Here is a 273533-nt window from a genome sequence, read left to right as displayed (position 1 = left end):
AGCCTAATCAATATTAAACAATCAATTATTTCTCCGTATAGCTTTAGCATGCATGTTAAGTAGTAAGAAGTCAACACTCAAGTAAAACTAGATTGCCAAATCTTAGTCAAACTATAGTCACATGAGTATTCGAGCCCCACAGCTTAACTGATTCAACGTGTATGGCCCTAACATGCATGTTAAATAACAACAACAACAACAACAACAACTGTACGAAGACACTAGTTGGGCAAACTCAAGAGATTGTCAAGTTTTTGGCAGGCCGTTTCCGGAAAATGGGTTAATCGGCTTCAATACATGGATGGCAAAGTTCTTCATCGATGCGAGCGACGAGCAGAAGCAAATCTCAAATGGAATGCTGTCAAAACCAAAGAGAAACAGAGAGAGAGAGAGTGTGTAAGGGGGCGAACGAACGTGCACAAGTTTTTGCTGCTGGGCGTGGCACGGACTACAACGGAGATGCCTGCCGTTCAAATCGAATTGTATTCAAGATGCTCGCACTAATACTAACACAAACTGCTATTGTTTTTACCGCACACAAAGGCAAATTGTGTTACGGTACTCGTTGTTGTTCTAGTGTTATCTCTTCATGGAATATATACACTTAACAGAGACACATGCATAAATGTATGAGTGTGTGTGTGTGTGTGTGTGATTGTTTCTGTTTGTATGTGTGAGTACTTAATGGCAAGTATGTTTTGTCTGTGCGATTAATTCCATTGGCACCGATTGAAACTTTCCGCTTCAAGGCAGCAATAAATTAACGACTCGATATATATATACATATTTATATATTTACATAGTCTCGTGCAAGTATCGTAAATGAGCACACACACACACAGATATACTTGACTGCGTATGTGTGTGTGTGTGCGTGTGTGTGTATTATGTTTGGCATTAAGTGCATGCTTTAATTTACATATTCATTAAATTACAAAAGGATCTCACAGTTTCGCATAAAATCCACTCGCAAAATGCGAAAAACACGACCCGGCCGTACTCTAAGGGCATCATCGTGTACCCATCCATGTCCATGTCGATGTTCATGTCCATGTTTATGTCCATGTTTCGCATCCGCATCCACATCCGCATCCACACATTCGCTTTCGCATTCACTTCCTGTCGCGCAGCTGTTCGAACTGAACGCCCAGGCGTATGATGAATATAAACTTGTGCCTGGCCCTCCCCAAGAACCGTTGGCATTTGCATTAGGCCCATTTAATTATACTAAGCACATAGTAAATAGTACAACAGACGGGCCTAGTTGCGTGCTTACACAGCTCGAAGGTGTGGGATAATTCGGTGCGGTGCGATTCGGTGGGGTGCAGATCGGGGTATATTCGAACCATTATTATCCACTACACAGCAAGGCAGCGTAACTATGCCACTTACTCATATCTGAGTACATGTTATAGTCCTTGAGTATTTGCCTGCGGATATCCTTATGGACAAACACACACACACACACACACACAGACACACGCTCGTTGTGTTTGCCCTGGCGCAGTCATAAATAATTTATGCCTGCGTGAATTGGTCAACTGGAGCCCGAAACTTTGTGCCAGCCCCACTAAAAACAAACGAGCATCTCTGATGTCTTCATCTTCATTTCCATGTTAATCCCGCCCCTGAGTCACCTACACACACAAATACACAGATACAGAGCATCTCATGTAGTGTGCAAATCAGCTGCTAGCCCATGTTTCAATTGCTACGCCCCTTCCCCTTGGCCCCTCCGCTCCACTCCCCTCAAGCGTTGCCAACTCGAGCTCATTTGCATCAAAGCTGGGACTCAGCCATTAGGCGCAACAGTCCCTCGGCTCTAATTAGAGCTCAGACCTTGCCCACACATGCAATTAATGCACACACAAACACACACACACACTCACATATATCAAACTTTAATTTGGCCATAGAGAATTGCCAAGTCGTTGTTTTGGATATATTTTCACATTATCAAATGACAGCAACATGCAGTCTATAAATTTTACATTTCTGCCGTTCCACCCGATTAAATATTTGAGGTGTTTAAGTAAACGTTACATAATTACGGTCAAACTAACAATTCCATTGAATGGCATTATTTTATCCCATGCAAATGATTTATAGTTCAGTGAAATGTGCAACTGTTCGAATGCTCAAAATGCTTTTAAGCCCTTTCAAATAATTTCTATCTTGGCATTTTCGCATTTTGCATGCATTACTGCACTCAATATTCAATGTGCTTATCATAAAAACTGTCAACTATTTTCTATATATATATGTATAAATTTTTTTTGTTTGTTTATTTTACGTTTTATGATAATTACAATTGCATTTTATTACTATCTCTAGCTAAGCCAATTCAGCCGTAAAAACTAGCATTCAATAGAGAAAACAAAAAACAAAAATTATTTCTGCAGACTGCGTAAAGTTGCGCCATCAATTTATAATTAATTCTGATGGAATAAATTGTATTTTTCATCATTAAAATAATCATTTCACCATCAAGTTTAGTTGTGAATAATGCATGCATAGTAAGTAGCTTCTAGGTAAATCTGTTTAGGTTTTACATTTATGCAAAATTTTATACGAATTCCAGAGGAGTTATTTAGTAGCGCTCTACTATGCAATTCTCATGAATATGAATTTTAAATAAAATTAAAATAAATGTACTATACATAACATTCAAATGCAAATTTTTCTGAATCATACAGAATATGAATTGAATAAATATTAAATAAAACAAAAAAAATATATGCAAATCATATATATTTCTATTTATGTTATTCATGAAAATGCCAACTATGATATTATTAATACATTTCCTTTATTCTCTTTCTCTTCTAGGAATGTGTCTAAGTAAAACTTGGAAGGCAGAGTTCTACTGTTAGCTGGCATTATAGTAAACGCGTGTGTTTATGTGAATATTTGGGTAAGTTTAAATAATATTTAAGGAAAAACGGAAATATATTTGTATTAAACTAAACCAGGTTTTATGCTGTAGCATTTAAAAATAATATTAAATTTAAAAAAAAAGCAAAAAAACACAAAAGTAAAGCTCAACAATTTTATTGTTTATTTTCCAAAATTTATTGCATACTTTTCAGCCATTGCGGAGAATTCTGTGAAATATGCAGATTTATAAATGAATTATTTTATAAAGTCTATACTGTGAATGTTGGCCTATAAAAAGTGTTCTTTGTTTTCGTTTCTATGCGAAAAACGAAGCAACAAAGGCAAGAAATTGATATGCAAGCTATTATTAACACAAAGCTAAACTGAATTAATGAAGTTATGAAAGTTCTTTAACATTGTTTATGTTTCGGCTGCAAGAGCTACGCAAATATATGTATGTATATATATACTCATGCACATAAATATATGTATATAAAGTTGGCTCTCAAGAACACGGGCCGCCTTCACAGCGAGCGGTCCACATGGGTCTGGTATTTCAATTTCCTAGAAAAAGAAATTACGCTTTCATTTTGTTTTTTTAATTATAATTCACATTTGACCTTTTTCTGTGAGTGTGTGCGAAAATGATTTGCGAGAGTGTGCCTGAGTGTGCGAGTGTGTGTGTGTGTGTGTGTGTGATGGTCTAGGATGTGCTCCTGTGCCGTCTCGTCTGCTCAGGCTGCTGTCAGAGCCGGTTGCAAATGGCAAAGGCGAAACAAGCGTCAACCAGTCACCAGGCACCAAAGTTCAACTACAAAACATTTTCAAATGCCATTTAGTGCACCTAAAGCGCACACAGAGACACACTCACACACACACACACACTCGAGTCGTGGCCGGAACCATGGGCGGTGAAATTGCAGAACTTTCCCCTTTCATTATGCTGGGCAAAAAATAAACGAGGTTACATGCCTACTTGAATCCACAACCGAATGAGACACCGCCTGCCAAGCGCTTGGATACTCTGCTCCCATTTTTGTGTGTGTGTGTGTGTGTGTGTGTGTTTTTTTTCCAAACTTTCTATATAAATATATATATAGTCGTAGTACTGGTATGACTGGAATCGCCAACTTGGCGAATTACATTCGGAAATGCAATTTTTGCTGCTCTCTTTTCGAGCAAATTTTTGTCAATAAAGCATTTTAAATCAACTTGGAAAAGGGAAACACACACACACACAGCAGATCCTGGCACACATTGTAACTGTAAAACTGCTCAATAAGTGTGTGTGTGTGTGTGTATTTTTTGGCTCTGGAGGGATATTATTAAGGTCGTTTGTTTGTAATTAGAAAAATAGAAATGATTTTTTTTTTTTTTTTTTGGTTCGTAAGCAGACAATATGAGAAAGTTGCGGCGCAGTTGACAATTGGATTTATGGTCCAATCCATGTCCAATGTCAGGGCACACAATTTCTCTTTCTCTTTGCTGTTCGAGTGGCAGCGCTGCGGTTGGGCAACCCTAACATGAAATTATTTTCCTGTGTGTCCGGGGCATCGAGCAACGAGCATTGAGCATCTCATGCCTCAATTCTTTGCGGACGGAAATCGAAAACAAGTTGGCCAACATACATATTGAAGCTGGAACATGTCGAGGTTTCTTCTTCTACCTTTTTTTTTTTAACTTTTATGATGACCAAATACTGAGCTGGGAAATTGCTTTTTAATAGGCTCTTTGTGGATAACTCATGCGATTTGTCAGCTCCCAAGCGATTATTTATTCAGATTTGTTTGAATTAAATGAATTATTACTATAAAGGGAATTGAATTAATGAACAGGTGTTTTGTCAAAGATAAAAGGAAAAGGATATTGATATTGATATGCTTTTAACTAAACTTATATATTGAACGCTTACATTGAAAACAAAGTATGCATATTCAAGTGAGACGGAAAATCACAAGTATGTAGATGGAAAATTCTTCGCTGTGTGAAAATTCCATTCATCCCAAAATAACCTTCAAGAAAAATCTCAAGTGTGTTGAGAATTTTCTTATTCTGATTTATTTACCCAAACAATTTGAAGCCAGATTGAATTTCCCTGCAATTTCTTGAGCTGCAATTTTTTTTTTTTAAATCAAACATTTCACTCGGAAGTTTCTTTAATTTCCGCCTTGCTCTGTTAATTTCCATTGTTTATCGAAGAGTTGAGAAAACAAGCCCTGTGAAAATATTCTCAAAAAAAAATAATAAAAAAATGGCTAGAGCACAGAGAAGTGCAGCCAGCATGGGTGAAGGGATGCATAAGATGAAGCTTTTGCGTTCGCTTTGCTCTTTTCTTCGTTTTTGTATTTCTTTTAGTCAAACGGTAAAATTTAAAATGTCAATGAAGCACACAAAGTACGCCGGAAGAGAGTGTGCCGGAAGTAGAGACGAGTCAAAGCAGCAAGTAAAGTTTGCGATAAAATATTAAAAACAAGAAAAAAATGAGAATTAAATCAAGCGACGGCAAAGTGAACAAAGTTGAGTTTTTAATTAGAATTAAACGAGAGAACGTTGAGAGCGTTGCCTGCAAGGCATCAGGCACGTTAATTATTTTAATGACGAAGGTCAGAAAGGCGACAGAGAGTGAAGGCAGCGAAAGCTGTGAACAGAATAAGCCAAAGATAAACTTTGCTAACGGTTGTCGAGCAATCAACTTATGTACATAATGTATTAACAAATTTGAAATGTTAAACAGAAATTAAAGAAAAATTACAAAACAGAATTGAGTTATTTGAGAAAATTATGATTCAGCTAAATGAACTAAATATATAAATATATAAAGAAAACTGTTGGAATTTACTTTATATTTATTTATACATGCTTCTGTCTTTTTTTTGAATTCGTATAAAAAATCAAACTAAATTTTCATCACAAGCTAAAACTAAAATTTCTTAGATCTAACAGAAAATAAAAAAGATTTTCTTTTTTATTAGAATATATCATTCATTACAAATACAGAAAAGCAATTCCACTTCACAACAATCCGTCAATAGCTATAAAAAAAAAAAACACTCCCTTTCATTCCGATTAGATAAGCTATCGGAAATTTCAGCTTCTTCGAGCGACTTTAAAAACTGGCACAGCTAAATAACATTTATGTCACAGTTATGTCTAGTTAGCAAGTTTTCCACAGCGGAAACTTTTCTTTTTGAAATATATGTTTACGAGCAGCATGAATATGGCACATGTGTACTTAGGACCTTTTGCGAAACTTTCAAGCGTACTGCTCCACTCCGAGATGGTTTTTTGAGGGCGACTTTTTCAAGAAGTTGTCGTCCAACTTGTGCCACAGCTCGCACTTTCGATGCTCCTTTTAGCCATAAGTTTGTTCATTGATTGCGCAACAAAGCGAATTTTTAAGATTTATTTTCGTCCTTTCTTTTCATTTTGTTCCTCAACTACTGCGCGAAGTATGCTTAAAAAGAAATTTCCCTTCTTTTCAAAAAGAATCAATGAAGTTCTTTAAACTGCAATTTACTACTAATTCATAAAGTACACATAATTGAAGAGTTGAATTCTCTTTATGCAATTACTTACATTCAATATTGAACGAAAATGTCGAGGTTTTCAATGGGAAAATTCCGGTGGTAAATTATAATTCCTTTCATTAAATACTGCAAGAGAACTGAGAGGTTTTCAATGGGAAAATTCGTGTGAATACAAAATAATTATTTGTAGAAAATAATATATTTGATATACATAGCTGGTTGGGCTAGAAAATTTGGGACTAACCCTTTTAAGCTTTACTAAAACTCTAAATAGATATATTTCATTTGTATGCCTCTCTTTTCTGGGCATTGAAAAACATTTTTAAATGTTCACCTCGACAAATTTATATTGCCAAGCGAATACAAATGCCCAAAAACGGCAAAACATATAAATCATTGTATATTTTTTTTTTCTTTTTTCGAGCTGTCGGCCATGTTGCGTGTTTATAATTCATATGTCTATCTGCAGCGCGGGTCAACTGTGATTCATCTGCAGAGCTTAGAGATTTGAGGCCCAAAAACTGCGAACGCTGGCTTTCATTTGTTTGCTCCACAATTGACGTCGATATACTATTTATTTGGCTATCAAACAATGGAGGAGGTTAACAGCGACTCGAATTTCCATAGTCGAAGTTTAGAGCGCTAGCTGTCAAATGATAATATTTTTGATTAATAATAATATTTTCAAAGCATTCAAGCTTATACGTCATAAAGGTATATTATTATAAAAAATGTTTAAAAAGTATGTAAAATATATATATATATATATTTTTTTTTTTTCTATTTTTTGGCCTTAACTATTTTAGTGTTTAAATGAATCTATTTTATTATTAAAATGGGTTTTTTTTTTTTAAATTTTATTTGCACTCAGATGAAGCAATATATATATTTATATTTGATCAGTCTATTTATAAACAACAGTCGATAGTCTCTCTAGATCTAACTATATAAATATTTAGAATTTTTGCAACTTTATCATTTGCTCAGTTTGCGTATATTTAAAAGAAGTGTAGTTTAGTAAAATGTTAATATATTCGATATTAATATTTTGAACAAATGGTGAATAAATTCATCTTTACATAAGATCAACATACAGTTAAAATTTTTTTTTTACAACTATGAAAACAATAATTTGTTTAAAAATTACAAAAATCATATCCCAGTTTACCATACCCTAAATCATAAGAGCTCAAGCTATTAGTTTGCAATTATATAGCTTCAAATATATGTCTATATCAGTTTCCCAAATAAATCCAAGTTAAACGTATATGCAGTTCATATACAGGGTATCTGGCTGTCCATCAGTCGTCACTCACTCTGCAGCTGGCCAATAACGCACAATTGATGATTCGGCTCTGGGAATTTGATGTGCATCACTTTAAATGGCTTCGAACAATGACTACGCATGCGAGCAACGAGCAAGGAGCAATGCGGCATGCGAAGTGCGAAATGCGACATGCGGCACGCAGCAGTCGGCACGCGGCACTGATCGGCGGAATTCATAGCCAGCTTATAGAAGATAAATAAAAAAGTAGATGGCTGAAAAGAGTAGACGGACGGAAAGAAAAGTGCTGACAAGCAGGCGACACACGGGACACATTTCCCGTATGACAACTGTGAATGCAATTGGAGAATGCAACAATTTTTAATGCGCTTGCAACTTTTATTTTCGAGTTTTAATGCAAAAAGTTGCAAACGCTCAATGTGTGAGAATGTGTGTGTGTATGTAGTGTGTGTGTGTGGCAATTTTCTTTGTCGATTTTTTTCTCCCGCTTTTTGTGGCTCGACTGCTTGCATGTCTGCCATTGCAACATTTCCTGTTTGCACTGCCATGATTTGCAGACATTGCCCGCCCCCTCCCTCTCTCTTTCTCTCCCACTCTCTATCTCTGCTGCTCGCTCCAGTATGCGCATCTGAATGGACGTGTGAGTCGCCTGGAGAAATGTCTACTTGATGCTGCTTCAGCTGCTTTATCTTCCTCTTCTTCTTCAACTGCTTTTTTTCCCACCCATCATCGTCTTCTGGCTGTATGCGACTGTTGGCTCGCATTCTACCTCATCTGACTGCCTTTCATGCAAAAATATGCAATTTTATCGGTCTTTACAGATTTGCCATAAAAAGAAAACCAGAAAGGACGAGCACACACATAAGTGTGTCAGCTGACAGTTGACACGACTAAGAGATATCCTATGAGATTACTTGGATTAGTCAGAGGAAATGACTGAGATATTTGTTTGAGATCTTTTGGGTATTTGAGTTCTATATAATCGTAATATATGGATTTTTAACTTTTCTTTTTCATATGTCATATGAACTATGAAACGTTATCTATGTGAGAAGCAAAGTGCTATCGATTTTTATCGATTGCCTTCTGTAGAAGTACTTTTTACTATATTTTAGGTAACATGAAATCATATTTTATTGTTTAACAGATATTAAAGTACCCATGACACTAGGAGCAATAGTCTAATTCCATAGCTAGTCTAGTCATTTAGTCTAATATTATGATATCCCTCTCTAAGTTTTCCTAATTTCCGGCCAATATCTCTCAAACTCATATTTCGTTTCTGTCTGCCTGTTTATATATCAACACTACCCAAACTGTTCCACAGTTTTGTTCGCGAAGCAGGGTATACAGATTACATAGCTGAGTTTGAAACTGTGCGGACTTGGGGCTTCGTGAATCGCATGGCATGAAAGACGTTTGCCAAGCAAAAATGTAAATATTTATCATACCGGAAACATGCGTTGCTTCTGCTACGTCTACTTCAATTTGTACTTGGTAAGCCCCTGTCTTCCTCTCTCACTCTTGCCTTCTCTGTCTTCCCATTCTCGCCTCCCTCCTTTATTTCCTTCTCGCCAAACATGCTCTTAAAATCGCAAAAGAATGTTGCTACGCTTCACTCGCTCTGCTTAGCTCCCACTCTCGCATCGCTGCCCCTCTATCCACCCCTCCCCTTGGAATGGGGACAGCGAATGTTGCAGCCAAATGCCGTTTTAAGCTTTTAGTTAATTTAAAAGTTGAAATTTATTTGAAAATCCAAACATTTTGTTACTTTCTGTCCCGACGACTGGTCGCGCCCGCCCCAACTGCCAACGCGTTGTCATGACTCACACCAGCCCAGAATTACAACTAAGTGAAGTAAAAATGCGAAAAATGTACAAGAATTAGTCGTTAGTGAGCGACTAGCAGATACCCAGTAATGTGAAAAGTTAGCCAATTGCCAAAAGTTTAGCTAAGAATGAATTTGTCATAACAAAGATGAGATAATAGATAGGAAAGTTTTTATAGAAAGTCTGATATTATTGTAGGCATTTTAAAGAAACTCTTGTCTGACATTCTAGAATTATTCAAATCTACGGCTATTTATATATAGAGTAACAAACATATAGCGCTGAGTGGCTCTATGAAACTCAATGGAATTACTCGATTTCGGTTGAGGAGTTACTTCATATCACAATATATGAGCAATTGGAATGGAATGTAAATATTATTGGCAACTTTATCTAAGGATCTAGTGGAATTCGGTCGTTTTCTTTTTGTATTGGATTATTCATATAGAAATAGTTATTGATAAAAAGAAAAAACTAAAATATTACTTTGATGATTTGATATAAAAATTTTAAAATTAAATCGTTGTTTAGCTTTCAAATTATTTTGTTTCCAATTATATTTACATAAATTCTACATATTTCTGTATACTCTTTCTAAACAATTTCTAGCGCTACAGGGTGTACAAATATTTTGTTAAAAACGTGCCGACATTCTGGTTGTCAACACACACAATCGCAGAGGAAAAGAGATTGAAATGAAAGAGCTGTAGCTGTTACTGGTCAGGGGAATACTTAGTACATTGGCGATGCTCTGTGTGGTGTTTGGGGTTTCGGGTCTCATAGTTAAACTTTAGTTTTATAGATGCAATTTACAGAAATTGTACGCTTGTCGTTCCGGCTGTGACTCTGGCTAAAAGTCGGTATGTATGTCTGTGTGTGTGTGTGTCTGTGTGTATGTCGACAGACCGACGCAATCGTTACATTTCAGTCAATTGTTTAGCCTCAGAAATATATGCGTTTTAAACGAGTCTGTTTAGACCGAAAGATAAATTACACTACTCGTCATGTGTCTGGGCATTGTGAGGAGGTACAAGTGAGTGAGTGTGTGTGTGTGTATGTGTGAGCATTGTTAATGAGACCCAAGAAGCTTAACCGCTCACATCATTTGCCATGTTTTTGTTTGCTTTATTTTTTTAAGGGGTCCTCTCGTTTTTTTCTCTCTCTTTAGTGACGGACTCAGCTTTTCATGACTATATACATACATATATGTATGTTTGTGCATATTTAAGGGATTTACATGCTTTGCCACAACAAAGAAATTTCGTATAAACATTTGCAGGTACTTTATGCTTATTGCATTAACCTGGCTATAACCTTTTGTGGCCGCCATGTCGACTTTCTAATGAGCGTGGCGTGTCTATTTATGGGGATTTTAAATTTCAATTAAGGCTCAGTTATCAGCTCTAGGGGCTTAGATTAAAATAAATGCCTTGCTTGAATACACAAATTTATGGTTTATCGCTTTGGGCTTGGACTAAGCTCCCATTCGCCTTGACCAAGAATCGTTGGCTTAAAACTAAAGTTGCGGATTAAGTTATGAGCTTCTTTATTATAGATCAGCCAGTATATATTTATAGTGAATTAAGGCTGCGGGTTTTTGGATAATGATTTCATAGTAGAAGTGGCTTCGACTTTTGGCTTGAAGAGGTAAATAATATTAGAATAAATTAATACAAATATTACAATATAAAGGGAAATACAAAATTATATCATTTTTTATATGAGAAATCCTTCAATTTGCAGCTTGGCTAATCTTCAGCTGTGTCAAAGAATCAACTATAATGGATTTTCGATTGGGTCCAAATTAGATTTTGTTCACCAATTCCTTGCCACAAACTTTTTGGCTAATGCCCATCAAATTCCCACCTAAAACTTATGCTAAACGATAGAAAAGTTAGTAAATCGAACCACAAAATTCTAGCTAATTAACTCAGGCACCCGGAATTGTTTATGCACGCAAAGTTTTTGCGGCTCAAAATAAATATTTGTCAAGCAAATGTAAATGCAAATGTTGACTTTTCGTTAAGCCAAAGAACAAAATGTCAGCAAAATAATAATAAAACAAAACAGAACAACAAAAATGAGGGACGAAAATAGCATTGAAACGATCCTTTGATTGCCACAAATAAACATATTCACGTTTCACTTATGAAGCTAGTTCCAAGAAACGAGGACACAAAACTTTCGAGTTCAGTGCGCGCGCCGGGATACATTACTGTATTCCCTTGTATATTCGTACGCAGCGATTCGCTACAGTGAGCACACAGTGAAACGAAATTCCGCATTCTGTATATTCGTATATATAAATGTATATATATATATTTATATATGGGTATTTCCAGGGCTGAGCACAACAGAAAATCAAAGCGAATTTCTATTTCATTTTGGTTTTAGTGGCCTGATTTTAGAAAAAACTTCTTTTATGGCACAAAACAACTGTGAGCTGCATCGAAAAAGAGAAAATATATTTTTTTAAATTTAATTTAAAAATTCAGAAAATTGGGGTTAACTGAATAAAAATATATTTGTTTTGTATCTTTTTGTTTGTTTTTTTTTTTTAACTTATATTTATATTTTATTTTTTAAACACAAAAGCAATTTTTATTTTATTTTAACGTACAATAAAATTTAAAATTTTCTTTGTTTATTTTATATACATAAGTATTTTTGTTTTTTTTTTTTTTTTTTTGCTTTTTATACTTATTGTATGCTCTCTCTTTGACGTTTAATAATAAATTGCTTTGACTATATATAAACCCATTCATTTTTGTATATTTTACAAAATTAACAATGGAAATATATGCAGTAAAAGTTAAAAAAAAATAATAATAATTTAATTTTTATATTTGTTCAACTCGTTAAGCTGCCAACTAGAAAGCCTGTTTAAATCAAAAAATAAATATATAACAAAAAAAAATTATATTCTGTATTTTTTTTAATTATTTTATTTTTATATTAATATAGTAACTATTTTTATTATATTTATTTTTATTGTACTCTCTACTATTCTGTTTATTTTTTATATTTTTTTATTTTATTTAATTCGTTTTTCTACCATTGTTTATTCAGACTCTGATCGGAGTAGCGAGCTGCATTTGCATTTCCATTTGCTGCCAACTGTAAAACTTTCCCGCTGTTGAGCTTCCGCCCAGCTTTAAGCCAGGTGCTCTCCTGCATTAGCCATCAGCCTGTAGCCCTACCATGGGCATTGTCCTCAGTGTTCCAGCGTCCAGCTGCTACTTTTTCCGGCGTAAACTTTTTCAGCAAAGTCAATGACTCTGCTCTACGCACCATTGTCTTTGCAAATTAGGTTTCCTAGCCTCGACCAGGTAATTATTATTATTATTTCTACATGATTATTTTTGTATTCTTTGCTACTTTTTTCGTATACAAAAATATCAAACTGAGCAACAAAAACTCTACCAAATGTTTATAAGAACTAGTTCTAGTATATATTACGCATATAAAGAGGTGAACTAAAAATCTTTGCGTTGTTTTCTTTCTTTTCAAAAAAGAGAGACGTGAAAGTGTTTTTATATTTCATGACTGTTATCTTTGGTCCATTGAATTCAGTTCATTTGCAGGTGTACAAAGCGCTGCAGCAGTTGCAGCGTGTGTGTGTGTGTGTGTGTGTGTGTGTGTGTGAGTGTGTGGCATATTGGTTTGCTCATGACGTATGCGCCACGTGTGCCACGCTTGATAAAACGTTTGCGGCAAGTGGCACATGCAGCAGGAGGCGCGGGGCGAGAGGCAAACTGCAAGCAGGCGGCATGCGCATTTAAAATGGCGCATAAAAGCCAGGTCAAAAGAAGCAATTGCTCGTATTGAGGCTGGGGCAGGCAGGTGGGCACAGGTGGGCCGCCAGCCATGGGTGGCTGGCTCTATGAATTGAGTCCAGTTTTCAAAGGCAGCTCGGGCCAGTTGTGGCCAAGGCTATTTAAGGATGCCACGCTCTGATGCGTTGCACAGTTAGGACTCGAGCTTGCCAGCGAGAAGGTGCGACCGGGCGCTGGCCATTAAACACATTCGCATTCAAGCCAGAGCCACAGTTAATGGATACTTAACATTTGCCATTGTTTTTACTCACACTCTTTCTCTCTCTCTTTCTTTCTCTTTCTCGAATTGCAGCACAGAGCGCGAAGGCGAGGCGGCGTAGGGGCAACAGCAGGAGGCGATTGACGACATTGTTGCTGTGCGGCGGATAGCGCGTTTAGTGTATAATATTTGAAATCAAAGCGAAAGGGTATGAGCATGTCGGTGCGGCTCTCTATCAAGCACAAGCTTCACATGCGCACCACGGCTGTCAAAATGAAAACGCCGTCAATCAGTCGAGCCAGCAGCAGCAGCAGCAGCAGCAGCCAGCAGGAGACGAAAGCGGAGAAGGCGGCGGTGGTGGGGAAGGTGGAGAACAAGGGCCAAGAGCAGGAAACGGCAGCGGGCCACGCCAATTGATGACAAACTCAAGAAGCACACAGACTAAGCTAATCCAATCGCGTTTTCTACATATTTACTTTTGCGTTTTCATCGGTTCCTTGATGGGCTACATTAGAGCCATTCGTGCAGCGAGCGTGCCGCGATGGCAGGCAATGCAAATTCGCCGCAGCCGTGCCATTTGCATTATAAGACTGATAACATTAAAGAGATTTCTACACATTTTGGCCATGCCGGCGCACAATCAAAGGCAGCGCATGCAGCCGCCGGGCCAGCAACAGCAACAGCAGCAGCAGCAGGAGCAGCAGCAACTACAACAACAACTACAACAACAATCGGCGCAGAGGAAACGCCATTTATGGCACACACAGGACCCGGCACAGATGGCATCCTGCAGCACGTGGCTGCTGCTCCTGCTGCTGTTGTCCTCGCTCTGGCCGGACTGCGAGTGCCTCCATGGCGCCAAGCTGAGCGCCAGCACGGTGAAGACCAGGTACGGCCTGCTGCGCGGCATTGTGGTGCGCTCCTCGCCCCTGGTGGAGGCATTCCTTGGCATTCCGTATGCATCGCCGCCAGTCGGCAGTCTCAGGTGAGTTCCAAGCTCAGATAATGCGGGCTAACCGCCCGCGGATAACTGTATAAGTGTGAGAGAGTGTGTGTGTGTGTGTGTGCGTGTGATCTCTGCCTGCAGCTGTTGTCTGCGTGCAACATTTTTAATACCCAGTGTGAGTGCGTCTTATAAAGAGGTATATTAGTTTTGTTTAGAAATATGCTAAAACCCTATATATGTAAGCTCAGCTCTACTTTAGCTCTATACTTTTCTCTGTCCTACGCAGTTTAGCATCAAAAGAATTCACAATATTTTGGAAACTTAAAACTGAATATATATTATATTAAATTAAAAGATCCTTTTGGAAAATATGAAACAAATTAACCTATTGTAGAGAGAAACAGAATGCACAAATCTAAGAGTTCAGTTAAGAAGAACAAACTATAAAATACAAAGTATTTCTACCCTATTATTTCTGAAATAAAGTTTAAACATAATAAGGAAACCGTATACTTTAGTCCGGCATATCCAACTAAAGTTTTTACACTTGAGTTTTCTTTGTTTTCATATACATTTTTTATTGTCTTTCATTTGGATTATTTTCACCCGCAACTTTGTTATAATGCAACGCAACTTTATCAGACTCCTGAGCCAGGCAAAAGGCAATTTTAATAATTATTTTGATAATATGCACGTGAGCATGGGCACACAAAGGACGTCCGGAACTTTGCACGCCCTTGCACTGCCAAAGCGAAAGCCAAAGCCAAAGTCGAGCCAACGCCAACGCCAACGCCAGAGTCAGAGCCAACGCTGAATTCAGCGTCAGAGTCAGAGTTCCGTGTCCATAATAAGCCTTACATTGTTTGCCGGATTTAAGTTCCAAGGTTCTGGCCCCGGTCCTGGCCAATAGCCAAAGGGCTCTTAATGAAGCCAACTGCAACTCGTGTTTATTTTACAATTAGCAGCCGGCTGTACTTTAATACTAATTCTCTAAGAAAATGGGGGCCCCAAAGGGCGAGAGCATGGCATCTCCTAATAAGCTTAGCGCATTAAACGAGCTCATTTGTTTCAATGTAAGAAGTTGCCCAGCTTGGCAAGCCCTAAGCAAGACAACCAAATAATCCAATAGTTCCGCAAATGTTAAATGTTAAGCTGACTTTAACATTCTGCTATTAACAGCTCGCTTCTTATATATTGGGCAATCAAAGTTTCGTGCAAAATAAAAACTACAACTTTTATGCTCTGCCAAAGTTATAAAACTGGCTCAACTTGTTTTTCTGCATGTCATGTGCATAAAAAAAACTTTCAACTGCCGTAACATGACTTAAGACCAACAGCAAATAATGATGACTTCATGTGCGAGCACCGAACTTAAATTAAATTGCAAGTTTTTTAATACTTTTCAGAAAAGAATATAAATATTTATCGACGAGTCAATTTTACTGCATGTTATGATAACTTTTATGTTCCATGACAAGTTGGTAATGATTTGAAAAACCAATATTAGTATATTGTGCAGTACATCCCCGTATCCTTCCGTCACTCTAGTTCTATATGTATAAATAATGAGGTTTTTAATATACAAAGCAGTTTTTTCCATCATACGAGTGTTTTAACTAAAGAGAAATACTAACTAAAGGTATAGAAATTCTAACTCTTAAAAGGATTTACGATATGATTTGAAATGTTTCCCTATATTCGTTTACTCCTCGAATCCGTCTCATGCTTCTTTACTTCGATATCTCCTAACTGAACGCCTCTTTGACTTCTTGATTCCCCGACTATCCGACTTCCCGACTGCTCTTATCTACTCCTCATCTGCTCCTCTACTCCTCAGCTTCTCTACTCCGCTTCTCCTCTACTCGCCAACCCTCCTACTACCCCAGTTCTCTATCTATCTCTACTCTTCTACTCCTACACTCCTCGAATCCTCCAATCCTTGACTCCTCTACTCTACTACTGTACTTTAATTCTTTACTTCTCTTCTTCTATAGCCCTTTACTCTTTTACTTCTCCATCTCATTTACTCTTCTCCACCTCCACTCGCATTTGTAAATTTCTCTAGATTTGAATAAAAATAAAAACCAGTTTTGATTTGATTTCAAATTTGGTTGATTAGTATCTTTGGAGGCAGTCACTGATTTTTTTAGACGCAGTGATTAATTAGCTTTCGCTTGCTATACGGCAAAATCGTCAATTTGTCAAATATCACGTACCGACGTACCACGCCCAACGCCCAACTCCTGCCAATTGTCATTGGAGCATAAATAATTCGCACGTAGCTCGCACCTCTGTCTCTCCCTCTCTCTCTCTCTCTCTCTCTCTCTTTCGGTCGTTCTGTGTGTGCTTATGCCAAGCAAAGACGAAAGATTCACTGGCATTTGATTAAGTCCTGTTGCTCATTTGCAGCATCTGTTGATGCTGCATAACAATGAGCCAGGATTCATAAGCGAACTCCATTGACTTTGGCACTTTGTGCCGGAAGTAATTAAAGTACAATTTGCCAGCAGAGTTTAGCAGACCCGAAAAAGGAGCACTCAAATATCAACATACATACCTACATACGGCATCTAATCAGCTCTCACACGCTGTCTATATACATATATTAGCGACACTCGAGGTGTAAGTACTGCTCAGCCCCAGACAGGACAGCCGAGATACAGGACACGCTCCACGAGGTGACAAAGTGTTGGCAGAAAACTTTTGCAATATGCCGCAAACTTGCTACAAATTCTTGCGCGGCAGCTCCAACTACTCAGAACTTGAGAGACGCTTGATGCTCGGGCCGAAACTAAATTTGGTTCAGATCTTTCATCGAATAACTTTCTCTATCTCCCTTTTTTTCTTTGGCTGCGCAAGTAAGGGAGGAGGGCAGAGGGGGCGCATGAAGTTTAGCTGAAGGAAAACCATGTTGAGAATTACATCGACAAATATTTTGCCATAAAATTTGTGCTCAAGTTATGTGAATCAGGTAGATATTCTTATATATGCATACATATATATATGCATGTGTATTTGCAAATAATTTCCAAAATTTCACGACAAGCTAAGTTTATCCATCAACACACAAATAGCGAGAGTAGCGCTGTAAAATTTGTTTATATTTTTTAAATAATTTTTTACCTTCTGAATATCTGCGCTAGCTCATTCCACAATAAACTCGTCAAATAATTTACACCACAACCAATGGTTTTCCCAGAGCCTTAAGTACTTCTACTTAGTTAAGCATTATTAGTTAGTTTTCTCTTCTGGCCAACAATTTGATACAGATTGTTGTCTAATTTTTGGCATAGACAAACATCGAAGTCGACCCATAACAGGGCTGTCAAAAGCTAATTGAGCATGTGAAATGACCGAACTTTTCGTCACAAGTGAAAGACTTGAGTAATAATAAAGCGCCATCGAAAGCTGATTATATGTACCTCGGAAGTTTAACATTGGCATTACTAATATACCTCGTGTAATACTCCCAAGTCCATTGAGTAGACCACCTGATCTGTTGAATAATTATAGGCAGAGATATTTTATAAATTGATAAGTCGAACCGACGCGAGTTATCTCTTCATATTCTGTCATCAAATATAATATATATAGATAAATAAATAGATACGCAACTGAAAATTTGTATATATATTTTTTGACAACGCTTAAAAAATTTCGTTTAATGCAATTTCAATAATTTATGAACTAAAAATAAAATCTTTAAATCTCTATAAATATTATTTCCTACTTTTGGTGTATTTATGGAATATAAAAAATACATTTGCCTTGGGCGTATAAAATATAATGAACTCCAAGAATATTTTTAAGAAAAAGATATTATACCTCTTCTATATATTTAAGAAATGACCTCAAAAGAAAAAGAAATCGTTGGTATTTCGTCTCGGTTCAACATATTCTCTCAGAGATATATGCTTGTGTTTACCCATTCTGATTAAAGGAACAGGGTATTGTCTGAATACTTACTCATTTATCGCCTGTTAAGACGTTGTTATAGCAAAAAGCGAAACCCACAAAGTGCGTCGTTTAATTTGAAAGCATAATTTAGCTTTCATCCATTCGAGCATCCCAGAGACCGCAAAATGTGGAAACTGATTAAGGCCATGGCAAAGAGGAAACCAGAAAACGACCAAAAATGGAAATTGTAGAGTGGAGCGTGGAGCGTAGCGAAACGAAAAATTATGAGCATTATTGTCTCATCGAGCAACAAAATAAAGAAGGGAAAAAAAATGATGGTGCGATGCTGCGATGCTTCGTTGCTGTGCGATGAGCTCTTATCAAGGCGAAAACAATCAAAAAAGGTTTCGCGTCAATTGTTGTGTCATAAAATCAACACTGAAGCCTGCCAGGGCGATGGCATAAACAGTATAAACGGCATAAGCGGCATAAACGTGGCCAAGAGCCACTATACTCAGTTGGCCGTTGATCGATGGCATTCGATGCGCAACAATAAAATGCACAATTAATCAAAAGCATTTGCCAATTTTGATTGATGGCCGTTTGGTACTTAGTGCCACGAATCCTTTATCCGTCCACAGAGTCCGTTTCATTCTCAAATCCAGAGTCGGATTCAGATTCCGGTTCAGATGCAGATAGTGAACCGGACGTAGTCGGCATAGTAGCTGGCTGCCATTGCTATTAGCACGTTGGGCGCATACACATACACATACACATACACATATCTATCTAAATATTGAACACATATTGGGGTCCGTTGCCATTGAAATTGCAGATTTATGCCACCCATAACGCCATCGACGTGGAAAACGGTCCGGAACGCGGATCGATTCTCGCCCGTTTGCCCACAGAATGTGCCCATACCGCCCAATGGACCGGAGGCGTTGCTGGAGCTGCCACGCGCTCGACTCGCCCAGCTGAGACGGCTGCTGCCGCTGCTCAAGAACCAATCGGAAGACTGCTTATACCTTAATATCTATGTGCCCTACGAAACGCAGCGAGCCAGACGTAAGTTATTCAGCAAAAAATCTAAAAGTCATCAAATCATAAGCTCATTAGATATGCTAAATCATTCCAGTTAATCGGTTTTACGCAAAACTTTTAGCTTATCAGTATATTTGCCTTAAAGATTTACAATTTGATTTCAATTATGTTAAATCGGGCAATCAATTCGAATATAAAAAACAAAAAATACAATGGGGCATAAATAATATATATAGATATTTGTAATGTCTGCTCAAGACTCTAATTGACCATTGAAAAAGTTGAGAACTTTGCAGATAAAATGTGGAAAATTACAAAAGTGATTCAATTGACAGCTTAATTGGCAACCAAAAGGGACTCGTCCCTGGCCAAAGGGGAAGAATTAAATGAAATTAATTTATTTTTGTACAAACTTTCGCATTGAACAAACAGTTAAGCGAATACGAGTGCGAGTTGATTATCGTAGCGGCTGCGTAGCTTTCAATTCCGTAGTGCATTGCAGTTGATTTAAGGAATTACTGCAAGCGCTGCAGAATTGGCAGCTCCGTTGACCACAGACAGCATATGGAAGCATTCCGAAAACTGAAGCTAATTGGGCTTAATGAATGGCCGTGCGGCGTACACAGCGCATCACTCATTACGGCAATCATTAGCTGTATCGTTAGCTTCAATATTTTCATTTATTATCAAGATGTAGTATTTACATACTTTTTATATTGATTTAATTTATTATTACAATCATTGTTATTATTAATATTGACATCATTGTCATGCAGATCTTATTTTCATTGTCATTGTGGCTATCATTGTCATTATTATTGTGAGTGCTATTATTATCATTATTATTATAATTTTCAGATTGACTTTGACCTTGACCTTGACATTCCCATTGACATTGACATTGACCTTGACCTTGATCTTGACATTGATATTGACATTGACATTGAAATTGACTTTACATTTGCATTATCATTAGTAAAATTATCACTTTTCACTTTCATTTCCATTATTATTGCTATTATCATTGTAATTAGCAATATATTTTCCGTTGTAGTTTGTAGTTTTGTTAACAGAGTCATTAAATTATCATTATCATTGTCATTATCGTCTTAGATAATACCTACAACTTCAGCTCTCTCAGCTCATCCCATATTAGTATTTAACTAATACTACAAATTTTCGTAATATTCTCATTTTCCTAGCAGATAATGAGGCTGCAAATGATGCGGCGAGTAGCAGCTCTAGTTCCAGCTCCAGATCCAGCACAAGTTCTAGTTCCAGTTCATTGCTCTCCACGGTGCTGTTCATACACGGCGAATCGTACGACTGGAACTCCGGCAATCCCTACGATGGCTCCGAGCTGGCCGCCCATGGCAACGTCATCGTCGTGACAATCAATTTTAGGCTGGGCATCTTTGGGTTTCTCAAGACCGGCGGCAAGGAGAGCGCCCAGGGCAACTTCGGACTAATGGATCTAGTTGCCGGGCTGCACTGGCTCAAAGAGAATCTGCCCGCATTCGGCGGCAATCCCCAGAGCATCACCCTGCTCGGCTACGGCACCGGAGCCGTGCTGGCCAACATCTTGGCCGTGTCGCCCGTGGCCAGTGGTGCGTTAGCTGCCAATTGTTTAAGTCAAGGAATATTTATATAGATTCAGTCGATTCTTTTAGATCTGATACAGCGCGCAGTGCTCATTAGCGGTACCGCCCTCTCGCCCTGGGCCATACAGAAGAACCCGCTCTTTGTCAAGCGGCGCGTGGCCGAGCAAACTGGCTGCCATGGCGACATGCTCTACGATGATCTGGCTCCCTGCCTGCGCACCAAAAGCGTCGCGGAACTACTCTCGGTTAAGATCGATCATCCGCGGTGAGTACATCAGAATTCACATTCATATTCAGATAATATAATAATAAATAAATAAATAATATTACTAATAGTAATTTTAAACAATTAACAAAGCTCCAGTGGAGATTTTTTGAATATGAGATCTCCCTTCGAGGGAATGATATTGAAAGCTTAGCCTTTTTCAGGCTAGATCTGGCTTATTTGTCAATAGTAGTAGCGTATTGATAATAACTCCATTGAACATGAGTACGAAATGGAATAGCCAGAAAATGAGGCAGACTATGCAGAAGCCCTAATCTTTAAGAGAATAATAGAACAGAAGGAACGGCTGTCTATGTCATCTAATAATTAGAAATATTAATGTGCATAAGTTATTTATTATATTAATATTGAGCCTTATCACATATATATAAACCAATTTTATTCCTGAGCAGCGGAATGAGCTGAACCCATTGAACAAAGCGTGTTTATTTGCCTATATAAGTGTTCGTATGCCTCTCTGTCTCTCCGCCCAACTACAGAGGATCATTTGAGGTGTCTATATGTATGCAACCTCAGTCACTTCGTATTTATACTTGAGTGATACGAAGCTCAAATGCTAGCATCAGCAGAGGGCTGTCATTGGTCACTCAAAGGTCGACTGCAATTCGACTCTCTACCTAGTGCCGAGCGCAACATTGGAGAGCAACTAATGCTTTGAGTGAACGTCGGCCTATATAAAGGGCTGCTGCTGCAGCATTTCTTCAGTCGCCCAGGCCTAGGGGGGGTCAGTCGTGCGGTGCAGTAAAGTGAAGTGAGGTGTGAAGTGGAGGAAATACTTAGAGGAAATACTGACAGGAAATATTTAGAGGAAATATTTAGAGGAAATACTTAGTGGAAATACTGAGAGGAAAGACTTAGAAAAAATTTTTAGAGGACATACTTCAAAGAAATACTTAGAGCAAATACTGACAGGAAATATTTAGAGGAAAATCTTAGTGAAAAAACTTAGAAAGGAAATATTTAGAGGAAATACTTAGTGAAAATACTTAGAGCAAATACTTAGAGAAAATACTTGGAGAAATTACTTAGAGAAAAGAAGCACTTGGAAAGAATACTTTGAAGAAATAAATGATTTCCCATTTCCAATAAGAGTAAAAAATAATAATAATAATAAAAAATAATACAAAATTATTAATGTTTAACAAAATAATATAAAATTGCTGCACAATATTGCTGCACTTAGTTTATAGTATATTAATTTTGCTTGAAACCTTTAAGAATTCCTAGCAACTTTTCTCTGTCATATGAAACTACAACAAACCCTACATACTTTCAGTTTCCTTGTTGGCTTCGCGCCATTTGTGGACGGCACTGTCATCACGCCCAAAACGGAGGCCATGTCCAGCACAGCCCTGCCCCTGGGCTCAGCAATAGTTAGGTAGGTCAAACTCCAGTACAAGAAAACTTTAACTTACGTCCTCTCTCTCTCTCTCTCTCTGGCTCGCTCGTTCAACGAACAGTACTTCAGGAATTGAATATGCCAACTTTCCCAAACGTGATCTAATGTTCTGTCTGACATCTGTGGAGTCGTACTTGGATTTGAGCGCACAGGATCTGGAGTTTGGCTTCAATGAGACGCGCAGGGATCGCATTTTGCGAACATTTGTGCGCAACAATTTCCATTACCATCTGAATGAGATATTTGCGGTGCTCAAGGTAAGCCTGAAGCCCTAATGCGCCAGAGCTCAGGTGTTCAATTACAGTTTGCCACCCCACTAACATTTGCAGAACGAGTACACGGACTGGGAGAAGGCCATCAGGAATCCGTTGAGTGCGCGGGACGCCACGCTGCAGTTTCTGAGCGACGGGCATACGGCGTCGCCCCTCATCAAGCTGGGCTACATGCACAGTTTGCGTGGGGGCCGGACCTACTTTGTGCACTTCAAGCACCGCACGGTCGAGGATGAATATCCACAGGTGGGTACACTTGGTGCGCATAGCTGACCCCTTAACCTTGACCTTCACCTGACCTGACCTGACCTGATGGCCTTTGCAATTCGACAGCGAACTGGCTCGGTGCACGGCGAAGATGTGCCCTTCTGGCTGGGCTTGCCGGTCTCGCCCCTCTTTCCCCACAACTACACCGCGCAGGAGCATCAAATTGGGCGACTGATGCTGCGCTACCTGGCCAACTTCGCCAAGACGGGGTAAGTGCAGTTGATAGAGAAATGAACTAACTCCCCATTAATGCTCACCCTCTTCTCCTCAACTTAGCAATCCGAATCATTCCACAGTGGGTCAAGCCCTGCCCACTGCCAGCCAGAGTCGAGCCGCTCTCCATCCACAGCGGAAACGTGCGGCGCCCAGGTACCAGGACGCCCTGACCACAGGTGAGGCGCTCAACCTGGCCGTCCTCTACAACCAGCGACGCAGCAATGCCATGCACGAGAAGCGCAACGTCGTGCGGCGACGTCTGCGCAGCAACGATGTCAACGCGCCGCAGCAGAGCCTGAGCACTGAGCTGGAGCTGGGCAACTATGATGGCGATGAGCTGCCCTTCTGGGACGCCTACGATGTGGTCAATCAGCTGTACATTGAGCTGGGTAAGTCTAGACTGAATGCCTGGATAATTCCTTTACTGAATCTCCTCAATCTTCCTCACAGGCAACAAGGCCAACATTCAGAGCCATTATCGTGGCCACAAGCTCTCCATGTGGCTGAATCTCATACCTCAGCTGCATCGGCACTTCAACATCAACGATCAGTCGATGCGGCATCATCAGTTTCAGGACGATCTCAACAGTCGAGATCTCTACGAAGGTAAGCCACTGATAAAGCCAGCAAGCTGAGGCCAAAGCTAAAGCCCTCGTCTCATCTTTCACCTGCCCAGGTGTGGTGCGTCCCCAGCTGCAAACGAAGCCAGCGGATGATGATAACATTATAATTGTGCAAACGGCTCGCACCACAGCTGCTCCGCCGCCGACGACCTCAAAGCAGGAGGTGTTGAATGCAACAAGCGCTTTGGGCGCCGCAGGTGCAACTGCCACAACAGGTAACCTAATCATATCATTCCAGTAGAAATCGCTCCTTTAACGACACTTTCAGAATGCGGCATCGATGGCGCCATGTCCGTGTCGGAGCTGACCACCACCACCCAGGCACCGAAGGACAATCGCACCCACGCACAGGTGGAGACGCACAAGGATTTGGCCACCGCCTCGACGGGCATCATTGGCAATCTGGAGCTGCTGCGCCGGCTCAGTGGCAAACAGTTCCAGAGCTATACCACAGCCCTGATAGCCACTGTGGCCGTCGGCTGCTTTCTGCTCATACTGAATGTGCTGATCTTTGCGGGCATCTATCATCAGCGGGAGAAGCGGGCACGCGATGCCAAGACGAAGGAGGAGCTGCAGGACAGCGACACGAGCAAGAACTCGAGCATACTGAAGCTGAATGCGGTGGCGGGTGCGGGCGATGGCACCGATGCCTATACGTTGAGCGGCGGCGTTGTGGACACCAAGGGCGGCATGGGCATGGTCTTTGGCGAGTACAGCTGCTACGATGAGAAAACCAAGCAGATGAAGGAGGAGAAGCTGCTCGTCGAGCTGCCGCCGCAGCCGCACACGGCGCAGACGACGCTGCTGATGGACAACTGGGAGGCATGCTCCACCAGCACGCTGGATCTGCTGAAGACACGGCCAGCGGTGCACGCGGTCCATGGAGCTGCACCGAGCAGCTCCCACATCGAGATGGTCAGCTACAATGCGCTGCCGACGCTGGCAACGGTCATAGAGACGAATCCGAATCCGGTGAGCTCGGCGCCGGGCAGCAAGCGCGGCTCCTTCCTGGACACCAGCGGACAGCTGCAGTTCGACTATGCCGTGCAGTCGTCCGACCAAATGTCCTTCAAGGCCATCGAGGACGCAGTCAAGGCAGCTGCCGGCGCCGGCGGCGATTCGGATATCATGCGAGACGATGATATACCAGAGCCGCCGCCTCCACCACGCTCCTTTCTAGCAGCCCAACAGCAGCAACAACAACAACAACAACAGCAGCAAATGGGAATCCTGCGTCAGGCGGGCGCTGCAGGTGGAGCCAGCAGCTCGAGCAGCGGCAAGAAACGTGTGCATATTCAGGAAATCTCTGTCTAAACATGATAATGCCTCTGTCTCTGTCTCTCCCCCTCTCTCCCTCTCTCTCTGAACTTAGCTTATGGAATTTTAATTCTAAAGAAAAGTGCTCAAAGTACTTGAACTTATTTTTACCCCTCTATAGAACCGGCCCAATTTGACCCTATACTTTCTATATATCCTTTGCCGTAGTCGTATCTGATAAATCTGTTAAGTATATGTGTACGTACTTATTGTCTGTTTGTACATTATGTAAATGTTCCTAAACTAAATCGGAATATGTAGTGCCAAGTAAACTATTTATATATATATATATGATATATATTATATATTATTGTATTATCGTATCGAGTTTGTTTTCCATCATAAATATAATATATGTGTGTGTATAGTTTATGTTTATTTCGACTAACTGATTAAGAACTAATATTTTTATTATCACGTATTTGCTTGTTATGTATTTGATAATTAGCCAAATCAAAAAAGTCAAATAATAATAATAATAACTATTATTATTATAATAATAACGGTAAAAATAAAACAAAATTATGTACAAGTAAACAAGCTTTTAAAATATTTAAACAATATACTATATATATCTATATATATATATGTATATAGGTATACATATATATGATACACATAATGTATTTGCGAGTAAATGTATTGTAAAATATTGAATCTATTTGTATGAAATACACATGTATTAAAATTATACTTATATATGCTCCGCATTTTTATGATATTTAAAACCAAATCAAATCCGATTTGTTATTCTGCACATGATTTCAGTCATAGGGCCTTGGGAGTTAGACAAGAAATAGCATTTTTGGAATTATTTAATTTAATTTACCGTGGAACAACTGAATCGACCTGTGATTGTGAATTCGCTGGGATTTGCAGGAGATTAAATCAATGTTCAGCAATGATTTTAAGAACGATACGAATACGGCATCCACATTATCCAAAGGCTTTTTTGAAATTTCGTCGCTTTTTTAATAGCAATCGTAATCCCAGACTCTTGCAGCACTCTGGTGCTGCGATTACGGCTATACATTTTGGGACAGCAGACAGACAGTTTGCCATCAAACTGTTAATTTTGAGACAAGCTATTCACGTACAGTTTTTTGGGGCGATTAAAATCATATCATGCCTAACTGATATTTAAAATATATAATTTGTACCAATAACAGATGAATTTTAAGACATTTGTATTCTATACTTCTATAGGCTCCGATTTTATTTTTTTGATTTTTTTCACTTTTTCTACAGTTACGTCAGGATTTACTGTCTGCTTACGCTTTGATGCCTTTTTCTTTTTCGTCGGCTTCTCATTCTCTATATCTGTCTCCACTTTAATTAGCTCTACGAGAGCATCAAGCTCTACATTTGCTTCCGGAGCTGTATTCACCTCCTCGTTCTCCTCAAATTTAATGACATTGTTCTGTGAAAGGAATCTATAGTCAGGATAAGGTCGACAAGAATATATTGTATTTGGACTTACCTGTGTCTCGGACTCTTCGAGCAACAATTCGCCCTCGATATATGGCATGGTGGTGCCTATATTAAAATCCTTGATTCGAAACTTAATTTCCTGATCCATAACAATATCATTTCTGGTTTCTTTCTTATTCGTAAATCGTATAGTTGTGTTGAACACTCGGTAGATGATAACGCTGATTTGATGCTTCGATATATGCCGTACAACGCCATGGAGCACCGCACCAGCAACTGGCCTGAACACATAGAAATCGGCATTAATTAGCAAATGCAGAGTAGGATCATCGGCGCGTATAGCTGCCGTTTGACCCAAAACCTTAATGTTCTTGATCCCAAGCACTATTCCATTCACATTGCTGTCGTATATGCCCACTTTAGTGCGAATGAGCAGCTCGTGCAACGCATGCTTAAAGTTACCCATGCCATATGGACCCATGGACAGGTGCAAATCTGTTTTGATGCAGCGTACGCATGATTCCGGGTTGGCGGCATACTGTTGCAGCTCTTTCGTCGTAAATTTGATATATTTCTGGAGTATTTTGGCCATTCTGTTTCATCAATTGCTTGGAGCACTTGCGACCACATGAGTTTCTACTATTGCTCAATTGGCACTATGTCAACCCTAGTACTCCAACTATCGTGCACAGCGTATTCAACTGTAGCTCATCTCTATACAATAATTTTATCGATAGCTCTCCATATCGAAGCATCGTCTTTTTTAGGGGTTGTTATGTTCAAAAACAGGAAATGATCGGGAACGTGGTAGAACAATGCAAATGCTATGTGTATGTTTCTAGATGGAATAAACGAGATTGTCACAGCTGGAACATTCTAATAGGTTGTAGAACAATTACAACAAAAGAAATATATGTATGCGATTTTAATGGATAGCATTCGTTTTATTCGCGAATGGAATTTATTTCTTTAATATTTTCGCTTTCAATATAACATAATAAATAGTTTAATACGAAAACAATACATACTAATTTACAGGTATAGCTCGATATATACATAAATATTTTGTTTTCTTTTTTTTTTACAAAAGAAAAAATTTAAACTTAAGGCAATACCTTATGGCGCGCCTTTTTATTCAAGAAAATTCACTGATTTGAGAAATATAGATTTATATATGTATACCATTCATCCGGTGTTTTCTTTTGCTGATAGATTAGGAACAGACCTCGACCGATCACGAGGCATCAGATTTGCAAATTGATATTAGCAACAACTTACAGCTACGATTACATGCTTAAAATTAACAAGAATGTGAGCTTAGTTCACGTTGAAGTGCGGAAGAGTTTAGTGCCGGCGTTTTGTATTAGATTGATTTCAATAGTCAAACATTTGTGATAACATTCTTATTTCGGTCGGCCAGATTATGAAATTTACCATGCGATCCAAACGGCGTACGCATGCGTCTCGTAAAGGAGCGCAAGCAACGTTGGCCATCCAATGGTTCCGGTGTATTAGAAGTAGCCAGAACAGAGACTACAAAAAATTGTATTATAAATAAAGAAAATATAATATATATAATATAATATATTACCTTTCTGCTCGAGAAGCTTAATTTGTTTCTTTGCCTCCCTCAATTTGTTCATCAGTATCTCGTTCTTACGCTTCTCCACAGTCAGCTCCAGACCAAGCTGCAATTTACTCTTTGAATCCACAGCACTTAGAATTCTATTGTCGAAAAGAAATAAAATTTAGAACATTCTTCTAGTCAAACCTATATTTGGCTAAACTTACGGATGACTGTAAATGGACATGGAACTGGGCCTCTCATTCGGCTCGGGATGCATCATTTGTGCGATGAGTTCATTAAAGTCCTTGCTCAACGCTGGTATGGCCGGCACCTCGCCGTTGCGCAACTTGTGCCACTCGGGTCCGTTCTTTGGCAATGGTCCGCCGCCAGCCACCTCGAAGAGCGTTATGCCCAGCGAGAAGATGTCCGCCTTGAACAGATTGCTGTAGTCCTCCTGCAGTATCTCCTTGGACAGGTAACGGCAATCACCCTCTTCGACGTACGGTTCGTTCACGGACGTCACATGTCCCAAGTCCCCAATTTTGTATGTTACAAGATTTTCAGAGCTTCGAAGTTCCTCGTACACGCTATCCATGCCGTCATCATCCTTGCTGACCTGCTGCTGTGTCTTGTGCGCGGTGGGATTCATGGTGGAGAAGATGTTCTCTGGCTTGATGTCCATGTGCACCAAGTCATTGGAATGTATATAACGCAGGCCCTCGATCACATGCATAAGCAAGATCTTAAGTTCGGATTCGCCTAGACAATGCTCCTGGATTCGCGCATGCAGGCTGCCGCCATCACAAAACTCATTCTGTATCAACATATGATCGTCCTCCGCCCAGGCCGAATAGTAGCGCACCACATTGTCGTGCTTGCCCAGCACCGCATGTGCCCAGACCTCGTTCAAGGCACGCTTTCTGCAAACGTGAAAAGTAGGATATAAATAAATTGACTTCAAAGAGAGATTTTGAGTAACTTACTCGAATGAGCTGCCCGCAACGGGCTTCTTGCTCTTTTTAATGGCATAGATACAACCATCAAGTCGATTCACACACTGAAAGACGACCCCAAACTCGCCCACGCCAATTACGCTGACCTGCATGAACTCGCGCTTGAAACGACTGATGTTTGTGTCGTGCAGAGCCAATCGCTTGGGTGCCTGTTGATGTATCTCGCGCATGCTGTCGAGGCCATTGGCATCCTGTACGCCGTCGTCCTCACCGGGATCACTGAGCAAAAACTTTTGCATGGCGCTCAAATTGAGATTCTCGCGTCCGAACTGAGTGCGACAGCGCTTCTTGTTGTGCGCCAAGAGACCTGTAATAAAGTAATAAACACGATATTTCATCTGATCTACAAATTTTTTATATTCGTTTGTCACTCACTGTCTGGTGTGAAGGGATTCACATTGGCTGTGTCTTGGGGCTGCATCGTTCTGTGGTTGTGCAACGGCAGCGAGCGCGGACGTTCTGTGACTTTGTAGACATCCTCACGTTTGACCGCAGCTGCTGCGGCTGATAGATGATTGCAGTTGGTTGTTGACTTCTGCAATATGGTCTTTGGCGTTGCTGGTGTGTTGAAAAGACGAAGTGCGCGCACTTTTTGGCATGGTGGCGACATGTCGTTGTCGCGCATTACAGCATTTGGTTTCTTTTTGTGTTGCGGACTCTCCTGTCGATCCTTGTCAAAATCGTCGTCGGCGAAGCGCAATTTGCGTGGATTAAATATCAGTGGCGACGGAGAACGCGAACGCATCTCGACGCTAGAGTCGAGTTGCTCAAGCGATGTGTCTTCCGCACTGATGATGCTTGTTTCGTGCTTCGACAAGCGAAAGGCCATGGCCATTGCAATTGCAATTAATTGAATACGTTAATCACACACTTCACCAAATTGCCGAACTAAATTTATTGTTGATTGCGTTTGTAGTTTAATCAAAGTAAGAAAATAAACAAAACAAAAACACAAAACAGTATTAAGTGTAGGAATGCGAAGCGCAATTGATCTTATATCGATATGTGCGTCCATCGATGGCGATTGTGGTCGGTGTCAATTCTTTTGCCTACGCTACAAAATATCGATATTTTATATCGATATAAACAAGCACAGAGTTTCTTTGAGCAATGCCTTTCTGCATTCAAACTATTCTATTATTGATCGCTTTGCAAAATCTTATTAACTGTTTAAAGTTGAGTGATCCAAATAGAATTATTAGCTTAAAAATTATTTGTTCATGAAAATTTTGAAAATAATACAACAAAAATCTTAATTTCAAAAACTTATACATTAATGATTGCTCGTGCGAAAGAGTACAAACAAAGCAGTCTGAGACATTTCGATTGGAAAACAACAGTTGAATGCTTAAAGTTTACAGCAAGAGGTAAACCGCTTCTCTTTTCCAAGGCATTTCAATCACCGGAGGCGGCCAAATTATTATTCACCACACTTCAAGTTGCTGGACTTATTGCCCAGATCTAACTCACTGCAAATATTAACAGCTTCCTGTGTCAACTCAGCTGTATTCGAGGAGAAATCACAAATCATTAAATTGTTGGAAAAACGTTGAGAAAAAAAAACGCAAGTATGCTAAAAGCTTTGTACAACATATATCATTTCCGTTAAAGAGATGCAATCTGGCAGGCAATTCAGTCTTTAATCTTCCTTCCGAAGAATGTCTCCGATATGGAATATAATTTTCAAGGTCTTTGAGTCCATTTCAAAGCGCCTGTAAATCTTTCCCAAATTCGTTTTTTTTTTGGCTTTTGGATTTCCCGCCCGTACGATTTAAAATAAAACGAAGCCAAAATTTTTTTGGCATTTGATTTATTGATTGAATATTAATGTATTGTAGGTTCTATACGCACCTGTTACATACAAGATGCGCATTTCAAAAAATCATACATTATTATTATAATACTTAACTATGACGTAATGTATGAGAAATCTGAATTGTTTTGCAATAATTTTGCTTAATTTGATGAATAATTAAAAACACCTTACAAACTTGAAGTGAGAATATCATTCGAGCATTCTGTCTGCCTGGCATTTAAGGTTAAAAGGGTTTGTTTCGATCAATCTGATAAGTTTATATCATAAAATTGACATGAGGATAGAATTTCAATTGTCGAAATTGTCGATTAATTTTCATATATTCCTACAAATTCAAGTTGCCACTTTAATATAATTACGTGATTTCTCTTTTTAGAATACAAAAACATTCTTAGCCTGATATATGTTTCTATATATGTTTGCATGTATGTATGTATGCATGTTTGTATGTATCTATGAAAAGCAAGATATTTTCATTAATAATGAGGTGAATGACTAGATCGATGATACTAAAACTTTTTCGATCTGTAAATTTGATTTGTTTGTTCAATGAGCATTTCAACGAGCATGAAAATATTTGTTCTACCGGCATTCTCAGTTGAGATACAAAAAATAGAGAGAGTGGGAGTGTAAAAGAGAGAGTATATGCTTAATGCTGGTGTATATTAATCTATAGATTATATTCTAAGCTAAGAATGTGGGCAACTAAAATGATTGACTTCCTGACGAACAGATAGGTAATTTTTAAGTTTTAGGGTGTTTTGTTTTTTTTTTTTTAATTTAGTTTTTTTTTTGTGATTTTTTCTTTTAATATTTTTGTGTTTGGTTGAAGGAATGAAAGGAGCAGCAGGTTGAGCCCTATTGTAAATGGCCAAAATCAGGTTGCTGGCAACGCTAGTCCCTGGACATGGAACGCGATACTGACGAATCGCCGCGGCGGCGTGACGGTGAGCCGCGACGCGGCGGTGATGGCGATCGCGAGCCCCGATCTCTGTCGTCGTCATCATCATCGTAACGCCGCTTCACTGGCGGCGGCGAGTCCACCACTCCGCCACCATTCCGATCCTGGTCACTATAACGTGATACCGAACCGTTCTCATCCCGACCATTCTCACGGGAGCGGCCAGAGCGACGGCCACCGGAGCCAGCTGAACGGCTGCGCGAACGAGTTCCCGACTTGGAGCGAGTGCGACGGCGTCTCGATGTGCTGCGAGATCTACTCATAGAGTTGCTTCTGTAATGAAAATTTAAGCCAAAGAATAATTGGAATTACTTTACAACATACTTTTAAATATTTGAGTATAATATAAATATGATTTTCGAGCTAGTGAATATTTATTTCAAAATGCCACTAATAGCCAGATGAAAACATGGAGACCAGATAAAGTATATATAGTCCTGATCAGATCCTCAGATATCATTCATAGCTAAAACAAAACCTTATCAAATTCAATTCCTATCCCAAACAGCTCCACATTTACAAGATTCATATATGAATTTCATAAAATTTATTTCATCTCTTAAGAAACACTAACTAGATACATTTCAGATCGCATGTGAGCCATTGTTTAGCCATGTTTTTTGCCGCCCTTCTTGTGATGCTTGTGACCGTGTTTCTTTTCGCCCTTCTTGCCGTGCTCCTCCTTCTCGTCGTAGCTGTCGCCGTATTTGTGCTCCTTTTTATATTTCTTGTGATCCTCGTCGTGGTGTCCCTTCTTGTAGTGACCCTCCTTCTTTTTGTGGCCTTTCTTCTTGCCGCTTTCGTGCTTCTCGCCCTTCTTCTGCTCGCCATGATCCTCCTCGTGATGCTTGTGCTCCTTGCCGTATTTCTTGTGATGGCCGCCCTTGTGCTCATCGTCGTAGAACTTCTTCTCCTTGTAGTATTCGTCCTTGTTGAATTTCTTATGGTATTCCATCTCTTTGTGACCCTTCTTGTGCTTCTTCTTTTCGTGATGCTTGCCGCCCTTCTTGTGTGCTCCATGCTCATGCTTTTCACCATACTCGTCCTTCTCATCGTAGTGCTTCTTCTTCTTTTCACCCTTGTCACCATGGTGATGCTCATGGTCCTCCTCCTCGTGATGTTTCTTCTCCTCCTCGTCCCACTCCTTGTGCTCCTTGTGGCCATGTTCGCCTTTGTGCTCCTCATCGCCATATTTTTTTTTCTCATGCTTCTCGCCGCCCTCTTCCTCCTCGGAGGAGGCGGCCTCTTTCTTTTTGGCCGCTGCGAATGTCAGCAACAAGCCCAAGACTAACAACACCTTCAACTGGCCCCTCATTCTGTTCAACTGAGCGCTATCTTTCAGCATCTCTGGTGCTTATATATGGAATATCCCAATTGGGCCTCAGACGGTCGGCGCCACCGCAAAATCCACAGACTCGAGTGATGCAAGACATCGTTAGCAGCACCAACGACTGATGTAAATTTTCTGCTTGAACGCGCATTCAAACACTTTTTATGACTAATCGGCTTCTGTTGCTCGTAATCAAACTGATCCGTCACTTACAATGGGCCTTAGAGCTGACAGTCCTTATAAAAATTCAACTAGAGTGGGAGACGAATAATGAATGGATAGATGAATAACCAGACCAATAGACTTATAGATGGGAAGACGAAGATGAGCTATATCAATACAGCTAATTGAGTCCATCGGATCAGTGAAATATACCCTATTAAACTTTATTCTATATATAAACGAAAATATTTTCGATGAAGTCGAAGTCATGTATTATAATTAATTATGGAAACTGTATATCCATTTGAGCTTTAAAAAGACTATATTACAGCAATTTGATTAAGATATCTATATAGATTATGATTGCTGATTATATATTATACTGATATTGCTGATACATATATGTATGAAATTACTTTTATTTTCGTATATTCGATATTTATGTAACTAAATCGATATTTATATGACTAAATCAATTTTAGTTAAATTTGTATTTCACTATAAAGACGTCATTGGAGTAAAAGAAAGACAGTTTGTTGTTCATTTATCATGCGTATTACATTTTTATTGCTAATGTAGGTACACAACAAATAAAAGTGTATTCTTGGCTGTAAAACTATAAGAGTAACTGCTAAAAACTATATATGTACTTAAGCACTATTTCAAAGCACCAGATTTGTTGCTTTCTATTCCTGATGTTTGGATTTCTTCTTCTTCTTTGCAGGCGTTGCTTCTTCAGCTTCTGCTGGAGACGCCTCTGCTGTTGTTTCGGGTGCTTCTTCGCCCTTTGCCTTCTTCTTCTTCTTCTTTTTCTTTTCAGATTTACTTTCTGTCTCATCAGCAGCAGCAGCAGCAGCAACAGGAGTTGCTGGCTCCTCCTCCTCCGCCTGCGGCTCCTGCTTGACGGGTGTTTCAATTTCTGAATGTTTGCGCTTCTTCACATGCAACGTGTTATCCGCCTCCGGCTGATAGGTAAATACCTCGCTATAATGGCAAATGAGTAAAGTGAGCAAAAAACACGAACAAATGCTTTGAGAGTTATTCAGCTCAACAATCTTGGAACAAGTTAAAAACTCAGTCAGACAGCCAAGGTTTTTCTACATTGTGAATTTCAGCAAATTGCGAAACCTTTTGTAATCATCATATAGAGCTTTAATAACGTGGCCAAAACTGATGGCAACAGCTGGGGAATATACTAACCTCTTGGCCTGATATTTCTCGAACTTAGCCTGTGCCTTGCCGGTGCCGGACAGCTTCCGCAGATTGCCTTCCTCTAACAGACGCAATCGCGTCTCCAGCTTGACTTTGTGTGTGGCGCCCAGCTCAAAGGACGCCTCCTCGCCGAATGCATCGACTCGTGTAGCCAGTGACGCCTTCGCCGCCAGAGAACGCGACATCTTGCCTTTATTCTTCTGACTCGCTTGACCCACCAGTTGTGCATGATAGATGAGACCATACTTCGGCGTATCTTTCTTTGTTTTCAGGGCACGGAAGAGCGCCTTCTCAGCGCCCAATATCTGGACCGTGGACGAGGGATGCTTGGCTAGATTGATGAGCGAACCAGCATGCGCAATAAGACGGGCACCAACTGTGTCGCCAACAAGTACCGTCAGATTGGGTGCCATTGCCATCATACGAGCCTTTAGGTAGTCATAGAGATGAATGCGATAGTCATTGATGGAAATGATCTCGTCACACAGACACTGGATGTTAAGCACATCCTCGTCGCTGATCTCAGTGCCCATTGAAATTTCGGCTGCCTCTTTAACCTGCTGCTCCACATCTTCGGGCAGTATGTCAGACAAATCAGCTGTCGCCATATTGTCCCTTGTGCCTACCAGTTTGATTGTCTTGACAAAGGCAATATTGTCGGTTATCAGCTTGCCCAGCTCTGGGAAGTGCCAGCCATACCATTCACGGGCGCGCATCATATAATTGTTAAGCTCTTTGTCCAGGTCATCCAGCAAGCATTGCGCCTGCACAATCATCGTATCAATCTTGTCCGGCGAGAACTTCAGCTTGTAGCGGGAGAGCGAATGGGCCAAACCCAGAGCCATAGCTGTCATCTCTCGCTTAGGCAGGCCACCCAGGAGACTATCCGCCTGCTGGCGTATGCAACGCATCAACTCTTGCACGCCCGTATTGTAGACACATTGAACCGACAGCTTATCTTTGATGGCTGTGCCCAGTTTGGCATCCGCCACCAATAGGGATGCCTGCACATCATCGACAAGCAGCTTTTTCAGTGTCTTCTTTAGTGGCTTGGATACTTTGCCCTCTACGGCTGCAGTGGCCGCAGCAAGCGCTTCTGTGGTGTCATTGAATTTTTCAAAATGCTTCAATTTCAGCAACTTGTTCGCCTTTTCAGGTGTCTCAAATTCCAAGTACAAATTATCGACCTGCTCGAGTTTCTTTTCGTCGAGCAGTTTAAAAATAGCGTAGCCTGCCGGGGTTTCATATAACACAAACATTTTCCACTTTCAATGCATTAATTTATGTTCAAAATTATTTTAGTCGCGCAGCAAACACGAACTTAACCCTCTTTAGTCTAACGCCGCGTGTAAAAGAAAAATCCAAAATGAGGTATGCAAACACGTGCGTCTGCACGCGCCAGTGTTGCTCTTGCCACACATATGTACGATAGCCAGACTACACATACTATCGATAAGTTTCTATTTTCATATAAATAATGCGTGTTGACTAGATTTATGAATTAATTTAACAATGTTCATCTATAAAATGTGTTTATAGTAACCACTTTGCTTTACATAACATATAACTAATTTAGAATTAACATACTTAAGTTATAGTGGCATTGAAAAACATGTTACCACAATTCGGTAAAGCGCGCCTTTTTCCAAATCGAAGTGTGTACGCACTATTTTTTAAATCACCACCATGAAATTCACCATGCTCAAACAATTTTAAATTTGATATGCAGAGTCCATGCATATACATTTGTATGTACGTGTATATACGTATACAATACAAAATTATGAATGAAATTGTCCACTAACCTGCGTCGTTGTCTAGCCTTCCGCTCGCGGCAATGGCGCGCAAAATGACCACGCATGCCGCACTCATAGCACTTATCGTCACTACGACCACCGCCGCCTCGGTCACGTCCTCCTCCAAAGCCACCACCGCCTCCACCACCACCGCTACCACCGCCACCACCACCTGCCCCTGAACGAGCGTATTTTCCTGTGGACAACTCTACACGGGCTCTGCGGCCACACAATGTACGTCCATCCAGGCCACGCACCGCGTCAGCTGCATCTCTGGCACTTTCGAACTCAACAAATGCGAAACCTGGCGGATTTCGTGCAATCCAAACACTGCGCAAACTGCCATAAGCACCAAACACATACTCTAAATCGTTCTTTCGTGCGTTATTGCCCAAATCGCCAACATACACTTTCCGGTCGCTAGGATGCCGCGACATTTTCTAGCTTGGGTTTGTTGGTGGGCGCTGTGAAAATCGCAAGCAGCACAGTGCAGCGCAGAAAAAATCGATTCGAGTGCAAAACTTTCGCGTTTCTTGCCCTTGTCAAAAGCACATTCGGTTAATCAAAATCTTGATTGCTTAACATCACTTTATGTAAATATCTGTGACTTTTTGTTATTTAGGCACTATATTTATTTCGGCACAAAACTTTTTGCCGACTCGCAAAATGGTTGGGTGAGTGAACCAAACACTGTTGTTCACGAAGCGAAGCACTAGTTCAAAAGTTCATTTTTGTGAGGAGCAAAAAAAAAATGTAAACAATAATTGAACTAGAACAGCATTAGTGTGACCATACCTATTATATATAATAGTTTCTAGTGAGGTGAATTTCTTCACTATCGATATTTTAAGGCCGGTCAATGGTTTTGTTTCTTCTTTTAAGATATTTTTAAAGGTATTATCCACTTTAATTTACAATTTATAGCATACAATCTACTTTCCCATTAACAACAATAGATCATTAAAGTTTAAAATGATGTGGTACGTCATAAATGAACGTTTACCACAACAACACAAGTCAGGGCTATAGTATCAGCTTGCAGGCAGTAACTAGTTTCAATGGCCATTTAAAAATCTTAGGACGTTTATCTACTTAAAATTGACGAGAGCGAAAGTTCTTTTTAAATAATGTTTGAGATCTGAAAAACAAAATTCAGCTGCACCCCTGACGCTCAGATTGATAAGTATGTATATAATGCAACCGTGAGTAGCCGATTGCAAGAGATTGCGGTGAATTGTGAATGGTTACCACCATTAAACGTGGCGGTGGCGAGTTTTCTATCATAAGTTAGGTTATATATCGTATGCATCAAATCATACAATTATTTATAAGCTAGTTTTTTAAGGAAAAAACACTTAAATTTAGTGAATTTGCAGTGCGAAATCTTTAAAAAACCACAGACGAACACTTGGCACAAACGGTAAGCATGAATAACACAAATTTAAATTTTACATAACGAATTTAGTGCTTTATAAAAAAGCGAAGCCTATGCCTTCCTTTCCAAAATTAAATGTGCGACAGCAGCAGCTGCCTGGTGTTTAATATAGATTTGGTGTTTGTAATTATGACGCCGCTATGATCATTGAAGCGATTTGTCTTCATCATGAAAATGTTTTTTTGTTTGTGTGTTGCAATAAAGTTTTAACTCTCATTTTCCTAATATAGTGGAAAATTTCATATTTTTATACATACGAAAAATGCTATGTATAACAGCACACTAACACATGCATACGCACACAAGACACATCGGCCATTCGCATACACACACATTAGTACAATACTCACACATCGACACGTGTGTACGCTTGTAAGCGTAATTGCGTATGTATGTATAAAAGATTGCGGTGCAAAATACAAAAATCATGCGAAATTTGAAAATTGCGTAGTAAGAAAATGCACTTATTTATCCAAACTGTGGAAATATTGAATATTGTGTAAATTTTGGGCGATATGCGCCGGTAGAATCAATGCTTCTAATTTGCAAAAGTATTAAATGTAAGAAAAAAAAAAAAATAGTTCATGTGGCATAGTTTCATTTTACTCGCATTTGTGTCTCTTCAAATCAGTTCTTCAGATTTCTTTGTTGAAGCATTTTTGTCGTCACCGACAAGTCTTCCATTTTGTTTTTTTTTTTTTTACTGCCGCCGCGCCGCTACCGCTACTACAACTGCTCGTGGTGAATTTCTCGCAGTTCATGCAAATTATTGCGTTTGTTTCGAGTTCTTGTAATTAAACATCATTGACGCGTAACAGCGTAAATCTTAAATAGTTTTATTTCGTGTCTATATTGTATGTACATACATATACTATGTATTTGTTCATATGTACATTTTGAGGGCATTGCTTTTTGTATCTTTCCTTTCATTTTACATTCGCTTTCACATCGCACATGGCGTTGCCACATGGTTTTCAAAATATTTCTTTTTTATAGCAAACGTACGCATGTAGCTACAGTCTCGCAAACACGGTTTAAATACATAGTTTCTGCACACTTTTTGACTTATAAAATAATATCGTGAGTGATTTCTTCTTTATATTGACATTATTTTATTAATGTCTGTATGTATGTTTATTGAAGTAGTGGTACATAGTATGGCCTTTTTTTTTTTTTTTTCAAAACAAACCGTGTGGCAATATAGAACAAATGGCGCGCAAATGTGGTGAACCGGCACTGCTTTATGCTTCTCTTTCTGTCAGTCATTCCGTTTTCACCATTTTTACCTTGAGAAAAAAGTTCGTTGTTCTCACAACTATTCGATAGGCTCTTGTGGTGTGTGTGTGTGTGGATGGACGTAGGTGTCTGTGAATGTAAAATGAATGACGCTGTGGCTGTAGCTGGGACATTGCAACGATAACTCTACGTTAGCGTATGTTGTTACACAGCGAAAAGAAAATTTTAAAAGTAAGAGAAAATGCTCGCAGCATTGTGTAAAAAGACAAAACGGCAATGACCAGCGCGCTTTAAAACCACATGATAGCAAGCGGAGCGTTTCAAACGCCGAACAACTTGTGAACGTGTACAAAAAACAAATGGACGGCAAGAGAATACACTATACAAATATGTATATTCATACTTACATGTATGTATATTTAAGTATGTATGAGTACCGGCCGGTTGCCTTCCGCAGCGGTGCTACTCTACCTGCCTTTCATAATTATTTGTGCCTATTTTAGCTGCTTTCTGTACATGCATTTGGTACTATTGTATGTGTTAATGCTTCTATGGCTGTGTGTGTCTATTTTATTGCTGTCATCCGTTCTCTCGTCCAATGTGGCCAGAGTTAGTTAAGATTTACGTTAAACTGTTGGTATTTGTTTTACTGATCTGATTTGCATTTTTTTCTTTACACATAAAAACCACTTCTGCAAATACCGACACATGGACATCGCATCGTTGACATTAATTAGAGAGTTACGTGTAAACGTCGTGGCTTTTGTTTAATTATTTTGAATAATAAAAATATAAAAAAATATATATATATAAACTTTGGCAACTAAAACCAATCCCAAAACACACAAACAACAACAAGAACAACATCAACTAGTGAAAAATTCAAAGTGTAAACAAGAAGCAACAAGCGACAAAACACAAACGGACACCCGACAACATTTTCAAGTCCACAAGTGCAACATAAACAGCAGCAAAATTACGTCAATTATTGAAAATCTACCCGGCGCAATAGCTCACAACCATCAAAACAACATCATGGAAGAAGACGAGAGGGGCAAACTATTTGTTGGCGGCCTGTCCTGGGAGACAACGCAGGAGAATCTGTCTCGGTACTTCTGTCGCTTTGGCGACATTATCGATTGTGTCGTTATGAAGAACAATGAGAGTGGCAGATCACGTGGATTCGGCTTTGTTACCTTCGCCGATCCCGGAAATGTTAACCATGTTCTTCAAAGTGGACCGCATACACTCGATGGACGCACGATTGATCCGAAGCCGTGTAATCCTCGTACACTGCAGAAGCCGAAGAAGGGCGGCGGCTACAAGGTGTTCCTTGGCGGTTTGCCATCGAACGTGACGGAGACCGATCTACGCACGTTCTTTGGCCGGTATGGCAAGGTCACCGAGGTGGTCATCATGTACGATCAGGAGAAGAAGAAATCACGTGGATTTGGTTTCTTATCCTTCGAAGAGGAGGCCTCCGTAGAGCATGTTACCAACGAGCGTTACATCAATCTGAATGGCAAGCAGGTGCGTATTTTTAATTTGTATATACATATATAAATAAAAGTTCAGATTTTACTATGTCGAAAGAAAGATTATAGAAAATAGTAGCGGAGATATTCATGTTGGTTTCAGTTTAACTTATGATTTATTTTAGAACGTTTGTCTAAAATGTAGCTAAAAAGATATGTATATTAAATATAGGAATGTAAGAAAAAAAAAAAAGAATTTTTATATATGATTTTGAAAGGCTTAAGTCTAAATTATCAGAAAACTGATATCATGATCACATTACATGTTTTGTCATATGAGAACATTGAAGTTGAATGCATATTGTACGATAACTGAAAAAACAGACTGACAACTGTTTTATAGATTCATTCTAATAAGGAAATATATATCAAATAGCATGACAATGGCGACAATTTGTATAAAGAACAAAGTTATAAATGATGCAGAGCGCAATATACTTAGGTTTTATCTGACGTATTGTCAAAAAATTTGGTCTAAATATGATTTTGTGTTTTGCAGGTGGAAATTAAGAAAGCTGAGCCACGCGATGGTTCCGGTGGGCAGAACTCGAACAACAGCGCTGTGGGTGGTGCCTATGGCAAGATGGGTAACGAGTGCAGCCACTGGGGACCACATCATGCGCCCATTAACATGATGCAAGGCCAGAACGGTCAGATGGGTGGCCCACCATTGAACATGCCGATTGGTGCACCCAACATGATGCCCGGTTATCAAGGCTGGGGTACTTCGCCGCAGCAGCAGGGCTATGGCTATGGCAATAGCGGCCCGGGTTCTTATCAGGGTTGGGGAGCACCACCCGGTCCCCAGGGACCACCACCACAATGGTCGAACTATGCTGGACCCCAGCAGACCCAAGGATACGGCGGCTATGACATGTATAACTCGACTTCGACCGGAGCACCGTCGGGACCAATTAGAGACGGTAGCTGGAGCAGCTGGAATTTGCCACCCAACTCGGCTGGGCCAACAGGCGCACCAGGTGCTGGCGCCAGCGCCGGCACGGACATGTACTCGCGTGCCCAGACATGGGGAGCGGGCGGACCATCGACCACTGGGCCCGTGGGCGGCATGCCACGCACTGGACCCGGCAACTCGGCCTCCAAGTCTGGATCCGAGTACGATTATGGCGGCTATGGCTCTGGCTCCGGCTACGATTACGATTATAGCAATTATGTTAAGCAGGAGGGCGCATCCAACTACGGCGCCGGTCCGCGATCAGCGTACGGCAACGACAGCTCTACACAGCCGCCGTACGCCGCATCGCAGGCCGTCTAAAGAGCCAGCGCCCGCGTGTTGTCTCGTGTCATCCTGCGGCCCCCAAGAGGTGAATGATGAAGATGACAAAAAGATGGTGGTAATTGTAAGCTAAAGCGTCGTCTGTTCGTTTCATATTTTTAAAAGATAATTTTTATTTGAGATCAGTTGTTGAAATTAATTAATGTAACTCTTGTGTACACAACAAATAATTTAAAAACAATTTAACACACACACACACAAACAACAACACAAAATCAGCTTGAAAGCAAAATCCCTAGCAAAAACCAGGCAGGTACATAGATTTATATATAATATATATATAAATATATATGTATGTGTATGTAAATGTATGTTTATTATATACATGTACATATACATACGTATAAATATAAATATATATGTATATATTTTATAGCGATGAGTATGTAAAAAATCATAGGCAACAACAAACAAACAAAACGCAATCAACTCAACTCGGAGCAACAAAAAAAAAAAAAAAAAACATTTTTCATGCGTTCCCCCGCCCCTTCTTGACAGTTGTATATACATATATGCACTGTCTCCTGTCCCTCCCTATTAACAATCCAAGTAAAATCACAAATACATGCATATTGAAAAAAAAAACACGAAATTAATAATAATAATAATGATAGAATTGTGAAGATATAAAAGTATAATGATTAGCCAATTAGAAACACAAGAGAAAAGTGTACGGAATACCAACAAAAGAAAATTAATATTAAAAGAAGAAAGAAAAGGAATTATAAGAAATTATACATAAAAACAAAACACATCCTCTTAACTACTAAAATTAGTAAATACAAATTCGAAATTGTACATTTAAATTGACTAATTGGCAACAAAAGCAAAAAGCGAAGTAAATGAAAAAGCAAGGATAAGAGAAATCGCATAGCGCCCACATGCCGCGCTCCCTAGCTTGAAGCAAACGTGCAAGCAATTTGGCGACAAGGCGTAGCAGTAGAATAACAGTAGTAAAAAACAATTGTAAGGCTTATACAGGAAAAACATAAACAATTTATCTATATACAAACAGTAAGAGTATGGACAGCACAGCTGCTTGCCTTAGCCAATGCGTCTGTTGTGGCTTATTGCAAGCGAGGCGTGGCATATGTGTGTCGGACGATTTTGGGCGCTGAATAGTAACAGCAACAAGAGAGAGAGATAAAGAGAGCAACAGCAAGAAAAATGAGAAAAACACGTTACAAAATTTATAAATCTACCATTTAAAAGTAAAGTAAACACAACTAGCTAAAAGTTAAACTACATATATAAAGAAAACCTAATTAATAAGCGTATGTCGTATGTCGTTGCATGTAAGCGAAAGTTGAACTTGAAACTAGAATTATATAGTGTTGGAATTATTATTTAGTTAAAGAAAAACGGATTGAGAGAACCGCTAATAACAGCAGCAAGAACATGATTCATTAATACTGAAACCTATAAAAGAAAAACAATACAAAACGGTCTAAACATAAAACATAAAAAAAAGAAGAAAAAAAAAACGGAAAAAGAATAAAAGAAAAAAACTTTATACATAATGATATACATCTATATATATGTATATAAGTTTATAAACATAAATTTAAACTACAGTTAAAGAAGCAGAATAGTAAACAAAAGTCATAAGCGAAAATAGATAAAATGAGATAAAGAGAAAAACGATGCTTAGAGTTGCGTTGCACATTTTTTTAAATTTTCATCGTTTGCCAAGCAGACAACAACAACAATTAGCATGTGTATATATGTGTGATTGTGTGTGTGCACTCTGCAAACTGCAACACACACACACGTACGCATATTCAGACTCACGTATATATATATACACAAACACACACACACGCGCGAAGGAGAACATGAGAATTGCATATTTTATTGATTATATACATACATTTATATATAAATATATATATATTTCTTTAATTACTTTATATATATTATTTACTCTTAACATACAAACATGATCATTTGAATATGTTATGTAAACAAAAACAACAAAAAGTAAACTAATTTTTAAATAATTGCGATTTTACAATATATTATTACTTATTACATAAACCTTACGTACATATATTTATATATATGTATATGCTTATTTACGCTAATAGATACATTTATACTTACATATATACAAATATGAAGTAATATTTCTTTGCTATTACAAACTACAAAACGTAATTTTTAATTTGTTGATTACGCGAACATTTTACAATTACAATATACAATACAATGCATAAATATTACCGCATACATACATACTACATACCACATACATACATATATACCTTACTTTATTTTTCGGTGATTTATTGAATAGTGTGTTTTTTTTCGTCTAATTTTTACAAATCTACTTAGCAAGCCAATCCTACAATCATAAATTCCTAATTTAATTTCGTTTAAATTACAAATATACATATAAACATATGCTTAAAATTTTTATATAATTATACACTTAAAACAATCTTTAACAAAGTAAACTAACGTAAACAATGCAAAAACTACACAGTAAAATTTAAAACTAAATCTAAATAAGAAAAAAGAAAAGAGAACAACAAAGTAAAATGGAACGTATGAAAAACGTTTGAAAATTTTGAAAAAAAAAAAAAAACAAAAAATTTGCTTTTGTTTTCCTTTAATGTTTAAATTAAACTGCAGCAAATGCGCTGCGCTGCCGTTCGTACGTGTGTGAGTCTCGGCGGGAATGTTTGTCTATGTATGTGTGTGTGTTTTTATGTGTATATATGTCTAATTGTATGTTGTATATAAAAGAAAGAAAAATCAGACAAATTATAGAATCGAAAAAGCACGGCGCTTGGTCAGCGGGACGCACACGTGGCGTTGTTGAAGATTTGTTCAGATTTGAGGGACAGAAGTTCGTTCCATTTCCTTTCCGGTTGTAATTCTTTGTAATTTCTGTGTTTTTTTTCCAGCAGGCAGCGACAACAGCAGATACATCAAGAGCAAGAACAAGAGAATCAGTAGCACTCACTAACACAATGAATAACGGCAGCGAAAGCTGCTGTATAACAGCAACAACAACAACGTATCAGGCTTAACCTAAACATTTAGAACCGTTATACGGCATGCAGGCATGTACGCTTGCGTGCATGTGTGTGTATATTTATGAATATGCACACAACAGAGTAAAAAAAAAAAACGAAACGAACACAAACAACTACAACTAATATAAACAATTGCGAATGAAGTAAACGAAATGTGTTGGTCAAATGCAGTTAAGAGAAAACACCTGATGTAATTTTATAAGCAAAACATTTTTATTATAATTCTGAGTAATGATCATTTCATACTTACATTTACATATATATCTACAAATATCTTTTGTTTATTTTTCAAGCCACACTTTTTTCATACAAAAACAGTTGAAAATTGACAGAAAAGAAAAAATAATCTTAAATTAAAGTGATGTTTAACAATTTGAAATAAGTAATGGTAAAGTTAATGACTAATTCAAGGAAATACATATACATAAATAGTTAAAGCAAGGTTTAAAGTTATGGAAAATGTAAAAATTATTAAAAAATACAAAAAAAAAACACTGACTGTTAATTGTAAAACAATTTCTTTTTAATCCGTACGAATTATGATTTAAAGTTAAAAACAAAAATTTTTAAATAAAAACTTAATAAATGAACTACATATATATGCATCTAAACGTAATTACAACTACTATACAATTATATATATACATATATATTACTATATACATAAATATATGCGTACATATATCAATTTAACAGTAAAAAATATATCTAAATATTGTACTAAAAAAAAAACAAACAAAAATGAAAAAAAAAAAAAAAAAAAACAAACTATGAAGACAAACCGTAAAAAAGATGCTAAATATGCACTTCAGTTAATAAGAAATAAAAAAAAATCAAGTTTAAATTGAATAAGGATATTCTTATATGTCCGTACATAAGAATCAAGGACTATATATATGTCTAAGCGCATATAATATCTGAAACTGTTTGTTTTTTTTTTTTTTTTAGTTTTTGTGTTTTCATTTCGTGTATTTGCTTTTGGTTTTTTATTTCTTTTCTATATTTGTGAACGGAAATATATACAGATATATATATCATATATATGTGTATCTATATTATTTTTGTTTTCTTTGCTTTTACAGATTGTTGAATATAGGCACATTACAGAGAATAATTGATCTAAATATTTGATTTTTGTTTGACTATTGGATTCTGTTTTGGGTTTTCGAGTTGTCTTTTGAATTGGCTATATGAATAACATAACTCTGCTTCAAATTCGTCGATTTATTAAATTGATGATGAAAAAATGTCTAAAAATTAAGCGAAATGTAAACAACTTACGAACAATGCGCCAAAATGCAAAAGCTGCAAGATATATAAAAAGAAAGAAGAAACTGCGAAATCTTACAAATAGAAAACAAAAATATATATGTAAATTTAGAAGATCCTATGTAAAGTCCGATGAATAGGTACGATTATAGTTTGGGTTTACAATTCTCGACTGGTATCTCATAATAATAGTTAAGCTAAATGAAAATAAGATTAAATATTCGTATTGATTTCTCTTTACCCGAAAATAATTTCTTTATAAACTAGAATGATTTGAAATAAGAGAGCGAATAAAGATATAACAGTTATCTAAGCTAAATTCCTAAGACAAAAACGATTCCACCTAAGACACCTTTTGTAATGACTAAATTTATAGAGAAAAACACACAATAATAATAATAATAGTAATGATATTGACAGGCAAAGATTGATGTTAGACTTAAAGATGAACATGAAGAAGCAGTAGCACAACCACTTAAAACTTGGTAGCAGATTCAGATCTTAAGCATTGACTACGTGGGTGTGTGTGCATATACTTTGTTTTCGAAATGATTTCGAGGCGTGTTATATGATATGATATACTGTATATGATGCATATAGGTCGTTTTGAAGATTGTTATGCTATGAAGATTATTAATTACATAGATTCGCAATTTATTTCGTTTTGATTTTTCACTGGATTTAAAATTTTTTCATGAGGTATGTATGTGTAAAACTATATGGTATACAAATTAATTTAAAGAAATAAACCGAAAACAAAAATGGGACAGTTAGTAAACAACCGTAATTTGTATGTAGCTTAAAATAATAATAGACACGAGAAAAATAAAACCGAAAAAAAGAGAAAAAATATGCTAATAAAACCAAAAATTGAGACTGTTAACAAATGCAACAAATGAAGCAGAGAATAAGATGAAAGTAAAGCTTAAACTAAAATAACTCTTAAATCGTAATGCAAGAAAACAAGAGCAAACGAAGAAATATAAGAAATCTCAGAATAGGCTACCTATATAAGTTCGTCTAAGAATAATAGAGAAGAGACAACAGCAACAGAAGAATTTTCCAATTTTATTTTCTATAATTTATATTTTACGATATATATTTATATATGCACTTCACTTTTGTCAAACTTTTCGGGTTCTTTTTTTTTAAAGAACTTTTCGTTCACTTTGCATGGTTAGAAATACACACAATCACATACATACATAATATACTTATACCTACATCCCCATGCACACACACACACACACACCTACACTAATAATTTTTGTTAACTGTGTATGTATAATGTATGGCTAAAGGCGCGACTAAAAGTTTTTTAGGTACTAAAAATACATATATAACTGTTTTTATTTATGATAACTAAGCGTTAATTACGACAAGTGTAAGGCAGGCTAAGCGAATACTTTTAGCTGTAACTGTAGCTGTAAACTAAACAGTTACTTACTTACATACATACATATAGTTATAGCATGTAAAGCAGTTGTAACGGTATTTTTAGACATTTAAGTGTTGCCAGATGTGTGAAAAGTGTTTGATCATTCCGGTTTAGCTGCTGGGCTTTAATACAAACAATGCATATGTATTTAGTTTAACTTACAAGATATTACGTATCACACACACACACACACATACACTCATACATTTATAGAGAAAACGCTATACATACATATTATATGAGATGTATTTTTTATTTATCTTGTTTTACTTTTTCTAGACTTTTCTACTTGTACTTTTTAGAGATAACAAATTAGGAACCGAACCTGTAATGAGACAGAAAAGTTACATACATACATAGAAATACAAAAAAAAAAAAAAAAAAACAAAAAACAAACAAACAAGGAAAAATATTAAAAATACGAAAAAAAGCGAAACGAAAAAGTAATAAATGCTAAAGAAACATAAACTACAATGGAAATTACATACATACATATAGTGCGAAAACGACAGAGACAGAGATAGATTTGCAAGGTTTTAGTTTACGGTAAACTTAATGAAATTTTTTACAATGTATTTATACATACCTAAATTTAAATTTTTAATTAATTTTTTAATGTAATACGAACACAGTGCCTAAGTAATATCAAAAAATAAAAGAGTAAATGAACAAGAAATCTGTCAAAAAAGAAAACATTGTTAATAAACACAACAAACAAACAAACAAATAATAATTATTTATAAAAGCTAAATTTTAAATGAATATAGAACATAATTAGAGAAAAGCGAAAAAACTCAAGCAAAATACATCTAAAATATACAACCAAAAATACAAAATTACATAATTGTATAAATGGAACACAACTAACATACGAAGCGAACAAAATTCAAAGCAAGCGCAAGCAGAATACGGTTAAAAATACACAAATTCGAATAAATGTATAAATGTAACTGACTTACTTAAACATTATTCAGAAGCTAAACAAATAAAATACAAAAATACCGTACTAATAAATATAACAACGTACCCCCTACATACGTCTCTCTTTCATATAAATATATATAAATATAATTATCGAAATAATGCATAGAAAAAAAGTACCACCCACAATAAGTTGCTTATAGATCTTCAACATTTGATTTCGTGCAAAAAAGATCCCAATTAATATTTGTTATCAAAAAATACTATATAAAATACTATACCTATAGTATATAGCATACAAAAATCTAGGCAAGCCACATATTTAAATTAACATCAAATGCAAAGTTGAATATTATTTACAAAGTTTGTTTATACAAAAAATTAATTAATTAAATATAAATAAATATGGTAATGCAAAAAAGCGCTATATAGAGTATAAAGTATAATTTAGTCTTCATTGTATTTTTATTTATTTCTTGGTCTGGCTATTCAAGTTTTTTAATTTGAATTCTTTAATATATTTAAATGAAAAAAAAAAACCAATTACTACAATACACGAAATGAATTAAAAAAATTTTCATTATGTTTAAATTTAAATGTAGTTTGTAAAAAAAATTTTAAGCAAAAACAAAAACAAAAACTTTGAATATATACATAAATTGCAAGTAAATAGAATAAATGTCACTCACTCTTTTTATTTCAACTGCATTTCAACATTATTTATTGGCTTTATATATACACAGAGTATTAATCATAAATTCTGTTCTCAAGTTCTTTAATATTCTTTAGACAATAGTATTTGATTGCTCTATGTATGCCTATACTGGATGGACTGTTTTACTACTTGTATAGTTTGTGAGTCTGTATAAACTATATGTCTATATAAGTCTTGCAAAAACTCTTTAACTGTAAAACCTATAGTTTTTTAAAATTGATTTTCCAACCCAACTTATATAAAAAGCTTTAGAAGAGGCACTTACGCTTTCAAATGCTTTATATGAAAGTTGTTTTATAATATAGACATAAAAATAGAAAACAAATTTTTTGTTCTTTACCCGAGATGATTTCTTGAGCTATTCCTTACAATATATCTTGAGATTTAAAAATTACTAAAAATATAGCTGTTTTTAGTATTTCAAATGAGTTTCAAGTTCAGGTCTAAATTATATCAAAGTGTTGCTACTCTAGCTAGCAAGAAATTATATTTTAGGACTTCACGGAAATATGTTTATTTGATTTTAAACTAATCTTAAAAGGTTTTTCTACTGGTTAATGAATCGAGAGATCAAAGCATACACGGCAACAAAAAATATATATAGATTCCAAATGATTGAGTTGACAATAAAGAGTTTTCCAGATATTCACAAGCAGCCTTCCACAAAATTTCAGGACACACTCAACTTAGTCGTTTACCTCAAAATTCCGAAAATTTACAAATGTTTCTTTAAAAAATAAAAAATAAAAAAAAAAAACCGAAAGTCTCAGGCGGAAAATGTTGGAACTTCCGTCATTTGTGATCGGTAGCGCTACAATTTTTTTCCTCGCACGCGTCGAGAAGGCACCGCCGGGTGAAACCTTAACTTTGGGAAGACATTTAACAATCTTTATATCAAGCTTTGCCTGCTTGTTTTATCATATGAGATCTTAAATACTTCAAAAATTTTAACGATGATATGGTAAAAGAAAAAAGTTCAAGAGGTTTTTTTTTTTTGGAGATGTACGTGTTTTTGATTTTAAATTCAAAACAATGAAAATAAAAAATTTGAAGAACATTTGCAAGATAAATAAATAAATCATGAAAGTTATGAAGCTCCAGTTCCAGTGTGACGCTCGTTGGGAGCCATGGACTATGCGGATAAACTAACTAGCTGATGAGTCTTAAATCCTGAATTGGCTACTTGGCTTGGCGCCGTCTTGCGATCGGTGTGGTGGGCGTACCCGTCGGCGGCTTTATCTATATTGAGAAATTATAGAAATTAGTAACTCCAAAAATCAAGTTGGAGCTGCTGTTAAACTTGCCGAACGGATGGGCTTGGGCGTTAGCGAATTGGCTGGCGGTGGATCACGTGGATGTGGCCCATCCGGATGGCCGACGACAGTTACGGCAACTGGTCTCTGCTCCGAGCCGGCGCGTTCGATGCTCTCGCTGCGTGAGTTTGAACCTGAACGCTTGAACATGCCCGACAGACGACCCCGTAAATCCTTCTTGCTGGACCTCATATCGCTTGCTACGCTTATGTCTGAATCAGATCCTTGAATCTAAAATCAAATAAAAGGTATTTCGATTAAGTTTCGAGAACAACTGGTTTCTTTCGCACACCCACCGATACTTCACTCTCGGAGTTGCGGCTGCTTTTGGTCAGACTGCGTAGCTTGCCCATGATGCCCTTCTTCTTCTTGCGCGGGCCGCGTGGTATGTCGCTTTGGGTGGAGCCGCCGGACAGGCGAGAGTCGAGGCGTGAGTCCAGGCTGGAGTCACGCACCAAGCCGCCCAGCTCCGAGTCAATGGATTGCATGGATGATACGCTGCCATCGTCCTGGCGCCAAATATTCTGAGAGCAAACGGAGTTATCTGTAGTAATGCTCCCCCCAACCTCTTTTTGTGCTTACCTGATCGCGCTGTATGGAGTGATCCAGTGATAGGCTCTTGCGTATCAGGCTGCCATTGTTGCTGGAGTTGCGGGACAGACGTCCGCCGCCGCGCTGAGAGCCCGCCGCACTGGCCACCGAGCTGGTGCTGCCGTGCGGATCGTTCTCCTGCGAGGCAGCGCGACGCAGATTACCACGGCGCATGCGGCTGCGCTCCTGCTCGTCCTCACTGATGCGCTGGAACTTGCGCAGCTCCTCGGAGGCCTCAGCCAAACGGGCCAGCACATTGGCGATCTGGGCGCTGCTCAATGTTGGCGACGGACTGCGGCTGCGTCGCACATCCGCCTGCTCCGGGCGCAGCTTGTTGTCCGTTGTATAGGACGTACTGCGTCCGGCTGAGCCCCCGACTATCTTGAGATCTGGTGCGATCTTCACCAGCTCGTCCACAGTTTGCAGCAGGGCACCAACTTTGCGCTCGCCGCCATCCTGTTCCATGCGACGCTTGATCAGCTCCTTTTCATAGCGCTCGCGCTAGAGAAGAAAAGGGAGCGAGGAAGACAAAGACAGAGAGAGGAGGCAAAGCTTTTATAATTTGGTATATTTATGATTTTGGATTATTCTCACCTCTCTACGCAATTTCTCATTGGAGGTGCGCAGCTTGGCGTGCACATCGCGCAGCTCCAAGAGATCGCATTGCAGCTCGGCAATCTTCTTGCGGCCCTCCTCCATTTCCTCCTCGGTTGCGCGCTTAGTCTGCTCCAACTTGCGCTTGGCCTCGAGTCGTTCCTTGTCGCGTTCGCGCTCCACCTCGAAGAGCGTTTGGCGCAGGTCGCGCGCCAACGTCGACGTCTCCTGGAGTAGACGTTGCTGATCCTCGCGCTCCTTCTGCCAGGACAGTTCCAGTTTTGTCTTCATGCCGGGCAACTTGGTGCTGCCCGAGCCAATGACACGCTCCTCCTCGAATTCGTTTAGCTTCGATTGCATCTCAGATATCTTGATCTCATTGGCGCTGCGCTCCGACACGAGCTCCGTCTTCACCTTGCTGGCCTCCAGACGCGCCTCGACCAGCTGATCCTCCAGATGACCAATCTGCAGGAGAACGTTTTAGTAAGTTTCGCTTGTTTGGCATAGCTCGAATCGGATCTCACCTGTTGCTCCAGGTAGGCAATCTTGCTCTTGTCGTCATCGTCGCTGCTGTGCATCGAGCTGCGGCTCTGCCGTCCCGTATTGTTGGCCTTCAGATCGCCGATCTTCTTCTGCGCCAGCTCGAGCATCTGTTTGAATGCGTCTCTGTCTTTCTTGAAGCGCTCACATTGACGCTGCCAGGCAATCAGAGCATCAGTATATCAGATTAGGAGATGCTTTAGGATCCCACTGCTTACCTGCATAGCTGTGAGCTCTCCGCTGAGATTCTTCACCTGCTGCTCGTAGCGCAGACGCGTCGAGGCCACTTCGGACTTCAGCTGCAGCTCGGAGGCTTGCAGTCTACAATAAGTAAGTAAAAGTGGGAGAGGGGAGTGAAGTGAGTGCGATCCTCTGTAGAGAGATCAATCCTATTTCAGTACTTACTTTTCCTTCAGCTCCTTAATCTCCGCCTCGCGTCTGGCACCGTGTCCGTTGAGTGAGGACTGCGCCTGCTCGATGCGATTGAAATCGTTCAGCTTGCTGGTCAGATCGTCGTTATCCTTGCGCAGCTGGAACACCAGATCGATGTTCATTTCGTTCTCGCGCCGCAGCCGCTCGTACTCGTGCTCCTTCTCGGCCAGCTTGTTCTTCAGCATCGAGCGCTCGTGGTCGCCGCTGTTGCTTGTCTTGAGGGTCTTCACCTCCAGCTCCTGGATCTTTTTCTGCGCCTCGTTCAGCTTGCGCGCCATGTCCGTGCGCTCAATGCGAATGGTGTCCATGTCAGCCAGCTTATATCTGGCGGCAGTCAGCTCGGATTGCAGACTCTGTTTCTCCGTCGTTAGCTGGGCGCGCATGAGTATCGTTTCCTCGGAGAGCTTCTCCCAGTGGGTATTCAGCTCCTCGTAGCGCTTCTGTTCGCTGCTCAGCTGCGCTTGGACCTCCTCCAGCTGCTTCTTGAGCTCCTGCACCTGTTTGCTGTCCGATTTGCTGGACTTTGTCTTCAGATCCTTGATGTCCTTCTCGAGCGAGGCTTTCGTTTTCTCCGCTGCCTTTTTGGCACTGAGCAGCTCCCCGTCCAATTGACTGATCTTGGCCTCCAGCTTTTCACGGTCTTTGAGCTGCTTCTCCAGATCCTTCTCCAGATTCGATAATTTCTCCTTTTCGCGCTTGTTTTGTGCCTCGAGCGTGGATTTGCTCGCTTCGGTCTGCTTCAGTTGACTCTCCTGCTTCTTCAACTTATCCTCCAACTCCTTGAGCTTGGTGTTGAGCTTCTTGGACTCCTCCTCGCTGGCCTTGAGCTTCTGTTCAAGCTCTTTGGTCTTGCTGCTGGTGCCATTGAGCTGCTTCAGGCGCTGCAAGTCCCCTTCAGCCAGAGCCAGCTTCTGCTTGCACTTCTGCAGCTCCTCCTCCAGCGACTCCTTGCTCAGCTGCAACGTCTTCAGTTGGCTGGCGCCACTGCTGCCCAGCTGGACGCGCATTTCGCTGATCTCATCCTCTAGCTCCTCCACCCATTTCTTCAGATGACTCTTCGGTGTCAGATCATTGACACGCTTGGGCGTCCGCGGCGGCAGCTTGCCCTCGGCCTCCACTTGCATTCGCTTCACCCTGGCGGTCAGTTCGTCGCGCTCCTTTTGCACCTGGGCCAGTGTCTCCTTCAACTTGGGCAGCTCCGCGTCGGCATTCTTCTCCACGGAACTAGCCCTGCGCAGCGACTGCAGCTGCAGGCGCTTGTTCTCCTTGCTCAACTTCTCGTTCTCGGTCTCCAGCGTAGTCAGCTTGGCCAGCTGAGCTCGCATGGTCTCCACGCTCTGCTCCTTCTCCTGCAGAGTCTTGCGCAGCTGGACGAGCTCGTCATTCAGTGCCTTGAGCTTCTTCTCAGCGGCGCTGGACGAGCTGCCGAAACTGAGCAGCGAAGACTTGCTACCATTGGTATTTTCCTGGCGCAGCTTCGCCTGCAGCTCGCGCACATATTTCTTCGACTCGGCATTCTCCTTCTCCAGATCCTCCACCTTGAGGCGCAGTATGGATGCCTCCTGCTCGTTCACCTCGAGCAATATGCGCAGCTCGATGGGATCATCCTCATCCGAAATGCCCTCGTCCCGGTCGGCGTGCACCTCGGGCGCCAAGCGATGCAGATGTGGCGCAGGACTCAATTTACGAGCTGCTTTACATTGGGTATACCGAAAAGATTATCAGAAATTGTAGCAAATATCCAGGGTATCAACTAGTCGCATGCCAGGCTGGGGTTACATAGAATAGTCACACTACATGAGCAGCCGCAAAAAATGGCAAATTATTTGTTGAATTCATTCATTAGAAAGCGCATGAGAAATATCGTTAGTTCGATAGAATATATATGTTAGAGAGATATATAGTATATCGTTCTGAGAAACGATTTAAAAGACTTTAATTAGTCAAACAATCACCAGATCATTTAAATCGTTTCGTTTCTTGGATTTTGATTAGTAAATTGTCAGAAATAGCTATGTGAGTATTATATATATAGATAGATATATAAATTTGAGAGCAAATTTGAATCGTACTTCTTGAGCGCGTTGCCATTTTTTTCAACTGCATCATCAAAGACTCATTTTCATCCTCGAAACGAGTCACCTTTTTCCTCAAATGTTCAGCCTGAAATGTATAAAATACAACATTTGATTTATGTATGAGAAACTCTTGATCAATTCAATTAAAATCATTTCGTATTCGAGGATAAAAACTCTGCCCTGATATCGAGTTACACCAATGATAAACGATTCTATCTACTGGGTTAGCATTACGTGGAACTATGAAAACAGAAAAACAGAGAGATTTCTTCGGTTGGTCGAAGCTGGAATACCCTTGCAGACTATATATGGGAATAATTTTAATAAGTATTTATTTATTTTATTTGAATTGAATCAAAAGTACAAAATTATTTACTATCTAGCCATCATAAGCCAGGTTTGTTCTATTCATAGTCGTTGACTTCTGATAAGTATAAACCACTTCCTTTTATTGAAATACATACATAATTGTATTTTGGTCTGAAGGATATTTATTTAAACTATCAATACATTTGGGTTTTCGAATGGTATCATAAGGAAACAGACAGACAACGGAATATGATATTTAATATATTTAGATTAAACAAAAACAATTATTTTGAACTTTCGCAACAATATCCAAATAATCTGTGCAAGTGTATTAAAACATATTTATACGAAATTAAAACAGAATAAAACGGGAAATTCAACTGCACTACATAAACGCGTGGACAGATCCTAACCAGCAAAGACCAAAGGTAAAAGTGATGTATTTTTATATACTATTGTCTAAATGGTCTTCTTTTAATAATAAACAAATTTAAAATAATAAATAAATAAAAATAATAATCAACAAAAATGAATGATGATAATGAAGTAAAGAAAAATATAAACGATTTTAATGGTATTTCTATAGTCAAAAATAAAAGCGGTATTCTATTTTCCCCCTTTCCCCTATATGGCATTTTAGAACCATGCACTGCTGTGGTCATTGCTGGTGAGTTCTGAGTGGGCAGGATCTGTACTAGGTACCTGCGCTGGCGCCAGCCAAGAGCACACGAGACATGGCGCTGGGAAAGAGCAAAGAGGTGGAATTGACAACCCTGGTCGAAGTGCTGGGCGCAAAGAGCGACGCAAACGGTGAGGGTTCGCGGTCAACGAAAGTGGTCTGTGTGGTCATGTCGGAAGACGCGACTTGGTCGGTTTGTGTGTGCATGGTTTGAGTTTCGGGCATGGGCGACGTGTTGCAGCCAGCTTCAGTTTGAGCTACGGGCGCTGTCTGGGTGGAGCGCGGAAAAGCTAAAGGAATGGCCAGCATATCACCCGTTTGGGTGCCATGATTCACTTGAGCCCGTTGCCTGGAGGCCCTAGCTTTGAGTTGACGTCGCTTCACGTTGAGATTGGCAAGTGATTAATCTGAGTTCGGTTCGATTTGGTATGCGGACTCACCTCTTCCTCGGCAAATTTCAGCTGATCCTTGAGATCCGTCTCGCGCTCAATCGAATCCTGCAGCTCACGCTGCAAGTGCTGCGGGTCCTCCTGTGAGCCGCCCCGAGTCAGAGACTCGCGCGTAATCTTTGCATCCGCTGACGTCGACTTGCCCAGCACGCCCAGCATGGGTGCCTTCTTCTTGCCCGGATTGCGCAGCTCCTCGGCCTCTGCCTGGAAGCGAGTGGTAGCAGGAGTGTGTGAGTTGACTGGAGAAGAGAAGAGTGAGTTCATCTGGCATACACACCTGTAGCTTGCGAGTTAGCTCGTTGGAGAAACGCAGCTCCTCTTCCAGCTTCTTCACCTTGGCGCTCAGCTCGGCATTGTAGGAGCTCTGCCTCTCCAGCTCAAGCGTCTCGATTTTGCGCTCACTCTTCTTCAGCTTAAAGCTGAGGATGCGACAGTTTTTGACTGCCTTCTCGAGATCCTTTTGCAGATTGGCTTTCGCCTTGACCTCGTCGTCGCGGAACGTGTCCTGCACCTCGTCCATTTCGGCCTGCAAGTTGAGGATTTCTCTCTTGGCCGATTGATTCTCCTCCATGAGCTCCTCGCAGATCTGCTCAGCCGCCTGCAGCTTGCGCCTCAGCTCCGACTGGTTATCCTTGCTCTCCAGCTCCTTCATGCGCAGGTTCAGCTTGCGCTTGTCCTCCATCACGCGGTCCAGCTGCTCCTTCATTTCGTTCAGTTTCTGTTGCAGATTCAGCGCCTCCGAGGCAGCCGTGCGATTCGAGGCGGTGTCCATGGAGGCCAGTCGCCTCAGCAGTATGTCGCTCTTCTCTCGCTCCGCGCGCTCCGCTCGCGCCTTCATCGCCTCCAGATCGGCACGCAGCGCCGCCATCTGCTCCTTCAGCGTGCTGGCCGTTGAGGGCGTGGCAGCAGCCGGCACAGTTTGTCTTTTGCTAGTCTCCTTGCCATTGCTGAGCTCCGTTTCCTTGCGCCGTGTGCTGCTCAGGCTGCTGCTGGAGCTAGAGCTGGATGCTGAGACCTTCGTCTCTGTGTGACTTGATGACGTGGTTGATGTGGTGGTTTTTAGGGCTGGGGTAGCTGATGCAGTAGTGGCAGCTGCTGTGGCCGTGCTGACGACTGGAACCTTCTTTGGCGGCAGTGCGGCTCGCTTAAGTTCCGTCTGCTGGTTGAGCGTTGTGCCGGATTTGCTCCGTTCCGGGCGATCCGGTGGTGGCGCTGTAGACTCGCTTTCCCTGTGATGCAGTTGGGTTAATTGGAATATGGATACTGAACGGATGTTTTGACTTACTCATCTCGACGCGGCACAGAGCGTTCCCGGCTGGACTCTCTTGAATTGAGACTGCGCTGCTTCTTGAGCAAGTTCATTTTGCGCACACGCTCGGCAAGACTGTCGGTCGATAGGATGACTAGCTCATCTGGAATACTTGAAGTTTTACTGGGGGAGGCTGTGGCACGGCCTTGCGTGAGACTCTGCTCCACCTGTGCGAGTTGAAGGGACGGTATTTAGAGTATAGTAATTCTAGAAGATTGAATAGCTGATTGATGATTGATATTCGAAAATATAACAAACTGATTGATTGATGAGCTATATTAATTGGCTGATTGATATTTTAGCTTTAGTCGAAAAACTTCATTGATTAATGCCTTATAAATCTATTAAATGATCTATAATGCATAATTGACAGACTGACAAATTTACTTGGAGTCCTGCTTGATTAACAGACTGATAAAACTATTCGAATTTTGATTTGATGCAATGCAAATATTAGTGAAAGTTTAGTCTTGCATCGCAGCGCTTACCTCAGCCATGTCCAAGGCAGTTGTGTGACGGCGCGGAGGAACTGGTAGCTTCAGGGTGACGGCTACATTGTGATCGGTGGCGGAACGGGCTGTCGACGCCGAGGTCGAGGTCGAGGTCGAGCTCTGCCGTTGGCCCTCATCCGGCGACTCATCGATGTCCGGCGTGGAGGCCCAGGACTGCGGACGTTTCTTTAGCTCTACATTGAAGTGTACAACTGGGTTGAGTAAAAGCGTCAAGTGCAGCGAATGCAAAGGCAAGCAGCGGATTGGACATCGACATGAACATCATTATGTTGGGTCACAATCGCGCAATCACAGTCACGTTCACAGTCACAGTTTATTGTATTTGATGAGCGTTGGCCAACCAAATTGTGCCGTTATTTGTTACGTAACACAGGTGCGATAAAAGTGTTTTACATCAGCTCAACAGCACAGCACAGTATACGATGTGAGTACAAAGTAGTGTTAACAAACGTTATGCAGATTAGTGTTGAGAAAGAGAGAGAGAGAGTGATACGAGCACACAATAAAGTACAGTTGGTGCAAGAGTTCAGTTAAAAAGTTGTGAAAGAAACAGAGATACATAGAGAGAAACAGGAAACGAGTAACTGTTAACTTCGGAGCACCGAAATCTATATACCCTTGCAGAAAAATCGAAAAATAGTATTATGTGCCTGGATAACTCAGTGTCTAAAAGGATAGTAGTATGAAATCGGATGAAATTTTACTCTTTTTTTAAGAAACCTGCCTTAAAATTCATAGAAGACATTTCAGAACACAGAAATCAGATCGCGTGGGATTGTTCTATAATGTACGTTATTGTTTGCGTCTTTAACAAACCATAACTATATCAATCGACTACTATAATTGTTTCAATATATTCTGCTGGGTATTTTTAAACATAGTTCTACAAAGTTTGTAGTGTACATTTAAAAAAAAAATCTTTCTAAACTACTTTTGAATTCATATGAAATGTAATGTGCTCTAAACTAAATGTTGAGACTATGTTAAAAATTAATAAATGTTTCATAATAACAATTTACGTCATAATCATAAACTTTTGCTGGAGCTTCACAAGAATCTTAAAAACTTTCTTTGAATAGCATAAAAATAAAAACAATTTAGCACAAAATACTTTCTTCAAAATTACATGAAATAGCAGTTATTAAACATTTAACACTTTAAAATTTGAATAGTATAATTTTGTTATGCTTCGTATGATTAATTGATAGAAACAGTGCACTTTAGTCATCGTTAAGAGCTACAGTTAATATATATTGATTAGAGTTATTTCCGCTAAAAACTCTGTGAATATGTAAGTCATTTCAAGAGAAACTTAGCGTTTCTATCTGTTCCAACTTTAATATATCCCACCATTTATACCTATATCATTGCTGTTATTTGAATTCGCGCTGGTTAAGTTCTGTGTCGACGTCCAAGTGCGCGAGGAGGGCCTGTGGAAGAATAAAATAGATGATCATAGCTGATCGATCAGAAATCGACATCTTTTGTCTACCGTGAACTCTGCGCGTCTGACAAATTCGGCGAGGATGCGGCCACCTCGTCGCCTCCTCGTCGGGCTCCATGTTCCTTATAGTCGCGAAAGCAGCGCTTACATCTGGTTGGATAACGTGTCTGGGGATGAAACCCGAGCGGGCAGAGCTGATCGCCTTTCAGCGATGGGTACAGATGATGCATCTGTGTCTATATAAATTGCCAGCTTTGCCTTTTCTGTGAAATGGAAGGAACGTAATCGATAAGCATATTTATCTTGTGATAATGGCATGTTTTCTAAGTCTAACAGTTGTATTCTGATATTTCAGATTAGGTTTATTTAAAGTAGTTCTTAAGTAAATGGTTATGCCACTGTTATACTGTAAAACTCTTTTCCTATCCATGATCTATAGGGGATAAAATTACCGGAAAGAATTTTCTATTTCTATATACGGCAAGCAGCATTTTAAGTTTCTGTTATATGTAGTTTATTGATGCAGAAGGTTTATATCACTATAATTTATGTATATCCGCAATTGATTTGATTTGAAAACTTGAAACAAAGCGCAGAAATACTATTGTCTATAATATTCTTTGTACGTCATCTAAATACGTCATATTTTCTTTCTCAGCCGCTTGTTGGAGCGGCTGGTAGTTAATGCACCTAATATATGCAGTGGACACTATCATATGCAGGGCATCAACTAAATTTAAATGCTTTCATTGGAATTTTGGCATTGATCCAAGCAAGCTGAAGAATGTTGTACAAAATGTTCTAAATCTGATGGCAAAGAGAGATGTTCGTTCGCACGTTCGATGGTCTGTCTATTACTTGTTTCGTAGTTCTATAACGCAATCAACCAATCTATACGCAATTTCTGTTGTCTTTTCCTCTACAAAAGATCTTAAACTTTGTCTTATTTATAATGTTGACATAGATCAATAAACCTTGAATCAGTCTGCCTGGTAATCCGAAATAATTGAATATTTTATTTTAAACGTTTGAAGATCTATAGAAAAATGTTGAACTAATAACTAATAACTAATAACTAATAACTAATAACTAATAACTAATAACTAATAACTAATAACTAATAACTAATAACTAATAACTAATAACTAATAACTAATAACTAATAACTAATAATAATAATAATAATAATAATAATAATAATAATACAAAAATTAAAAAAAATAAAAATAATAATAATAATTATAATAATTATGAATTATAATAATAATAATATGAATGACAATAATAATAATAATAAAAAATAATAATAATAATAATTAATATTGAACAATGTATATATATTTAGTTTTTATGACAATATTAGTTTATGTAAATCTGCTAAGGTATATATAAGTATCAGATACCCCACATATGTTCCCAAAAGCGTTTATACAAACGAATCTGCATATATCAAGTAAATAGAAATCAATTTAAATCAATAACAATGATTCCAATTTGTATATCGATGAAAGTTTTATAGTTCAACAAAATATCATTATCATTTAGGTAGGAAATTTACGAGCTACTTAATTTAAACTATCAGAAACAAGAAAATATTGTATAATCTAAATGGAAATAATTAAGACTCTTACAATCGGGAGTAGCCGGCGGCTCTGTGTCCGTTTATACTGCAAAAATTAATATTCAACTGCCACGCTCTTTAAAGTCATAAATAAAAATATTTTGGATTGCCCATTACAATAGTAACTTTTTTGCCCAGACCAAAGGCTCTGAAAGGATGACTGCAGAAATGCTAGCTCCAATCACATTATCTTTGTATACAATTTTGTCACTGAAAAAGCCGAGTATATATATTATAAAACCTAATTTCAAATCCAATTCTCCGATTTTCTATATTGTGCATAACGAATATTCTCTCTTTGCTTCATGAGCGAGCATAATAAGAAAAAACTTGCTTCATTGTTTATATAGACAAACGTCAGTTTATTTGTAAATATAAACAAAAACAAATGCTTACACTGTCCACTACATACATATATGTAGAGAGAGTAAGTAAGAGAGAGCAAGAGAGAGACAGAGAGCGACAGAGAGCCAATGAGAGTGATAGCAATGAAGAGAATTTATGATCGATTTACAGGTGGGCAGCGCGCAGACAGAAATTGTAAGTTTGCGCATGTTTTTTGGGTAATTAAAATAAAAGAGCTAAACGCTGAGACTATGTATAAACTGAGTGATAAATTTAGCTCACTCAAGATACTGAGAGACGAGACAGAGAGAGAGAGTAGGAGAGTTTTTGGAAAGCTGTGTGAGCTGGTCTCTTACCCTGACAACGTACTCTTGCCAAGGGAGGGCTACAACATTGCAAATCCCTAGCACGTTAAAAATAATTATCAACATTTTTCAACCAAGTATATATATATATAAATACTATATCTATGTATTCGATTGCAAATTTAGAACTCACACAAAAAGATTCCGCATTTAGATGATTTTGAAGCTGGGCAAGTTGGGAATGGGGCCACAGCTACAGCTGCTGCTGCATTTGCTTCTGATCGTACGTGAATCGTGCGAAACTTTTCATTTACCAAATGTTTAATTGCGTAACCGCAAGAAATTTTGTTTTTTTTTTTTTTATGGAAGGCGGCGAAACTTTTTAACTGCTTTCAAAATGCATTTTAAAATGAATCGAACTTTAAATTGAATTCACTTGCAGATTTTCAAATTTTTTAAAGCCTTTTTATTTTCTTTTAAAAAAATTTAATATTTTTTTGACGCTTTGTTTGTTTTAAGTTTATTTTTTGAAATATTCACTTTATCGAAAATTTACGGCCGAAAAATTAGCTGTGTTTTATAAATAGCACAGAAATTTTCGTAAATGGCAGCGCACTCTTCACATATATCCCATTCAGAAAGATTTCAAATGCGAAACCGTTTTTGAAAACATGTATATGAATATTATAGATATGATTTGTTTACTTTTCAATTTACAAAATTTTCAAATTTCGATTTTCTCCTATCGAATTTTCACGGCAAACGAAACTTATTCAACATGGAATTTTCACTTGACTCGCACACATATACATCTATACATATGTGCAGCTATATATACATATGCTGTGGGATCTTTTATTTTCTTTTTTCTTTTTTGATATAACATCGATCGCTGAGCACTCGAAATATACTTATAGAGCTCGTTGCATCTCTTTCCCACCAATTGCACAGGCTAAACCAATTTCCGAGCAGACGCGTTCGTCCGTAGATTTTACGTTGCGAACGTTTTGAAAATCGACGAGAAACTAAATTGAAAGCAATTCAAAAAGCTCAAACTAGCCGCAGAGAATGCAACAGATGCTACCTATATCCGTCCATTCCTACTCTCTGGGCTCCTCTCTCTCCCTCTCTTATTTATGTGTTGCGCGCACAAAGAGTTTAAGTGAAGCAGGATAGCCGGTTCCTAATTATAATATCCTGACCTATTTTCGATGGGAAATCAGGCATAACGGTGTTTTGAAAAGATGTAACCGGCAGAGGGAGTTGTCCCAGACCCCATAAAGTATATATATATTGATCTGTCCGTCTGCCCGTCCGTCCGACCGTCCATCCGTTTGAACGACTTGATCTCCGACGTTATAAGAGAGCGGAAGTTTGGCATGAACACTCGTGTATACCATACGCAGTACAAGTTTATCATATATTTTTGATAAATCATCTGATAAGTTTTTTATCGAGAATAATCGAAAAGTAATTTGTTTCTGCCTAATTTGAAAACATTTAGACCTGGAGACTTCAGACTGTGTATATACATATTATTATATGTATATTATAGATTTTGGATATGAGATCTGATATCTGATGCTTGAAATGTTTTATTTGAAAGAGATTGTATTTATAGGGATATGAAAACTGCTAAAATTATTCGATAGCTTCTTTTTTTTATGAAATTTAAGAGTACATTATTTATTCAAAAGTAATCAGATAAGTTAATTAATTTTAATATTTAGGCCTTAATACATTTTTTGTATTTTGTTTCTAATTCGTTTATAATATTTGGGATTTCAAAAATATTTACTCAGAATGTTATATGTAAACATTCTTTTCCGTTTTTGCGTTCATGCGTTCGTCAATGCGCATGCCCGATTTCAAGAAATAATGTAAACTGGCTCCAGGACCTACATACATTTCATCTTGAGTGTCAAAACTAAAAAATCAAATGTTTAAATAAATATATTTAAAAGTAAATAAATAAATCATAAAATGATTAAGCTGCGAAGTCTTCGAAATCTACTCTATATTGTATATATATGTAAGTGGAAACGTGAGAAAATTGCGGATAAATGGTGCACTGAATGAAAAGTTTGTTAATCATATTACATATTTGCTACATAGATTAGATAATAAAGCAAACAATTATTATAACAATCTCTCTAACAATATAACATAATTATTTGAAATTTGTTTCCCTAATAGTGTTTTCTAGATTAATATTATGCCAAAGCAAACATTTTGTTCCAAAAATGAATGTGACGGATATGCTGATGCTAGGCGACGAAGAGCATGGTTTCAATTTTAACGAGGAACAATTAGTTAAATATATTGATAGAGGACCCTACTTCGATACGACTGCCACCAAAAACGTAACCTCTCTCGTTGGTAAAACTGGACATTTGAATTGCCGAATCAAAAATCTGGGCAACAAAACGGTTTGTAAATTAGCAAAATCAAATAACAACAAAGTGATTTAAGTAGTTTTTTTTTTTATTATTTCAGGTATCTTGGATAAGACACAGAGATTTGCACCTATTAACAGTTGCGGAAAGTACATATACATCGGACCAAAGATTTTCGGCAATATACAATAAGCAAACTGGCGACTGGTCATTACAGGTACGAAGCTGAATTTGAGAACCAATTATTATTTTTAAGTGCAATCCTGGTATATACATTTTTGATCAGAACTGATTAAATATATATTTTCCTTTTTAGATCAAATATCCACAAATAAGAGATTCTGGAGTTTACGAGTGCCAAATATCAACAACACCTCCAGTGGGATATACGATGATTTTCTCTGTTGTGGGTATGTTCTTCGATTGACTTATAAAAAATATAAAACGGAATTGACTTTGTCTTGACGATGCTTCGATATGCCGTGGAATTCAAACATTTTTAGCCATTTTCAATGACGTCATGTTCCTTGCACAAGGGCACCATAGGCAGAGTCCTACAACGAAACGTTGCAGCGATACCTGCACACCTGCAAGAACTGAAAAGATTACGTGATCACGCATCGTTATGAAGTAAAGAGAACTGTACAAAATGTATACATTTTGAAGATGTTGCGAGTTTTTAGCTATTGCTTCCACGGTTGTAGTCATTATTACCCTACTTAGAGTATAATCCTTTACAAATGTTTTGAGGGATGTAGAAAAGCTTCGAAGCATTGGGCCCCGCATCAACAATGTGAATTGTATTAACTTTAGCGCTACGCTTTTTAAAATACTTAAAATTTCACTCTGAAGATAATAATTGTGTTATATACTTTCATTTGTATACTCTATACCCGTTCCACAGTTAGTCATATGATTTTTTAAGTAAATATTCTATGCTTTATATAGTTGAATTTTATATACCCGAGAGCCACCTGGTTGTTGTATCTAATATATATACGTTTATTATATTTTTTCAGAGCCAATTACAACTATACCAGGAGGACCAGAATTATACATAGATTTGGGATCAACTGTAAACTTAACTTGTATCGTCAAACATCTTCCTGATCCACCCCTAATGGTACACTGGACTCACAATAATCAAGTTAGTGTGAAGAATATTTTATTATCTATTATTATATTATTATCAAATTTACTAACTGCTATCAAACAGCTAAAGTGCCCGCGAATTTAACTCATTTTAATATTGTGTAGTAAATCCCTAAATTATCTATTAGGTAAAATCTATACTTTATAGTTTGTAGTAATTTGACTTGTGCCAACACAATAATATATTAATAATTAATTAATATCTCTACATTTTTTGCTTTTAGGAAATTAATTATGATTCGCCACGTGGGGGAGTATCAGTTATAACAGAAAAAGGTGACATAACAACATCTTATTTGCTCATACAACGGGCCCAGATTTCGGATTCTGGAAAGTATACTTGTCTGCCATCTAATGCCAACTCGAAGTCCGTTTATGTTCACATATTAAATGGTAAATGAAATATATCAATAAATCAATATCAATACGAATAAAAACTCTATTTTATATATTTATAGGGGATCATCCAGCGGCAGTCCAACGAGCAAACATATTTGTAGGATTAAGTTTCAGTACTTTGATATTGTTAATGATAATTGCACATATTTAGGGACGTAATTGAAAAACAACAAAATTATTGATATTTGTAAATATATCTATATGTATTCAGAGAACTTATCAAAAATATTAATTAATAAATTGAAATGAAAAATTTAAATTTTTGTATTGATTTACTAAACAAGTGTCTACATTGTTGCCGTGGTAATCATGGCTAATAAATAATAAATTAAGTGATTAGTTAAGTTTTCTTTATAAACCATGGGTTGGAAGAAGATTATATGTATATGAACTAACAGAATATTTTAAGTGAATTCCATTTATTGTATACAAATCATACGAATATTATGATATTCCCCGGCACTGAAAAAGGCTAAATTTTTATAGAAAGACTTAATAATATGTAAATTTGTGATTGTGCTGACAAGTGATATTTAAAATTTCAGCAGTGGAATAGTTATGCACACCAATAGATATGGGAAGGTTTATATCAAAACATTTTGATGGGTAGCAACTTATAAATATTTTAAAAGAATAACTATTGCTTCTTTATATTTCGAAATATTAGGGAATATTTTTCAATTCAATATATTATATGTTGCTAAGTTCTTCGATTTATCTTATTCCTTATTTACATACATAAAATTCGAAATTTTATATATGTATATAATTTTAAAGATTATTATTAAATCTAAGTTACTCTCCTGTTGAATTATGTTTAAACGACTTTCTTCCTTCGATATAAATAAGAATACAATTTACAAAAGCTTAATGGTTGCCGCCAATGCAAAAAAAAATTTAGGAATAGAAAAACAGAAGCTATCGATGGAACGTATTATATTTATCATCGATATTATTTTATTATTACAAATACCAAACAGGTATTTAAATACATTATTACTATCAATTGAAGTATTATTTATTATGTCTTTATGTCTATTAATATATGTTTTATAAATGGAATATTAATCTAAACAATATTTACGCATTATAAATTAGTATGAATATATATTATTGCCTATGTATAGTAAATTTAGTTGTGGATGTGTTTTTGTGCATTTGAATTCTAAGATTCTCGCTCGCTAATTATTTTCTGCACCTATTAAAAACGGAAAACAATTTAAAACAAAAAACTTCGTTGTGTTAATTTTCAACGTATGTAAGATTTGTTTAAAAAAAAATACAATGCTCGATAGTTTGACCTTTTCAGTATTTTACAGTACAGTACAGTATTTTTGAGAAACTATAAAAAGGTCTTACTTTAGTATAGTATGAAACAAATTAAAATAATTTTTCATGATATACATATTGTCTATCTGAGATTTTATAAAAATACAATAATAAATAAATTAACAAGTTAAGTTAAGCACGCGGCTTGTCAATTTAGTAATATCGAAATAAATTAATTGCCATATATATTTAAGGTAAATATAATTATGCATGTGTATGCCAAACAAAATTTATCATTTGTATAAATTACATTGTTTTCCTGATTGATAATATTGATTTACATCGAATTCATCAATGGATTGAGTACAACAAAACATTTGTGTGTGTACATCAAATTTGCGTGAATAAAGTAGATATTATAGTGTTTGTTACATTTATATCTTTTTTTCACTGTTATAAAACTGCGAAAAAGTGAAAAGCAGACTATTAAATTGTTTACATGTAAATGTTTAGAAACGTGCAAGCAATGAAAAAAAAAACGACGCTTACTATTCATTATAATCTGTATGTAACTCTTTTTTGCGTGGAGTTTTTTTTTGTGTATGTACATATGTATATAAATATCGATTTTATCATTGTGAACATAAATATCTATGTATGTACATAAGTATCGATTTTACCATTGTGAACATAAATATCAGTGCATATTTTTACGATTCAACTAAAAGTAAGTTAAATAAAACGGTGTTAAAATGCATAAACGAATGAGAGAGCTGAGAGAGAAACAATTGATATACTTCTCCGATAAGATTCTAAGACCTGCCCGAAAGAGAAAATATATCACGAAATTTATGACTAAGAAATATGGATTTTTGCAGAAGCGCCGACTAGGCCTGGCTGTAAAATTTGTGCTTCGTTATCGGTAGAAAAATATACGTAAGCTTTGTATAGAATTATTAAATAAATAAACATGATGAAAACTTTTTTTTTTGTCATTTTGTTTGTGGGTTCCATTTTGTATATATTTCATTGATTATATTATCGACGAGAAACAGGAAGATAAAATGTATGTCATATTTGTAAACAAATTAAAATGTATGTCATATTTGTAAACAATTGATTCCTGCCGACATGATAAAAAACTATTATAGTCCAAATAGGTATCTAATATTCCGAATCGATATTTACAATTTATTGGGTGCGAAATAAAGCAGAAAGTATATCTAATTTCCAGCCCACATAATATTCCCAAAATAAAAACTATTAGCTATATAGGCGGTAAAGTTGCAAGTTTTTAATTGTAGCACCTAAAGTAATTTTTATAGTAAATTTACATATTAAGTTTATCAAGTCTGCGTAACTTGAGATAGTTTTGTAACCAATATACTCTTTTTTTTGCGTAATCTCCTTACAATATACAAGTTGAATAAACTGCCGCTCCGAAATTGAAATGGAAATGAAATTTCTGTTATATTTTAGGTGCATAGCAAGAGGTACTATTTGCAGGGATGTTGTACTAAGGTCTTAGAGAAATAAATTATTTAATTCTTAGTCTATAATGTCTATAATTCATTCTATCCAAATATGATACCATTAAGGACGGTAATAAGATAGTAAAAATATTTATTTAATATGAATTTTTTTATCAATGTATTTTTATTTTATTAAATATGTATATTTTTACCATTTTTATATTTCAGGTCGAAATGGTCAGTAGTTGTATTTAACACTAATATTAATATAACGTATTGACTATGGCCGCTCATCATTATACCGTGGAAGTGGGCGATACCAATTTTACAATTCTTAGTCGGTATATTAAATTAAGGCCTATTGGATCTGGTGCTCAAGGCATTGTGTGGTAAGTAAAAAGGGAAAATTTAATAATAACTGGGGTACCGAATGTTGAAAGTAACATTTTAAATCTGGTTAATATACCAGAATACTATTTATGAAAATTGAAATTAAAACAAATGTAGCATATACATAATATTTGTTTATCATTTGAATCGCTTCACAAAGACCAATTTTAATACATTTACAGTGCTGCCTATGACACGGTTACCGAGCAAAATGTCGCAATAAAGAAACTGTCTCGCCCATTCCAAAATGTGACACACGCTAAGCGAGCTTACAGAGAGTTTAAGCTAATGAAGTTAGTGAACCATAAAAATGTAAGTGTTGTTTTACAATTGAAAATGAAATGCTTTAATATATTTATGCATTTGTGTAGATCATTGGTTTGCTCAATGCGTTCACCCCTCAACGCAATTTGGAGGAGTTTCAGGATGTTTATCTTGTGATGGAGCTAATGGATGCTAATTTATGTCAGGTTATTCAAATGGATTTAGACCACGACAGAATGTCCTACTTGCTATACCAAATGCTCTGTGGAATTAAGCATTTGCATTCCGCTGGAATTATACATAGAGTTAAGTATTGTTTATTGTGATCGTTCTTATGTTTCAAATAATAGATATATGAGTATGATTTTGTTGATTATCGAAATTCTTAAACCAAACATTTTCTCTTTTTACAGGATTTAAAACCTTCCAATATAGTTGTTAAGGCCGACTGTACTCTAAAGATATTGGACTTTGGACTTGCACGCACAGCTGGAACTACATTTATGATGACTCCATATGTCGTAACTAGATATTATAGAGCCCCAGAAGTCATTTTAGGTATGGGATATACCGAAAATGTAGATATTTGGTCAGTGGGATGCATTATGGGTGAGATGATTAGAGGTGGAGTACTTTTCCCTGGAACTGATCACATTGATCAGTGGAATAAAATAATTGGTAAACAAGAAGAGACAACTAATTTAGAACTTGTTCAATATATAATTATTTCGATTTGTAAATTACAGAGCAATTGGGCACACCGTCCCCATCATTTATGCAGCGTCTGCAGCCAACAGTTCGCAATTACGTTGAGAATCGTCCAAGATATACTGGATATGCGTTTGATAGGCTTTTTCCTGATGGTCTGTTTCCTAACGATAATAGTCAAAATAGCCGAAGAAAGGCTTCTGAGGCAAGGGATTTACTTAGCAAGATGCTAGTAATTGACCCTGAACAGAGAATATCAGTGGATAGAGCTTTACAGCATGAATACATTAATGTATGGTATGACGCCGAAGAAGTTGATGCTGTAAGTATTTGATATACTAAATTTAAAAAAAAGCCTAAACTATTATATATTTAATATTTGTATATACTATAAAGAATTCATTAAGGAAATTATATTTTTATTTATATAAAAACTGTCATTTTCAATAATATATACTATATCCTCAGAAATATGACAAATTCAAAGTTTAGTGGTTAGTACTCCTCTGAGATAGAAAGAGCTAATGTGCATTAACATCCCTATAATATATCATATACATATATATATATTTAAGATAGAACTTTTAAGTATAAACACAACCAGTTAGCAGTGAATATAGAATTAGAATATCTTATATATTGAACTCTTGCCATTATAGAGTCATCTGTTTTGGCATTGTCTCTCTTTAATCCGGTTTTAGTATTAAACAATTTATAGTATAATAATAGCATGTATTTAATACATTTTATATTGTATTTGTTTCTTTTTAATTAGCCTGCTCCAGAGCCATATGATCATAGCGTCGATGAACGAGAGCATACTGTTGAGCAGTGGAAGGAGCTCATCTATGAAGAAGTCATGGATTATGAGGCGCACAATGTTAACCGATAGAGCATAAATAATTTGTTAATAAGACAGTTATTTAGCCTTACGCCTATCAACAATACAAACACTTTATTAATATTTATAATAATCACAACAACAAGAAATAAAAATCATACTGTTTAATGTGCAAATTGCTTTTGTCGTTTTATTTACAAAACTCTAAATATTTTAAATTATACATACGATATAGTCTAAAAGTAAAACTATCTCAATTGACCTTTAACCTTATCTAAGGTATAAATAAAGTTTCTCTGCCTCTCTCACAATCTTATTTGGTTTCTGATAAGAGCATTTATACGAGCAACAAAGTTCGTTAACAAATATAACAACTTCACTTGATGAATCACTTTGACAATTAATAAATTAATCATGTTTGGCGTATGTTCGTAATATTATTAGTCCATCAATGCATTAAAAAAGTATTTATAAGACATTTTTCGTTTTACTTGCTAAACAGATTCATCTTCAGTTATAAGGCCAAGGAAAGAAGCGGCTGTTTCTTCACTAATCCAAATAAGTCCAATAAACAGTGCTTCACATATTCCAATCAATGCCCCAGCACTAACGTCCAGAATAAAATGTCTTTTTAATATTAGTCTTGAGATTACAACGCTAACGGCCCACGCAGTCATCGGCATCCAAAATATGACTGGCAACGTATGCAATTTGGTAAAGAAGGTTAGAACATAGAAAGCTCTGGATGCGTGTCCCGACGGAAAGCTGAACTTATCCGGACCAATGACTAGTGAATCCTTAACAGCTGCTGGTCGTCGTCTACGTACGAGTGCTTTTAAAACAGCCACAACAACTATATCTAATAGTAATCCAAGCAGCATATTAACTTGCATTTGGTATAGGCTCTTCGAATTTATTAGCCATATGAAAGCAACCCATGTGCAAAGCCAGGCTATTCCATCACAAGATATTTCAAGAAATTTGCAGTGTATCCTAAGAGACTTAAAGGATGCAAATTGCAGTAAATATGTCACAAAACGGTCTGTCAACTTAACATCCAGTTCCGTAATCGCCTTAATGGTGGGTGAATTTTTAAGCTGAAATGTAAACAAAGGAAAAGAATATTGGTCATATTAATTATGTATTCTGATAAAACGAAATAAATTCGTATGCATATTCAAATAAAATTATTATTATACATTGTTAATTAAATTATTATTAATTTTAAATTATTATATTAAATTTACACATATATTAAATATTTTAAATATACCGTTTCCATTTTCTCTGCTTCGGAATTGCAATCTATAAATAAAATAAGATACAATTGCTTCTTAGGGATGAACTCGATTTACCCATCTTAATTGTTACAAGTACTTTGAAGGATTATTAAACAAAAAACGGTTCTATTTCTTTTCACTAGTGTGAAAAGCAAACTTGCTTATCGTTTTACTTTTTTAATAAATTATAGAAACCAATCGAAAAATAATTTTCTCTATTATAGGTTTAAATTTTAACTAGGGAATTTTTTAAGTTTCCTGAAATGAATAAATGAAATATTCGCGATACATCGAAATCGCTAGCAGCAGAAATATATCGCAACAATCACATTCTAGAGACATCGCACGTTCCATTCCACCTATCGTAAATTCTATGCTACATAGTGCAAATCATGTGTTCAACAAAATAAGTACATTGAACAGTAAATTTATAAGGTTTTGTTTATAGTTTATGTAGAGCTCTCGTTTACATAAGAATTCTAGAAGGATGAACACGTTGAAGTTGATCAGAAATAATTGGAAGAAAAGTCTTTTTCTGTCATGTGTAGTTGGATATGGAGCATCCACTATAAAAAGCAAATTAGAGTAAGTGAATAATTGGATGGATGTTTATATAAATTACACATGTACATATATGTCTTTTCAGTATTAAACTTTATATGAACAAATTATCAAATGAAGTATTGCATAGTAATCAAGCAACAAATGTCCTTCCAAAAAATGTGCTTGTGATTATGAATCCAATTGCCAAGAAGAAAAAGGCCGAAAATTTGGTAAGGTTTCATACATAAAAAATTAATGGAATGAATTTATTTGATTTAGCAAATTTGTTTTCAGTTCAAAAAATACTGTGAACCTCTATTGCATTTAGCTGGCTTTTCTGTTGAAATACTGCGAACGAGCCACATCGGACACGCCAAAACATATGTCGAGGAAATGAATACCCTACCAGATGTTATTGTTGTCGCCGGTGGAGATGGTACAAAGTCTGAGGTGGTTACCGGACTGTTGCGTCGTCAGGGCGAGATATGCCCCATTTCCCTCCTTCCGCTAGGACGGGAAAAAACATCTGGCTTCAATTTCTTTAACTTTGGGAGCGAACTGGAGTTTGTGAAGTCGTTGTGTAAGGCTCTGTTGCCTCTACTGAATAACCAATATAAATATGCTGATGTCATTCAATATGATGTACTCGATGAAGAGAACAACAATGAGGGCAACAGCCCCAGCAACAATTTAAAGCCGATTTTTGGCATAAATGGTTTTTCGTGGGGCCTTTTGAAAGATATCGACACCCTAAAGGACAAATATTGGTATGTAGGTCCGCTAAGACATCATCTGGCTGCATTTTTCCGATCATTTTCTGGAACTGCCAATTGGGACTCGAAGACCGATTATGTTTACACTCCGCCGTGCCCTGGCTGCAGCAATTGTTGTGCCGAAGTTGAAGATCAGCCCACGAAAGGATTCTTTTTGAGCAAACTCGTTAAAACACAAAATGTGAGCCGGGCCTCTACGCAAAAACTAATTAAGAACGATAGCTGCGCTACGAAACTTAGTGGTTGCATTAACTCCAATCAAATTAATATTAATCTTAGTCACAACGAGGAGAATTTTTCGGAATTGGAAAGTAAATTTATTGATTCCCTGCAGCCCGGATGGGATTTCATTAAAAATATACCAAAAATTACGAATAAAACTGTTGAACCTAATTTGGTACTCAAGAGTAGAACTATCAAACTGTATCCCACAGTGAGTGATGAGCCAATCTTTTACTCTATAGACGGAGAGGAATACGAGCCTCGACCCATTCAAGTGTCAATTGTGCCTAATGCTATAAAAGTTTTTTGTTAAATTAAATACAATGTTGTTTATTTTAATGACCATAAATAATATTTTAATTTATCTTAATATAACATCACGCATTCACAGCAAAAATTAACAGCGATTTCTTCCCAAATCCAGAGTTGCGTATAATCGTTGATGTATTCATCCGAAGTTATGAGAATTAATTTATCGCTTATATGAATACATGAGCCCGGCTTACGACGCAGCACTTTTATGGTGAATGATTTGGGTTTGCATTTGAAGTGTCCATACCAACATTTTTTTGCAATGCATTCAATGGATCGAATGTAGCGCGGAAAGTAATTTAAGCCCAGATCGATCCAGTTTATTATTGAAGAGCATTCCCATGGCCGGGTTTTGAAAACTTCAGGTTTTCCATGACCGCTCTTGTCCATGAAGACATTTCTTATGCTTATGGTTTTCCTCTTTAATGAGTCTTCCTCGTTTTTAGCAAAATACGAGAAATGGTTTGTTTCCCACGCGGGGAAACTGCCTAATGAAACGACATTATCATCAGCATAGAATGGTACATCCAAAACGGATCTCTTTGATCCTGAATTTTGGTTATTTTCGTTGCTTCCGCTCTTCGGTGGATCAATGCTCATATATCGAGGATTGAAAGCTTGACCCAAAATCATGCTCAATGACTTTTTCGATAGCTCCGTACAATAATCCTGCTGCACTGTGCACAACAAGCCTACGGTGCAGCATAGTTCGCAAATCCAAAACAAACTAAAATTCTTATTGGATATAAACACTCCATTCATTCTGAATCTCACTAATAACGTACATCTACAATAAATATAATCTTTTGTTATATGATTTGTAATTTGTTAAAATTCTTACTTGTTAATCGAAAATATATCAAATTAAACAATTTTTTTGATCATGTATAAATAAAAATCATCTTCACTCCTTTCTAAACACTTGAAAACGACAGACATTTTTAAGCTTAGTACGCCGCTTACATATTTTATTATTTTAGGTATTTCAACATAAAAGGACAATTTTTAAAATCAAATTAATCGATAGCCTGCAATTCATCGTGATCGTTAAAAGTCCAATTATTTCCTGTAAATGCAGGATAGGTTTTAAATTGTTATTCTTTGTTTTAAAGCTTTTAAACAAATACTAGCATAGCTCATTAAAAACATTTGTTTTAAACTAGTGCCAGTTTTTGGTACGTAGGCTTAAAATCATATTCATTGAAGGTCCTGAAATATTAAAAGTAAATCGAAGTGAAATTGAAGTGTGTTTTGGTCGTTCTGCTCCGCATGTAGAGTTTTTGTGCAGGGAATGGGAACTGTACCTTTTATCCTACCTACCGCCCACAAGCACAACAAAAATTATTTGGATGTTTTTAACATCGATTCACATCGGACAGGAAATGGAAATGGAACACTCGCGGGGCTGTAACGTGTGATCGTTATAGGCGAACAAACGAGACAAATACTTTTAAAAATCGAAGCAGAACATTTTGAATTTCTGCTTTTTGTAAGATCGGAAAAATAAATATTCAATCCCGAATCTTATAGTATATATTCATAACAGGATATCCGACCTGGACCATGAAAAGTATCAAATATCAGCATATTGATGCCGAGAGTCCTAATTATATACTTAGACGCGGATCGAATATGTACATACATACAAGATCAGAAGTACTTTAATACAAAAAATGGATAGGACATTTTGCTACAGATCTGAATAACATTCAATTTATTCTGGTATATTTTGTTAGAAAGATTTGCACTTAATATGTCCGGACCCGCAGACCTACATATATCGGTAAACAGGTTGGATAGTCAAAAGAGGTTGGATGTAAATTAAAAATATTTTAATAAATAAAAAAAATGTGCAGCTCTAACAGTGACACAACGTGGTTTATTATACGTTCCTCGATAGATTCGATATATTATAGTGCCACCACTATATCTCGGGAATCATTACATTATTAATTTATACATAAATATATGCCTATTGTATTCGGAGTATGTATTTTGCACTTATTTATAACGAAAATATATAAACGTTAAATGCGTGTACATATCGGATAATTATGTAGTGTAAACAGTGATTCGCTAAAGTTAATATCATATACATCTCAATGTATAATATATATTTATTTGTACCATATGCATACAGACATCTATATATAAATATTTATACGCGCAATTGTATTTAAAGTCTTGAAACTCGTCTCTAAAAAATATTGGCTTTACCCATACGCTATTTGTGAAAACCACAACAAGTTACATACATAGTTAAATCTAAACGTGTCCATAACATGAGCATTAGTGTTATTAAGATACATATGTACATATGTATGTCACTCGTCTCTAACATTATAAGAAAAATGGAATGCAAACATTTATAGCAATTATGCCAATAACATAAATTGATTAGATAATTGATAGATAATTCGTCCTATCTAAATAGCTTACGTACGTTCGTGCATACATACAAACATGTGTATGTATCTTTACAGCTGAGCATTTAAAAACATTCACCTACTTTCGTACGTATGTCTATAAACGTACATATGTATATATTCATTTAATGTATATGTACATATGTATACATGTCTGTTGACTAATACAATGTTGTTAATGCTAAATATGATACAAACACATTCACATATGCGTAGTTACATTAATGCAAATCTAAAAAGTATGTAAAATTAGTTTAAACTTTTGTTAGCTGCGGCTTGTAATACACCCAAGTCAAAGAATTTCAAAGTTTATTTACAAATCGCATTATTATTGCTTTCGTATTGATTACGAAACATTGTTTAGATCTGGAGCTGGACTTTTAAATATATTTTTATAAGTGTCTCGGAAATGGGAATAAACACAGTGCGCACAAAGTGTTCCCATACAGAAACTACTTATGTCATTGATAACGAAATACTTAACACGCAATAGGTAAACAAGAAACGTATGTATATGGCTCAAAACTTCTTTGGTTCGTCCCCAAGTGCATTAGATAAGTTAAGAAATAGTGCAAAAGGTTAAATTAAAAAAAAAAAGGAAGTATGAAACCTGTAACGTAAATGTCCAACTAGCAGATACCCTTTGCAAAACTGACCTATCATTGGAGCGCACAGAGAAACGCATTCTAGGCGCCTGCTGCGCACTTTATGCGTTTGCTTTTGCGTTTACCTCTTTCCACGGCGTAAATTGTTTTCCTTTTTTATTAAAGTGGCATTTCATTCATTTTAGGGTCTAAATATGCGCGTTTTACATATGTAAGCCAAACTAATTATTATCTAGTCAAGTTAAAAAATCGACATCTCGATTTTATCAATGTCAAATAAGTGAAATGTACATATAAACGGTATGATTAGCTTGTACTAACTTGAGCACATAGGAAATATAGAATGTATATGTTTTAAAACGTTGCTGTGATAGCCCAAGCATATACAAGATTAGACTCGAATGTTGATCCAGATCAAGATCAAATACATATATGCATACATACATATTTGTTTTCTTCCGCCGTTTTCTCCACTGAAAGGTCATTTATATTTTAATTTAATAATACAATCCGAGCTAATTATTATTATATGTCTTTATTGTCATATGTTGTGACAGTTTAACAAGGTCTCTGCAAATTTGTTTATCAAGAATTCTTCTGATATATTATTTTCTTTTTAAGAATGATCATAGTTGAAATAATAACATGGTTTTGTATGTATATTAACAATTACATTTGTATATTAACAATTGTATATTAACAATTTCTTTCATATTCCATATTTGCAGGTTTGGAAGGCGGGTAGATTTATGATGGCTTCCATGTCAGACAACGGAATAGTACTAAAGGAATATCAAAAGAAATTGAAAACAATGAAAAAGAAATATTTTGTTTTGTATAAGGAAACAAGAACTAAGAAAGCAAGATTGGTGTATTACGATAGTGAAAAGAAATTTATTCAAAATGCACCACCAAAACGCGAAATATATGTGGCAGATTGCTTTAGTATAAATCGACGACTTGACACCAAACATAAGTATGTCTTAGCCCTATCATCAAAAGCTGGCGGCTTTGGAATCGTCATGAATTCCGAAGAAGACTTAAAGAAATGGTTAACTAACTTGCTATCTATTCAACGAAATACAAACGGAACTCAGATAGAGTACGGTATGTTTTTAGCTTAAATACGTCAATACCTACATATTTCTGAATTCGTAATCCAGAAAAACAGCTCAAAATATAGTATCAGCTAGCTTTAATGTTTAAATTTAACATATTCTTGACGATATTTGTATTTTAGACCACGTTTGGCAAGTTGTTGTCCAACAAAAAGGCATTTCTGTAAGTGTTGGGATGACGGGCAACTATCATTGCTGCCTAACATCGAAGTCACTAACATTTGAATGCTTTGGAAATGAAGTTGATCGAATTTATAAAGTAGAAATACTTTTAAACACGATAAGAAGGTGCGTCACAATATTAGTTTAGTTGAAGAAAATGTATGATTTATTAAAACAGGCTGTCAATACTATTTCAGATGTGGTCACGCCTCTCCACAAAACATTTTTTTCATGGAACTGGGGCGACAGAGTGTTTTGGGCGCCGGTGAACTTTGGATGGAAACAGAGGATGCAGCAGTTGCTAAACATATGCACGATAAGATATTAAGGTTAGATATGTAAACTAACTATGGCTTACGCAGTTTGTTTTCACCATTTAATTCACTTATTAATATATACATTTTTTTTTTAGCGCAATGTCTGCTAAAACGGAGTCGAATATGAATCTTTTAAATGTAGAAAAGGGAGTTTCGGACCTGAGCAGTGAACCGATGAGAAAGCGATCTTCATCAGCCAATGAGGCGTCCAAACCTATTAACGTTTTACAAAAACGTCAAAATCCTATTGAAACACGAAGTAGTTTTTCGCCACAATACAACAGTGAGTAACATAAATATTTATTTTCGAAAAATTGATAAAGCTTCATATTTTACTAGGCTATGGACGAGAACGCTGCGATAGCTTACCAACTAGAAGTCGAACGTTGAGCGAATGCAGTAATCATACCTACGTAGCATTGAAGAATGCGCAACGCTGTAACACGATATCGGGAACGCGGTCATATTTAATTCAAAGAAACATTGACAGCCCAATATCATATTCAATGAAGTGCTCTGAAAGCGAAGGATCATCAATAAGTATTGACGATGCCTATGATAAATCTGTGCATGACGCTTATCGAATAAAGTAAGTATCAAATTTTGTTTTATAAGAAATGCCATCGACATAGTTAATACCTTTGATTAAACAAGTACAAATGTCTTTTGCATACCAATTGTATAAGTACATTGAAATCACTCTAAAGAACATATAAATTTCCTTCTTTCAGCTCAATAACTTCCAAGGCAATGATACCTGAAGAAAATATTGATGATGATTTTTTAGATAGTAACAAAGTCTCGCGAATCACTGGTAAACATAGCACAAAAATATAGTTATTTCATACATAAATTATATACATCATGGTTTTATAGGTTTAAACAATTTACTCAATGTTGTCGACAGAGACTCAAAAATGGATTTTACCGACCACATGTCTCAAATATTAATTCATGACGGTGATATTGATAACCAGTAAGTTTTAATTACAGAATTGTTTTTAGTATAACAATCAGAAGTCTAAAAATTTAAATGCTTAAATTATCTTTCAAAGTCATCTATAAACTTTCCAATGGCTATGTGCTTTATTATATATAATATATTTTGATATATTAAATTTATTATTAATAAAAAATTGTAATTTTAGGTGTGATCGTCCAAGCCGAGCTTATTCAATTGGAAGTAAAGTCGAGCACATAAAACGGAATAAACTTCTTGGGAATATAAATGAAGTCGATACATCGCCGAGGGTTCGAGCATATTCGGTTGGATCAAAGTCAAATATACCACGTTGTGAAATTCAGCGAGGCGTTGTCTCCAAGTTAAAAAAGGGACACATTCATAAAGGAAGCATATGCAACGTGGATGGTCAGACATGCACTGAAAGGTTCGGGTATAATTCTCCAAAGGAAATGAAGTCGACGAGTGCACCTCTGTTAAATGCTAGAAATTTCATTAGTCCAGTACGCATGAGTGATTTAATGGAAATCGATTTCTCCAATGGCACTCCAACATCCACTAGTTCACAACAATTATCGTTAAGAAATTGTCAAGTACCTAAAAATGTGCAAGCTGAATTCCCTATTCATAAAAGTGCTCCTATCACGAATCCAGGTTTAAATGGAACTAGCAAGCTGCTCAGGCAATTTGACTTGATCAGTAAATTAAGAACACCCAAATCTGAAGAAAACTCAGAGAGTGGATATTTAGAGATGAAACCAGTTAATATGGTAAACACTTCCTTTAAGCAAATAAGCATTGATGAAGACCAGAGTGACAAGTCGAGGGCTCAAAGTCAATTCCTCTTACAGCTGCAAGCACGGGATGAAGCTAACAATGGTAATAAAATTTCCTCAGAAGGGTCAGAAAAGAATGCAGATTTGTCAGAGTCTCAATATAAAACGAACATCAATTCAGAGAAATCAGAAAGTATTGAGAAACCCCAGCCCGAAAGTGATGTGCATACCAAAATGAAAAACACACTATTAAATTTTGCCTTAGATATAAGTAATGCAACCACAACTGGAAGAAAGTTAATACATTCGATTAGTAACGAAGACTACACGAAAAATATAAGTAAATCAAATGCAGCTGATTCAAAAGATAACGGCTACCAAATTCAGCAAATCAAAAGTGATAGTTCTCTAATGACAAAGAATAAAAATCAAAGGCCATCCTATAAGCCACAATGTGGTCGACAAAATCTTCTAGACGGTGTAAATAAAGTGGATAGAAAAGAGCAAGTTTTAAATACAAACACTAAATGTAATTTGTTAAAGGAAAAAGAAACAACTATTTTAAATGAGGAGACAATATCAGATAAAGGTCAAAATAAGAATGAGAAAAAGTTACCTTCAGGCGTGTGCGAATATGAACTTTATTATGCAAGTTTAGACCTTCCACAAAGTAGCGGACAATTGGCAACAAATTGCCTTAAAAAAGTCTCATGTGAATCTCCGCCAATTCCAAGTTGCTTTGAGAACACCAGCTCATATGCAAAAATTGATTTTGATCAATCTGATTCATCGTCTGCTTCATCAAAAATTTGTAATATCTAAAATTTAATATAAGTATAAATAAAAACGCTTTTCATAAAAAAAGTCAACTTATTTAATAAGTAAATCTGACTGTTATGGTGCTCAGTCGTGCGAAAGAAAATGGTAAACAATTTGCTATATGCGCTATGCGATAAACGAGGACTGGTAATGCTTGAAGAAAAAATCGCCAATTGGTTTTCTTTTTATATCCTGTACCCATTGAAAATGGGAAATCAGGTTATAATGGTTTTGTTAAAAGTATGTAACAGACAGAAGGAGGCGTGGAAGACCCCACAAGTATATATATTCTTGATCAGGGCGAGGCTGTCCACCTTTCCGTATATTTAAACGCGTTGATAGAGAAGATTGAGCTAGAGACTTGAAATCTTTTTCCTGAGTCCATGTATACCACGCGCATATCGAGTTTATCTTCAAAAATCCACAACTTGTCCCGTTATTTTGTTATCGATCAAAAACATTATCGAAAATCAGTAATAAATTTATCTTTGGTACATCCTTGGGGCTAGAGTCGCCAAATTTTATATGTAACAATTAATAATAGATTAAAAACCTTTAAAAATTCACAAATAATACGAGTGTTATTTGAGGTAAGCCAATCGGTTTATTTTTGTTTTTTTTTTTTCTATTTATAATTTTGTAAATTATTAATTTATACAACCAGCAATATATGTACATATATACCAAAAAACGAGCAAAGAATTTATATACATATTACTGTTGTGGAAAAAGCTTCCAATTTTCATAACACAGTCATCGACGTTAGCTTGACGCAAAATTTGTCAAAAGTAGTCATAAAATGTAACTAAAATACAAAAGCCGGCATTTGGGATACTGTTCAGTGAGCAAGAATTAGGTATTTTAAAATACACTAAATAATCCTGTACATGTTTTAGCATTACGTGTCAGAAATATTGTGGGATAAAAATGGAGACGAATTGGATTTTGTTTTATGTTACATTAATATGTTTAATCATAAATCCGATAACGGCAGAAATTGTAAATAAAAATGTGGAAAGAAATTTGGATATAGCTTCTCAGCTCGTAAAAACATCATATAAAATACAAGTTGAGGAGACAGCCGGCAAACCATTGAAGGAGTACGAGTTCATTGTAAAAGATCCAAATTTGTCTTTTATATCAGTAAAAGATGGATTCAATAAGAAACCCACAATTGAGGAAAGAAAAGAGAAGGAGAACGGTCTAAAAAGATATAAAATAAAATTTGCATCAAATGCACCGCAACAAACTTTACTCATTGAAACAGTTTCAACCAAAAATATACTGCCCTATCCATCAGAAATCAAGCAGAACGATAAACAGTTGGTTAAATATGTTGGTGGTCTTTATTACTATTCCTACTACCAAACACAAACACAAAGACTTAACGTTCAGCTTAGCTCGTCGAATATAATTGCGCATACACAGGTTAGACCATTTGCAGTAATGTCAAATAAAATAACTTATGGCCCGTACGAAAATGTCGCAAGTAAGTAATATCCTTATATTCAATTATTTTGCTAGGATTAACGTGATATTGTAATTAAACAGAGTTGACTGATGACGAGCTGTTCGTGCACTATGAGAATCAATCTCCCTTCTTAACTGTGAACACGTTAGAGCGCACGATAGAAGTTTCACACTGGGGCAACATTGCTGTTAAGGAGGAAATTCAAATGACGCACACTGGTGCAAAATTGAAAGGATCCTTTTCGCGTTATGACTTCCAAAAAGATGGTCGTTCTGGCCAATCGGCTGTCAAGTCCTATCGAACCTACTTACCGGCCTCGGCAACTGGCGTCTACTACCGCGATACCAATGGCAATATATCTACCTCAAATATGAATCAAATGCGTGATTCTGTTGAACTCGAGCTGCGTCCCCGCTTTCCATTATTTGGTGGATGGAAGACACAATACGTGCTCGGATACAATGTGCCCTCCTATGAATATTTGTATAACTCCGACGACGATTATGTTCTAAAGATGTATGTCATTGATCATATACACGATAACATGGTGATCGATGAAGCTGTGATAACTATTATATTGCCGGAGGGCTCGTCGAATATCAAACTGGAACCACCGTACAGTATTGAGCGGCGACCAAACTCATTGGTTCACACCTATCTGGATACTGTGGGACGTCCAGTTATTTCATTTACGCAACGTAATTTGGTAGAAAATCATATTGCAGAGTTCACTCTCAAGTATAAGTTCTCGAAGGTATCGCTGCTTCAAGAGCCACTCCTAGTTATTGGATTTATTTATATTATTTTTCTACTTACCATTGTTTTTCTACGGCTAGACTTCTCAATTACATCCCATTCCCATAAAGATTAATATCTATATATAAAAATATACAATTTTGATTAATGACTATCAAATAAAAATCGAAATTTCAAATATTTCAATATTTGCATTTCTTTATACTGTATGAATGTATTAAGTACTATTGTAATTTTCCAAGTAAATAGCATTGAACTGAATAAATATGTCTATACTAGAAGCAAATCATGAGTAATAACGAAATAAATAGTTTATATATCTCACATAAGAAATTGATTGTTTGTTAAGAGTTCCAAATGGGAAATCATTTTATAGTTTTGAAGTAACATTTTACAAGATAAAAACGTATGTATATATATAATTTTGAAATCTTCATACTTGGAAGTATTTCCGATTGCCTATCCCTCACATAAATTGGATATTGATATTATTGATACTTTGAGACCTGCCCAAAAGTAGGCACTATGCAATTATAGATCTTATCTTATCTTAGTATAGTTTAATATATGCATTCAAAGTAAAGAATAGTTCAATAGTTTGTCTATTTTTATTTAAAATTTTATTTATTCACAACATTTATTAATATTCATTTCTAGGAGTCCTAATTTCATTTATTATTATTTGAGTATATTAATATTTTAATATATGAGTATTTATTTCAAAAATTCCCCTTGTGTTCATTGTTTTAAAACTCTTTGTGTAGAGAGAATGTTATAGTTAAATGATTTCTAAACCTAATTTTAATTTGTTTTATGAATCTCTTTCCACTTAGTTTGAATTGTATATCCCAAACTCTAATATAAGCCAATTCGAGTACATAGCATTATATTATATTAGATATCATTCATTTTCTATGTCGGAAATGTATTTCAGAAGCTTAGCTAATCGGGAAATACTATAACCTTTACTCATAAACGCGATTATTTTCGGCTAAATTGAAGGTTGATTACTTTGTATTTAAGCTATATATACTCTTCCCATCCCAGATAAAAATATATGTATATTGCACATAGCTTCGCCTATTTAGGCAGTTAAAAGCCATTTCTTCCACCGTCTTAATAGGAAGAGTCCCACAATTAGTCAAGAATATTATATAGATTGACGAAAAAGACAGTGGAAAAGTTAGATTACTGTTAATATCATTTAGTGATAGACCTATATGTGTATGGCTCAATTTGAGGCGTGGCAAATCCGCAAATATGTACATATTTAAATATCTTTGTTAATTGAGCTGTGTTCGCAACGTAAATGAGTATTATGAAGTCTACTTATGCTTGACTTTTTACATGTTATTTTTTTTTTTAATTGACATCAACTCATTGGTAAAACAAAAACAAGCTAAAATTGGTTTATATTTTGAGTTTCGCCTTTCAACATAACAACTCCTGAAGGATTTACCTTAACCTTGATTTTAGTTTTCGGAAACAATATACCATAGTTTATGTTCTCATAAAGGTCCTGGAATGAAAGGAATGTATAAAATATTTATATAAATGATCAATTATGTGAATAATTTATGCGACCTACCTCAACCCGATATCCATAATTATTGATAAGACCCAATTCCCTTAGTGTAACCGAAATATCAGAGGGTGTACCATCGGTTCGCCTATTTATGAAGGCGAGTGCGTAAGAGTAGAAATTTTGATATACTGGACTTATCGGCTTCGACCAAATTTCAATTCCCTTATGCTTATAGATTCTTCGGCCTTGTATTCCCAACGGATCTTGATCCACTGAAATGATCTTGCGGTTGAGTAAAATTTCTTTGAACTCTGGCCGAATGGTCCTCAGGTCTACCGACATTAAAAGAGGAGCCGCTAAAATTGACCAAATTGCGAATTGGGTTTTTGCCTGTTCGTAGCTTAGACCAAAGTTTCCGATTATTAGCTAGAAATAATTAAAGTGTTATGATTTCCCGAATTCTTGTTTTCCAAAGGTAATTACCATATCTGGATCATTCCAGTGCCCGGGTCCGGCGTTGGGCGCTATTAAATCCTGATTATTTCCATAATAGTCTATAATATTTTCAACCGATGCCCACGAATCTTGAATATCGTCGAAGTTCCTCCAGAGATTGCAATGCGTTTGAATAGCTGAGAAATTGGGCTGGATGCCCGCATAGATTTGATAAACCGGCCAGCTGCACGAGTACACCATTGCCTTTCCAGTTCTATTCAGAAATCTGCCGAACTGCGTATACCCTCGATCCATTTCATAGGGCAATGCATAGCAGCCATCCAATTTCACATAATCCACATCCCATTCGGCGAACTGAAGCGCATCGCTTTCCTCGTAGCCAATAATGCCGGGATAACCAGCGCATGTGAAGTTTCCATAGTCCTCATAAATGCCGAATTTTAAGCCTCTTGAATGAATCTGAAAATGTCGATCATTTAATCATAATTGTTGAGTTAAGTAAAATTATGAAGAGAGATTAGTGTTGCAGGGTGAGATAATGGATGCTAAAGTACTTAGTAAAATAAGCTAAACGATGTTAAGTAAAGGTTATACATACGTAATCTGATAAGGCTTTTATGCCACTAGGAAATCGCTTGTGATCGGCTAACAGCTTGCCATCTATGTCGCGGCGCCTTTCCAGCCAGCAGTCATCAATATTCACATACTCATAGCCCACTGAGGCATAGCCCTCTGTGACGAGCAGGTCAGCCATTACTTGAAATAGTCGCTCACTTAAACAATTTGTGTAGAAATTAAACAAAGTAGAAACAAATTACTAACAACAATTAGCAATGGTAAACCATTGAACCAAAGATTATATATCATAATAATCTAAGTTTTTATCCACAAATCACAGAGTGAATGTTAATATCGTCTTCTTGTTTGTTTATGAAGTCATATTAAAACAGTCAGTCAATAAATTTCATATCTGAATTGACTAAACCTCATAGTACATTTAAAGAGAATACTTTGGACATACCTTATGCAATTGTCGGGATCATTTGCACAATCTGTGTTGCATCGAAACCGCTCCCAGGACAGCCACCCCATTGGAGGAGTCCGTGCCAATCCATTTTCCAAGCAGTGGCAAATCGCAGTCAATGCACCTATAAGGAAAATATACCTATACATAATGTCTGAAATATAAAAAGATATATATAACATTCTGGTTTTTCAATAAGCTTTTTTTTTTTCTTATTATTCATTTGGTTATAGAGGACAGAGCTACTGCCAAAATAAAGGTCAGCAAAAATGTTTCCTCCATAAATGTAAATATAATATTTAATTAATAGTTTCAATTCATGAGCATCTGTAAATCAGGTTAGCAGTGATCCACCCCAAATGTAATCATGATCAGATGTAAACTATGGGTTTAGGTAATATTAACTAATATAATAATAATAATAGTTCGTAATTTGACTTAAAGTCTAAGTACCTTAGTACAAACAATTAATTAAATTATCTAATTAATTTGCCGTATTACAAAAATATGGGGAAAACTATTAGAGCTCAGTGATAAAGAGAGGGATAAATGGATACAGACACGGAAAGAAAGCCACCGGGAGGGGGTTATGACTATTAAGCTATTTCCAAAAAAGACCAAAATATTTTAAGTTTAACTATCAATAGATAAATCTTCAAGAATTTATAATTAAATATTACCATTATATTATATTCTATTGTTAAGGTTATATTATTATAATTTGCTATATTATATATATCCTATATTTTTATCAATTTATTATGAGTTTTTCTTCATGCTGAGAAAAATAAGTAATAAATTGGATATAATCTGCTTTTTTGGAGCATATATAAACTAAATTAAAAGATTTCGCATTTGTCTCGTTTGTATGCCTCCCCCTCTTTTTGTCTGCAATATTAAAAAAAAAAAGCACAAAACATCTGTCTGTTGCATTTGCAGATCAATTTATGTTCTTCTCCACATTCAAAATTCAACTTCTTTCTAAGTGTCGTGTGAGCGGGGACGAATGGGATTTGGAAAACCGAAACGCAGCTGTTGCATAAAGTGCAAAATAAACGGCGCATGCGCGAATGTGTATGCGTGTGTGTGAGTGAATGTGTGTGTGTGCATTTGTGTATGTTTTTCTGTTGTATATCAAGAAGCCTGGAATAATGGAAACAGGTATTGACAGTATATCCAAGTGTGGCAATTCCTGCTAAAGCACTCTTACAGATTCCTAAGCTTGCAACGCATTACATAATTGCAAAATCATATACATAACTATATGTATATATCTCTATACATACATACATATATATATTGATACATTCATATATATATACATACATATGTATAGCCAATAAATACTTGATTGAGAACAATCTGTGGTGGTCACACTTAAGCATTTAGAAAGTCTTAAAGCTGCACGATCATGATCATACCTTTGATTCGCTTTGCATATAACGTTTAAAGCTAAATTTGATTCGATTTCAGACACAATCCGAAAACTGTTGTGGGTAGCGTGTAATATACAGTACAGCGAAGTGATTTACAAAGTCAAACAGTGCAGCTCTATTTGTTTAATCAAACTCCATTTGCCGAAGCTAATTCGAGCAAATAAAATACTTAGGGTGCTATAAAAATTAATGGATCATTACGAAATCAGAATGCGCAAGTCGGGCGTGCTCGACTGAACTATCTATATAAAAATTTGTAATGAAATTAAATTGAATTCATGCAATTATTTATTGTGTGAGGTGTGGCCAACGTTTGAATATTTACATATGTATGTACTTATTTATATTTATGCTTGTTCGAATATATGTATATGTAGGTATATTCCTGATCACTCAATGTTTGCTTGCTAATCTATCTGCTAATCTATCTCTATCTGCATGAAACCTTCAATAATTACATATTTTGGTATATTCTTATATATATTGCCAATTTTATTTTCTGATGTCTTTTCGTATCAAATAATATAAGCTTGGTATAACAGTTAAATATAAATTAGTCCATAGGTATCAGTTTCAAGAACTGTCAATAAACCGCTCTAGCTTCTCACATGTAATAAACTAAATCGTTGACAAGTATAATATTTGTTGATATCTGAACCATATAATTTTTCATCGGCAATTTATTTATAGAAGATCATGGAGAATTTCCTAGTAGTCATGATTAATATTAGATCGTAAAGTTTTTTGGAAAACATTGAGCAAGGGTTGTTTGTCTCATTAAGAGCCATTAAGAGCTCAGGTATAAAACTTTTTATAGAGATTAGTAATAAGATCAACTCAATAGATTAGAAGAACCATAATTATGAAGGATTAATACAAAAAAAGGTAAAAGGATTTGAGCAAAAAGTATAAAAAATGAAATTATTTGCATTGGCTTTTTTTTTTTGCTCATTATAATAATAAAATACTTAATCAAACATTATTATTTGGCACACAGTATGTAACACAGATTTGGAGCCATTTGTTAATGATTTGATACAAATTTCTTTTATGTATTTCCTCAAAGTATTTCTACAAAGTGTTTCCTCTAAAACTTCCGGCGTAGAATTTCTTCGAAGTGCTTCCTCTAATTGTTTCCTTCAAATATTTCCACTAAGTATTTCCTCTAAGTCCTTAATCCTTAGCTGAACGATCGCACACATCATTTTACTTCACTCCACTTCACTTCATTGCACTGAACGATTGACCTCCACCAGACCTGGGCGACTGAAGAAATACTGCAGCTGCTGCCCTTTATATAGGGCGACATTCACTCTATCACCAGGTCGAGCTCAAATGTTGGGCGCTGCGCCAGGTAGGGGTCGCTCAAATTGAGCTTTATTTGACCAATGGGAACATCCTCTGCTGCTGCAAGCACTCTAGCTTTATTTTACTCTAATATAAATGACAAACGAAAACTGCTGCATACACAAAGACAACTTCTGTAGATCTTCGTAGTTTTACTCTCTTTTATACACAGAGAGAGATACAGACTGTGAAATAGACAGACAGACAGACATAATAACTGATATAAACACAGATATATATTGATATGCTCATGAACATAAATGATTGATAAGGCTAAATGTTGATATGGTAAATAGTGTGTATTTAAATTTATAATTATTGAATGTCAGAGCAGTTTCGTCTCTCTTGGGAACTAGAATTTTTGAATAGTCTGCTTCAATTTATGGTTTTATGTATTCATTATCAATAGCTCTAGCTTGAAACATGCTAAGGTGGCAGCACTGCTGAATGGATGCAATAATTTAGCTTAGACATCCACCATTTGATGTTTTATGTTGCTATAGGATCTCAGTTGTTAGCATAGACAAGAACCCAAAATAATCTATTCGGAATACATGAATGCATCGAAACTTTACTTGAAATTCAAAGTGTAATAGAATTAAGTTGCTGTTTCAAGAATATGTTTATCTAACTAATTTTATATAAATAAACTAATTAAGTTTACGCGCTGAATATCATTGAAAGTGAATACAGCAGCTAGCTTTTGTCTGGCAACAGCAACAACTTGCGGGGCATATTGGTTCAAAAGAGTTGGCATCTCCACACAGGCGCAGCCATCTTTAAGTTAGTTTAAAATGTCAGTTGACTGTTTTTACTTTAAGTTGCCGGTAAATAAATATTGTGATAAATAGGTAAGTAAGCTTAATGTCCATTTATGAAGGGTTGATTCCTGATAGTTCTAATGTACATATATTCATATAAGATGGTAATGTGAATGTATAATTTTTTTGGATTTTTTACCGGTGTTGATGAACATATTCATAAAAATAATGTATTAAATTTAGAGTGCTTTAATAGAGATGTTTCATATATTTACTTTAAAAAATGTATACATGCAAAACTGGCGTGAATTTTCAGGCGATTGATGCTATAAAACATAATATCTATATTTGAAGTGGAGCAAAAGGTTTTTTGCAAAAATCAAAATCAATCTCTGTGGGTGCTCTCTATAGTGTTTTTATTAAAGTTGTCTCAATATCACGACTTAATCTATGCAAAATACTTCGTTCATTTGATGTTCTTGTAAATCCATGGCAGCAGCGAGGTGACACGAGTGTAGACACCTGGATATTGCCCCTTGCCGCAGCCAATGCCCCACGAGACGATGCCCACCTGTGTGTATCGGTTGCCCTCATTGACGATCATCGGACCACCAGAGTCGCCCTGTCCGAAAGTAAAACGAAGATTAGTTTGATTATCTGTGGCTAAATTAGGAAATTCTTTGACTAACGCTGCACGAATCCTTGGACGCTTGACCAGCACAGATCATGGATTCGATGATGCCGCCAGGCGCAGCACGTCCGTATTTTTGAGCGCACTCCGAATTCGTCCAGATTGGTATGTCCACCTTTTGCAGAATCGATGGCTGAGGTCCATTCTCTCGCAGGCTGCCCCAGCCGGCGACGGTAGCGACCTGGCCGCTGTAGGAGCGGGCCTTTTGGGTTGCCGAGGTGGGCAAGCAAATCGGTTGGATCTCGGTGGAGAACGGCACCGGCTCGCTCAACGTCAAAATGGCGATATCATTGTGCTAAGCACGTAGAAGAAATATATAAAAGAGTATATATAATATGATATATAATTGATATACCTACCAAGGTGCTAAATTCGAAACCCTTGTGTCGCACGAGTCGCTTGATGCGACGCGAAACGTGTTGCACCTCAAAGTCCGTGCGGATATTATAGTCACCCAGATGGGCAGTCAATGCGGCCACATCCCATGAGGTCATTCTGGAACTCAGATCAGTTATACTCATCGGGCATTCAGTTAACTAATTTCAATTACCTTGCCACACAATGCGCCGCCGTGAGGATGTGATTGTTGGTTATTAGACTGCCGCCGCAGAACTGCTTGCCGGACTTGAAGAGGACGGCCATCCAGGGGAACTCATGCGGGCTCGCGTTGTTGCCGCCCACAATGCGCTCCTGGTCGGGCGACACGGGATTCTTGTTGCCGCACTGCAGCGGCAATCCTTCAGGACTGTAGCCAGTTGTGGGACGGCGTGTGGTCGTTGTTGTTGTTGCCGTCGTCGGATAGCTGGGCCGACGCGTGGTCGTTGGCGGTCTGCCCTGTGGGCGTGGCGTTGTACGTCGAGTAGTTAGCCCCGAGCTTGCTGTTGTGCCGATGGGTCGCGAGGTCGGATGCGTTGGATACTGATGGTTTGGAGGATGTGTCGGTATCGGTGGTGGCCAGCCGCCAACGCTGGGCGGATGGGTGGGCAATGGTGGCGGCCACTGTGGAAAGCCACCGGCAAAGTTGCCGAAGGGCCACTGGTAGGGATTCACGGCGGTGGTGGGGAGCGTGGTCGATGGTGTTGGCTCGGGTGCATTGGCTTCAATGTGGTTGATATCCTGAAAGTCGGGCATGTCCTCAACGCTATTTTGAGCAGTATCAATTGGGTCTTTGTCATTTTCATCAGGATTCACATTGTCCTGCGGCTGATCTGACTCCTCCACTTCATCAACCTCTTCAATCTCATCGACACCCATGAGGGGCTTCTCCGTTGTTGTCGTTGTCGTTGTTGTTGTTGTTGTCGTCGGCATTGGATAGACGCCTAATGGTTTGGTATCCATGTTTGGACAACATATGCCATTATTAACGCGCCCAAGCTGATCGTAAAAGTTGCATATATCAGAGCCAAATCCGAGTGAACCAATGGGCGCTGGCCATTGACGAACTGCCAGGATCGATAATTGCCGCACCACGCGATAATACGATTTGCAGTTGTCGATGCGAACACAACTGCCGGGTTGGGCTCTGGAGGTTAAACACCTGGAGCCCTCCCAGATTCCAGCATTGGCCAGACTGGCCTGCAGTAGAAACAAGCTCGGATCAAATAGAAGTTGTCGCTGCTGCCTGGCTGTGCCTGCTAGAGAGTTGATAAGAAGTTTAAAGTAAAATTTGTCTATAATTTGTTAAAGAAAATATGGCTCTTAAGATAGGTTGTACAATATATAACTAATATGAAATAACTGACCCATAATGATGGTTCCTTTTTACTAGACTATTATTATAAGTATTACCCATATTGATATATGAATATTTTTGTGAAAATATCTATTTTTATATGTATATTTAATTTGATTATAAATATAAAATTCATATAAGAAATTAAATATTGCACCAAAAATGGGGCTCACAAAATAAAAAGTGTGCAAAAAAGTGATTGGCAACATAGAAGTAGAATTACATATAAGCTTAGAGTCTTATGGATAAACAGCTTAATTGATTCGATTTCCTTTAATCACATTTCATATGATATTTATAAACAACTTCCATTGACCTGTTGTGGGACAGCTGTCATAACAATTTAAAATCCGTCAAATGAGATTTGGGGCCAATAACAATAAACATCGACATGTTTTCATGATTTGGGCCACGTGAGTAAGAAGTAATTTGGCTTTCAGTTGGAATGTCTTGTGCACCCAAATTTTTTATTTTCCATGACTCAGAATTCATCAAAATTTGGTGAGACTACTAACATTTTGGCTGGGCTGTTTTCCTCGTAATGTGCTCATATCATTTACAAAATGCTTACTCAATATGCGCAACGAGTCGTCAACGTAGTCTCCATTACGAACAGGGCAGAAGAAAAAAACACGTGCAGTCTGCGAATTCCAGCCGATCGAACTTTATGCACATTTAAGTATCCATTAATTTAACACCTAACTAGCAACTGAACAAACTGGAGAGCGATTTTAAAGAAATTCTATTTGGGAAAACATAGGACTCTCTCGTTAAACTGAGCTTAAATATAAGTCTAATTCTGAGCTTTCAAGTTTTTTGAAAGGTGTTTTTTTTTTCTTTCTTAATTAACATATGTTCTTTGCATGTTATATGTCTCTATTTAGGTTTAGCTGCTTAATTAAATAAATCATTCATCAACTATGATAAATAAAAAACAACAAAAAGTCTCTTTTATGCGAGTCTTAAATTAAAATCTAGATTGAATTTATTCTTAGATTATCAGAGCGTAGAAACCGACTTTCCCTTGCGACTTCATAAGATAGAAATTTGGTATATATAGTTAAAGCATTTAGAAAAGGTTCTTCAACAATTTTAATTTAAATTTATAATGTACTACAATGTTGTATATGTAAGAAATTCAAAATACATGGTGCTTCAACTATTAAAGATATTTGACTCTAGTTACTAATTACATTATATCAAACTAGTGATCGAAAAACGCGATTCTCTTCTGGGATCAATCAAATGCAAATGCAGTTCTTCTGAACTGAGAGAGGACTTAACATTCAATAACAAATGACAGGAGATATGTAGATAGCTAAAATTTGCAGCTACACCTCTGCAATTTATTTGCCAGGAATGTTGTAACATTCTGAGAGAGATCCTATATTTCTTTGTCAAATCGCATATTTTTGTATATTGTATGTAGTATATTTTATACTTTATAAGGGAGTAGAAAATTAAATTAAATTAAATTCAATAATAACAAATTGGCTTTACTTTGTTAATCCTGTTCCGACGAGCCAAAACTAATTTGTTCTCAAATAAATAGAGACGCTAAACGTTTCTATAAATATAAATAATTGATTTCTATAACTATTATAACCAATCGATTTTTGTATATAACAAAACATGAATGGCAGTTCTCCTTAAAGAGATTTTGTAACTTATTCAAATGAAAGGCAGAGTATATTTTTAGCTATATTTGAAGACAAAATGAGTAAAGCAATAAAATTAGAATAATAATATTCGTATATTCCCATGGAGCATAATAATAGAATCTGATGTGTTAATTGCTTATGAATGGACCAAAATGTTTTCCAATGACTGTCAGACAAAAGGCGAAGAAGCTGTGAAGTTCGTTTCGTCGATATTTTACATGATATAACATAGAATGCTTATACATAAATCACAAACACGAACAATCACATCGAGAGCAAGCTAAACGATTCATTTAGGCGAAGATTTTAGTGAGCGCATAAATCAACTTCGACTATAATATGGGCCACACGCGAAATGCTAAATAAATTAAACAAATGGCAGATTTATGTTAACTTGCAAGAACAACAAGAGCAGCTGGAACAAAGACGGCGCACAATAGCTGCCTAGATCAGTTTTAAGAAGTTGCCAATGGGCTTTACATACACGCACAGACTCGCACACACTCACACACATCTGAATATGACAAGTGACAGTAGAAAGTTGCTTAGGGGCAAGCGACACGCTGTTTTACAAAGAAATGTTGTCAATTGTGCGTTGAAAGGCGCACAGCACAGTGAAGAAGAAGAAGAAGAAGAAAGAAAAGATAAGAGCGAAAAAAACGAGTGAAACAGAAAAAAAATCCAAGACATGGAAAAAATGGCACAGCAATTGTCATTCAGCTTGAAAAGCGCTTAAGTTTATTGTCAATATTCTGGCTTTTGTTTTTTTTGCTTTTTTTTTTTTTTTTTTTTTTTTTGTCAAATTTCTTCGTACAGAAATGTCAAAATATTGAGTAATCGTATAATAAGTCGTCGCGTGGAGCCCAGCTTGGAATTGGAACTCGAAGCGTGCACGAATTTTAAGTAAATATTTAAGTAAATATTGGTTCATTTTTTCTTCTACCTCATCTTCTTCGTCTATGGGCATGTTTCTTTGTCAACACAGATTTGCTAAAAAAAGAGGGGGAAAAACGTTGCCTAGCTAAATAGTTTTGTTTTTTTTCTTAAGGCTAATGAACTCCTATTGATGAGCTTTAATTACCCGACATTATATTTTACTGCATATTAGTTTGGCAGGCAGGCAGGCTGGCAGGTGTAGGCATAATGTAGTTAAGAAACACCCCCTAGTGCTACAAACTTATTAACTTTAGTGTCAGGCGTGTGGCATAAGACACTTGAGATGCCCAAGGATAAACCAGCCACAAGTTCAAGGTCCATTTACTAGCCAACTCATACCCAGAGGCTGCACAAATCAAACTGGATTAATATAAGCGCACAGACTGGCGCAGAAACTCGAAATGAGCGGCAGGAGCTGTAAGCTGAGCCGCGCTGCGTTGAAACGGGGGCCAAGTCTTCTGAATTGTATAATATGAATATGGATAGCTGAGCGTGTCCATATAACTTAAATTTATTGCGGCGTCTTTCAGCACTGCTGCTGCTGCTAAACGTCAGCTAACTAATTGCTGTCCTTTGTCCTATAGCAATTTAATCACACCAAGCACAGACAGATTTCTTAGGCAATTAAGTAGACAATTGTTTTTTTGTACAGACAAAAAAAAAAAAAAGAGATCAGCATTAATAGGCTTAAATGGTCGCGATGTTTTCAGAGCGCAACATGAGCAAATATCACGCCTCTTTTGTTGGCCATAAATAAAAGGGGACGGGTACATGCGACAAGCCCATCAGTTTCGTATAAGTACACCAAATTTGAAAGCTCCATAGCAAATCCGCCTCCACTGTGACAATTCTTCGCGCTCAGATCGGAAGTGAGAATAGAAAGTTGGCGTCTGTTGTACTCTGGCTCAAAGGGCCGCAACTCAGAGACGCACGCCTTCAAGAGTAATTCACAAGCTTCGAATTCTCTTTTTATTTTCACTGGGCAATTTATAGATTTCTGAAGGTCACAAAAAACCATATACCGCTGCGTGCTTAGCATAAATTTATCGGACATAGCAAAAAGTCGTTGAACTTTCCTACATTACGTATATCTAGTATCTAATGGGATGTAATGCAAACAAAAGTAAAAACGAAATCTGACATATGTATCCCTTACTTAAAAAGAATTGGCGATTAAATGTAATAGTTTATATATTAGCAAGTCTATTCTGTAATTCTTTTTGGTTTTTTTTCTGGATATGCTTTTTTTGCTGGCATTGCCTTATCTGTCACATATTAATTATTGTTAAAATTGAATTTTCTTTTTCGAATTTAGGATCGTAAATAATTTCGTTAATTTATTAGGGAATTTATAGCCTACTAGATTTTAAGGATTAAATTTTCCTGCTTATCATGTTGCAAGTTTGTTGCCTAAGTCTTTTGTGAGGCCCAAGACAATATTTACAACTTAAATATAAATTTATATCTGCATAAGCTGTTTATTCATGATCAAAATAATAACTAAAGAATTGTCAAGCAGCCCAAAATTAATCTCGTTACTGAATTCTTTATATCTCGATTCCGAATTTCACTTTTTTTCATTATTATTTAAAGATTGTTCAGCTTGAGCGTTACTCACCATCCTCGTGGGCATTAAAGTCTCGCTCGAATGTGGCATTGGACGCGGCTAGGGACTCAACGGCCTTTGTGTGTAGAATTTGATCCGATAATGTTGTTGTTGTTGTTGCTGCCGTTGGTCTTATCGATGGCACATCCTCGGCTAATGTCGTTTTAAAATGCAACAAATGCACAGAAAGTAATAAAATCCGCAAAAATGCAAACATTTTGCCAGCAAAATAATTTGTTTTTTGTTTTTTTTGTTTTTTTTTTGTTTTATTTTTTATTATTTATGTACTTATTTTTACTATTTTGTTTTCGTTTCAACTCAGCGGGAATTGCAGACCATATATAAATGTTACAATATAGTATATAAACCGCACAAACGAAGCGCGTCTGTCTTTAACATGCGACGCACGTTGCCCGATGGCATTCACCTGGGCGGGCAGACGACTCAGAATATTTTCTCGCCTGGTTCTTGGCTTGATTCTCGCAATGTCGATATCGCCTGGCCTTCGCGCGCTTATTAGAAACAGGACCGTTGGCTATCGAGGTCCGCAAGCTTCTGAGCCAACTGATGCCAGCGAAGTTTGGTTAACAGCTATGCCGTTTGTCGTCTGCCGTCGGCCGTCTGCCTTCGACGGCGGCAGCGGCGCAGACGCAGACGCAGAGCAGACGCAGACGCGTACGTAGACGCAAGCGCAGACACTGCCGAAACGTCAATAATTTTTGCGTATCGATTTGCTTGTGCCTCGCTACACGATAGGCGGTCATCTGAGTTGTAGTAGTTTTTCTTTTTGTTTATCTCTAATGCAAATACAGACTGCATTTGGAAACAAGTTATTCAAATGCTTGCTTGCACTTGCTCCTGTTCATTCCTGCCTCCGCCCTTCAGCCCGACTGGTCAACACTGAGCTCGCTCACGCACATTGCTCTAGTTGCAGACAAACCGGGACTTAGACCGAGACCGAGAACATTATATAGCTGCATACTGTTAAAACGTCAACTACATCATCGCATTTTACGTTTGCTTTTAAGACGCACTGACACAAAATTCGTATTTAATATTCTTTACCAATTGAATAATTGTACTAGGATGCCTTGGTAAAATTTTTGAATTTTCTATTTTTTTTTTTTTTTAATTTATAATATAGTTAATTAGTTTAATGTATTGTATTATATTATATTACAATTATATTATTATGTTAAATTTATTTCATATTTGTTTTACTTATTTTTTTTTTTAAATTTATAATATCGTTATATAATATAATATAAAATTATATAATAATTACATTTTAATTTATTGTATTATATTATATTACAATTATATTATTATGTTAAATTTGTTTCATATTTGTTTTACTTATATTTATATTTATTTAATTTATTTTATTGATACTTTATTGATTTATTTTTTTATTTATTGATATTATACATTTTTAAATAAATTTTTTTATTGTTATTTTTTTTTTAATTTGAATTTTTAATGTAATTGTTTTTTTTTTTATTTAATTTATTTTGTTAAATTTTTTTAGTGTTTTAAAAATAAATAGTTTCCATCTGCTAATTATGCCCACATATTTTTTAGTAAATTAGTAAATTAAAGGCAAAAGTAACTTATTTATCGAAACTACAGGATTGATAACAGTCAGCAAATATATAGAAAGAAGTACAAATCCCATTTATGTTAAAATTTATACATATAAGATTTCTATAAAATCCATAGTATTTGATTCAATTATCTTATGCGCAATTTCTATAATAGGTGTTGAGGTGTTAGAGAAATATCGTACAGATTTCAATTAAAATATAAATGTCTGTAAAAATCCAATTGTCACGAACTGCGTCGGTGCATTATATTGTGTTCATAATATTCGAAATGAATTCAATTGTTTGTGAGATTGGCCATCTCACTGTTGGCTAAAAGGCTCACCCACCTTCAATGAGCTGAATTGATGTGACGTTCTCGAGTGTCACGGCCATGGTGGCCTCAACCTTTTGGCGAGATGGCTGGCCATCAAACAATTGGGCCTGTGCATATCAATATTTTGCCAACTAATTGTCTATAATTGGACGCCAGGGGGCAATTGCCTGTTGATTGATCGCAAAGTGTTCTCGATTCGATCTGGAGTGTTGAATTTTCGAAAGTAATTCAATGAGTCGCACAGACATCATACCAAACAGGGTAAGAGCTGGGGAAAGAGCTATGACACATTCGATGCCAAAAGCAATTTCGCATTTTATTAAACAAATTCAATTTGTTATGCCTGACAAATTGCTTAAGCTGCAAATATGACACATACATATGTATATAAAAAAATTTGTTTTTTTTTGAGCTGATCTTACCATTGGGATCTAGTCAATATACCATATATAAATACATATATTTTTGATCAATGTTAATATTATTAGGGATAAAAATATACAGACATAAACTCTAATACATAAAGCTGCAAAGTTTCCATTAAATAAACCAATAAATTTATTTAATATTTTTAAATTCCATTTCGAGTTTAGCCAATTGTATTTATTAAATTATTATTATTATAGTTTATTACCAAATTTGTAAATTTTAAATATTAATTCCATTGCTGTAAGGTATGCTACAAATAATTTCATTTGATTCACGAAAAATCCATTTATGTTGCCTGCTTTTGGGAGCGAGCATAAAAATTCCAATGCATGTCAAACCTTAAGCAAACAGAAGCCAATTCGAGTGGGTTTTCAATAGAATTTAATAATTTTGAAATGATTGAAACAATAATACGTGCAAAAAGATGATATTTCTAAAGAAAAAGCATATAAATAAATATGAATTTCGTTTCGCTGACAATTCAAGAAGGAGCAGAGTAATTATTTGGAAGCAGCGTTAAAATTAAATGATACTTTGTAATATAATAACTACACACTAATTAGCTATAAAATGCAAACAATTCGAGCCTTGAGCACTTTACAGAACCAACAGCTTTTCTATAGGAACCGGTGCGAAGAACTCATTGATATGCGAGACCAAAATGGGCGCCCATTGCTCACGGGTGGCGGGAATACCGACGCGCGTTATCTCGGGCAAATTCTCATTGACCAAATTCAGGATCATAGCATCTGCAAGGCAAACAGAATTATTACAGACTCGTAGATAATGCCCATAGCAGCGACTTACTCAGATTGCGGTCCGAGAAAATGCCGTTGGCCAAGACCCGAGCATTGCCCACATTGACGTTCGCATTCAGGCGATGCAAGCTCAAACGCTGCTGGCCACTGGGCAGCTGCTCAATGTGTCCATCGGTTAGAATCGTAGCCTTCACGTCATCTATGAGTTAAGATATTTATATTTGATTAGTAAGTAAACTAAGGTTAGTCTGACGCAGCGCTGCTCACCAATGGTAATGTTGAATGGTCCCTTGGGCACCAGACGCAGGCCCCCAAACTTGACATCCGCCTTAAAGTAACCGCCAGCCTTCAGCTGTGGCAGCTCCACGCCCAATTTGATGACAAAGCCGCTGTCCGTGAAATTGGATGAAACGGTGTTCACCTTCAGCCCACTGATGCCATAAATTTCCATGTTCTTGATGAGCAGGCCGCCCTGTATGCCGTCGTTCGAGTACCGAAAGATGCCGCGCTTATAGAAGTACGGATCGATGGAGCCCATGCTATATTCCGACAGACCCTGATACTTCAGTTGAGGCACGATCGCATCAAATAGCCCGCGTATGCAAACATTTAGCTCGGCTGAGCTCAGGCTGCACGTGGCGATGCCGCCGAATGGCGTTTGTGATGCTGTAAGAGTGGTGAAAGTGGCAAAAGTTTAGTACACAGCAATTACAAAGTTGGCCAAAAGGCCAAAAAGCCAAATGCCAGTTGATTAAGACATAGACGTGGCTAAGCTCAGCCAGGCATGCATCATTGCGCATAGCGCCTGCCGGGGCATTTAACCAAGCGTGGCACATAGTTTACAGTTTGACATGCTCTGCACAGTTTTCACTTCAATTTTGACATTCAAATTGCGTCTGTTAATGTTGTTGTTGCAGTTGCTGTTGTCGGCTTTGCGTGCCTCGTGTCAGGGTGACAAGTGACAATGACGCTTCGCTGTCTCAAGGTCTTTATAATTGGGCCCCACACGACGCAGGCCAAGCCAATTGAAGTTAATAATAAACGAGTTGTGGAATAAACTAAAAATAACCAGACAGTTCTCACTCTATTTCGTTCCCTTACTGAACTCAAGAGCTGATGTCAGAAAACTTAAAGCTTCAAGCAAGCAACACTTTAAATGCTGGCGGAGAATCTTAAAGCGAGTTATATAAAATTTAAAAACGTTGACAAACTGGAGTGAAAATCCATACCATATCATAGCTTTTTAAATGGCCTCTCAAGCATAAACCATTTTAGAGATATGTTATCTTGCGTAGTCAATTGTCTCATTAAATGACATTCAAGCCTTTATAGCTTCTAAACGGAAATGAAATTGCAATTATGATTGTGCACTTAAAGAAAAAAAATACCCAAAAGTATTTAAAAAGTCGCTAATTACGCTCAACTTCGACTTGACTTTGGTTAACTTCCATTTGTGTTTGTTATTTTTAGTTAACAACTGTGATGAATGTGTGATTATGTCTGCGATTCGCCTAGGCAATTTGAATGTCTGTAATTATTCTGCCAAATTTCGAGGGTTTGCGTGTTTTGGACTCGAACCTTTTTCGCTGACAAGTTCAATGTCAAAGGTGAAACAGCACAAAAAAAAAAAGAAACTATAAAAAAACAAAATTAAACTCAACTAAAAATATTGAGTCAGGTGTCAAATTTTGAAGAGGCGTCGCGAATGCTGTAATTTACGCCCATAGCTGAAATGAAGTTCGTTGCCTAAGTCTTTCGTTTGCATAAGTCGCAGTGCAGTGCAAATGTCAATAAATTTCTTGAGCTTCTGTTGTTGTTGTTGTTGTTTTTGTTGCTGCTCGACATTTTACGCAATTAGATACAAGTTACAATTGCAGCTTTTAGCGTCTCTCAACTGAAAGGCCCAGCGACGATGACGCCGTTTTCGCATTGATGTAGGTCAGTTTTTAGCTTTGTGCTTTTGAGAAATGCGCGCACCGCCAGCCGGTTTTTTTTTCTGTTTCTTTGTTTTGTTTTTTTATTTGCTCGGTATGGTATATATTGTAAGGCTCTTTGTTGTCGCGAACTCTTTTCGCAATAGCTCAAACATATATGCATATATATACAAACAATTTTTAGCTTTGCGGTTGATTAAATTAATGCAATTGGTAATATTTGAGTTAGACTTTCGGTGTTGATTCTCTGTCAGTTATTACGCATAATCAATCGAATTGAATTCTTGTTTTCACAAGGCTGATGAATCTCTATATCTGCCTGGCTGCGGTTTTATAACTTTTACCACTCAAACGAAGAAAAAATAAAAATAATAAAAAAGGTAAACTACAAATGAAAACGAAATATATGTCAAGTTCAAGCGGCGCAGATTTTTTATTGCTTGCCTCTCGTGTGTTAAGAGTCAAACAAATAAAAAGTATTTATTTGCTTAATTTTTTTTTTTGGTTAGCAGACCTGCTAATTTTACAGATATATTTCTTTTTACTATTGCGCAGGAAATCTCATTAAAATCACACTTTGCGATCAATTTGCCAATGGGCTGCCCAAGGCTGTTGTCGTATGTATATATATATATAAGATTTAGTTAATTGAACCGACAAATAACTGAAGTAAATAAAATTAAAATATTTTTTAGGCTTTTAATAAAACACGTATTGTATATTACGAAAAAAATGATAGAGACGCCAAAAAACATTCAGTAAAATTTACTTTTACAAAGTAATTTTTTATAGAAATAATAATAATATAATAGAAATTTTTTACTCCCACATTCGTAATAGGACTTTAGATGCCCCTCTCAACATTTCCTGTTATGAATTCCGCTGTTGCAAAAATCCGTCAAATATGCCATGAACAAATATAAGTTTATTTGTCACTCAGCTGATTAGCAATTTATTTTCAATTTGCCATTTCAAAAACGAAAGACTTTGGCAACAAACTTGTTTCCATGCTTTGATTTTGCATTTCGCTTTTCATTTAAATATCAAGTTCTGGCCATGTTGCATAAGCGTATAAAACAAAACTGTATATAGTATTGGATATATGTATGTACCTGTATCTAGCTGTAAGACGCTTGAGGAGGTGGTCCCCAATTCCGTCTCCTGCTCGCTTGTGGGACCGGATGTTGGCAGCGTGGCGGACTCGGCACTTCCGAGTGCGACCGTCGCGACGGTTAGTAAAATGTAAAACGCTTGCATATCTTTCTTTTACTTTGCTGCTGTTGTTGTCAAATCGGACAACACTTTTTTTTCACAATTGGCAATATAAACTTGTTTAAATTGAATAGTTTTTGTTTAATTTTTTGTTGTTGGTTTGATTTAACACAGGTAAAATGCTCACACACACGCACACAATTATACAAACGTGGGCAATTTTCGCTTGGCTCTTTTTTTATTTTTGTTGGTTTTTGCGTAATTTTGAAAACCGGCTTCACTTTTATTTCTACACGAATTTAACAGTTTGTTGTTGCCGTCGTTTTCTCGGTTAACTGCAATTGTTGCTGCAATTGCGCACACACACACGCACAAACGGACACACACACACACTGCTAAACAGTGTCAAACACACACCTACACACAGCTAGCCTATTCAGTTGCCAAAGATACCAAAATTCAGCGAACTTGTGTTGTTGACGGCCCGCCGCTTGCAAATCTTCAAATGAGCGCTGCATAAAACTTACGTTTATTTATAGTTTTCAGTTCGAGTTTTTCCATGCGCGCGCTGCCGAAATAAAAAGCGAACAAAAATACAAACAGCAACAGCAACAAAATACCCAATTCGAAGGCTTTCGGAGCGCGCTTACTGAGCTTTCGAAGCTTTTGTCTTGCTGAGTGATTCAGTGGCTTTGAGAACTTGAGCGGCACAGTTTCAGCAGCACTGTACTCGAAATACTCAGCATGAGTTTGCACAATCCAGAGCCTCACTTGAATGCCAAGTATACTAAATCAGAGAAGACGTCTAGACATGATTATAATGCAAGAGTAATCAGCATTCTATATAGACCAGTTAAATTAAATGGTTGCTACAGTTGATAGGGATCTTTATATCATTTAGAATGGAGACACAAATTACATTTTCAGGGAAATACCAAAACATTATTCTATTGTTTATTGAGTAGACCTTACATAAATAAATTTACTACTTTTAGTGTAAATATATAGTTATGTATCTATCTCTAAACTATATTATAGTTTTATTTTTCATTTATTTAACTGTATTTTTAAATAAATTTATCATTTATCATATATAATTTCTGTAATTGAAATTATTAATTATTGATTTTTTAATTTTAATTATTTTATATATTTTATATACTGAAGGAAAAAATGAACACTAATATAAAATTAATATAATTAATATATTAATATATGTATAATTATTTTTAAAATGTCAGCAATTATATTAAATATTTGTATATACCATAGATGTACATATAACTAATGTGGATAGCTATACCAAAACTTGTCCATCAATTTTAATTTCCTACTATATTAATTCTTAGCTCTATATGTTAGACTTATATGGGAGCACTTTTTCTTTGATGTGCATAATAAATATTTATTGAAAAACTCTCTTCAGTTCATGTTCATGCAAACAATTCATTAATCAATACATGTGAGTATACAAATCTGTCTCATTTCACTAAATGCTTGAGCTAATATCAATCAACAACAACAAAAGATTGCGCTTACAAATTAGTCGATCTGACAACAATGAGGAAGCTGTCGACAAGCTGCCATTTACCACAACACACCCAGCTAAATGCCAATGCCAATCCCCGATACAGTTTGAGCTGCACTGCCGCAGTTGCAGAGGCGCTGCGCCTAGTTGAGGAATTGGATTCGCCCTCGGCTGGGGCATGTAAAATGTGGGCCAGACATAAATCTCTAGCAATGTTTACACTTGAACCGCCACAAAGTTTGAGTTTGTGTAGTTTTCGGGCGTTTCTCTTCAAGGTGATCGACGTGAGGTGCCGAGGATTTATTTATGAAAATGAGCACTGAATGAAATAATTGTAAACCAGATCGTTGCACTGCAAGCCAGTGTCAAATTTGGCAGATGCGTCATAATATGGTTTGGCTAAAAAAAAAAAAAAAAAATGAAGAAAAAATGACTCAAATATTTTATGCTTATTATGCTTCACCTGTCTTCGAGCAGACGACAAATGTTCGTGTGCCTCGCATGCTCATTCAGCAGTAGCTACACATACATATGCATGCTCTAAAGTATATTCAAAATAGAATTTAATATTCATAGCACATGTGAGTCAATCGGACTTATGCACAAACGCGTGCAGTGCTAACTTATAATAGATGATTTATGGCATAGTTAACGCCGATCCGGTGGCTAAATAATCTAGAGTGGAATATTACCGAACTTAACATATCTACTGAGCTTCAATTATAGACTATATTATTTATGTCAACTCTTTGGCAGGCCGATAAAATGTTCTCGTTTGCTTCTAACAAAAACTACTCACTGAGCCGGTTCGTTGACGTCATCTAAGGCATTAAGTAATGCTAGTGCTTCTTACAGTTACAGTCTCAACTGTAAACAATATGTATTAGATAATTTGTAAGCAGCTCTATTGAAATACCATATATACACTATACTATATATAAATATATGTAAATATTTGCCGCTACACAACAATTAACGTACGGCCTGATTGATTTATTAGCATCGCTTATTTTGACAGGAGGCAATTTAGACTGTGGCAGCCATTAAGACCTGCGTCAATTTATTAGCAGCAATAGGAAGAAATTTAGAAATAATTAAGAGTATTCTAGTCGAGGATTTCCGTTTGGAAAATATACATAACTCTGCATTTTAGTCATTATATGCAAGATTACTGTAGTAATAGATGGCCTGAATTCGATCGTCTACGCTGGACATCATTATGTCAAGAATTCCAATTTTCAATAGATTGAAAGTAAAGTAAGAATGAATGAATAGACTCTCTAGCCAGTTCTCCATTCTATAATTAAGTTTTCATTTAATTTCTAATTTGCAGAAGTCCTGACTTCTAATCAGCTTTACAAACATGAAATTATCTCTGAGCAAAACATAAAAAATGGCAACTTTAACACTAAAAGTGGTTTCGATGTATTATTTATGGCCTGACGGCAAATGCTGTCAGACACAATCAAAAAATTCAATTTAGACTCATTAGAGTGCTCCTCTCCACGGAAATCTTTAGTAAAAGGCGAAAGATTTATTCGACAACTGAAGAGAAGCCAGAGTAAAGAAACTGCGTTAACTAACCCCGATGTAGTCTAAGACATGCTTTAACTCCTTGGGAATTCCAACGCAGAAAGCAGTTCAACAAACATTCTGAAGCAGGCAGAGCTAAATTTATAATTGGGGTGGGTTTCTCTTTCAGATTTGCTACCTGAAAAAAATTACTCTAGTACTTTAGGTTGGCAAAAACAAAAAGATAAATCTGAATGAATAAAGTAAAATGATTATTATCTAAGCTAATTTAGTTGAGAGCTATAATTTATATACTATAAAGCAGTCTGATACCCTAGAAGTCTATTCGGATCTCACATGATATACTGAGACTTTATTTAATATATCTAATATGTATATAAATATATATATAATTTAATATTGAAATGTACAACAGAATAAATTACATAATTAACAGCCTCGACTTTAAGTGCAACTCACTGTCTGATCTTTGCCCTAATCGAAGTAAAAATCATGTAAGAGCGTATTCAATTAAGCCATAAATCACGTCCAAGTAGTCACGATTCTCGTTGGATATGGATAATAATGCATTAGCCGTGATTTGGACATAAACAAAGTGCCTGTCCAAATGCCCATATACCGTAGGCAGTCGCTCTCAAACTGTTGGATACTTCACTCGTAACGCAAATTTACATTACTCAATTTCACTTTAATGCCTGCACTTGGGCACTGCCTACGATAGACATATGTATATTTCAACTAAAATTTATATAGATAGCAACACGATCTCAAGGTCAACGTGTCGTGCACTTAACCCCATTAGCTGGCTGCCCTCTAGGAAGGGGGCCGTTTCGAAATGGGCGCCTAAACTGGAGCATGACCAAAACCAAATGAAACCAAAACCTGTTTCAATGCGCCTCAGTTTAATAATGACAAATAATTGCAAGTGCGGATTTATTGGAGGTAACCTGCTTTAATGCAGATATTTCAATAATGAAAATAATTACTTAAGGCATTCACAACAACGTATGTACATACAAGTGTTCTAGAGCCTGAAGCTCATTTGGATAGCTGGATGAACTGATCGATTGGCACATGCTGCAGAGCCTCATTGATCAGACGCAGCATAACCGGAGCCCACGATTGCCGCGTCTCTGGCAAGATAATGCCGTAGATGTCACGCCAATAATTGTTGGCCACACTCAATGCGAGCTCATCTGTGGAGGAAATTGGGCTTAGAGTAGTGAATATAGAATCCAAATGACGACACACACATACCCAATTCAGGATCGGCAAAGATGCCATTGGCCTTGATGACCAGATCACGAACAGTGGGATTCGCCTCGATATCCTTGAGGCGCAAGAATCGAAGACCATCCTTGGTATAAATTTCGCCATCCATGATCACACGGTTCTCCACATCAGCTGCAATCGAAATATTAATATAATTGTATATTGTTTACCAGAATATAATGTCTACATACATAGCGTTAGGTTGAATGTGCCCTTGGGTTTCAGTTGCAACGAGTTGACCTGCAGCTCCGCCTTGTAGTCACCTAAGATATTCATCTTGGGTATCTCCGAAACGGTTCGTAACTTGACCTTATCGCCTTTGACTTTGACATTTACATCTTTGATCTTGTGCTCGGCGAATCCATAGAGCTTAACATTGCGCACTGAAATCTTTCCATTGACCGCACCACTCGAGTACTGGAAACTCAAGCGGTCTATGACGAAAGGATCGTACGGCTCAATGCCCAGTTCGGGATCGCCCAGTCGCAAACGTGGTATTAGCTCGTTCATAATGAGCTTGATGCATTCGCCAGCCTGATCGGCATCGGTGGGACACTTGGGCAAACCATCAGCTGGCAATGGAATGATACATTTAGTTATGCACTGCGTATGCGCAACGGCATTCAATCACTTTATACACACCCATCAGGTACTTTGGCTCTGCGGGCGCTGCGTAAACTCCGCTGGCCCAAAGGCAAATCGTTGCCAGCGCAATATAATTCATGGTGCACCTAACTGTCTAATATATTTAATGTAATATAGATGTATATTTATTGCGATCGGCTCAGCTGAGTCCTCGTCAACCTGCTGTTAGAATGATCCGCCTTAGACTGAGTCGGCCGGGCATTGCTTGGCGCTATTTAATTCTCAGATTTAGCACAGGCACATTACGAGCAGCGGGCACGACATTAATTTGAAGTTAGTCGCTTCCACTAAGCTTGGAAAATTGTACTTGTAAATCAACGATAAAACATTACCGGCAGCCACATCGACTTCGACTGATTGAAAACCGGCTCGGCGACTGAGCTATTTATTATAATGCCGAATCATTAAGTGGAAAACGATTCATACAAAAAAACGACAATTGTCAGCTGAACTTCGACAATGGCAATGATTTGCATTAATATAATTTTAATAATTAACTATTGACAACAAATATGACTAGTGCGTTTAGCGGTTAACTAATTACACCCTGTAAACATATGAAGTATTAAGACCTCCATAATACATTTCTTTTTTTAATAAGACGTAAATTAAGGGGTTTCGATAAATTTGAATTAATCAGAAGATATTAAACATTTGAAGCAGGTTCGTCTAAAATTTAATTTCTTTAGCTTTTGTCGATGCGACAGAGAGAAAATCTTCTCGATTATTAATACTAATCAATAGTCAATATTTCCGATATTCTTATTCAATATCAACACACGGGATAATTAAAGTAAAATAGATATAGCTCATTTTCAATAGCTGCAGGGTATACAAAAATCTTGTTTATTATTGGCATATAATTACATGTGCTGATTTTATTGAACTTAACCTGATTTAATTAAAATACAATAAGTGTACTAGAGTTGATCACAATGTATTATACACATACAAGTGCTCTACGGCTCGAATCTCATTGGGATGGCTGGATGAACTGGTCGATGGGCACATGCAACAGAGCCTGATTGATCTGGCGAAGCACAACAGGAGCCCACGCTGGTCGTGTCTCTGGCAGGACAATGGCATAGATATCCCGCCAGTAGCTATTGGCTATATTCACGGCTAGCTCGTCTGTGAAAGAAATTCAGTTAGATATAATTAGAATATAGTGATCGCATACAAAGGATCTTACCCAATTCGGGATCCGGAAAAATGCCATTGGCTTTAACGATCAAATCACGAATTTTTGGCTCTATTTCGATATCGTTGAGTCGCAAGTATCGCATATCATCCTTGGTGTAAATGTCGCCATTCGCAATCACTCGAAGCGTTGCATCAACTGAAGGAAATCAATTTATTAACCACATAATATATATTTTTGCTATCAATTGAAACCAAATATTATCTACTTACAAAGCGTTACATTGAAGAAACCTTTTGGCTTCAACTGCAGCGAGCTCACATTCAATTCCGACTTGTATTCGCCAAGCATATTTATCTTTTCCACATTCGAAAGGACGCGCACCTTGACCTTATCTCCTTTGACTTTAATATTCACTTTGTCCACCTTGTGCTGGGCGAAGCCGTAGATCTTAACATTTCTAACCGAAATCTTACCATCGATAGTTCCAGTTGAGTACAGGAAACTTAGGCGATTTATAACTAGAGGATCGTAGGGCTCAATGTTCAGCTCGGGATCGCCAAATCGCATGCGTGGTATCAGCTCATTCATAAGGATCTTGATACAATCTCCCGCCTCCACAGCATCCTTGGGACACTTGGCCAAGTCCTCGTCTATCGAGAGCAATACAAATTGTTGTTATACACTGCGTATGCGTAACTCAAATGCGCCGTACACACCAGTTATATACTTTGACGCCGCGAGCACGGTACGAGGTGCAGTAGCCAAAAGGCAAATCGCCAATAGCTCAATATACTGCATGCTGTTTCAATTGATAGGTTGGCAATACTCCTTGGGATTTACTTAGGTGATCGCCTGTCAACCTTCTGTTAGTATGATCCGTCACAAACTGAGGCGCCTGGGCGCAGCATCGTCTTATTTAATTCTCTGAAAATCAACTCTATAATCATTAAGTGCAGGGCAATAATCCATTGTTCGAAGCTTCCATTAAATATGGGAAAGCTGAATATCTAGTTCAGCAAATATTCTACATAGACTGGCCCTCAGATCTTTATTATTAAAAGCCAATGATTTGTGCTAATAATTTGCATGGTGCTGGATATAGGTATAACCTGCTTTATAATTGTATACTTTTAGCAGGTGAAGGGGTTAGAGATCTAGTAAAATGGAGAGGTATATATTGTACAATGTATATATGGCTAGTTAATTTCAATTTTAATTACATATTTGTTAGTGATTTTCTATCTTTTCTTTGTAGCTTTTAGTTAATATAGGGTATACATAAATAAATAGATTCATCTCTATAGCATATATAGACTTCATTTCATTCTGTATTCCCATTTTAAATGAGAGCTTAGGGCAAATTAGGGTAAATTGATTTAGAGATAAAGAATTATTCAATTGAAATTTCATTTATTTGCATACAGACTAAATTAACACCATGAATAAAGCACATAACCATATAGAAATACGATTGTATAGGGACTACCACATGCAGACCGGCCACGCCCACAATTCTAATTCTGTTTGAGAATCAAGTCGAAGGGCAGAGCAGCAAAGAATTCGTTGGCCAGCTTGAGCATCTGGGGCTCCCAGATGGCCATTGTCTCGGGCAGCATAGCTTGATACAGCTGGCGCCAATATTGATTGATAAAGTCCAAGATGACGTCGTCTGCAATCGAAAGGCAAAGTGTTTAAGTTAATGCGCATCTGTTGGCCGTTTGCTGAACCTACTTAGCGCTGGGTCGGGCACCAGGCCATTGGCATAGATGCGCATGTCGCCCACTTTGGGCTCAGACTCGAGCTTCGACAGACGCAGATAGGTGTGACCGTCGCGCTCGTATAGTTCGCCCATGGCGCGCGTTTTCATGCTGACGTCGCCTAAAATGTCAAATGTGTGTGTGAGTGTGTGTGTGTGTGTGTGTGTGCGTGGATGACATAGTAATTATCATATGTATGTATAATATTGACGCATACTTACTCAGCGTTACGTTGAAGGTGCCTTTCGGAGTTATCTTCATGTCGTTCAGTTTGATGTCCGCCTTGTAGGCGCCCTCAGCCAGCATTTGCGGCACATGGCTGATCATCTCCATGCGAACACGATTGTTCTTCTGGCGGTAGTCCACCTTGTCGACGATGCCCTCGCTGAGGCCATGAACCGCCACATTTCTCATGGCAATGCGGCCCTGGAGCATGCCCGAATTGTAATTGTAGGAGCTCTTGCCCAGCTCAAAGGGATCCATGGGCGGTATGTTGAGGTCGCTGATGCCGTTCTTGAGGCGTGGCGTCAGCTGCTGAAAGCCCTGTTTAATGCATTCATTGATGTTGTTGTCCGACTGCTGGCAGGTCGGTATATCGTCAGCTGTTCCGAAAAAAAAACACGATTTTCCATTCAATGATCCATAATTCGAATTCAGCATTCAAAATAAATAGAACATGCACTGAGCATTGCCCCTGACACACATCAGAACGCATCTCGTATCGGCTGTGATCTATGAGGCCTATGCTCAGAACGTGACATTTTTTTGGCCAGTCGAGAATTTTGTTGCCGCTAATCGATGCCGTGCATAATTGCGATTCTCCCCGGCCCCGCCGGCGAAACGTCGCGCGCGAGCAGTTTAATTGCCGGCTGTGTTAGATATTTACAAAATGACTTAAAAGCACATTTATTGTTTGACAAAAATGCCAACATTCAATTGCAAGTGCTTTGCGTTGAGCATTGACGAAGCGTTTCGTTTCGTTTTATGGCGCATATCGCTCTGTCGCATCAAGTTAGTCGCTTAAATCTTTGTCGCTGAAGGCTTTTTGCAAACGACGGGAGAAGGCCGCTTAGCGGAAGTGGCAATAGACTGCGGCCTACAAAAATATAACGACTTATGTCTTGAGCCAGTCAAGGCTCAACAATTCTAACAATTCTATTTGACTAATCTAATGAAATGTCATCAATTTTACACTTTTATGATGTGAATAAAATTTAACATTTTTTTATAAATTAAAATTTGAGACTTTACATGCTCTCTTTACTTTTATACTTAATTTTCGAATGTACAAAAAGTGAATTATTTAATTCATTGAGCTGCTTAAACGTTAGTTTTTAGTTAAGAAGTCTTAAGTTAAATATTCAAGCCACATAAAGACACGAATATTTCTATCCACTCTTTTCGCTTTTACTTGTTTGTTCTTTCGTGTGTTTGTTGGGAAAGTATTATTGTTGGCCATATAAAGAGTCCAAATATACTTTATTTCAATATAATCGTTTGCTTATACCTTATAGCCGTCTTCACATTCGCATAATGCATACTAATTAGTTGATTATTTTGCCAAAACATTTATATCTGACCATTAGCTGTACCTCTTTTGGGCAACATCATTCATTATATGATTGACACTTTTTGTCAATTTCGAATAATTACACAAGCCAACAAAGTTGGATGAAATTTCCTATTCAAGAATCTTTCTATGTTTTAATTTGCAGACACAAAACTATTATATTCTGTAGTATTTTGTAATAATCTAAGTTTCTATTCTTCAAATTAGAGTAAATTCAAATTGTTGATTTTATTGGTTATAAAAGTATATTCCGAAGAAGAAGTTTAAAAAGACAGAGCGAGATAGAGATAGGTGACTTCAAGACAACAGTTCTCTAAACTTTAAACCACGAACAACGATATTTACTAAATATTATAATATTATATAATATAATATATAAATTTTAATAATATATTATAATAAATACTAAGTATAGACTTATTGCTGTTCACTAAACAGTGTTTGACAGTGTCTTACAGTATCTAAAATAAATTAAATATATACAGATAGGTTTTTATATAAATAATTTATAATATTACTGCCAACTGTTGCTAAATTTGTTCGTCGTAAATTGGCTCCAATACACGCTAATGCAGTTGCATGAAATTGCTTTGTTGTAAAATTCGCACAGCTTGACGTGTTTCACACGATCGCCGCGATGTGGCAGCATTTTAATGCAATTGCTGATATTTATCCGCTAATTTAGGAATTCTGTTAGACGAGTCTATCTTTGTTGAAAATAATTGTGACTAAGGGCGGGGAAATGTCTGTAGATAATAGTTTAAAGTTGATTTTGAAGGGCTTAAGCAATATTATGTGTTGACTTAACATTTAAACTGCTTTCGAGCTGTTGACTTGGTACAAATAGTGTAAAAAGGTGTAAACAGAAAACTTCTATTAAAACAATATTTGATCAATTCTCTGGCTGACTCATGCTGCTAGAGTGTATTCCATTTAATAACATGTAATACTGTCTTAAATTTAAACAAAAAAATCAAAAGACTTAGGACACGAACTTGGTTTTTGTTATGCATAAATATGTAATTGAAATGTATTTATGTTTTCGGCTTTATAAATCATCAATGAATATTTATTTAATATTAACTCAACACTTAATATTAAAAATATATATATGTACATATATATACATATATCATTCGTTATTCTCACCCAATTTTGTGATGGGCTTAAACTCAATAGTTGGCAAGCCAAAACTCTCATCCGCAGCCAAAATCGTGCTGAGGCACGACACCAAAATGAATGCACTTAAAACACTTGCCATTTTATTCAAATTTAATTTGAATTTTGTTTTTGTTTTCTATTTCTCTTGCTTTACTTCAAATGCGAAAATTTCACTTTCGTTGAGATTGAAGTCAGTTAAGGATGTGGTTGGTTAGATAGTACGACAGCGACGCCCCCGGCTCATGCAAATGCGAAGCGACATCTGAGACCTACGACCGGCCGCTGGCTTGTATTTATGGCGAAAATAGAGAGTAAACGCAACGCTATAATAGGCACCCACAGTCGGTTGATGCGCACTGGGATTGGGGGATTGAGCCAGTGAAACGAAAATAGCTTCGGAGCCTAATGACAACGACAACAGCGCTGAGCAGAGGGCATCCACAGCGAAATCGGTAGCGAAATACAAACGACATTATTAAATACCCTAGACAAAAGTCGTGCCCAGCCAGAGCTCGCTCAACTACCGGCAGCTGTCCGATTTGGATGCGCTTCAAGCCGTTTGATGCTTCCTCGTCGTCGCACTGATTATTGGAATCTGTTGCTGGACCGGCTGACACTCAAAAGCCAATCAGGCGTTGAGCAATCCGCTACGCGAGACATGTCCGATACTTAACTAAATGTTGCAATGCCTAAGCCGATTTATACAGCACAATTAAAGCGTCGATGCAACTGAGATTCAAATCATTTTCATTTGCATTTGCATAAATGCAATCTCTGTGAAAAATGAAAGCCTTTTCTTGTTTATATATTTTGCATTGATTAATTGTTGTTTACACTATGCAACGTGGCATATGTCTTAAGTATTGAGATTGTTTTAATAGCAATTGGAAGTTGTAGTAGGAAGAGCAAAAAACGGGCGTATTATAAATTGTAATATCTTTAATCCATAAGTCGTGCAAAATAAATTGAGAAAATAACAATCGAAGATAAACCTGTTCAGGGTATGCGTAAGTCAACCTAACAAGTACGCCTAGATTGCTTTTCAATTTCATTATACCTCATTATTAATACAAAGAATAATTTCAAGTTAATATGGGAAACTCACTGCTTGTATTTCTAATTATAAATAATTTATTTTCGGCACAAATATCGCATAGATCTTGTTGCATAGTGCGGCCAAGCAGACAAACCATAGCAAATTGTTTGCTTTAAATCTGATTGAGTGACTCTGCATATTCGCAGTAATTGAATTTAGCTTTAGTCAACAATAAGCACGCTGAGCAGAGACGTATTAGGCTCGATCTCTATAGAGAACTCATGAGCTGCAGTGAGTTAATTAGATAATTAGAATATTACTTATAAATTATGAACAAGATTAAGAACAGCCCAAAATGGATCTTGCTCGATCGCCCCGTGATATTTAATTGAATTGCTGGAATTACCCATATTTGACTTTGTATCTTTAGATATTTGCTTATTGATATTACATTCAGTAAGATTACAAATAAGGCAAAGGTGGTTTGGAATTTCTTAAATAGGTGCAAAATAAAATGCAAAGTTTATGAAAGCTTGATCGCAGTTCAGTTGATTAGCTTAAATATACATATGTATGTATGTATGTATATATCTCCTATTATTTATTCCATTTGTTGTACATCGCATTTTACTTAAATCACTTTTGCGTTATCTGAAATTCAAGGGCGCATCTAGTTTGTTTGTTATGCCCAAGAACCAGTTCTGCACCATTCTCAATCGCTTATCATCAGCACAGTTAAACTATTCGGGGTCTCGGATTTGAAACCCAAACCCAATATCTCTTATCAGCTGGCGTAATGAATGCCCAAACTCCGTGTCTGCCTTTTGCAATCCGATCAAAAGTCAGTGGAAGACAAGAGCTCAGCTCACTGCAAACTCTGCATCTTATCGTAATCAGCAGCATGATGCACCAGTAATGCCGATTCCAGGAAATTTGAAATTTTGAGAAAAACAAAAAATAAATAAAAAGAAAAACAAAGACCAGTTCGACAATATCTTATCAATGCACACACACACACACACACACAGACACTCAGACTGTTTTGTGACGAGACAAATGAGCCGCAAATGCTTCGAGCAAAACCGAAAATTGAACAATTCGAATGGAATTGAAAGGAAAACACATGGCACAGCCTCCTCCGGCTATTGACAAAAACTGCGACAATGCCAACGAGCGAGAATAAGAATAGAAAAGAAATTATCTGGCTGCGGAGCAAACGCAAATTGAATGAAAGCCAAACAAAAGGCGCGCATTTTGCCACCTAGGGAGCTGGGCAAACACAGACACAGCAGACGGAAATCTGTCTTCAGCCGATAGCCAGATGAGTCTATGAATACCCAAAGCCAGCTCATTAACTAGGCCTGGCCACACTCGAGCACGCAAGAACAAACACGCACGCACAAAAGGCTTATCAGCGGGGTAGGTACGGCTCAAGGGTACGCTTAAGGGCTGCGGCGCATGCGCGAAAGCAGGATGCAGGACACTGAACAGGACGCAGGAGGGAGTACGCCGTGCGCAGTGTGCAGTGTGCAGGTCATCAGCTGATTTTATGGCCTTGTTTTTGTTTTGCAAAAATAGATTTCCCTTTTGCAGTTTGTGTAAACAACATCATAAAATGCGGATTAGAGTCGGCGGATTGATAAGAGCCGCGAGTCAGCTATCTCTCATATATAAGCTTGACGCGCATCGCTCCAGGACAACAGTCAGCGAGACGACGACAAACCAATCACACACCATCGCCATCATCATCATTATTATCATCTAGAGAAATGGCTCTGACAATGCAAGGCAACAATCCGCTTAGCTATCGCCACAAGAAGTTCGATCTGCGTCGTCCACGTAACGACGAGCTCGAGCTGCAAATCAAGGAGGAGCTGCTGGCACGCCTCGATACAACGGGCTACAACAGTGCCTCCGACGAGGAGGAGGACACAAGTAGCCAGTGCTCCAGCTTGATGTCCCTGCCCAAGCGTCGCCGGCTCAACAGCACCGTATACGATGGCTCGAATGGCTCGGAATCGGCATCATCTTCGCACTCGCTGCCGCCCTCCATCAGTCCGGAGGCGCTGCGAGATATTTGCAAGTACCACGGCAATATGGTGCGAAAGTTTCCCAAGAAAGAACGTTCGCCCAAGGATCAGGACCGACGCAACAAGAACACCATCGCCTGTCGCATGAGTCGGCGCGTCAAGAAACTCGAACACCTGGCCATCGAGGAGCAGTACAAAGAGTTCACGCTGCAGCACCTGAAGATTGTTGAGCAGAGCATGCGTGCTACGGCCTATTTCAATCATCTCAATCAGCTGGTCAAGCATGAGCAATCCACTAAGAGCTCGGCCCCAGCGTCAGTTCCAGTGCAAGTGAAGAACTTTAGCATCGACTATTTGATGAACGGCATTAAAGGCGAGCAGTGTTAGCAAACACTCGTTTAATCACTGTGTGATGCTATGTAAATGCCTCCCACTTAAGCTTTACTAACTATTATTTAGTATATAATCTATTGATATATAGTATTTAAGTAATTGTGCTAGGTTTTTGTTTAGGAAACAAAAAGTAAAAGTTATCTATTTGTTTATGTTTTTATGCCGTAGAATATTTGTAAATTTTAAAATGATTAATGTTATTAAGATATTATATATTGTTTATTTTTACATTACTAAAAAATATTTTAAATATAACTATTAATAAAAAATATTAACAAAGTTTATAAAATATATATATATTTTTTTTATTTCATGAACTTTTCATCCTAATTTTTTCTGGCTCAGCTTATATTGCATTCCATCATTTATTTATGTTCAACTCGACATTTTATTTTACAATATTTTAAATTATTCGAATATATTTTCATGCTTCTATTGCGTTTAAAATAAGTAAATATGTAATTCGTGTATAAAATGTGTATGTATGAATCGATTGAAATTGAAGACAATATCTCTCTACTAATACCTGTCAAAAAGGGGGCGTGCCCAACTTAATCAAGCGTCGATACAGCAATGTTCATGTGCGTGCTCGTCCAACCCAGCTCGGCAATTACAAAATAATGTGTCATTTATCTGTTTTTTTACTATACCATCTTATTTTCTTATTAATATTTCAAATCTATAATCAAAGTTACCATCATTTTTTTCAAAAATTAATTTGCCTTAGAGACAGTTGCTTTCCTAGTGGTCTAACTATTTTTATTTGAATTTAAAAAAAAAAAAAACCTTTTTTTTTATATTTAATTATAATTTTATTTAATATATATTTTTATTATTAGGCCTGTTCATGTTTTTTAGTTGAATTGAAAGAAAATTTATTTTTAATAACACTTTGTTTTTATTTTTATTAATATTTATATTATTATATGTACTTATCGAATTGCTGATTAATGATATGGAACAAAATTAGCTCCTTTATATATGCGAGCTATGGGCACATTAAGGCCTTTGCTTTCACAATGCTTAGCGAGGTAGAAAATCAATGAACCAAAGGCAATGAGCAGCTCGAGCTGCCGCTCAAACTTATGCATAAGGAAGTTGCCATGCGAAGAGCCCCAGAGCAACTGCAACCGACTCGGCCGGGCCGAGGTGCAGTCAACTGTGCTGGGTCTAGCAACAATAACAACAGTTAGTTAATTAAAGTTGAGTATTCATGTTGAGCAGTCGTCGACGCAGTCGCAGTCGCAGTCGCAGCGTCCCTCCATCCCGCCCCGCACCGCACCACCTGGTAATTAACTCTTTTGGGGCTTTTATTTTCGGCATTGCGCAATGTCCGAGCAGCTAATTACTTTTAATTTTCATTGTGGGCCATTTGATAATGCTCCAAAGCAACTTCCTATCAAGCTGGGAAATCCAAAGGCAACCCACTTTACCAACACAACCACACACACATATACATACACACTGTTGTGCGTGTCTATGTGAATTTTGAGTTTAAATGCAATATATACCAAAACTTTGCGGTTGCAACACTTTGGTTGCTGAACTTGAGCTTTTCGCAGTTAGACTCAGACTATTGCAGTCTCTCTCTCTCTCTCTCACACTGTCTCTCTCTCTCTCTCTCACTCTGACATCGTCTGCTGCCTGCTCAGCCAATATTGATATTTGATTTGATGGTGTACAATATTTCGTAATTTCACTGCAGCTCGCTCAGTATTCGATTTGCTCTATGCTGCTCCATGCTCGCCCTTGACAAATGAACCAAAATAAATGAGAGCAGCAAAATTAACTTAGATTAAGTCTTGCTATAGTTGAGACTCTTTAACTCTTTGGCTGCACTTTAACTATTAGACAGCAATTGTGAACTAGTTTAATTTGAATTGCAAATTGCACGTCGATCTATACTAGAGCATGATTTAGTTTCATCCTCTTCTTGAATTGTTCTAGTTTACTTACAAACTTGGCCTTGCATCGATTTTACTTTGGCTAAAGATGATTTCACTGAAATGCATCAACCAAGCACTAATAAGAATCGTCGACTCCATAAAATAAATAAACATATCTTTGCTCATAATGACATCTGAGTTATTTTAGCCATGTGTGCGATTAATTTCTCCAATTTTCTATCATTAAATTAATTTCAGAGAAGATTTTATAAACATAGCACAACGATGATCGGAGCTAGACACTTGCAAAATATACACAGATTATATAATAATTGAAACAAAATTAGAGTTATCCCACTGGATGAAACTAAGAAAATTTGTATGGTAAACATGTCTAGCTTTGGCTACTTCGACTATCTAGGCTTACCTAAAATAAATAATTAAATGTTTTATGGGTTCCATCACGCCACGCTCAGTCTGCTCTCCAAAGTCATTATACCCTCAATTCTCTTGTTAGATAATCGCATAATAATTGTGGTATGATGAAGCATTGTGAGACATCTATTCTTATCCGTGGCCATGCATAAGTTCATACATTTCAATATACTAAAATATCCATCTAGGGGTCTGACATCGACAATATATTGAAACTGTATTGAATTCCTTGCAGAATTTTAAATTTCTCGTTCTTGAAACCCATTCGAAATAAACAAAACGCAATTATATAATAAGATTTTGGTTTTAATTTTAAAGTCAACAATGAATAAATTAATACTTAGACAACTAAATCACATTCAATGGCTATCTTAGATAATAGATTCGATGATTAGATAATAGGAGATCTATGCATCACTGCTGGGATCCAAAGATCAGGAGTTGTTGCGATAGCGCCATTTGCTGTAGGAACTGCTGTTGTTGCTGCGGCAGCTGGATGCCCGAGGCTGTGACGCCCTTCTGGTAGATCGCCTGCTGCAGCAGCTGGCGATAGTAGAGCCCGAAGCGGACCTGTTGCTCCATTATGGCGACCTGCTGCGCACGATATTGTTCGTATTGCTGCGACAAGTGCGCATCCTGCGCCTGTTTGGCCCGCCGACTCAGCAGACAGGCCAAGGTGTTGCGGTCGCGGCGCTGCTGCTCCTTGGGACTGCGCTGCCGTGCTGTCTGGCAGCGGCGCACCATGTTGGCGTGATATGTGCCGGCCAGAGCTGCTGGAGCGCTGGGCTTCTGCTGAGCGGCGCCGGTAGCTGTCTGAGTAGTGGAGGCTGCGTCGATGTTCTGCTCGTTGTCCAGCCAGGGGCGGAAGAAGCCCTTCACCTGGCGACGTTTGCAGGGCGGCGCCTCCAGTGTAATGTTCTCCTTGTTCTGCTCCAAAATCTGGTCCACATCTCGTTTGCGCTTGTGGGCCGCAAACTTCTTGTGCAAATAGTTGCTCGAATTGTTTGGCTTTTCCATTATTTCTCTCCTTTTCACTTTCGGCAATCTGTTGTTGATGCTTTGACGTCGAGTGTCTGAATGCTGCTGCTGATCGCTTGATATCCTGTTTATATGCGCAGGATGGGAACAGCCGGAGCAGCCCCTCCCTCGATCAGGTACGCGCATTGGGTCTTGTAAACAGACGGATTAGCGCATCTTTATTACCTAACTAATCGTTGTTTGGGCCGAGTGCTTTGCATATTTTATGACCTGTGGCGGTTAATTGCCGCAGAACATGTTGTTGCCTTACCTCCTGTTCTACCTGTTCTACCTGCCCCGGCCGCAGCAGCTCACCAAAGATCAGATGTTTTGTCGCGGCTACCGGAACTGGAAAACACCCGATCGCAAACCAATCGACTGCATACGAATACTATTTTTATTGCCCTACTTGACGCCATGCGTTGCGTGTGGTCCTACGCGTACTTCAAGGTATTTTCCAGCATTTTTTGTCACACTTCTTAGAAATTCCTGCAGGTCTACAAAAGGAATTTACCAAACAAAAGAATCTCAAATGTTTTTTTTTTCATGGTCGACCAAAGCAAATAGTTGACTATATCTCTAGCTACATCTTTACAAATTAATCTTGTGGGAATATTAAACAGCCATCCGAAATATATTATTAACTAGTAATGCTATTATATTAATAACTATCATAAACTCTTTAATTTTATAGTGTTGAATAATCACTGATCAAGTGTAAATGTATACATATTCTATATATGTATATGCATGTACAATATACATTCAAATAGTATGAATCACTCGTAGGGCACGTTTTGTAGCCTGTGTCCCAGCTCTGAAAATATTCAATTTTTCTTTAATTTGTAGTTAATCCAGTCAACCGATCATTGAGCTCAATGTGCTTTATCATATATTATATTATATTATATTATGGACTTGCATTTACATTTTCATCAACCCGAAGAGGGCAACAAGTATATACAACAAGTATATACAACGTTTTAAGCAGGTTCTGTTAAAATCCCGCCCTATTAAAAGTTTTATCCAAGAGCAACTTTCTGGTGAATAGAAACTGCTTTGTGGTTGGTATCAGTCTGCCTTGGTACTTCTGTATTGAATTGGAAATGCAAAATATGATGCTCACGCTCATAATAATGACAATTATGTTCGTGTATTTTGGTTATCTGCCGGACAATTCATCACGATCAAATCATTCTTGTTTCTGTTGAGGATGTTAAATTACTATAATTATAAGCCAAACAGAAGTATTATTTTAATTTTTACTAAGTAGCTTTCACTCTCACTCTGATAGAGTTTAAAATGTTTACTAAAGCATATATTTACTACTAAATTTGGATATCGCCATCCCTTGTCAACCAATACGTAAAAGGTATAGTTGTACTTGGGCAAATTAAAGAAGTATTTATTTAACGATTAAGTTTCCATAGTAAAAAAACCTGTGCAGAGCAAGTGCAGCCGCTGCGCAGTAAGCAGAGCTCGCGCATACGTGTAAGTGTTTATGTGTGTTTGCAAAGAAATTTGGAATTTGAAATTTGTTTATTGAAGCGGAAAGATATTTTATATCAATTGTTTATTAAGGAATGATTGTGATTCAATATAAGATATTACAGTAAAGGACAGCTATTATTCAAGGGATAGTCTGCCATTATCCTATATCCTAATAAAGTTATCAAGTTGAATACATTCAGATATACATACATACAGTGATGAACTAAATTATTGGCACAGCAACTTTAAACTTTATAGCAATTTTTCAAGTATTTTGAAACGTTTTTTTGATGAAACAAAAATTAACTAAATAGAATAAGGTATTTATTAAGTTATACAAAAAAAATATTGCAAAAAACTTCATCGTACATTTTTTAAAAATTAAATAACTAAAAAAAACCTAAATTTTGCTGAACAAAATTATTGGCACACCTAAAAAAAAATGCATGTATATCAATAGCCGATGAGCTGAAGCAAATAAAAATGATTTCAATAAAATATGCCATTTATATCAGCATGGAAATTATAAAACTGCCGTATCAAAATCATGAATACAATCGTTGATAAACCTGGAGTATGTGAAAAACTTTGTTGTCAAATAATTTCAACTAAGCTAATTAGATTCGTTTACCTTCAACTACTTTACATAGAAACATGTCAAAAGTCGTCAAATATAAATTCTTTGCAAATATCATTTATTCATGGTCAACAATAATAAATAAATAAAACTTTAAAAGTTATCACAAAGTCAATAATAACCTAATGCTATATATAAATAAACTAGCTACAGTAAATCTTCCTTAATTGGGAAGTTTGTCCTTCTAGCGCCTCGTGGCCGTTGCCTGCTGTTGGGGCCAGGTTTGGTGGGTCTGCTGCCCGAGCTGCAGGCTCTGCTGGCTGCTGTTGGGCAGGGCAGTTTGAGACGCGGCCATCGTCTGCTGTAGGAAGCGTACGTAGTAGAGACTCAAGCGTACTTGCTGCTCCAAGTTGGCCTCGTGCTGCTGGCGGAATTGCTCGTATTGCTGCTCCATGGCCAGCTGCTTGGCTTGGCGGGCCCGGCGGCTCAGCAGGCAGGCCAGGGTGTTGCGGTCGCGTCGCTGCTGCGCCTTGGGGCTGCGTAGGCGTGGCGTGTGGGAGCGCACCATGTTGGCATGGTAGGTGGTGGCCACTGCATTCGGTGATGGACGCCGTGGTGGCTGTTCCACTGCTGTTGCTGAAGTGACTGTCGCTCGGGGCTCGTCCAGCCAGGGACGAAAGAAACGACGCTTGGCGGGCAGCTCCATAATGAAAACCACATCATCGTCTGTCTCCTCGTCCTGGCTGCGCTTGCGCTTCAATGCAGAGAACTTTTTGTGTGCATAGTCGGGGGTGGTTATCGTAGCAGAGTTATCCATGCTGGCAGATGCAGTTGATGTTGTTCTTGTTCGCCGTCTTGATGTCGACTGTGCTGCCATTGTGCTGGGCGTAATCTTTTATGCAACATTAGGTAATGGATATCAAAGCGTCAAAGCAGGCCGGCGGACAATTTCCCACCAATCCCAATCCCTGTGCCAGGTATTTCCCAATCAACTTCATTCATCCCAACGTGTGCCTGCGCTTCGAGCTAATCACCTTCAATGTAACCCTCGAGCATTCTTGGGCATTCACCTACCTGTGCTACCCGCTATCTTCTTGTTGTCGTCACAAGGGCAGGTATGCCGTCCGTTGGCCTGGCCTAATCCGCCGGCTGATGCTGGCATTGCATTGCTTGCGTTAGTTAAGGGCGTCATAAACCAGTTGTCCTTTTTTCGACTATTTGTATCGCCAGCGATTTTCACTGGAAATACCTGTTGAGTGAGCAGAGACAGAGACAGAGCCTCAGCCAGAGCCAGGCAGTATAATCCTGGCGCTCATATGGCCACGATGTCTGTAAGCGCATTGTTCGGCTTTCTTTGTGGCACCTGAAAAGTTTTATTGTTGCCGTCGATCCGCATTGCATTTATGACTTCAGCTTGTCCAGCTGAAAATGTTATTCTTCCCAAAGGTGTTGGGCATCATTACTGAATACCCGAAAGAGCCATATATATGTATTCTCATATATACAAATATTTCGTCTTGGTGTTAGTTGCTCTTGCTCGAAGTGTGTGCGTTTAGAATTATGTCGGATTTTTCATTGAATGGCTCGTTGTTAGAGTCTTGTCCATTGATTTATGTAGTCACTGCCGTGCGACAGCTAAGCGGATTTATCTTTAGGTGGGCTTGAGCTCTGCCCTCAACAAATGCTGAGCACAAGAGCCGGGACATCAATTGTAGAGCCTCAAGCTGAAAGATTGACATATTGTTTAATTACAATGATCTGATTCCACCTTCTACAATTAACCGGAAAGAATTGCTTTAGCAAATGTAGTGCAGTCTCCAATATTTCAACGATTATGTAACTGGAATGCACTCACACAAACCTACCAGGAAATGATATCACCAAGGCTGACTTCTAAGAAAGGTGAACCGAAAGAAAGCAGTAAGTGGAAAATGTTGTGAATGAATCGCGTGTTATATGATTGATGCACTACATGACCTTTCTCACAGACCTTCTTCTATGGGCTTTGATTTTGTAGTTTTTGTTTCCTCCATAGTCAATGCATAATACAATCCGTAAGGATCCCACGATCACGAATTCAATTTTTGTTATCAATTAATTCTCCCTTATTGCAATTGATATAATTTATATTTACACGTTTTGCTAGTGAAATACTTTTATTTTAGAATACCTATTTGAAGAAGTTGATTTTTAGAACTTGTTAGTAGGTTTGGTTCAAGTTGTTTCTTTTATTAATAAATATATATATAGATACTAATTAAACTAGCGTGAAATTCATATCTACTTTTCAATTCTTCTTCAATCAAGCAATCATCAAAAGATATAAAATATATATATGCTTTGATATTCTTCGTTAAACACATAGATGTTGAGATATAACAGAATTTCTAATTTGGTTTAATATATGTATATGACAGTTAAAACCCCTACTTAATAAATATTTAATAAAACCTTGCTGATAAGAATCCATAAGTTTACGAACTCAAATTTATATTTTATTATCAACAAAATATTTTATTATAATTTAAAACCAAATGTTTTGCTAAAATATATTTGTATTATTATCATTTTATTATTCTTTAAGAAATCAATTTATTTTGCTATTGCCCCTCAAATTTTATTGCTTTGATAATTCAGAGTTTAAATAGTAATCAAATTATAATAATTTTTGGAAAGACAAACCCTTAATTTGATCCAATAATAAGATCTCTAAATGCTTGAAAATTTGTAATTCAGTCACATATGCCATCCATTGTGCATTAAAAATCGACGCAACCTTTCGGGAAAATCCCAATAAATTTCCATTCAATTGGCCATTGTCAGTAAGCCGTCGAGGCGCAGCATCTTGGAATGCCGTCGAACTTAATGAGCCAGATTAGCGGTAAGCGAGATAAGAATCAAGAAAGCGCTGAGCCAGAGCCGACTCTGGCTATAGCAACGGGATCTGCGACCTCATCAAAGAGCATACCGTGTACGGGGCGCAGGCGCTGCCTGAATGTGCATCTTCTGCTGAAATTTTCCTGAAGAAAATACCAGGAAAATTGGAATAAGTGCAGGCGAACAGACAGCCAGCAGAGAAGGTGCTCGTATGTCTGTAGGTGCGAGCCGAGCACCACTGGGCAAATGAAAAATTAATTACAAAAAGGACTTGGCCAAGCAGGTAAGCTAGTCAGCCTGCGAGCAGTTCATATATATATTCTAGAACAAATCCTTTTCTTTTTATGACAATGCAGACCTTTTGTCAACGAAGTTTTTCCCATAAACAAGACGCAGCTCACCTTAATGATAATTTTGCTGGGCGAGCGCAGGTAGCCAGCAGCCCAGTCGACTATAAAAGCAGGTCTTGCGCAGCACAAGGAGCACAGTCAACAGACAACCACCAAAGTAACAACATCACATTCTAACAAACTAATACGCACAAAAATACTCAGATATACGATGGCACCTTCACAAATGGATTATCTACAACACGAAAGCGCGACGAGTGCCGGCGGTTACACTCACAAAAAGTTCAATACGGGCTGTTATAAGCACAAGAAATTCGGCAAACGCGACAGCAGCAAAAGTGACACGCCCACGACCGCACCATTATTCCGTCCATATGCACTGAGCGATAATACGCCACGAAAGCGTCGTCAGGAGTCCGAGCAACGACAAGGTCAACAGCAGCCCCAATACCAAATGCCACCGACGCCACCAACAACACCACCTCAATATCAGCATCAACAACAGATGCAACAGCATCTAACATATGCACAGCCAAACCAGTTCTACACGCCCACAGCCACAGCCACGCCTACGCCAAGCATCAATCATCAGGCATTCGCCTATATGCTGCAAAAGCAACGGACCGTTCTCCAAATGCGCCAATTGCTGAGCATCAATCCGGATGCAAATACCTGGCCAGCACACTTGCGCAACGCCCTCTACTCCATGCTGCAGCAATGAAGGGAATAAATGGGAGCCGCAATCGGTGGCATCACAGAGATGATGGCCACCAACTTGGTGATTTGCCTAGCAACCAGTGATATAGAAATTTAAGTGCCTCACAGATTGTATATGATATGAAGACAGGAATGAATGAAACTGATCTAGACGTAGTAATAATTGTACATAAACTATTTAATTAAACCAACAACTTAAAGAAAACCAAATAAAATATTTTAGTTTAATGTAAAAAAAAATTATCCGCTTTTAAATTGGGTGCTAAATGTCAAAGATTGGGCTTTAGATTTTATGCAATGCATATGAATTATTTGAAAATTCAAAGAGTCGTTCATTGTACATGTACAAGTGTTTGCTCCAATGTTCAACTCTGGTATTTATATATTATTTTCAGTGCTAGATTTGGCAAGAAGAAGACAACCAAGACATACTATGTCAATCGGAAGTGCTCTGTCGATGTATGAAGATTTTTCATGTGCGAATCAAATATAATTTCATAAGTAAAATAAATAATAAAATCTGGGTTATCTCTTAATATGATGCATACATTACGATCCACTATCATTAAGATTCACATCAATTAGAAAAGTTAATAAATATTAAATCCGGCCAGTTCATTTAATGTGCATTGTATTTGATGATTGCAAGCATTTACTTTTAAACTGATTTAAATAGAACTCTTAAACAATTACTTTAGGGTTGACTTAAAATCTACAGAGACTTATTAAATCCCAGGCGATCGAAAACCGAGTTCGGTTGACCCCTTGGCCTATTGCCGGCATTCACGCTCGAAGTTCGCCGTGGTGCGAAATGCGGCTTTTCATCGCGCTGCTGATTCCGATGCGATGTTGGAGGCTGTGCAGCAGTTGCCGTCGTGCCCAGACGCTTGTGCACCGGCAGCGTATCCTGTCGTGTAAGCATCTCATCGCTGCGCATGCGTATTGCCTTTCCTTTCACAGGGCTAAGGCGTGCGCCTGGTTTCTTTGGCGGAGACGCTTTGAGATTGTATGTTTTGCGTGTGGCATGTAGCTTAGATACTGTTGACAAAAAAATTAATTAATAAACATACATAAAAGCATTTACAGCAGCAAAGCTCACCCATGCCCAATCGGGACTTTATGTTACGCGCAAATTTGCTATTGCCACGCGCTTTATATGGCGTATTTGGTGCAATTTCTCGCACTTCCGCAGTGGAGGCAAATTTAACAATTTTCTCAACAGGTGCTGCCATAACAACATCCTGTTCACTTTCGCTGCCTTCGCTGTCTAAATCACTGGCAGTCTCTCTTAAATCATCATCATCCATGCTGTCATCATCGCTATCATCGCCGCATTTCAATGGCACCTTGTGGACAAGCATCACCTTCTGCTGCGATCGTACCAGTGGCGCGGCTGTAGTTTTAGCCTTCATTATTGACGTGTTGCGCTTGACGATATTGCCTCCGGTGGTGCTTTTACTGTTTTTCAAAATCGATTTTATCTCCTTGGCCACAACTGTATTTTGTTGTACTGACTCCAAGGATTGCTTGCCACCGAGCCGTGCAAAGACCGAGTTATTACTAGAAGTGGCGGTTACCTTGCCGCTAGATGCCTTATGAACGCCGGTGATGTGCACGCGCACGTTACTCTCGGCGCTGCTGGAGACAATGCCTTCCTGAGCATCATCGCACTTACTCTTGTGTAAGCGCGCAAAAACGTCGGTTTTCTTGGTGCTAGTAACACGATCCGAGTATACTGCAATATATTGAAAATTGAATATAGTCGCCCGGCGGTTATCAACATCACCATAACATACACTGCTCCCGCTTAGCCAGAATTTGCTTGCTCCGCTCTGTTGTGCCCGATGGCAAGGTAACTTTATATTTGCCTTCATGCTCCGGCAGTACGCGTCGCGCGGGCTTTGTTGGTGGTGAGCTTCTATTGGCACTGGTGTTGACAGCTGTGGGTGCTGATATCGGTTTGCTGCTAGGCGATTCAGCTGATGCACTAAGTAGGTTTTTGGTCTTGGCCGTGGGTTTGGGCGAAGGCGCATCTGTTATGAGTACTTTGTCGAGTACATGCTGGTCGCTGACTTGTTTGGCATGACGCAATATTGCAATTATGTCGCCCATAGGCGTGATGCCCATCTCACGTAAGTATTCCTTATTTAAATCAAGCAACATGTCGTCCTGTATGCGGTTTTCAACAAATATGTGAGCATAGCTGGCCGCTGCTGGGGACGGAATTCCCCCGGCATTGAAAAACTTCACCCATCGTGCTGAAATAGAGTTGTATTAGTATTCTCCAAATACAATTGACTCTTGTACGAACCTGCACTTGACTTTGACATATCTTTTGAAGAGAGAAGCACTATTTCAATACTTATTCTACAACTTTATTTTTATTTTTCATACAGTGCTGTAGTTGTATTGTTTGGAATCAGTTCATCTGAACGGTTCCGGGGAACAAACTGACAAACGACATTGTTCGTTTTGCTTCAACCAACTTAAGCTTTTTTATACAATTTTTATGACACAAATCTCATGGATCTTCAAAACAATTAACAAAGACTTAAATAAAGTAATTTATATTTTCTTTCGAATGTATATGGTTACACTCCGTTGCCTCCCTGCAAATATATCGATAACATAATATGCAAGCTTCGATAGACAAATTATTAAACAGCTGACTTCAAAGAACCATAGAAGATCAAAAAGCAGCGTAAACAACGTTGTTGCACGTGCGGCATTTAATTAATATTATTTGGACCATGTCGACTCGTATGGAACTACTTAGTGAACAAGGATTGCGTCTGGATGGCCGCCGACCGCACGAGCTGCGCCATATCAAGTGCAAACTAGGTGTATTTGAGCAGCCTGATGGCAGCGCCTACATGGAACAAGGAAATACAAAAGTTCTGGCAGCCGTGTACGGACCGCATCAAGCCAAGGGGAAAAAAACAGAAGGCAACGATCTGGTTATAAATTGTCAATACAGTCAGGCCACGTTTTCTACTTCGGAACGTAAAAATCGGCCGCGTGGTGATCGGAAATCACAGGAGTTTAAAATGTACTTACAGCAGGCGCTAAGCGCAGCTATCAAATCCGAGTTGTATCCACGCTCTCAGATCGACATATACGTGGAAGTTCTGCAGGCGGACGGTGCTAACTATGCTGTTTCCCTAAACGCTGCCACTCTGGCTCTCATCGATGCGGGCATATGTTTAAACGAATTTGTTGTTGCCTGCACGGCATCCCTAAGCAATGCCAACATTCCGCTCACTGACATCTCACACATCGAAGAGGTCTCCGGTGGTCCCAAGCTAACCATAGCAGCATTACCTACTGCCGAAAAGATTGCATTTATGGAGATGAGCGAACGCTTTCATATTGACCAATTAGAGACGGTCATAGAGACCGCGATGGCCGGTTGTCGCGAGATTCGAGACATTCTGGAGTCGGCAGTTAAGGAGCATCTTATTCACATTGGCAGCGCAGCCGATTGGGCGCGCGTCTGTTAAAATAAAGCAATTTTATTAAACTTTTCCTATTTCAACAATTTACAATTATTTAGTTTCTATCTACTGCTTCCTGTGGCGGTGGCTGCCACGTTTCCAGTAGCTGCACTAGAGCCTGCTTGCGGTGTTCTAACTGAAGGCGCTCAATCAAACCACTCAGCTGCTGACCGCCCTCCAGGAAGCCAGGAAGATTGTGCAAAGTGCCACCCTGCTGTACTCGATGATCCGTTACACGGTCTTGCACGAAATTGTACGTTCGAATCTTTTCGTTACGGTTCAGATTGCCTTGCTGTGCCTTACGGGTAGCCTTTTTACTCGCCTCAGCACTCTGCAGCTGCTGCTGTATAAGCTTTGCCTGCAGTCGCTTAAGCGCCACCTCGCGATTCTTCAGCTGAGATCGCTCCGATTGTGATTCAACAGCTATTCCCGAGGGTAAATGTACAATTCGCACAGCCGAATCTGTAGTGTTCACGTGTTGTCCGCCAGCGCCGCTGGCACGTTTCGTCTCAATCTTCAAATCCCGCTCTGCTATTTGCACTTGCACATCAGCCGGCCTTGGAATTACAGTTATGGATGCAGTGCTGGTGTGGATTCGTCCAGATTTCTCAGTGGCCGGCACACGTTGCACTCTATGTACCCCCGCCTCGAAGCGCAGCCAATTGTACGCCTCCGGATCGTTAACCTGCAGATTAGCATGACGCAGTCCACCTATGTCGGTGGTCTCACGGTCAAATTCTTCATACTCCCAACCCATGTGGTCGAAGTAGCTGGTGTACATGTCATATAATTCCTGGGCGAACAGCATGGCCTCCTGTCCACCGGCACCAGCGTTCACCTCAAATATCACCGCTGGATAGTCCTCGTCATCGGACAGCGCAAGTAGCTCTTGCAGCATATCCTCCTCCTGTTTACGCAACAAATTTGAGTACACATTGTTTTCTTCTTCCATAAGCGCACGCATATCCTCGTCCTTCTCAGCTGCCAAATCCTTCTCTGATGTTATATTGCGTTGCAAGGCTCTGTGCTTCTCCAGGCTGTTTACAACGGGGTCCAAACGGGTCAAGCGTTCATATAGGCTGTTGTTGCCGGCTGCATTGACGCGCAGCGTATAATATTCTTGACGCAGGGATTCCAAGTATGATTGCAACTTTTCGTTCTGAAAACTCAACGGATCTGTACTTGCCCATCGACGCACTAGACACTCACACCGCACTCTCAACAATTTACGAAGCATTTTTATTTTAAGCAAATAATAACAGCAATTCTATCTTTCGTTGAATAACTGTTTAACTAACCCATCATATGTTCGCTGAAATGCTTCATAGCAATGAGAGCGTGTAAGAAAGCATATAACCGTTTGAAATGTTTACAAACAGCTGTTCGGTTATGGCGAGTTAAATAAATATTTTTAAAATTCATCTCAAATCATAGTTTTCAGCTAATTTTTATTTAAGGGAATGTTTTTAAGCTATTATATATATATATATACAAAAACAATATAACGGAGTGCTCTCAAATTTTGAAATGTATTCAATCAAACATTTTCTTTCAGCAAGTATTAAAATCTTTGGGTGCCCACATCTGCGTAGGCTGTTGCCAGAGTTGAGTAAAAGTTTATATATTTCTCATTCTAATGGGCTCGTTCACTCGCGAAACAATTATTTAGTTATTATTATATTTAGCCATATCAGTGCAATAGAAAGTACTTTTAAATTACTTGAAAAAGCCCACAGTATAACAAACACAAATAATAACAATCTGTGCAACAAATATGTGCAAGATCCATGTATAGCTATTTTCAGTTATGCATGCGTGTGTGTGTGAATGCGAGTGCGAGTCGAGTGCCTGTGTGTGTTTGTGTGTGTGATGTGTTGTGTGCTTGATTAATGAAAACAGTTGTGTTCGTAGTGGTGTAAAGTGCAGCAATAGCAATTAAGTTTAATTAAATAATAAATTGGATGTGAAATAGCTGCCAGAGTGCATTTACATAGAGTCAGCATAAGTCGTAGCAAAAGTATAACGAGATGCCACCACTGAAAAGCTACTCCATGCACCATGAATTCAATGCAAATGCAAATTGTCACAACGGCAATGAAAACACCACCGATAACGATAACGATTACTTCAACCAGCCTGCTACTGCATCTGCTACGTCTGCAGCTAGCACCCAACGCACAAATCTACCCTCTTACTGCAACGCCCAATACCCATTCAAGGTGCTATCTAATCTAAACCAGTTGCGGGAGCAGTCACGCTTCTGCGATGTCGAAATTGTTGCAGGCGAATCAACGTTCAATGCACATCGCGCAGTGCTGAGCGCTGCCAGCGCCTACTTCGAGGCCATGTTCAGACCCGAATTGGGCCTTAATGAAGTCAAGCAGAAATCAGTGGTATTGCATACAATTGATGGCGATATACTACACATACTCCTGGACTTTATCTATACAGGGCGTTGTGAAATTACGCAGGTAAATACTCACCAACTTCTTGTCTGCCAGATGTGAGTTCTATAATCACATATCTTCCTCCTCTCTTAGTCAAATGTTCAGGAATTGCTCGCCGCCGCGGATATGCTTCAACTGAACGAAGTTGTTGACGGATGTTGTGAATTTCTGTGTCGCGAACTGCATGCCACCAATGCACTGGGAATATTGCGGTTTGCAGAAGCACACAATTGCGAGTCCCTAGCAAAGAGTGCAATGAACTTTGTGCAGGCCAATTTTCCAGCGGTAAATACAAAATGCTTTATTATTAAATTGAATACACTCTGTTCTGTCAAGATTTTTCCTGCGTAGTTGTATTGCAAAATTTAAACACTTTAGCAGCATCTAATTGCATTTAACATGTATTATACATGGCCTGGGGAAAGTTTCCTCCAAGCTCTTCTAAAAATTCTTATAGACTCATTAGAGTGTTCCTCTCCACGGAAATCTTTAGTAAAAGGCGAAAGATTTATTCGACAACTGAAGAGAAACCAGAGTAACATGAACAGCAAATGTCCTGCGGTAGTCCCAATGTTCACTTAAACCATTTGCGAATTCTATTTCAACAAGCATTCAAAGCACCCTTGAGGTAGGCAATAAAAACTCTGTTTAGGATATTTCATTCACTCCACCTTAATAATTCTCAACCGGCTCTAGCAGTGCAATGGTGTAGTGCTGTGAGTTTAGCAGTGTAAAGTTATCGCTTCTCGGCCTTATGGCTAAGATCAAAGTGTAGTATCTGTTCTTATCAGCTTAACATCTGATAGTTTCTCCATTGGAGAACAACAAATGTTAAACTGATTTTTGGAAATAGACGGATGGCTAGGGGCTTGCTCCACCTCTGTCGCGGGTTGGCCCGGTATTGCAGTACCGCCGGGATTCGGCCCAAATAAGTAATAAATATCAACCTCACTGAAGTGCGGTCAAGAACAGTCTGATTAATATTAATTAATGTTTTATGTTTATGGGAATTGGACATCCGTCGATAATTTTTAATTTATTCAATGGCAATAGTTTTGCTTAAATGTATTTATAATTAATTTCTCTATCCGCTGCTTGTAGATAACGCTGGAGGACGAGTTTCTGGAGACGCCGCAAGCTTTGTTATCGCAGCTGCTTAATTCGGAGTTACTACGCGTTGATTCTGAATCACAAGTGTTCCAGGCGGCACTTCGTTGGATTAAACACGATGTGACGCAACGGCGCTGCTATGTTTTTGATATACTGTCGCATGTCCGCATGGCCTTGGTGCCCGTGAAAGTAATCGATAAGGCTTTGAAGGATGATTGTCGTGACATGTCTGTGAAAATCGCGTTACGCTCCATTTGTCGAGATATTGCCTCGAAGCGCGGCCAACTGGTACCACTGCGCGTCTGTCCACGGCAGCTGGCAAAGAAAAATATCTACATTATTGGAGGATCACATCGCGATACGCCACGTACTTGGAACTCGGCGGATTGCACTTTCGAAACGGTGGCCAAATTCGATATTTTCCGCCGCGAATGGACTGAGACGGCGCCCATGGAAGTGGGGCGCATTCTGCCGGGCGTGTCGGCACTGAATGGAAAGATTTATGTGGTGGGTGGTGAACGTGGATCGCAAATTCTGGCCAACGGCGAGGTGTACGATCCACAAAACGATATCTGGCAACCAATAGCACCGATGATAGTGCCCCGCTGTGAGTTCGGATTGTGCACCATGGGCGGCAATTTGTTTGCAGTGGGCGGTTGGATTGGTGACGACATTGGCGGCACAATGGAGTGCTACGATCCGGAGAAAGACCTCTGGAAACTGATTGGCAGCATGCCGCAACCACGATTCAGCATGGGCGTCGTTAGCTTCGAAGGGCTGATCTATATAGTGGGCGGCTGCACTACGACTACCAGACATTTACCAGATTTAATAAGGTAAGTAACGATAATATATGTATTGATAAGCGACTTTTAAAGGCATCTCGTTCCAGTTACAATCCCGTGACCAAGGAATGGACGCAGCTTGCGCGCATGCAAACAGCACGCTGTCAAATGGGCGTAGCTGTGCTGGATCGCTACTTGTATGTGGTGGGCGGGAGCAGCATCAGCCAGGACATACTTAGCTCTGTGGAGCGCTACAGCTTTGATGATGATAAGTGGTCGACGGTGTGCGCACTGAACGTTCCGCGCGCAATACCAGCAGTGGCTGCCGCCGATGGTTTACTCTATGTAGCAGGCGGTGATCAGGTGAGTTACTGACACACATACTCTATAATGATCATTATAAATTGATGAATCTTTATTGCTTTTGAACAGCCTTGCGAAGTGAACTTTTATCGTGCACAAGTAACAATCAGCGCTGTGGAATGCTACGACCCACTCTCAGATACTTGGAAGAATTGTCCTGACTTGCCGGTTAGCCGATCCGAAGCTGGCGCCGTAGTTGTGTAAGAAGCAGCATCACCAGCAAGTAGTCCGCGCTTGCCCAAAGTCCAGCAGTCTTACGAATCTTATTTTAAGCACATTTAATATGCCCAGCCAATCACACCAACTATTTTCTCTTTGAAAGTTGAACGTAGTGCTATCCAACCAAAGCTAAAAAGCTAATGAGCTTTGTTGAAGTTTAATGTATATGAAACGTAGCTCAGCTATTTACACACCCAGTTTAGTATTATTTTTAATAGTTAGTCTGGAAAGCAACAGCAAAAACACAGCACAGCACAGCCGGCATCTGATCGTTCCGTAGTAGAAGTTCTTTTGAATAAATACGAAAAATAATAAAACCGAAATTAATGTGGCAAAGATGTTAATCGACGTATCGTAATTGCTGAAAAAATTGTTCAACTCAAGCCTATTTAAAGTTTACGTTATCAAATGAAATTAAATTATGTGAAGAAATAAATAAAATATGTGAAATCGCCAGCATTGTTGGCGCGTTCTTGAAAAGTGCGTGCTCGAATAACATTGTAACTGTATCATTAAAATGTACCAAAAACGAAAAGGAAACATTCAAAACAAATTGTATTAATAATAGGTGTATTTACGAATAATAAACATACGACTAAATCAAAATGGTTGCTTTACTAAAAACATTCCAGCCTCCTCCCCAAAAAACAATTTCCTTTCATCGGTACCCGTTACCAACAACAACAACAGCTGTCGCCTTGAGCATGCGTCGACGAATTTGCGTTCAGTCGCTGCTCAATTTAATAACTTAAGCTAAATATTCTGTTTTTTAAATGTATTTATTAGTTGGGCCGAATCCCGGCGGTACTGCAATACCGGGCCAACCCGCGACAGAGGTGGAGCAAGCCCCTAGCCATCCGTCTATTTCCAAAAATCAGTTTAACATTTGTTGTTCTCCAATGGAGAAACTATCAGATGTTAAGCTGATAAGAACAGATACTACACTTTGATCTTAGCCATAAGGCCGAGAAGCGATAACTTTACACTGCTAAACTCACAGCACTACACCATTGCACTGCTAGAGCCGGTTGAGAATTATTGGAACTCAAAACTAAAATAAATGTAGTGCTGTTAAACGCATTCAATTATTATGTTGCAAATCAGCTGTTACCGAACAGTGCTGTTAGTCTGCCAGCTGTTTTTCATTTTGAATTGTGCCCGCGTAAAATCAATCAACGTAAATTTGTATGTCAAACCTAAATGTAAAATATTTAGGTTTCAAAATTTTTGTTTTATTTTTGTTTCTAAATTATGTGGTAGTATAATTTCTTAAGGCCTAACAATGCAACCCGCCAGCTCGTCCAATGGAATTACCACTGGCTTCGACGCTGACGATTTTCCCAAATCCAGGAGCAGCAAGCGGCGACAACGTCGGAAAGAAAAGCACATCAAACATTTGGAAGACACCAAGCATTTAATATGCACCAAACATTTCTCCAACTATCGCTTGCCGGTGGCGGTTGCCTCGACAGATTTTAAAATGGTGCAGTTGAGTCGGTATGAGTCCATTATAGATCGAGACCGCCATCCCCCACTTTATGTAATTCCGGATCAGAAATCAGAATGGGCGCGCCTGAAAATGATTTCATGTCCATGCCACGGGTGCGATTGTGCATTAGATCCGAATGGTTGGCTCTCTCATTATATAAATGTGCATATGCGCCGACTAGGTGTCCCCTTCGTGGACGTGCCATTTCCGGTTGAAAAGCAAACCTTGCGTGCTTCTTGCAACCTAAGTTATCTCGATTATGATGTGCATACTCTGTTGAGTGTCTATGGCTATCAGCGTTTTGGTCTAAACCCCCTCAAATGTCCGCGAAATACTTTGCTGCCAAAGGAATACCGTAAGTACTCCCAGCACGGCGTTCTACTGCTCTTTGCTTGCCGTACGCGACATGGACTACTTTGGCACCGTAAGCAAATTGATGATGTGGTTGCCATTTGGGTAGCGACCCCGATGCAGGGCGTGACAGTATCGTTACGCTGTGTAGTACAGCCATCCGAATCGGTACGGTACTATTCCAAACGGCTGCAATCACGTCAATTGCCGACATCTGGCCTAAAGCCAACGCCATGCCGTGACTTCATCAAAACGGACTTTAACGTAGTTGTCATTAGCTTTGAGGATTTGCGGGAGCTAATGGCAAAAAGTGAGGGTGAGCAGGTTCTCAATGTGGAACTGCATCTCATGGGCGAGCAGAGAATTTGACAGATTCAATTAGAACTTAACTTATATTTAAACATTAATCAATAAAATGACCTTTAGGCTATAAATAAGTTTTATTGTTTTTGGCAATAGTTTAATGATATATTGTTTAATAAACTAAACACATGCAAACATAATGGTACACAGACATAGATTTTAACTAAGGAATTCATACAGCAAACACAATTGTAGAGATTACGCTCGGTCGAAGCTGCAAGCTGGCTCCAAAAGTTAGCAGCTAGCATCTTCAATTATTAATTCAATTGTTCGTGAATATAAACAATAATCCACTAACATTTGTTATAGATTTTACTTAAATATATTTCGTACAATTTTGTTGAGTTCGCACTCGTTACACTTAAGAAATAAAGAAATAAAAGAATTTACAAATTTTGAGCCTACATACGTAAAATTTAGATTTGATAAGCTATAGTTATGGTATTATATATGTATACATCAAGTTTGTATACAGCTGTGTGAGCGGTAAATATGTGTGTTGTGGGGCATGTAACAATTGGGGGCCCGCTGATTTTGCTTTCGCAAATGCCCAACACAAAAACAAAACGAAATGCAAAAAAATCGACAACGATAAAACGAAACATACTTAACGAGAAAGTAGCTAAAAAGAACATTGTCTATTGTATTAAAATCGGGTCTAACCCGCCTTTTGTGTTTGCTTTTGTCGCTGCAACGCCTCGAACGCTTCGATTTCTTTCTTTTCTTTGGCTTGATTCCGACGCTCATACTCCAGCCGATGCACGATTATACGCTCCACAATGCGCTCTGTGGTCATATCGTTGCCAGAATCGATCAGCTCAAAGATGGCTCGGGTCTTAGGTACAGCGTATGGATCAACTTTCCCATCCTCAAGAGCGATTGGTGTGCGTCCATGGCAAACAACGTCTATCTTAAAATGATCCAGCAGGTCCTCAGTGACACAGTAGGGTGCACCAATGACCACCTCATTGACAAACTGCGAATGCAGAGAAGGCAGATATTAGTACAGACATGAGACATGAGGTTGTCCTTCTTTCGCTATTTACTTTGCAGGCCAAAACGCTAAGCACGCGCTCATGAAGATTCATAATTGGATAGTTGCTGCCCTTATAAGAATTGACAACGGGATCTGTATGGAGGCCCACAATCAAATAGTCGCCCAATTTTTTAGCCTTTTCCAGGAAATCCAAATGACCCACGTGAAAGAGATCAAATGCGCCAGCCACATAAACCTGTGTACGAAACGGCAGTTAATGCAATGCAAGAAATGAATAGGAATTATGTTTATATTTACAATCTTATCGCCGGGATTTGGTGATTTGCCATCGCTAAACTGGATTATCTTCTGTGTTGTTGGCAAAAACTGGCTGCAACCGGTCCAGGGACTCTTGGCTGCCGAGTCCTGACCCATGTTCGATGAACCTAAACGGGATTGCAGTTGTTGAATTTTTAAAAGTTTTGCTGTTTTGTGGATTATCAAATTTGGAAATTTTCGAATTTTTGGTTTTTGTTTTTTGATTGGTAGAGATATGGGCATTACAGTACATAGCGCAAATTACAGTTAGGTTTTGATTGATTTGATATTTCATTTCGATTTCGTTTGATTGCAGGTTTCATAGTAAATATATATTTCAAGGATATTCATTTTGGTTTGAACGCGGGGCGGCAGCACGCACGGGATTTTGAGATTTTAGTTCATAGGTTTTTTGATTTTTGAAAGTTTTGGTTAGTGGTAAACAGTGCGCACATAGAAATAAAAAGAAGAGAAATAGTAAAGATGTAGAGAGCAAAATAAAGCAAGTTTTTTTTTTTTTTTTTTTTTTGTTACAGGTTTAAAAGATTGCTACGGACTATGTAGACAAATTCTAACGGAATAATTATCGACCAACTAAAAGCAAAGCGTGCGTACCCCATTAAGGTTCATATTAATTATAAAAGTATGTCTAAACATTAAAAAGTTATAACTTTGCTTCTCTCCTCATACTTGGATCTTGGATTTTGTGTCGTGTGTGTGTAAGTGTGTGAGTTAAGTTCAACATGCAGCGAAATAAAAGTATCGTAAAGTAGAAAGTACCAGAAAATTAACATAAAAGAAAAGAGAGTGTCCAAAAGCAACATTAATTGTTAGTTCGGGTTAGTTAACCGTATGTGGGTATATGAGAGCAACAGCTGGATGATGAGGTGGATGCACATAAAAGAACGCAACTTATAGCTTATTAATTAATCTAAGCAACACGCATATGCTGCTACCTTCTTTCTCGATATCATATTCGGCGGAGCCTTGACGGAAATGGTTGCGTGTTAGCAGCAACATGCGACCCACGAGGTCTGTGGTCGAAACGCCAGCGGTGCGCTTGACTTCCCTGTGACGAGCAGAGAGGGAGAGCGTGAAAGAGAATAGGATTAGTTACAGATTACACTTTCGATATGTGTGGGTCACTCACTTGTAACGGTTGGCTGACTTCACCAGATGATATGTGTCGACACCCTCGGCAGTCATTGTGATGTCATCTATGATGAAGTCAACAGCAATTAGCAAATGGAGAGATTCATTATTGATAGGCCACTTACCGCCATGCACACAGAAATCACAGTCATTTTGATCGAGGACCTCGAGAGTGGTCACGTAGGGCGCACCGAGAACCACCTCGTCGACCCACTTAATGCCCTTCACCATTTTGACGCGCTCCTCCTCGGTGAAAACGGGCGGTCCCTTGTGTTTGGTGATCTCCTCATCGGTGTGAATGCCGACAATTACTTTATCGCCAAGTGCCTTGGCTTGTCGCAGTGAATTGGCATGCCCAAAATGGACCATATCATAGCTGTCAATTATAAAAAACAACTATGCATATTAATATTTACGTTGTATATTGTTTCCGCCCCCAGTGCACTCCCTTATCAATTTAACCGGAATAGAAAGAGAAACCAAGCAAGTAGGAAATTGTTTAGACCTTATCTATTATAGAAGGAACATAGCGCGTGTAGCTCAACTAATTAAGTTATAGATCTGGAAAAGGAGATAGAAAAAGTAAAAGTCTTGAGCCTGATAACTGGTGAATGCCATTTAAAAGATAGCTCAAGTTCATTGAGCTCATTTTTTAATAGATTGAAGCAAATTCGTTTCAGATCCGGTAAAAGTCTATTTGCGTTTTCAATTACCTAGTCTTATAGCTAGACTAATATAATTTACAATAGTATTCGTTTCCATTTGACATAACTAATTAATTTAGGTCTGGTAAAGACTATATAATATTTCCAATAAATTCAACCAAATTCGTTTCAGATTAGCTAGACTAATATAAATTACAATAGTATTCATTTCCAATTGAACTAACTAATTAATTCAGATCTGGTAAATAAATAAGTAAAAGTACATTTAAAAATACATTTACAATATTTACAATACTATTATAAGCTACAGTTGCATTTCAAAGTAAAGTAAAATTAAATTTTAGATTAAGAAAACATCAATTAATTGACGAGCTAATACCATTTATAATACTATTCAGAGTTTATTGAGCTCAAGTTTCCAATGAACTGAAACGACCTTGTTGTAATCGAATATGATGCGATCCCTGACGACTGATTCATGTGTAACATTAGCTAAATGTACCAGATAACCCTGAAGTCGATTATAGCTACTATATTAGCACACGGACGGCAAAGTTTTCCATGCATAGCCGGGTTCATATACCTCCCCGATGACAATTAATGAAAAAGCTGTTAACTAAGCGGAAAAACTCAATCACAGTCCGTGTGACTTCTGATATTTACCCTCTAAAAGTGTCGATGGAAACAAACAAAAAAACAATAGAATTTTGCGCAGTTAAGCCACATTATTCAATTAACTATTGAGACTTTAATTACGAATATTCAAATGAACAATGCATGTGCCGAGAGACAAGCACTTGCGTAAAGCAAACAAAGCCAGGGAGGTAAAACTCATATTCAAAGTGCGAATAAGTCAATGTCTGGCCCCCAAAGACGGACGCCACTTGCTCGAATCGCTCCACTTTTTCTTTCTTTGTCGAGCGTCGCCATCGTCGCACTTTGGACACGATCATCAGTTGTGAATCGCCACAACAGCGTGTGATGCTTGTGTGTGAGACATGATGAGTTTCATTGATTTCATTGCATTCATTTGTCATATATATACGTATACTATATACTCATATATATCAAATGTATGGAATGCGGGAATCCAAGCGCATTTCTTGCTAACACGTGACAAGTTCTTGCCAAATGTTTTGTACGTGCCGAGAGGCTTTAATTTAACACTTGCCCATTTCTTTTGTCCCAAAACTTACGAAATTTATTCGTGTAAATATTGTTGGTATTTTATTGCTATCCACAAGTTAAATAAGCTCGCGTATTTCAAAGGGACACCCAATGGCATAGAGTATACATTGTTTATTATTATAAAACACTACAGAATTTTAAGCGGATGTCAGTTTGTAGATAAATATGCTTAAAGCTTGCCAAACCTAAACAATATAATATAATATAATATATAGCAATATGTCTTAAGTGATTTGCAGAAACTGTTGTAGATAACCGAATACATGATATCAATGTGACGAGGCCAGTTAATTGCAATTAAATAATTATTGTTTATGCAAGAGAGTCCACTCACGAAGCCGAAAAGAATGAATGTACCATAGCTGGTTATGTGTATAACAACTGATAACTCACTCACTTAACTCACGACAGCAAAAAGCATGCGAATCGAATTCCAGTCAATTGCCAGGTGAGCCCATCTAGATAACAAGCCACGACGTCACCTATATCGAATAGTCAGACTGGGCCACGTCTATTACTAGACGATGGGAAGTACTGGTAAATGTAATGACATTATATAAGCAGTTTTTGTAGAGCGTCAAGGCATGACCAAGGCCCAGAAAATACGTAGATTAGCCATAGCATAAATATTTTCAACTAGTCATACTAGTCGGGGCAATCGAAGAAACTGTGATGCTAAACGACGTCACTCAATTGAACCGATAAGGTTCTGAAGACGGCCTTAACAACAAAATGGATTTTGGGTAGACAGAGCAGATTGTGGTCCAATCATCATTCATAAAAACAACAACAACAACCAACCACCGAAGAACCTTTGCTCCCGGAGATTTTGCGACACCAAAGAAATCTGTGCCGAATGGAATTATATATGTATATATAGCTGCTACGTCTATAGTACACATGTGTGGAGGATCAACTATAGCACAGAGCACTTACTGGGGCTTTAATCAATTGAATTACGCTGACCGCCGCTGATTAAGAAAATATCACGCGATTCAGAGTAGAATTTGCGCTCCCGCGATAATGGAATCACAGGAATAGCGACGAAGCGCATATACATATGCACATACATATGTGTTTACATATGTACATATATGCTGAGGGAGGCGCAACGGATGCCCCAAGGGGTTTACATTGATTTTGGACGGCCCAAGTTCATTGACACGACATAAAAAAAAACAAGTAAGAACGTTGCAGTCGGGCGCTACCGACTGCGGAATACTCATTCACATCCCGCGGAAAACTCTTTTTTGTAAATTGCAAATTTTGTTATTTTAGCTTATTTTATATTTTTTAAATATTTAAATTTTATTTTTATATTTTATAAAAATCTTTCCTTCCGTGTTATCAATGCCTATTAAGCCTATTTGTATATACATATACATACATACATATGTATGTAGGTAGCTCAAGCATATAAATGTCGCAATTTGATAATACAAATGCCGATTGCCACGCCCCTAGTGGCCGTAGACACCTCATTTTTGGCCAGTTCTTAGAAAGAGCTAACGGTTACGTAAATGCGAAATTTGAATGCTTACGCTCAAAAAATGTGAAAATTACAGGGTATTTTTCGATATGCCACGCCCCCAAAGAGGCGTGACAATTATTTTTAGGGCATCGATAGAGGACGTTACCAGTAACTTAACTATCCAAACTTGAAGCTTCTAGCTCTTAAACTGTCGGAGATATAAAGTTTTGCGGTTTGCCACGCCCCCTTTGGACGGACATATATCCACTATAGCTTGTTGGACTTGGGAGGTCAACTCGCGTATATATACCAAATTTCAAGTCTGTAGCATCAATAGTGCCTAGAATATAGCCAAATTTGAAAAATCACTATATCTTCAGGTCCGATTTGCCACGCCCCTAGTAGGCGTAGACATAAAAATTTTTCATCAGTCATTATAGAATTATAGCATTAGCTCACGTGCGAAATTTCAACGTTCTAGCTTTAGAACTTTAGGAGATACAGTTTTATCTGATTTGCCACGCCCCCAATGGGCGTAGATATATCCACCATAGCTTTTTGGACTTGGGGGGTCAACGCGGATCTACATACCAAATTTCAACTTTCTAGCTCTTCAACTAACATGATTTCTGGTATATCGGAAAATGCATTTTCCGATTTGCCACGCCCCTAGTGGGCGGATCGGGAAAATTTTAACACTTTATAAATCGGAGTTATACACGAGTATGTGTTCCAAATTTCAAGTCTCTAGCTTCAATAGCGGCGAAATGAACTGCGTTCATACGGACAGACGGACAGACGGACAGACGGACAGACGGACAGACGGACGGACGGACGGACAGCAAGACGGACATTGCACAAAACCAATATACTAATTCACTTCGTGAATGAGTATAAAAACGAATTCTTGTGCCATTCACAATGCATCCTAACGTTTGCGTCAATGATCTTTCCTATCGATGGGAAACCATTTCAATTGATAGAGATTAAAGGGCCACGTCTGACATGAATGTATATATACATTTTTTTTGTTACTTATTTATAGCATGGGCTGGGCCGAGCTGAGCTGAGCTGGGGATGGGGCACAGCTGGTGCTGAATGGATTTGGCATGATTCTCCTTATCTCCCATATGCGCATAGCTTTCCCCACGAGCAATGCTCATTAACCCCAGATCATCATGGGGCGGCTGCTGCTACTGCTCATGTGGCACTACAAATCATTCAATGTACCCGGAAAATGTTCAGTTATAAAATATGCTTTTTAAGACGTGCTCCAAAAACGTTGGCCTCCCTAAATCGTAATAAAAGGTTATGTATATACACATACATATATACAGATGTACATATCGACTTAAAGGTTGATAGAAAATCATATTATATACAATTTTTACATACAAGAGCTAAAATTCCTTTTTTTCGTGAGTCAGTTTATATAGTTCGAAATTGGGGTAAATTTAATCTTCCTCTTATGTACATTATCGGGGAACTACCTTTTATATAGTTTTAACACATAAGCCATATGATATGTATTTGGTTGTATGTGTGGCTTTAAATATTTGGTATAGATAGTTCTCATTTGATAAAGTTTCCATATTATATTTATAGTTCACACTCTGCTTATCAAATGCGACAGGTGTGCTATATCATACCACACATTCGTTGACATTTTGATACCCTAATTTTGAATGCAGATTGCTCGACTAACTGAACCTGTTAACCTTTCAAGCTGCACTATGTAAAGCATAGGTTTACTTTGAATTTATAGTGAAAAAGTACATATGTACATATGTATGTCTTTTCTTTTGTGCTTAAAAAATAAATTATAAAATCTTTACCCAAGTGTTCTTTAAAAACGCTGTGTGAATATACATATTTATAGATTTGTGAACTCATACATATATCTGTATGTATGTATGTATATGTGCTTAAATATATACGAGAATTTGAAGTTTTTATTTACAGTTTGCCCTTTAGAAAGTTTCACTGGTGATTTGCTTTGACCGCTGACCTTGACTACGATGCGAAATGTCAATTTAATTATGCAAACGAGCAAACACAAAATGTGCAAATTGCAATGCTGCACTAGAATATATCCTGTAATCATTGAACAAATCTGTGTGTGCAATCATATTTAATTAATCTAAATTTGCAAAAATATACAAAACTCTCGGTCATATTTTTCAAGTAATTTAATATTTTTTTGAAGAGTATTTTTAAAAATCTCTCTAGACTAACAGGTTGATATGTTATATATTATAAAATATCTATAATATATAGTTGTGTAGTACAGATAGTGTGTAATATAACATATGTGAATACATATATAATATATTTAATTTTTATTCTATATTTAACACTGATTTACAAAAATATTTTTATACATTTTCACACAGTTGTAGGGTAAATTTGCTCATGCGTATGTACATATGTATGTATGTATTGGAAATTACAAATGCGCCGACAATGACGTAGACGATTTACAAGTTGGGTCAATGGCGTGCGTCCGGCAATCCAAATGTAGGCCGCCCAAGTTGGCGAGCGTGGAGCATGCGCGCAAAGAGAATCACGTGATGTTTGGGCAGACGCCGACCGGCCCATAGTCAACGTAAGGCCACGTAAACCATGTAAAGTCCGAAAGAAACGTGCGAGACGTAAACAGAAACAAGGGGATGAAGCTAAAGAGTGTGAAGAGCTGAGGCTATGCTGGTGCCACAGATGTACGCAGCATTGTGTACATACAGAGAATCACGCGATGCTGCTATGCTTGGGCGTGTGCATCTATTCTAAAGGCACATGCGAGCATGAGAGAGATAGACACAGAGGACGTCAAAGCAGAAGAGAACAGTTGCGGAAGTCTCTTTTAATTGACATTTGCATATACATACGGACAGGCAAACATACATACATATGCATATCTGTATGCGGACAATAAGTCTTTATAGGTTGCATATCACAAAGAATCATTATATATATATGTCTATACATACATAACCCGATCTGGGGACAGACGAAGAAACCGGTCAAACGGGCTGCGTGGAGAATATAATAATGATAATCAAACGCAACTAATGCTGTTGAGAATTATATTATTGGCTATTGCTTCGCCCATTTGCAATACTGCGTCGTGATTGTATAAATATGTATGTACATATGTGTGGAAGAACTTAATAAGAAACACGGGTTTCGCTTTTAGTTTTGACCTTGGACCTATTTTAATTCAAATGAATGGCTAATCTGTCTGTAGACGCACTATATTTACAAACTTTTCATATTGATAAGATTGACGCAATAAAAATTCAAATGCCGTTGGAATAGAAAATTGATATAATTGTATATTATTATACTTTTAAAACTATGCACTTAAAATATTTCAACAGATAGTCGTCACACGGCATTACGTATATATCATTTATATGTAGATATGTATGTAAGTTAGACATCAACAAACTGACTCACCAGCCATCGCACCATACGCGCACTTCCTTTCTTGTACCGTTGCATTTTTTGTTGCTGGCATCGCCGTTGCCGTTGCCATTACCGTTGCTACTGCAAGTACCGTTCACTAATTTGTCACTCATTATTATTTAATTATTTTAGAATTTTTCTTTTCGACTAGAGATTGTCCTAAACCAGAATCACAAATAATACATATATATATTTATTTATATAGGCAGATTTTAAATATACACTGAAAATACCAAACTAAAAGCACATTGATTATTATACGAAGAAACGAAGGCGACGTGCACAGTTCGAGCGCCTAAAGTTGTTTGGGTCGAGTTGTGAGTAAGTGTAATATATTTATTTCGACAGTCCCGAAGTAGCTACTTAGTTTTTGTTTTGCTTATCAGCGCGCGAACGCCTCGGTTTTCTCAAGTGTGTGTAATTTTTATGTTCTAGTCGCTCTACAAACGTATTGCTCAATTTACGTTGCCTTAAACAAAACTAACAGCTGATTGTCAAGGTGGCCGTATCACTAAAACGCATAAAATACCAAAAATAAATGCCAATCGCAGGAAATGTTTACAACGCAATTGGGAAGATTTGAGTTTAATATTAATTCGCAATATCACTGATTAATATATAAATATATTTAATTAATTGATAACTCCTGATTTTGTTTTATTATTATAAAATATAATATAATAAAATGTTTATATCAAGTCAAAAACAATAAAATTGACTAAGAATAAAAACTAATACTTGTAATTTTGTGTGAATACAAAATCTCGATAAGGGACGGCGCATAAACGATACGCTATGCTTCTTCTTCACATACCGACAAGTGCCGCGATTTGTTGCTATCAAAGAAATTTGTTTTTCGTGTGTTCTTAAAATAGGGAAATAAAGTGGACTGTAGAAAAAATGAAATAATATAAGATGTACGCGTACGCATTACAATTAATAAACAAACAAACCTACGCGCATCATGTCAGATTCGATTTCGGCATTGTATAGAGGGCAGAACCGAGCGATTAACTTATTTTATTTAAATTTCACGTGCTAAATTCCGAAAACTATTATTTACAAAATTGTCTCAAACGTTTTCTTTGCTTAAAACGCTGCATCGTGAGCTAGTGGCGAAGTGTTGGTTGCTTCCCTCAATACGCGGTGCTCAATAAATTTCATAACACAAAAATGCCCAGGCGAAGAACAGTAACTGGAGGAGCTTCTCGGAAGGAGTACGCTGCGGCCGAGGAGCGATTACTTGACATTTTCTCACCGCCAAACTCCGGCACAGCCGAAAAGACAACAAATTCGGATTTGGGTCAGACGTCAGCGGAATCGACACTGGTGCAACAATCCAATGAGAATGCTCAGGAAATGGATCCCTCACGGGACAACATGCTGCCGTTTATATCGGATGATTCGGAAATATGCAGCCTGTTAGCTAACTCCGATAGCAATGGCTTCAAAGGCTTCGAGGATACACATCACGAATACAGCGACACGTCTGAGGAAAGGGGCAACCCTTCACTTATATATGGTATGTTCCGCAATATGGATAAGTTCATTGAGGGCCAACCGTCGAGTCATAGTTATGTCAACACCCCAATTACAAGTAAGTTGTCCACCTGCCAATTTCCAGCATTCATCTGATTCCTTTGCGAATTCTAGGTACGCCAATAGCAGGCACATCCGCCAATTATATGCTTACAAATGGCAACATCAATGTAGCCCAGTCGGATCAGCCGATCCAGGAGCAGGTAGCCCCCGATTGCCAACATGTTATTGAACAATCGCACGCCGATTGCGTCATTTATGATGATGACAATGTTGTGTTGTTGACGGATGATCATTGCTGCGAGATTATTGTGGCTGCCCACGGTGTTCACACGGATCATGAAATGGAGCGTGCTTACCTGATGGGTCTGCAACCAGCAAACGAGCAGGAGCGTCTTAATAATGGCGTCAACTATTGCAACGATATGTGTGCTGCAGAGGAGTTAGAGGAGCATAATACGGAAAGCCATGTTTATCTCAGTGATGCGGCCCTGGATCAACAGCACCAACATCAGCAACACGTCCAGCACCACCAGCAGCAGCAGCAGCAACAGCAACTAGTGCTCGATGGAGTCGAAGAGGATCCAAATCAGGCGAGTGACCCCTATGAGGACGATCGACCCGATATCTGTGAGGTGTACGACCACGAGCTGGAGGACCACGATGACGATTGCATAGTGAATGAGCAGGAGAACAATTTGGAATTGCAGCTTCAACATGCTGCCTTGGGACATCATCATCATCAGCAGCAGCAACTGCATCATGAGCAGCAACTCAACATTTCGAGCAGCATGGAGGAGGATCAGCAAGCTACAGCGGCTACAGTTACCGCTTCGGCTGACATACCACACAGTAGCACAACAGAGTTCCCAGATAGCTCCACGTCCATGCCAAATGGTAGCGACTATGATGACTTCGATGATGATGTGGGCACAGCGGAGGAGCAATCGCCGCCCAGGCAGCGGAAGTATATGCCTCTCTTAAAGAACACGCTCTCCGCTGATGCGATGGATCGCCGGCTAGCTAATATACGCCAGTCGCAGCCGCAGCTGAGCCTCGAAGAGAAGGTGACCAGTTGGAATTGTGCGCACAGCTGCGACGCTGTCGAGGATGTGGAAAACTTTGACGCTGTGTTCAAACAGCACGAGGCTGAGCCAGCCAAGCAACAAACATTTGGCGAATTCTTTGAATATTTGCGACAAAATTTCTTGAAAACAACGCAAGCCATGCAAGAACAACCAGTGGAGGATGCGGTGGACGCAAATGTCGCGCCGGACACTCCTTATTCCAGTGACGATGCAGTCCGGCAAAAGCGGCCATGCTATAGACGGCTACTGCACACGGTGCCGGTGCAGCAGACCGAACTGATTATCCTCGATGATGATGACGACGATGATTGCTATGAGGTAATGGTTAATCCATCATCGACCACATTAGTGCCCCAATTGAGACGCAAATCAGATCAGCCAGTACGGACACAAAACTTCGTGTCGTTGCGTGTGGACACAAAAGAAACGTCTACGACAGACCTGGGTAATTGTGAGCCGACCGCTGCACAGCAGGAGTACAACGAATGCCACGAATACGCTTCGATTGCTAATCAAAATCACCAAGGCGAAACTAGGCGGCGTCAGCTGGATGAATCACTATCGGGTTCCAGGGAGCAAGATCAGAACCATATAATGATGCAACAGCAACAGGAATCACAAAGTCTCTCCTCAGGTACGTTTTCTGACTTTACTCATTGGTTTTATCTCTTTCTCTAACCTATAATGAATTCCTCTATGTTTGATAGGTCGCGCACGTAGTGTGGAACTCCACAATGATACACAGTTCTATGAGCAGCACGAGTTTTGCAATTACCTTGGACTCACGGAGCTGGCAACGGCCAATGCTGTGGCCAATGCCATGCGGGAGCTGGCCAACAGCAATGTGGCGCGGCGCTCGTTGCGTGTGCGCACACAACAGCAACTGGACCGAATGCGCAGCGATGTTCGCGGCAAACGAAAAGAAAGGCAGCAGCAGCAGCAGCAGAAGCAGCAGCAGCAACAACAACAACAACAGGAACAACAACGGGTCCTGCAGCAGCAAAATGACCATCACGATCAAAAACACGATATTCTAGAAGAGCAACGATGCCAACAGCACCATGAAAGCCTTAATCAGCAGCTGGTCAGCGATAATAGCAGCACCATCAGCAATAACGCCATCACAATTAGCACCAAAAATACGGGTCTCAGCGGCAACTCGATGCCGCTGGCAGCAAGCAACTCACTCATATACCCAAGGCCGTCTGTAGTGGCCGGTACCCCTGTGGAGTACTACTACCATCCTCCTCAGTCTGATGATCAGCAGCAGCAGCCTCAGGGCGCGTCTGACAGGGCTGCCAGCGACTATCATTCGATGTCCTTGGAGGCGGCATTTGCCAAGGTGTATGCCTCGGCAGCACCAGCCCAAAAAGAGCTGCACGAGTGCATGCAGAATCGTCTGCGGCAGGCGCGCGAAACCAAGCCTTCCATTTACATTGTGAAGTCGTTGAATAATGCCACGCCGTCGCCGTCGCCTCCTGCGAAACCGGCTATAAAGACCTCAACGACACCCTCGCCGGAGCGCCTGCAGCAGAAACGGAAACCCGATCTGCCACCAGAGGCCAGGCCATCGCGCAAGATGCTTAAAAAGATGATGGAAAAGTCAGCGAAGCGTCGCAGAACCACCGGCGGTGGCACCATCGCGACTACGCCGAACGAACGCGATTTAGTTACGCGATCGACGACGCACTTGAACTCGAAATTGTTGCGAAATCGCAAGGTGAGCCTGCTGAAGAGCTACGAGCTGACGGATTTGGCGGCGAACGGACGAGGCAAGCGACTAGCCGGTGGCTCGACACCAGCTGCCAAATCAACCAAATCTCCGAAGAAAAAAGCCAAAAAGACGCCGCCGCCACCGGAGCAAGTGGTAATCAGCTATGGTACCTCGATGAGTAATCATCCAGAGGAATCGTCACCGTCTACGCCCAAGAAGCCGAGGCTGCCGGTAGTGGAACCGAATGTCGTGGCTAGGCGAAAGCGTTTCCGTACCAAATCTCTGCCATCGACACGAAGTAAAGAAGAACCGCCGAAAGAAGCAGAGAACACTGACGTGGGTCCAACGGTGCCTGAATTGAAGGCAAAGCTGCAGTTGCAACAACCTCCAAACCCGCAGATGGACATACACGACTTCATCACGAACAACTCCATTGTCAGTCCGCCGATGTACAGTGCTGCAGTCCGTCATTATGTGAATGTTCTGTGCCAACCCAAGGATATGGCACAGGCAGAACACCAGCAGCAACAGCAACAACAATCGCCAAAGGCCCAAAGGCAGACACCACCGGAAGGCTTCTTTGATGTCACCTCGTCCTTTGCGCAACTGAGCAAACCTTCGTTAAACTATCCGCCAGCGACACCCCCATCTATACAGCGTTCGCCACACTTTTCTCGACGAAGTCGCCAAGTAGCTGGCACAGCACAGAACGCTTATGTATTCCAAACGCAAAACGTTCACCCAACGCAACCAGGTTGCCTTTTGTCGCTGACGAAAGGATTGACCGAGCTACAAAACCCGCTGGCGGGAAAGAATGGCAAGGTGCTTTACATATACTTTGAGCTCGATCAGCTCATTGTGGTGCAGGAGAAATTGGTTTCGTTTTGGAAGTACTCGAAAATTTTCAATGTACTGCAGAAGGATGAGGATCCGGCGCATCCACAACACACATTTGGCTCGAACATAAATGAGAAATCACGCAAATTATCAGCGGACTCAGAGAAGTCCACTGACAGCCTTACCCAGCGATGGATACCTTTGGGTGCAACACGTCGTCTTACCAACGGTAAGCAATGCCTGCAGCTCAGCGTTTTTTTTTTTTTAATTATCATCTTATATTATTATTATATTATATATTCGCCCTAGACATCGAAATTCCCGCACCGTACGATAATCGCCTGTGCACGCACAACTCGACGCCCGTTTACATTGAGATGCGCAGCCATCCGCTGGATCATCATAAACGTGAGAGCAATCTTTTGTCGCTGTATGTGAATGTCTACTACTACTGTGACGAGGAGCTGCGCCCCAAGATGCACTCGGTGCATCTTGATGCAGTCAATTGGTGAGTCCTAAGCAAATATCTCCCGATAAACCTAAAAATAATTTACAATTGTTTACAATTCAGCGAATCGAACCAGGTGATCTACACGACCATAACCGAGTCGCGCTACTTTGTTATGGCCTGGCAGCAGGATTTGATGGTGGGCAAGCCGCGCGCTGGCATCTGCAAGTACTCGCTGACACCCACGCTGGATACACTAGCCAGCATACGGGAGTTCAAGCAGCTACGTCACGAGTTGAAACACATTGAGTGCCTGACGGAGGATCGTTTGATTGGTTATGGGCAGACGCGAATAACAATTTGGGATCATCGAAGTGGTGATACGTTAATGAACTATGACTTGGGCTTCGATCTGGGACAGAATCTGGGCGTTATGCATTTTCCAAGCTTTGAAATGGATCAGAGCAGCCTGCTTGTGTTGTATCAACATGTCAAGGAGCCGAACAAATGGCCAGAATTGCGTATCATTGCCTGCGAGCTGTCGCACGTCACGCCAACGCACCGCGTATTGCACGTTCATCGTCTGCCTTCGCCACAATTCGATACAGATTTGGTGGCCGTCAATACGGGGGATCATATAATATTGAAGTCACCAAAAGACGATGAAATGTGGATCAACACTGCGGATCCGCGACAGCTGATATATTTGGCGCCCCAGAGCAATCAGCGATTCTACAAGCGACAAAAGCCTCAGGTTATAACTATGACACCGACTACGTTAGTCGTGGATAGCATTTCCAATCATGTATTGAAGTTGGCCACTGCGCATCAAGATTTGATTACGAACGCGATGAATATGGCCGAATCAACTGGTGGCTCACGCCAGTTGCCAGTGTCCGTGTAGAGAACACCTACAAATGGGGATTGGCAACCAAACACAAGAAAACATTAAAAAAAAAAAAAACAAGCCACGCTAAATTCCTCATCGTTTTATTTCAGATTGGGATCGAAAATTGAATAGTTTTTTAGTTAACTTTTTAATGAATCCTTTAACGCCTACCAAAATTTGTCTGTAGCATCCTACCAACTATTACTAAATATAACTAAATGTATAAAACCACAGATGCTTTTGAAGTAGTATCGATATCTATTTAAGTTAAGCCATAAATCTTGATATATATATATATATATATACACTTGCATATTTATATGTAAATATGTTAATCGGAATTCAATATCAATCGTTGCCTAGGAAATATAAAGACCAGTTGATTTATGTTTTAATTTAGTTTAAGCTTTCAGGTCAAGCTTTACAAAACATGTTTATTTTTATTTTCTCAAAGAAAACATTGAGTCAGGCAGAGAGCAGTGTTAGATTTAACACAAAATTTAAAACAAACTGAATAAAGAAGTTAATATGTATAAATTAAATTAAATTAAACAACACGATATTCCAATTTTGACATGGGGCGGGCCTTTCTCTTGACGATCCAACCTTCAATTGATTCGAACACCGTTGTATTATTTTAAATGATGTATTTAAACACATTTGGTATATGAACTAATAAATTTCCGCTACACATTCTTTTAATCGTTACAAATACAACATTACGATCTAGTTATTATTAATACAATTTGAATATTTTTTTTTCTTACTACCATCTAATATATTTACAGAAGATATACTTACACGAAAGTAAAATTCATATAAAAATTGTGAATGTTTATGCTCTATAAGTACGATTCTTTACAGATACAATATCCATATAATATTATACATGACGGATACACACTCAGATAGAACAGCCTGTCAGCTGTCTAACTAGGAAGCTGAGTAGTGATAACTCTTTTTAAAATGTTCAATGAAATGCTAAAAAACTGTTTCAACAGTTGGCCGATCGACCGAGGTGGAGAGCTAACGAGCCCAGTCGGACTGATGCTTTAGCTTTAAATTACAGTTCTTACTTTTATATAGTAAAGTGCAAAAAGATTCGCAAGCCGTTGCTGCTTTGAACGAAAGTTAAGATTTATAAACTTATTTATGCTATATATGATTGTTTAATTAGTGAAATGTTTATCGAAAAGCACTTTAGAACTAAAGAAAACGCCACACCGAAGCGTTAAAGAGATGGCCCTAGCGCATGTTTCAGCAGTCACTACAACTCCTTGTCTGGCTTTTTCTTTGGCATCGTCCCCGCAGCCAGAGCGGCAGCCGCTGATGCTGCCGCTGTTTCATTCTGATGAGCCTCTTTGGCCAGTTGCCACCGCTTGAACTCCACCATTTGCATGATGCGAACACGCAGCTGTGGACGGCGCTGCATCGCCGCCGACAGCTTGCTGAACTCTTGGCTGTACATGAAGACGACGGGTATAGCGACATCGTCTTTGCCATCGCCGGACATCGCAAACATCGGTTGCGTCTCGCCGGAAGAACCTGATACATTATCACAGACGATCAGTGCCGTGGCACCCACTTTTTGTGCCAAACGCGCTTTGCTCACGAACGTGCAATCGCCGCGCTCAGCGACAAGAATTTTCCCAGATATATCGCTGGAGTTCTCCAGCTTCTCGTCACAGGCACGAAACGGACTGGCCAGCACTACTTCACCTTCGACAAACTGTTCACCGATTAGCTCTGGACTGAAGTGTGATGGGCCGGCCACCAAAGCGGTCCAGTCCTGCGACTGCTCATCCAAAGCATAAGCAACGGCCTACAAAATAAAACAGAAATACATTTTAATTAACTCAATTATAAATTTGTACAGTCTTCGACAATAATTGATCATGAATCTGACTAAATAAATATTCTAGTTGTCGCTCAAAATCTCACCATTATCAAATGCTTCGGATAATTCTTAGCATTTGAGTTACGCACCTGCAGCTGTGCCAGCTGGTTCATGCTCTGCATTTTGGTTAGCTCTAGCATTTCTTGCATGAACTGCAAGCCCATTTCGCCTTCCTCTTGGCTCTTAGCCTATGGACAAATATATAAATGAATTAGATACATTTTGAAAGGCTTAGCTATATAATATATGAATGAATATATGAAAAAATACAAATGAGAAGCCTTGAACGAACAAAGGAAAGAAGCAAAATAAAACTTACATTATAGAAACTATGAAACAGTCGCACCTTGCCTTGGCTTCGGTCGCCTACCGAAACCATGGTGATGCCCATGTCATATACAGCTCGCAGATGATCTGCATTGCTTGCCTGAAAATCGAGGGCACTGAGTCGCTTGCCACTGATGGTGCGCGGGCACGAGCCCGTAATGAAGTTGCGCAATGGTTTGCGTACTTTTTCAGGAAAAAGCTTATTGGAACTGGGGCAAGTCCGCATGAAGTCGAGTACATTGTGCTCGTCCGATTGCCGAAAGCCTATGAACAATAAGTATTTAATTAATTCTCGTAGTTCATGGAGTTATGTATAATGTTCCTTACTAAACGTGGAGTTCCCTAGCTGTGCTATAGAAAGTGGCAACAGATGCGCCTCGGTGGTAAACACAAACTCATCCACATTGATGATCAAATCCTGTGGCTCAGAGAACAGCAAAAACAGATACTTAAACGTCTCGGACAACACAAATGAATCCATGCGATCCTCATGCTTGCCGGTGCGCACATCGTTGACAGCTGCGTAGCCACAGGAGACCTTCGCGTACTTCTGCAGCGTTTTCAGCGCCTTTTTGCCCACTTGAAGGTAATGATGATCGCCGGTGGCTCGATACAAGAAATACGTGGACTCTATGAACTCCGGCCGCAGATGATGCTGGCCCCAATGTATTTGAAAATCTACCGTCCACGCTTCTGGTATGAGTGTGTGCATCTGCATCACTTGGTAAAGCATTTCGTGGGTTTGCACCGCCGGCTTTAGATCACCCGAGAGCACCTGCAGTCCCGGCCAGAACGCCAGGAGGGAGTCCATGAAGTTTCGCGACTTCGCATGCGGCCGATGCATCAGCACATCCAACAGCATGGGTCCCTCGCTGACGTACTTCATCACGGCGTTATAGTGGCGATTAAACCGAGCCAGATACTTGTCATCCCCGAGTAGCACATAGGATTTGAACAGATATTCGTAGTAGCTGTCGATGCCAGCGCCCACGCCCGAATCACGACGTATCCAATCACCAGAGTGTATATTCAGCACCGTTCCCATTAGATCAGAGCCGCGATGTCGGAGCTTCCACAGTGCATCCATTGCAGCATGTGCGCGCACCTCAAAGATGGGATCGCCTGTTAGCCGCGACAATGCGGCAAACTCCAATAAAATGGTGCCGGCGCAGGCGGTGCACGTTTCCCTTGATTTCTTCAACATCGGGTCCTTCATGCCCAGTCGCAGATTGACGCGTGCATGCGGTATACCCGTCGTGGTATTAAATGCCGGCAGCAAGCGATATCCCAGCTCACGGGCCATTTCAAGCATTTCACCCTTATACCAGTGCATTACGTCTGCTTGCTTTTGCAAGTATTCAGCAAGTATGTGAGCCGACAGTAAGCCACCCACCATACGAATATTCGTCTCGAACACAGATACAATGATATCGCTATCAAATTGCACGTCCCGTATGACGAGCTTAACGGCGTGCTCGAACTCGGCAAAGTCTCCAAGCAGCACCAAGGTGTCCAGCGAATCCACCAGTGTCATAGAGAAGCTGCAAAGCAGAATGATCAGTAATATTATTGTTCCGGATATCAGACATTTCTTAATATACTATCTGACAGTCATTGAGGTCTTGGAAAGATTACTGATTAAAAGTTGATAACATATATAAAATATGTACTAAAACTGTATTATATCGTTATTGCTTATATATAAATAAGATTAGATTGTCTAGCAATTTCAAAGCGAATAAAAACCTAATATAATAATACACTTATTTTCAAGGTTTTATCTAATCAATTCAAAAAAATTTCTATAACACGAATTTGTCGAGTCTTAAACTTGTCGGGGGGTTTCGTTGTCTTTGTCAGCAGTACTCACTTGCCCAATATGTCGTCCATATCGCCTCGGGAAGGCGTCACACCGCGGTACCGTCCCTTGCAGGAAAGTGGCATCAGCTCGTCCGCAGGATATGCGTTCTCCATGTAGGCATGATATGCATGATAGAACATTTCGCGTGACTCCTCGCTAAAAAAAAAAAAAAAATGGACATGTTAGGAAATGCTTATATGTAGCTGTGTTCAATTACCGCAGTTCGGCGCGCTCCTTGTGCGACATGTTTTGAGTGGGCATCGTGCTCGCATCATCACTAATTACGCTCACAATCAGCAGGAGCAGAGAGAGCAACGACGGCAACAGCAGACGCTGTGCCACGATCGACAATGTAGTTGAGCTCATCGTATCGTTTGGCTCGAACTGGAATTGGATTTGGAACTGGAACTGGGAGCTGAAGCTTGAACTTGAATGCTAGCTCCAATTCCAAGCAGCTGGTGCTGTTCGTTTATCGTTTTTGGCAGCCACCGTAGCCGTTACTTATCACCTTGTTATTGTTTTTGTTTGTTGCTAGTGGCGTTGACCTTCACTTTGAACGTGTTATTCGTTGGTTTACTTATATATTTTAATTTATCGCGTTGTCCGTTTTAGTAGAGTTTCTCTGGTTTTAATTTGAAATCAACGTTTCATTTAAATATATGGATGGTAGACTGTCAAAAGAAAAAAGTAGTATATATTATATTCATACATGCACATGCATATCTGTAAATGTGTACGTATGTATGTGTTGGGGGTCTTTACATTTATGACCATTAACCTTACCCGACAAAAATAATTGTGTATTTTTGTTGCATTTTTTCTTGCATTTGTGCGTTTGTGACGTGCTCAGCTGTGTTGCTTGCATTTTTTTTCGCTCATTCAAAGTAGTAACATTTCAGGATAGTTTATTTTTAATCTTGTTTGCTGCTACGGCTGCTTGCTGCCAATAACAAAACACCACGACTGCAAATCGCCGAAACCCGAGCAGCGACCGCTCGTAGCGAGATAAATTTATACTCTGCAGATGTTTAGTATGTACACATTGTATTTAGATGTGATGCCACATATGAGTAACTGTAACACGTATATAGTTAGGTTTCCCTGGCAGTTCTTAAATTGGTTAAATCGCTAGTTCTTATCAATTCTATTCAGAAAGTTACAGTGCGAAAAGACTAGTGCTGTAAAATATACATGTATTTATTTTACTATACTTTGTATTTCACACTCTATGGTCACCCAAACGAAATTGTGTTGGAATGACACCGTCAATTTATAAAACACATGCGAATTTAAAATTTATCTATATTGGAAATTTGTTAATGCTTAAAACTTTATAATTTCAAATAAGAATAACAAGAGACGAGATTTTTGAAATAGTGAAAGCGATACTTTCATATAATTATTCAATGGACTTCAACAATTCAATGTCATTAAATTGTTGCCTTCGAAGTGTGCCCAAACGCTGTTCAAATTGACAGTGCTGTTAAACGACATGGCAACAGCTGATATTCCGCGCCTTTAAATTAAAAATATATAAAATGGTAAGCGCGCATAATTTCTCTATTTGCAGTTTCAAGTAAATGTGGATAATTTTCTTCTCATTTCTGAATAGCGACGCAGTTTGGCACCCAGTCAAAGACTGGGAGTACGTATCAAATCAAAGGACGCCTTCACCCCTCCATTACAAAAGAAAAATAAACGCGTGTGTCAAGAGGAGCTGCAGAAGCGCCAAAGCGCATTACGAGATGCGACCAATCGAGTTGAACTGCCGCTCCCGGTACGCTTCACCTCGAATAGCGAGTATGAGCAGGCCATTGCTAAGGTGCTAGCGCGCAAGTTCAAAGTACCCATTGCCAACTACGTGCCAGATTATGGAGGAAATCGGACGCTGGGGGTGCGTCGTACCATAGTGCGGCGTGCCCTGCACGATCCACAGGCGTGCAATGCTTTAGTCTTATATGTGCCGCCGGCCTATACCGAGCATGAGCGTATGTCAATGGATCCAAGCAAAGTGCAGGTACATGTCGTAGTTGACCCAATCCTCAGCAACGTGCTGCGTCCACATCAGCGTGAAGGTGTGCGTTTTATGTATGAATGTGTGGAAGGTAAGCGAGGTAATTTCAATGGCTGTATTATGGCTGATGAAATGGGTCTGGGCAAGACCCTGCAGTGCGTCACCTTAACGTGGACGTTGCTGCGTCAAAGCCCCGATTGCAAACCAACGATCTCCAAGGCCATTGTTGTTTCCCCATCATCGTTGGTAAAAAACTGGGAGAAGGAATTTACTAAGTGGCTACATGGCCGCATGCACTGCCTGGCCATGGAGGGTGGCTCCAAAGAAGACACGACACGCGCTCTCGAACAGTTTGCCATGAATACAGCAACGCGCTGTGGAACTCCTGTGCTGCTGATCAGCTACGAAACATTCCGGCTCTACGCACATATTCTCTGCAAGACAGAGGTGGGCATGGTCATCTGTGACGAAGGTCATCGGCTCAAGAACAGCGATAATCTCACATATCAGGCTCTCATGGGACTGAAAACCAAACGACGTGTTTTACTCTCCGGCACTCCCATACAAAACGATCTGACCGAGTATTTCAGTTTGGTCAATTTTGTGAATCCAGAAATGTTGGGCACTGCCGCGGATTTTAAACGTAACTTTGAAAATTCAATTTTACGCGGCCAAAATGCTGATTCTACGGATGCCGAACGTCAACGAGCCTTGCAGAAGACCCAGGAATTAATTGGTTTGGTCAATCAATGTATCATACGACGTACAAATCAAATCCTGACCAAATATCTGCCGGTCAAATTTGAAATGGTCGTGTGTGTCAAGCTAACACCAGTCCAACTCCAAATCTATACCAATTTCCTCAAATCGGATCAGGTGCGGCGCAGTCTGGCAGGTAAGTAAGAAGTCAATAAAAAGGAGCCAATTTTTGTAAAACATGTTTATTTTAATTAGATTGTAATGAGAAGGCATCGCTGACGGCATTGGCTGACATAACAACGTTGAAAAAGCTGTGTAATCATCCGGATTTGATATACGAGAAAATTGCTGCAAAGGAAAAGGGTTTCGAGAATTCGCAAAATGTTTTACCGTCCAACTACAAGCCGAAGTTTGTTCAACTATTATTTTTAAAATGTATTTTTTACCAATTTTTGCATATACTTGTAGAGACGTGAACCCGGAGCTGAGCGGAAAGTTTATGCTGTTGGATTTTATGCTGGCCGCCATACGAGCCAATAGCGATGACAAAGTGGTGCTCATTTCGAACTATACGCAGACGCTGGATCTGTTTGAGCAGCTGGCACGCAAGCGAAAGTACACGTATGTTCGTTTGGATGGCACCATGACGATTAAGAAACGCTCCAAGGTTGTGGACAGATTCAACGATCCCAGTACCGATTGCTTTCTCTTTATGCTAAGTAGTAAAGCCGGAGGCTGCGGCTTGAATTTGATAGGCGCGAATCGTTTATTCATGTTCGATCCCGACTGGAATCCGGCTAACGATGAGCAAGCCATGGCTCGAGTATGGCGCGATGGCCAGAAGAAGCCCTGCTACATCTATCGCTTGGTCGCAGTAAGTGTCCCGAAGCAATTCCAATTCCATATGATATATTAACTCTAATTTAAGAGCGGTTCGATTGAGGAGAAAATCCTGCAAAGGCAGACACACAAGAAGTCGCTGTCCAGCACAATCATAGACAACAATGAGTCTTCAGAAAAGCATTTTACACGCGATGATCTTAAAGATCTATTTAGCTTCGAGGCGAACGTGTTATCCGATACGCACAATAAGTGAGTGACTGGTGATTTATTAAGAAATGAAAATGGTATATGTATTCCTTGAATCTTTCAGACTGAAGTGCAAGCGTTGTTTTCAGGACGTGCAAAGACAGCCACCAGCAGAGAATACAGACTGCACCTCACATCTGTCGCAGTGGTTCCACTGCTCAAACAATCGCGGCTTGCCGGACAGCATATTGTCCCAGGCGTGGACAGCAAGTAAATGTGTTTCATTTGTGTTCCATCATCGATCACAGGCCGAGTCCAAGCCAGCGGCCATCATTACCGAGGATGATGAGTCGAAGCAACAGCAGCAGAGTCCTAACCACACTTCAAAAAGCGACGACGATGACCAAGACTTTGACCCGGAGGATAGCGCTGAGGAACAATTCTTGGGCTTCTAGTTGTTGAATTTACAAATAATTTATTGTTTTTGCATTTGCGGAACCTGATTTAGATTTTAAGCTAATCTAAAAACTAATTTCATTTGTTACTCGTTAACAATTAAACTAATATACATAAGTAGTTTAACATTTAAAATATGGAACTAGCCGTTCCCAATGCTTGTCAGCTTCATTAACAGAACTATAAGCACGTAAAATGTCTTAGCCTAGTGCAGAATTCAGATTTAAAAACACCTTTCATACACACATATTTAACTATCATGAACACACATGAATTGTCTCTATGTATGTATGTGTGCATCAGTAATAAACCAATGCAGTGTTAACACAGTCAATAGAACACTTTTTGTGTAAGTTTGTATGTGTATACCTATCAAATAAGGGGGAGTTAAACATCGATGATCTTATGCTCCAGCTCGACCCAGACGTTGCTTTTCTCAGGTGGCTTTTGCAGCGGAGAAGGCTGCTGCAGTAGGTCGACCAGAAAGTTTCCAATGCTTTGGTAGTAACTAAAAAATTATGAATGTTAATTAGATTATAAAGTTTAAAATATTTCTGATTAGGAGCAATTATCATTTAGAGGAGTAGAGATTTATTTTATTTTTTGTTTGAGTGACTCAGAGGCTTCCGAAATTATCTATAGCTTACCCATCGACTATCCAGGTGTCGTTGTGTGAACCCCCCGGAAATTCAATCATACGTTTCTGTTCGCTACCGCATTTGGTATACAAGGCACGCATCATGCGCGGTGGCACTAGGTTATCTGCAAGGCCCGATATGAATAGAAAAGGCACCGAGCACTTGCTTATCTTGTTAAGTGAATGGTACTGCGAAAGAAAAGCGGAAGTGTACAATGAATGCAATGAAAACAAATACACGAGAGAGAAAGATGAATTCAAATTACCTTATTTTTATACAATAGATTTGGTATGTATTTCACAGATGGATGCACCAGCTCGACCGCCATATCACGTATACTAGTAAATGTGTTTTCTACAATGGCGCACATTAACTTTTGGCCATAGACAGCGTCGGCAGCTACATCGATTACAACGGCGCCGCCCAGTGAGCGACCAAACAGTATAAGCTGTGAATGATCCAAGTCATGGCGCGTGTGCAAATAATCAATTGCGGCACGTGCATCTGTTACTAGACCACGCTCGGAAGGCACGCCAGTCGATAGACCATAGCCGCGATATTCGACCATCAAGACGTTGCAGTGCAGATGATGATAAATGCCCCACACCTTACGAAAGAAACAAATTGAATTAGGCTGGTATGACAAATCAAATTTTAGGTACTCTCTTATTACATTCTGCATTCGATGTCCCATATTGCCCGCATTGCCATGGAAGTAGATTAGTGTGGGCACAGATTTGCAACGCTCCTCGCGTTGACTTATCCAAAAGGCATGCAGTGTAACTCCATCAGGCGTCTTTATGCTAACGGTAAGATGCGGCAAGTTGTGCATTGTGGGGATGGGTATGTAAATGCGGGAGTTTGTTGGCAAATCCGGATGATACAAGAGTAGGTCTTGTGCATGGTAAAAGATAACTGTAAATAAATAAAGAGCTCTATTGGAACTATTACAGATATATTTCCATTTACATACGTAGTAAAATGGCTGCAAAGAGCGTAAGCGTCATGTAACCCCCATAAAAATAATAGAAAACGAAGAATAGAAGAAAAGCGCCAACAATGCCTACGCCTATACCCCGCGATGTGGGCAGCGCTATGCCCACTTCTTTCATTTTGTACACGTCCGTAGGTATACACGAGTGCTACATGCTGAAATTCTTTCAGTATTTAATGTACGAGCATTGTAAATTTTAGAAAATAGCTAAAACTAAAAGCGTCGACGTAGTTAGAGCAGCTGCGGAACTGCCAACTTAATATTGATATCTTACAGTATAAGGAATCAGCTGGATGCAGTGGGAACAGGTGTGTGTGTAGTGACGATGAATTTATCGGTATTTGCAGCCCTGGTTGACTCGATAGTTTTCAGTTTCAGTGCAGCCCTGCTTAAAACAAAATGGCGTATTTTTTACAGCAATAGACCAAGGCGACGTGAACATCTTTTGTGTAGTTGAAAACTGCATTTAAAAACAAGTGGCTCACTTTCAAACCAAAACAAACATTTATCAAAACCGTTAAATAGTGTATTGCATGTTTAATGAGCGCTATAAGGCAACTCTGTGTGCTACCACGAAAATATAATGAGCCAGGTAAGTAGGCCTTGAAAAAGCTGTGACTGTGAACGTCGTGTAAAAGAAAAAAAATAAGAAGAAAACTATGAAATTTCATTATCATTCAAAACAAGCCTATATCAATCAGTTGAGTTCGAGTCGTCGTGTGAGTATTATTATAAAAAACTGTGCTATATTGAATTTCTACGTTAATTTTGTGGGTGTGGCATGTGCCAGTCAAGAAGACTATCCCAAGAGGTGTCCCCCCGTTTGAGACTCCGTCACACGTACAGCTCTTGGTGTAACAGCAATAATGGCTTTCAAAGAAAAAAGTGTTAAATATTGTATATTCAATAGTGTTTCACTGTTTTCACAACGTCAACCGATTCCAGAGGACTCAACGTGGCAGCCAGTGTTAATTTTCTGAAAATCCATTGGGTACCCATTTTCGCAAATTTCGATTGAATTTGGGCATTTCAGTTTGTTTTCGTTGAATGCCGCATACAAAAATGCATATTTTGCATTGTTTTCGAGCGATTCGAGTAGAAATTGAAAATTTTCATCGATTACGTAACCACATTTTGTCAGGTGCAAAGTTTTCCTCGTGCTCCAAACTATGAATTTCTGGCCAATTCTCGAGGAATATCAGCCCGCCAAAACAAATCTTGCAGAGAACTAGTCTTGATTTAACTAAATTCTTGTATTTAAACATATTTTCAATCAGTTTTATCCGATATCTCTAAATTTGAGCAACAATATTGTTCAGTTAAACCATAAAAATGTCGTCAGTGTCATGAAATCCGCGTACTTTTAATGAACTTACCGGCTTTTTTCTCCAGGATCGCGTATAAAGTGTTAATCTTCCATTTCTTAACAGTATGCCTGCTTACCCGGATCAGACAACGTGTTGAAACCAACAAGTGCTGACATTTATATCAAAAAATGTCCTTTAATACTAGTATATGCATTTCTGGAGAGGATTAGCCATTAAATTTGAATGTAAATACGTTATTCTTTTACGACAAGGCATTTCAATTACATTGGCGACATCTTAGACTGTGCCAAGCACTGAATTTCTCACATTTTGCATGTATCGTGAAGCTTTTCGGTAATATAAGGATTTCACTAATGTATGGCCAGGATTCAGGGTGTTTTTTCAGCTCTCGTCTGATCTTAGTTGATATATTGTACCACAGCCATTTGCCAATGATGCGGTAGGGTTATTTAATCACAAATCGCGTGTTTTGGAAAGATTAGTTGCTTACTATTTATTTGTATATTCAAAGGATATAAGGCCAAATAGCTGGAGAGGATCAGGTTCAGTCAACCCTTTGATTCTATTATGTGCTAAAGGGATACAGAATATATAAACCCAGGTTTACAGAAAGGTTGTGGGAATATTAAACAAGATTACAAGCAATCGGTTTTCTGTTTACGTTAAGCCTATCAATACGAAAATAATCCGTGAGAATTTCAGAGATGTTCATTTTCTTAAGAATATATAGATATTGAGCTATAATGTATAAAGCCATATAATGTTAATTGATCTATAAGAATTACAAGTGGCGGATGAATCCGAAAGTATTCTTCAATCATTAAAATGTTTTTTATGATTGGGCAAAGGTTAAAAGAGGAGTAAATCAATTTTTTTTTTTTTTTATCTTCAAATCACGTTAAACGCATTAAACAAATCAAATCATGTATTTATTCAAATGAAAATGTCCAGATTCTGAATGCGATTCACAATATTTGTTTTTCCTTATTCTTGCACAGGCACTCAATGAATCGTCGCATAGTATAGGCTCAGACGAACAAGATGACACAAGAGAAGAGGCCAGTGGCAGTGGCAGCGGTAGTGGGAGTGGATCCTCGGGCTCCGACTCTGATTCAGACAGTTCCTCAGGTAACTCCAGCGATGGACGCAGTTCGCAGGAGCCAACGGTTGCCAAAACGGCGGTGGCAGGTTTTCCACCAACAGCAGTGGCCGCTCAAGCAGATACCAAAACGAATGGCTTTACGGATGGGAATGAGGATGACAGTTCCAGCAGTGACTCCAGTGCCAGTGACTCTGACTCGGATGCAGAGGCTGGCGGCGAGCCGGACAGAACAAACAGTAATAACAACAGCAACAACAACAACAGCAACAGCAGCAAGTTGCACACGAGTAGTAGCAGCAGCTCCTCGGGCACCTCTGCAGCAACCCTTGCCAAGGCTGGCGAAGAGGATGATGACGATGAGGACGACGATGATGATGATGATGAAGAAGAAGATGGTGAAGAAGACAAGACACAACAATCACAGGCCGTCAGCGAAGCCAGCGCCGATGAAGATGATGCCAGTGATAGCTCCGCCAATGCCTCGCCCACATCCTCCAGCAGCAGTAGCAGCAGCGTAAGTTAAACCTCTTTCATTATTTAGTGCCTCTTCAACACGTTAGCTCAACTACTTTACACAACCCAACAGGAGGATGAGGAGGAAGATTACAGACCTAAGCGCTCTACCCGACAGCCGCGCAAAGCCGCGCCATCCGCTGCAGAAAAATCAAAGAGACCTGCCAAAAAGAAGAAAAAGACCCAAACGTAAGTTTAATAAATTATAATTAAATTGATTGCATTCAACCGTTTGCCAGTTAGAAGCATTTAGTTAGATTATGAATTTATATACAACAGTCTCTATTACGTTTTGTGTTAATTGAATATTTTAATGAAATATTAGATCAAGGAAACGTGCAGTATTAAGTTTTTTTTTTACTATTTTTTTTTTTTTAAGATAAAACTAACTATGAAATGTTCTCAAAGAACATTTTTAGGTTTTACTAAAGGGGATGCCGTACAAAAAATTGCTTTTCGATTTATAGATCAAACAAAAGGCAGTGCAATCGTATTATTTTAGAATTCTTGAGCGAAACAATTTAAGCATCTATTCATACGCAGTTGGGACTCCGACGAGAGCGACGGGAGCAACGACGCTGAGAGTGATGAGGCAACTTTCACAACACAGAAACGCAAGTGCAATGCGCGTTCCGGCGGCAACAAACAGTCACAACATCAACAGTCGCGACGTCGCGTGAAATCCTTTAGTTCTGAGGAAAGCGATGATGATGATGCGAGCAAAAGGTATGTCAATGTAAATATATCATAAGATTCAACAAAACTCAAATCATATCTTAATAATGACAGGTGCGCAACTCGTCGTACCGCAGCTGCTGTGAGTTACAAAGAGGCGTCTGAGGACGAGGCCACTGACTCGGAGGACTTGCTGGAATTCGAGTACGATGAAAGTCAAGCAGCGGCTAATGCGGCCGCCGCTGAGGAGGAGGAGAAGTGCGAAACTATTGAGCGAATCCTTGCGAAGCGTGATGGCAAGAAAGGCTGTACCGGAAATCAAACGACAATTTATGCCATTGAGGAGAATGGATGTGATCCGAATGCGGGTTTTGAGGACTCCTCAGAGCCGTTGGAGGTGCAATACCTGATCAAGTGGAAGGGCTGGAGCTACATACACAATACCTGGGAGTCGGAAACGACGCTGCGCGAAATGAAGGCGAAGGGCATGAAAAAGCTAGACAACTTCATCAAGAAAGAGCAGGACACAGCCTGCTGGCGACGCTATGCAGGCCCTGAAGATATCGATTACTTTGAATGCCAACAAGAGCTGCAGCATGATCTGCTTAAGTCCTATAACAATGTGGATCGTATAATAGCACGTGGCACGAAACCCGACGACGGCAGCGAGGAGTTTCTGTGCAAATGGCAATCGTTGCCTTATTCAGAGTCCACGTGGGAGGATGCAACGTTAGTGTTTAGGAAATGGCAACGATGCGTTGAACAATTCACCGAGCGAGAAAACTCCAAGTGGACGCCTTCTCGTCACTGCCGTGTGATCAAATATCGTCCCAAGTTCTCGCGCATCAGGTCACAGCCCGATTTTCTGGCAGAGGGGCTAACACTCCGTGACTATCAAATGGATGGACTGAACTGGCTACTGCATTCTTGGTGCAAGGAGAACTCCGTCATACTGGCCGATGAGATGGGTCTGGGAAAGACCATTCAAACAATATGTTTTCTCTATTCACTCTTCAAGATTCATCATCTGTATGGTCCGTTTTTATGTGTGGTGCCGCTCAGTACAATGACCGCCTGGCAGCGGGAATTCGATTTATGGGCGCCCGATATGAATGTAGTTACATACCTGGGTGACGTTAAGTCGCGCGAGCTAATACAGCAATACGAGTGGCAGTTTGAAGGCTCCAAAAGACTGAAATTCAATTGCATATTAACGACCTATGAGATTGTGCTTAAGGACAAACAATTTCTGGGCACCCTTCCGTGGGCGGCATTGCTGGTGGATGAGGCGCATCGGCTGAAAAATGACGACTCTCTGTTGTACAAATCGCTCAAGGAATTCGACACAAATCATCGACTGCTCATTACGGGTACGCCATTGCAGAACTCACTGAAAGAGCTCTGGGCTCTGCTCCATTTTATAATGCCTGAGAAATTCGATACATGGGAGAACTTTGAGCTGCAGCATGGCAATGCAGAGGACAAGGGCTACACGCGCCTACATCAACAGCTCGAGCCATATATACTCCGACGTGTCAAGAAAGATGTGGAGAAATCGCTGCCCGCCAAAGTGGAGCAAATACTTCGTGTGGAGATGACATCACTACAGAAGCAGTACTACAAATGGATACTTACCAAAAATTTTGATGCACTTCGCAAGGGCAAACGCGGCTCTACCTCCACCTTCCTTAACATAGTCATTGAACTGAAGAAGTGCTGCAACCATGCCGCACTCATACGTCCATCAGAATTTGAGCTTTTTGGCCTGCAGCAAGACGAAGCGCTCCAGGTGCTACTGAAGGGCTCCGGCAAACTAGTGCTGTTGGATAAACTTCTGTGCCGGTTAAAGGAAACGGGTCATCGTGTGCTCATATTTTCACAGATGGTTCGCATGCTAGATGTGCTCGCTGATTATCTCCAGAAGCGACATTTCTCGTTTCAGCGTTTGGATGGCAGCATCAAGGGTGAAATGCGTCGGCAGGCCTTGGATCACTTTAATGCCGAAGGTAGTCAGGACTTTTGCTTCTTGCTATCGACGCGTGCCGGTGGTTTGGGTATTAATTTGGCCACAGCTGATACAGTCATTATATTCGATTCGGATTGGAATCCGCAGAATGATTTACAAGCGCAAGCCCGTGCCCATCGTATTGGCCAAAAGAATCAGGTGAATATTTATCGCCTGGTCACAGCGCGTTCCGTCGAGGAGCAAATTGTAGAGCGCGCCAAGCAGAAGATGGTGCTCGACCATTTGGTGATCCAGCGCATGGACACCACAGGCCGAACGGTGCTAGACAAAAGTGGCAGTGGTCACTCGTCCAATTCAAACCCCTTTAACAAAGATGACTTGTCGGCCATTCTTAAGTTCGGCGCAGAGGAACTATTTAAGGATGAGCAGGAGCATGAGGAGGAGCTTGTGTGCGATATTGATGAAATACTGCGTCGCGCTGAGACACGCAACGAAGATCCGGAAATGCCGGGCGACGATCTTCTTTCAGCTTTCAAGGTGGCCAGCATAGCTGCGTTCCAGGAGGACGAGCCCAGTGAGTCGACGAGTAAGGACGTGCAAGGGGCTGACGATGATGATGACAGCAAGGATTGGGACGACATTATACCCGAGGGTTTCCGTAAAGTCATTGAGGATCAGGAGCGTGCTAAGGAAATGGAGGACTTGTACTTGCCGCCGAGACGCAAAACGGCTGCCGCCAATAAAAACGATTCCGGCAAGCGAGGCGCACCCAAGAGCGGACAACGTTCCAAGCAGGGCGACGATTCAGGTGATTCTGATTATGAAATGGGCTCTGATGCCAGCGGAGCTGGTGGCGAGGATGGAGGCGGCAGGCAGCGCAAACGCGGACGACCCGCAATGAAGGAGAAAATCAGTGGCTTCACCGATGCAGAGCTGCGACGTTTCATTCGCAGCTATAAAAAGTTTCCAGCGCCGTTGCAGCGTCTGGAGGCGATAGCATGCGATGCGGAGTTGCAGGAGAAGCCACTGGCGGAGCTAAAGCGCGTTGGCGAGATGCTCCATCAGCGCTGCGTGCAGTTTCTGGACGAGCACAAGGAGGAAGAAAACAAGACTGTGAAAGAAGACGAACAACAGGGCAGCAAACAGCGACGCACCCGCGCCACTTACTCTGTCAAACTGGGCGGGGTGTCGTTCAATGCCAAAACTCTGCTGGCCTGTGAGGAGGAGTTGCATCCACTTAACGAGCTCATGCCCAGCTCGGCGGTCGAGCGGCAGCAGTGGGTTTTCAACATCAAGACACGTTCAGCCAATTTTGATGTAGAGTGGGGTGTCGAGGAGGACACCCATTTGCTGCGCGGCATTTATCAGTATGGTATTGGCTCCTGGGAGCAAATGAAGCTGGATCCAACGCTCAAGCTAAGCGAGAAAATACTGCTTAACGACACACGCAAGCCCCAAGCCAAGCACTTGCAATCCAGGGCAGAATACCTGCTCAAGATTATCAAGAAGAATGTAGAGCTGACGAAAGGCGAAAAGCGGCGACAACGCCGGCCGCGCAAGCTAAAAGCAAATCTCAATTCAAGCACTGTGGCAGTCAGTACGCCAGAACGAAAGGATGGAGCTGCTGAGGAGGGTAGCTCCTCGTTGGCGGCTGACAGTAGCTTACGCCAGGCAGCAGACATCAGCAATGCTGTCGCCTCACCAATCACGGCAACCTCATCAGCGACAGAGCATGGCAGTTCACAAAAGAAGAAAAAGTCTAAGACTCGTAGCAAGAAGACGAGCGCCTCCGACAACAATAGCAATAAACCTATGCACTTTACGGCCAATAATGAGCCGCGTGCTCTGGAAGTTCTCGGTGACCTGGATCCAAACATTTTCAATGAATGCAAGGAGAAGATGCGACCGGTGAAGAAAGCGCTCAAAGCTCTAGATCAGCCCGATAGCAGTCTGTCCGAACAGGATCACTTGCAGCATACGCGAGACTGTCTACTGCAGATCGGACGACAAATTGACGTTTGCCTGCAGCCCTATGGCGAGACTGAGAAAAAGGAATGGCGTAGCAATTTGTGGTATTTTGTGTCCAAGTTCACGGAGCTGGATGCCAAGCGCCTGTTTAAGATCTACAAGCATGCCCTTAAGCAACAAACGCAGAAGGATGAACCTGCAAATGCAGCAGCCGATGACAGCGGAAAATCGAAACGCCCACGAGCTGAAAACGGCGATGTTGCAGACAAGGAGAAGGAGCGGGATAAGAGTGGGAAGAAGAAAAAGAAGGATAAAGACAAGGACAAGGAACGTCAGGGACGCTATTCGGGTACGCCGACCGATGAGAAATCTACACGCCGCTTTACCAACGAATCGCCTTTGAAGCGAAAACGGGATGAGAACGATGCGGACGCCAGCGGCATGGCTGTAAATAATTCTGGAATCAGCGACAACCTGAAGTCGATTTCTTTCAAACGCCTTAATATGGATACAGCGGCATCCTCGCGACACGGCAGCCACGAAGACCAGCGCAAGAAGCATCATAGAGGCGATGAGTACTACGGAGGTGCCGGCGGTGGACCACCGAGCGGCTATGACGGAAGTAGCACACGTCGCTCTGGTCTCAACTCACCGTCGGCAATTGGCGGCAGTAGTCGGCGCTTTGAACCATCGCCTGCGCCATCTGGCTATGCTTCTGAAATGGATCGTTGGCATCCACGGGACCGGTATGTCGAATGCACTAACGTCACCATTAACATTTACTGATAAATTTAATTTGCATTGCAGTTACAATTTTGACTATAAGCGCGAGCGATATGATTCTCTATATTCACGAGGAGGCAGTGGTGCTGCCGGCAGCGGTTATCATCGAGATCATCGGGAGCGTGATCGCGAGCGAAGACCAGACAAACGCAGGTAAATCTCAAGAGCTAACAAACTGAGGAAAACACAGAGCTATTAAATAGTTTGTAATCAATTCCTTACTTCATTTCCCACAGATATCCATCCGCAGTGCCACCTCATGCCTATTCGAACCATTACCTGCCGTCTAATTACTACCTGCCGAATGGAATGGCTTTGCCACCGCCGCCGCCAGGCTATCGGAGTGAACGCGGCTATCCAGTCATGCCGCGAGAATACCCTGCTGATTACAGACGCAGCGAATACGACCGGCGCACGCAGACGTGAGGAGCGAATGCCGCCAATAATTGTATATACATTTAGGTTAGTTTTAAGCTTGGCTGTGGTGTCTGTGTCGGGCGCGGCTAATTGTTAAGTCTTTCCGTAACGATCTTGACACAAACCATAAGCAGCAGCAGCACACACACACACACACACATACACAGACGTACATACACAAAAACACTTGCTCATACACGCACACCCAAACAACATACACACACCCCCGCACGCACGCACACCCACACATGTACACACACATACACACAAGCAAAATACGAATGCGCATGATACAGATTAGGTACCATACATAGCTAAACATATGTACAAGTAATAATTATATATAGCAGCTATTTATAAATTTTAATGTAAATTTAAATTATATATATGAACCGCATATTGAGTAAATCGCGACGTTTCGGGCAAATTATGTAAGATAATTTTACAATTTCCCTTGTATAAAGCGTAGGCTTTAAGATTTCTTCATAAAACCTTTTTTATACTGTACAGTTAACAACTGGCAAATGCCACTTTAATAAGTCCTTTGAAAGCTTTGAAAATAAAAAATTCTCACTATATTTATAAACACAACAATGAATAAAGCGATAATGTTAAATATAATATAATACGAAAACACTTCAATTTTGTTTCAATGGCCTTTTTATAAGCCAATAATATGTGTATATATATATATTATATAGATACCGAGACTGGAGACGGTGTATGTATGTATCGTAGTTAACATTAATCTATTTAAATAAGTATATAACGCATGTTGTAATATCCGAAGTCTATACAGATCTATATCATTAATTTATAAAAAAAAAAGATTTGCGATGATTGAATGCGATTGGACAATGACGGCGAGAAATATTGTGCAGCGATTTGTATAATTAAAATGATTTATCTGACAAAATTAATTTGATGTGTATTGTCTAATGAAAAGTGATAAATGGTTTTGGTTCGCCAATTTTTAATCTTAGTCAAATATAGGTTCATTAACCCTAAAAGTAAGTTTCATATCAAATATTTATGAAATCTTCGAATGAAGATCTTCATATTTCACCACTGTAGTTATATATGTATTATCATTTCTATCTTCTGCCTTCAAAAGTGAAGAGGGAAATGTGCTTGGCAAATTTACAAATATATTTCCTTCTGTCCGTTACAAAGCCTTAATTTATGGCAAATAAAAAGCGAATAACTAGATTAAATGATGTACATTTTTATTATTGAAGACATAAAACATAGATGTTCTCAAGCCATTTGAAATACGAATAAACAGCCAAGGATAAAACAATGTTTAATAACGTGCTCTAACTGCAACCCAAAGAAAGCTAGATGAAGCAAAGAGCATATGTAAAACAAAATTACATAATAACATACATAGAAACATACGCTTTCGTACTACAATAATATAAGTGTTAAAAGCTAACGGAAAGCTAAATAAGGCTCTTCGCTTTGCTAGGAGCCGCTTTGGAATCGTTGTATTCGTTATAAATTCGAGTTTCGATTGTCATGAGTGGAAAGCTCATTCGATATCTATACACAAATCGGTGTTATTTATGGATGATTGAGCCGCATGCTGATTAGCCAAAGAAACATTTGTCCCTTCCGAATCGTTTTCGATATTTAACGCGTGAAAGTACGGCGATTCGGGCTCTTCTGTCGAATTGGGCGTTTGAGCGTCTATGAAGAAGTCTGTAAAGTAAATATGAAATATCAAATTAAAAGATTTAAGTCTGAGTGCAGCTTAAGAGTATATATGAAATATACCTGATAATGTATGAACACTTAGTTTAGCTTTTGTATTATTTATAGCCAATTCGTGAGAGTGTGTGAATGCGTGTGCGAGTGATTAAAATGCAACATCGTGTAATACGGGTGTAGTGGGCATTATTTGCACTGTAAGAAATGTTTGGGTAAATGGGGATGGATCCTGATGAGGTGAATAGTCGGCGTGCTAGTGACCCAATTGGATCGTGTGCTATACTAACCAGATTCAACACCATTCCATTCGCTGACAACTGCATTATGTGAATGCGACTGGCGTGGATTGGGATGATCTTCGACGGAGCCTTCGTAGAGCTGCAAATCTGTAGCCAGCTGACCGTGCTCCGTCATTTCATCAAAGTCAAATATTTCAGTCACTTTCACGTGATTGGTGCTATTATCAGTGTAGTAGTAGGCATAGAGGGCATCATTATGCGTGCTCATCTTAAGAACATGTTCAAAGTTATCAACATCGACATTCAGTGGAGTGGCGCCGCTGTAAATTTAAAGCTAAAGTTTATGCCAATTAATCTTGATATATCTACTATTCTACAAACCATTCATCGACCAATATTGAGACGCGCGGTCCGTACAAGCGACTGGAGTGCAACAATCCAGTTGCATCAAAGTGTGGCGTATCGTAAAGCGTGAATTTACTAAAGAGACGATTTTGAATTGCATTGTGCAACTGGGAAATCACTTGTCGCATTTGTTTAGTTAGCTTCGGGGTCAGACTGGAGATTTTATATACGGTTGCCAGCAAAAAGTCCATTGGCACTGTGGCTGGTAGCGAGAGTAGCTTGAGGCCGCGATGCCTAAAGATCCAGTTGGCCAATCCTTTGTTTGCCTGCTCAATATAGTCCTGTATTACGTCTAGCACAGTTTGCGGCATGTTTGAGGTCAAAGCGTCCTGCAAAACATAACATTCAATAAGCAAAGCATATTCATAATTAATCAGAGGATATATAAAAACAATTGCATTGATACTTACTTTTCTATGCTTTTTGCATTCATGGCACTCTGGATCGAACTCTGGGGGCTGCGCAACTGTTTCGGAGACAACAAAAGTCGATTGAACAGCAATGCAGCGCCTGCAGTTGATTAGATTATTGCGGTGCAGAAACTGAAGGGCGTCGTCGAATCCTTGCTGGCAAAATTTTGAAAGGAACTCGGGGCGGGGCGGAAATAGAATTCTAACAAATCGATTGACGTTCTGTCGAGAGATTTCAATGCTTGTGTTTGCCCAGTTAAAGTGAAATAGCTGGGAGCTTTGGTCCCGAGGACAAATGTCGCTCTCGCCGCAGAAAGGGCTGACTGTAATAGTGTTCTCATCAAGGATGGGCAAGTTATTCGAAAAGGCACCATCCATGTAACGCACACCTCGGAATTTCGGAGGCAAAATGCCCGAAAAGCCTGGAATAAAACATGCACAGAGCAGGGCCTGCAGCACCTCCTCACGAGATTCAAACTGTGAGATTATAACATTTTGGCCATCATAGACGCTGGTCAGTGAAATATGTAATCGCCCATTCACTCGCAAATGTGCATCCTCGGGCAGGTGTTTCTGCAAACCCTCGAGCAGACACGTCTGTATGTTGAATGAGGGACTGAAGGGGCCCAGCGAGTGACGACGAGCCTCGTTTACTACCCGGAAAAAATCAGATGTCATGCTGCCAAGGGGCAAGTCGCAAAGCAGACAGCATGCCGCCAAGGAGCCTGCAGATGCACCTCCAATTTTCTCCAACAGCAAATGTGGCGCATAGTTCTTAAAACACACGGCCACACCGACATGATAAATGCCTAGAAAACCGCAACCAGCGAAAGATAAATTCATAATTCACTTTCTTTCCTTTTTTTCAGTGCGCTTGTAACTGTCGATAAATGAAACTTTATTTTTTTTCGCTTCTACTTCCACTTGTATGTTGATCTTTGCTCGCTAATATATATACTGTTTTTTTCGCAACGTAAATTGTTCTGATTCTTTGTTTGGGAACAGCTGATCTGTGGCAGTTTTACAAGTGCTATCGATACATTGGAATATGTACCTGTGACTGTACAAAATATCGAGTAAACAAGTATCGATAAATTATTAGCATATATTATTTTTTTTTTTAGCTGACCAATAAATACTAAACTTTCAAATATGTGTTAACTCTTTCAATTTTATTTCGCGTTACTCCTGCCTTGATATTCCCATGCAAAAAATATTTCGCACCTAAATTAAAAAAGAAAAAACAACACAAATCAGATTTACATTATTTATAAAAAATACAAAATTTGGAATATAAAAATATATTGCATTTTAAAATAACATATTTAAAATTTAACAATTGGACAATTTTCACTGCTTAAGTTAATTAAGATCATCGTGCAAGAATGCATGCGTATTAAGTTTTACAAATTAAAAATCATTGTTTAGTGTATTTTGAGGCTTTGCCACCAAGTGGCACAACATCAGCGAATGGAATGGATTGCTCCTCGGCAAAAGCAAGAAAATCTACGCCGTAGTGTTGGATGAGCTTAGTGAGCATGTCTACGTCCGCCTCCGCTACATGGGCATTAACAGCCGGGCACTCGAATATACGGTTATATAAATTTGATAACTTGTAGAGACCGCGGGGTGGATAACGTTTTGTGGTGGAACTGTTGAGTCCAGTAAACAGTTGACGTCGTGCTTTTATTACGTTGGATGACCTCTTGATGGCTGGCAGCTCCGCGTCTTCGGCTTCCATACGCTGGCGTTTATGTGCTGCATCTTGACGGTTCAGAATTTGGCGCTTAGGCGTGCTTTCGTTTACAGCCTCCCAGTTGATTTCTTTTGTGGTAACAGGTAACTCAGTTGAATCGCTAGCAGCATCAACAAGCTCGCTTCTGGTCTCAGTTGGCAAAGCACTCTCCTCAACGACTAGCTTATCATTTCGCTTATCGTCAATGGCCATGAAAGCGCTCAGTGAATCAACGCAAAGTGTTGAGGCTGGCAAACTGATATTGACCTTCTCAAGCGCCTGCTTAATAATGGGAAAATCAAATGGCCAGCCATTATGCGCAACTAGACATACGGGAGGGGGCAAGTGCTCCAGGAACCTCTTTATAAGTTCACCTGCATTGTCATCCAGCTTTGACTCCCGCTCCAAAATGTAGTTGCTTAAGCCTGGAATAAATTGGCACAAAAAAAGCTTATCAGTCACATGAATTTCCCGCATGAGTCACTTAGGCTGCTGACCTGTAATAATTTCTGCTTCCGGATGCACAAGCATTGACGGTTGGAATAGTAGATTCAACTTGTGCATCACTCTTGGTCTCACGGGCAGAGCATTGAGTACCGGTTCATCTGCTGGGTTGGAGTCCTTTGTTCTCGTATTATTCATTAAAATAGCAGCATCAAAGGCATAGATGCACAATTCCGTGATGCTAACACGATTATTTCTATGCTCAGGCAAATTCGACGTTTCTAAGTCCAACACTGCGAATGTCGAGATTGGCTCCCTCGGCTCATGATGGTTGTCCACAGGAATATTTGGCGACATTGCAATCGTGGGTAAATTAAGGACCCTTAGAAGCAATTGGAACAAAAGATTATTGTGAAATAAGTGTTTGAGCATTTTCTCATTGTTAAATTTAATATTAATTTCGCTTTACTTATACCGTGTCTTTATATATATGTACTATTTTGAAAACGTTGCACTTTAACAAATGTTTTAAGCAATTGTAAATATAAATTAAGAACGACCATCCGCATGCAACAAAATATATCGACCAGCCACCACAGTTTAAAAAGATTCGAACTCACCAGTAGTGAGTCCCCACACAAAAAAAAAAAAAAAAAAAAAAAAAAACAAAAACAAAAAAAAAACGGTTTGATGGTTATAGGATTTCAGAGTTAGAGCTCGTTATCTCCACTTCTTAAAATTGATTAATTAGGGAAAATGAGACAATCAATATTTTATAACTGATTTGTAACTGCGCCGCCCTTTATCTAGATTAATCACCTCTTGTTATTGAAATCACCTAGCAATAACTTTATTAGATTATCTTTTTTTTAAACATTGTAATTAGAAAAAAAAAAAATGATCGTGCAATCTTTGTCTTTTTAAACAGTGTACTCACAAACAGTAATACACAAATACATAAGAAAATTCAATCATACATATATAAATACGTGAAGGATTTAAAATCCCTTCGTGTTAAGAATTTCTAAATAATGACACATTATATTAAAATGGATATTCGAGCGAAATACTTCGTTTTTTATCATGGCACGTGAACGGCACAAGGAGAATATATGGCTAAAGATCACCACTGTTTGACTTGATGTCTTCAGATTTCGCATCCCCTACCCCATCCAGTCTGTCAGCACGCCGAGTTGTTGAAAACTGCAAATAGTCCATGCGTGTAGCCGCCTCATATTCCTGTACGAGGCCGTCAACAATCTCACGGGACTCGTCTAATTCTGTTAAATCATCCTTAAAGATATCCTCGCGTCGAAATTGATCCAGAAAAGCGCCACGTTTCCGCAGCTTGTCATACTGATTCAGAGTGCGCTCAAACAAAGAGCAAATGCTCGTGTGATTGGCCAACATCAAGCCCGAGACACGATGGTTGCTTTGTACATATGGCGAAGAGCGAGACAGTGCCACCTGTATTGAGGTGGGTCCCCATGGAATAAACTGCGCCAACTTGCGCTCCCTTATACGCTGCAACGATTTGTGCACTTGCGTGGGGTCCACTTCGCCCTGTATGATGTTCAGTATCGAGATATAACAGTGATGATTGGTTTTGTCGGGGCCAGTCGACACCATCATGTTCTTTGGTTGCAACAGACGCCGCATCACATCCAACACAGTTGTCTTCCGCACGTTGACAGGCTGCTGCGAGGACAACGGATTATGCTAAAAAAAAAAATATTTTTCATTAAATCGTGTATAAATGATGTTCAGTAGTGCAGTACATTTACTTGACTGCTAAGGTTAGCGTCGCTGGTCAGCGGTGTGTAGCCCGTCATGAGGAAGTGCAACTGAGGTGTTGGTATCAAGGGGGCCGTGAGGCCAATGAGATTGTTATTCATATACGATGGATAGCGTAGCGTTGTGGTGCTAACACTCATTATAGTGGAGACTAGCGTATTGATCTGTGTAAAGGTTGGATTCTGTATATGCAATCGGTCGCACGCTATACGATTTAAGGCCGTATTGTCCAGGACAACTACACTGTCCGCAGCGGTTGTTAGACGTCGCAGAGTTAGCATCGAGTTGTAGGGCTGTACTACAACATCACTTATTTCGTCCTGATTGGGAAACACGCTGTATGTTTGGATAAGTTTCTTGGGGTAACGATCGGCTAACCGTTCCATCAGAAATGAGCCCATGCCCGAACCAGTACCTCCTGCAATCGAATGGCATAGCACAAACCCTTCAAGTGAATCACTTCCATCCGCTTCGCGATCGATTATATCAAATATTTCCTCTTGTAATTTATCGCCTTGGCTATAGCCAGATGCCCAGTTATTACCAGCGCCACCACCATGCTTCGACAAGTAAACATTCTCTGGATTGTAAAGCTAATAAAAATAAAAAATGTTTTCATAATTTTGTAATTTAAGGCTCTAAGTAATGCTTACTTTGGAATAAGCAGAAGTCATGATGGTGTTAATAACGCGCGGCTCCAAATCAAGCAGTACCGCTCTTGGTATATAGTGATCATCATCCGCTTGATAGAAGAACACATCCTTTCTATCCATGCCATCGGTGGCAAATTCTTCAAGTACCCCACTAGGCGAGATGCCATGTTCCAAGCAGAGTCGTTTCCAAAACTCAAAGCCAACTAAAGTATCGTTTGAGAAAGAATTTATAATTATTCAACAAATGGCAGAAATTGCACTCACTTTGATTTCCACATTGTCCCAACTGGAGCGTAATTATTTCACTTGGCATTTTTACGAGATGCTGCTTCGATTATGCCTGCTAATGCGGGTCTTTGCAAAAACCTGTGCTGCTTGTGAGTTTTGTCGTTGAATATCTATGTTCCCAGTTAAATTTACATGCACATAACACTGAAAACACTGCAAATTGTTAACAAAACAATGTGTTAATAGGAAAAAACTTAAATAAAAGATGCAGCGGGTAGTGCAGAAAAAACAATCGATAGCACAATCGATATTGAGTAAAGGTATTGTGCCGCAACTTTGACCAAATAATTGGTATTGTCTTATCGATATCTCAATCGGTATGCTAATCATAGATGGTGAACTTAAACTTCAAAGCTCAAAATTACATTAAAAATAAAAAACACAGTAAAAACGAAATTCTACAGAAAAATTAAATTTGTACTTCTAATTAATATAACTTTTTGGGGAAACAATTGTTTGCCATGCGCTATCGATAATAGCGATGATTTGACTGTCAGCTTCACGCGGGCAAAAAATGATACCGGCTTGGGATGGTATTGCCATTGCCCGCGCAGAGTTCATGGTCGGTAGTTGTTTTTGTATTGTCTGCATATTAAAAGTAAGCAAAAAACGAAAACGAAAACGAAAACAACGCTTCTATAGATTTTGCGATCCACTTATTTAGCTACGTAATTTCTCTAGCTGTGTGTAAAAAAGACAGAACAACACTAACATGCCTCGCTCGAAAACTGCAACAAAACAGCAGCCTGCATCAGAGTTGTCAGCAACAAATGGCAACGATGGAGCATCTGAGGAGGGGGTCGCTATTATCGACGCTGCTCTCAAACAACCAGCTAAGAGCAAAGCGCGCGGCAAGAAAACATCAAATGAAACGAATGATGGCGATGTGAACGATGCACGGGAGGAAACGGAGGTTGTTGTAAAGAAGTCTACAGCCAGATCCCGAAAGAAGCCGGTTGAAAAAGCAGAGGCTGCTGTGGTTGAGGATGCAGAGCCACCCAAACCAAAAGGACGCGCTAAGAAGATGCCTACAGAGGTAAGTGATGCGGTCAAGGCTAAAGCTAAAGCCACAAAGCCGCGCGCGAAAAAAGAAAAAACACCAGCGCCTGAAGAGCCTGAAGTAAGCAAGGGACGGGCTAAGAAATTGAAAACACCCCTAAACGAAACGGCCGCTTCTATTGAGCTGCCGATCAAGGAGGAGCCAAAAGCGCGCGGTCGCAAAAAGGAGGCAGAGAAAAAGGAGAGTGATGTGGCTGAAGCAGACAAGCAACCGGAACCAGCTAAAGGACGTGCTAAGAAGATTTTAACTGACATTGCGACCAAGGGAAGGGCAAAAAAAGTTGATACAACTACTGATATAGTAGCAGAAGCAACAACAACGGCTAAACGTGTGCGTGGTACAAAGCGCTTGGCAGATAGTGAAATTTCTGAGCTGGTAGAAGCAGATGACGACGAACCAAAATCTGAAGCACAAGTCACAAGCAAGAAACGCACCAAATCAGCAAAGGTCAATAATGAAAATGTTGACGCTCCTGCAAAGAAACGCGGCAGGAAGGCAGCAGCTGATGAGCCACAGCAGGAGGTGGCCAGTGATGAGGCGCCAGCAGCAACCAAGAAGCGTGGCCAAAAGAAAGTCAACGGCAAACTAGATGAAGAAGAGAATGTGTCAGAGAACAAGCCAGGTAAGCAATCGAACGGGCAGGATATAATGATTCAAATTGTTGATTCATTTCCAATCCACAGCACGCGGCCGCAAGCGAGCTGCTGTTGTCGCCGAGGAGGACGGTGACGCCATTGCAGTCGATGAAGGTGATGGCTCAAGAAGTACGTTGACGGAGCCCGGCTGTGGCACTGCGGTTTTGAAAAGTTTGCAAAATGTGCTCAACTTTTGTCTTCCAGCGTCCAAGGCCAAAAAGCAACCAACACTAAAGGTGGGGGCCTATGATAAAAGTCAGTTCACATCGCCAACGGATCGGGCATTCAATTTGAAAATCTCTAGCTGGAACGTGGCTGGTCTGCGCGCCTGGTTAAAGAAAGATGGATTACGATTTGTGGAGTTTGAGCAACCGGATATATTCTGTCTGCAGGTATGCAGCATATATAAATATTAAAAGTGCTAACCAGGTATTCAATATGACAAATGTTTTCGTACTTAGGAAACAAAATGCGCTAATGATCAGCTACCGGAGGAGATGGAGCGTCTGCCCGGCTATCATCCGTATTGGCTGTGCATGCCCGGTGGGTATGCAGGCGTCGCGATCTACAGCAAAATAATGCCCATTAATGTGGAGTACGGCATTGGCAACAAGGAATTCGATGATGTGGGTCGCATGATCACCGCCGAGTATGAAAAGTACTATTTAATTAATGTCTATGTGCCGAATTCGGGACGCAAGCTGGTTAACCTGGAAATGCGTATGCGCTGGGAGCAACTATTTCAGGCATATGTCCAGAAATTGGATGCCCTCAAACCAGTTGTCATTTGTGGCGATATGAATGTTTCGCACACCGAGATCGATTTGGCTAATCCAAAGACAAATACACGGAACGCCGGCTTCACCAAGGAGGAACGCGAGAAGATGTCTGAATTGCTGGCCCTTGGCTATGTAGACACCTTCAGGCACCTGTATCCCAAGCAGACTGGTGCCTACACTTTCTGGACCTATATGTCCAATGCGCGTGCCCGCAACGTCGGCTGGCGTTTGGATTATTGCATTGTCTCCGAGCGCTTTGTTTCACGCGTCGTGGACAATGTGATGCGCAGCCAATGCATGGGCAGCGATCATTGCCCTATTACTGTCTTTTTAAATGTTTAAGCCCATACAACATGCATAAGTACATGCATATACACATATGTATGAATTCATTTTTTTTTTTTTTCGATTTTTCAGTTAAAAGTTGGTGTTTTGTTTTCGAAATTGTTTTCTAATAGTTATTTTTGAGCAGCATTTTTATTTGCATTAATCTTTCGCATACTATTATTCTGTCCCTCTCTCTCTGTTTTTTCGTTGTTATAATTAATTCATTGGTATTCAATATTAATATTACATTCATATATACAAACATATTACATTCTGTATTTCAAATAAAATTTAAAGTATAATAAATTTAAGTACTCAAAAATGTTCGACACGCTGTATAATTTAGTTATTTTCGACAATTTTATGGCAGTTTAGGCACAGTTATGACCCATCATCAACAGAGATGGCTTTTAACTGCTAACGGTATTTTTTTTAAATAGCATTAAACAAAATTGCAAAAAGAATATACATACATACATACATATGCTTTCATACATGCTTGTAACCATGCCATACAATACATGTATGTATGTGTATGATTAAAATAAATACCGGTGTGCCAGCAGCATTGCTTGTGAATACATGCGCATTTACCAGTGAAAAAGACACTCAATCGACACTCAATATACATATGTACATATGAATATACACGTACATTCGTATGTATACGAGAGCACTAATAAAGAGTAAGGAAAATTATGTCTTGTGGGACATTTTGCAACATTGCATCATATTATTCACTGTTAAGAGATTCGGTATGTTAGGAAAAGCGCAGGCTTCTTGCATTTAATGTTAACTAACAGTATGCATCAATCGTGCACTGCTAAATTGCATAGCTTCGTTGAGAGAGTACAGAAGCTCTTACAAATTTGAGGAGAGCCTTCTGTTAATTTTAATGTAAAGTGTTAATTCTGTTATTTTATTTGAAATGCATTCGGAGCGCACTCGATCAGAGATCTGGTAAATGTTTTTTAGTAATCAAAATAGTATTCTGACAATTTGTTAAAAAGGTTTACCATAGTTTGCAATAATAATTAACAAGAATTTATTAGAAGATAAACATATGTGAATCACGTTTTGGTATATTTAAGAGAAATTCTACCACTGAGACTGAGGAATACACGTTGGCAGCACTCTGACCTCTTTCTAAAGAGATGGTTACAAAGGCATCATTTGCTTTAATTGAATTTAATTGATATTTGCTTATGTTTTTGTTATATTTATTAAATAACAACAATTTATGCTATACTATAATAGTTAACGGTACAATACAAATATGACTTCCGCCTTTATTAACCGTGTTAAACGTTTGTTTGCTTATGCTTATTGTTTATTGTGTGTGTGATTTGATCGTTTAGTTGGCATTGTTCTATACTTTAGAAATGAATATAATTATGTAATCCATACTCAACTGTCCCAGTTTATTTTGTGTTGATTTAGTAAATAAATGTATATGAAAAATTAAGCGCTCGTTTCAAATTAAAGTTTTTGTTTTCGCTCAAAAAGACAGAGTCGAATAAACTCTAACGGAAAATCGCTAGCAAGTTGTCCGTTGAAAATTCATTGAATCGCATTGCATTGCATTGCTCATTATACTTATATCGTGTTGTTTGGGCTACGTCCGGTGAACGGCATGTGCCCCAATCAGGGAGTGGAGGGCAGCCTCTTGCCCGACTGTCACATTGCCAATCGTGTGTTTATGTATTCCGTGTTGCACTCGATGCAGGCCGAGGAGCGGCGCGAGGAGGAGGTGGATGCGGAGTTGCGCGATCGATACGAGGTGTTCCGAGAGGTGATCCACAATTTTCCCATACCGCTGCACGCCCGGCCCGAGGGCGCCTACGAGTACGACTACGTGTACGATGCATTGCAGCAGCAGAGCCAACGTGGGCGCCAATTGTCGGGCGCACAGAGCAGCACCTCCATGGAGAACAATGTCAGTGAATCGAGTGCCAGTCTATCCAGCATCGTGTCCAGCATCAGCGACAGTTCCAATCTGTCCGCTCGCTGCGATTACTACGAGGATGCGGTACGCAGTGCTCTTGCCCAGCTGGGCGGGGGCGGTGGCGGTGGCGGCGGTAGCGGCAGCGGACTGGCCCAGGACAAGGACTTCAAGGAGGACAAACAATTGCTAGACAGCAGCGATGAAACAAACTGAGTGATAGTGTACATACACGTAGGCTAACCATTATAGAAATCATATTATGTCCGTAGTAAAGTATTAACCAGATATCGTCTATCCTCATTATTTCCTGTGATTCGGGGTTTATTTGGCCAGCAAGTATGGCATATCCAGTAAAAGATGGGGTCGTCTTTATATCAAATATATCAATATATATCATTTTGCGTCATCATTATCAGCTGAGTCGATCATACCTTGTCCGGCCGTACTTATACATACATACATATGTGAATGCATACATACATTACTCTATTGATAGAGTTGGAACCTGAGAATAGAGAAAGTGCGTATATATGTGCATGTATGTGCGTCTATGTATCTGCTAGGGTATCTGCTAGTCATGCACTCCCATACAAAAACACTTTTACTTGTTGCTTTTATTTGTCAAAGCGCGATAAATGATGTTAATCGCAATGAAAGTAAAATTCACCATTAAACACAACTAAATGAAAAAAGAAAACAAATTAGCCTAGTACAAGCGCTCATACTATATGTTCCTATACATCTATGTGATTATACATATGCATACATATATACATACACATACCGCGTATATAGTTGTTTGAGCAATAAAACATTTTAATGTGCGTTTGTCGCGCTTGTTTTCATGCTTAAAAAAGTGGAACCGTCGCTCTGGTCACTCGGCCGCTTATCAAATCAAAATGATCTCATTCATAATATTTTATATTACAATAACAAAAAACCAAAACAACCAAATAGAGAGCAAGTAAAATTAACATTAATACTAAAGCACATAGAGGAAAGCTTCGGCCAAATGGAATGGTAAATGTGCGCTACAGCCAGAAGAACATTATTTAATTTGATTTTTTTTTTTTTAATTATATACAGTTTTCTAAAGATTTGCAAATTTGTAAAACGAAACATATGTATATGTTAAATTAAATAAATATTGATATTTTTGTTATTTATTTAAATTTGTACAACGAAATGAATTCATATTAACGCAAGCATTAGAATACAACTTTTATTATTTAACATACATAATTTAATTTAGTAGTTAACAAATACTAATAATTAAATAGTGTAACTCAATACTTTTAATAATATTATATTATGTATTTCAATTTCTTGTTTATTGATTTTAAATAACATGTACATAACTACCATATTTTACGGCATTAAAAAAGTAAAACTAAATAAATAAGATAAACTTCTCAAAGCATAATTACAGAAGATATTTATTAAACTTTCATATTGTCACTTTAATTTGAATTTCTTATTTAATTTAATAATAATATTTAATTTTCTGTATTTAGATGGTATATACTATAAGATCTCTTTGTCTTTGAATCATTAAGTTCCTCAATTAATTAGCTTCATTATTTAATAAATACAAATTACTTTACATTTGAGTAAAAATTGTATTATATATTTACTTAAATAGTTTTAATTTATTTTATTTTTTTAAATTATTTAGGTTTTTATTCATTGGAAACTGTGCTTAATTTTTTACACATCCATAAGCTTCAAGTGATTTTCTCTCAAATCTAATTGTAATTTCATTGTAAGTCATTTTGTGAAAAAGGCTTATTAGAGTATACTTTTTTTTTTTTTTTTTTTTTAAGTAATTCATTTATTATAATCATTTAATTTGAATTCATATTTACAACAAATGTGTATATAGCAAGCTGATAAATTAATTTAAGAACTTTTCTATGCAATATATGCATGTATATTTAACAAATTATTTACGATTACAAAGTGAAAAGTCGCATCATTTGCCTCGTATGCCCCGATCTGTCCATATATACTGTGCATTCAGCTCTTCAGTCCACAACAGTTATACATCGTATACAACTACAACTACAAAAGTTGTATATGCTTAACCACAGTTCTATAATATGTGCTCATCATTTGGTAAATAAAAACTGCATTCAACTAACTAATGACCGTTTGGCTGGCCATGCCAGTTGCTATGATCCACATATATCAAACATGAAGTACAAAGAGCGTGTCCGGATCGTATCGGAGCCAGAGCAAAAAAAAAAGGTAGACACGACAAAATCTGGAATTGAGACCAAATTGTCATAAAAATCAGTTAGTCAGTCAGTTAGTCAGTGGCAGCAGCAGCAGCAGCTACCTGGCCGTACAAATTTCAGTTTCAGTTTTCGTTTTCATTGGGCCGTGCGATTCCGCGCCGTACCGTTTAGTCTAAAGAGTTTTGTTAACGCGCGCGGTTCGTCGGTTAATAGCAGAACTCGATAATTCATAAGTGAAGTGATGCCAAGTGGTTTCCTGCCTCAATAAGAATTTGGTTAAATCACACAAGTGTTAGGCGACGTGCTAGGAATTATGCACTCCTTCTATGCATTGTTCATATTCTGCAATATATTTGCAAGCATTCGAACTGAAGCCGGTGAATTTGGTAGGTAGCTAATATTAAATGGGCTATATATAAAATAATGCAGTTGACTGTAGGCACGTGAAATACATTGAACGTGAAGGATAATAAAGAATATATTTAGCAACATTTACAATTCATATAAAAAAATTCATATAAAGTAATTCTCTATTTTTTAATAAATTTTTAATGTTAATTATTAGTTTTTCAATATTATTTAATAAAATAATTTTGTATTGTATATATATTTTTTTTTTATGTTATGTTGATATTATAAAATTAGATGAATTTTAGTATTATTATTAAAATTTTTCTATAACTTTGTTCAATATATTTATTTATTTTATTTATTTAGTTTTTATTTTTTTTTATTAAAATTTTTTTTGTTTTTAACATTTATGAAACATTTATTTTCAATAGAGATTGCATTTCAAATAAGACATTACTGGATAAGTTTTTTGTAAATTTTTACAGAACAAATTTTACAGAAGAATTACAAATTTACAAATAAATTTATATTTTATTAAAATGTCTATTATGAATAAAATTGTATGACAAAAATTGCCAAGCTCTCTTATACGAGTATGAATTATGAATATAATTATATAAAAAATGGACAAATAAAAATTAATATAAAAGAGTTTAATTAGCAGTAAAAAAATAAAAACTATATTAACGTTTATGTTTTATAAGGTATACAATTTGTTTGTATTTTTGGCTATACTTATAATCTTTATAATTTAAAGATATTGAATACATATATGTAAGAATTGTAGATATTTAAAAATTTAAGATTTCTTTGAAAACCTTGCATTTCATTTTAAGATTTAAACTCATTCACTCCATTTGCGAAGTTTTTGTTTTTCAAATAGATTCCTAGTCTAGTCAGATCATAAACAAGATCCAATAATAATATTTAATGAAATATTTTACTGCTTGCTAGAGAAACTAGTAATACCGCCGACCTATGCCAAGCGAGATCTGAGCAGCGATGGCAACAGCAGCGCCAGCAGCCACTCGGTGTCCGCCCGCTCGTACCTGGGCCAGTCGGCTGGCACCTCGGAGTGCGCCTTCGGCACGGAGTGCACGCCCCTGCACGACTGCACGGCCATGATCTACGAGGTGGCCAAGAACTGCTATTATGGCGACAAGTCGTTGTATTGTGGCGGCGGCGAGGAGATGCCCTACGTGTGCTGTCCGAGCAGTCCGCTGGAGAAGAATCAGGTGTGCGGCAAGTCGTTGGTGCAGGGCCATTTCTACCGGGGACTCGGCTCGTATCCGTTTGTGGCGCGCGTGGGCTTCAAGCGTAAGTCAAATGAACGAGGTTATAAAAGAGAAGTTATATAAGGAACTCATTCAACTACAGATGTCAACACGGGCGCCTTTGCCTATCCCTGCGCTGGCTCGATCATTGCGCGACGCGTCATCTTAACGGCCGCCCATTGTGCTCTGGCCAAAGCCGAAGGCCATCGACTGTAAGCCATGTCCATCTATGTATATCTCACTTTATCCACTTCCCATAAATATCTTTCACTTTCCCTCGCTCAGCTCATCGGTGCGCGTCGGCGAGTACGACACCTCCAGTGATCCGGACTGCGCCAGCACTGGCTTCTGTGCACCGCGCTCAGTGAATCATGCCATTAACCATGTTATTGTGCATCCCGACTACAAGCAAGGCCAATATCATCATGACATTGCGCTGCTGGTGCTCAAAACGCCGCTCAATTACTCGGGTAAGCGCTTGAGAGGGGGACAAACGGTGTCAGACAGTCAATGGAATGGGACGTGAGAGAGAGAAAGAGAAAGAGAGAGAGAGAGAGAGAGGGCCAGGGGTCGCATTGCTGGGGATCTCTGGTTACGCTTCGCAGTGTCAGCGTTAATTAAAAATCGTTTTGCTCTGTGATATTTCTTCTATTTTCTGCTGTTGTTATTTTCGACTCGCCAAGTTCAATAATGTCAAGCCCATATGCGTCGCATCGTCTCCCATATTGCATGTTTGCTAATTCGAGGCTAGGGGCGACAATTCGTATGAGAGAAGGGGCAAGGGAGCTACGGCAGGCTAATTTAATTGGCCAGCAACAAGCCACGCTCTGTGCTTAGTGTAGCAAATAATGAGCCAGGTTCCGATCTTAGATATAGTTCAATAGTTCTGGACTTTGAATTTCATATTCAAAACTTTACACTCGCTATTTATGGCACTAAAATTAGTGAGCGGAAATTTTTTTAATATAAAAAATGTATATAGAAATATGGTCATGGTACAAAAATATTAATTATTGTTAAAGATTTTATAAATCAGTAGCTTCGAACAGGGAAATTCGAAATACTAGGAATACAGTAATGTATCTGCACTATGAACCGACTTTACTTAGGGAATCTTTAATAAAAATTCATTTACGCGTAAATTTCCAAGTTATTTTTGGTAAATTATAAAGCCATAAGATTTTCATCCTTATTAAGGCGAACGTACTATGAAAATTGCCTTGCAATTATTTGATATATAATTTAAAAGAGATATTTCTCCAAGTTATCTGAAGGGTTTTCGTTCTGTTTTTTGTGAGATATTCGCACGAATTCAGAAGGAAAGCATAAATCTAAATTGAATTTTAAAGCGTCAATATCATTGCGATCTGAACAAATAAGGGGCATTACCGGCCGGAGTGGAAAGCAAACCCGTAAGCAACACATTAGCCACGCTGTCGACGCTGCCGAGATCCGGGGGGGGCGTTACCTTAATTGCTGGCCAGGCTCGTTGGCTGGTGGTTTTTATGGCTTTATAACGTCTTATGGGCGTACGTGAGCGCAAGGCCAATCAATGGGTTTCAATGATGTGAAACAGCAACATTGTTGCTATAACCACGACCTGTCCTGCCCTGCCCTTCCCTGCCCAGCTCTGCCCTTATCTTTGGCCCACCATCAAGGGGGCGTAACAGTGTCTGCAGCCTGCCAAACCAGACGCAGAATTAGATTCGTATCGATTTCATTTAATTCCCCTTCGACTTCATCATCTGCTCCTCCTCCCTCCTTCTCCTTCAATGCAGTGGCCACCCAGCCGATCTGTTTGCAAAAGACACGCGCCAATCTGGTCGTGGGCAAACGGGCCACCATCGCCGGCTGGGGCAAGATGTCCACGTCGAGCATACGCCAGCCCGAGATGTCGCATCTGGACGTGCCGCTGACCAGCTGGGATCTCTGTCTACGCAACTATGGCTCGACGGGCGCCCTCGAGTCACCCAACTCCATTGAGGGCCAATGGATGTGCGCCGGCGGCGAGGGCAAAGACGTATGCCAGGGCTTTGGCGGTGCGCCACTCTTCATTCAGGAGAACAATATCTTCTCACAGGTGAGCCTATGCCAGCTGACTGATACATATGCCATTGATGATGAACTTCCCTCTCTCTCTATCTCTCTCTCTCTCTTGGCAGATCGGCATCATGTCCTTTGGCTCGGACAATTGCGGCGGGCTGCGCATACCCAGCGTCTACACGAGCTTGGTTTACTTCCAGGAATGGATACATGACAATACGCCGCCAGAGTAGACCCAGCTACTGTTCACAATTTTCCTAAGCTAAGCTTAACATTTAAATGCACATGAATATATTTATAAATAAATATACATTTATACATCTATGTATATGTCCCATTGATAAAGGCACTCAAAACTACGTTTTCATTTTATGTAAATTATTGGATTCAAATACGTTGGACTTTATATGCATACATACACTCACACACACGCACACACTCACACTCTTTCACATACACACGCACACTACTAATTTAATTGAATTAATTGAACTTTGACACGATCAACGGGGCCTTCCGAACAACAAATGATCTTTCCATACAAATAATGCGTTGCAAAGACAACAATATTTCACTTGAATTCTCGTTTTTTTTTTATTATTTATTATCGGAAGACTTTGAAGAGCAAATTCGTCGCATATTTGAATAAAATACTGAATAAATATTTGCGGACTTGGTCTAAAAATATTCATTCAATTGAACTCAAGCCTTTCTCTTGCTGCTGATGTAGTTTTTGGTATTCTTTCTATTCAATTCTTGTAAAGTATATATAACTTTATAAAATATACATAAGATTGATAAAAAGAAAATGTAATATGTAATTTATATATACAGGATTCTCAAGCCAAGGAAAGTAAAGAAGACTCATTGTTGAATCTTGATATCGTAATTTCAATAATTTTTTTTACAAAACCTCTCGCTCTATCTTATTCTCATTTCCACTCTTTCTATTCCTACTCTCCTATCTCTTTCCCTATTTTTCTCTGCCTGTCTGTTTTCTATCTATTCTCTTCTTCTTTCCTCCCTCTCTTTCTCTCTCGCTATTTTTATTTATTTTTCTCTCTCCCTCTCTCTATTTATATACATATCTCTCTCTTAAAATGTTTTCTACGCCATTTATCTTATTTAAATAATTTATAAATTTGAAAAAAATTAAATATTGGAACAGTCAGTCGAGCTTGAGAATACAACGGCTTAATTCGAATGGTAATATTGAACAAAACATAAAAATCTCTCAAAATATATGCTAAAAATAATAAATTTCCTTAAAATGCCGTCAACGTGCTTTAGGCCCAGCTGGGAAATTGCTTCGTTTAAGCCCTTTTTCTCCCATATTTATGCCTCTGTCGTTAACGTTAATAGCTTTCTGGCCTCAGCTGCTTTGATGCATGGGTCCGTCTTGGCATGTGTGTGTGTGTGTGCGTGTGCGTGTGTAGGTAGGGTCCCGTAAAGCCGATATGCCATGTGGCTAATTGGAGTCAGCTGTTTTTATGAGCCATACGAATCAGCTGGCCGTTTGACAGGAGCAGGAGAAGGTTGGCCAAGAACAGGAACTGGATCAAAGAAAAAGCAACAAAAAATGGAAAGGCCAGCCCCTGTGAACAGTGCACTGCGAGAAATTACACGATGTATTGTGTCGTGCAATTGCATTCGATTTGAGTGAGCTGCATTATGCAACAGGCAGCTGCACAGTTGACAAATTAACTGAAAACGCGAACGACATCGGCGGCAAATCAAATGCTTCAAATTAATTTACGGCCTTCCCTCGTAATGCCGTACAACAGAGCTGATGATCAGTCAGTCAGCCCGACGCTGGCGCTGGCACGTTCCATCAGCCGCGATGCGCAGTGTAAGCGGGCGATGCACACTAAATAAAAAATCAATTTGATGGCTCGCACAGATCGTTAAGTTCCCGGCCCAGACTCTGTGGCTTCCAGTCCAGCATTCGTCTCCATCCAGCAGTCGGCAATTGGACAGCGCCGCAGTAAGATCGTCGCGAACGCGTTTCGGAAACTTAAAGCTTTCGAATCGATATTACAAATTACACAGACTTTTATTTTGTGGTAACGTAAAACAAATCATTGGCAAATTGAATGTAAAATTTTAAATAAATACAATTAAACTATTTCAACTTAATTATTTACTACTCATAAGTGCTTACAAAATTTAATCTGATTTGTGATTTTGAATATAAAACTATATCTTGTATAATATATTCCGCGGTATAAAGTCAAAGTGGTGTATATATGTATATTATACAGCGTCTAGATTCTTTGATGATGGTCACCTGCAAAGAAACGGAATTTGATTAAAATATTGTTATAATTGTGTGAAGAAATTTGTTTGTGAAAAAAGCTAGACAAGTTTCAATTGTCTGATCACTTCTTTTTTTAGGAACTATGCTCGGCAACATTTTTTCATTCAAACTATTTCGGTAGATCAATTTTCGCCAATTTATTCGATTTGTTAAAAGGCAACTCAATAAATTTAACTTGAACACTTAAGAAGGCAACGACCAAAAATTCGATTCAATGAATTAGAAATGACACATTCCTTATTAAAGAACTCTATCACTAGGAACATTACAGTACAATTAATTTTTTTTATATTCCCTTAAAATATTACTATGAAAATTCAAATATAAAATATATATATATAAAAAAAATGAATTACGTTATAATAAATATAAAATACTACAAGTTAATAAGTAAATATCAAAAACAAAAAACAAAATTAAAACATAGTTAAAACTATAAAAATACAAAACAAATAAATAACTATTAAGAATAAATGTTTATTATTAATAATAAGAGTAATAACAGAAATATTCAAAATACACTTAACAATTTGTTGCTGAGCGGACATTAACTAATAATAAAAAATAGTTTTTTCTCTTATACAATATTTTATAAATTGATATTTCTGCTTGATCCATTTTCTACATTTCATACTTTAATCAGCCCCTTCTTGTAGTTCGAGTTAAGTGGCAACGCTGTTAATGGAAAGACTCTGCAGCCAAAGTACCGCAATATTGAAATCAAATCAGTTCGATACTCGCGCGAAAGAAGGAGAAAAAGCTACGTTGTGATTTTTAGCAGAAGCTGCAATAATTATTTTAGCTGTGTTCGTGCCTGTGGGTGTTTTTACTTTGTGTGATTTTTTAGACAACTAAGCGAAAAAGTTGGTGACCAAAAATAAGCTAGAGTCGCGCGGGGGAGATTTTCGTTGACGATAGTGTGGAAACTCATAAATTGCGGCTAATCGGGGAATTCGAGCTCGATCGGCAAGAGCCAATGCGCTAATTAGGCGAACAGTGCTAAAGAAACAGAGAAACGGCAAAATACTCCATATAAACAAATCAGATGAAAGAGCAGAAAGCTGAGCAATGTTGAAAAGACGCCGATGTAAACAACAGCAACAAACAGCCCAAGAGCAACAACAACAACAATCGCCACAGCAACATTCGCGTTTTCAGCAACAATTATAAGCACGCACGAGCAGCAGACCCTTGGCAACATGCTGCTCAAGCTTGGAAACATGTTGCTAGCGCTAGCTAACATCTTCGCCTTGGCCTCGGCCTTGGCAGCCGCACAGCGAAGTCCATCGGCCGAGTTCAGAGAGTGCACCAGCATAGATATACGCAACGAATGCAGCAAAATGAAATTATTGGATAACTGTACAGTGGTTATTGGCTATGTAATGATCACACTGTTGCCCAGTCACAATTGCAATTTTACGGCGTATTCGTTTCCCAAATTACGCGAAATCACAGACTTTATGATATTCACCGAGGTAAAGGACTTGACCAACATCCGTGATATGTTTCCCAATCTCACTGTAATACGCGGCCGAAAACTATTTCTTAATTATGCTCTGGGCATTAGCAGTATGCCCGATTTAGAACTGGTAAGTAAAAATTAAAATGCAGAAACTTGAATTCGTTTAAAATATAAGCATTGATTAAATTGACAAGACAAGCAAAATACACATGTACTTTTTGAAAAGATTATCGATACAATTTTTCTATTTCAGTTGGAATTCAAATCTTTAGTTGCCATACAACGTGGACACGTCTACATCGGCAATTGCCCTAAGCTCTGCCAGCTGAATAGGGTATGCATAATATGTGAATATGTAATACTAGGTGTGCCAAGACAATTCTCCTTATATAGGTCAATTGGGATCGACTCACACTGAGTGCTGGGGAGAATCATATTGTCAGTGGATCCAACAACTGTACACATCGTGCTAACTGCAAAGGTTGCGCCTCCAATTATTGCTGGTCGAATTTCACCTGTCAACGCTTCGAAAACGATGATGTTGTGCATTATGATCGGTGGGTGTATAAAGTCAGTTATAAATACACCAGGACCAACCTCTAAGAAATTAACACTGAACGCGATTACACAACTCCCTAAAAGAATTAATGTTAGACAGTTAACATTTCAATGTTAGTTTGTTCGAGGCAATCATTTAAAAGAAGCTTAACACTAACATTGTAATGTTAATTAAAGCCTAAAGCTAACTTTAGTAACGACTAAGTCATGAATTATGGATTCGTAGCTGGAGCTAGTCCTTAGCAAATTAAGGAATTTTAATGCTTTTGTACTTTTTTCATTGCACAGAAATTTACAGAGCTGCCATGAGGAGTGTCTAGGCGGCTGTCACAATGCAACAGCTGCCGGCTGCGTAGTCTGTCGAGGACTGACGGATGCGGGTGTCTGTGTGAAGCGTTGTCCGGCGAACAAGTGAGTGAGGAGCTGAGCCACGTCCGGCTTGGCGTCTGGTTGATTGCCACTTAGTCTTAGTCCGTTTGCAGGTATATGCTGGAGCATTATCAACGCTGTTACACCCGCGACGAATGCATCCGAGTCCATGGCCATTACACATTTGGCTACAAGTGCGTCGCATTCTGTCCCAGCGGCTACAAGGCCAATGCCGCCTCGCAGTGCGTACGCTGTGCGCCTCTGGAGGCATGCATTAGCGTCTGTTCGCCGGAGCATATGGATGGAATGATTGTCATCTACAATCTGGCCGATGCCGAGGAATTGCGCGGCTGTCAAATTGTTAACAGCAGCCTCATCATCACCATACGCAACAAGGTCAACGAGGAGCAGCTGGAGCATAGTTTCAGCAGTCTACGCGAAATACGTGGACATTTGAAGATCTATCGGTTCGTATGTCTTCCCAAAAATAGGACTGTCTATTGAATGGATTCTTTGTAGTGCCTCCCAGCTTAGCAGCTTGAAATTTCTGAGCAACCTGCGTCGCATACACGGCGACCCTCTCGAGAATCGTCATTTCGCCTTCGTGCTTTATGACAACAAGCAGCTCACTGAACTGTGGGAGCCCACCAAGCAGCTGGAGTTTGTTACCGGCGGCATGTACATGGATCGCAATAATAAGCTGTGCAACAGACATATTAAAGAGTTTCAGGATCGCGTCGTACATGACAAGGTGATGGACAAGCTACAGACCAGCGATCAGGAGGTGCTTTGCGGTCCAGCCAAGCTGCAGTTGATCGTGCAGGTGAGTCTGCCTGCATACACTCCTCTCTATACAAGAATTTTAAGTAAATGTTGATTCAATTTTTGCTTTATAGGCCACATCGCATCGCACAGTGCAACTCAGCTGGCTGAAATCGCAAATGAGCGTGGAGCTGGAGCTGATTTATAGAACCTTGCCGTTGGGCACAAAGTACGTCGAGCAAAGCGAACTGGAAGCGCCAGTCTGCACGCGCATCAATTGGCAGAGACTGTTGCTCTTTGTGGACGATCTGAAAGACAATGGCACCCATTACAGCTATCAGCTGGACCAGCTTCATCCGCATACGCGCTACGCCTGCTTGTTGCGTACGTTTGGCGGCGATGCGCAGCACGATGCGCGCAGCGATTTGATGTACGTGGAAACGCACATGGATATACCGAAGCCTCCTTCACTGGCCGTAATCAAGAAGACGGACAATACGCTGGCACTGCGATTGAATGGGAAAGAGCTGGAGTACTATATGTTAACCGTGCATGAACTGGCAGACGATGTCGCCTACATGGATGAACGCAATTTTTGCCGGCAACCGGCGACCAGGCAGGACATGGAAGCAGTTCGATGGCGTCAAGAACAAGATGACTACGACGCATGCTGTGCGCGGCAGGCAAATCAAGCGCTCGATCAGGACTTCATTAGCCAAATGGCTGACATGTATCGCTGCAGTCTGGATGATGCGGACAACTGCGCGCCCGTGGAGACAAAGGCGGGAAAACAGCTGCGCCTGGACGCCAATGTGACGGCCTATGAACTGCGCCAGTTGAAGCGGTATCGCTTATACTCCTTGCAATTGCAGGCTTGCAATATGCTCGGCTGCAGCAGCTCCACGATGGTGCACGAGCGTACAAATTTCACAATTGGCGCAGACTTGCCGCTGATAATGGCATGCCGTGTTCCCAAAACAATGGACTACATTGTGCGCTTTGCAGAGCCAGATCAACCGAATGGATTGATTGTTAACTACGTGCTGCACTATCGCATCAATGTGTCCGAACAGGTGGCAGAAACGCATCTGAGCTGCATAACGCGACGTCAGCACGCCCTGGCGAATTACGTGCATAAAAGCTCATTGAACGGCACTTACAACGAGTGTGCCGTGCGCGTTCATTCGCTAGCCGGAGATGTCATCACAAACTATGTGACAATTACGTGGTGCGACGCGGAGCAAAGCATAATGCCGCCAACGATAGCGCCGGAGATTCCTAACGAAGGTCTGCAGACCGCTAAGACTAAGGAAAACGCGCAGGAGGGGAACGAAGAGACTCATTCGCATGTGCGTGGCGTAAGCATATTTCTGTTATGTTTCCTCTTTGGATGCGGATTATCACTGGTTTGGCTGCTCTATAAGCGGCGCTGTTGGCGCAAGTGGCCGGGATTGCGTCGTTATGTGCCGGTGCGTGAGCAATGGTTGCGTGAGCGTCAACAGACCGAGGATCGTGAGATACTCGTCGATGGCTTTGAGACGGTGCGTTTTCAGAATAACAATAACAACAACAACAACAATAGCAGTAACAGCATTGGTAATAATGAGTATTAATGTAAATTAACATAAATATGAAATATCAACTTACCATTACTATAAGCCCAACTTATGAATCCCTTGACTCCTTGGCCGTTCCCTCAGCTTCATCGTCCGCATTGTTGCTGTTGTTAGCAAATAACATTGTCGGCACACTGCTCGAGGGCAGTAACATAATGTCGCTGTCCGAGGTGGGTGTGGGTGTGCGTGGCGACGACACCTGTTGACGTGCTTTGGCACGCTCCATTTTGGCCTGCTCATACTCTTTGAGTTCAGAGAGTTTAAGTTGTATAGTCTGTAGTTCCCTTCGACGCATTTTATAATGTTTTTTGGTCTTTTGTTTTGCTTTCTTGATTTGTTGTTAGTGATGGCTGACGCTTGATGTACCGATACTTTTAAGCTACCGACTATCGAGTAGAGTATGAATAAAAAATGAGTAAAAATTGACGTTTTGTGGCGATTGTTTTTATAATTATTACAATGAAATAAATAGATTTCAGTCTTTAGCAGCAAGATTTATTTAATTTCAGTTTATCAGACCTAAGGTGTAAATATTCCAGAGTACTATCGATATACATATACAACAGAATGCTGTTATGTAGCTCTGTTAAACGAGTTTAAAATAAATACACTAACCAGAGATAGTGATAGATATTAGCCGCTTTGCATAAGTTTCAAAGTACGTTATGTGTTAACGTAGTTTTAAGAAATTTTATTTTATTTACATTTAATGGTAGCCACAAACAACCTCAAAAATACAAATAATCTTATATCTAATTGAGTTTAATCACACATCAGTCATCGTCTAGGAATAGTCCACCCAGATCAAGATCGTCCCCGTTTTCGCTGGAGACCTGCTGACTTTTGAAATCTGTGAAATATTTACCATCGCTGGTAGCATCCCAGCCGCTATCATCCGCCTCCACGGTCAGGTGACGAGCATGTTTGGGTGGAGTGAAGTGGGTATAAGTACAATTTGTATATTGGTAGGTAGAGCTATTGGAGCTAGGCCGGATATCATAGTGCTCGGCCAGGAACTGCAGGACTTGGTCTCTGCTGCCGAGACTATTGAATTGAACGCGTAAGGCGCGTTTCATTGCGCTGTTCCACATAAAACTCAGATGATGATGAAAGCACTGGAAATGCAAATTATCACCCGCAGACTCAGCGATGTCCAGCCATTGTTGTACGCACATCTTTGGCGTTGTAGTTGCCAGGTGATAGTCACTGTTAAACAAGGCTGGATTCGCAAGTAGTCCACGGGCAGCCATGACGCCCGCAGCCTGCGTTTGTTTGTGCAGCTCAGAGGCATCTTGATAGCTTTCCACATTGCCATTCACTATCAGTGGAATTTGCAGAGATTTGGCGACTTCGGCCATGGCCTCTACATTGAGTGTATCCTTGGAATGCTTCTGTGCGGGCGTCCGTCCGTGCAGTGTCAAGAATGTGACGCCACAATGCTCCAATTGCTGAGCCAACTGAATCGTCTTATGCACTGATGTCATGTTATCGCTGCTGCTCAAGAGACGCATTTTCACCGATACGCTCAAATCTGTGGGCAGAGTGCGCCGCAAGCTTTGAACAATGTCACGCACCTGCTCTGGCTGCCGCAACAGACCGCAACCATAGCCCTTGGCTATTGCCCAGCCCTGCGGGCAGCCACAATTTAAATCAACACCATCCACATAAGGATAAATGAGTTGTGCCGCTGTAACGAATTCCATTGCATCCTTGGCTGCAAATTGAGCGATGAGAGGCTGATCATCGAGGCCAGTAGTAAACTCATTCTGTCTAGCCTTTTCGCTATTGTTAATTGAATCCGCTATCATCATAGGGGTAAACGCCAATTGGACTCCATTCTGTCGCAACAATCTGCGAAACTCCAGCTTACTGTATCGCACCATAGGAGCACTGACCCGCAGGAAACCCTGGGTGTCAGCAAAGAGAGCTCCAATGTCATGGTGAGGCCTTTGTCTTGGCAATTCCATTCAAGATATGATTGTTGATCTATTCTCGTGGCGTCCACGTTTTGCATAATTTAAAAACACACTCAGCTGATAGTTGCAGATCAGCTGCTGACTCAGCTGAGCAGCAGCCTTTGAAAAAATGGATCTCAATAATTTGTATTCTTCGATAAATATTAAACTTAGTTAGCTTGAAGCTTTTTTAAAGAAACTAATATTTCAAGAGCACATATAGTTCGCATTCATATTTAATTTTCAAATCATGTAAACTGAGAGATAAGTTATCGATATTTAGCCATAAACGATGCCCCATCTATAGCGATGTGCGTACGTTTTAAATAATGTTGACAGGCGATATACCACTAACCAGAGAACACATAGACTAGACAACTAGTGGAAAGCTTTTTGCACACATGCACATACACACACGCACATATAAAGGCACAAAGGCAGTCAAAGGCTTCTACAATGATCACCCCATCATTTGTGAGCATCGCGGCTTCTGCGTACACACAATCAAACATATGTATGTATGCATGCGTGAGTAGTTCACAAGATCTACCAAATGCGAATTCGGGGCTCTGAAATCGCTACAGGCAGCAAGAGCTACGCACACAGGCACACAAATGCTCATAATACATATAGTAACGGAGACTGTGTGTGTGCACGCTCGTCGCGAAAGCATTTTCAGTATGAGCACCAACGCTTTCATATCCTTCCCACAAGTAATATCGAAAACACATATACAGATTTTGTACGAGCTTGGCAAACGGTTTGATAAGTTCGGTATACTCTTCACACAGAAGGGAAGGCATGGGTTCTTGCTGCGAAGAAATTTCAATTTTCGTGAGCTGGCAGCTCAGAGCTGCTGCTTGTGCTCACATGCATACACACATATACACATTTGAGAGAGCATAGAGCATCGAGAGAGAGAGAGCAAGGGAAAGATTGAGCATAGAAGGATCTTTTGTTCAACATTTGACCATCTCGGTCGAGCGTGTGAAGCGAAATGATTGTGCTTTCGTATATTTTCGTTGCTCGAGCCTAAAAGTAATTCGCCGAGCGAATTCAAAGCAGTCTGGGGTGCTTAAGTCCAAGAAAAAGCGTGCAAAAAGCTTTCCACTAGTTGTCTAGTCTATGTGTTCTCTGGTTAGTGGATATACTCTTTTTTTTTATAATTATTTTTCTTAAATCAAAAGAAGACAAAACGACAATAATCAAAGGGTATAAATTCTAATTATACTTTAGTGTCTACTAGAGAACATAGACATGTATGAAAACTTTTAAATTCATTTTTACAATCTTAAAATCAAATTATATGAGACTTTTAAAAGAAAGAAAATGTAATAATATTAATTCAAACATCACATTAACTTGAAAACATTTTCGTACATGTTGAATTTTTCCGCTTAGAGCCCATCTGCAGTTAAAAAATCGATAGATGAATAAATTAACAATAATCGATAGTGCCAAAGTGAGTTGCTCACCTCCAGCGTGTAGGTGAAAAAACTCAATCGCAATTTCTTTAATTAAATAAATTAATACATGTACAAATAAAAGAGCGCAGTGACTAATCGGCCAATAAAAGGCTAGAGATGTCAATGACGTACAAGTAAAACGCGATGAAATAGTGAACGCATCAACAGCAGCGTCCAGCAACAACGACAACAACAGCAACACAACTTCAACAAAATGCATTTCTCAATACCAGACACACAGGAACAGTATGCGGATGGAAGCGGTGGTTCGCCCACATACACGGTATACAATATCTACATTAATGGTAACTATCATTGCTGCTTGCGCTACAAGCAGCTACACGCGTTGCACGAACAGCTGCGTAGGCGTTGCACGGACGCCGCCTTGCCGCCATTCCCACCCAAGCGACTGCTGCCATTGAGCAACAGTCAACTGGAGACTCGACGTGCCGCACTGGAGCATTACTTGCAGATAATTGGCCAAGATGCGCGAATCGTACGCCTCCCATACTTGCAACAGTTTCTGCAGCGCGCTCAATTGGACACGGCGCTGGCCGAGTGCTCGGTTAGTCGCGAGGATGAGCAGCAGCAGCTTCAAGTGGAGGTGTATAGTGGCTGGGCAGCAGGACCAGGAGGAGGAAGTGGTGTACAATTGCTGGTCAATTGTCATGTGCAGCAGAATGCAACCGCTCTGCTGCAGTCCGTCTGTCGCATGCTGCAGTTGCCTGACGAACTAATGCAATTCTTCTGTTTGTATCTCATGCGACATGTGGAGGCATCCGAAGAGGGATCTTCCTCCTGCTCGTCCACACCTGATGATCCGTCCGCCGTACTGTTGCTGCGTCGCCTGATGGACTTCGAATCGCCGTACATTTCGCGCATGCATGCGCAGCCCTGTCAATTGCTCTTGCGCACGTGCTACTGGAATTCGCGCTGGGATGCCAAGCTGCTGGGCAACAGTGTTGCCCTCAACCTACTCTACAATCAGACGCTTGCGGATGTGGCTCGCGAATGGATCATATGTACGCCTGAAATGCGGCGGGAGCTGTGTAGTTTGCAGCTGCAGTCGCGGCCCTTGCAATATCTGGAACTAGTGCGCCAGCTGCCCTCCTATGGCTGTCTGCAGTTCGGCGCCGCACAAGTGGACTATCCGGAGCTGGACACCACAGCGCTGGTGACCATTGGCAATCGGGAGCTGAGCCTGCGCACAGCACGCGGTGCCAAGATCTATGAGACCAAATTCCGGGTCACACGGATGCGATGCTGGCGAGTGAGTGCGATGCATAATACGTACGAGTCGCGGGATCAGCCCACGCAACTTCAGTTATCCTTTGAGTATCTGATGTCGAAGCAAACACTGCGCTGGATAACGATCACCAGCCAGCAAGCGATGCTCATGTCGGTGTCCCTGCAGGCGATGGTCGATGAGCTCTTGCATAGCGACAGCAATGGCGGCGGCGGCGGCAGCGATGATGAGCAGGAGGCGAGCACCTCGCGCGGCGCATCGGAATCGACCACATCGACGCCCAGTTCCGTTTCTTCGTCCTGCACCACGACATCAGGTACATCAACCACGATGACGCCGCCGGTTAAGTTTCTAGCTCAACGCTCCAAGCAGCAACACAAGTTGACAACGGCTCGCACCTTTGCAGCGGTTTTCTTTCGCAATGACGACACGGCTGCGTCCGTACGCAACGAAGCATTCGAGGGCATTGGCGATGATGATCTGTAATCTCTACGTATGTTAACTTCCGTGCTGAACTGGAAAACAATCGAATAGCAGTGCACTCTTTATGTAAGATGTTGTCACATTAATTTCCAAAATGAATTCCAATATCCTTGATATACTCTCATTGTCACTTTAATTTTTAATATCATCCTTGACATACTTCACTTTTACTACAACTACTTCGACAACAGATAATGGGAATGCTGCTTCAAGCTTTTCAATTGTTTCCCAGCACTGCTGTAATATGTTTGTTTACGTTATAAATGTAAAAATAATTGTTGCTTACTTCATTTGTAAGCAACGCATCGCCAAAATAGTTTATTATTAAAGAAATTGAAACTATTAGCACAAATCTAACTGTTATTCGTAATACGTATACATATGTTATGCAGCACAAAGGCATAAAATTATATGTTATCACGAATCTTACGGTAATTTACCTAAATATATACCTTCCTTTATCCCTTATCCCCCTACCGTACCCTTGGTGCTGCCAAATCTAATGACGAAAATTTTAACAAATGTGCATTTTATTATGTTAAAGACAAAAGTAGGTTTTATTATCGAAATACATATGAGATGGTCATATTGTCGAAATGATGATTGATTAACTAACATTGTGTTGTGTTTAACAATGCTCAGTAAGAACTATATATGTACATATATACATACATACATATATGATAATTCTTTTGTAAAAAATTTTTATATGATTGCTCTCTATCTACATTTCCTTTTTATATTGTAAGTGTATGTATACGCATATGTGCAGCTATTTTTTCAATTATTATTAACAATTGAACAAAATATATATGTTATGAATTTTATAGAAATAAACGTAAAATGAAATTGTGCAAGGTTTGTTTTCATATTTTAACGTCTGCGAATTGCAGCAGCTGTTAAGTATATTTTCGTCTCTGTTAGCCAACCGGCTTTTGGCGCTGCCAACACATTTTCATTAATCGATAGGGGGGGCAGTCGATAATATTGTCAAATGCAACAACGAAAAGAAAAAAATAGTTCACAACTCTCCCAATAATAGATTTGGGAATTGTGTGATAAACAAAAAGAAGCAACTGAAGCAATATTTTCTATCAACACAATTACAAAATGGAACGCAACAACGGGTAAGCCATATAAATCCTTGACACACATAAGATTTTTCTACTACACTAAGCTTGTGACGCATACAAATTGAAAAAAGTAAACACTCAGTGATTGAGGGTGTTTGCGAGTGTAGATGTGCATGCATGTGTGTATGTGTTTTGCATGAAAAACTATGCGATATTGAAAAACTGAGTTGGCTAACCTAATATGTATATAACTTTATTGTAGACGCTATCCCTACATTCGCCGTCAGGGCAGCGGCAACGGACCACACAACCATCATCATCATAATAATGCAAATTCAGCATCGGCTGCGTCGTCAGCTTCGCCATCTTCGGCATCGACAGCAACAAACACATCGCATAGCACACAATACTCCAATAATAGCATTAATAATACAACAACTAACACCAATGTGCTCTATGCAACTGTCTCGCTACAACAACAACAACAGCAACCGCAGCAAAATGTACCCATATCACAGCACGATGAATTAATACGTTACATTCGTGAGGCTTGGAATAAAGTGAGTATATAGATGATATATTTATATATTGGTCAGACAATTTATAGCATCTTGTGGCAGGTCATTTTTCCTTATGGTGTATGGGATTTTATTTGTTTTTAAAAATTGTTTTTCGTCTACTTACAGGTTAGCGAACAGGGTGAAATATACTGCAATGAATCTGATAATCAATTAAAAAATTTCAAACCATTCAATCTGGAAGAGTATTGGGGACAGCGTTTGGTACAGAATATACATGTTACCACAACACATCAGTAAAAAGAACAAAACAATTTAAAATTCAGTAAAGGACAATTGCGCGTAATACCGTTCGCATATAGACTAAGTAAAATGTAAAATGCTATATAAATCGCATATGTTTTAACAAAAAAACCAAAATCTGTAAATTGATTGCCGTTTTTTTCACGTCGTTCGATTATGTTGTTTACTTTTTTGACTTTTCTTATATGAAATAATATACTTAAATATATGTATTTCACAGTTATACAATTAAGAAGCACTGCCAGCTACGAGGCAAAAATTAAAACAATATAAGTTGATAATATATTAATAGTATTTGATTTAAAATGAGATTTCAAACCATTTTTCAATTGTTCGTTTATTACCGACAGTTTCAAATATTCGTATAGTGAGAACAAATTTCTTACAGCCCTGTAAAAACAATTATAAATCAATAGCATTAGAACCGGCAATCCATTTGGATTGTATGATCAAATGTTATAACAATTAAAAAACAAAGTCGGTTTTATGTTAACGAGCAATCTATTTGAAGGGACTAAGAAAACCTATCGATACGATCGATGACTACCATTCTAAAAGGACTAAAATAACGACTTATTGCTAGCTTAAATCAAATCGGCAAAACCTTTCTTTAGTTATAGAATGTGAGGGTGCATTTTAATGGCAAATGCTAATATGATTGCGCTTATTAAAGATAAAAATAAATAAAATTCAGATGTGGATGCGGTACGTAAATTCGATACTTATCGATATTTCGGAAATAGCGGATTTGGCTCTTTCTATGCATGAACTCCGATAGTGACATCCCACTTTGGACAAATTGAGCCATAAATAAATTAATACAAATTTCATGAAATTTTCTAAATGTTTGCCAATTTTTGCAAATATTTACAATTATTTCTCTCGAAACTCCGCGAAATGTGTATTTTGTTGAGCAGTTACAAAATTAGGTAATTAAATTTATTTAATATCAATGAACAATATAATAGCTTAGAATCTGTAAATTAAAAACTAAAAAAACTAACAATTGGCTTATCGCTTCAACAATTTCAAATAGACTTTATCGCCATTTCACACGGTTGTATTTTCCCAATATCTCTGGCGGGCTTTTCTGCAAGCTTTACCGCCAAAAAGTTAAGTCAACAAACATCCAGTGATCAACTGACAAAATTGTTTTCTAATTTTCGAAAATGGTTAGTCCTTCGAAACAATTAACTTCCCCTGCGAAGGAAACTCTTTCCCCTGCCAAAAGGCGCTTGGATGCACTGATGAAGTCAATGGATCAGGACTGTTCGCTCGAGAAACGAAATAAAGAGGATAGTCAAATTCAGAAGTTGAGGAACAAAGATGAAGAACAGTATTTGGATTTGATAAAAAGGATTATCGAGAATGGTGACGAGCGGATGGATCGTACCATGGTGGGCACCCGATCCATTTTTGGCGCCCAGATGCGCTTTAATCTACGCGATTCGTTCCCATTGCTGACCACCAAGCGCGTCTTCTTTCGGGGCGTGGCCGAGGAGCTGATCTGGTTCATTGCTGGGCAGACAGATGCAAAGATCCTGCAGGAGAAGAATATCCACATATGGGATGGTAATAGCACCCGCGAGTTTCTCGACAAATGTGGCCACACGGATCGCGAGGTGGGTGATCTGGGTCCAGTCTATGGCTTTCAGTGGCGTCACTTTGGCGCTAAATATGGTAAATGCACCGACGACTACACAGGCCAGGGTATTGATCAGTTGCAACAGGTCATCGATACTATACGCAACAATCCGGCGGATCGTCGCATCATAATGTCCGCCTGGAATCCTTTGGACATACCCCAAATGGCATTACCGCCATGCCACTGCCTGGTCCAATTCTATGTATCGCAGTCGCGTGGTGAATTGTCCTGCCAACTGTATCAGCGCAGCGCCGACATGGGTCTGGGAGTACCCTTCAATATCGCCTCGTATGCCTTGTTGACCTACATGATCGCTCATGTGACGGGTTTGAAGCCCGGCGATTTCGTCCATACGCTGGGTGATGCTCACGTCTATAATAATCATGTGAATCCCCTGCTGGAGCAGATGAAACGTGAACCACGTCCCTTCCCCAAACTTGTCTTCAAGAGGCAAGTTACGAATATTGAGGATTTTCGCTTCGAGGATTTCGAAATTGTTGGTTACAATCCGTACGGCAAGATTCAAATGGAAATGGCCGTATAATCCATTGTTTTTATTTAATAAAATGTAAAAATAAACAAAAATCTCATTTTAATCAAAAGACCCAAAATGTGTAATATTTGCATATCTTAAATAGCTTTCAGATATTTTCAAATGCCGACTTGGGGCGTGGCTAATCGGAAAGAACCTTGGCGTGTTCAAATGGATCGCAATAAACATTATTCCCAGATATAAATATATACATATGTGGGTATATACTCCTTACTCATTGTTATAGCACTGTCGTTACACTGTTAACTTAACAGACTGCTTTACATAATCACGATCACGGTTGAAAAGTCCATCTCTAATTTATTGCACTTGACATATGCATGTAAATTGTTATTAAATTATTGGGAATCGACAGGCTTGATCTATATAGCAATTATGCTTGATTTTGAGTATATGTTCAAAATAAAACAAAGCATATCTAATTGCAGTCAAATCCAATAAATTGAAATGCAAGTTTTAAATCTGTCTACAATGCACAGTCTATAGCGGATACAAATATCTAATTGCTATAACTTCATTATATTTGTCAACAAAATGTTTTTTTTTTTTGTTCAATCCAATCTCTGCAGTATGTCTAATGCAACATAAATGGCAACAGAAAAGAGAAAACCCTTTTGATTTTTCGAACGGCATTGTGGTACTTTCATAAAAAGAATTAATTTTATTTCTTTCGCTGTTTGCCAGACCGTTTACTGTGTTTTTAAACTATTTCACTGCACACCTCAGCTGTTTAGACCATCTTGCGCAGCAATCTGTTGATCTTGTCCTCGCGGTTGCCGAAGTCACCACCGTTGACGTAGTGATTGGCCTTCTTGCGCCAGCCGCCGGTTGGCGTGTTCAGCTTGAAGGGCCACAGGAAGTTGGAGGCGTACTTGAATTTGGGTCCAACGGTGAAGATCTCATGGACCAAATCCTCAACGCACTGAATGCCATGCGCCTTGCGGAGCTTGCGCTCGATAACAAAGTTATCAGTGATTGGCACACGCTGGCGGTTATGCTTAACAAAGCCGCGCTTGTAGATCAGCTCGCGCACCGACTTCAGATTGGGATAACCCCAGGTGATGTAGGGCTCGGCAATACGCAACATGTTGATGGTGGCCTTATTCAGCTTGATGAACACACCATTGTTGATCTGGCGCAAACGGAACAGCTGCAGCACTTTGCGTACCTTCGGTGCAACCTTGTTGATACTGCAAGTGCATAAGTTAGCAGTTAATAACAAAACAAGCGTGATTCTGACAAATCCACTCACCCGCGAATACGCACAACGAATGCCAATTTGGCTTCGGCGGGCACGTAGAACTGATTACGGCTCTTGGCCAAGCGACGGAGCTTGATCTCACGCTGATCAGCCTTGATGTACTCGTTCTGGTACTTTTCAGCACGCACCAGATTCTCCTTCTTGCGCAGGGCAATGACAGCGACACGCTTTAGACGACGTTTCGTCTCAGCAACACGCTTGCTGATTTGTTTCTTGCTGAACTTCAGTTTGGATTCCGGCACAGCGGGCAGCTTTTTAGCTGCTGGTTTCTTAGCGGCCGGGGCTGGCATCTGTTTAAGGCACAAATTTGCATCATTTTAGAACGGTTCTCGTTGATAAATTTGAAAAAATACCACTAACCTTTTACTAGACACTATGCACGTTGGTAAAAGAAAGGGAAAGAAAGAGCGGAAGCTCGATGTACGCCATGTTGCGATTGTCAAAATATACACAAAGCAACTCTGTATAGCAGTGTTGTTAAACACTGTGAAAATTTTATGGTTGTTCTTCGATAAATTACCGATAAGAAAAATCAGCTGTGGTTGGTGGCGTTCGCCCGCGCATTTCACAGTTTGTAGACATTTCATATTATTGCTTATTTCTTAGAATTGTGTGCTCAAATGCAGTGTCCCAGCAGTCCTATTAACCATACGAGTGTTGAACAAAAACGTCATGCACAAAATGTGGCCAGACAACAACGCATAGGCATGCCAAAGTTGCGCGAAATGCTGCGAGAGGTAAGGAAAAAATTGAGTGGTTTCACTGTAGCTAAAATTCAACTTGTTTAACCCACAGAAATGTCGCATACGGATTTTAAATGCACGCAACGACAGAGTCGATGGAAATCGGAAAGTGCAACTGGTAATTTGGTGCCACAAAATATTAAGAACTAGTTAATTAAACTTGATTTCTAGTCGGAGCTCGAAGAAATTTTACGATTAGAGCTAAAAGAACTGGACCAGGATTTGGAACTGGAACAGCATGTCTATGAGGAGCTGCTCTCCGATGTGAATGAATGGTATGCCCTACAAGAGCAGCACCTGGAAGCACTGTATACTGAGCCGGACACCGATCCAAAAGTTCATGAACTGATTTGTCCCGTGTGTTTGATCAAGTCGCTGCAGCGCTTCAAATCTCTATACACTTGCGAATGTGGTGCACGATTTGAGCACGCCGCAGACAAGCCGCAATTGGAGCAATTGATTAAACAGAAAGTTAACGAACACGAGCTGAACTGCACCCAGGCGCTGCAGTTCTTCATAGAGGCACAGCCAACGGGCAATCGCTTATTTACCATCTGCGGCAGCTGTGATTTTTGTAGTTCCATTTGAGTGGTTTTCAATCTCATTGTTCTGGCTGCGACCAGTTTTAAATTAGAAAATGTTTATTTATTATAGATATAAATTATAAATTATAGGTTAATGTTCTGCTCTATACATCTATTTCTTTAAGCTCTATGTATCATCGTCCACAATCTCCACTTCATCCTCACCAAACTCTACGCCGCAGTGCAGCTCCTTGCCCTGCTGATAGGCCCAGGACATGAGTTCAGTGGTAAAATAGATGCCTAGCTGGCCTCGATGATCGATGGCTATTAGGCCTCCCGTCTGCTTGAAATGAGCGGTCATATTTTGTAGCACCTCCTCCACTGCCTGCTGTATCGAATAATTCTTGTGCCGCACCAGCGCCAAGACGCGTGAGCTCAAATTGTAGCGCATGATCGACTCGCCGTGTCCAGTGGCTGAGACAGCACCTGCCTCATTGTCCGCATAGGTGCCAGCTCCCAGTATTGGCGAATCCCCAACACGACCCGACAACTTACCTGTTAGACCACCTGTTGAGGTCGCTGCTGCCACATTGCCGCCCGCATCAATGGCCACAGCGCCAACGGTGCCCGGAACCACGTTGAAATGCGTGTCAGTATTTGAGATCTTAAATACTTTGAGGAGTTTCTGCGATGCCTCTGTGACCAAGGCATTCTTGGGTAGAATTTCGAATCCTTCCTCTTTGGCCAAGCGCATGGCGCCGTCGCCTGCTAGAAACCGATAATTCGTCTTCTCCATGACACACCTGGCCAGGCTAATGGGATGCATTATGCTCCGTGCCATTGTAACGCAGCCGCCTTCCAGTCGGGAGCCGTCCATGATCGACGCATCCATTTCCACATTGCCATTCTCTGTCAGCACGGATCCATAGCCGGCATTGAAGTGAATATCTGCTTCAAGAACCATGACCGCCTGCTCCACAGCATTCAGGGCGCTGCCCGTCTCCAGCATGGCCTTATAGCCTCGTTGCGCTGCCTGCTTGACGCCCAACTTCACGCATTCCACCTTGTCGGCGTCTATATGCCCGGCACCACCGTGTACCAGCACAGTGGGCAGTATAGCATCACTGGCCAAGCTGCGCTTTCCCCAAGTTATTGTTTGACATTTTAGAAGTGGAAGCAACAATCTCTGGGGCAGCCTAAGGCCATGTAGCATTTTAAGCGACAGCAACGTATTCGACCTGCAGGAGGAGAACCTAAATTTGGGGAATTATAAAAAAGGGTAATAAATAATAATAAATATTAAAAAAAAAACTTGGCAGGTAGCATGATTTTCCTATTTTCTACATTTCCAACCAAGCAACGATAATTTCAAGTCGTCTCTTTAAATTCAAAACCGGCTGTTTCACATTTCATGCAGTTTGACAGTCAGCGACTTTCAAACTGTAGCCAAACACCGGCAAATAAGCAAAACACATGTAAACAAAAACAATGCAGACAACACAAAAATCAACAAACTTACGTAACGACACACTGAGAGGCTAGTATTCGACAAGTGCCCAACTAAAATATACCTCGTACATGCATGCTTACATGAAAATAGTACGTAAAATGTGAACTTTAGTACCTGACTGTAAAAATAAACATCATTTATTTAAAACTTGTTTGGCTTTGCTAAGAAAATATTGAAATTGAAAAGTGAAATTTCCTTGCAAGCGCAGGGCATGTCTGTATATCCGTTTGACATGCCTCGCTCTGCTATTTGTAGAGGGTAAAAGAATAAACGAAATGCGCGAAAGCTTTTGCGCGATCGTGCACGTGCATGCATGCTCCGTTGCTCGGTCGCTCGGCTGTTTTGCTTGCAAGCTGGCGCTCTCCCTCGCTCTCTCCCACTGTCTGTCTCTCACGCACGCACAGCTTCTTGAGCGAGAATTCTTCGTTGACCGTTTCCTTCAGTACGTTGCGCTACTCAGCTGCAGACGGTTGGGGCAGCTGCCACTAACGGGAAAATTGTTCGGTCTTCTTCGAATCAGTAGAAACGTGCGCATATTTCATTTAATGTCTCTACCGTTTTGTTTATATTCACAATAATTGCGATAAAACACACCAAATTAAAAGTAAAACGCGAACGCGGCGTGAGTTTTATGTTTATATACTATATGCTATACATGCATACACACACACACATGCTATATACAGATACAATGTGTGTATCTAAAATACGAAACATCTTTTGAAGCAAAACAAGTACAATAAAATAAGTACGTATAGAAAACTAGTTGCTGCTCTGTATATTTGTAATTGCGAAATATAATTTGTTTACATTTTCAATTTTCTGTGCGGTTTCCAAATATCGACATATTCCTCGTGCGCAAAATAAAACTATGAATGTGGCAGAAGAATCGTCTGGCCCAGTGTTTGTGGAAAATCTAAATGATATCTGAAATAAATGTATTCAAAATGTGTGAAGCTCAAAATTAATGTATTCATTTCTTCGTGATCTCTGAAAAGTTATTAGATTCGGCTTCAGTATTTTTCTTTTTTTTTTTTTTTGGGGGGGCTTCGTCAAAATGGGTCCGGTTTTTAATCTTATACGCTGTGATCAATTGTTCAATAGCTCGCGTGATACTTATGATAATCTAAAGACCGACATTTGCGGTATAGATCGTGTGAAATATATATTAACATGCCTTTGCATATGCGTGCTGATTATTGGATGCATTTATGTATGGAAAAAATATGATCGGTGAGTTTCAATTAATTTAATAATGCAAATAATACTTTAGAATTCTTAAATGAAATGTGTAATTGCATATTGTATATAAATAAACATATATTTTAATAAATATCTTTATCATGCATTATCAGATACACAGATACATATGTACTTACGTATATCTGTCCATATCTAGCAAACAAAACAATTTGTAAATTTCATTGATCTAAAATCTAATATGATTCGTATATACTATATGTATGTATATGTATGTACATATAACTAAATATTCATATTCGATTCATGCCCATTTTTCATTATGATATATTCATGAGAGAGCCTGAAATTTCAACTGAATGGGATTTTTAAAAATACATTGGAATATTAATTGGAAAATTTCGTGACTTTCCTCAAACATACAGATGGGAGAGGATTGACAAGCAGCCTTCGAAATGTTTCGGAAAAGTTGCTTCGAAAAGTTTTGCATCGAAGCAATCGTAAATTCAGCTATGTGTACTGTATGTGGGAGAATGTTTATTCGATTTATAGATTTCCGTTTGTAACCAAGCATTTGTGTTCAGTTTTTTGTTTTTCGTTTTCACTTTTAAAATTGTAAATTTTGCGTAAAATGCCGTCTCCAATTATCATGAAAACATTTATGCCAATTCTGTTGCGTTCGCTCGTGCCTCGTGTGGGACGGAATCTGGTGCAAAGCCGTTCGAAATCCGTAGTGTTGCATCAGCTCTCCGAGGGCCTGACTGTGCACAGGACACTATTGAAGCACGGTATAAGGTCCGTTTAGTCGAATGACAGCAAATGTTTGGATGGATGGTTGGGCGAGCGGTCAGTTGAAACATGCTTGAGAATTTTAAGAACCGATCCTAGCTGCAGTTTTTAATTTTTGTAATTTTCTAGTATCGTATCGAAATTTGTGATTGTATGTTTATTAAGCCGATTGTAAAAAAAATATGAATTTTCAAAACTGTGTCGTAGAATCGAAAGCCAAAAATTGATTCGTCTGGCAGCATCTTAATCGGAACGTTCCTTTCCATGAGGTCGAGTTTACACCAATCTGTCGATATAGCTTTGATTTTCTTTTTGAGTTGATCTGATTCTTAAAACATATTTTCTTATTTTTGTTTTAACAACTTTCGGTATAGATTTAGAGTTAGATTAAAAATTGATCATTGTCTATAAATTTTTAGAACATATTGTGATGAGATCCTATAACTAATCATAATAATAATGATAGTTACAGCTATAATATAAAAATACTATTGTTTCAATTACGATGTCGATGATGATTTGAACGTAGATAATTATAATAAGCAAGATGTAAGTGTTGCTAAACAGGATAAAGAGGTTGATTATGAAGAAGCTAATAAAACTGAGAATGATTATGATGGGAAGATTAAAATAATAATATCGATATTGATTATTATGATTGCTATATAGATAATGATGATCGTATGGTGATGTCAACATCATTTTAATAGCAATAGATCTTTAATACCGACGATCGTAGTAATAAAGTGTAAGCTAATAATACTGAAATTGATAATGCTTTTTCGCTTTTCGCTTGATGATAATGACAACTTTTAGTCAACATGATAATGATCGACATTAGCTATTTAATGATTGATTTCTAGGTATCTCTGCCTGCAGCACTCGCGGCTAGAGCATTCGTAACACATTTATGTTTGTTCTAGGTTTGCTGCGTCATATAAACTATATTTAGATTTGTATCTCTTGGTTTAGTGTTTTGTAACATTTTCACTGTCAATTCGAATTTCCCCTGTTCTCCACACTCCGACTAACTCTCTTGAGTAAGCGGAACAAGTGACTCGAAGCATGTGAATATTCTATGGAGATAAACAAATTGGGAACTTTTATTTAAATATAGCAACGTGCGTTTATAAACAACATGCGAAAGGCAACAGGCCCGCAGAGTCATTGTATACACATACATATACATATACATACATATACATATGTGTAAAAGGGGGAAGAGGAGCAAATTACTCATGTGGCGCTTGGCCAGCTGTTGAAATAAATGAAAAGCACAACCAAACAGACAACAATGAAATCAAAAATGTTCCAGCCACGTATTACTTTTCATAAAACTTATATACATACATACATATATAATTTGATATATATGTGTGTGTGTATCTGAGTATCTTGAAGATGCATACATATTTCTTAGTAAAACATTTGAATATCTCATTTTGTGAAAATCCCATGGTTCTCTGTTCACTGTTCGCTATTTAATTCGAATTTTGGCTTTTATACGTCCCCAGACACTCGCCTAATGACCGACCGACCGACTGCACGATTTAAATGAATAAACAGAACAGATGCAGACACTGGCACATGCATAGATGTAAATCTATATTATATATCAAAAGATACATTTCCATCGAGCGCCAACGACAGCCGACGGCCGACAGGCGACACAAAACATGAAATCCAAATCTAGTTGCAAAATCATTTGAATTATTTACTGACAGCCGTGACAAAAGTCAAATAAAAAAGAAAAATAATAAAAACAGCAATAATTCCCAGCAATTTTATAAATATTATGGATCTAGAAATATTTTTATTGAAAGCCGAATGGATACTCTAGGAAAACACATATGTTGCTGGAAGAATGTATTAATCATAATTAAATTTCAAAAATTTTTATCTTGATATTAAGAAAAATTAAAATTTACTTAAATATGTACTTTTCGTTAACAATTTAAGTTAAGAATATTTAAACAATTTATTATGTGATATGCATGTTAGATTGTACATTGTTAGATTGTGATATGCATGTTAGATTTGAGATGGAATTAAAATAAAATAAACTTTAAAGGCAAAAATAAAATAACACTGATACGAAGTAAATATATATTGATTTTCTGATACATATACATATGTATATATCAAAATATATATAAAGTATATATATGTATAAAAGTTTATTATTGCTTTTTGTATATTTACATTATTATTTTCATTTTTTAATTTTACATTATTATTTATTTAATGATAATAACTATAGTGCCTCGTCACAAAATATGATGAAGACGCAAAATATATACTTATATTACTAAAAATACATATATAATTTGAAAGGATTGAAAAAGTAAAGATTGTAAAAGTTTTGGTTAGCTTAAGTTCAGCTAGGTTCCAATGAATACTGGGTTGGGGTTAGGTTAAACTGAATTAGGGTAGATCATCAGTGCTCCTGAGCTCAGTTAGAACTATATTTATATTTATAATTAGCTTATGTTATATTATATATAACTGGTCTTACGATATTACAATATTTGGACTAGGCTGTAGATATTAATGCGATATTTTACTAGAAATTATTTAGTTACGAAAGTCTTTTTGCAGCTTTTTCTAGCTGTATGACACGCATTTCATAGTGTATAAAGTGTCGCATACGCCTCTGGCTGTGGATCAATGAACGTTGCTGGAGGTGGCGGCGCTTGCGATTGCCTGTGGTTGCTGTGGCTGTGGCTGTGGCTGTGGCTGCTGCTGTGGCTGTGGCTGCATTGCGACGTCATCGTTGTTCTTTGCTTGACGTGCATGGGTACATACATATACAGAGATATCTATATATTGTATTGTATGCATACATTTGCCCAGCTCAATTAATAAAAGTTTACTCCAGTTTGCATACGGACGGCAAGAGACACCGAGGGACAGATACATGTAATCAAGAGACGGGCACAAGTTTTCATAGGAATTTCGTTTCGAACTGTGTTTTGGTTGGCGTTTTTTTTTTTTTTTGTTTGCTCGATGCTGTTTTGGTTATTTGGTCTTGTCATCAGCGTGCTTGGCCATCGAATAGCTCGTAAATGAACTGAACTGTATCACAGACTACTTTGCTCTGCTCTGGCTTGGCGTGGTGTGGCGTGGCGTGGCGTGGCGGCAGTTTGTAACTCGGATCGCCGGATCATTGGTCATTGGTCATTCAATATGCGCATATATCTTCATCATCAGCTCGAAATGGAAGCAGCAGCTGCAGCCGGCAAAGCATTAAACAGTTGCCCGCTTTGTCATTTCAATATTTGTTGTCATATACATATTTATCTGCGGTCGATTCAATGGACTTAATTAAAGTAAGTCCACGCACAAATGCCTAGGAATGTGGCACAAATATGGATGCGATGCACTTAAGCTATCAATTCATATGTTGGAAAGGCCTTTGAGCAAATAAACAAACGAATAAAATTGATTAAAAAAATATTGATAATTATTATTTAAAGATAAATATATATTTTAAAGTTGAATTTATTAATATTCATTTAATTTATTTAAACTTTATATTCTTAATTTAACAAATTAAAAAAAAACCCTAATCAAAAAAATTCATATAAATAATATTTCAAACAGTTATATAAAAAAAATAAAAATTATTAAAAAAAAAATTATTAATATGACATATATAATATATATAACTTCAATTTATTGCAATAATTAATTTAAATATAATAAAATTGTAATACTTTATTTTTGTTTTATCAATCAATTCTTAAGTAAAAATTGAAAATTGTAACAGAGTCGAACGATCGGCTAGCCCAATAAAATATTTTTTCGAAAATTCCCATGAGAACGTTTACGTGCTTCCAATTTAAATTTGATATGATTTGTCAGCTGAATGTTTATAAAATTTGAGCAATTAGTGAATAACTGGGCATGCCCCAGCTTAAATAATTATTCTTATAAGTTCATAAATGTCGTAAAAACTTACTCGAGCTTTGCATTTGTTTTGCTTTATAAATACATTGACATTCTTGAAAGATTGAAGTATTTATTCGGTATGCATATTCGCTGATGACGAGCAGATAACTCGATTCTTAAAATATATACTCCATATACCTATTTTCCGCAAGATATCAGTCAAGCTGTAAAATGTTAGGAAAGGTTTTCAGTTTCATTTGCGATTAGAGCAACCATTAAGACAAATTAGCCTCAGTTTAATGAAATAATCTGTTAGACTTTGACTTAATAACTGATTTTCCCTTCCATTTGAACTTGACCGTAAAAATATCAAACACGTAAATTCAAATGAGTCAAATGTAAACAAAATGCTTAACAAGTGGATGAATTCGAGGCACGCTTCCAATTTAGAGCAATTCAAAGGCCACTTGAATTTATTCCAAATATCATTGATATCCGAAACTAATAGAGCTCAGTGCACCGTACTTCAAGTACATGAAAATCACTCGCACACCCGAGCAGAGGAAGGAGAAAAAAAATACAAAACAGAGCTAAGGATGCACATCAATAAACAGTTCGAAATTAATGCAACAACAACAACAACAACAACAATGAATCGCACTTGCACTCTCACTCGTGAGTGCACTCATTGTGCCCCGGACTCATTCATAAAAAATCAGCTCCCGATGGCCATAATATATCCGGCACTTGAGAAATAGCGTCCCGTGCCAAGGCAACAACAGCTGCCGCAACAGCAACAGCAACTGCAACATCTGCAAGTGCAACAGCAACTGCAACTGCAATTTTCTGGTATTTTTGGATCATTTGGTAAACAAATCATTCGCTCCAATTGAAATCAAGAGTCGAGTGTATTTTAAGTTTTATTAGATATCTTAATTTGACGCTCGAGCATTACGTAAAGGTGTGGCAGCCAGAGAGGAAACAGGTGCGGACAGTTGGACAGAGTGTGAAAAGCTGTTGTACATGTTCTCCAACAAATCAGACAACAAGAAATTGCATTTAAGATGTGTGCGAAACTTTGTTTTGTCTATAATGTTGTCTGCTTTAATACCCTGCCTCTAGTGAGGGTGCAAAAGAAGGGGATATTGGTTTGCAGTTTGTATATGGAGTAGAGTATGTTGAGGGTATATTGGTTAAAGTGGGCAACAAGTAAAAGCTTAAAAAAATATAGTTTTTAATTTGGACAAACAGCAAGGTATAGTAAATGTAGAGAGTATATACAGTCTTATAATATACTGAAATTTGCATTGGAATTCCAGTTGTTAAATTGTCTACTACAATCTCATTTAGAATTACAACAAACCCAATTTAGTTTATATCTAGGGTATCTATCGGTCTAGTTCCATTCACGTTTTTTTGTTTGAGGGCTTAAATGTCTGTAGAGAAGTGAAACAGCAATAAAAATCAAGTGTTTCATAATTAAGCTCAATGGAACTATTTAAAGACACAATGTATATATGAAAGGTACTGCATAGTCGATATCTATTTGCCTCTCCGTATATGAAGTGGAGTCTCGATTAGTTCAAGAGCTAAATACTTGAAAATGTGAATGCAGGGAATCCATGGGCACGTTCCCAATGTTCCCAATGGGATCTTCTTAGCTTTGTGTTTACACATAGAACCATTAGTATCGCTAAGCTTACTATAATATAAATATATTATTAACTTTAACTTAACGTGTCGATTGTAATATATGTATATAACCGTTGTTCGCCCTCTCGGCTAGTGCCCTCAGTTCAGCTGTCTTTTATAAAGACAGTCTGTTTACAGCAGAGAACCACTCTGTTAACAGCGCTTGCTACTGTTGCTGTGCAGTTGTGACGAGGCGTCTCTGTTAATAGCGGCTAGTCTGTTAACGACAGAGACTGACTCTGGTAACAGCCAAGAGCCACACTATTAACAGCAGAGATGGGCTGACTCGATTAACAGTGGAGTACGGCACTCACTGTTAATAGCGCTTCCTACCTTTAGTAGTGTTGGTGTGAGACTTAAAGCTTGCACAAAGCTGCTGTGGCTACACGATTCTCCGTGTGTGAGGGAGGGAGATAGAATGACTGCATACCGTGGTGTAGTTGCGGATGTATAATCATATACAACAATTTCCTCAAATGCCATTTCTATTTGTTGCATCTTTAAAATCTTTAAAGATTATTTTATTTTGTTACATTTTACAAAGAAATGTTGATTATTTTACTTTAGCACACGTTTTAGAGTGAATATTGAGTACTCGAAACATATAAGCACACAACAGCCTCAATTTAAAACAACTTATGATTATTTTATTTTCATTTAAAATTGTATTTACCGAATTCGAGCTCGAAGCAATTTCAAGCTACAAATTGACTTATGTTTAGAGAAAACAATTTATTTATTATTCCTTTATTGGCCCGCAGCAAAGCTCGAATCATGCAACGTATTTTACATCAACCAACAATATTTTTAGATAAAAGGAAATTCTCCAATTTAGTTGGTCGACTAAAATAATTAAAATTTCATCAGATATCATTTATCATTTACCAATTTACCAGGTGCAAAAAATGTTTGGACAACAAAGTGATGGACACACACTCATATACTCACACACGCCCACACACAAATGTACATAAACATCGGCTACATAGTCAATATATATACAAATTATAGGAACTGTTCAAATTTTTCAATCAACGACTATTAATTTGCAAATGCTACCGCTAAGGCAAGGGGAAAAAAAAAACAAATTTTGCCATCAATAAAAAATGTTGCACCTGAGTCTGGCCAGAACTAAAATTCGAACAATGCAAAAAAAAAAAAAAAAAAAAAAAAAAATTTAGTAAACAATTTCGAATAGCTTTGCATTTTTTATTATTTTCTTTTGCATACTGCATTTAAAAGCACATTGCCCGGCGAGCACAGGAAAAATGAAAATGAAACCAAAAGCAACAAATAATTTGTTTTTCCCAAAAAATATTGCAAATCAATTATTCATGCACTTTTAGAGCGGTCAAAAATGTAATTAATATGTAAGAGTCGTCTGTCTTTTGTCTGTCTGGCTCTCTGGCTGTCCGCCTGTCAGGCCAGGCGTTTTTCATTAAATTTATAGACTGTCTGGGAGCACAATAAATAAAATTGCCCAAGAAATAAATAAACAAAAACTTTCCAAAAATTTGCCGGCGCGCTAAAAAATTAAAATCAAGCCACAATTGCACGGGTAACCCCCTAAAAATGTATACCCACACGATCTTCTGCTCCCTCTCTCTCTCTCTCTCTCTGTCTTACTCTCTGTTTATGTGTGTGTCTGTGCTTCCTTGCATTGGGCACGCCTCTGCACCAAATGGTATATGCAACAATGTATTCGCCATAAATAATATTTCAACGGCATTGCGGACGCAGGTTAACTGTGTGCCAGCCTCTTCCCCTCCCTCCAGCACTCTGTTCCCCCCTCTAACCGCCACTAGCTCCATTTCGCTCTATCTCTCTTTATCCCCCAGTTAGTTGTGCGTTTTTTTTTGTCAGCCATGTGCAAACGTGTAAATGTTCACGTTGTGCAGCCAAAAAGTATGCCACATTTTTGCACATCATTAAATATATTTGTGTGAGCAGGATATATACATAGAAGACAAAAAAAAAAAAAATAAAAACTTAGCGTAGAGGAAGCAAATTTGTATATTGAATTGGTAATGCATTTATAGATATTGAATTTACTCTAAGCACAATTTTCAGTTTCTTAGTTTTTAATTACAATTTTGCTTTTAATTTGAAAAAAGTTTAAATTTTTTTTTTTACTTATAATTGATTTCTCTATAATTCATCTCTATAATTCATCTATGTATTATTTAATTTGAAATTTATTTGAATGTTCTTTTGTTGTTTTTGTTAGATCTGCGTTGTTGTTTTCTCAAGAAGTAAATGCCTAAGATATTTTGATATGAATAGTTTTTTAACGGAACCCCTTAAAAGTTCACATAGTACCTATAGATTGATATATGATAGCTATCTTTTGTATATATAAACTCATCTATGATATTATATTAATTATAGCATATAGCTGTCTTCATAAAAATACATATGCTATTGCAGTATAAGGTAATATTTACTTAGACTTTAACTAGAATAATTCATTTCAAAAGAAAACATTTAAACCTCCTGGAGTCTGAAATTGATAATATAAAATATTCATTTTATTTGAAGTCTCGCAGAGCTTAATTATGACTTATATTAATTGCCATTAAATTTTTAATAAAATATACACTAAATTTATAGTAAACCTTACACTGATTATTTACAAAATATATATTAAATATGCACATTATAAATACATTTTACATAAAATTAGTTATTTATTAAATATATACTAACTACTTATTAAAATATGTATACAAAATTTATTGCATTTAGTTCATTTAGCTTTAATGAGCATAGCTTTATATTATAACCAACTCTCATTAGTCAAGTTTATGTCGAGAGAATTGATGTTCGATTATAAATTCTATATTTCATACCAACATAATTGCTTTTTCCATAAGCTAATCTCTCATTTATCCATATGCTTCTCAATTGCAAACTAAGGGAATTTAGCAAAAGTTCTACTGATTACCTACCTCTCTCTCACTCTTTCTCTCTCTCTCTCTCTCTCTCTTTCTCTCTTTCTCTCTCTCTCTCTCTCTCTGTCTGTCTCGTAATCCGATTAATCTGCGGTCAGATTCTATTCACTTGGCTATTAAAACTTAGTTAGCTAATTTGAATCAAAACCATGGCAATGCAATCAAAAAGTGGACCACTCCAGTGCCCGTCATATATCACACTTAAGATTATGGCCAGGCAACATGAGCAAGAGCAAATAGACGAGTTCGTATGGCTGTGTGAGTGGAAGCTCAGCTAAAGAGAAGTCGCATAAACACTTGAATATAATTGTGGAAATTACAAAGAACACTTGAATACACACACAGACACAAACTCACACACACACACACAGTCACAGTCTCAGCTATTCGACTGGGTCCTTTAGCTATCTGGCTTGGCTGTGCCATGCACTCCACTTAATTAAACCAAAAAACTGTTGATATTGTGCTATTTATGCATTCAATACTACTACTACTGCGACCTTGCCTAGTGGATCCTACCTACCTAGCCTATGTACAGAGCAACCTGTTTGAAAACACCCACGTTTCCCTCTCTCGTTTCAGGTGCCATAAAACTTTGCTGGCCTTTCACAATTTGCGCGCAGCTGTTTCGCTGCTTCTGCTGGCCGTTAACAGTCTCGAGCTGGCCAGGAGTCTGCTGCCCCAGCGCCGGACGGAGCAGCTGTATCAGCTCTTTGACTCAACGCCCAAGGAGCTGAATGTTCTGATTATCATTGGCACGGGCGCCGTGCGGAATGCCCTCGCTGCCGTCCTGTTGACAATTATGCTAATGTGCTATCATCGTGTGCTCGAGCGCAAAAAGATGACAGGTGCGTCTGACTTGCTTCCATTCCCACTAACTCTCTCTCTCTCTCCATCTCCATCTGTCCCTCTCTCTCTTTTTGTTTGTTATTGTGTGTGTCTGCTGGTCAGATAATTTGATGCCAGCTAAATTAATCAAACACCGTCTCATTTCATAGACTTTCTCTACGGCAGCATCGCCATAGAAATGTTGATTTTTCTGCTGCGCATCGATGAGCTCGCCGAGGTGGCCTATTACGAAGAGCTCCTTGAGCTGGAGACCTGCCTGCTCAGCGTAACGGTGATTTGTCTATTGGTCTTGGCTGCACTGGATGGATATACCATTTATAAAGAGGTGAGTACGCCATTTACATAAATACAAATTTGATATTATAAATCATAATCAGCAAATTAATTACAAATGGTGAGCTCCAAGGAGACGGAACCGAACGCATTTGAATTCTCTCTTTTTGAGTGGGCTGGCATAATATTGGCTTAGAATCTACCAATCCTAGCTCTAGGGAAAATTTTCGTGTTCATTTATCATAAATTGGCGTAAGTCTTTTTCTCTCTCGGTGGTGCATGGCGCTATGGTTAACTCGAGAAATATTCTTTTGAAGTCGGAGAATAATGATTTACTTTGTACTCTCCTCTGCTATGTCTGTCTCTCTCTCTCTCTCTGCCTCTCTCTCTCTGTCTCCCTCTCTTTCAATCTGTCTCTCTCTTTCTATCGTCAGTTCAGTTTCTTTCTCCCTGCCGTTCACTTTCTCTCTCTTTCACTCCCTCTTCTTCTCTCTCGCTCACATTCTCTACCTGTCTCGCTCGAAAAACCCCGCTTATCGAATTAACATTCATGCATATATGATATTGCCCAACAGATAGTTAAATATTTAAAGAGGCGGTAGAAAGAGGCGAACGATGTGGAAAGTGGATGGCTTCGGTCGTTGTGTCTTCTCATGCTTGACATTATTTCCGCTTGAGACCGGAAATCCAAAGTTGCCACACAGGACACACAAGACACACAGAACATGCCACACGAATGCACAGATATCCACAACAATAACAACAACAACAACAACAACAACAAACACTAAAAGAGGCACAGCGCAATAAGCGCTCCAAAGTAGCAAAGCAAATAAAAACATTAAAGTTACATTGGGCGCTTCTGCCCTGCTTGCCTCTTATGCCAAGACAGTGGGCGTGGTGGTGTGGCGTGGGCAAACAACTTGGACTTCATATAAAGCTCACAGCTTACGGCTGTTTATACATTCACCCACCGTCTGCTCCCGATCCTCCTGCTGCTGCTGCAGTCCATAAACGAGCACCAAAAGAACTTGCACCTTAACTCTGTGCGCGGCCATTGTTATGCAGCCAAATGCACTAATGCTGTTGCATACCTGAAGATGCAGCCGAATGCCGAAACTAGTTCAACTGCCACACGTGCGTGGGTGTGTCTCTTTATGGGTGTGTGTGTGTGTGTCTCTGTGTGCTGCGTTAAAGTTTGCCAAAATGTGGATATTCAATATTGTTTAACAGGAGGCGAGGCTACATATATATATTTATAGTTTTTTTTAAATAAACAAAAATAATTATTTTTTTATATTTTATATATACAGTTGCGGTCATCATAATAGTAACAAATTTGCGGTCTAATAATAGATATAGTTTTTTATCTTATTTTATTTTTAAATTATTAATATATAGATATAGATAGAATAAATAAAATTAATATAACTGGGTAAATAGTTCGATAGAATAAATAACATAAATATAAATAGGTATTTTACTTGATTTTTAAAATGTATTATCAACTTAATAATCTACATAAAGTTCGTACTTTTGCTACACGCGGATTTTAATAGATTTTTTAGTAAGCGAATTGTAGGTGGTATGAGAATTTTTAATTGATGTTGCCAATTGCCTTTAAATGGACGCTCCCATAATCGGTCAGTTTTCGCTACAGACTCATTCTTACTTTCACGTTCACTCCTTTCCTAAAATGTCGCCTGCAATTATGGACTTTACCTAAAAAATACAATATATACTATAGTGCTAAATGCACCCAAAAACTAATTTACAACTCGATTACAAAATCTTATGATATTAGTTTAAAAAAAAGTACTCATTATGCTCACCAACCAATCAGTCGATAGCTTAAACAACCCGATATTCATACATAACTTGTCTAAAAATAGCGCAGCTTATCCCAATCTAAAAAGGTTCTCACGAACCCTAGCTGAGAAAACCCTTTGAATATAGGCTCAGTGTTAACACACAATATATATTTATTGAGCTTGGATTCAATATTCTTTTTATTGATTTCGCCTTTCTGGTAAATTTATGTAAAGTCATGCGTCCCACTCCTCTCCTCCACTTGTGCTCCCTGATATTCATGCACATGTCGTATGAGTAATATTCAAACATCAAATCAATGCCAGCTGAGGCTAAAAAGCCAATTGAAAGGCAAACTTTGGTTGGAGCAGCACACCACCATCTTCCTGCCAAACACAAATAAAAAAAAAATGAGGAGAGAACTATGTAAATTCTCATGAAGTGCGCCCTTGAGTATGCTATACATTTGGCAAGTGGTTCGTTGCGAGGGTTTTGCGAGCAAATGCAGGCAATGGAATTACGCTGCATAAACGATGGGAACCAAGGCAAAGGCAACCGAAAACACAGCCTTTGGCATACAATTGAGCGCTGGACATTTGTCAACATTTTCCGCAACACCACCCCTCCGCTTGCCATGCCTCAGCCAAATTCAAAACTATGGAGAGCCGGAAACTGCGGCAACTGACAAAATGCCGCTTCACGTGCTCCGCTTATCTGTTACTCCACGAGAGCCACGGGAAGGCCCAACCTAATTTGGATGCCGCCATGCAGTGCATAATTTTAATAAAGGAAGTGTGCGGCAGCTCTGGCTTGTGGGTGTCGGGTGAGGGAAAGGGGCGTGTGCGAGGTAGCTACTTGTAAAATGAGACTAGCTGAGCCGAGGGTGTGTGCAAATAATGCCATGCAACGCTGAGCGCAATCCCGAAAATACAAACAACGAAGACGGCGTACAAGTTGGGGTATATTCGAATAATGAATGCGCTTTCGTTATGCATAAATAAAATATCTAGCTAATTCAGATTGCCTATGCTTATAAATTTGGAGTATTAAATGATTTATTCTTTATACTACCAATTAAAAATTAATAAATAAAAGTAAATGGATTAAGTAAAATACAAATTTAACAATTAAATAAAATTATTATTAAATGAAGAAGAAATTAAAAATACATACATATAACAATTTTATACATACATATATAAAAAATATAAATATTGAAAAAATTAATTGATTAACAAAATCAACAAATCAATATTTTATTTTATGAATTTCATTATTTTTTGTTAACTTATATATTTACATTTGTTCAAAACATTTTTAATTAAATTAAATTTAATGTTTTTATTTTTTAAAATTTAAAATATTTTTTGAAATAATGCCAACATACTAATTTTAATTTAATAATTCAAATTTGAGTTTTTAATTATTTCAATTTTACAAATACACTTAAAATATTAATGTTTAAATTAAATTAAAAATTTTAAAATGTTAATTATGAAAATGTTCATTTAAAAGAGATTTATTTTATGATTAATAAATTCAAATTAATGACAAAAAAAATATTATTATAATAGATAATAAAAATTATAAATAAGTATAGATAGGAATAAGTATAGTTTATAATTGGATATCTGAGTAACCCCAACTTGCATTAGAGTATGGTTTAAACCGGTTGCAGATTTTGCAGTTGTTATTGTTGTTGTTTGAGTTGTTGTTAGAAACGGATGTTGGGTTAGGCGGTTGATTGTATATACGTATATATATGTGGGGGTGTCTCTCTGACGAGGGTAAAGAGCTTGGGCCAGGAAGGAAAAGAGGCAGAGGAGTGAAGGCGTGGATTTCAGTGCAGTTTGCATTTGCATTTGCATTTTGGTAGCGAGCGAGCGCGTAAAATTAGCTGAGCAAATAGCCGAGGAGTAGAAGAAAGTGAAGGACTCACCCGACGTTGACAATGCAAAAGGTTTATTTAATTTAACAAGGGATTATCATAAAGCACGGCCGAGGCGTGGGCGGCCGGGAGTAGTGCTGCGCTCAGTGCTGGGACTTTAATATGTTTACATTTTAATTGAGGTTAAGCGCAGATTTGCAGCTCTTCGAAATCCTTTTGCACTGCTGGCCAAATATTTTATTTATGTCAGTTTGGCAAAGCATTTGCATTCTTCAAGGCGTTGAGCGCTTGACCGCACCACGAGTGCCACAAAAACGGCTCGCTTTAGACTTGGCTAAGTGCAACAAATGCCGCAACACAACTGCCACAGCAGCTGCAGCAAAGCTGCCAGCCTGCAACAGTTTCCCTTCAAAGAAAAGGCAAAAAAAAGGAAAACCTAAGGAAGAAGAAGACCAGCTAGACTGGCCAGACGAAGTGCCATTGTTAAGGCGTTGAGCTGCATACAGAACGTGTTGCACATCAAGGCAAGCATGAGGTACAAAAAAAAACGACTAGTATGCTGTCCTGCAACTGACTAAGAAATACCCTGTAATCAGCAAGTGATTAAATCTATTAGGATCTTTTATAAATCATATTTAATGAAACATGCAGCGTATAGGGAATACATATTTATTCTATTATAATATTTTCTTACACTTAATAGGTAAATATATGTATTAAAATATACGTATATATATAATATAAAAATATATGTATTATATTATTATAAAAAAAATAATATTAAAATAAAAAAATAAATAAATTTAACAAAAAATAGAAAAAAAAGTATTTTTATTTTATTTATTATTTTTATTATAATTATTAGTATGGTTTTTTTTAACACTTATATTTTTATAATTTGCCTATCTTTATTTGGATTCCTGATTGTAGTTTTTTTTCGAAGCCAAGCACAAATTTATTATGAGTGTCATTATCGGGCATACAGAAAATGTATAAGCCAAAGCAAGTAATATTAAAGTAAACCCTATAAAGTTAATTTAATAGATTGGGTGCCAACAGAGAATCAGCCATCCTTACGAAGAAAACTTTTGAAGTGAGTTTCATAAATTTCCTTTTACTGCACAGATATAGAACGTATTTTTGGGATTTTTGAAAATTTTATTTTAATAATATATTAAAAAAAGACCATATACAATATACAATATTATTTATTTACAACCCTTCTCAACCACCCGAAATACCCTATATTTGCTCTACCACTGGGCATGCACATTATTATAAGTGGCAGTAACACATGCAAGCAAGACACTCGAATGTCATCTTGTCTTTTTGCATGGCAGACGAGGCCACTGAGAGGCAGCTTGGAATTTGTTGTCAGAACTTAAGGCCAGTTACTAAGTTGCTTTTGAGTTATGGTCCAGTTTTTGGCTGGCTTTGTCTTCTTTTGGAGCGATGCAAAGTTGTGTGAGCCGTCAGCTCAGGCTGATGAGAACTCCATCAAAAGTTGTTAAATCTGGTAAATCTGCTGGGACTTATATACGATTATACACTCTTATACTGCAGCGTTATCGGGACGATTATTTGGAGGATTACGACTGCATCGGCTACAAGCATACGCTGGCCACATTCTATTCGAAGATCTGCTTCTGGTGGCTTACTTCGCTGCTCTGGCTGGGCTACAAGGAACCGCTCGAACTGGAAGATCTGGGCCAAATGCGATTGGAGGATAGCGCCAGAGCGCATTACGATCGGTTTTTATATATATATACCGAGGAGATGGTGAGTTATTAATACTTATTGAATAATATTATTAATATTCGTAGGATTATTAATTATGAACAATTTTATAAAAGAGCTTACGTGCATATATTGGTCAAAATAATGAGTTCTGTTAGATATGTGTAAAAACTCAACAGGAATTAAAAAAAAAACAACATAAATTAATTAATAATAACTAATAAAGAGTTAAAAGTCGGGGAGAGAGGAAGAAAGAGAGAGAGAGAGAGAGAGTGAAATAGAGGCGCGGGAGAAAGAGATAGATGTATATAGATGTATATATATTGTATAAATATATAGAGCGAGTCGTAACCCCAGAAAAGCGTTGCAGAAGCAGTAATTCCAGATCAAAGTTAATACTGTGCAGTGTAATATATTGAATATTATTTTACATATGACACAATAGCATATATTCATATATACATATATTCATACATACATATATACATATATATTCATTAATATGTCCACGCATATTCGTAAGTCTTTGCACTTAAGTATTGTGATAATAACCCATATGAAAAAGGCATTAAGCGGCCACTGAGCTCATTGACTGTCATTTAATTAAAAATTACACATTAACAACAAACAACAAAAAAAAAAGAAAGGAAAACAGTAAAAGAAAATAATAAATAAATAATTAAATGCGACTGGCAAAAAAAAAAAAAAAAAACAAAAAAACGAAGCCCTGTTACAATTGAGTCTTCTTTCCGGCTTGGCGTGGCCGGGCTCTGTTGAATTTCCATTAAGAAAATATTGTATTTCATTTGCAAAAAGCACAACAAGCAAATTGCTTAATTATTTATTTCAATGCAATGCCGCCCGTTGCCCAGCGGCAATAAATTATCAATGCGAATAAAATATATACACATGTACATACCTTTGTGCATATATTTGAATATATCACGCGATGGGCCAGAGATGTGGCCATTTGCTTGATAACAAAGTGAAAGTGTGGTCTTTGTCGAGCTTGCTTCGGGCATACCCTGCAATGCAAAAGAGCTCGAGAAGGGTCGACTGGCAAAGTGGATAGAGATTTTTGAGTTTCGATAGGCGAAAAGAAAAGAAAGAGAAAATCTAATGGAGAGGAGCCAAGAGAAGATATAAAGATAATGAAGATTAAAGTGAGAGAAGAGCGAAGAGAGAGCACAGAAAAGTGAAAGCATAAGAAAAATAGGAGTGAAGAGAGTATATACAAAAAAGCAAGAAGAAAAAGAAATGCGAGCATTAAAATGAAAGAAGTAAGAGAAGAAAAGAAAGAAGGTTAGAAAAGAAAAGATATAAACAAAGAGAAGACAATACAAGGAAAATAAAGTAACAAAAAAGAGAGCAGATAATTTTCTTAAAATAAATTTAAAATATACTCCTTAAAATCCATACTTTCTTTTCATATATGTGAATTCTACAGGGTATTTGCTCGCTGGTATTTCAACAAAGCTGAAATTGTCTTGGTTCGTGTGTTTTTTAAATGTTAATTTATTTGCCGCATTTTGTGCGCAATTTTTAATGACAAAATGGCAACTGACTGTGTAAATTATTATGAAATGCCAGCGAACGATGTAGCCAAAGGATATATTAAACGTCTGGCATTAATGTGCTTATTAATTACACTTAATAGGTGCCACATGGCGTATACGTAATATCTAAAGAGTTTACATATATGTTGAACGCGGGCCGATAGTGTATATTAATCAAAAATTAAAAATATTGAAATATAACACAGCAATTTTATAAATATTAATCATATATATAAGCATAATTATCGCAAAAGTAGATACGTATGTGAACTAAAGAAATTATATAATTAAAATTTTACTTAAACATACCGAATGTTTAGACAATATTCACATGGACTTGGGGTTAATATTAATATGTATAATTTTTGTTTATTTTTTAGAAGTCTAATTTAAGATAAAAACTCGCTAGAGAAGCCTTCGTCTTGGTAGTGTAGGATAGATTATTCAGAAATATATAACAATATATATATACATATATATTTATTTATTTACACAGTTAATTTTTTATTTTTATTATTATTATTTATTTTATTATTTTTTTTTTTTTTTTTGGTACCTATGTATGTATAATAAATAATATTTGTATAATTGATTTGTCTTTGCAGAAAAAATCGAATGCATCGCCTTCGCTGTGGTATTGCTACGTAAAGAACAGTTGGCGCATGTTTGCGCTGGGCGGCATTTTGAAGTTGGCCGGTGATTTATTTGCATTGATTGGTCCGCTGGCCATACAGCAAATAGTGCAGTACATTGAGGGACTCTATGCGGCGGCACAGGAAGAAGTTCGGGCGCAGGTTCTGGCACAGGCAGCAACAGCAAATAGATCAATACAATTGGCGGGCGTGGGGGAGCCTAATGCGGCCGCAGATGGTGCCGATGATGTTTACTACGAAGATTATGATGTTGCCAATGATGATGGGGCCTACAATGATGTGGGTTTGGGCATGGGTTTGGGTATAGGTATGGGCATTGGTGATGTGCGAATTTACTATGCCAGATGGTCGGATTTGCTAACAAATGGCTGGAGCATTGCTTGGCTGGTGTTATTGGCCGCATTGACGCAGGCCGCATTGTCGCAGGCCTCCACGCATGTGCTCAACATGACGGGCATCAGGATTAAAACATCGCTACAGGGTCTAATTTATCGCAAAAGTTTGCTTCTAAATGCCAGCAGCGGTTGTGGCAACAATGCCGCTGATGATGATGGCAAACCAGCGACTCCTGCTCCTGCTGCTCCTGCTCCTGCTGCTGCTGGTGCCACTACTTCCGCAGCTGATGTACAGCAAAATGGCAAAAACATTAGGTTGACTCCCAATGATAAGCCTGTCGAGGTGGCTGCCACACAACAACAACAACAACAACAAAAGCAAACGGAGCATTCAGGCGGTGAGTGTTTGGCTTTGCTGCCAACTCGAACTCGAACTCATCCCACACATCCGCCCTTCCCCCCACCCCCCTTAACCACAATCTCTATGTATGCCTAAGTTCTATTTGACAGAGGCAAATGTGCGTTTGGTGTTAATTGAAAGTTTTACGGCTGAAGTGTTTGTTACCTGGCTAAAGCCTCTGGCCAAATGTCCACGTGTAATTGGCTTAAGTGGGCGTGGCCCCATGTGAATCGTTATTTGTTTTCAGCTGCGCCGAGAGACTGACTCCGCTTTTCGCATCCAGTAAAGACAAATTGCTTTTGCGAATGGCTTGGTCCAGTCAAAAGAGTTTAGCTCCATGGCGATACACGTTTTCATGACAATCGACGTGATTGAATGAAATAGCCCAATCAATATAGAATGCTAGCTGATTGATTTCTAATCAGCTCAGCATTATAGCTAGGGCATTCACTTAGCCGAGCAGGTCTATAAAGTTGAACAAGCGATTGATCAAATGAAGTTAGTTGATTAATTGATGAAGACGACTTGATATGTTTATTTAGTTAATAAAGTTAACAGACATTTTATTAATTTGATTTTTGTTCATGCACTATGGCTGATTAAAATTGACTAAACAATAAATAATAATTCAAATAAGTAGTATTTTTAAATGCTTTTATACATATACATATACAATTTTAATCAGCCATTATTTGAATCAGTTTAAATTTAAATTTATTTTATTTTTTTTTTTTTTATTTATTTATTATTTTAAATATTTAGCCATACTTTTCAAACCTTCCAAATATTTTATTGAGAATTATTACAAAATTCAAAGGCTGCTTATTTAAATTTTATTTTATATTTTTAAATGAGAGTCAAACTATTTGTAAATTAAAAAATAATCGAAAAAATAAACATTTGCTTTCTCTTGAATAAATTGCTTCAAAAACATTATGTATAATATATTTATCCAAAACTGTTCCACTTTTGGCACACAATTAATTGCCTGCGACCTTAACTAGCACTTAATGTAATTTGTTATTTATTTATTGGCATCGCTTCTCTCGCACAGGCCTCGGCGATATTGGTGCCATCACGAATCACATGACGGAGGACACGCTCAACATAATGCAATTCTTTTGGATCGCTCACTATGCCTGGGCTATTCCATTCAAGGTTCGTATCAAAAACTATGCCAATTTACGAGCAACTTGTGTGCCATTTCAGATGCTCGCTCACACAGATCGAAGAGAGTATATTAGTTGTGTGTAATGTTCGTTTGTATTTGTGTCTGTGTGGCATTGTGTTTTTAATATTATTTGTATAGGTTTATGAACCAAATACAAAAATAAATAAGTAAATAAATAAATGATTAAATCAAATAAATAACAATTTTAAATATTTTAATCTAATATTTATCTATAATTGCATAAATTAAATAATTTAGTAAATAAATAAACAAAAAAGTATAATTAAATTAAATACAATTGAGCGGGCAAAAATAAAATAGTAAGGTAAAAAATAAATAAATAACAAAACAAGTGAACAATAAATGCATTTATAAATACTATAAACTTTGAATAAATACATGAAAATAATTTGATAATAAATTGGTAATAATAAATAATAATTATTAATTTTATAATGATAAATAAATAAAAAATAATAATAATGTTACAATTGATTTACGGAATATACATATGTACATATGAGAAAGCAAAAACAAAATAATTAAGATAAAAAAAAATAAATAAATAGATAACAAAACAATAAAAAATAAATACAATAAAAATTTGATAAATACCTAACAAATAATTAGATAATAATTATTTATTTTTATAATTTTATAATACAAAAAAATTTCAAAAATAAATACATTAACAATAAGTAAAGAAATAAATAATAATTGATTTACTGAATATACATATGTATTTATTATATGGATTTTTTAAATGTATTAAGCATAAATTTAATATATACACACGTGTACTGTGATGGTTCATTGAATTTATTAACAGTTAATAACTTCAATTTATTGACCCCTAAGTTCTAAAATTAGTCAAATAAGTCGCACCAAATGTTATTCAATTTCAATTTCGCTTCAGCTTGAGCGAGTATTATGTAGTCGACTACATTTGCTTACAATGCACTCAATCGCTTTGGCTTTTCTGGCCACATTTAGCACTGGGCTTATTTATAACACCCGCCTTGACTTGGACTTGGACTTGGACAATTTTAATCGTGCGCTTAGATTTATTTGCCTGTATATAAATTGCATTTGATTTGTATTTATTTTCGTGCAATTCCTTATGCACTGCAGGCAAATTGTGTTTGCCTTTGGCATTTCAATGTGTTTCCCAAGGCGTTGGCCAAATATTTGCCCTTTGGCTTTATCTCTGGCCCACATTTGTTGCCCATTTATAGTTTGTTTGGGCTCAGGGATTTTTATGTAATTGAGCAAACTTGTTAATGATTTAACCAAATACACAACCCAAACACACACACACACATTCTCGCATAATTAATGCGTATTTAATGTGTGTGTGTGTGGGAATTTTGGCATAATTAACAGTCAGGTTGTATTTACTCTAGGCTTTGCCTATTCCTGTTCCAGTTTCAGTTCCAGCTCGAGTTCTGCCTCCCCATGCATGAATCCTGTCCCGAAATGAATTGATTTGCAAATGTTGCTCGTAGTACTTATCAGTTAGGCTTAGGATTTGTGGCTTTGGTGGTGCTCGGCGTTGCTCGACACAATGAACAGTCAGTCCATAGTCCTGGCAGCAGCTGCATTATAATTTACTCGTTTGTATGCAAGCCGAATCGGATTTGTCGGGCAGGTCGAATCGTATTTCGCAACATGTTTATATTGGGTAAAAAATTAATTAACATTTGGGCAGCAAACGCTGCCATGGGCGCTCCCAAGTCGTTTGTCCAATAATCTATTTGAAATAGCTGCAGCTCCAGATTTGCTTGCCACCTCATTTACATCAGCAGCTGCGAAATGCGATTTAGATGTGGGAAATGCTTTTGATAGTGATACTCCTAGTAAACAGATGGACTGACTGATTGATGTTTGATTTAGATGGGAGTTAATATATCAGGGGTATATACATATATGTTTGCAATGATTGATGCACAGCTCGTTAATTATATGAAACATGGTAAATTATATCTAAAATATATACTATATTATATAGTAATATTTCACTGCATTGCATTGATTGTCTGATTGACTGACTGATTGATTGATTCGTTAGCTAACTGATTGAATTAACATTAACAGAATAATTGGCTCACTGAAGGAATATGTGTTGGGTGAATGATTGATTAAAGATCGAATACATTGGTTGACTGACTCTATATAAATATAACTGGATAAGAGATTTTTTGTTGACTAACGTAATAATAAGAATAATAACAGCATAATAGCATATATATATAATATAATATATTATGATAGATTGACTGATTGATTGAGTTACAACTTTCATTTATATTGAACATAAATCGATTTCTCTACTAGAGAAATTTGTGAGTACTTTGGCTATTTTAAAATTACATAAATCAGTTCTTCAATCAATCAGCATCAGAAATAAGAGATTAAATGTATAATTATTTTCGTTTCCAATCTGTTGTTAGCTTTCTATGTAAAATCTTAGCAATAATATTTGAGCGCTTTAATTTGACTGTGCTCAGCTTCATTATGAAGTTGATTATGTCTGATTGGGTAAATTACGCAGTCACATCATAATTATCTGATGCGTAGACAATATTGCCGTGCCAGCACAATTTGCATAAGCAAATAAACTCGTGTCTGAATTAGCAAATAAATTCATATCGAACACATCTTGTTTGCAGATAGCCCTGGTCATCTACTTGCTGTACCTAAAGCTGGGCATAAGTGCGGTGATTGGCGCCATTGTGTGCATTGTCATTATGACACCGTTGCAGTTCGTCATCGGCCGGGCCATGTCGAGGAACGAGGAAAGGATTGCGGTAAGTGGAAGCACGAAGTTGGCAATGCAATGCAATGCAATAGTCTAAGGCGACAAAAGCACAATTTAATTAGAGAGCGAGCAACAATGAACAAAATTAACTTCAGGCTGCGCCAGTTGAAGCCACAAAACACTTGAGACACAACAAGAGCCTCACAATTCGTTTGTTTGCCATTTGCCTGCTATCATTTTGTCATTTGCAGCTCGAAATTTGTGTTGTGCTTGTGGGCCTTGAACTAGAACTCGAACTCCGACTCCAACTCGAGCTCGAACTCGAACTCTGACCGACTGACTGCCGCCAATGGCTCATTTAAGAGTTGCTTGTTAACAGATTTGCGGTCAATTTAAAGTAATTGTCAGTTGGTCAGTTTCAGTTAATTGAATTTTGGCTTTTGCTCGGACTTTCGACAATTATTTGTGGCCAATCTAATTCTGGACATTTCTAAGCCACCGTCTGGCTTTTTACAACCTCAATCCGGTTATAATTATTTTGCGTAATATGTGTGTAACAGGTGTTTGTATGTATTTATATATTTTGGATTGGGATAACGAGCTGAGTCGAGCTAACTGTTTTTATATGTTCTGCTTGTCAATCTATTCATTCGTTTGATAAACTCATTCCGTTCATCTATCGCTGTCCGTCCGACTGGCTGTCCATCTGTCTGTCCTTCTGCCCGTATCTCCATCCGTCTGACCATCGTTTTGTTCGCTCATTCGTTCCTTCCTTTCTGAGCTCCATCCGGTTGCCTCTATAAGCTAAGAGTTTATATTAATTGTCATTTAACCACACATTTTCCACAGAAATTCACGGATGAACGATTAAAGAAAATCCATGACACCTTGATAGGCATTAAGATAATCAAGCTGAATGCCTGGGATGAGGTTTTTCTCAGAAAAATTCAAGCGGCTCGCGAAAAGGAGCTCAAGTACCTGAAAAAGGATGCCATGTACTGGACGCTAATGAGTGAGTGGATATTTATATATAGAATATAAAAAATTAAATATAATATAAAAAATAAATTAAATAATATAAAATATATAAAATATAAATTATAAAATATAAAAAGTAAAATATGAAATATAAATTATAAAATATAAAATGTATAGTATAAAATATAAAATATCAAATATCAAATGTCAAATATCAAATATCAAATATCAAATATCAAATATCAAATATCAAATATCAAATATCAAATATCAAATATCAAATATCAAATATCGAATATCAAATATCAAATATCAAATGTCAAATGTCAAATATAAAATGTAAAATATCAAATGTAAAATGTAAAGTGTAAAATATAAAATAAAAAAAACATGTGAATATAAAATTTAAAACATAAAATATTAAATATCAAATGTAAAATATAAAACAAAATATAAAATATAAAATGTAATATTTAATATCAAAAATATGAAAAATATAAATCGATAAAGCTATATAGTCTCCATAACTCTCAGTTTGATACGCATTCCCTGCTCTCGTTGCAGCCATTTTGACCCACATCTGCACTGTGCTGATCACATTTGTGACGCTGGCTGTTTATGTTAATCTGCCGCAGGAGTCGCGCTCGAGCCTCGATGCCAGCCATCTGTTTGCTGCGCTGGCGCTGTTCCAGCAGCTGACGGTGCCGCTGCTGATCTTTCCCATAACGGTGCCCATTATCATTGCCGCACGGGTGTCCACACGCCGGCTGGAGCGCTTCCTGCACGCGCCCGAGATCCAGAAGCAATTCGAGGGCATTCGCAATATGGCGCGCATCCTGAGCAAGAGCGACGCCTCGCTGGACATGTACGAGACGCAGGAGAAGTCGAACCTGGCGCTGCGCACGGCCCAGGCGGAGAACCGACTGAACGAGCAGCGCCAGGCGCTTCGCATTCGCATACCCGAGGAGCCGCCATCGCCGGCGCCGCTGGCTCAGTCGGAGCCCATAACGCCGCTGCTGCTGGCGAGCAACGGCGAGGCCGTCGAGGAGAAATCGCCGCCTCTGTTCGCCCACGAGCTGGGCCACCAGAAGCTCGTGCAGCATCGCAAGGAGCTGTTGCGCAACACGCCCTATGTGGCCATACGGCCGCCCAAACTGTTCGGCGGCACCGTCGAGCGGCCCGTCGAGTTCTCGGTGATGCGGGCCCGCAACACGGACAGCTGGCGGCGCGACTCCCTGCTGCTGAAGATGCCCGACGACATCGCCGTGTCCATCAACGACGGCCTCTTCACCTGGCAGCCGCAGGGCAGCCGGCTGCCCAATGTCCAGCTGCACGTTCAGGAAATGGCCATACCCAAGGGCAAGCTGACCATCATTGTGGGCAAGACTGGCAGCGGCAAGAGCTCGCTCCTGTCCGCCCTGCTCATGGAGATGCCGCTGCTGGCGGGGAACATGTTCTGGCACAAGTGAGTACAAGCTTGCATTTCCATTTTTCACTTACTACAGACTCGGTGGGGGAAAAGGGGATTTACATACATGTATGTATGTGTGTGTATATTATATGCATAAAGCATAAAGCGTAAAGCATATTTTCTAGAATGGGGTTTATACATGGATATGAAATGAATTGGAAATAAAAAATAAAAAAAAGTATATATATATACATATATATTTGGCCTAAAATGAACGAGTTAATTAGGTTTGTTTATCTTTGGCCTTCTCTTATGATTAACTTAATAATAATGATCAGTCCAAGTTTAGCATTTCATTTATTTATCATCATCTTTTATATCTTTATACATTATTTATCGTCTTCTTACATGTCTTTATGCATTATTTTGAAAGCAATAAAAATCTATTTAAAGATAACTGAAAAGTTGTAGCAGCAAATAAATTGTTAATATGCATATACATACAAATGTAGGTGTGTATCTGTAGCTGTATAGATCCATATACATATGTATGTATTATTAGTCTGAATATATTTATTTTGCGAATATTTATTCAAATTATTTTCACATTCTTTTGATAATTAAAATACAAACCGATAAAGGATTTACGCCGCCTGAATCAGAGCGAATAGAAAGCGAAATAGGAAAAAATATTTTTCTCAATTTGCAGGGACCGTAACGATTATAATTTTTATAGCAAAAAATTAAAAAATAATAATTATTTTTTGATAAATAAAAAAAAAATTATATTTAATTATTATAAATGATTTTTATGATAAAAATCAAAAATAATAATTACAGAACAATTTTTATATAGAAATCAAATCATAACTCTTATTTTTGATTTTTATTATAAAAGTCAAAAATAAGAGTTATGATTTGATTTTTATTATAAAAATTGAAAATAAAAATTGAATTGAAATATCTTTTGAACTAAAGGAGCTAGATCATAAATTTTTATATATATGTAATCTACGCATTAATACCTTTGATTTGATATATAATATGTATGTAAATATGTACATGTATATGTACATATACATATATGTATATTTAACTATATGCTTAGGCGCTTGTCCAGAGAGAGAGGCAAATAAAGCATAATCGCTGTATATATGCACATTCATATGTTTATATGTATATATATGTATTATTGTAACCTTTCCCTGCACACATAGATATAGATTAAGAGCAGAAAATGCCCTTTCCACCGAAACCTGCGTGGCAGGCACCGAGTGAACTACCTTGGCAAAACGGTACAATCGTGGATAAGTGAACTTTTTGTTCTCATAATAGCACATAATGTCCACGTTTAAGTCTATTGGCTTTGGGGAACATCCATAAATTTCTGTTATGGCCAATTTGAGTTCCGGTTCGTCATCTTCCTCAGACTCTTCAGAGTTTTAGGATATTTTTACAATATTGAACAATTTTTAGGTTTGGTATTATTATAAAATGCATTGGCCGATAGATGCCCACTGTGCGTATGTCATTATGCTTTAGTTCAATCTATCTCTTTCACTCTTTTGCGCCTAAAGTAAATTGTTTTAAATATGGGTGCAGGGAAAGGTGACAATAATACATATGCATATATACATATAAACAAATGTATGTACATATATACAGTGATTATACTTTATTTGCCTCTCTCTCCCCCTCACATTACTTGCTGAATAGGTACGGGTAAGTGCACAGCGCAAGTGCACTGGACAAGCGCCTAAGCATATAGTTAAATGTACATATATGTATATGTACATATACATGTACATATTTACATACATATTATATATCAAATCAAAGGTATTAATGCGTATATTACATATATATAAAAATTTATGATCTAGCTCCTTTAGTTCAAAAGATATTTCAATTCAATTTTTATTTTCAATTTTTATAATAAAAATCAAATCATAACTCTTATTTTTGGCTTTTATAATAAAAATCAAAAATAAGAGTTATGATTTGATTTTTATATAAAAATTGTTCTGTAATTATTATTTTTGATTTTTATCATAAAAATCATTTATAATAATAAAAAATTATTTTTTTTCCAAAAAATTGCAAATAAAAATTTATCCTTTTTTTGAATTTGCCGTAAAAAAATAACCTATGTGTGTTTTTCCCTCTCTTCTTGGGGCTTCCTAAAGGCCTCAATTTTTTTAAATTCATAACTCTTATTTGCGGTCCCTGTCAATTTGAGAAATAATCTCTTAAGTCTTCTCCAGCAAATACTTGTTCGTAGTTGATATGCAAGTTGGCTTGTATGTGCACTCATTTGGTCAATTCATTCTTAGCAAAGTTTAGTCTACACCACTCAATATTCATTCATGCATTCACTCAATTCACTTAAATTTCGCTTTACTTATAAATATATACATACAGATGTAGGTTGCCCAAGCAAGAGTTATATTGCTTTGGCTAAAGATATTTACATTAATATTTAATTGTGCCGAATTGTGCAGTATTATATGCTAACGGAAGTTTTGGCAAAACGTTAAATATTTATGAAATCTTCTCTTAATTGTAAATGTCTATAAACTGTGAAGATTTAATTTTTAAATTTGGCTGACCATAGGTAAAATTATAATTTCTACAGAATAGAATTATTAATCAGATATATAAAATATTTATTAACATTTAAATACATTTATTTATTTATTTTAATACAGCAATAAAATATATATATTTATTTAGTATATAATTAATATATATATTTATTTACTTAAATGCTATAGGCGTAAAATCGTAGAAGGCAAAAGTTTAGCACTATATTTTTTTTTTATTTTAATATTTATATCGAGTTTTTTTTCGTTCCATTCCAATAGATTTGTGCTCATTAATTTTAAACTTAAATATGCCTATAAATTCGAAATCTCTTTAAAATACAATAAACTCATTACGCTCAAAATTCAAATGATATGATTATTATTTACAAATCTCTTGTAAATAATTAATTATTTAGTTAATATACATTTCTAGTCGGCCACCTCCTTCAATCGCTTTGGTAAATGCCATGTAAGAAATGGCAGAGATACGTTATCAAGGCTTATTTATAGCTGCTTTGCATGTCAGTCAGCCAATAAATTAGGCTTTTAATGTATTTTTGTGCGAGGTGCTTCACATACACATGCGTACATGTGTAGATGTAAATATATACGTACGCTGGTAATGTACTAGCTTTTTTGCATATAAAACCCATATTAAGGCAATGCAATTCAATGGGCGCCTAAAAGTAGGCAAGCAAAAAATGAGAATTTGTGAATTGAAATGTGAAGCACACAGTCACACACACCGCACACACCCACACACACACATGAGCACTTGTATGCAGCTGCATGCCCTGTGGTATAAGAAAATTTATTGAAAACGCTTTTCATGCTGCTTGGGCGGCGTGAGAAGAGTCTTGTCAAAAGGGGGCGGGACGAGGCGGTTTTCCCTTTATTTTTTTTTTTTTCTGCAGTTGGATGTGGCGCTTATTGCATTTTATTTATGGCACAGTTGAAGGCCAAGAAAACTTGCTAGCACTTCGACTTGTATGCTTTACCAAATTGGCAGCCCGCATGCAAAAGCAACTGTAAAGAAGAAGAAGACGAAGACAGCGCACACACAGACAATTGAGAAACTTTAATTAAATGTAGCCAAGTGTGAAAATGTGTTTGATTCGAAGTTACCTCAGTTCTCAGTCATCGTGGCTCGAATCTTGGTTGTTTCAACTGTTAAATGTGGTTGTTGTTGCTTTATACCCATGCACGATAGTGAAGTGAAGTATATTAGTTTCATATTCGTGATGTCATCTGTCAATGTGCCTTTAAGCATTCCCGTCTCTATCAAAGCTAGATTTACTCAGATCCACTTTTCTAGTATCTCAGAAACAGAGTTTCAATAAATGAATAAATAGATAAATATAATAAATAAATATAAATATATCTATAAATATAAATATATATACACATACATACATACATATATACGAGCATTAGGGGCATGGTGAATCGGGAAAAATTATACATATATACATATATTTTCAACAGCTTTTCTCAAAATTAAATTAACTTTTATTGAATTAACTAATGCTGGAATTTCCCCATTGATTTGCATAATATAAATAAATATAAATTGGAATATGAATATTCAATGAGTATTCTCCAGTCGATCCTAGTCCTCATTTTTTTTTTTGTTTCGTCTACGACCTTCAAGCTGTGTTTCGACGGCTGCGGGCGTTAGCCAAATTGAATGTGAATAGTAAACGCCGCCACACAACGCCCCAAACGAAGTTTGGCTAATTAATTTGAGCGTAGCCCCAAAAATTATGCAATTAAATGCCGTTAAATGAGCAAACACACCTTTTGGCTACGGCTACAGTTATAGCAGCAGCAGCAGCAGCAGCAGCAGCAACAGCAGCAGCAGCAGGCGTAGTCGACTGCCCGCCCACTCGTTGTTTTTGTTTGCGAACCTCAAAATGGCACATAAATAATTTAAATATTTACCTGGGGGGGCTGGCGCAAGCGGAGGCGTGGCACTAGAACGGTGCTCTAGACTACTCTACTCTAAACACACAACAAAACGTGCGTAATCTAATGCAGCAGTTAAACTGGGCAACGTGTAGCAGAAGAGGACAGAGTCAAAGAAGAACAAGACGGGGGTATCAAACCAATAACAACAACAACAACAACTAAATCTGAACTATGTTCAACAAAAAGCTAGTGAAAAGAAAAATAGAGAAATAAATTAGACAAAACAAAGCGTTTTTAATTAGCTGCGTAACTTGTTCGTTAAATGTAGATGTGTGTGTGTGTGTGTGTGTGTGTGTGTGTGTATGCAAACAGTGGGGCACAGTTGAATGGGTTCGATGTGCTATGAAAGTTTACCTTTAACGAAGATTCCAATAGAAATTAAAGCGATGTGGTTAGAGATCAATGGATGAGGTTTGTAAGTTTAGTTTAAAAAGTAAATGAAGGTTGCATAGCTTAAATGAATTTAGTTTGGGTGCCTAAATACTTTGGATGTTTGATGTTTACATAAAATTAATTGTAGATATAAAGCTGCTGTAAATAAAATGTTTGGCATGAAGACTCTTAATAAATATTTAATTTAATTTTAATTTACGTTTTTTTTTTTATTATTACTTTTTATTATTAATTTACGTATTTTTTCTAAATATTTCCTTTAAGTTTTTCTTCTACGTTGCTCTAAACATTTCCTCGAAATATTTTCCCTAGTCTTTCTTCTAAGTATTCCTTCCAAGTATTTTTTTTTTAGTCTTTTCGCTAAGTCTTTCCTATAAAATTTTCCGCCAAGAATTTCCTCTTAGTATTTTCTCTGTCTTTCCTGTAAGTCTTTTCGCTAAGGGTTTCATCTGAGTATTTCCCCTAAGTATTTCCTATATGTATTTTTCTTTAGTATATCTGCAAGTCTTTCCTCTAAGAATTTCTTTAGTGTTTTTTTCCAATAATTTCTTAAAAGTATTTTCTCTAAGTATTTCCTCTAAATAATTATTAGTATTATTTATTATTATTAGAATTAGTATTTTTTATCTCAGTATTTCCTCAAACGCTTTACTCCAAGAATTTCCTCTCATCACTCTCGTTCACTCACTTCACTGCACTGCACGACTGACCTCCATCAGGCCTGGGCCACTGAACAAATGCTGCAGCTGCAGCCCTTTATATAGGGTGACTTGCACTCAAAGCCCAAGTCGCGCTCATAAGTTGAGCCAATGTCGACCAATAGGAACGCACTCTGCTGCAGCGAGAGCTGTAGCTTCGTTTTCCTCACGTAAATATAGGCTGCAGCATACATAGAGTGATCAAATGATCTTCTGCAATGTTTTTTTTTTTTTCATTCCTTGCTTTTGTTCGGCAGCCAGAGAGAGAGAGTGAGAGAGAAAGAGAGAGAGACTGAGACAAAAATTAAATATCAAGTTAATCATCTTGCTTTAATATTAGCCATAAAACTTAATAGAGAAATGCCATGGAGAAGCGCGAGCAAAAGGTAATTAGCTTCTGCCGGCATTTGCATCAAAGGTGCACATAAAACATTTGCAAGCCGCTTAAGACATAATGGAGCAACGCGCATACGTCGCGTTGAACAAATTGAAGTGAATGAATTGTGTTGCATTATACAAGGCAGAGGCAGAGGCAGAGGCAGAGGTCGCAGTCAACAACAGTCAGTCTTTCAGTCAGTCAGCGGTGTGGCATGCATCTTGTGGCACTTAAATGGCAGTTGAGAACTTTTGCTGTAATCTGAATTTCTCTCTTAATGCCTGAAATTAAATGAAAGCGTTGTCGTTGCAGTTGCAGTTGCAGTTGCGTTAACAGTTGCAGTTGCCAGTTGCCAGTTGCCAGTTGCCAGTTGCAGCAGCAGCAGCGGCAGCCGCAGTCATTCAACATATTTTTACAGTCGTTCCCAGGCACATCACGTGATGCGGTAATTTATCACAAAATGTCTGTATATGTTAATTTTATTGCACATAAAATAAACGAAGAGCAGTGCAGCACACGCCCCCACATCGTCGCCCCCACTGGCAGCTGAAGGCGTGGCGGCCATATAAAAATGCATTTAACAAGCTAAAATCGCACAGCAGGCAGCAAAGAGGGCGAGCCTTCGACTTTGCCTGTGTTTGGCTGCCTCGCCTTGCCTCGCTTTGCCTTTGCCTTCCTCTCGCCTCTTCGCCTTTCGCCATTCCGCCTTGCCTCTGTTTCGTTCCGCCTTGGCAAACGCAAAATGTGCAATAATTTCAATTACTGTAATAAATGTCTGTGTTGTTCGGAAGTGTGTGTCTCTCTCTCTCACACGCCGCTCACTCTCTGCTCGCCCTCCTCTCACAGCAACCAGTCGCTCACTCTCGCTCTTTTGCTCTCCCTCTATGTTTGGTCTTTCTTGTTCGTTTTTGACTTGAGAATTTATTGTGCCACTGCACATGTAGCCAGCAGTACTATGGATTGCAGGGGCCACGTGAACTTAACGATTGTTAAGTGCGAGCGGTTTTCTGATTTTCACACACACACACACACACATACTCTCACTCACACAGTCAGGAAGGCAAAGGCAAAGCCAAGCGGCGACGTCTAATCGGACTGCGTCCAAAGTCAGCGTTGCTTGATATGAGGTGCAAAGTGTGATTTAATGGCCAAACGCATCTGTGTGTGTGTGTGTCTCGCTTTACATATGTGTGTGTGTGTGTGTGTGCGGTTGACTTAAACGGGTCAACAGGGCGCATATCTAATGTGAGTTACGTGTTGAGCCATGAAAACTTGCCACAATATTTTCCAACAAATATAAATTAGACGAATTTGCTCAAGATAAAATTTTAAAATTGGCTTTTTGGAATAAACCTATTTATTTATGATACAATCTTTATTTAGAATTTTTTTACTACTGCTTTTTTTTCATTAATTTATTGCATTTAAGTGCTTTAGGCTCTCTCAAATTGTTTATATTTATTTTCTGTTTAGCTATTAACTTTTATTTCTATTGCTACTCATTGAAGTTAAATAGCAATCAATAAATCAATCTTAATCTGTCTGCTAAAAGTCAATCAGCAAATATCGGCTTACATTCTCGGCTGGCATGCAAATCAAATAAATCCGAGCTATAATTGAAGCAACATACATACATATGCAAATTGAATTGCTTCTAGACACCAAGGACTACATATGTACATACATATGTATATACATAGATGGCATTATGAAGCGTGTCTCATTACTTCCATTATTATTATTATTGTCATTATTATTATGCAAGCAGCACCAAATTTGCGTTTTCAGCACTTGCAGCTGAATGTGACAGATCACAGTGCTGGTCACGTGTTTGTGGCTACACGAGTTTGCGGTCGCCAGTAAGAAACAATCACCTTATCTGCATTGCACTGAGAGTCACTTAATTACGCCACAATTCTGCGTGAGTGTGTGTGAGAGAGTCTGTGGGCGTGTGTGTGTGTGTGTGTACATGTGTAGCTGCATGTAGGCTGCGGTTTATGCGCTTGACGAAGGATGCGACGAAAGTTATCACATAAACCGCTTAACTAAATTGCAGCTAATTAATTGAAGTCACTCGCATTTACCATAATTAGCGATGTCATGTAAAAGCGAAAGCTTACACATGTACACACACGTATAGACACGTCTATACTTGGGCGCTTATGTATGTGTGTGTGCCACTTTTGATTAACGATGAAAGTTTCAAGCTTAATAGTGGCTTAGATAAAATGCAGTCTAGCAGCTAAGCTTGGTGAAGAGTGAATTTTATGTTAATGTTTGTATGTAAATCAACTCTACTCTACTACTACATGCTTTATGTATGTATGTATGTATGTATATTTCGTATTAACTTCATGACTGTCATCTAGCCTGCGTTTCCAATAAGAGTCATATTCTAAAAACACTTTAAGTCGTGTTTATGTGTTCCCTCTCTCTATCTCGCTCTATTCCACAATTGCATAGCGAATAAAAGTTTGGCTGAAGTGAGTAGCAAAGTAAAGAATTCCTATTCCGATTTCTGCTTTAGTCTTATTCTTCCGATTTGAGCATTATTACAAATTGTGCTACTTATCTCGCTTGCACTTATTTAAATCACATGCCGTAACTTATTTGCATGCATTTTGCTCACTCGCATGTACATTAATACCTTACACTCATTTACCTACACATACATAGGTCTTCTCAGTTGAGTGAGCTTTTATAGCGAGCGCACTGCTTGTCTCGCTCGCACATATGCAGTCGGATCGTTCTACTGTGAGCATAAATGAAAGCTGAGTTAGCCTCCTTTCTAAGAAAACGGTTTTCTCCGCTCGCAATCGAGCTCTTCTCTATGTCAACTTCGTTCGTGCATAAATCATTAGTCTTAATCGAGCATCCGAGCGGGGAAGTCATGAGGCATGAGGCAGATGATCTAGTACCTATTTTAAAACAGTTTTCGTTTGAATTTAATTGTATACGCACACATACTTACATATGTATGTATAGCCAAACATAACGTACATACGTTTGCATATTGTTTAATGCTTAAATTCTGATAGGTTAATGTTTTCTCTCGCTCACACCTATAAACATTTTGTATGTAGGCTTACAGCGTATGCGGATAATAGGCAAAGTTTTGAGTGGAAATGTGATTAGCGTAACGTAAGGGTACAGATGTACATACATACATGTGTAAACTTATAACGTAAGCGAAATAAATTTGGATTGAGAATTTGATTAAATAAACCATACAGGTATGTTAACAAGAACTTAGAGATAAATAGATTGCTGCTTATAAAAATATATGTATTATAAAATTAATTGAAAAAAACTTATATTAATGATGTTTTTGTGAAAATTCCATTACCATGTAAACAATTTCTATATGAACCTATAATTGCATAAAATTAAAGAAATTTGTCTACCACATATTTTTTGAAATGAATTAAAGAGAATCTATAGAAAATAAGAGATTCATTAGCATCATAAAATGAACTATAACTAGTTTAGTTAATGCTTGGTAAAATGCCTAACTGTTCTATAGACGCAATTTGTGTAATCGATTGTATGTTTTATTATATTTCTCAGAAACTGTACGATATCGTATGTGCCGCAAGTTCCATGGCTGCTTAATGATACAATACGGGAGAATATCCTATTTGGTGAATCATTTCGGCCGAAGCGTTACGATTTTGTGCTGGATGCGTGCGCACTAAAACCGGATATTGAACTAATGCCAACCGGTGATTTTACGATAATCGGCGAACGGGGCATAAATCTATCCGGCGGACAGAGGCAACGCGTCGCTATCGCACGTGCAATTTATTCATCGGCCAACGTCGTCATAATGGTGAGTAACTAAATGCCAACGACACCAAGTCGAACAGCGAGAGCACGAGCAAGGACCTGGCACGTCGCGTCGTCTTAACTGCAAGCCAATCCGATGCCTCAGTGCACTTTATGCCAATGCATTTGCGCTCATAAATTCCACGAAACGTCTCAACTTTAAATTAAACATAAAACGAAAATCTCCCAACACTGTTGCAGGGTAAACAAGTTTTACGAGAATTGCCCATATACATACGTGACCTTTTTTTTTTTGGAGATGCGCTTATCGAAGTGAAAGTGGGGAAACTTAGAAATATCAATAAAAATTAATGTCATTAACTTTTCATTTATTAAGGTTGGGAATGCAATATTCGAGTCTTTTCTTTTATGATTTGCTTTTACAGAGCAGTAAAAAAATCTATATGATTAGAGCAGAAACATAGTTTGTATATTCGAAAAGGTTGAGCATTTAATATTTGGGAAAATATTTGTAGAGTGGGAAATAAAATAATAATAATTTTAATTTGGAATAATTATTACAAAAAAACAAGGTGCAAAGAAAATAAAAATAAAATCTATAAAAATAATAAATTCAATTAAATCGATTAACTAAAAAAATAAAGAAAAAATATACAAACAATAAAATAATACAATACACTTTAAATATAGGAAATAATAGCTGAAAATAATTGCTTAAAGTAAAGCTGCTTTTCTGCAAAAAGTTAAATGAAAAAAAACATTTTTTTTTTTCAACAGATTGTATTTATTTTATTATTATTTTTAATATACATATTTCATTTTACATTTTTTTTATTATGTCTTTAGTTTTTAGTTTATATATATTATTTTTAAATTGTTTTGATATTTTTTTTATGAATTGTTGATAGACTAGTATTACTGTGTGCTTTTTTTTTTAGTTAAAAATGTGGGATCAAAAATATTTAATATTAAAAGCACTTTTAATATATATATATTCCTATAAAAATAGTTTTTTAAAGCCACGACTATCTGAGACTTTAGTGGACTTTATGATGGCTTGGCTGAGCTATATATCTATTCTATACAACTGTATAGCTATATCAATATCTATTAAATAAGAATTAAATTTTTGTTTGTCATTTCCTTTATGAGTTTATGCGCAGTAAGCGTCTAATAATACTGAAGTGTAATTGCATTTTGTAGGATGATCCGCTGTCATCGCTGGACAATGAAGTGGGCAGCCATGTCTTCGAGCAGTGTGTGCGTCAGATGCTTTTGAAGTCGAATCGCACCATCATCCTGGTGACACAGCAATTACAGTTGATCAAGGAGGCGGATTATGTAAGTGGCCCCTCGGGGCTAGACAGCATTTCATATTCAAATTTCTTAGCGCTGACAACTGTCCAGCGTTGTCGGTCAGATCCAGAAGTTGCGGTGGACTCGATATTGGGCGCTGTGGCCGGGCATTCAATGGGCTCGGACGTCCTGCTGCCTGCTGTCCGCTGTCTGCTGTCTGCTGGCTGCGTCCAGTGTCCTGCTGCCTGCCTGCTGCATTCAGCGCTTTTTGCCAGCATCCGTTTGTTACTTTGCGCTCCAAATGCCGTGGCCATTTATCGCCTTTTGGCCATAAATGCAATTGCCTGGAAAGACCATTTGTTGCCGCTCTGCTGGCTCCCACTCTCCACGCAGTCTCTGCTCCTCCTGCTTGCGCGCACATTTTTACAATTATTTGAGCAGCAACTGCAACGCAGCAACGGCAAAAAAAAAAAAAAAAAAAAAAAAAAAAGGAGGCAGCAAACGAAAAAAAATTTCAAATTTAAATTTCGAAATTGAATTTATTGCCTTTTGTGCTGCACCTCTTTTTCTTTTATGTACCCTGTACGAATATAGAGAAAGGGGAGTTTGCCTTAGAACTAAGGCGATTAGGCTTGTTTAGACTATGCTTAGGACTTGAGGTATTAACTAAAAATAGATTTAGAAGTAATGGAAGCTAACGTTAATCCATACCAAATCTTGTAACGTTATAGGTTCCCATGTTTACAATATACATTTTATTTGTATTTATTTAGCTATTCAATTCGGCTTACTCTGTTTCTCAATCATACGGCTAGTTAATCTGCTTACTGGCTGACTCAATTCATAGAGCGAATGAGAAATGAATGTGAAACTCATTACGTGGTTTCTCATTCAGTTTATGAATTCAGCCTGTCTCGGTCTGTCAGCCTGTCAGTCGTCAAATTATCCCGTTGGCATCTGCGTGCATTGAGCTCTGAGCTCTTCATTCAATCGAACAATGAACCGTCAGCTACTATTAGTTTTTCTCTCAAGCAGTCGGTCGTTCAATCATCCAGGCTATTTCTTATATAAGCCAATGCATAGCCAGATCATTTGATCATTAGTTTGCTCATCGTTCAGTCTAGGTTCCTCCATCTGCGAGCTGAATAAATAATAGAATAATAGTTAAGTTTATCTATCAATATTGTCAATATTGTATAAGTCGTCCATCTGCATGTAACGAATACTTATAATATAATACAAACCGTCAAGTCTTTGATCGGTCTATCTTTCAGTCTTTTGGAATACAATTTGTAAGCCCCTACTCCTGCTAGCATCATTTAATGTTTCAGTTTCAATCAGCTTCAGTCCTGTTCATAAATAACAAATAATATCTAGATGATTAAAATAAATAATCAATCAACCCTCTCTAAATCCGTTTTTAATCATATACTAAGACAGGCAATCAGTTACTCCGATTAATATAAAATTCCTCGGATCTACTATATATTTTCATATATTTATATTTTCATACTCATTTACAGGGCAACTCTTTATTAGTCATGCTTCTTCTTTTTTTTAACGTATTCTAACTTGTTCTGTAATTTTTTCTGCTTTTTCTCTATTTCGTTTTCTTTCGTTTCATTCCGGCGACCTTTCAGTTAATTGTGATGAAGGATGGCCGGCTGCAAGCTTGCGGCAGTTATAAGGACATTGAGCTAAAGCAGCCGCAAATAATCGCCAAATGGAACTCGATAATTGCTAAGGCAAACGAAAATGCAAAGGACCAGCAACAAAAGTGAGTAGAAGATGACGACTAGAGTTACTCTCAGAGCCAGCCACAGCGGCAGCCTCATCGTGAATCCCCCGAGAAAACTTTGTGCTTCCATTCGGGAGCAGGCATAGAGATTAGTATATGACTGAAGCATTGTCAACGGCTTATTCCTTTGTGTATGAGGGAGAAATTGAAAGAATCTTTCTTTGCAGCCAAAGCACGCCAAAGCTTTTCTTTACTTTTACTTTTACACGCCCACGCCCACGCCCTTTTTCTCCTGCCTCAAATGGTTCGATTGCCATTAAAGTTCATTTGTGACAAAGCATAAAAAGAAATGATTGACGCAAAAAGTGGAACAATGTTAGCATAATGAGGCCGTTGGCAAGGGCTGCCTTTGTGGTCTACGCATTTTTTTTTTTATCAAACAGCCATCTACATCTAAATTATATTTAAAGAGTTCTCAAAATGAAATACTTCATAAATTTGTTGGGCTGCGCGAGAGAATTTCTGGTGTGGTTGGCATAATTTTAAATAATTTTAAAGCATTTGTGTGTGGAGTTCTTTGAACGCAAAGTCCAACAAAATTTAATGGGAAGTGAGCAAACAGGAATCGTTCAAGTCAATATGAGTAAGGTTATGTAAGTTCGATTAAGTCTGTATAGGACAGTATAAATAAGATTCTTGTTTACTAGCTCTCCTAGGCATGCTAATCACCTATAATAATATTTAAGTAGTTTTTGGAGTAAACATATCTTATAAGAGCTATAAGAATGTTTATGTCTCTAGAGAATCTGCATAAAGCAGTATAAATTCTGCATAATTCTTTATAAATATAACTCCGTTAAAGTAGCATCTATACATACATATATTGCTTAAGTTATCGTAGCTCTGTAAAACACAGGTTTACGTCGTGTAAATGGGTCTGTATAGTATTTATTCTTTATAGTCTTTGTAAGATTAAGTATGTATAAGTCTGCACAAGTTTATTTGAGCCTGTGTAAGTTCTTATAGCTCTAGTAAGAATGGGTCTAGTAATAAATCGGTAAAAGTTGATATAAATCGCCCTGCACAGCTCTGTCTTAGAAGTGTGTATAAGTAGCTTATTTAATTATATATAAATATTCTTATAAATTATAAAGCTTACATGAGTCCGAAGGAGTTACTACAAGACTGTATCAGTAAGTCTTTATGAGTCTTTGCAGGAGTCTAATATAACGTTTACAAAAGGATTTATAAGACTGTATAAGTAAGTCCATATAATTTAGTATACGATATTCTAAATACGATAAGTCTGCTAAGCAGCCACGAGTATGTTTAGTATTGACTAGTTTTATCGTATAATATATTGACTACTTATATCAGATAACTGTGAGCTCATTAAGGCAAATTGATGTATAAGATATTCCTAATAGGCATCAATAATTAGATCAATGAAGGAAAAGTCCTTTGTCTCTCTCTCTCTCTCTCTCTTTCTTTTTCTACCTCGCTCCCTCCCTCCCTCTCTGTCTCTATCCGTCTGTATGTCGCATTTAAAACTTGATTTGTAGCTATCCACGGAGATTCGACTTTCGTCCGTTCATAGGCAAAGCTCTATGTGCCACACCCCATATGTTTGATATGCAGTCAAGCGAATGGCATTTACTTCTTTGTTTTTCATTTTGCCACATACAAATTGTTTGTTGTTAATAGAGTTCTGCTAGCGACTACAGTGCCACTCTGAGAATTTACTTGGATTTTATTTATTCTTGATTGTCATCCATTTGCAGTGCCACGGAGCGCACAGCTCGGGAGCGCTGGAAGCTATTCAAGAATGTTAGCAAATTGGGTTTGCAGCGCTCAATATCGATTAATTCGGAAACGGGAGGCGGCAATAGCTCGGAACTGGATTCCAATTGCTTGGATGGCAGCGCATCAATGTCATTTAACAATATGCTCAACGATGCCGTCGCAGAGGACGACGAGGACGATGATCTGCCTGCGGTGAGTGGAACGAAAAAATCAGAAGAAGAAGAAGTGGATATTGATATGTCGCAAGAATTTTAATTTGTATATCGAAAGTACGTTATAATCGTATATATAGGAAGAGGCAGATTAAAATAAACAATATTTTATTCTGGGTGAAGTAAGACCTGAGTCTGAATATTCTGTTAGGCCAGTTAGAATCCTCTATAGAAAAATTATTTATATATGTTATTACACATTTTGATTATTAGGAGGGGTTTTCTTTATGAAAAGCAGCAATGTCTGCAAAGTTTGAGCAAAAGAGAAACAAAAATTCAGAAAAAAAATATAAATTAAAAAATAAAATAAAAATAAAACGAAATTAAATAACGTTCTTGGAAAGATGACAATTTCTGTAGATATAATTTAAAACTTGTTAATATGAAATTAACATTGTTTCTAACTCCTGCCCTCTGCTTAGTCCCTCTCCCTGGCCAGCGGCATCAGCTGTGGTTTGCAGTCGGCCGGCAGCTTCCCCCTGCAGCGCAAGCGGGCGAGCGTCTATGGTTCTCGGCATTTGATCTACGATGTGCCGCTGCCCATAGACGAGTGCCAGGGGGACGATGTTATAATGCGACCACGTCGGCGCTCAACGCTCCAGCGTCGTGGCAGCAGCGTGCGCTCGAGGAACTCCTGGCATCGACTCAGTGGCCTCAGCTCGGCGACGGCCACGTCCACCTCGAGCACGAACAGCGGAGATCTGCTGCGCCGCAGTCTGGTGACGGCCAGCTGCAGCAGCTATGCGGAGAGCAGTCTCGATGGCGGCGACTCGATTGCAGATGGAGTTACGACCCCGCCACTCGTAGCTGAGCTCTCTCCACGTGCCCAATCCTGGCAGCCAGCACAGCAAACGCATCATGCGCCGGTGACGCGAAATGTCTCCTCGCCGCCGGCCATGGAGGCGGCACCTGCATGGCCTGGAGCGGAGGCGGCGGTGGCACAGAGTCGCGGCAGCTTTCAACAGTTCCTGCGACGCATGTCCATGCGGCGCTCCAATAAGCCAAAGCATCATCATCGCCCGCTGAGCGCGGCCAACTCGATTAGGTAAATAATCTAGCATGGCCACACTGAATGCAACTGTATTTGGCTTCAACTTTATGCTTTGCTATCTGCCTTTCCAGGAGCATCTCGGAGGAGTCCAGTGCGGCAGCTCTCCTGCCAACAGTTGAGTTAAGTTCAGTGCCTTCAACGCCTGTCGCTGACATTTCCAATCCGCAGCCAGCAACAAATTTAAAGGCAACTGTCGACGACTTGGAATCCAGGAGAGAGACGAACGAATTGTCTGCTGCTTCTCCATCTCCTGCTGCTGCGATAGTGGAGACACCGCCAGTGAAGCGTAAGTTATGCATCTGGCATGTTGTAACAACTCGATTTCTAGTTGCCTAGTTGCCTAGCTGCCAACTGGCTAAAGTTCGTCCTCTGCCCTCATTCGCTCGCTTCAACAACATTTGTATGCATTGAAAGTTCCACACCGCCATATGGGTCAACTAAATCGATGGCAGACAGTGCGTATACGTGATTTTGCCTTTAAACAACTTTCGACAGCGCACAGCACACTTGATTGTTATTAAATATTGGCTAAGCATTGGGGCGTAGCTTACATTATTTTTAGTTTTCACCCGAGGCCCACGCACATTTATTTTGTTTGCATATTTTCTTTGAACTTAGACACGTGAGTTGAAGGCCAACGTCTGCCCCGTGGCTGTGGCTTAAATAAGCCTCGCACAAGGCATTTGCCCATTTTAGCAATCAGTTGGAATTCCACATTCGGTAGTGGAAATTCCATGGTAGCAAATGAAAGAAAATTTCTATGAAAGGCTGGCAGACAAATATCTTAAAGACGTAGTTGAATTGTTTTTAAAGGTTTGCTTAATTCATCTAAATTAAATAAATTATGTACATTTAAAAAAATTCACTTAAATATGTATTATTTTATTTAAATATTTTTTTTTATTAATATAAATTATGTATCTAATTTATTTTTTTAAATTTATATTATTTTTATTATTATTATCTCAATAATTAAATATTTTTTCTAGCATAGGCATGATTTTTTTTAAATTTTTTTATTTTTTTAATTTTATTTATTGTTATTATTAATTTATTTAAAAATATTTTTTATTTATTTTTTATTTAATTTTTTTATTGTATTTTCGAAATTAATATAATTTTTTAATTTTAATAATTATTATCTCAATCAAAAATGTATCTATTTGTGCCTCATATCATTTATACCATCTACATAATATTAAATATTTATAGTTTATATTATATAGTTATATATACGAAATTTAAATGTAATATTCTCATCAAAATCATTTTAGTTTTATATTATTTTGGGTGCCCAAACATTAGGCATTAAATAAATTATTTCCGACTTTAGCACAGTCAACTCTAAGCAAAAAAAAAAACTTAAAAACTAATTAAATTTGGTTAAATAATTACTTTTCGATGGCAAAAACTTTGTGAAATGGTCTTAGGGCACTTTTCTTATTTATTTGTTTTCATTTTTTCACGAGTTTCAAGCCAAGACAGCTGGACTTTTTATTTTCTTTGCGATTTTCCAGCTTTTCATTTACATTTGAAGCTAGCTGAGAGTCGCTGGCCGACGCTCAGCTAATTGATATTGAATTTGCCGTAATGCAGAACGAATAATATCCAGAGCATAAGAAAAAGGGCGAAAAAACGTGAAGGTAATTGACAATCAATTTGCATATTGGCTAATTAAAATGCGAGTGGGCGAGCGTCTGGTCTGGGGCCATCAATAAGCGTTAAGGAATGTGCAATAGAGAGTTTGGAGCAACTGCAAATATTGACTGCTTCGGCTCTGACTTGGCTCAACTCTTTTGGGGGCGTTGGCTCTGCGTTGGCTGCCTCGTCGTAAATGAATATTGATTAGAGTGAATTTGTGGGGCGGGGCGACTAGTAAGAAAATATTGCCATATTTATCACAATATCTGTGTGAATATTTTCGAAACAATTCACTTGAGTTGTGTATGTGAGTGTGTGTGTGTGTGTGTGTGTGGGAGAGAGAATGACTTAAATCAAGTTTGACTTTTAAAACTTTGCTACTCCCAGCGGTAAGTCAAAGAGACTACGATAAGTTTCTCTCTCTATCTCTCTCTCTCTCTCTCTCTCTCTCTGTCTTTATCTAACTCTCTCTCTCTCTTACTCAATTCGCTTGCATCTCTGTCTGGGGGTATGCCAAAAATAAAAGTTTGCTTAACGTAATGCATTGATCTATCTACCCACTGTCAATATTTTGTCTGACAACTTGCCGACTTTGAGCCCGAAGCGCCAAACTTTCAAGTTAATCAGTTGCTCGAGTGTCACAGAAATTGTCGGAGTAGCGACCCTTTCGCAAGTGCAATGAAAATTGTTTGCCCAACTATTCGAAACTGATTCAGCTGTTCGATATGAATCCGGCAAACAATGTAAGCCAACATGCAGTTAATATTGAAGATAAATATAGATGGGATTGGAGATATATTCAGTAGAGCTTTTTGATTTGAGTACTTGATATATGATTCTGTGTTAAATGCAGTTAATGGATCCTTAATAATAATAAATAGAGTATTGAGAATATAATTATTGAAGTCATCATAAATAACTTTCAAGTAACTGTAAGTTACCTAACGAATTTTAATCAGCAGCATTTATGTCTTATCTCTATTCATAAACATTAAGATAAACTCTCAAACTTTTACATTCTTGCATCGGAGCTAAATCTTTTGTTAAGATTGTAATACCAGAATGCCACACCTTTTCATTTTTTGTTAAGATCTACCAATTATTTCAACATTTTTATCAAATGCCAATATTAATTAATTTCACTTATTTTCATTGAAATTATTTTAAATAAATATCATGCAAAATATTTAGTTTCTAAGAGGGCAATACGAAAAAAATATTGATTCAATTCAACTGTTTTGGCTGTTACGCATTGCTGATTGCAACATGTGGCACATTGTAGAATGCCAAAAAAGAAGAAGAAAAGTATAAAAGAAAAACTGGAAAAGCGCTCAAAAATAATGCAAAAAATAAAACTTGTTTTTGATTGTTTGATACGACTGGCATATGTGTGTGTGTGTGTGTGTGTGTGAGTGTGCGTGAATATAAAATTGAATTTTTATTGGAACAAACATCAGAAAGGAAACGCATTGATAGTCAGACAGGTGGAAAAGTACAAAAATCGTGGGGGACGCGTGGCGAGTGCCCGTGGCATGCCAATCGATGCAAAAATAACACAAATATTTTATTACTCAGTCACATCGCTGGGCTACATTGCAATTGCCTGTGTTGTTGCTGTTGTCGTTGTTGTTTGGGCTTTCACGATATTTTGATTAATAATATTTGTAAAAGGTGGAACTGCTTAACGACCTTGACCCGCATCCAATTGTTGAAGCTCTAAATTAACCAAATATATGTACATGTGTTTTTTCGTTCAATTTAAGCATAATTTTGCGTTGTTTACATATTTTATGAGCACAGATAGAGCAGCACACAAGCCTAAGTGCGTCACGAAATGTGTTTAATGGGTTTTATTGTATATATGTATATGTATATATATTTACAAATTTTTTTCAGGTCTGTTTACTTCATACATGTTACTAAGCTTCAGCTGAATACATATTCACTTGATCGATTTTCAGTTTGAATAATTAATAAGTATTTAAAAAAGAATTTCGGATACAATATAGCTTCAGAGAGTAAACATTTTTCAGGCAAGAAATATAATGAATTCAAATTGATTACCTAAAATTCAATAAATAAAAGAAAAAACTGAAATTTCTTTTTATGCCCTGAACCCTTTTGAAAAGTATGTAACAGGCAGAAGGAACCATCACATCTCTATCTCTATCTCTATCTCTATCTCTATCTCTATCTCTATCTCTATCTCTATCTCTATCTCTATCTCTATCTCTATCTCTATCTCTATCTCTCCGATCTCTCGCGATCTCTACTCGATCTCGAGCGCGAGCTCCCCACTCTATCTCTATCGCACTCATCGCGACTCTAGCCTATCTCTCGCGATCTCTATCTCTATCTCTACTCGATCTCTACGCGAGCGCGAGCGCGAGCGCGAGCGCGAGAGAGCGGAGCGCGAGCGCGATCGCGAGCGCGAGCGCGAGCGCGACCGCTGAGCTCGAGGAGAGCGCGATCTCGAGCGCGAGCGCGAGCGCTAGCGCGAGCTCGAGCTCTATCTCGAGCTCGAGCCGAGCTCTATCTCGAGCGAGCGCGAGCGCGAGCGCGATCGCGAGCTCGAGCGCGATCGCGAGCGCGATCGCGAGCGCGAGCGCAGCGCGATCGCGAGCGAAGCTCGAGCTCGAGCGCGAGCGCTATCTCTAGCTCTAGCGCGAGCGCGAGCGCTATCTCGATCTCTATCTCTATCTCGAGCGTAGCGGATCTCGATCTCTATCTCTAGATCTCTCTATCTCTATCTCTATCTCTATCTCTATCTCTATCTCTATCTCTATCTCTATCTCTATCTACTCTATCTCTATCTCTATCTCTATCCGATCTATCTCTATCTCTATCTCATCTCTATCTCTATCTCTATCTCTATCTCTATCTCTATCTCTATCTCTATCTCTATCTCTATCTCTATCTCTATCTCTATCTCTATCTCTATCTCTATCTCTATCTATATCTCTATCTCTATCTCTATCTCTATCTCTATCTCCATCTCTATCTTTGCTTAACAGTTGACTCGTGAATAGTTAATCGCTTTGCTCTGATCCATTTCCCAAAATTGTATTCAAATCCTTTTTCCACGTGTATTCAACATTATTCCTGCTCTTTGCAGATGTTAAAATCGACTTCAATGCATTGCCAACAAATGGCCGCAACAACAGCAACAACAATAATAACAATGATGACAACGAGGCAGGCAATGAGGATGATGGCGATGGCGTTGACGTGCCAGACGTGACGTCACTCTCAATTCAGCTGAAGAGCAAAGAGCGCGAACGGGAACGAACACGGGCAGAGGCCCGGGCTGTACATGCAGCAGGTGCAGGTGCTGGTGCAGTCGCAGAGACAGCAGCAGCGACAGCGCCAGATGTGGAACGCAAATATGGCCAAATATCGAATCATATATATCTGCTCTATATGCGCGCCTCCGGCCTGCCCATAATCATTGTCTTTTTTATCACCGCACTAATTTGGCAATGTTTGCGTGTCTACACGGACGTTTGGCTCCAGCATTGGAGCGACCATGTCGATGGGGGTAGCAGTAGCGACACTGACATGGATGCGGCCAGCCACGAAGTCACGTACTATTTTCGCATGTATGCAACAATTTCGTGTGTTTGCATTATAATGGCCATGATATCAACACCGGCCGGACAATGGGCCGGCTGCAAAGCCAGCCGTAATTTGCACGATAAACTGTTGCTAACGATTTTGCATAAAACTTTGCATTTTTTCCAAGTGACGCCGCTCGGACGCATTCTGAATCGTTTCAGCACCGATATGGCGATCATTGATAAGGTAAGATTTGTTATTTTTATCAGCTACCCTGTGTGCAATAAACAGCTGAGATGGGTATGCTAATTGTGTGAAGAGAGATGGGGGCTGGCTGAACTATAAGTCTATTCGAATGAGTGGCTGAAGAAGATCTTTATGTAGACAGATTTATATAAATTATATAACATATTACAATTTTCATATTTTTTGATGATTGCTGAAATATCATAGAGAATTTTACGTAAAAGATTTATAAAAATTGTATAACATTTATATAACATTTTTATTTTTTTATTTTCTGAAATATTATAAAATCAACATATGTATTATCTAAACTTGAATGTTACTTACTGAATGAGAGAAGGGGCTGGGGAACTATCAACCTATTCGAATGATAGGCTGAAGAAGCTCTTTACATATATTACGCCACAGATCTATATAAACTTAATAACATTTACATAGAACTTACCTATATATGTATGTAGTAACCAGATTTGAATATTACTTTACTTTGATTTTACATCTCCAGTAATTAAATTGGGAATATTACCAGAGCCGGGTAATACACGCGTGGTATACTTACATGCCTACATTTACTTTATATATATGTATATATATATCCATCAGTAGATACATATATATATCTGCATAATTTTCGGTTAGCTTTTTGTATTGTGCAGCATAAAATATGAGCACATTGCCTGTTGTTTCCCCTGTTGCTGTTGTTGTTGTTGTTGTCGTCTCTGCTTTAGATTTGGAGCTGATAAGCACGCATTATGCATTGATGTTTTGCATATATAGGAATAAGTGTGTGTGTGTGTGTGTGTGTGTGTGCTTATGCGTAATATATGAGTTTGTTGACGCCAATTTTAGGGTTGCTTTCATTATAGTTTTTCACTTTGTTTGTCAACGTCTCTCATTCACATTTACTAAAAACTTTTGGCTTGATTAAAATGACATTGATTGATCTTCAATGCAGTGGATTCACTTTTATGCTACGCTCACAATAAATTATTATTAGTTTCTATTGAAGTTTGTTTAGTTTCCTCTTTAGCCTCGCAGATCGGAGCTCGTCTCTAAAAATGCCTTGAAATTTAATAGTATTAAAGTAAAATGTCGTTGCTCTTGGTCTGTGGATATTTATTACATAAAAGTGTATATGATTTCGGAATAGATATTGTTTAACATTGTTCAGCATCATCTTCCTTGTTCCACAGTGTAGTTACAGTCATTCGCTTTTCTTGTTCTTCTCGTTCTTCAATCTTAGAAAACAAACAAATAAATCAGATTAGTACACACATACATATGTACGTATGTACTCTAATTGTCTAGATGGATACTTACTTATAAGGAACTTCGGTGGTATAATGACATTATCATCCACAAGGCTACATACATTCGTATAGAAATCTGCGATTGGCTTGGGGCATATCTTTTTGGCCACGTGCGATGGGTAGAATATGATGCACCCATCCTCCAATAGCATGAGATAATAAAATTGGTTCCACATAAACTTAATGCCCACCACTTCTCTTATAAATGAGTACGACACTGATCCATCCGAATTTCCATTGTTAGGCTGCTCCATTTTGAGTCAATTAAATTTGATTTTCACTCGTAGACCTTTTCCAATTGCCTTCGCAGCTGCGATTGAAGATTTTGTCGCATCATCCAGAACTAGATTAAACTAGTTCCGTTCTCACAAATGACTGAACTTTTGTTGTGTAGTGTTGGTTAGTTTTTCATTGTTGCATGCGATATTTTGCGTGACCTAATTTCATCGGGATCTTAAACGATGTTTGCTGAAAATACGATTTTTCGTGATCAAAAAATACAAATATTTATTTAATTTTAACTATTTTGCTGACAGATATATTAAAATTATTTTATTTATTTATTTTTTCTTAAAAGGTTATGCTATATTTTATTAATATGCAATAATTTTATTTTTTTTTTGTATATTATAGACAATCCTCAGCAGAGTTACATAAATATATAAATAGCTTTAATAGTTACTGTAGATATTCCAGTCACAAGCCTGAACTGAAAATATAATTATTATTAAATTTTTAATTCATGTAACTCATTTAATCCAACATTTGGCTTTTAACAGTTATAATGTCATTTTGCCAATGCCTGCCTGTCTGTCTTTTTGTTTTTCTGTCTGTGTGGACCTCAATCTGCATGCGTTTGCCAAATAAATCTTCAATTATCGTGCACTTTACAAGTGGGCTGGGTCACTTTGTGCAATCGCAGCGGCTGGCAAACAGAATTTGATTATGAAACATTGTCGGGGCGTGGCAGGGGCTGGAGCTGGGACAGGGACTGTGACAGTGGCTCTGCCTGGGGGCCGGAGTTGGGGTTTGTGGCTCACATTTGTCAAAACGTGAGCCCGGATACACAATTCATTGGCCGGTCATGGAGCTTGCAAATTGTAGTCGTTCTCGTTAATTTTAGGACAAACGACAAGCTTTCGAGGCAGCAGGTCGGTCAAGAATCGGGGTGGAGGGTGGAGGGTGGTGCGCCGTGAGTGCGGCATGTGGCATACACAAATTTAGTCATTTGTCAATTCCTGTGTTGCAAACGAGCAAAAGTCATTTAAAAACGTTGCCCGAAAAGCCGCAGCAGCTACCTGGCGGCAGCCCAATATGTGCCTTCTGTCTGCCCGTCTGTTGCTGTCCCCACTGCTGCCATGTTGCATGCCACACAGTGCTTTTCACCCAGCTGCGGAGCCATACAAACAGTTGAGGTCACCAAAATAAGTACAGGCCGTATGTACTAAAATATTTTGCAGTAGTGAAAATTAGATGATAAAACGATAATATTATTTAAGATTTACTTTGTATTATTTACTTATATGCAATACATGTATAGACGCTTAGCTGTTGATTTATATATGTATGTATATATATTTATGTTTCAGTTTTGTGCCAATTGAATCGTTTTCAGCTTTAGCTTTTCGTGTGCGCTTTTACAGAATCTTTAGTTTGTTGCCTGTTATTTTGCAGACTGCCCCACTGTTAAAAGACACGATTACTGCAGCGTGAGATTACCCATTTACAGTCGTTTGCTCTCACGATTGACTGATGGTGTCTTTTAACAGTGGTTCACTGCAAATAATAACGACGCTTCCCGAAGTGACAATGTAGCTATCTCGTTCAGCAGAGCTTCATACTGCGTTTAGCAACAGCTGTTGGTCTCTTTCTCTCTCGCAGAATACATGCAAGCAATGAGAAGCGTGCAGCTCAAATGCGAAATCACTCAAGCAAAGCGCTCAGCTTGCACTGTTAAAATTAGGTCAGGAAGTCAGAATGGAGCAATATCACTGTTAAAAGACTTTAGCATATTACTTCCAAGTAACGCCTTCTCTATAAGAAAATAATATTATAGAAAATAAAAAGAAAATTCAACTGGCCAGATTAAAAAATTCAGACAAATTTGTTTCAAATTAAAATGTTAAATAATGCCTTATGGTATTTAATGAATATGCCTATGAATAAGTCTACCTATTATTTTGACCATGTCTGTTAACATATGCTTCTATATACATATGTATATGTATGTATGAACGTATATTTTTTCATTTACAGAAAATCGCTGCAACCTGTCAACGCCTGCTGCAGTTCAGCCTGCTCTGCCTCTGTGCGATACTCATAAATGTGAGCATTACGCCCTGGTTTCTTGCCCTCACTCTGCCCATTTGTGGGGCCTACTATGCCATTCAGAAGTTCTACAGGTGCTCGGCACGGTAAGTGAAATGTATTTCTGTATAAATGCGACTTCGTTTTGCTTATGTTGCTCTATCACACACACACGCACACACACACACTCACAAGCACATAGACATTCCTTTTGTGATGCTGACAAAGCGACTTTCATAATTCTTGTGTTAACTGTAATAAATATGCAAGTGCCACGCCTCTATTTGGTCATGTTGCTCAACAGTTTGCCAACTTTTAATATTTTTGTTGGTCTCTCTCACATCTCTCTGGATTGGTTGAATTGTTTTGAAAACTTTATCAGCATTTTGCTGGCCAAAGTATTTGGCCCTAGGCATTTCAACTCGAATAGACAACTACATATTGTCAACACAGAAGGACAAAAGATTTTTGCATTTAATACTTTTGCCTCAACTGTTTGACAGCCTGTTCTTATGCACACTCTTTTTGCGGGTAGTTGGATATTCTCATATAGTTTGTAATATTCTGAAGCTTGCTTTGACCATATAGCGAGCTGATGCTGATTATAGACGCGCAGAAAGGCGGATATTAAATAAAAAAAACAATATACCTGTTTCAGTTTTGTGAATGGATATAAGATATTATCAAATCTCATCAAAGAGTATCAAGTATTCGGCACTGTATCTATAACACTTCGCAATCTGTGCTGCTCCTTGGCTCTGGCTGGGATATCTTTGTTTTTGTTTAGATAGTGCGAGTGGCTCTATTAGCAGCTTTCTATTCAAGCATTTGTGGCTTCTAATTGTCTTTCGAGCGAATTTTGTGCAGACAAAGTTTACAGTGCCCACAACCGACTCGGGGGCGGGGCACAATTGCTGTGGTCCATTAGTTGGTTGGGCTTCAGCAGTATGAAGTATTCAAAACAAAAAGAAATAAAACAAATTTAAATTAAATATATTTTAAAGACTTTTGCAATTGAAGCAATTCATTTGCGTTTTACCTTTTATTTTTCCATAAACTCTGAGCTGAGTTGACATCAGGGCGAATTTGGCATTTCTTTGTGTTATTATTTTAAAATTAAATAAATTGAAACATGTTGGCTTAAATGGATTTAATGGATTGACTTAGCATAGCTGAATTATTATATATTATTATATTATATTATAAATATTATTATATTTTATTATATTATATATTATTATATTTGATAAACATTTGTTTAACTAAATTTAAGTTTAACAAACATTTATTTAAATTTATTTATTGAAAATACTTTTTAAGAAACATTAAGTATTAGTTAATATTAATTAGAAATTAAATTAATAAAAAAAATTAATAAATAATAAATTATATATATATAAATAATAAATTATATATTGAATTATATATTATATTTATAATTATAGGGTTTTTATAAAGCACATTATTTATTATTTATCAATATTATTAATTTGCCATATTCATAATTAATACATTATACTTAAAAAATTAAGCAAACCTGAAATTTTTTTATGATAAAATTAAGTAAAAATATTTCCATAATTCAAGTCTGAATTCATTATATTCATTCAATTTTATATATTTTATAAATGCAATATAAATATAGAATTTAAATGAAACAAAGTTAAAATCTATTATTACAATTTATTTTATTATTACCAATTACAAAAAATTAAATTTAAAATTCAAATGAAATATATTATATAATTTTATAATTATAATGTATTATATAATTATTATTTATAGAATACACTAAATTTTATTTATGATTAAAATCAGCTTTATAAATTAAATTTAAGTTAGTCTATGGTTTAGGGAGTAAATGGATATTAAATACCTATATTAAATGTAACTAATTAAATTATCCATTCAAGTGAGCTGCAGCGCATCGAGAACTCAAGCAGCTCGCCGGTCATCTCGCATCTGGCGGAGACGATTCAGGGTGTGACCACAATACGTGCATACAATCAGCAGGCACGTTTCACGGAGATCCTGTTCAAGCGACTCGAGGCGAACACGATTGCGTTTACCATATTGAATACGAGCAACCGCTGGCTGGGCATATCATTGGTGAGTCCTTTGCGTATCCTTTGACCCATGGCCCTGTCTCAGATACCCACTGGCCCACTGTCTTACTGTCCCACTGTCTTACTGTCCCACTGTCCCGCACGTCTGCTGCGTTCCACACAGGCCTGGTCAATATGCACATTTCATTTCTGTAAAATATCCTTGTGTGTGCATTTCAATTGAATTGGCATTTCAGTTTAGAGAGAGACGCGTGCCGATGCAAATACCAGATACTATTTCTCGCTGTTTGCCAACGCAGGTGAACCGCCCTGCCCACTCCTCGGGGCCTCTCGCATTGCCAGCAAAGGCTGTCGGGCTACAGTTTACAGTTGTTCAAGTGTCTGTTATGGATCTCAAGTATCCATTGACTCTACTCAAATTGTTGCACACTGTGTTGACGCGTGCAATTGTGGCAACTGGAATTATGCATGTATGCCTGGGCCAAGGGGCGCTTTGCTTTATTGCTTGTATGCAGAGTGCGGTCAGCTAATATTCACATAGATACACAACTCGATGCATGCTAGCATTGTGTGGATTGCATAGCCGTTATGGGAATTAACTCGGCGCCGACTGACGTCTTGGGCCCCGCACCGACCCCGCAGGCCCAGCATATCACTTGCATTATTCAGGTGCAAACTGGCGAACTGAGTGTGCCATGATTAAACAATTCAATTTCTGGCTTTGGGTTATTTTCGGCCATGTGCAATGAGCTCTTGTGGCGCCCTGTGCAGTTGACATATTAACAATTGATATGCGAGCGACTCTGTTTGTTTTCACACGCTTCGATTGAATATGCATGCAGTTTGCATACAAATAAGCCAAATATGTTCTCATGGCCAATCTTGACTTGAGTTTATCCATTTGCCAATATTTGGTATAGCAAATACATTCGTATTACTTTCGAACATATTTTTGGCTTATATGCGTATCTCTCTCTCTTATATTCACGCTGTCTCTCTCTCTCTTTCTTTCTCTCTCTCTCTCATATTCACGCTGTCTCTCTCTCTCTCTCTCTCTCTCTCTCTCTCTCTCTCAACTAGGATTTATTCTAGCTCTCAGGGAATTCATAGTTATTTTACCAACTTTGAGCTTTTGACTGAATTTGATTTTACATTTTAAATCTAAATTCTCCAACTACATTAGCCATTCATATAGATAACAAATTAACTAGATAAGAAATAAGGGAGGCACAGTATAAAACTAATATACTCGACTGTCACTTAATGTACAAGTATTATAAAAATTATCGCAAATATTCATGTAGTAATATATCTTCGTATAGTAATAGGGTTTGCATTTTATAGCGATTAGTTATTAGATGATTATATTAGTTAGATGATTATATGAGATATTAATTATTAAAATTTAAAAAAATACACACACGCACAATGCCTTTAGGTTTATTTAAATATATATCAATCCATAATAATATCGTTTTTTTTTTTTCTAATTTAAATAAATTAAGCAATAATAAAATATCTGTCTTTTAATTTCATTAAATCAATCAATCATAGAATCTCTCTATGCTGCTTATTTTTAGGATTTCAAAATATAAATATATATACATATATATATTTATCGTAGAACTATTCACTATTCTTAGATTTCTATCAACTTTTCAACTCACTTGCAAAGCAACCAAAGCAAATCAACTCAATTTGAAATTCCAACACTTGTTAGACCCATGCGTTACATTATATTCTAATTGCCGTGCAAATCGATCCAAAGACAAACCGAACTTAACCGAACTATCAAGGAGGTTAAGTCGAAAACAGCTATTACGCATTAAAGTCAAAGACTGGTTCAGGCAGCAAATGCAACAGCTTTGAAGTTACGTTCGAGAATTACTCACATGCACGCACACACAAACACATCTAGAAAGAGAAAGAGAGAGGCAGAGATAGAGTGTGGGCGAGTTTAGTGAGGGAGCCAGATTCAATCGACCCAACTGCCGCTTCTGCCCACTAAAGCTGGTTGCAAAAACTTTTCAATTGTGGTTTGGCAGCTTCCCCGTAAAACTTTCATTAAGATGAAAGAGAGTAAAAAGTTTGCCCAGTGCCAGGCGGGCAAACGAGCTGACGGATCCGTTTAGAAAGATATATATAGATATATACGTAAAAACAGCAACTATGAACGCTGCAGTCGGGCGTAACGAGCCACTTAATACTCGATCAACAGTCAAGAAAATTTATTACAATTTATTGCAAGTGGAATTGAAGTTAGTTTTCAATGAATCACAGCGAACTGTAGAGAAGTTGATTAATCTTAGCGAATATTTAATAGAATTGCAATCTATAATATATTGTTAATATATTCAGTAGAATCCGGTCCGCTCAAGGGACCATCGTTATACCTGGAATACGTTATAGCCATACAAGTTTCTCTAGAGACCAGAGTTTTTAAACATTATTTTAAGACTAGGGCCATCAAACGATGATTAAATTATAATTTTACCCCATAAGAAGAACTCTTTGCCTACTATACACTTATATGGTCGTTGATATTAATTAAAAAAAAAATCATTAAAATTGTCCGACTTTCAGTAGAATGCATCCAATAACTCTTCAGTATAGACTTTGAATTTCAAGAGAATATTCAAAAAATCTTCGGATCATATTCATAGACATAGACATGGACATTCCGTAGAACCAATAAGCTCTTCTGGATGCCCTGGGCGAGCATAGCAAAGCACAAACACGCACACGCGGGCTGATTAAAAAGTCATGTGGAAAAAATCTTTACCAAAATGCCAACACTAACAAGCATGCATCATGCTAGCAGAGAGAGAGAGCTAGCTGCTCTCTCGGTCTCTCTCTCGCTCACTTGGTCTCGTTTGCTTTTTGACTGTCTCTGTTTATTGCAGGATTACCTGGGTGGCTGCATTGTTTTTGTGGCCATCGTAACGGCACTGGCAACGGCAAGCGTCAGTTGCAGCAGCTATGTGAAGGAGGCCGAGGCGGAGCTGGCAAGTGGCAGGACCACGGAGGAGATGGCAGGAACTTATGCCATCAATAAAGGCGCCAGCTCCAAGGAGTTGACGCCGACGCCCTCGCTGGTCGGCCTGGCCATAAACTACACGTTGTTGGTGCCGATTTACCTTAATTGGGTTGTAAAACTTTTGGCCGATATGGAGATGTATGCGGGCTCGGTCGAACGCATTGCGCACTATGCGCAGCAGACACAGCAGGAGGAGCAAGAGCAGCAAGAGCAGCAGCAGGAGCAGCAGCAGGAGCAGCAGGATACGGAAATAAGCAATGAAGTCGATAGGTCGCACTGCACGACTAACGTTGACAAAGTTTACCCAGGCGCAACGTCAGCTGGCGTTGATGTTGCCGGCGACTCAGCTCGAGCGGCTGATAAATTAAATGCAGGCAATGCAGCTGCAGCAGGAGCAGCAGCAGGAGCAGCAGCAAAAGCCGGCAATGGCAATCACTTAAACTTCCACACGGCGCCAGTTGCTGACAAGCGGCAGCTGGCGACGACAGCGGCAAGGACGTCCATGATTAAGGATAAGGCACTGACAGCACTTGGCGACAAGGTCGCGTTATCTAATGAGCCATCGAGGCGTATCAAAACTTGTGAGTACCAAACAGCATTCAGCTCTATGTCTATCTCTCCCTCTCTCTCTCTCTCTCTCTCTCTCTCTCTCTCTTTGTGCACCTGCTAGATGGCAGCCATGTCCATTATATGGCTCATTGAGTAACAATTGATTTATGACATCTGCTCCGATTGGGCCACACACTTACACTGTCCAACAGAAATTGTTGTTTGTATTAAAACAATGGAAATCTCTCCTTTAGTCCTTTATTTTAACATTATTCAACACGAGTTTCTTGTTGCACAGTTTAATCATAGTTAATCGCATATTGTGTGGGTATTTCTTGGGTTTCTTTGCTTGAGACAGCTTAGGTGCAGTTAGGTCATGCCTCTATTCAACTTAGATTTTTGCAAATAAATAAGATTAGATTAGTTGTAATTACATATGTATATAGCTGCTTACCCCATTGGTACTGCGGTGGTATCTGGATTTGGCCATCCACCACTTTGCATTTATTCACAAGGAAATTTATGATTAGCTGGGGGCATACTAACTTGGCCACTTCAGATGGCATAAGTACGGTCGATCCACTTGGTAAAGACAAGAGATAATGCCATTGGTCGTCAACGTACTTAGCGCCCAACACGTCTTTGAAATACGTGCTTGGCAGTATTCCGGAAGAATTTTGCAATGGGGGCTGCTCCATTTTGAGAAAAATAATTTTTTTTTTTTTCACCGATTTGTAGACCTTTTCCAATTGACTTCACAGCTACGATTAAAGTTTTTGTCGTACCGACCACAGCCAGACGAATTCAACTGTTGGAACGGAACTACTTCCGGCCTGCTTAGATGACTGAACATTTGCTGTGTGTTCATCGGGATATTGAACGATGTTTGCTAAAAAAGCGATTTTTCGTGATTAAAAAATACAAAAATTTACGTAATATAAACTTTTTTGTTGATAAATATGTATTTATTTGTTGAATTTTAGTTTAGTATATTTGGTTATTATTATTACAATTTTTTTTTAAATTTATTTATTTGTTAAATTTTATAATTTTATTAATATTTCACTATATCAGCAATTCAATATATTTATATTAAATATTTAATTTATTTATATATTATTTTGTAAATATTAAATAAGTATATCTAAAGCTAATGGTCGTCCTTCTGATTTAAAATCAAATTTAAAATTAATTATTTTAAAATTAATTTAAATTTAAACTATTCTTTGCTCAATTGTTAGTTCGCTTTGTATTATTATTCGGGCTAAGCTGTTCGACCACAGTTAAAACCTACTTGGGAGTGTTTGCGAGAGTTGACTTTAAAAAGCACTCGAGTGCGTGCCATGATCTGGAAGACCCTTTTCATGAAGTTTTTGTTTGCCGTTGCCGATGCCCTCATCACTTTTTGCTTAGCTGGTTTAATTTTTTGGCTTTCATTTCGAGTTTTCAAATATTCAACTGACAGTTGCGGGCGCAAAAACTCTCCCACTTTCTCTCTCTCTCTGTATATAGTTGAGCAAAAAGGTCACACAATTTTCATGCTTTGTCGATTCGGGCTCTAAATTTAATACAAGCGTTTGTTTGCAGTTCTTCAGTGCATTCGCCAGGCTCTTTGTTTGCTTATGTGTTGTCTTTTATTTTATATATTTATCCCTTTTTTTTTATTTTGTTCTCGGCAGACCAAAGCGTTCCGATTTCCTGGCCACAGCGCGGCGACATCAGCTTCGAAGATGTGAGCCTACGTTATGAAGGGCAAAGGCAGAACGTTATCAGCCACCTCAACTTAAGGATACCAGCAGGCCAAAGGGTAAGTACAATAAACATTGTCAGAGCCAAACAGGCTTGCACTAGGCCAACAACTCGCATTCAGTTTGTGGGTAGCCGACGAGCAGATACTCTGTAAAGAGAAGCGAGTTTAGTTTTGCTTAAATAAAAATATACTTTTGTATATGGAATTGGGGATTATATTAATATATAAGTATACATAATTATCAATATTGTAGTACGGCAATAAGAGATTAGAGTGAACAGCACTATGGTTAGGTGCATTGTACATATATCGATACTTAGCCATATCGATGGCTGCGAGGCTGTCGATAGTTGCCGTGAGTACGATGATCGTGAGTGGCTTAAGCAGAAGAAGAAGAACGAAAGCGCAATTTTAAGTTGAAAGTGAAGAAGCTGTGCAAATAATTTACGACAAAGCAAAGTCTCTTAGAATATAGTACATATTTATTCCTATCTAAAATCTATAACAATCGATATATACACACATAAATATTAAGAATACGAAAATGGATTACTGATAAATGTAGAGTAGCCCATTTAAGCTAAACTCTGAACAGCCATAAATACATCAAAATACGCTTAAACTGTTTTGATTGATTCGATTGCATCGATATCTATTGGCTGTCGCACAACAAAACGCATTCTTTAGACACTTAAGCTCCAGAAGGGCATACAAAAATCACAGACCGATGATACATGTACATACATATTGTACATATACAATATATATATGTAGGCAATGGAATTGCATGAAAGATGCAAGAAGCCAATCTCTTGCAGCCCAACAAACTGTAACTGTGGCTCATACAGCGCCCATTGAGAACTGAGTGTGCACTTTGGCCGCAAACTAACCAAAGCCACACAAATCCATTCAACATTCACCATTCGGCATTCGACATTCTGCATTCTCGTCTGAAATGGTCAGACATTTGCAAAAAGTCAATAACTGTTTGAAAAGTCAGCAACTACTTGCATCTGTCGTTAGAGAGAGATACATCCACTATCATTATGGAGGAGCTCGCTGGGTCTACCAGAGCAAATCGTGTGTGAGGCTTGAGGCGGTTAAAGCCAACGTTAGTCAAAGTGCGTTGAAGCAACTAAGGGTCGTATATATGTATGTGTGTATTTACATACATATATGTATACCTATCTGATTATCGATGGACAGGACTAAAATAGGATATATTAGGTCTTATAGGATGAAGGGCCAAGCAGGCGGACGACGCAAAATCGACTTAGCTTATCGCCCTGATTGAAAAAACATATTGCTCCTTCTGCCTATTACATATATTTAAAAAAAAAAGCATATACTGATTTCCCATTTTAAATGAGTTAAGGGTATATTAAAAAAAAATTATGTACAAAAAAAAAAAAAAAAGATTTAATTTATATAATAAGAATTTTGTTTAAAAAATATAAATCACTGTAGAGCTATCATCAAAAAAACATATTTAAATTTAATGAACTGACATTTATTATATACATACATACTATATATATGCTATATGCAACGCTATTAGATATTAGGGTTTATGTACATATGTAGAATTATTTCAAATGAAAAAGAAAAGAAAATTAAAATAAAATTGTAAATATTATAGTTTTTTGAATATAAATATATATTTTTTTTTTTTGAATACGTTTTATACAGTTTTAATATAAACTGACTGGATTTCCGAGAATTAATAAAATGTAAAATCTATATAAATATATATAAAATATTTCACAAAAAATTCCATTAGGTTATATATTTTTTTTGAAACTAAGTAATTCTGTTTAGATTAAGCTATCAATAAGGTAGCGGTGGGCTAAGCTGTAAATAAATATATTTTATAATTTCTCTTAAAAAAAGAAACTAAGTAAATCTGACTTTGAAGTTTTTGTCTACAAAAAAATGTTGAAATAAATTATAGATTTTAACATTTATTTTTTTTAGCGATTTAGCTTGAGTAAACTTCAAGTTTTTAGTTAGTTTAGTTAAGACAACTTTTATTTATGTGCGTGATCTAGAATTGAAGCAGAGTCAATCAACTCCCGTCGTCTTTGACTTGCCCAATCAATTGATATATATACTCAGCTATATCTCTATAACATATGTATAAACATACATATACATATATATAGTTACAATCTCTGTTTGATTGCTCTGTTTGCAGATTGGCATCTGTGGCCGCACGGGCAGTGGCAAATCCTCGCTGGCTCTGTCCCTGTTCGGTGTGCTGGAGACGACAAATGGGCACATTCGCATCGATAATGTGGACATCCAGCGAATCCGGCCAGACGAGCTGCGAACGAGATTGTCGATAATACCACAGGATGTGCATTTGTTTAATGCAACAATACGTGAAAATCTCGATCCGCGCTGCTATTACTCCGATTTGCAATTGTGGAATTGTCTCGAATTGGCGCAGCTCAAGGAGTTTGTCAATGTGCAGCTGCCGCAGGGTTTGGGTAAGTGCCGCTACTTTTCACAATTTGCTCCATTTGTTATATGTTGTTGCTGTTGTTGTAGCAAACAATGCCAACAACAGCCACTGTCAGCTCTTTGCGCTGCCTCTCACCGACTCCAACTCCAACTCCGATTCCGCTCAGCTGAGTTGGCCTTATGAAAAAATCATGCTTATTTTTGGCAGCAAACATGACGTTTGGCTTGGCCGCCTCGCCAGCTTTTCAACGCAAACTCGAATGCGTATCCCCCTCCAAAACTTCATCCCTCGATTTTCGACTGTCTCTTGTCTGTTTGATTTTTGCTAAAAAAAAAATAATAATAGAAGAAAACATTTGAAAACATTTGAAAACATTCATGCATGTTTGATTCCTTGTGTTGATTGGCTCACATGTGGCGTACGTCTGCCTGTGGATGCTGCATCTGTGCAGTTGTCTAGTTTATTAAGTATACTGGTGTGGAATTCACTTTAGTGTGGCATCTATGAAGCTGCAAACTAATTTAGATGAAGAACTCGCTTAAATGGTATCAGATAATCATCAATATGGTAAAAATCCTGCGCTCACCTGTGTCTATCCAACTGTTAAAGCACTGTTAAAAAAATAAAGAGACATTAGAGAGCGAAGGTTCATAAAAGTGTGCATGATGATAATGATAATGATAATCAAGAGACCGTCGCTACGTTATATGTGGAAGACGCTATAACCGTAGAAGTTTACTCGCAAGGGTTTTTCTAGCTACCAGACTTTCGTCACAATAGCCGAACGGACGCTATAAGCGGAGCTATTGTAACCAGATTCTACCGTATAAGTTTATATAATGTGCTACTCAAATCAGTAAAATATATTATATAATATATGAATTATGATTTTGTTACGAACTTTGTAAGAACTCGACTCAGCTCGTAGTTCTTAAGGCTCGTTCAGCCTTTAAGCTTTATTTACTATGTTCATATGCTCTATAGCTATGAGTGTATATGTATTGTATAAGCTTCGAAATTTTAATATATGTGTATTTAAATACAGTAAGATTTGGTTATAAGAACTCCGCCTTTAACGTCCTTACGGTTATTGCAATGAAATTTCTGGTTCCCAGATAAACTTATGGCTATAGCGTCATCTGGGTATACCGACGTTCCCCGGGGGCGTATAGGTAGATACAAGGACTACCACTTGTTCTCAAGCTAATCGTTCGTCAAGTCAAAAAAAAAAACCTTTGTCTTTAACATAGGCTGGTACATACACTTTCACCTCCCGCTTCATATAAACACACATGCACACATATATCGACATGCACACACACATGACCCACGCTCTCACATTTTTCCATATTGGAGCCGTGCTCGCAGCCTCGCTTAATACGCCTCATTAAGGCTTAAGAGCGTGCTTAGCCAGTCGGCCATAACGTCACGCTTATTAAATACAACTTTAATTACGCACTAAAATCCGTTATTCTCGTCTTTTTTTATGCTCCGTACACACTGACTCTGCTCTGCCCGCACCTGCGCTCACCTCTGTCCCGCAGACACGGAAATCTCTGATGGCGGCATCAGCTTCAGTGCCGGCCATCGGCAATTGCTCTGCCTGGCACGTGCCATACTGCGTGGCTCCGCCTGCCTGGTGCTGGATGAAGCAACAAGTACATTGGACAGCAGCACGGAGCGGGCGCTGCTCAAGGCGGCCGACAAGGCCTTCCAGGGTCGAACAATTATAACCATTGCCGTGAGTTGAGCTGAGCTGAGCTGAGCTGTGCCTTACTCCCTGCTCAGTCTATCGTCATCATCATCATCATCATCTCTGCTTTCTTTATTTACAGCATCGCCTGAGCACCATTCTGGATTATGAGCGCATTATAGTGATGCAGGAGGGACGCATCGTTGAGGACGGCAATCCGAGGCAGTTGCAACAGCAGCCGGACTCCATTTTTTACGGCCTGCTGCAGAAGGGCGAGCAGCTGAATGCCTAGATCTAGCGAAGATCTGCTCGGCTCGATTTCCGGATTTCTGTTTCATTTGGGTCTGATACTGAATGCGTTTATTGTGCTAGCTAAGTACTTAAGTAAATTGTTTAAACAAGGATCAAATGAATATTGAATATTGTGTGTCAAATGTGATTCATCTTGTATATCCATATATATGTACATATATATTTATTATCACTTTTATATATTTTGAAATGTCTACAAGTATTCTGCAGTATTTTTTTCATTTATTAAAAA

At 38.4% G+C, this 273533-nt stretch overlaps 52 protein-coding genes, 1 long non-coding RNA gene and 4 other non-coding genes across 81 annotated transcripts in view; 25 read left to right on the top strand and 32 right to left on the bottom strand.

Moving 5' to 3' along the window:
• The window catches only part of Nlg2 (Neuroligin 2), a 35022-nt gene extending 8899 nt beyond the window's left edge, over nucleotides 1–26123 (top strand). Inside the window, exons 2-14 of one of the 3 annotated variants that reach the window (XM_089256870.1) lie at nucleotides 2830–2914; nucleotides 13647–14538; nucleotides 19232–19464; nucleotides 20646–21047; nucleotides 21111–21306; nucleotides 22604–22705; nucleotides 22788–22983; nucleotides 23056–23244; nucleotides 23332–23474; nucleotides 23542–23870; nucleotides 23932–24087; nucleotides 24158–24319; nucleotides 24373–26123. In XM_089256870.1, the coding sequence (XP_089112996.1) occupies nucleotides 13970–14538; nucleotides 19232–19464; nucleotides 20646–21047; nucleotides 21111–21306; nucleotides 22604–22705; nucleotides 22788–22983; nucleotides 23056–23244; nucleotides 23332–23474; nucleotides 23542–23870; nucleotides 23932–24087; nucleotides 24158–24319; nucleotides 24373–25418 (3723 nt within the window). In that variant the 5' untranslated portion in view covers nucleotides 2830–2914; nucleotides 13647–13969 and the 3' untranslated portion in view covers nucleotides 25419–26123. Of the gene's footprint in view, nucleotides 1–2829; nucleotides 2915–13390; nucleotides 13515–13646; nucleotides 14539–19231; nucleotides 19465–20642; nucleotides 21048–21110; nucleotides 21307–22603; nucleotides 22706–22787; nucleotides 22984–23055; nucleotides 23245–23331; nucleotides 23475–23541; nucleotides 23871–23931; nucleotides 24088–24157; nucleotides 24320–24372 lie in introns of those variants that run through there. The other 2 variants (XM_030385393.2, XM_089256868.1) reach the window with 2 other exon arrangements.
• Nucleotides 26124–26591: 468 nt separating this feature from the next.
• On the bottom strand, nucleotides 26592–27530 carry Polr1F (RNA polymerase I subunit F). Its single transcript, XM_030385400.2, has 2 exons — nucleotides 26902–27530; nucleotides 26592–26841 (listed from the first exon to the last, which is right to left on the bottom strand). The coding sequence occupies exons 1-2, from the start codon at nucleotides 27442–27444 to the stop codon at nucleotides 26614–26616; spliced, it is 771 nt and encodes a 256-aa protein (XP_030241260.1). The 5' UTR covers nucleotides 27445–27530; the 3' UTR covers nucleotides 26592–26613.
• A 418-nt stretch (nucleotides 27531–27948) lies between these two features.
• Nucleotides 27949–30648, bottom strand: Wee1 (Wee1 kinase). The gene is made up of 5 exons (XM_030385398.2): nucleotides 29808–30648; nucleotides 29403–29739; nucleotides 28644–29339; nucleotides 28444–28577; nucleotides 27949–28385 (listed from the first exon to the last, which is right to left on the bottom strand). The coding sequence occupies exons 1-5, from the start codon at nucleotides 30265–30267 to the stop codon at nucleotides 28234–28236; spliced, it is 1779 nt and encodes a 592-aa protein (XP_030241258.1). The 5' UTR covers nucleotides 30268–30648; the 3' UTR covers nucleotides 27949–28233.
• Nucleotides 30649–32007: 1359 nt separating this feature from the next.
• Nucleotides 32008–37435, bottom strand: x16 (x16 splicing factor). The gene is made up of 2 exons (XM_030385402.2): nucleotides 36719–37435; nucleotides 32008–32482 (listed from the first exon to the last, which is right to left on the bottom strand). Exons 1-2 carry the CDS (start codon nucleotides 37144–37146, stop codon nucleotides 32143–32145), a joined length of 768 nt encoding a protein of 255 aa, XP_030241262.1. The 5' UTR covers nucleotides 37147–37435; the 3' UTR covers nucleotides 32008–32142.
• Nucleotides 32733–33807, bottom strand: LOC149091758 (uncharacterized). The gene has a single exon (XM_089257758.1). It carries the CDS (start codon nucleotides 33552–33554, stop codon nucleotides 32817–32819), a length of 738 nt encoding a protein of 245 aa, XP_089113884.1. The 5' UTR covers nucleotides 33555–33807; the 3' UTR covers nucleotides 32733–32816.
• Nucleotides 34234–36318, bottom strand: nop5 (nop5 ribonucleoprotein). The gene is made up of 2 exons (XM_018098791.3): nucleotides 34902–36318; nucleotides 34234–34685 (listed from the first exon to the last, which is right to left on the bottom strand). The coding sequence occupies exons 1-2, from the start codon at nucleotides 36170–36172 to the stop codon at nucleotides 34388–34390; spliced, it is 1569 nt and encodes a 522-aa protein (XP_017954280.1). The 5' UTR covers nucleotides 36173–36318; the 3' UTR covers nucleotides 34234–34387.
• Nucleotides 37436–37916: 481 nt separating the features above from the next.
• Hrb27C (Heterogeneous nuclear ribonucleoprotein at 27C) lies at nucleotides 37917–44735 on the top strand. The gene is made up of 3 exons (XM_030385399.2): nucleotides 37917–38129; nucleotides 40118–40910; nucleotides 41415–44735. Exons 2-3 carry the CDS (start codon nucleotides 40416–40418, stop codon nucleotides 42189–42191), a joined length of 1272 nt encoding a protein of 423 aa, XP_030241259.1. The 5' UTR covers nucleotides 37917–38129; nucleotides 40118–40415; the 3' UTR covers nucleotides 42192–44735.
• Nucleotides 44736–50603: 5868 nt separating this feature from the next.
• Nucleotides 50604–63198, bottom strand: LOC108649429 (uncharacterized). Of its 7 annotated transcripts, none has more exons than XM_030385405.2 (16): nucleotides 62311–63198; nucleotides 59895–60109; nucleotides 59762–59832; nucleotides 58379–58593; nucleotides 57867–58057; nucleotides 56859–57810; nucleotides 56573–56785; nucleotides 56156–56510; nucleotides 53040–54756; nucleotides 52853–52955; nucleotides 52619–52789; nucleotides 52095–52559; nucleotides 51492–52001; nucleotides 51206–51433; nucleotides 50901–51140; nucleotides 50604–50835 (listed from the first exon to the last, which is right to left on the bottom strand). In XM_030385405.2, the coding sequence occupies exons 2-16, from the start codon at nucleotides 60074–60076 to the stop codon at nucleotides 50776–50778; spliced, it is 5673 nt and encodes a 1890-aa protein (XP_030241265.1). In that variant the 5' UTR covers nucleotides 60077–60109; nucleotides 62311–63198; the 3' UTR covers nucleotides 50604–50775. The 7 variants fall into 7 exon arrangements, with proteins under 7 accessions (XP_030241265.1, XP_030241266.1, XP_089113880.1 ...); XM_030385406.2 differs by having other exon boundaries at nucleotides 58379–58575; XM_089257754.1 differs by having other exon boundaries at nucleotides 59895–60104.
• Nucleotides 63199–63979: 781 nt separating this feature from the next.
• Nucleotides 63980–66323, top strand: dpr21 (defective proboscis extension response 21). Its single transcript, XM_030385417.2, has 7 exons — nucleotides 63980–64149; nucleotides 64314–64546; nucleotides 64614–64730; nucleotides 64830–64923; nucleotides 65533–65660; nucleotides 65890–66058; nucleotides 66124–66323. The coding sequence occupies exons 1-7, from the start codon at nucleotides 64101–64103 to the stop codon at nucleotides 66213–66215; spliced, it is 882 nt and encodes a 293-aa protein (XP_030241277.1). The 5' UTR covers nucleotides 63980–64100; the 3' UTR covers nucleotides 66216–66323.
• Nucleotides 66324–67422: 1099 nt separating this feature from the next.
• Nucleotides 67423–71184, top strand: bsk (mitogen-activated protein kinase dJNK). 2 transcript variants are annotated; one of them, XM_018098554.3, is made up of 7 exons: nucleotides 67423–67587; nucleotides 69034–69194; nucleotides 69378–69507; nucleotides 69567–69764; nucleotides 69873–70137; nucleotides 70206–70489; nucleotides 70943–71184. In XM_018098554.3, the coding sequence occupies exons 2-7, from the start codon at nucleotides 69088–69090 to the stop codon at nucleotides 71057–71059; spliced, it is 1101 nt and encodes a 366-aa protein (XP_017954043.1). In that variant the 5' UTR covers nucleotides 67423–67587; nucleotides 69034–69087; the 3' UTR covers nucleotides 71060–71184. The 2 variants fall into 2 exon arrangements, with proteins under 2 accessions (XP_017954043.1, XP_089112896.1); XM_089256770.1 differs by lacking the exon at nucleotides 67423–67587 and adding an exon at nucleotides 68120–68269.
• A 241-nt stretch (nucleotides 71185–71425) lies between these two features.
• On the bottom strand, nucleotides 71426–72440 carry LOC115563055 (polyisoprenoid diphosphate/phosphate phosphohydrolase PLPP6). The gene is made up of 2 exons (XM_030385427.2): nucleotides 72282–72440; nucleotides 71426–72105 (listed from the first exon to the last, which is right to left on the bottom strand). Exons 1-2 carry the CDS (start codon nucleotides 72288–72290, stop codon nucleotides 71503–71505), a joined length of 612 nt encoding a protein of 203 aa, XP_030241287.1. The 5' UTR covers nucleotides 72291–72440; the 3' UTR covers nucleotides 71426–71502.
• Nucleotides 72441–72621: 181 nt separating this feature from the next.
• Nucleotides 72622–74178, top strand: Mulk (acylglycerol kinase-like protein Mulk). The gene is made up of 3 exons (XM_030385416.2): nucleotides 72622–72873; nucleotides 72935–73061; nucleotides 73126–74178. Exons 1-3 carry the CDS (start codon nucleotides 72776–72778, stop codon nucleotides 74137–74139), a joined length of 1239 nt encoding a protein of 412 aa, XP_030241276.1. The 5' UTR covers nucleotides 72622–72775; the 3' UTR covers nucleotides 74140–74178.
• On the bottom strand, nucleotides 74153–76945 carry trk (trunk). Of its 2 annotated transcripts, none has more exons than XM_089256771.1 (2): nucleotides 76825–76945; nucleotides 74153–74925 (listed from the first exon to the last, which is right to left on the bottom strand). In XM_089256771.1, exon 2 carries the CDS (start codon nucleotides 74898–74900, stop codon nucleotides 74193–74195), a length of 708 nt encoding a protein of 235 aa, XP_089112897.1. In that variant the 5' UTR covers nucleotides 74901–74925; nucleotides 76825–76945; the 3' UTR covers nucleotides 74153–74192. The 2 variants fall into 2 exon arrangements, with proteins under 2 accessions (XP_089112897.1, XP_030241284.1); XM_030385424.2 differs by lacking the exon at nucleotides 76825–76945 and adding an exon at nucleotides 74980–75112.
• On the top strand, nucleotides 75986–81367 carry chico (insulin receptor substrate 1 chico). 2 transcript variants are annotated; one of them, XM_030385409.2, is made up of 9 exons: nucleotides 75986–76124; nucleotides 77898–78276; nucleotides 78410–78575; nucleotides 78647–78778; nucleotides 78862–79049; nucleotides 79106–79355; nucleotides 79498–79580; nucleotides 79643–79742; nucleotides 79915–81367. In XM_030385409.2, exons 1-9 carry the CDS (start codon nucleotides 76107–76109, stop codon nucleotides 81323–81325), a joined length of 2727 nt encoding a protein of 908 aa, XP_030241269.1. In that variant the 5' UTR covers nucleotides 75986–76106; the 3' UTR covers nucleotides 81326–81367. The 2 variants fall into 2 exon arrangements, with proteins under 2 accessions (XP_030241269.1, XP_089112895.1); XM_089256769.1 differs by lacking the exon at nucleotides 75986–76124 and adding an exon at nucleotides 76920–77057.
• An 814-nt stretch (nucleotides 81368–82181) lies between these two features.
• On the top strand, nucleotides 82182–83723 carry LOC115563045 (dolichyl-diphosphooligosaccharide--protein glycosyltransferase subunit 1). Its single transcript, XM_030385413.2, has 2 exons — nucleotides 82182–82811; nucleotides 82874–83723. Exons 1-2 carry the CDS (start codon nucleotides 82250–82252, stop codon nucleotides 83662–83664), a joined length of 1353 nt encoding a protein of 450 aa, XP_030241273.1. The 5' UTR covers nucleotides 82182–82249; the 3' UTR covers nucleotides 83665–83723.
• An 861-nt stretch (nucleotides 83724–84584) lies between these two features.
• LOC115563046 (alpha-N-acetylgalactosaminidase) lies at nucleotides 84585–88114 on the bottom strand. Of its 2 annotated transcripts, none has more exons than XM_030385415.2 (6): nucleotides 87976–88114; nucleotides 86552–86678; nucleotides 86129–86303; nucleotides 85558–85989; nucleotides 85138–85500; nucleotides 84585–85068 (listed from the first exon to the last, which is right to left on the bottom strand). In XM_030385415.2, exons 2-6 carry the CDS (start codon nucleotides 86620–86622, stop codon nucleotides 84949–84951), a joined length of 1161 nt encoding a protein of 386 aa, XP_030241275.1. In that variant the 5' UTR covers nucleotides 86623–86678; nucleotides 87976–88114; the 3' UTR covers nucleotides 84585–84948. The 2 variants fall into 2 exon arrangements, with proteins under 2 accessions (XP_030241275.1, XP_030241274.1); XM_030385414.2 differs by having other exon boundaries at nucleotides 86552–86708; nucleotides 87976–88105.
• A 2387-nt stretch (nucleotides 88115–90501) lies between these two features.
• Nucleotides 90502–97305, bottom strand: l(2)k05911 (CLIP and Tryp_SPc domain-containing lethal (2) k05911). 2 transcript variants are annotated; one of them, XM_089257797.1, is made up of 5 exons: nucleotides 96737–97305; nucleotides 91340–92423; nucleotides 91149–91284; nucleotides 90788–91084; nucleotides 90502–90720 (listed from the first exon to the last, which is right to left on the bottom strand). In XM_089257797.1, the coding sequence occupies exons 1-5, from the start codon at nucleotides 96939–96941 to the stop codon at nucleotides 90565–90567; spliced, it is 1878 nt and encodes a 625-aa protein (XP_089113923.1). In that variant the 5' UTR covers nucleotides 96942–97305; the 3' UTR covers nucleotides 90502–90564. The 2 variants fall into 2 exon arrangements, with proteins under 2 accessions (XP_089113923.1, XP_030241271.1); XM_030385411.2 differs by having other exon boundaries at nucleotides 91340–92420; nucleotides 96737–97019.
• A 2133-nt stretch (nucleotides 97306–99438) lies between these two features.
• Nucleotides 99439–103554, bottom strand: LOC115563047 (uncharacterized). Its single transcript, XM_030385418.2, has 4 exons — nucleotides 102875–103554; nucleotides 100096–100494; nucleotides 99878–100027; nucleotides 99439–99819 (listed from the first exon to the last, which is right to left on the bottom strand). Exons 1-4 carry the CDS (start codon nucleotides 103017–103019, stop codon nucleotides 99668–99670), a joined length of 846 nt encoding a protein of 281 aa, XP_030241278.1. The 5' UTR covers nucleotides 103020–103554; the 3' UTR covers nucleotides 99439–99667.
• A 2395-nt stretch (nucleotides 103555–105949) lies between these two features.
• LOC115563072 (U5 spliceosomal RNA) lies at nucleotides 105950–106067 on the bottom strand. The gene has a single exon (XR_003980284.1). It is a non-coding gene; the product is annotated as a U5 spliceosomal RNA (small nuclear RNA).
• A 900-nt stretch (nucleotides 106068–106967) lies between these two features.
• LOC115563049 (uncharacterized) lies at nucleotides 106968–108275 on the bottom strand. Its single transcript, XM_030385420.2, has 4 exons — nucleotides 107950–108275; nucleotides 107499–107879; nucleotides 107293–107439; nucleotides 106968–107231 (listed from the first exon to the last, which is right to left on the bottom strand). The coding sequence occupies exons 1-4, from the start codon at nucleotides 108029–108031 to the stop codon at nucleotides 107074–107076; spliced, it is 768 nt and encodes a 255-aa protein (XP_030241280.1). The 5' UTR covers nucleotides 108032–108275; the 3' UTR covers nucleotides 106968–107073.
• A 519-nt stretch (nucleotides 108276–108794) lies between these two features.
• Nucleotides 108795–110012, bottom strand: LOC115563050 (uncharacterized). The gene is made up of 4 exons (XM_089258629.1): nucleotides 109813–110012; nucleotides 109366–109746; nucleotides 109145–109291; nucleotides 108795–109083 (listed from the first exon to the last, which is right to left on the bottom strand). Exons 1-4 carry the CDS (start codon nucleotides 109892–109894, stop codon nucleotides 108926–108928), a joined length of 768 nt encoding a protein of 255 aa, XP_089114755.1. The 5' UTR covers nucleotides 109895–110012; the 3' UTR covers nucleotides 108795–108925.
• Nucleotides 110013–110486: 474 nt separating this feature from the next.
• Nucleotides 110487–113875, bottom strand: Jhbp14 (Juvenile hormone binding protein 14). The gene is made up of 4 exons (XM_030385419.2): nucleotides 113573–113875; nucleotides 111075–111455; nucleotides 110828–110974; nucleotides 110487–110765 (listed from the first exon to the last, which is right to left on the bottom strand). Exons 1-4 carry the CDS (start codon nucleotides 113682–113684, stop codon nucleotides 110611–110613), a joined length of 795 nt encoding a protein of 264 aa, XP_030241279.1. The 5' UTR covers nucleotides 113685–113875; the 3' UTR covers nucleotides 110487–110610.
• Nucleotides 113876–116246: 2371 nt separating this feature from the next.
• On the top strand, nucleotides 116247–117202 carry Mabi (Mabiki). Its single transcript, XM_030385425.2, has one exon. It carries the CDS (start codon nucleotides 116390–116392, stop codon nucleotides 117035–117037), a length of 648 nt encoding a protein of 215 aa, XP_030241285.1. The 5' UTR covers nucleotides 116247–116389; the 3' UTR covers nucleotides 117038–117202.
• A 2409-nt stretch (nucleotides 117203–119611) lies between these two features.
• Nucleotides 119612–120555, bottom strand: LOC115563052 (uncharacterized). The gene has a single exon (XM_030385423.2). The coding sequence runs from the start codon at nucleotides 120526–120528 to the stop codon at nucleotides 119779–119781; it is 750 nt and encodes a 249-aa protein (XP_030241283.1). The 5' UTR covers nucleotides 120529–120555; the 3' UTR covers nucleotides 119612–119778.
• Nucleotides 120556–122546: 1991 nt separating this feature from the next.
• Nucleotides 122547–124291, bottom strand: LOC115563054 (uncharacterized). The gene has a single exon (XM_030385426.2). It carries the CDS (start codon nucleotides 123324–123326, stop codon nucleotides 122694–122696), a length of 633 nt encoding a protein of 210 aa, XP_030241286.1. The 5' UTR covers nucleotides 123327–124291; the 3' UTR covers nucleotides 122547–122693.
• Nucleotides 124292–125197: 906 nt separating this feature from the next.
• On the top strand, nucleotides 125198–126633 carry LOC115563056 (uncharacterized). Its single transcript, XM_030385428.2, has 2 exons — nucleotides 125198–125609; nucleotides 125683–126633. Exon 2 carries the CDS (start codon nucleotides 125888–125890, stop codon nucleotides 126395–126397), a length of 510 nt encoding a protein of 169 aa, XP_030241288.1. The 5' UTR covers nucleotides 125198–125609; nucleotides 125683–125887; the 3' UTR covers nucleotides 126398–126633.
• Nucleotides 126634–127011: 378 nt separating this feature from the next.
• On the bottom strand, nucleotides 127012–128871 carry LOC115563044 (uncharacterized). Its single transcript, XM_030385412.2, has 4 exons — nucleotides 128705–128871; nucleotides 128190–128651; nucleotides 127493–128128; nucleotides 127012–127431 (listed from the first exon to the last, which is right to left on the bottom strand). Exons 1-4 carry the CDS (start codon nucleotides 128721–128723, stop codon nucleotides 127106–127108), a joined length of 1443 nt encoding a protein of 480 aa, XP_030241272.1. The 5' UTR covers nucleotides 128724–128871; the 3' UTR covers nucleotides 127012–127105.
• A 272-nt stretch (nucleotides 128872–129143) lies between these two features.
• Nucleotides 129144–129938, top strand: Ski6 (exosome complex component Ski6). The gene has a single exon (XM_030385422.2). It carries the CDS (start codon nucleotides 129144–129146, stop codon nucleotides 129891–129893), a length of 750 nt encoding a protein of 249 aa, XP_030241282.1. The 3' UTR covers nucleotides 129894–129938.
• mRF1 (mitochondrial translation release factor 1) lies at nucleotides 129886–131170 on the bottom strand. The gene has a single exon (XM_018111336.3). It carries the CDS (start codon nucleotides 131122–131124, stop codon nucleotides 129943–129945), a length of 1182 nt encoding a protein of 393 aa, XP_017966825.2. The 5' UTR covers nucleotides 131125–131170; the 3' UTR covers nucleotides 129886–129942.
• A 308-nt stretch (nucleotides 131171–131478) lies between these two features.
• LOC108658856 (actin-binding protein IPP) lies at nucleotides 131479–135417 on the top strand. The gene is made up of 5 exons (XM_030385389.2): nucleotides 131479–132358; nucleotides 132428–132619; nucleotides 133436–134280; nucleotides 134337–134592; nucleotides 134662–135417. Exons 1-5 carry the CDS (start codon nucleotides 131915–131917, stop codon nucleotides 134794–134796), a joined length of 1872 nt encoding a protein of 623 aa, XP_030241249.1. The 5' UTR covers nucleotides 131479–131914; the 3' UTR covers nucleotides 134797–135417.
• LOC115563073 (U5 spliceosomal RNA) lies at nucleotides 132756–132873 on the bottom strand. The gene has a single exon (XR_003980285.2). It is a non-coding gene; the product is annotated as a U5 spliceosomal RNA (small nuclear RNA).
• LOC115563071 (U2 spliceosomal RNA) lies at nucleotides 133073–133267 on the top strand. Its single transcript, XR_003980283.2, has one exon. It is a non-coding gene; the product is annotated as a U2 spliceosomal RNA (small nuclear RNA).
• Nucleotides 135418–135592: 175 nt separating the features above from the next.
• LOC115563070 (U2 spliceosomal RNA) lies at nucleotides 135593–135787 on the bottom strand. Its single transcript, XR_003980282.2, has one exon. It is a non-coding gene; the product is annotated as a U2 spliceosomal RNA (small nuclear RNA).
• A 209-nt stretch (nucleotides 135788–135996) lies between these two features.
• Nucleotides 135997–137088, top strand: LOC115563034 (uncharacterized). The gene has a single exon (XM_030385387.2). The coding sequence runs from the start codon at nucleotides 136094–136096 to the stop codon at nucleotides 137018–137020; it is 927 nt and encodes a 308-aa protein (XP_030241247.1). The 5' UTR covers nucleotides 135997–136093; the 3' UTR covers nucleotides 137021–137088.
• Nucleotides 137073–146748, bottom strand: Pect (phosphoethanolamine cytidylyltransferase). 3 transcript variants are annotated; one of them, XM_018098549.3, is made up of 7 exons: nucleotides 146241–146748; nucleotides 139586–139836; nucleotides 139459–139525; nucleotides 139265–139377; nucleotides 138309–138475; nucleotides 138061–138246; nucleotides 137073–137990 (listed from the first exon to the last, which is right to left on the bottom strand). In XM_018098549.3, exons 1-7 carry the CDS (start codon nucleotides 146360–146362, stop codon nucleotides 137673–137675), a joined length of 1224 nt encoding a protein of 407 aa, XP_017954038.1. In that variant the 5' UTR covers nucleotides 146363–146748; the 3' UTR covers nucleotides 137073–137672. The 3 variants fall into 3 exon arrangements, with proteins under 3 accessions (XP_017954038.1, XP_017954040.1, XP_089114753.1); XM_018098551.3 differs by having other exon boundaries at nucleotides 138309–138436; XM_089258627.1 differs by lacking the exon at nucleotides 146241–146748 and adding an exon at nucleotides 141711–141733.
• A 285-nt stretch (nucleotides 146749–147033) lies between these two features.
• LOC115563035 (uncharacterized) lies at nucleotides 147034–152997 on the top strand. Its single transcript, XM_030385388.2, has 5 exons — nucleotides 147034–147846; nucleotides 147903–149510; nucleotides 149584–151656; nucleotides 151737–151935; nucleotides 151999–152997. The coding sequence occupies exons 1-5, from the start codon at nucleotides 147423–147425 to the stop codon at nucleotides 152777–152779; spliced, it is 5085 nt and encodes a 1694-aa protein (XP_030241248.1). The 5' UTR covers nucleotides 147034–147422; the 3' UTR covers nucleotides 152780–152997.
• A 394-nt stretch (nucleotides 152998–153391) lies between these two features.
• Nucleotides 153392–158180, bottom strand: Edem2 (ER degradation enhancer, mannosidase alpha-like 2). 2 transcript variants are annotated; one of them, XM_030385430.2, is made up of 7 exons: nucleotides 157633–158180; nucleotides 157067–157520; nucleotides 156859–157005; nucleotides 155316–156529; nucleotides 154981–155252; nucleotides 154706–154849; nucleotides 153392–154586 (listed from the first exon to the last, which is right to left on the bottom strand). In XM_030385430.2, the coding sequence occupies exons 2-7, from the start codon at nucleotides 157213–157215 to the stop codon at nucleotides 154032–154034; spliced, it is 2481 nt and encodes an 826-aa protein (XP_030241290.1). In that variant the 5' UTR covers nucleotides 157216–157520; nucleotides 157633–158180; the 3' UTR covers nucleotides 153392–154031. The 2 variants fall into 2 exon arrangements, with proteins under 2 accessions (XP_030241290.1, XP_030241291.1); XM_030385431.2 differs by having other exon boundaries at nucleotides 154751–154849; nucleotides 157633–158178.
• A 77-nt stretch (nucleotides 158181–158257) lies between these two features.
• Nucleotides 158258–161386, top strand: okr (DNA repair and recombination protein RAD54-like okr). Its single transcript, XM_030385432.2, has 6 exons — nucleotides 158258–158390; nucleotides 158462–159758; nucleotides 159818–159971; nucleotides 160031–160436; nucleotides 160491–160654; nucleotides 160716–161386. Exons 1-6 carry the CDS (start codon nucleotides 158388–158390, stop codon nucleotides 161044–161046), a joined length of 2355 nt encoding a protein of 784 aa, XP_030241292.1. The 5' UTR covers nucleotides 158258–158387; the 3' UTR covers nucleotides 161047–161386.
• On the bottom strand, nucleotides 161041–162968 carry Bem46 (abhydrolase domain containing 13-like protein Bem46). The gene is made up of 5 exons (XM_030385439.2): nucleotides 162659–162968; nucleotides 162359–162600; nucleotides 161951–162292; nucleotides 161695–161873; nucleotides 161041–161555 (listed from the first exon to the last, which is right to left on the bottom strand). Exons 1-5 carry the CDS (start codon nucleotides 162795–162797, stop codon nucleotides 161435–161437), a joined length of 1023 nt encoding a protein of 340 aa, XP_030241299.1. The 5' UTR covers nucleotides 162798–162968; the 3' UTR covers nucleotides 161041–161434.
• A 113-nt stretch (nucleotides 162969–163081) lies between these two features.
• Chd1 (chromodomain-helicase-DNA-binding protein 1) lies at nucleotides 163082–172065 on the top strand. 2 transcript variants are annotated; one of them, XM_030385429.2, is made up of 7 exons: nucleotides 163082–163271; nucleotides 165006–165623; nucleotides 165696–165811; nucleotides 166166–166348; nucleotides 166412–170977; nucleotides 171039–171167; nucleotides 171251–172065. In XM_030385429.2, the coding sequence occupies exons 1-7, from the start codon at nucleotides 163263–163265 to the stop codon at nucleotides 171438–171440; spliced, it is 5811 nt and encodes a 1936-aa protein (XP_030241289.1). In that variant the 5' UTR covers nucleotides 163082–163262; the 3' UTR covers nucleotides 171441–172065. The 2 variants fall into 2 exon arrangements, with proteins under 2 accessions (XP_030241289.1, XP_089114752.1); XM_089258626.1 differs by lacking the exon at nucleotides 163082–163271 and adding an exon at nucleotides 163324–163398.
• A 571-nt stretch (nucleotides 172066–172636) lies between these two features.
• LOC108649575 (patatin-like phospholipase domain-containing protein 2) lies at nucleotides 172637–175219 on the bottom strand. Of its 2 annotated transcripts, none has more exons than XM_018098542.3 (4): nucleotides 174196–175218; nucleotides 173762–174114; nucleotides 173429–173700; nucleotides 172637–173132 (listed from the first exon to the last, which is right to left on the bottom strand). In XM_018098542.3, the coding sequence occupies exons 1-4, from the start codon at nucleotides 175036–175038 to the stop codon at nucleotides 172963–172965; spliced, it is 1638 nt and encodes a 545-aa protein (XP_017954031.2). In that variant the 5' UTR covers nucleotides 175039–175218; the 3' UTR covers nucleotides 172637–172962. The 2 variants fall into 2 exon arrangements, with proteins under 2 accessions (XP_017954031.2, XP_017954032.1); XM_018098543.3 differs by lacking the exon at nucleotides 172637–173132 and adding an exon at nucleotides 173193–173336 and having other exon boundaries at nucleotides 174196–175219.
• Nucleotides 175220–175448: 229 nt separating this feature from the next.
• On the bottom strand, nucleotides 175449–176940 carry LOC115563060 (uncharacterized). The gene is made up of 3 exons (XM_030385438.2): nucleotides 176850–176940; nucleotides 176428–176756; nucleotides 175449–176355 (listed from the first exon to the last, which is right to left on the bottom strand). Exons 2-3 carry the CDS (start codon nucleotides 176729–176731, stop codon nucleotides 175613–175615), a joined length of 1047 nt encoding a protein of 348 aa, XP_030241298.1. The 5' UTR covers nucleotides 176732–176756; nucleotides 176850–176940; the 3' UTR covers nucleotides 175449–175612.
• A 411-nt stretch (nucleotides 176941–177351) lies between these two features.
• Nucleotides 177352–179376, bottom strand: gammaTub23C (gamma-Tubulin at 23C). Of its 2 annotated transcripts, none has more exons than XM_030385437.2 (4): nucleotides 179086–179376; nucleotides 178822–179024; nucleotides 178159–178761; nucleotides 177352–178093 (listed from the first exon to the last, which is right to left on the bottom strand). In XM_030385437.2, exons 1-4 carry the CDS (start codon nucleotides 179132–179134, stop codon nucleotides 177491–177493), a joined length of 1458 nt encoding a protein of 485 aa, XP_030241297.1. In that variant the 5' UTR covers nucleotides 179135–179376; the 3' UTR covers nucleotides 177352–177490. The 2 variants fall into 2 exon arrangements, with proteins under 2 accessions (XP_030241297.1, XP_030241296.1); XM_030385436.2 differs by having other exon boundaries at nucleotides 178153–178761; nucleotides 179086–179374.
• A 178-nt stretch (nucleotides 179377–179554) lies between these two features.
• On the top strand, nucleotides 179555–182232 carry Rrp1 (Recombination repair protein 1). 4 transcript variants are annotated; one of them, XM_089257253.1, is made up of 4 exons: nucleotides 179555–179707; nucleotides 179791–180791; nucleotides 180853–181196; nucleotides 181266–182232. In XM_089257253.1, exons 2-4 carry the CDS (start codon nucleotides 179822–179824, stop codon nucleotides 181923–181925), a joined length of 1974 nt encoding a protein of 657 aa, XP_089113379.1. In that variant the 5' UTR covers nucleotides 179555–179707; nucleotides 179791–179821; the 3' UTR covers nucleotides 181926–182232. The 4 variants fall into 4 exon arrangements, with proteins under 4 accessions (XP_089113379.1, XP_089113380.1, XP_030241294.1 ...); XM_089257254.1 differs by having other exon boundaries at nucleotides 179560–179707; nucleotides 179774–180791; XM_030385434.2 differs by having other exon boundaries at nucleotides 179571–179671; nucleotides 179774–180791.
• Nucleotides 182233–183180: 948 nt separating this feature from the next.
• On the top strand, nucleotides 183181–184140 carry LOC115563062 (uncharacterized). The gene has a single exon (XM_030385440.2). It carries the CDS (start codon nucleotides 183544–183546, stop codon nucleotides 184066–184068), a length of 525 nt encoding a protein of 174 aa, XP_030241300.1. The 5' UTR covers nucleotides 183181–183543; the 3' UTR covers nucleotides 184069–184140.
• A 2056-nt stretch (nucleotides 184141–186196) lies between these two features.
• On the top strand, nucleotides 186197–190077 carry LOC115563065 (chymotrypsin-like protease CTRL-1). Its single transcript, XM_030385445.2, has 6 exons — nucleotides 186197–186478; nucleotides 187398–187760; nucleotides 187821–187929; nucleotides 188003–188187; nucleotides 189496–189797; nucleotides 189880–190077. The coding sequence occupies exons 1-6, from the start codon at nucleotides 186406–186408 to the stop codon at nucleotides 189991–189993; spliced, it is 1146 nt and encodes a 381-aa protein (XP_030241305.1). The 5' UTR covers nucleotides 186197–186405; the 3' UTR covers nucleotides 189994–190077.
• A 1717-nt stretch (nucleotides 190078–191794) lies between these two features.
• Nucleotides 191795–197139, bottom strand: LOC149091757 (uncharacterized). Its single transcript, XM_089257342.1, has 2 exons — nucleotides 196876–197139; nucleotides 191795–192047 (listed from the first exon to the last, which is right to left on the bottom strand). The coding sequence occupies exon 1, from the start codon at nucleotides 197137–197139 to the stop codon at nucleotides 196894–196896; it is 246 nt and encodes an 81-aa protein (XP_089113468.1). The 3' UTR covers nucleotides 191795–192047; nucleotides 196876–196893.
• On the top strand, nucleotides 191906–197329 carry LOC108649393 (protein CG10702). Of its 2 annotated transcripts, none has more exons than XM_089257341.1 (8): nucleotides 191906–191982; nucleotides 192721–193666; nucleotides 193793–193873; nucleotides 193933–194096; nucleotides 194386–194508; nucleotides 194580–194933; nucleotides 194986–195289; nucleotides 195363–197329. In XM_089257341.1, exons 2-8 carry the CDS (start codon nucleotides 193277–193279, stop codon nucleotides 196839–196841), a joined length of 2895 nt encoding a protein of 964 aa, XP_089113467.1. In that variant the 5' UTR covers nucleotides 191906–191982; nucleotides 192721–193276; the 3' UTR covers nucleotides 196842–197329. The 2 variants fall into 2 exon arrangements, with proteins under 2 accessions (XP_089113467.1, XP_030241301.2); XM_030385441.2 differs by having other exon boundaries at nucleotides 191919–192087; nucleotides 192734–193666.
• Nucleotides 197330–197521: 192 nt separating this feature from the next.
• Dus4 (Dihydrouridine synthase 4) lies at nucleotides 197522–198996 on the bottom strand. The gene has a single exon (XM_030385444.2). It carries the CDS (start codon nucleotides 198809–198811, stop codon nucleotides 197618–197620), a length of 1194 nt encoding a protein of 397 aa, XP_030241304.1. The 5' UTR covers nucleotides 198812–198996; the 3' UTR covers nucleotides 197522–197617.
• A 1238-nt stretch (nucleotides 198997–200234) lies between these two features.
• On the top strand, nucleotides 200235–202847 carry Snx17 (sorting nexin 17). The gene has a single exon (XM_030385443.2). The coding sequence runs from the start codon at nucleotides 200480–200482 to the stop codon at nucleotides 201995–201997; it is 1518 nt and encodes a 505-aa protein (XP_030241303.1). The 5' UTR covers nucleotides 200235–200479; the 3' UTR covers nucleotides 201998–202847.
• Nucleotides 202848–202954: 107 nt separating this feature from the next.
• On the top strand, nucleotides 202955–204013 carry LOC149091756 (uncharacterized). Its single transcript, XM_089258631.1, has 3 exons — nucleotides 202955–203121; nucleotides 203330–203627; nucleotides 203754–204013. Exons 1-3 carry the CDS (start codon nucleotides 203105–203107, stop codon nucleotides 203883–203885), a joined length of 447 nt encoding a protein of 148 aa, XP_089114757.1. The 5' UTR covers nucleotides 202955–203104; the 3' UTR covers nucleotides 203886–204013.
• A 654-nt stretch (nucleotides 204014–204667) lies between these two features.
• On the top strand, nucleotides 204668–206135 carry Ts (Thymidylate synthase). 2 transcript variants are annotated; one of them, XM_089258628.1, is made up of 2 exons: nucleotides 204668–204817; nucleotides 205066–206135. In XM_089258628.1, exons 1-2 carry the CDS (start codon nucleotides 204732–204734, stop codon nucleotides 206075–206077), a joined length of 1098 nt encoding a protein of 365 aa, XP_089114754.1. In that variant the 5' UTR covers nucleotides 204668–204731; the 3' UTR covers nucleotides 206078–206135. The 2 variants fall into 2 exon arrangements, with proteins under 2 accessions (XP_089114754.1, XP_030241307.1); XM_030385447.2 differs by lacking the exon at nucleotides 204668–204817 and having other exon boundaries at nucleotides 204932–206135.
• A 589-nt stretch (nucleotides 206136–206724) lies between these two features.
• RpL7 (ribosomal protein L7) lies at nucleotides 206725–207846 on the bottom strand. The gene is made up of 3 exons (XM_018098558.3): nucleotides 207708–207846; nucleotides 207339–207637; nucleotides 206725–207276 (listed from the first exon to the last, which is right to left on the bottom strand). The coding sequence occupies exons 2-3, from the start codon at nucleotides 207635–207637 to the stop codon at nucleotides 206817–206819; spliced, it is 759 nt and encodes a 252-aa protein (XP_017954047.1). The 5' UTR covers nucleotides 207708–207846; the 3' UTR covers nucleotides 206725–206816.
• A 2-nt stretch (nucleotides 207847–207848) lies between these two features.
• Ripalpha (RPA-interacting protein alpha) lies at nucleotides 207849–208781 on the top strand. The gene is made up of 3 exons (XM_030385448.2): nucleotides 207849–208084; nucleotides 208143–208208; nucleotides 208262–208781. The coding sequence occupies exons 1-3, from the start codon at nucleotides 207968–207970 to the stop codon at nucleotides 208676–208678; spliced, it is 600 nt and encodes a 199-aa protein (XP_030241308.1). The 5' UTR covers nucleotides 207849–207967; the 3' UTR covers nucleotides 208679–208781.
• LOC115563066 (putative isoaspartyl peptidase/L-asparaginase GA20639) lies at nucleotides 208714–209912 on the bottom strand. Its single transcript, XM_030385446.2, has one exon. The coding sequence runs from the start codon at nucleotides 209825–209827 to the stop codon at nucleotides 208802–208804; it is 1026 nt and encodes a 341-aa protein (XP_030241306.1). The 5' UTR covers nucleotides 209828–209912; the 3' UTR covers nucleotides 208714–208801.
• Nucleotides 209913–210027: 115 nt separating this feature from the next.
• Nucleotides 210028–273326, top strand: Sur (Sulfonylurea receptor). The gene is made up of 23 exons (XM_089258625.1): nucleotides 210028–211357; nucleotides 221230–221495; nucleotides 221646–221821; nucleotides 227030–227245; nucleotides 229365–230145; nucleotides 231202–231305; nucleotides 233988–234125; nucleotides 234926–235088; nucleotides 235619–236519; nucleotides 246053–246314; nucleotides 247475–247612; nucleotides 249208–249344; nucleotides 251087–251300; nucleotides 251743–252365; nucleotides 252443–252657; nucleotides 257128–257813; nucleotides 261380–261537; nucleotides 263344–263539; nucleotides 266400–267114; nucleotides 268762–268889; nucleotides 271027–271321; nucleotides 272841–273037; nucleotides 273132–273326. The coding sequence occupies exons 1-23, from the start codon at nucleotides 211182–211184 to the stop codon at nucleotides 273279–273281; spliced, it is 7035 nt and encodes a 2344-aa protein (XP_089114751.1). The 5' UTR covers nucleotides 210028–211181; the 3' UTR covers nucleotides 273282–273326.
• On the bottom strand, nucleotides 267327–267937 carry LOC149091755 (uncharacterized). Its single transcript, XR_016196618.1, has 2 exons — nucleotides 267537–267937; nucleotides 267327–267472 (listed from the first exon to the last, which is right to left on the bottom strand). It is a non-coding gene; the product is annotated as an uncharacterized LOC149091755 (long non-coding RNA).
• Nucleotides 273327–273533: the final 207 nt, after the last annotated feature.

Source organism: Drosophila navojoa, chromosome 3, assembly GCF_054131105.1.
Source record: "Drosophila navojoa isolate 15081-1374.11 chromosome 3, UAZ_NAV_1.0, whole genome shotgun sequence".
Lineage (NCBI taxonomy): Eukaryota > Metazoa > Arthropoda > Insecta > Diptera > Drosophilidae > Drosophila > Drosophila navojoa.
Note: the sequence above shows the minus strand (reverse complement) of the source record. Positions and strands in the feature narration are given on the sequence as shown.

Bases quoted from the DNA above. Each gene is read 5' to 3' on its own strand.
- Polr1F (XM_030385400.2), bottom strand. From the start codon at position 27,444: ATGGCCAAAATACTCCAGAAATATATCAAATTTACGACGAAAGAGCTG. The intron at 26,842-26,901 runs GTAAGTCCAAAT...TTCCTTTCACAG, and splicing joins TCGAAGAGTCCGAGACACAG to AACAATGTCATTAAATTTGA.
- Wee1 (XM_030385398.2), bottom strand. From the start codon at position 30,267: ATGGCCATGGCCTTTCGCTTGTCGAAGCACGAAACAAGCATCATCAGT. The intron at 29,340-29,402 runs GTAAGTTACTCA...TCACGTTTGCAG, and splicing joins GTTGCGGGCAGCTCATTCGA to AAAGCGTGCCTTGAACGAGG. The intron at 28,386-28,443 runs GTAATATATTAT...AATTTTTTGTAG, and splicing joins TAAGCTTCTCGAGCAGAAAG to TCTCTGTTCTGGCTACTTCT.
- LOC149091758 (XM_089257758.1), bottom strand. From the start codon at position 33,554: ATGCTGAAAGATAGCGCTCAGTTGAACAGAATGAGGGGCCAGTTGAAG.
- nop5 (XM_018098791.3), bottom strand. From the start codon at position 36,172: ATGTTTGTGTTATATGAAACCCCGGCAGGCTACGCTATTTTTAAACTG. The intron at 34,686-34,901 runs GTTAGTATATTC...TTGCCATTATAG, and splicing joins GAGAAATATCAGGCCAAGAG to CGAGGTATTTACCTATCAGC.
- x16 (XM_030385402.2), bottom strand. From the start codon at position 37,146: ATGTCGCGGCATCCTAGCGACCGGAAAGTGTATGTTGGCGATTTGGGC. The intron at 32,483-36,718 runs GTTAGTGGACAA...TTTTCATTACAG, and splicing joins AAGGCTAGACAACGACGCAG to AAGCAACTCTATGAGTAGAT.
- Hrb27C (XM_030385399.2), top strand. From the start codon at position 40,416: ATGGAAGAAGACGAGAGGGGCAAACTATTTGTTGGCGGCCTGTCCTGG. The intron at 40,911-41,414 runs GTGCGTATTTTT...TGTGTTTTGCAG, and splicing joins TCAATCTGAATGGCAAGCAG to GTGGAAATTAAGAAAGCTGA.
- LOC108649429 (XM_030385405.2), bottom strand. From the start codon at position 60,076: ATGCATCATCTGTACCCATCGCTGAAAGGCGATCAGCTCTGCCCGCTC. The intron at 52,956-53,039 runs GTAAGTACTGAA...TACTTATTGTAG, and splicing joins ATTAAGGAGCTGAAGGAAAA to ACTGCAAGCCTCCGAGCTGC. The intron at 52,790-52,852 runs GTAAGCAGTGGG...ATTGCCTGGCAG, and splicing joins GAGAGCTCACAGCTATGCAG to CGTCAATGTGAGCGCTTCAA.
- dpr21 (XM_030385417.2), top strand. From the start codon at position 64,101: ATGATTAAGCTGCGAAGTCTTCGAAATCTACTCTATATTGTATATATA. The intron at 64,731-64,829 runs GTACGAAGCTGA...TTTCCTTTTTAG, and splicing joins CTGGCGACTGGTCATTACAG to ATCAAATATCCACAAATAAG. The intron at 64,924-65,532 runs GTATGTTCTTCG...ATATTTTTTCAG, and splicing joins GATGATTTTCTCTGTTGTGG to AGCCAATTACAACTATACCA.
- bsk (XM_018098554.3), top strand. From the start codon at position 69,088: ATGGCCGCTCATCATTATACCGTGGAAGTGGGCGATACCAATTTTACA. The intron at 69,195-69,377 runs GTAAGTAAAAAG...ATACATTTACAG, and splicing joins GGTGCTCAAGGCATTGTGTG to TGCTGCCTATGACACGGTTA. The intron at 69,508-69,566 runs GTAAGTGTTGTT...GCATTTGTGTAG, and splicing joins AGTTAGTGAACCATAAAAAT to ATCATTGGTTTGCTCAATGC.
- Mulk (XM_030385416.2), top strand. From the start codon at position 72,776: ATGAACACGTTGAAGTTGATCAGAAATAATTGGAAGAAAAGTCTTTTT. The intron at 72,874-72,934 runs GTAAGTGAATAA...ATGTCTTTTCAG, and splicing joins ACTATAAAAAGCAAATTAGA to TATTAAACTTTATATGAACA. The intron at 73,062-73,125 runs GTAAGGTTTCAT...ATTTGTTTTCAG, and splicing joins AGAAAAAGGCCGAAAATTTG to TTCAAAAAATACTGTGAACC.
- trk (XM_089256771.1), bottom strand. From the start codon at position 74,900: ATGAATGGAGTGTTTATATCCAATAAGAATTTTAGTTTGTTTTGGATT.
- chico (XM_030385409.2), top strand. The intron at 79,581-79,642 runs GTAAACATAGCA...ATGGTTTTATAG, and splicing joins CAAAGTCTCGCGAATCACTG to GTTTAAACAATTTACTCAAT. The intron at 79,743-79,914 runs GTAAGTTTTAAT...TTGTAATTTTAG, and splicing joins GACGGTGATATTGATAACCA to GTGTGATCGTCCAAGCCGAG.
- LOC115563045 (XM_030385413.2), top strand. From the start codon at position 82,250: ATGGAGACGAATTGGATTTTGTTTTATGTTACATTAATATGTTTAATC. The intron at 82,812-82,873 runs GTAAGTAATATC...GTAATTAAACAG, and splicing joins CCCGTACGAAAATGTCGCAA to AGTTGACTGATGACGAGCTG.
- LOC115563046 (XM_030385414.2), bottom strand. From the start codon at position 86,703: ATGTATAGGTATATTTTCCTTATAGGTGCATTGACTGCGATTTGCCAC. The intron at 86,304-86,551 runs GTATGTCCAAAG...AAATTGTTTAAG, and splicing joins GATCCCGACAATTGCATAAG to TGAGCGACTATTTCAAGTAA. The intron at 85,069-85,137 runs GTAGGTCGCATA...CTTTCATTCCAG, and splicing joins ATTATGGATATCGGGTTGAG to GACCTTTATGAGAACATAAA.
- LOC115563047 (XM_030385418.2), bottom strand. From the start codon at position 103,019: ATGCAAGCGTTTTACATTTTACTAACCGTCGCGACGGTCGCACTCGGA. The intron at 100,028-100,095 runs GTGAGCAGCGCT...CTTAACTCATAG, and splicing joins ACCATTCAACATTACCATTG to ATGACGTGAAGGCTACGATT. The intron at 99,820-99,877 runs GTAAGTCGCTGC...TTTGCCTTGCAG, and splicing joins TTTCTCGGACCGCAATCTGA to ATGCTATGATCCTGAATTTG.
- LOC115563049 (XM_030385420.2), bottom strand. From the start codon at position 108,031: ATGAATTATATTGCGCTGGCAACGATTTGCCTTTGGGCCAGCGGAGTT. The intron at 107,440-107,498 runs GTATGTAGACAT...TTTCGATTGCAG, and splicing joins CACATTCAACCTAACGCTAT to CTGATGTGGAGAACCGTGTG. The intron at 107,232-107,292 runs GTATGTGTGTGT...TTTCCTCCACAG, and splicing joins CTTTGCCGATCCTGAATTGG to ATGAGCTCGCATTGAGTGTG.
- LOC115563050 (XM_089258629.1), bottom strand. From the start codon at position 109,894: ATGCAGTATATTGAGCTATTGGCGATTTGCCTTTTGGCTACTGCACCT. The intron at 109,747-109,812 runs GTGTGTACGGCG...TGCTCTCGATAG, and splicing joins GGCGTCAAAGTATATAACTG to ACGAGGACTTGGCCAAGTGT. The intron at 109,084-109,144 runs GTAAGATCCTTT...TTTCTTTCACAG, and splicing joins TTTTCCGGATCCCGAATTGG to ACGAGCTAGCCGTGAATATA.
- Jhbp14 (XM_030385419.2), bottom strand. From the start codon at position 113,684: ATGGCAAGTGTTTTAAGTGCATTCATTTTGGTGTCGTGCCTCAGCACG. The intron at 110,975-111,074 runs GTAAGTATGCGT...TTGACATTTTAG, and splicing joins CACCTTCAACGTAACGCTGA to GCGACGTCAGCATGAAAACG. The intron at 110,766-110,827 runs GTAGGTTCAGCA...TTTCGATTGCAG, and splicing joins GGTGCCCGACCCAGCGCTAA to ACGACGTCATCTTGGACTTT.
- Mabi (XM_030385425.2), top strand. From the start codon at position 116,390: ATGGCTCTGACAATGCAAGGCAACAATCCGCTTAGCTATCGCCACAAG.
- LOC115563052 (XM_030385423.2), bottom strand. From the start codon at position 120,528: ATGCGCGTACCTGATCGAGGGAGGGGCTGCTCCGGCTGTTCCCATCCT.
- LOC115563054 (XM_030385426.2), bottom strand. From the start codon at position 123,326: ATGGCAGCACAGTCGACATCAAGACGGCGAACAAGAACAACATCAACT.
- LOC115563056 (XM_030385428.2), top strand. From the start codon at position 125,888: ATGGCACCTTCACAAATGGATTATCTACAACACGAAAGCGCGACGAGT.
- LOC115563044 (XM_030385412.2), bottom strand. The intron at 128,129-128,189 runs GTATGTTATGGT...AATATATTGCAG, and splicing joins TCTGGCTAAGCGGGAGCAGT to TATACTCGGATCGTGTTACT. The intron at 127,432-127,492 runs GTGAGCTTTGCT...TTTTGTCAACAG, and splicing joins AAAGTCCCGATTGGGCATGG to TATCTAAGCTACATGCCACA.
- Ski6 (XM_030385422.2), top strand. From the start codon at position 129,144: ATGTCGACTCGTATGGAACTACTTAGTGAACAAGGATTGCGTCTGGAT.
- mRF1 (XM_018111336.3), bottom strand. From the start codon at position 131,124: ATGCTTCGTAAATTGTTGAGAGTGCGGTGTGAGTGTCTAGTGCGTCGA.
- LOC108658856 (XM_030385389.2), top strand. From the start codon at position 131,915: ATGCCACCACTGAAAAGCTACTCCATGCACCATGAATTCAATGCAAAT. The intron at 132,359-132,427 runs GTAAATACTCAC...CTCCTCTCTTAG, and splicing joins GGCGTTGTGAAATTACGCAG to TCAAATGTTCAGGAATTGCT. The intron at 134,593-134,661 runs GTGAGTTACTGA...GCTTTTGAACAG, and splicing joins ATGTAGCAGGCGGTGATCAG to CCTTGCGAAGTGAACTTTTA.
- LOC115563034 (XM_030385387.2), top strand. From the start codon at position 136,094: ATGCAACCCGCCAGCTCGTCCAATGGAATTACCACTGGCTTCGACGCT.
- Pect (XM_018098549.3), bottom strand. From the start codon at position 146,362: ATGAGTGACAAATTAGTGAACGGTACTTGCAGTAGCAACGGTAATGGC. The intron at 139,526-139,585 runs GTAAGTGGCCTA...ACTTCATCATAG, and splicing joins TGATTTCTGTGTGCATGGCG to ATGACATCACAATGACTGCC. The intron at 138,476-139,264 runs GTAGCAGCATAT...TCCACAAAACAG, and splicing joins ATATGATATCGAGAAAGAAG to CAAAACTTTTAAAAATTCAA.
- LOC115563035 (XM_030385388.2), top strand. From the start codon at position 147,423: ATGCCCAGGCGAAGAACAGTAACTGGAGGAGCTTCTCGGAAGGAGTAC. The intron at 151,657-151,736 runs GTAAGCAATGCC...TATTCGCCCTAG, and splicing joins AACACGTCGTCTTACCAACG to ACATCGAAATTCCCGCACCG. The intron at 151,936-151,998 runs GTGAGTCCTAAG...TTTACAATTCAG, and splicing joins CATCTTGATGCAGTCAATTG to CGAATCGAACCAGGTGATCT.
- Edem2 (XM_030385430.2), bottom strand. From the start codon at position 157,215: ATGAGCTCAACTACATTGTCGATCGTGGCACAGCGTCTGCTGTTGCCG. The intron at 156,530-156,858 runs GTGAGTACTGCT...TCTGCTTTGCAG, and splicing joins ATGGACGACATATTGGGCAA to CTTCTCTATGACACTGGTGG. The intron at 154,587-154,705 runs GTGAGATTTTGA...TTTATTTTGTAG, and splicing joins ATCCGAAGCATTTGATAATG to GCCGTTGCTTATGCTTTGGA.
- okr (XM_030385432.2), top strand. The intron at 159,759-159,817 runs GTAAGTAAGAAG...TATTTTAATTAG, and splicing joins GGTGCGGCGCAGTCTGGCAG to ATTGTAATGAGAAGGCATCG. The intron at 160,655-160,715 runs GTGAGTGACTGG...TGAATCTTTCAG, and splicing joins TTATCCGATACGCACAATAA to ACTGAAGTGCAAGCGTTGTT.
- Bem46 (XM_030385439.2), bottom strand. From the start codon at position 162,797: ATGAAAGAAGTGGGCATAGCGCTGCCCACATCGCGGGGTATAGGCGTA. The intron at 162,293-162,358 runs GTAATAAGAGAG...TTCTTTCGTAAG, and splicing joins TGGGACATCGAATGCAGAAT to GTGTGGGGCATTTATCATCA. The intron at 161,556-161,694 runs GTAAGCTATAGA...ATAATTTTTTAG, and splicing joins GACACCTGGATAGTCGATGG to TTACTACCAAAGCATTGGAA.
- Chd1 (XM_089258626.1), top strand. From the start codon at position 163,339: ATGAAATTTCATTATCATTCAAAACAAGCCTATATCAATCAGTTGAGT. The intron at 165,812-166,165 runs GTAAGTTTAATA...ATTCATACGCAG, and splicing joins AAGAAGAAAAAGACCCAAAC to TTGGGACTCCGACGAGAGCG. The intron at 171,168-171,250 runs GTAAATCTCAAG...CATTTCCCACAG, and splicing joins CGAAGACCAGACAAACGCAG to ATATCCATCCGCAGTGCCAC.
- LOC108649575 (XM_018098542.3), bottom strand. From the start codon at position 175,038: ATGAATTTATCTTTCGCTGGTTGCGGTTTTCTAGGCATTTATCATGTC. The intron at 174,115-174,195 runs GTAAGTATCAAT...TATGTTTTGCAG, and splicing joins AATGCAAAAAGCATAGAAAA to GACGCTTTGACCTCAAACAT. The intron at 173,701-173,761 runs GTTTGTAGAATA...TTAAATTTACAG, and splicing joins TCAATATTGGTCGATGAATG to CGGCGCCACTCCACTGAATG.
- LOC115563060 (XM_030385438.2), bottom strand. From the start codon at position 176,731: ATGTCGCCAAATATTCCTGTGGACAACCATCATGAGCCGAGGGAGCCA. The intron at 176,356-176,427 runs GTCAGCAGCCTA...AATTTATTCCAG, and splicing joins GGAAGCAGAAATTATTACAG to GCTTAAGCAACTACATTTTG.
- gammaTub23C (XM_030385436.2), bottom strand. From the start codon at position 179,134: ATGCCAAGTGAAATAATTACGCTCCAGTTGGGACAATGTGGAAATCAA. The intron at 179,025-179,085 runs GTGAGTGCAATT...ACGATACTTTAG, and splicing joins GGGACAATGTGGAAATCAAA to TTGGCTTTGAGTTTTGGAAA. The intron at 178,094-178,152 runs GTACTGCACTAC...TTTTTTTTTTAG, and splicing joins ACCTTAGCAGTCAAGTAAAT to CATAATCCGTTGTCCTCGCA.
- Rrp1 (XM_089257253.1), top strand. From the start codon at position 179,822: ATGCCTCGCTCGAAAACTGCAACAAAACAGCAGCCTGCATCAGAGTTG. The intron at 180,792-180,852 runs GTAAGCAATCGA...TCCAATCCACAG, and splicing joins TGTGTCAGAGAACAAGCCAG to CACGCGGCCGCAAGCGAGCT. The intron at 181,197-181,265 runs GTATGCAGCATA...TTTCGTACTTAG, and splicing joins CGGATATATTCTGTCTGCAG to GAAACAAAATGCGCTAATGA.
- LOC115563062 (XM_030385440.2), top strand. From the start codon at position 183,544: ATGTGCCCCAATCAGGGAGTGGAGGGCAGCCTCTTGCCCGACTGTCAC.
- LOC115563065 (XM_030385445.2), top strand. From the start codon at position 186,406: ATGCACTCCTTCTATGCATTGTTCATATTCTGCAATATATTTGCAAGC. The intron at 186,479-187,397 runs GTAGGTAGCTAA...ACTGCTTGCTAG, and splicing joins AACTGAAGCCGGTGAATTTG to AGAAACTAGTAATACCGCCG. The intron at 188,188-189,495 runs GTAAGCGCTTGA...CCTTCAATGCAG, and splicing joins AACGCCGCTCAATTACTCGG to TGGCCACCCAGCCGATCTGT.
- LOC108649393 (XM_089257341.1), top strand. From the start codon at position 193,277: ATGCTGCTCAAGCTTGGAAACATGTTGCTAGCGCTAGCTAACATCTTC. The intron at 193,667-193,792 runs GTAAGTAAAAAT...TTTCTATTTCAG, and splicing joins GTATGCCCGATTTAGAACTG to TTGGAATTCAAATCTTTAGT. The intron at 195,290-195,362 runs GTGAGTCTGCCT...TTTGCTTTATAG, and splicing joins AGCTGCAGTTGATCGTGCAG to GCCACATCGCATCGCACAGT.
- LOC149091757 (XM_089257342.1), bottom strand. From the start codon at position 197,139: ATGCGTCGAAGGGAACTACAGACTATACAACTTAAACTCTCTGAACTC.
- Dus4 (XM_030385444.2), bottom strand. From the start codon at position 198,811: ATGGAATTGCCAAGACAAAGGCCTCACCATGACATTGGAGCTCTCTTT.
- Snx17 (XM_030385443.2), top strand. From the start codon at position 200,480: ATGCATTTCTCAATACCAGACACACAGGAACAGTATGCGGATGGAAGC.
- LOC149091756 (XM_089258631.1), top strand. The intron at 203,628-203,753 runs GTGAGTATATAG...GTCTACTTACAG, and splicing joins TTCGTGAGGCTTGGAATAAA to GTTAGCGAACAGGGTGAAAT.
- Ts (XM_089258628.1), top strand. From the start codon at position 204,732: ATGTTTGCCAATTTTTGCAAATATTTACAATTATTTCTCTCGAAACTC. The intron at 204,818-205,065 runs GTAATTAAATTT...GAAAATGGTTAG, and splicing joins TTGAGCAGTTACAAAATTAG to TCCTTCGAAACAATTAACTT.
- RpL7 (XM_018098558.3), bottom strand. From the start codon at position 207,637: ATGCCAGCCCCGGCCGCTAAGAAACCAGCAGCTAAAAAGCTGCCCGCT. The intron at 207,277-207,338 runs GTGAGTGGATTT...ATGCACTTGCAG, and splicing joins TTCGTTGTGCGTATTCGCGG to TATCAACAAGGTTGCACCGA.
- Ripalpha (XM_030385448.2), top strand. From the start codon at position 207,968: ATGCAGTGTCCCAGCAGTCCTATTAACCATACGAGTGTTGAACAAAAA. The intron at 208,085-208,142 runs GTAAGGAAAAAA...TTTAACCCACAG, and splicing joins TGCGCGAAATGCTGCGAGAG to AAATGTCGCATACGGATTTT. The intron at 208,209-208,261 runs GTAATTTGGTGC...CTTGATTTCTAG, and splicing joins GAAATCGGAAAGTGCAACTG to TCGGAGCTCGAAGAAATTTT.
- LOC115563066 (XM_030385446.2), bottom strand. From the start codon at position 209,827: ATGCTACATGGCCTTAGGCTGCCCCAGAGATTGTTGCTTCCACTTCTA.
- Sur (XM_089258625.1), top strand. From the start codon at position 211,182: ATGGGTCCGGTTTTTAATCTTATACGCTGTGATCAATTGTTCAATAGC. The intron at 252,658-257,127 runs GTAAGTTATGCA...TGCTCTTTGCAG, and splicing joins GGAGACACCGCCAGTGAAGC to ATGTTAAAATCGACTTCAAT. The intron at 268,890-271,026 runs GTAAGTACAATA...CTCTGTTTGCAG, and splicing joins GGATACCAGCAGGCCAAAGG to ATTGGCATCTGTGGCCGCAC.